This window comes from Rhopalosiphum padi, chromosome 2 (genome assembly GCF_020882245.1).
Source record: "Rhopalosiphum padi isolate XX-2018 chromosome 2, ASM2088224v1, whole genome shotgun sequence".
NCBI lineage: Eukaryota > Metazoa > Arthropoda > Insecta > Hemiptera > Aphididae > Rhopalosiphum > Rhopalosiphum padi.
This window is the reverse complement of record NC_083598.1, coordinates 58,244,942-58,533,299: the sequence shown is the minus strand read 5'-3', so window position 1 is coordinate 58,533,299 and position 288,358 is coordinate 58,244,942. Positions and strand designations below refer to the sequence as shown.

Genomic DNA, 288,358 nt, shown 5'->3' with positions numbered 1-288,358 from the left:
ACATGACTGGTTGAGAAAATATATTTAATGAAAGTAAACAGTAATATAAGAAGCAAGTCTCCAACGGATTAATGAACGACAAAGATCATCGAAGTAATCCAAGCGACTACAATTATATTGTGGTACACGGGTATATCACAGAAACGACATGAGACGATTATACAGACGAAACGTCAAAGCAGACAATATTATGACATAACGATTGTAAGAATATTATCTCTGAAAATAACAAATAAAAATCGGCACGTCCGAGGTCGAATCACAGAGATAGGTATGCACAGCAATTAATAAATAATAATAATAAGTAACATATTTACATATTATTATTATTATATTAATATGCATCTACCTGCACACACACACACACATATATATAAATAATATAATAATAGGTAATAAACTTATTGCGACATTTCGCGAACATTACCATTTACAGAGGACGGCGGTGTACGGGAGCGTGAAGAGGACCGATGACGACAGAGGGGACGCGACAATCGCACTCGGATGACGAACAGCATCAATTCCGGCGGCGGCGGCGGCGGAGGAGGCCGATCGATTCGTAAACGGTCGCGCGCGAAATAAATAATAATATTCTTATACGCGGCGGCGGCGGCGTCGATTATTTACGATATCGCACTACGATGGTCCACGGACGACGATGCAATGACGCGCAGCAGTATCGTCGGAATACCGTCAACCACAGACCGTACTCTGCCGAGGTACACGACGGCGACGAGAAGTACGAGATATTGTAAACAATTATTATTATTATTATATTGGTCGCGTGCAAACAGCGTCCGTCGCTATCACCGTCGTAGAGGTGTGAGTAGTGTGTGTACGTGCGTGTACAGACAACGATAACGTCGTGTTCGGGAGAAGAAGAAGAAAAAAAAAATAATAATAATATATATTATATTATTGTTGTTGTCGTAACGCGCGGTCTCGGCGATCGGTAGACTCACTGCGACGGCCGGCCGACAACGAGATACGGTCGCGCGGCGGCTGCGGCTGCGGCGGTGGCAGAAGGGAATGCGGTCGGACCAATCGGCGCGGCCGGTCGTGTATAACGGGCATCGCAGCCGCCTTGGCTGCGAAAGCCGTCAACGCGCGGGCCGGCGCGGTGGGGAAACGCGGATGGGGTGACGGCCCGTGGTATGCCGGCCGGGCGGGCGGGCGGGCGGTGCGTACGGCGGCGCGGCGGCCGTTTTGCCGTGCGTGCACACACATTGCGCGCGTTCGGTCCCAGACTTGGTGTCGTCGGCTCGTGGGATTCCTTCTGTGCGGCTGCCAACCCCCTGTGCCCCTTCCCGACCCCGCGCCGCCACGTATTATTACACCGCACGTACATGCGTATATACCAATACATGAGATATTATTACTCATTGTTCGGTATAATAAAATATTTGATAGGTATACGTTTTTTTTTTTTTCTATCTTTTTCGTCTGTACGGCACAATACTCGCTCTCGTCTTACCCCTACATGTAATAATAATATTATAAACGACCTAAAACGTACGATATTTAATATTATATTATTGTGTGTACAGGGCGGTCGGGGTGATTCTTATTTATCACACGAACCACTAATGTCCCAAGACGAATTTAACTATGTGTTTTCGTAAAATTTTTTCGTTTTACATGCCCAACGTCCACTATACGATTTGATGTCGTTACGACAACATTTATTTTGTAAAATAATCATATATGTCTTATGGTAACAATTTCGATTTATAAAAATCAGATATCGAATTAATTAGTACCTAATTATTTTATAGTAATTGGTTTGTTAATATTAAAATATTAAACATTTAAATTTCTGGCAGCGGACGGGAGTTGTAGAGATAACCCCGTCAAGGCGTAAAGCGTTATTGCACTACTCCGTTCATTAACTAAACTTTAAATATTCAGATTATAACTTGTTCTCGATTTTAATTTTTAATACACCAATACAAAATTCCCAGTAAAATGTTTTGTTTCGGAGCATATGAAATTTAAAATGTATGTTGGCGTTTGATAAAATAAAATACTTAAAAGTATAATGATTAATGAATAATGTAATACAATTTACAATTTAACGTACAAAAATATAATGCTGTAAGAACTAAGAACTATTGGAATTATTTTAAAAAATCTATAAATTACCGAGAAATCGACTGGTTTATGATAAAATAATCACTCTGTATATTATATATGTATATTATATGATATCGTTATGACCGTAGCCGCGCGGTTGTTGTGTCCGCGTTTCAGAAAAGAAATTGGTCGTGACCGGTGGAGAGGAAGAGGATGAAAAAATAATAAAATACGAAATACGTGTATACATAATAATAATAGTAATAATACTGTCGTACATCGGGAAAACGCGTGAACAACAATGGTGAATGGACGACCGTTGCCGACGGTACGTGGTGTATTGAGAACACCGTGACATTACTATACGACGTTACCAGCTATTATAATAGTATGTATATACAGGCATATGGTGGCCGGGACGTTTCGTCAAAAAAAAAACCAAAATATTAGAATCCTCGACAACCGTGGATTTTTGATTACATATTTATAAAATATATATAATATTTTTTTCCAGTAAATAAAAGTATACTCAATATACAATGTTATATGATATATAATATGCGTCGACGACGTAGCATTTTTTTCATCGCATACGCGACCGTGTCAAAAACATAATGCATAATATAATAACATAATATTATTACCTACATGGCTATGTACCATGATGAACTTGCGTTATATGCATCATACACACCGTAAAATATAACACACCAAGACGAACATGAAAATTTATGTGTTTAATATAATATTAAAAACAATATTATTATATGTTAAAGCTTATCCAATAATAATATATCCCGTTCATTGCCGTAATTATATTTTATTATATTATAAGATAGATAGATATAAAATATGCATAGTAATTAATTGTAGGTAGGTACTGTGATTGAAAACGATTTTTGTTGATTTATCGACACCGCTCACGTTTAACGAGGTTTTTAATGATTTTTTATTATTATTATTACTATAATTGTTAAGAAATGCCTACTGGCACTACTGTATACTATATACAACTATAATATATTATGCATGTACGATTGTACGAACCACGACGCGTGTACGTATTATAATGACCTATTCAATTAATTAAAAATTCATTTGGCATAACGTCTTAGTAACCGAAATTTTCGCACCTTCATCGCATATTATAGACACGTTTTTTTTTTTTTTTAATCGTTTGTTGTGCAATATATAATATACTGTTGGTTTAGTAATAAGTAATAAGTAATAACCATTAACGCTGTAGACGCTATTCCAAAATATTGAATTACGAGTACACTTTGAAATTTAATTTATATGGGTACCTGCAATTTAAATGTTAAATGTTATAACTCACATTTATGCGTACAATATACAAATCACAGTATAAATAAATATTTGACAACAAATAGTTGCGTGGTTATAAACAAACATTTTATAACGCCTAATGTAAAAATTGTATCATGAAAGGTCAATAATACTTATTTAAAATAATTATATAATTGTATATAGATTAACTATATTTGTATTACTAACACATTTTGCATTCATGGGTAAGTAAATTTGCTATGATGAGTCATATAATGTTATAAATTAACTAAACATATTTAATATATGTGTTAATTCTTTTTACATAGGTATATCATAAATTTAATTTAAATTTTTTCTGAAATAATTTTTTTTTTATCAGTATATATGTCATTACATTTCTATATTTAGTCCCTTCTCTAGAATTTAGACCTCAGTAGGCCCTAATGTTTATACCTAAAGATGATTTTAAATATCTACTTTATATTACCTACATTAAACATTTATTTGCTGAGAAACTTAAAAGAGTAATTTAAATTAAATTACTTTATTTGTCTTATATCAAAAGATAAATTCTTATAGTCATTTGCTGTTTAGTACGCTTGTCGCTTGTTTTCCTTGTATACAGACTTATAAATATAATTAGCAAGTTACTGAGTTTAACTAGGGGTCCGGACTTTATATTGATACTTTGATAGATTAAATTTAATACTTAATTGTTCTAACCCAATTGAACGGGTTTTGGGCTAGTAAAAGTTCTAAAACTTGTTGGGTCGATAATTACCCTATTACCACTATTGGCATATTGGCACTGCATATAATTAATTATAGACAATAGTTCTATGAATTATAAACGAATTTACATTTTTCCTGATTAGTTCAAACGACGAGGATTAGATATTTCGTCTTCAGTATAGTCATCGTGGTTGAATGTTGGCTGTGTATACACCAGATGGAAGCATCTGGAATACAGTACCTAACTCCAGGATTGTTTCTACAGCTGCTCACCACGCAAATTACATATGTTTAGTACAAAAATTTTAATTTATTAGTTTAAAAACTATTTTAAATGTTTCAAATAAACATTACAATTTACAATTTACAAGTGTAAAACATTTTGTAACTAAGACGTACCTAAATAATTAAATGCTTTTATAACTATATATTGTATCAATAGACGACAGACGTATAGTAAATAGTAATAGTAGGTAATACTACTATCAAAATATATATGCAATATGCAGTATACAGGCATAAAGGTAATTCACCATGCATGCTCACCCCCCCCCCCCCACATTATTCTTTTGATAATTTATTTAATCAAATTCTAATGTTTGGAATTTTTAATTATACTGAATGACCTTATTTTTAAATACTTAGATATTTTATATCAATTATGGAGTATTCTGTGGCAATACCCACTATAGATTAAAGATTAGATCAATTTATTTTAATATTAAAAAACTATTTTTAAAGACTTTCAAAAAAGATTATCTGCTTAAAAATTTACATTAGAAAAAGTTGGTTTTCATTTGAAAAAAAATAAGTTTATATTTCTTAAATGGTGAATAAATTAAATTCAAGTATTTTAAAATATTGCCCTTAAGTAGATGTACCTAAAACCCCCAACACAGAATTCTTATAAATTCATTAGGTAAAAAATGAACCACCTTTATTTAAAAATTTGAAAAAATGAGTAATTGCTTGAAATGGTATTATCTTAAAATAAACTTAAAGAGAATCTGCTCTTTTTAGTACCTCTAACTAACACAAATAATATAAACAAAAATCAATGTTAATAAATTATAATCATTTATTTTATATTTGAATATTTGTTTTAATAAACCAAGTTATAGTTCACGTTATAATATGTGTGTAACACGCGCATAGATATACACAAGCCATCAACTAACGATATAAATTTAAAACTTATCAGTTTCACTCTACGGTCTCTACATATTGACTTTATTCAACCTATTAGTTTACGTATTGATTGTGGAATTATGAAATAAAATTGAAAAAAACGAAAAAAAAATACTAAATAATTAAATCTATAAACGTATTCATTATTCAGCGTATTTAAGAATAACTGAAAATAAAATATTTATTGTGGTATGATATAATATCAATGCTTATAAAGACATAATTTTTAATCTATACTTAATTCAAAGTTCAAAATTAAAGTCTAATATTTTTAGTTTAATATATTTAATATCTATATAATAATATATTATATTTTATGTAAATTATTTAATATTTTACATCAAATATGAGTTCAAATGTCTAATACAAATAAATAAAATATGATGTATTCATTATTAGTCTATATTAAATATTTATATTCATATAAGTAGTTCTTATAACAGTGGACCATAAAATATCTTTTTAAAATTACAATTGTATTGAATTATCAATATCATAACTATACTAAAACAAATGAAGTTTTAATTTTTTAAATACGTGAATGAATCAATACTTGAAACAATGACCTTTTTATCATGAACAAAATTGTTAAAGCACCATTTTTTACAATATAATAAATAATAATAATAGGTACCATTCATTTAGTATGTTCAAAGTGGTATAATTGATTAGCAGGGGTGGTGGTAACTATAAATTCTGGTCTAGAAATTATAGTTTAGCAGAAGTCGAAATAAATCATATTTAGCTCATTTAAGCTGGATGCGAAATCCATTTTGTCAAAAGTTGTTGTAATGTTTTTAATGTTTAACTATTTTTAGTCTATATTCAATTTATGTATAGGATAAAATTTTTGTTTATGAGTAAAAAAGCTAAAAAAATAATAAAAGGATCCTCACAAGTTCTTTATATATCAAATATCGAAAATACATAAAGTCATAATACTGCTTTTATATGTACAAATAGGTGATAAAAAAAATTAAAAATTAAATTAAATTTGATATGACTGGTGATAAGAACTCGCGGAAATTGCTCACTCTTACGTACGATTGTACGTGGAAGTCCGAAGTGACAATATCATCATTGATGACATTTAATATTGCATGATATTAAATTTATTACTATAAATCATAATAAGTTAATTGTAAAATTTGAACAAAATTATTTTTTTAGTGTCATTTAACATTGTTTGTTGACTATAATAATTGTATTGTTATTCTTATAGGAATCTTTAAAAAATGTGATGCTATACATAGTATAGAGCCAGTGAGCCACCCAACTGAAAAATTCCTAAGTTTCAGATGAGCCACTCCGCCACCATTGATTAGTAATATAAAGTTAATTGCATCATATATTATAAATTATAACATAAATCAAATACCTATAACATTAAAATATTTTGAACTCATAATTTTAATTTATATCCTAAATAATAAATAATACGCAGTTATATTTTAAAATAAAAAAAAAATTTAATCACATTTTGAATTAATATAGATTATTTCAAATTTTTATTTTAAACATAAAGACGAAATCTGAAGGCTATTATAATATACTAAAATGTATTGGTTTTCACACCATTTACACAGTATAATTTAATTTGTAAACAGCGTTATGTCAATTATTATAAAGCATAAATTTATCTATACCATAACGTCCATAACTATACTATACATAGCTACTCCTTAACAGACAATTTAATTATATATATGCTTATTTTAAATAAATTTATTAAGAGGGTAATTTTACATCATATAAATGTATAATAGAATGCTATAAACTATATCGTTCTATAAAAAGTACAAATGTAATTTTCAACTGTCTATCATAATGCTTATATTTGTCATCTGGCAACGATAAAATACCTGAATAAAAACTGATAAAAACCTGTGTAAATAAATAAAATAATAGACTATGTAGCATTGCAGCTGCACGCCCTGATCGCCCCAAAGATCCGCTATAATTTAAGTCGAGCAAAAATTTAAAGGTTACATTTTAAATATTACATTATCAATGTGATTTCCACGCAGAACTATCAGTAACAAGTTGTACTTGTAAGAGGTCTTTCTCTAAATTGACTCAAGTCAAATTCAAATTAAGATCTACCATGAAGCAAAAGAGATTGAATGCTTTGATGGTATTGACAGTAGATCGGGAAATTGCAGTCACTGTTCATGCTGATGCTGTTATAGACGATTTTAAAATAGCGGTAGATTTTAAGAGACGAATGTCATATTATAAATATATATTTTTAATTTTTTTTTTTTATTATTATTAGTAATGACATAAGTAATTCAGTTATAACTTTATTACATACTTCAATCTTAATTATTATTAAATATAAAGTGACTATTAAAAACATTTTACCTATTTTATGGATTAGCCCCCTCCCCCAATCCCCTTCACTTATTGTGGTGGGCCGATTTAGATTCTGCATATGCTGAACAACACTTCTGGCTTCGCCTATTATAATAGTTATACTTTCCACACAGTTATAAAATATTCAACATACTTCAAAATATAAACGTACATTTTATGAAAATTTTTTTTCATGTTTAGTGACTCTCTGTTCGCAAATTATCTTGATTTAGTCTCTTTAGCTGACCGGATGTTAGCCATTAGGATGCAATTTCTAAATGTTCAATAAACTATCTTACTTTTTTATTTCATATAGGAGCTTTAAAATTCAGTATATTTTCTCTGTTAATGTATGAGTTATGAATAGATACCATTTTTTTTAAACATAATTTAAAAAGCAATTTACAGTTTTATTATTTGAATAATAACATTTATGATCATTGATCGCAATAGGTGAAATAAATAATTATTCATGGAACTCATACTATTTCGTTGACATGATTTATACTAAAATAAAATAATAATAATTAGATATTATGTAAATAATTTCAAAACTGCTAAATACATACTCATTATTATTGTTATTATTATTATTAGATGTATACCTATATGAGTATTTGGAACACTTAAACGCACATTCAATATATAAATAATAAGGTATTATTTCGCTATTTATAATCAATTGATTTACCTATGATTTAAATTTTATATATATATCTATAGATAGGTAAATTTTTTATATTTTAGTTTTAATATTATTTATTGCATAGCCAGAGATAGTTGAAGAATAGGTATGGAACGCCGGAACAATATGGTAAATAGTTATAGGTTCCCATAAAGTATATATAAAATAATAGCGGTTTTTAAATATTTTTTACGATAAAATAAATGGATACATAATAATATTTTTACTACCTATAGTCTATAGATAAACGTATATAACATTTAGTAAAATAATATTAATTTTTTCTAACCGGTAGAAAGGATTACAGTTGATGTGTAGGTAGATGGTGTTTTTCAGATTCTGAACATCAGAAACCCAACAATAATTATAATGAAGTGTCACGGAGATAAATAATACCGCTAGTGTGTGTGGGATTAGTAAATTGTGAAAAATGTAATTGGAAATGGGGAGAAAAAAATATTAATAAAATATAGAAATATACGCGTTAATAAATAATTCACTGTGAAGGTTGTCTAGATCCAGTAGGCGCGTTTATTCTTGCGCTGCACAATAAAAGGTGTGAACTGGTTTTGTACCGCGTTCAATAACATATTGGTACTCAAACTGTGCTCTGTAAAAAAAAACTTTAATACGTCGTAACTAAATATAAAGTATTCCCTCTGTTATTATAAATAATGATATTATATAAAAAAAAAAAATTAGATTGTCTATATTTATTTATTTACGGTAAGAATACTACAATATCTGATTCGATTTTACCATTTTGTGAAGTAAACAACCAAGTTGGGTAATCTAATACCAATTTTTTAATCCAAAATATGTGTTTAAATTGAATAATTTGTTTAATTAGTTTTTCTTAATATATAAATGTTAATACAATTTTCTGAATAAAAAAAGTCCTATAATTTTTAATATACGTACCAATATAATACAACTAATATTAGAAATTATATATAAATATATATATAATATTACATTGAGAAACGACATTATAAAGAAGTAAAAAACGTTTAAATATAATTTGTTTAGTACTCTATAATTTTCATCTGTACCGACTACCGATTATCAACTAAATGACCGGGTATCAATAGTGTGTAAAAACTCGGTAGTCACAAAAGAAAATTGATGGTTATGAAATAGCTAGGACACTAAGTTGGTACCTATATAATTTTAACAAGTTTACTCGATATGAGTTTTTTAAGACACGCGTCCAATCTTTTCTTACCTGAAGTGTGATGGTAGAGAACTGTTGGGAACCCCTGTGTAAAATCACGCCGTACAATAGGGCATTCCATTCTGGTCGTACACAAAGACTTTAACACCCGGTCCTGACTCCCGATGCTGTACCATGGCTCAGTATTTAAATGATATGTATGATATATGACACATAACACGTTATGAGAAAAATAAAACGGAAAAAAACACATTCATTTTATGTGAACGTCCATTTTGGTATCCTCATATAAATTCGGTTTGAACTTCGGCCTGTAAGAGAAAGAATGTATTTTATTCTAAAAAGAGGCAATGAGCCAGACAGAATCGGCCGTCAAGTACAAAGTAATAGCTATTTATTTTTTCTCATTTATTCACGTCTCGGAACACGAAGTACACCACCATTGTAAAATCTAACACGTAACATAAAAAAAAAATCGGAAATCGTGGACGGTAACACACATATACACACACCTACAACAGGTTCAGACTCATTTGCGTTTAAATACTGCGGGTATTTTATACTCGATTTTTATTTAAATAAACATATTTAAATGACAACTATACTTAATCTTTTACAGTTTTACATATAAATTTAATTTTAGACTTCATGGAGTAAAACTTGTAAGAGTAAACTGTTTATGAAATTTGTAGGTATAATTTAATCGAATTTATCTTGTTAGACCAACCACATTATACGCCAAATACCGATCCTTATTTTATTTTTACAATCAAATATGGTAAATAAATATAAATAGGTATAAGAAATATTTTAAATTTGAATGCATATGTTATATTATTATTATATAATTTAAATTTATAAATATTTTTAATTTGTATTTAATAATTTTCATAGATATTTTGTAAATTAACGATTAAAAATTAAACTTAATCATTAATAATATAATATTATGACTTATAAATATAATGTATGTTTTAATGGCTTTGCAATATACACTTAGACGATAACACAAATAAAAGTACTTATATATTAACCATGGCTGAATGAATGTTTATTATTAAAAACATGCGTTATGTCTTATGTAACAACACTTCTTAAAAAAAAAAAAAATTAATAAAAATAAATAACAAAACTCATTGAACAACTAGGGTTTATTTAGACAAGTGTATTATTCAAAAATATTTTATCAATCTAATCTACACGCATTTTACATTTATCCCAAACACACACGTGTTAACATCAATATATTTTATCGGAGTTCGTTCATCCTATTCAATACTGTCACAGACTTGGTGGCTCCAGCGTACAACGAATATTTTTATTGTTGTTAGTTGACCTTTTTTTATAAGTACATACTTATGTTACAGACGTTACAGTTTATATTTAAATAGTAAATAATTTAGTTTTGTGTATAACATTTCATAAATATTCTAATAATTCTAATGTAATTGCTATGGTTGAGTATGGTATAGTGGCCAGTGGGTACAGGCCACAGGATACCTAATAGAAAATGTAAATGTTAAACATATATTTTAGCCATTGAATAATGTAGATAAAACTAATTAACAGTTACAATAATTATACAAGTGTAAATAGGCTGGTAACTACCAAAAATATCTATAGGTACTATAAGATAATAATACCAACAACATACAAAATTAAAACCTGATTTATTATTTAACCAATATTCCATAAGCTATTTATTTCTATTTAATTTAAATATTTAAATTTATTATTATATTTTAAAACATTTAAACATTTCTATCTGATAAGTACTACCATTTCCGCTGTAAGCAACCACAATGTAAATTAGGCTACGAATTCGGCCCACGTTTATAGTTTATCAATTATACTTCATATAAATATTTAAAAAAAAAAAATAGTGTGAAAAGTAATCTTAAATAATCAGATAAATTCAGTAGTTATACTACAAAGCATTTGAAATTTAAATTTTAACTGTTTCTGGTAACTTTTTAACCATTTGATAACATGAATAATTCATTGTTGTTTTTTTTATACATATAGTAAATTAAGAAAAAAACATGTTTGGTGAGTTTAAGATTTATTGTACTGATTCGCGACGCGTACCTATAGCAAAAAATTTAAAACGTATAAATTATTTAAAACATCCCGTATACATATCAAAAATCTTATTTTCATTTATCAAATCCTTATATAAATAACACAGTATCACACAATAACACAATATCACAATATAATAATAATCTATGTGCATTGCCTTAAGAAACAATATTCCTTATTCATTATATAGTTTATAACAACTATATGAGCAAATCATAGTTATACGGCTGAACGGCTTATAAGCTATAAAATTATTATTTGAACAATATGATATAATATTATGTATTATGTTTTATGTTAGTAGCATTGATTATAAAATTCTATAATTCTATAATCAACGTTAGTAATAATAATCAACATCAATAAAATTATTATACTTTTGATATTAAAATGTATGCATAAAGTATAGTTAGGTATACCTACGTTTATGTGATATGTGCTTAACAAAATATCAACTTTTGAAATGTACCGAACTTAAAAACAAAACAACACATCACTTTAAAAAATGTATTAGCGTGAAAAAAAGGTTAACTTCACAGTTTAATTACTGTAATACTGTGGAAATGTGACCACGAAAAAAAATCATTCTAAATTATACCAAGCTATTTCTATATACCAATATACTTATTAATAATTACCTAATATGACATTAGTTTAACAAAAGTTTAACAATATTATTTGAGTAGTATAATTCCAGTAATAATTAAATAATTACAATTAATTATATTTATCAGTAAAAAACGGGCGTAATATATTTGGGAATGTATGGTAATACTGGTGGGATTCACAGACTGCCCCGTGCAAGTCTGTCAAAAGGAGAAGAAATATATATTTATAAAATATTGCCCTGAAAATGTATTATAACAATATAGCATAATATTAAAAAAAGAAACGCTTTTCATAATCTCGTCTATAACCAAACCCTATACCATATTATACAAATAAATCTAACATTATTGTATAATATGTTCAATATTTTCATAACTATAATAAGAGTAAAAGCCAATTTGAAATCATTTTTTAATTTTTTAGGTATATCTAATAATTATTATTAGCTTCCTTAACCTAAGTCTCAAACATCGACCCACGTGAAATCAGTAGAAATCCGAATGCAACATGCGCAATAAAAAGGATCATCACTGATGTGAGGGTATAGACGTATTATAGTGGGTATATAATAATACCTATTTAGGTACTACAGTAACGTGTATAAAGTATATAGGCCACCCCATTTTTAGAGTGATTATGTATTTTATTATTGAAACTCTTCTCCAGACTCCATCGCGTATATTTGTATACAACATCTGTTATAGAATATTGGTTCCATAAAGGATCTGTAGAGAAGTAGCGGGTGTCTTGTAATAAAATTCAAATATGAATTGCAAATCTCTTCCGGACAATAACGAATCACGTGAGTACGCGACTGCGGCAAAGGTTTTCGGAGAACTGTATAATATGTATTTTGTAAAATATCGGAAATTGTTAATAATGGTAATAATGTAATATAAAAGTGCAAAATTGCAGGTGAGAATTCATTGTGTTATTGATGGTCACGATCGTCGTTTCAACCATAGTGAACCATATATAATAATAATCCAGTCATCCGAAGATAATCCTACATCAATGTGTAGCAGTTTAGTATATGGTACCCAAAAATTATGGAAATTTATTATATTTGGGAAACTATTACCTATGTAAATACATAACACACATAAACCGGCTTACAGGTGTTTCATATTTTTAAAAGTTCTTATATTCAATAACAAGGAACAAAGGTACTCAAAAATTGCTTTACGGCTCCAAGCTTGAATATCGTCATCGTCAAAGAATATACTAAATGTATAGGAAGTTACGGCAAATATAAAATGAAAAAAAGTGGAATAATGATGATGATTATTATATGGCGTTACGATAATAAAAACGAAAAATAAATAAATATCCATTGAATCAAATACATGTTTTTAGTTCGATGAAAATTTTGATTTTACAATGATGTGTTTATTTTTTTGTACGAAGTACTTTTTAAAAAGTATAATAAGCTATACCAAAAATTTAGACTGTTTCCACAGAGAATCATTAATTATTATCTATTGAAGTATTGAATTCAAATTTAATAAATCCGTTATTACTCCGATTATTATAATGATTATAAATATATACCTACTTAACACCTACTACAGTACTACAGTAGGCACATAGCAGAGCGATTAAATCTGTTTAAAAGCTATTTATATTTTTTTTTTTTTTTTTTTTTATCGAATCCCAGATTTTGAAAACATAGACATTTTAAATTCCAGGGCTTAAATTATAAAAATATAAATAATTTTTACATTTTATGGTATTATTTAAACGTTATAAAATTCTAATTTTTATTGTTATAATTGTTCTTTCAAATATTTGATTTTCCGTTTTAAATTTAACGTTAAAAGTAAAAACAACATTTTAAACACCAAATTGAACACGAAAATTAGAATTAATTGAATTAAAGAAATTTAATAATAACTAATAAGTAAATTTAATAAAAAAAAAAAATAACAATAAAATATTTTGGAAACAAAAATTAGCCAAATTTGATTGACCATAGCTATAGTTATAACTATTTTTTAATTTACAAATATTAAACGTTTATTGTTTAATGTACATTTCATATTATGTTTATTGATAAATTGTATTCAATGGTATTCGAATTTTTTTATTATTTATTTTGTTAATTTTTTTTAAATATTTTTCTGTTATAGTATTACATTATATTTCACAACACTATGAAAAATGTTTTAAAACCTTGAGATATTCTTGCGTAAAATAAAGATTTTAGTTTTTTACTGTGATTCAAAAAATAGCACAAGATAGGTCATCAAATAAATAGTTCTTACTGAATCTCGAAAATCTATATAATTTACAATATAGATACCAACTATAATTATTTTACTTGTAGTTTAGATTAAAATTCAAGTTCGTTATAATAATCGTTAACAATCGTTTATCCTAATCGTTAATGTTAATTTACCAATAAGGATAAAGTTATTTAATTAATATAAATAATACTGAAATCGATGTAGTTTTTAAATGTGCGTGGGTACAAATGTGGGGTATGTCGTATGTAAGCAATGCCCCTTAATTATTATGGCCGTATTTAACCATTTTAAGGCACTGGTGAGTGACTGTCACACCAAGCCCCCCCATATACGACTTGAACAGAAGACTATTTTATTAAAACAGGCAAACAGGGTAGGCAGGGCCGGGCCTAGGGCCTGGCAAGGTGGGCGCCTGCCAAGGGTGCAAAATATCGAGTAGGGACGAGGGCGCAAAATTTGAATTTGAAAATCTTAGCCAAAATTTTAATACATTAATATCTGTTATTAGATGCGAGTTGATTAATACTGTGTTAATTGTGTTATAAACTTTCAATTGAACGAGAACTTGCATCTAAAATGGACTACACTTCAGTCATCGAAGAGTTTGCTTCTAAAAAAGCCAGAAAATTTAAAATATTTTAATTATGTTGTACTAAATTTACTATATTATTTGTATTATTTTATTTGCGTTTTTATATAATTCTTGTATGTTGTAGTGTATTTTAGAAGTTTTCATTAAAGTTACGAGTATACCAACATATCTATAAGTAATACAAATCTATTAATTTCGTTATTATTATCTTTATTTGAATTTGAAATATTATTAAACTTTTGTTATTTCAACTATTAAAATAATAAATTTTAGCTTTACAGTAAGTATATTGATTATGCTTATAGATAAATAAGTTAACATTAAAAAAAAATTAAATTATTACATATATGATGATATTATATAGTATATTATATTATATACCTATAATTCCTGACAAGTTTATAAATAAAAATACAACATCATATTCATTAAATAAATCAAACATTATATCATTAAAGCATTAGCAGACAATTTTCAATCACTTCTTTAGTTCTTTTAAACAGGCCCGTAGCCATGGGGTGGAGGGGGCGTTACCCCCTAAAAATATTAAAAATGTTAGAAAGACTATATATAATCCCCACCAAAAAAATTTTCTTTGCCCCACCTGAAAATTTGGTATGGCTATGGGCCTGCTTTCAAATACTAAAAACATGGTATTTACTTTGTTACGTTTCGAGTTTAGATTATAGAAACATAAATAGAACCGTGAACATTTTGAAAACATTTCAGTAAATTCAATATGTCGTGGAAAATGGAAATACTAGCAAAATGTGACGAAGAAATATTTCCGTTAATCAATCGTCTTTTGACTATTTTGATAACTCTTCAAAAAAACAGTATAAATGCTGAGAGGCAGCACAGATTAAGGATCGATTGTGCCCCAAGACACCATAAACTTAGTGGGTTCCATTAAAACTTTAACGTCAAAAAAATTGTATCACTTCATTTTAAAGACTGTTGTATAATTTTGTACAATACAAAAAAAAATATATATAAGGCTATATAAAATAATAATTATGTAATAATTTCTTATACCTATACACATATTAATATATATATGTATAAAAACGCTGTATAGTGTATTTATTACTAAAAACTTAAGACTTAAATTTTTTTTCTTGCTTTTTTTATTAAAATTTGAAAATTGTTGTATAGTTTCATTATTTAAATCATTCAATTGCAAAATATCATTTTCTAAGTACAATAACATAAATTATGTTAAATTTTCTTGAGTCCGGCTTATTCTATATTTATTTTTTATTCTTGTCAACTTGGAATATGCTCTTTCGGTCGAACAATTAGCCACCAGGATAGTTAAGTATAATCTAAGAGCAATTAAAATATTTGGGAATACTTCCCTACTTCCGCATAATAAATTTAATTTATTCTATTCTGTTTTGTATTTATAACAATATTTTACTATAATATTAAAATATATTTATATAATATTTTAACTATAAATTTATTAATTATTATAGGAAAACAATAAAATTACTATTTACTAATATTATGGTATCATTGGGCTCGCCATATGTTTGATTTTGATAATAAATATGGTATTTTTCTTTGTTATCAGCTATAGAGTAATTTTCTAATCAAAGACCATAGTAACTCACTGGTAAGGCTACTTTATGGTATAGAGATACTAAAAAACGGTTACGTATCACCTAGATCCCGCGACAAGTAGATCCACGTACATCAACTGGATCCCATTGGACATTTAGAACCTCAAAGAAAATTTAGATTCCATATTAACTATAATCTTCCACGTCATTTAGGTACCCAGAAATCAGCGGTAATTTAAAAAACTTGTCTAAAAAAAATACTTAAATAACAATTTAAATTTTAAAAATATTATGAAATAGTATGAAGTATAAGTAAGTTACATGGCGTTCGTAAAATCTCTAATTCCATTAATTATGATATTAGATTCGATGTTTTAAATAAGAAGTAATGTTTCATTATATTCTAATATACACGATATATGAATTATCGATTATGTTGATGTAGAACTTATATATAATTTTTAAAAGAACTTGCTCAAATACCTATATATTATAATAGGTAAATACATTAAAACCTAACCATTGACCTAACAGGGTGACTATACTTATTTACAAGCATTGTATGACCACTTATTCCTTTAATGTTAAATTTATATTGGACTTATTTATAAGTTTTTAATATTTCTCGTTTCTTAATATAAATAATTATTTAATTGGTATTTAATAAAAAAAAAATGTATGCAAGGTAACTATAAGATAAGAATAACAGTGTTAGGTAATTTTCCACACCACCTTTATTATTAAACGACGTACAATAACATTGTCCGTATTGTTTAATAACTTTTTGAGGTATTACACGAGGCGCGTTTTTTTATTGTGGTGTCCCCAGTAGGCCTAATCCACATCCTAAGCGAGAACGCATCATATGCAGGTGCGTATTTAGGTAGGGGTTTTGGGTTCAGTTGTCCAGAACGGCAAAATTTCAAAGATTTAGAGGGGCGGTAAATTTTTATTTCGTACTGGCGCAGTAACGTCAATCATTAATAATTTTCACAACACATGTGTGCCATAGAGGTATAAAATACTATAGCATTTATATAACATGGTATTCTATGGTATTAACAGTTTGACCACTATTGCGCGGCGTAGAAGTTTTTTAATTTTTTTTTTAATGGGGAGAATGCGGCAAAATATGTGTTGCCCTTATCCTAAAATTCCTAAATACACAACTGATCATATGAATGCATTCAAATAATAAAAAAAAAATATACAATAACTTAAACTATGTAGGTAAATTATATAATATAAAACGGGTAATGTGTATAATATATGTGTGTTGCCGGCCGGCGATAGTGAATGTGTTGGATGAGTGGATGAGAGATGAGCGCTAATGCGTAAAGGGGGGACAACTAAATTAAGATGAGCTTCTTATTGATGCTGCCAATCTTCCTCCGGGTTGAAACGAAGCCGAGTGCCGACACATTTCCCATCAGCTTTGTGACAACTTCTTCACTGATAAATATTATATATGTATATAAAGTATACCTATACCTACTACGATTCTAAAAATAATAATATATTACAAACAAACCCTTTCGACAGTTGATTATCAGTTGAATTTCTTTTTGATGCTGCAAATCTTCCTCCGGGTTGAAACGAAGCCGAGTGCCGACACATTTCCCATCAGCTTTGTGACAACTTCTTCTTCTTCACTAATAAATATTATATATTTATATAAAGTATACTAAACCTACTACGATTCTAAAAATTATATTATATTACAAACCAATCCTTTAGGCAGTTGATATTAAGATGAGCTTCTTATTGATGCTGCTAATCTTCCTCCGGGTGAAACGAAGCCGAGTGCCGACACATTTCCCATCAGCTTTGTGACAACTTCTTCTTCTTCACTAATAAATATTATATATTTATATAAAGTATACTAAACCTACTACGATTCTAAAAATTATATTATATTACAAACCAATCCTTTGGACAGTTGATATTAAGATGAGCCGAGTGCCGACACATTTTCCTTCAGCTCAATGACCAATTCTCCGTCTGTGAGTAGTCCATGATCCAGCCAAATGTTCGGTTCCTATAAAACTTCAACTAATGTGCTGATTAAATGTAATTTAAATTTATAGTAAAATTTTAATGTTTAAGAAATCTATGTTGGTGTTCTTTTATTTTTGAATTTAAATTAATTTGAAATTTTATATTCATAATTTATCAGTTAAAAATGTAAACAAGAACTAAAAAGATTATAGTATATTGCAGTTTAACTTTCTGTTCGGTGGCCACCTTTTTAACTCCTCACTCTCTTTTATAAGAAAGTTAAACAGCACAATAACTATAAAAAAATATAAATTTAAACAACACAAAGACGAACTAGCTTTGTGATAAGAAAAAAAAATTGAAAAAATTGGTAATTTATCAACGTATTATTAAAATAAAAAGAACACCTAAAACCGTAGTACAGTATATTATCTGAAAAAAAAACCATAAAAATTAAATATAATTTAAGTAAATATCCATAATATACTGTACTACTGTTCAAAAAATTATATTATTAAACAAACACAGCCTTGCGACACTTATTTGTGTTATTCAGATGAGCTTCTTAATAATACTGCCAATCGTCCTCCGGGTTATAGCGTAATTATTTCACTTTTTTTGTTTTTCCGATATTATGGCAAGATCTGAAATTTTTTGTTTTATTTTACTATTTACCACCCAAAGTACCAAATAGATCCATATTTGCTACAAGAATTCATGACAAACAAAAAATAAACTACATAATTGTAAGATCATTATACATTTTTCGCTACGTCCACGTCCAGGATCTAAGGTGTACTATTCTACTACTATTCTAATATAATATAATCGCGAATAATACAAATAATACATGGTTGTTATTTCTCACAATTTTTTTCTACTATAACTAATGAGTAAAATAAGTAGGCATTGTGTACTATTTTTTCATTGGACCCTGGAGAATAAAATATGCGTCTACATCAACTACATCGTCCGACTAGCGCGGATTGTTCATATAAATTTGTATATTTTATTTTAAGTTTAAAAAATAATTTTAATCCCAAAAAAGAAAATAAAAAAAAACTTACTTAAGCGTCGACTGTTCCCGTGAAACCGAGTTGTGTCAATCTTCAGACTATACGTAGTAGTGCACCGCCGCCGAAGAAACTGCAAATTTTCTTCATATCAATCTTCAATCGTGATTCTAAATGAGAATAAAAATTCATTTTTATGAAAATAAACAGCACGAAATTAAAATGAGAGTACTTGTCATGTACTTCAGTACTGTTCATTAAGACTATATTATAGAATTGTTAATCGTCTTCGACGAATGTCATCGATTGCCGTATACCACAGATGACGAATATTATAATATGATAAATCTATGGTTTTTTTTTTATAGAACTCTTTGTGATATTATACGATCTTTTTTTCTATTTTAGCTGTTTGACATATGAACGTAAAATTGAAACATTTAAACTATAGACCAAATCTTATTATAGATATTGCAAAGTATTAATATTTTATTCTAATGAAAATGATTACAAATCATTTAATTTAATCTATAAAAATAGTAAACTAAACAAAAAGAATTATGATTAATATCGTTATGTTTCCGAGTTATTATTTCTGCATACTTTTGGTTTTAATCACACAGTGCTTTAACTTAATCTTACATATTCTTACATGTAAACTTACATATATATATCTGAAGACACCTATCATAATAGAAACAAATTCATACATTTTCTTTATTATGGTTTCATGTAACAAATAGTACCTAGTCAATGCTTTGAGGAATTAAATTTTCAGTACCATTTTACAAAATAATCAAAAATTACATTAAATTAAAGATAAAGAAGTAATTATTACAGTGTTGCTTTATACATTAGTGATTAAGTTTATTACTGTAATTAGTGTGTGAAATTTGAATTTGAAAGAAACAGTCAAGTCAACCTTCATTAATAAGTATAATTTTGATGTATTATGAGTAGGACTTATAAGTTATAATATTATATGTTGATTGATATTGCTAAGTATTTAATTTTTTTTGTGTGTTAATTTTGACAAGCTACATTTTTTCCGAAAACATTGCATTTATCATAATTATTATTATAATATTGTATAAATAATAAATATAATTTATACCGTATTATATTCTTGTTATATACTTTTGAGTTAATAAGTACAACCCTTTCGTAAAATAATTTGAATAAATAATATCTTAAGATAAATCTACGTATGTCAAAAATGTCATTGTGTATGTATAGTATAACATCTACAAAAAACTTTTATGTCCCTACAAATAATGTTTTAAATAATAACAAAATATCGTAAATATACATAATTTCAAAATATTTTGAAAAAATACTATTTGTAAGAAATACTCTCATAAGAATTTAATTTAAGTTTTAAGTATCTAAGATTATTCGTTTTTGAACTATAACATAAAATAATATAAATATAAAAATTATTTATATATTTATTTTTAGGGTGGGTGTATAATAAACATTTAATAAGTTATAGGTATAATACTGAACTTCAAATAGTCATAAAAAATAATGTGACTTTCCAGTAAACATATTATTTTTGTTTTAGGTTAAAAAAAACTTATGAGAATTAGTATATTAAATTTGTATATAAAAAGACAATATTATATAAATATCTAATGAAAAAATAATTTGAAAATTGTATAGATTTAGACAAAATTTTGATTTTAAACGTTTATAAAAATATAATATCGTGACTATACATTTTTTATTGCAGTAATTTAGTGACTGATGAGGAACATTATATTAAATTTTAAATCATATTTGATATCAATTATTTATATCGGCTTAAAAAAAAATTAATTATTTAAAATTGTTAAAATTTTTTTATAATTATACAATGTATAGGAAATAATAATGTAGACAGTTGGTAAAATTTTCAACATTCTATGATTAGAATTTTTGAATTAAAACTTATTAAATGAATTAATTTTGTCGAAATTATACAAGTATATAGCGTAATGATTTCAGTTTTTCCGATATTATGACAAGATCTAAAATTGTTTATGTTATTTTACTATTAACCACCCAAAGTACTAAATATATCATATTTGCTACAAGAATTAAACAGATAAAAAAAAAACTAAATAATTTTTAAATTAATATAGATTCCAACGTCCAAGATCCAAGGTATAATTGACGAATTAATTTTATTCTTGGCTATTTTTTAACTTAAATTAAAAACAGCTTGCGGACCAGACAAAAATAAAAATAAAAATTTTATATTCTTAAATTATTTACTATGAAAAAAATATTATCTAGAACTTTAAAATAATAAAATATTAAAAAAAAGATTTCATCGTTTAAGAATTTAAAACGGGTCGTGTACACTATACAATAACTCACCGGTTGCCAGCTATCGGAAATAAAATATAGTTCTAAGTAATCGGGGTGGCAGCTTGTACAAGTCAATAAATAATTATTTAAAGTATAAAAATTAAATTTATTACTACCCTAAAATTATAGGAAAATTAACCTACGTAAGTATCCTTCGACGCTTTTCGGCAAAATCAAGCTGTGTCATATTAAAGTTCAAACGTGCACCGTCACCGAATAAATATCTAGTTTATTTCTTCATTTGTCTTCTTTACGCTTCGGAATGAAATATTGAAATCATTGAAATTTTTTATGAAAATAAGAGCACTTGACATGTACTGAAGGCTGTTGTTTGACGACTGTCCAATAAAATTATTGGAATTGTTAATCGTTTTCTACAAATTACAACGATTGTCGTTTGCCATGGATGTCGGATGATAAATATTATAATTTTTTTTTTTTTATAGTACTCTTTGTGATTTTATAGGATTTATTATTATATTTTAGCTCTTTGACATACGTAAAATTGAAACATATAAACTAGACCAAATCTTTATAGATATTGCAAAGTATTAATATTTTATTCTAATAAAGATGATAACAAATTATTTTATTTAATCTATGAAAATAGTGAACTAAATAAAAATAGTTATATTTTTAAGTATTTAAAAAAAAGATTATGATCAATATCGTTATGTTTCTAAGTTATTATTTCAGCATTATTTTGATTCTAATCACGCGCAGTGTTTTAACTTAATCTTACTTATCTATATTACATTAGATGCAATTACCTCTGTGTGTAGATATTGTGTCTGAAGACACCTATCATAATAGAAAAAATTCATATATTTCGTTTATTGTGGTTTCTTGTAACAAAAAGTACCTAGTCACTAGTCAATGCTTTAGTTAATCAATTTACTTTTTAAACTTAAAATAAAATATATTCATTTTTATGAAAAATCTGCTACCCGGATGATGTAATAGATGTAGACACATATTTTATTAATTTATATATAAATTATATAATATTGAACTTCAAAGAGTCATAATATAAGTTTTCAGTGAGTATTTTATTTTTGTTTTTGCATTAAAAAAACTAAGGAGAATTCCTATAGAACATTTTAAAATTGTAGATATAAAAAGAAAATATTTATATGAATAATAAAGAAAAAAATAATTTGAACATTTTAAAAATTTTAAAAATTTGTAATATTAAAAATAAAGAACATTGTTTATATATATATATAGTTTGAAATATTTTTAAAATAATAACATAAATAAGAAATACTCTCATAAAAAATTAATTAAGACTTTAAGTTATCGGTGTATAAGATTATTTGTTTTTAAAATATGTATAATATTATAGTCTATAACACAATATAAAAATCGTTTTACAAGAAATAGTTTTTTTTGGGGATGAAAAATTAATACAATAAGTCATAAAATATTGAACTTCAGTCGTAAAAAATAATGTGACTTTCCAGTAAACCTTTTATATTTGTTATATTTAAAAGAACTAATGAGAATTACTATATCAAATTTGTATATAAAAAAACAATATTATATAAATATCTGATGAAAAAATAATTTGAAAATTGTATAGATTTAGACAAAATTTTGATTTTAAACGTTTATAAAAATATAATATCGTGACTATACATTTTTTATTGCAGTAATTTAGTGACTGATGAGGAACATTGTATTAAATTTTAAATCATATTTGATATCAATTATTTATATCGGCTTAAAAAAAAATTAATTATTTAAAATTGTTAAAAATTTTTTATAACTATAAAATGTATAGGAAATAATAATGTAGACAGTTGGTAAAATTTTCAACATTCTATGATTAGAATTTTTGAATTAAAACTTATTAAATGAATTAATTTTTCGAAATTATACAAGTATATAGCGTAATGATTCCAGTTTTTCCGATATTATGACAAGATCTAAAATTGTTTATGTTATTTTACTATTAACCACCCAAAGTACTAAATATATCATATTTGCTACAAGAATTCATAACAGAAAGAAAATTTTAAAATCAATATACATTCATTGTGCTACGTCCAGGATCCAAGGAATAATTGAAGAATTTATTTTATTCTTGGCTTTTTTTTAACTTTAACCTTTTAGAAGTCTCATGCCGTATTCACAAATTAAAAACAGTTTGCGGACCAGACAAAAATAAAAATAAAAATTTTATATTCTTAAATTATTTACTATGAAAAAAATATTATCTAGAACTTTAAAATAATAAAATATTAAAAAAAAGATTTCATCGTTTAAGAATTTAAAACGGGTCGTATACAAATATACAATAACCCGCCGGTTGCCGACTATCGGAAATAAAATATAGGTCTAAGTAATCGGGGTGGCAGCTTGTACAAGTCAATAAATATTTATTTAAAGTATAAAAACTAAATTTATTACTACCCTAAAATTATAAGAAAATTAACCTACGCAAGTATCCTTCGACGCTTTTCGACGAAATCAAGCTGTGGCATATTAAAGTTTAAACGTGTCATCAGCCACCGAAGAAACAGCTAGCTCTTGTTTCTTCATTCGTCTTCTTTGCGCTTCAGAATGAAATTATTGAAATTTTTTATGAAAATGAGAGCACTTGTCATGTACTGAAGGCTGTTGTTTGACGACTGTTTAATAAAATATTAGAATGGTTAATCGTCTCCTACAAATGACGACGATTGATGTTTGCCATGGATGACAAATATTATAATAATATGATAGATCATATGTTTTTTTTTATTGAACTCTTTGTGATATTATAGGATTCATTTTTATATTTCAGCTGTCTTGCATACGAAACTTTTGGTATCTAATTAATTTCATACGTAAAACCATAATAATTGTAAATCCTGAATTTTTTTTTTAAATTATAATTTTATTATTTCAATAGTTGTTTTGTAAAATTTCTCACCAACAAATAAGACCATCTTCGACCAGCATAATTTTACATTGTACACAATGTATTAATGCAATATACATTGAAAATTGAATTCAAATTATACAAATGCGTTATAGTGACATACTTAACCTAGTTTACATGTATAGTATTGTAGTCACCTACTATAGTAGCTATACAGCAGTTTACGGGTGGGCTGTACTAAATGATTGATAATTTTAAAAATATTTAAAAGTTGAATCATTCAATTAATATTACATACTAAATAGTTAATAGATTATGATCTACGTATAATAAAGAAGGACTTACAAAATCAATAAAATTAATTTCTAAATACAAGTAGTTATTCACATTCGACTCGTTATATACACATGTGACTATATCATTACCGTTTCGGTACCATCCTGTTTAGGAATAATAGGTACATACCTACTCATACTATTTATATAGGTTCTAATGTTAATATGTTCAGATAATTTGCGATATTAATATATATATATATAATAAATGCATCTATTTATGGTATTATGCTATTGTTATTTTATCCTATAAGTGTATAGTCAAAATATTTTGAAAATTATATATGTATAAGAAATGCAAACATTAACATTTGTTGAAATTTTCAAATAACTACAGTTATTCGTTTTTAAATTACTACAAAAAAAAACAAAAATCGGTTGAGCAGAAATAGTTTTCACAGAAATATGAAATGAATATCTAATAATGTCATCAAAATTCAAAATTCAGACAATTATAAAAAAATATTAATGCGTCTTTTCAGAAAACTTTTTATTTTTGTTAGGGATAAAAAAAACTTATACTAGTCAAGTACTCGGCCAGTTAAAAATGAAAAATGCTATTTATACAATTAATATAAATATAAATTATTATATACAATGGGTCTGGTAATATACTAATATGAGTTATGACGATTATGTATTTTTGGTTTCACGTATTTTATGCATCGCGCGTTCCGGAATAAAATATGCATACGTATACGTAACCGGCATGTAGCAGATTGTCCGGTGCAATAAGTATGTATTAATTTTATGTCTAAAAAAGTAAATTAAAGCTCCAAAATTATAGAAAATCAAACTCACGTAAACATCGATTTTGTTTTTGAATTCCACATCGCCGACCCAGGAACACCTTTCCTCGTCCGTCTTTACCACGTTTCGAATTGAAGATATTGAGATATTTCATAAAAATAAGCTGAACAGAACGGCATATGCGTGTAAAATATTATATATATTAAAGTACGGTTTAACGATTTGTACGTCCATTTTTTTCTCCGTTAAAATTATTACAATCGTCAATCGTCTCCGACGAATAACGAAGATTGATGATTGCCATAGATAATAGATTAATATGATAGATCCATATCCATAGATTATATACTGTATTATTATGTTGTAATATTATTATTAGCCAGACATTTAAATTTATTCGGGAGTCTGCCGTTCGAAAGACTCAATTGTGTACTTATACAAATTTTATATGCACGACAAGGCGGAGGGCGGGGTAGATTGTATAGATGTTGTTCAGGACATTGAGACTAGACTCATTCAAAGTTTCTGCCATTGGCATCGCATAAATTAGTAATTAGTTGTTGTTATCGATATTTTTCGCCCGTATTATTATTGAATGACACCAGTCAACTCATTATTAATGTAAAAATATTATAATATTATCAATAATCAATATTAATATCGAAAACCATCATAATTATTTTCCAAATAGACAAAAATATTAAATTATAGATACTACAATTTTCTTCAAACTTTTTTATTGCTTTACTACCTTTTTTTATGGTGAGTCCGCCATCTCAAAGACCCCTAACGAGCCGCCACTGCAGGTGTTAATAAATTTATGGCATAAACAGCTTAAAAAAAATCTACATATTATTTTGAACACTTCTCTGTTAGTGTTAAATAATAATACACAAATTGGTGTCTTTAAATAATATTTTTGTAATAACTGAAAACAAAATAGATAATTATACCTATATAATCGTTATTTTTCGTTAAAATATACAGTTTTGTCAATATTCAAATTTGGTATTTGTACTAACAGTAGCGCCGAACACGGGTATGAACTGAGGAAAATTCCCCAGAAATATTTATGGGTGGGTGGGTGATAATCAAAAATAGTTTGTTATGCAGTATCTTGTATGTATATAGTTAGGAATTAATATAGTACCATTCGAATTTCGAACGTAACTAACTAAACATTTTTTTAGTAGGTGGATCTAACACCAGCATTTTTTTCCCATAACATGGAATATAGATCGGCGCCACTGGACTTACGATTAACCTCTGAGACTGGGAGTGAGAATATGAATAAAGTTAAAACTTTTAAGCAATAATAATAATATAATAGTAGCTATAGCTAGTAATATATAGTTGTACTAATAGTTATATAGGTTTCTGATTAATATAAAAAAAACATAAGATGGTGACCAAACATGAGTTATGGCTATTTTAACTGAGAACAGTTACTAAATTTTAATTTTTTATTAGATGTATAAACGATACCTAACATTATGAAAGCTTTATTTATGAAATAATTTATGCGTGTATTATTAAACATTAGGTTATAATAATAGAAAATATTTTTTAATTGTCTATTAAACAAAAATCATATGGTTTATGCTAGATAACAACTGTTATACTAGTGTTACTACGATGTAATAACTTAAAAGCATTTAAATACATTGATAATTAAAATTTAATAATACTAATTACATAATTGATTAATTTGTAAAATCTTTATGATTATTTTAATCCCCCGTCAATTAGATCCTTATGCGTCATTTTAATCTCGCGTCAATTGGATCCTCTTGCGTCAGTTAGTCACCGGGATCTAGCTGTCGAGGGATCTATGTGACCGTTCACCCAGAAAAACATGTGATAATTGATAACTGTTGCGAATGTTAATGTAAGGTTCCAACTTCCAATTCCAAAAGAAAATACCGAGGTTTGTTCTCAAAACGCAATATTATATTGCATAATACGGCACAATATTTGAAAAATTTAATTCATCTCAACATAAAATAATGAGGATAAACAATGTTTTAACAAAATCATGTCTGGTTAACCATCAGGTAAAGTTATTAGTTTATTACTTGTTTATTCTTTCGATACTCTAATAAGTCAATGTCAAAAGTAAAATCTTTTAGGCTTTAAATTATTTTATAATGTTATTAATCATTGTATGTTTATACCAGTTTTAAGAAGATACATTTTTAGTTCCGCAGATACGTAGCCACAACTGAAAAACCAAAAGACATTACATCTAATGTTAAAGGTTTGAGTTCCAAGGTTATCATTGCTAACCCGCCACCAGGTAAATAATTATTTAACCAATGACAATAATTTTATTTGATTGAAAATATTGACTAATATCTATATACCAAAGGTGGCCATAACAAGGCTCAAACATAACTTGAGTTAGTCTCATGCGGCTCTTAGAGTAAAATTATTAACTATTCTAATTATTTTATAAACATCTCAAAAGGATGCCAGCGTAGTATTTGTTATCTCTCTCTAACCGACGCGCAACATAACAAATTTTACATTCACAAAAATGATTATAACCATATTAGTTTCTCAAATTAGAGTTAAATGACCTATTATAGAATTTAAAGTTAAGAACATTATCTAGGGCATCTCATAAGCGTTTTTTTTTTATTTTAAAATGAGTTGTGAGTTTTAAGATATATAAACAATTTACAATTTTAAAATACTCATAACTTTAAAATAAAAATATAATAAAACACTTGTGAGATGCTCTAGATAATGTTCTTAACTTTAAATTTTATAATTGGTCATTTCACGCTAATTTGAGAAATTAATATGGTTATAATCATTTTTGTGAACGTACATTTTTTTATGTTGCGCGTTGGTTAAAGAGAAATAACAAATACTACGCTAGCATCCTCTTAACTATGTCTTGCTTAGAATTAGCGTCATAAAGTTGCGGGTCCCAAAATTAAGGTCAGTGGCCATCCCTGCTGTATACTATCCATTAGAGAATATAATTGTTTTGGGCATATAAATGTGAATCTTAAGTTTTTAAATAGTTCATTTGAAAAATATTAATTATTCCACTTAGTTAGATTTACAGTTGTAAGTAACTGATTTTGGTTACTGTACACTCATATTCTCTAAATGGATAGATAACCTACAGTTTATTTTATCTATTATATTGATTTTATTATGTAGAACGTGTAAGGAAAGCTGCAGAAAACGGTCCCTACAAGAATCCACAATATTTCAGTTACCACAAAAATTCATATTTTGATGCTGAGATTGAAATGCACAAATACAGATTACCACAACCTTCAAGTTTAAAGTAGAAAATGTAAGATTCTCTGTAAAATAATGAGTTTATCTAAGAATTTGAACAGAATTCATATACTCCAATACATAAATATTATATATATTATAGTATATATATTACAAAGTGTTTTCACATAATAAAGGAAGAATGTACTATGCGACTTTAACTACAATTTACAATACCCCGCAACTAACACTTTTTTTCAAAAAAAAGGTTTTGATACCACAAAATAGATAATATTTTTTAAAATTAAGTTATGTACTTCGGGTCAAAATATATTTCTCTCCAAGATTAAAGTTTTTGTGATATCACATATTTCATTATGATATAAATAATACATATCTACAACATTTATATTTATGAATAAATATATAGATAAACTCTGGCATTTTCAAACATATTTAGCTCCTCTCATAAATAATTAATTACTTTGTAGTAACATGGTATTGCACTTACAGTTATGAATTAGGTTTTTTTTATAATGTATTTTGTCATTTTTTTTAATAAAAATAATTTTCAAGTTTCATACATACTTACAGATTAAAAATTTGATCTTGTTAGAATTCTTAAAATAAATTATTGTTTAAATGTAGTGTCGAGCATACAACCTCTGAAAAAATAAGAAGCATAAGAAATTTTCAAAAATAAGATAATCTAAGATTAGGGACATCAAAATTACAAACATTATAATTATATACAATTACCATATTAATAAATGGTATTTATAATATATTGTATTGGATTTTTTTTCCAGATTCACCATGGTTTTCTATAGAATATTATTAAGATATGTACCAATGATTACTTTCCCAATAGCTTTTGTGGCTGGTATTATTGGTTACAATATAGAACGTACAATATCTAATGTAGAAACACCATCAAAACCCAGTATTTTAGAAGAAAAACTTAGAAGAAAAGATGATCAGAAAATTTTATACAAAGAACCTCCAGTCTTAGAAAGAAATCTTTCACCGCCATTAAAAAGAGAACATTAATTTGGTCATATAAAAATATGTTTAGTTGAATAATTAAATTTTTTTTAAAATAAAATGTATATTAAATATTTAGTTTAACCATTTATATTTGAAAAAAATGTATTTTTTATGTTGTCTTTAAAAGAAATGTATAATTTATACATAAAGGACACTATATTTACATTTAATGGGATATAGATAAGAAACTAGGAACATATAATGTATAGAAAATTGGAATCCATCAAATATATTTTTCTTCTAAAGTATGTAAAATATCTTGACAAAATTTGTTTATGAAAGTAATTAATATTTTGGTGAATAATAGACATCAGGTGGAGATTTTTCAGCCTATCAACTTTTAAATTTTACTGGTTTAAATAAAAATAATACAATACGACATTGGTGTGCGCAGTTATTTAACAGGTTGTGCAAAATCATCAGAGGCATTAGTTTTCTCTAAGGATATTTTTCTTATTATTATCAGGGCCGTTCCGAAGGCACAGTACTAATATTTCAATCTGCAGGTTGTGCAAAAGCATGTTTTATTGATGAACATACTACATATTATCATATAAGTGAAAATGTTTCGTTGTTTATTGCAGTAAGTCAAAAGTTCAACTCTGAGATTGTTCAAAAGGATATTAAATTCATATATATTTGAAAATTCAATTATCATTAATTTAATTTATCTATAGAAAAATAGAAAATATGTCTTTTGAAGGAATAAATCATGAGTTAACATTGTTTTATACATTTTATTATGAAAACTATGAAACTTTCAACAATCTTATCCTAAAAAAGTAATGGTGATTGGTAATACATGTGAACTACTATAATAATACTCAAAAATAGTAAATTATTAAACATTAATGTATGGAAAAGCATGTTATACATTAAACAAAAACAAAAAATTTTTTATCCGTATTAATTATACTCATAAATGACGAAATTAAAAGGTTTTCAGTTCTAAGATATCTAAGAGTACTTTTTAAAGGTATTCTTTTAACTAAAATATAATGTTTTATACATCAAAATACTGATTTTAAGAATACTTCTTATCTCTAAAAAAACATTACATAATTATGTGATAAAATCTAAAATTTTGTCTACAAATAATTACTCAACTAATATTATGATCTGGATTTCACTTAATGTTAATATAATTTAAAAATAGACATATCAGAATCTTCTCAATATTCTAAATTTAGAAACTTTTCCATTAATAAAGGACTACTGGTTTTAACTATTAATAAGATTTAATTTTTTATTAATAACGATTATAATATTTAAATGTTAATTATTTGTTCAGAAGTTCTGTTAAATTTATTTTCATTTCTTTCAAAAGTACATGCAATCTAAAATTATCTTATATCCACGTATAATTTCTGTATTAATTGACCTTTTTTTTTATATATTAATACTCTTGGAGAGCTTATTCTCATTGTTAATTAATAAATAAAATAAATAGTTAAAACATCAAACTTTTATTTTAAAGATACATAGACCAAAAGTTTTAACATGGTTATTACTTTTGATAAACATTTATATATGGTGCACATTGATCTAATAGAAAATTAATAAAAAAATAATATTTATAATTCAACATAGCTACATTAAATTATCTCAACTTTCAGTTTTTAGTTATTTTACCCTGTATTTCATAGTTTTAATAATAATAAATGAAAATATATGTTTAGTAAAAAAAAAATACAAGGAAGTACTCAAGTACCTTTAATGTATATAAAAAGTCTAAAATTATTAAATTACAATCTGTAAATAGGTAAACAACAATTTGTTTTCAAGAAAAAATGTTGCAATAATAATTTACATAATTTAAATAATATATGTAATTGTATAAATAAAAGAAAATATTTCAAGTTAACAAAAATATAAATAAATTAATTAAAAAATAAATAAATAATGGTAGGCAAAGGTCACAAAATAGAAATTATTAAATGCTTCTTTTGTCAGTGAAATTCAACTCAAAAAACCTTTACTGTTTCTTTGGTCAATGTATTAATAATGAAATAAAAACAAATTTTAACTTTCTATCACTTTTATTTAATGCTATAAATCTGTACTTTCAGGTTCCTTTTTTGTAGAAAAAACTGGTGGTGGAGGAGGTGGAGGTATGGGCCGCTGAGTTCGAGTTGGTGTTTTTAATGCTGATGATTGTCCTAAAATTAATTTCAGATTATAAATCAGATTAAAATATCATTAAATAATTATTAATATCTAACCAGATTGGATGTCTAATGTTGTATTTCGGTGACTAGAAAAAGTTGGACTTATATAACCTCCATTATCCTCATTTGGACTCTCTTGATTTATATAACTTGTATCCATTACATCTGAAATATAAATATCACATATAGGCATATATCAAATATGAACTTTAAAAGTAAAATTAATTACAATAATAATAAATTAATAATTAATCCTCACCAGTATGTTGATTTTGGTTAATTTCTTTATCATCACATTGATCACCAACTTGTATCAATGAAACTTGTTGTTTGGACACAGTGTACAAATGTGCTCTTTCTAACATTGGGCCTCCTTGATCTAACTATAATGATAAAAATGGAATCAATATTTAAAAATGCACAGTGAAATTAGAGAAACTAAATTATCATTACATCTACTTTATCATTAGAAACATCTGTTAGTATTCTAAGACTCCTAAACGAAGAACTTAATGGTCTTTGTAAAGATGCTGGTCGTTCAGGTATAGCAGGTTTACGGAAAACCGTATCATCAGACGTTTCAAGTATTGTGCGTGGAGCAACTGCAGGCTTAACAGGCCGTTTTAAAGAACCTGTATCAGCAGCTGGTAACTTTTCCCTAGGACATTCAGTAGTTTGACTAGGTTTCAGTAAGGAACCGGGCGGAGGTTTATCACAGTTTGCTTTATCTTGGTCTTTCGTAGTGACTTGAGGACTTTCAAATATGTTATTTGCCTTGATAGTTGGTGATGGTGGAACAGGAGCTGGTTTACTTTTACGTCCTCTTGTATGTGGTTTTGGGCTCTCTGATGGAGGGCTAAATATATCATAATCAAATTTCATAGTTTATTAATTAATTTAAATAATCCAATAAATATTGGTTTTAATAGTTTTATAATAATTAAATAAAACACATATATTATAAAGATTAATCACAAAACCATTAAATACCTAATATCAGTAATATTAGTACTAGATCTACTTCGTTTCAAATTTGTGTCAAAAGCATCGTTTGTAAATATCAAATGTGTATCCCCACTACTGGATCTTTTATGGCCATTAAAATCATTGACATCCAATATCTTTAATGTAACATAAAATTCTTCTTCTGAAATTAAATTAATTTTTGTTAATTAATTATGAAAATGAGTTGATAATTATAAGTATTTTATTTTTTACCCCCAGGAAAAATCCAATCTGAATGGGATATTAGACAGTCTACAATGATATTATGACATGCAGCAGCATTCATATTTAACCTAGTTAATAAAACAAAAAAAAAAAAGGAATAATAGGTATTATACCATAATTAAATGCATAAGAATTCTTACCCTATATTATCACTTTTATCTTCAGGTGTCCATAAAAGGTTAGGTGCAATAACTATAGCCAAATTTTGTGGACTCATTTTATTTACATCTTGATGTTTAGTCAATAACGCCAAAAATTTAATTATATATCGTAAGTTATATAAATTTGATTGAGGTAATTTTTGAACAACGTTTAGGATTGCTTGAAGTCTACTTTCACTAGTTTGTAGTCTAATAAATAATTAAAATACATCATAAAATTACCAATAATAACAAAATAATATAAAATAACTTATTAATGAAATCAAAGTGAATGCATACTTAGCTGCAGCCATCCATTCTTCATATAAATGATGAGTTAATAGAGGTTCGGGTAACTGTCTCAAATATGATTTTAAAACTCCCGCTATTATATGAGGATCTCTATATTCAACTGCTGATTCTAAATCTAAACAATTTGAATCTAATCTGAGTTTCATGCATCGTACTTTAGAAGCACCAGCTGCAATACGAAATAATCCTTCTTCTTCCACACCCATTTCCAATAAAGCACAAATACATAGTTCAATTGGATAGGCTATTCGTCTTTTAGTAACTCTTAAATGGTCTTCGAGTTTTTGACCAAAAACTGGCTTTGAAGGGTTACTATCTGTATAAAATATATTTATTAATATTGAAAATATTTAAATATTATACAACATACCAATAACAGTTTCTAATTCAGGAACTATTTCATCCAAAACAGCTAATGCAGTTTGGTGGTAAGAACGTTGATGTTTTATTAATTCTATAAGAACAGATGAAAGTTCTGCTTCTCGTGATATTAACTGAAATATTTCAGATGCTAGAGAGTCCTTAGTGAAAGTAAAAAAAAAAAATAAACAATATATTTATTTAAAAGGAATAATTAATATCAAATATTGCATATACATACTTTACATTGTTCAACTTTCAATTCTATATCTTCTAATTCTTCTTTAACTGCATCTACTTTATTTGTATGAGAACTTCCAGAATTAGAGTTTTTTAAGACTCCTTGATATCTTAGAGAAAAAAAAATAATAATAGTTATTACTTATAATACTAAAGAAAAAAAGAAAATTAAGGTAGGTAAATAATACAATGATTATAAAATAATATATTTATATAATAGTATTAAATATATATTATTTATTAATAAAAAACTCAATTCTTTAAGCTACTTATTACATTTATTAAATAAATACCCTATTGAATTTAAATATTAATGCAGGACTATGGACTTTCAATAAACTATTGTTTATATTATAATGTTGTGAATAAAACAAATAAAATAATATATAATTTATAGTTAAATATAATGAAATATTACTTTGCTCGAGCTAAATCCATATCAAGCACCAACTTAGTAAGTAATCGTTTTTGCTTTATAATATTTGGTACATCTACATCCAGTATTTGCTGTAGCTTACTAAGTACTGTTTGTTCAATACGTGATTCATAATCTACACCTGCATTAGCTAAACATATTTGTACTTTGCTACATTCCACTAAAACTTGTCTAAAAAATAATAAACATTTTAAATACAATTTAAATTTAAACTTAATTAATACATATATTTGAAATTTAAGTTAAATTAAATTAAGCCACTATACAAAAACTAACTATGAATTTAAATTATTAAATCTAAAGGTAATTATTTTTTTATTTTACCATAATAAAAAAATTAAATATTTTACTCAATAGAAAAAGATTTTCCATATTCATTCATGTTTCTTAATGTATAAGTAGCTTTATTACAAACTATAAAAATATAATATTTTACCTTAATAAATTATCTTCTTCGTTAGAACCATTATCAAGCATTGCCATTGCTAGCAAATAGTCAGGCATTTTTTTCTAAAATATTAAAAATGAATTATTGATATAAAAGAAAAATTAATATTACTTACAAGTCGTTTTTCACGTGCAGGAGCATCATGGCCAAGTCCAGGTGATATTAATGTAGCTAATAATTTTTTTGTAGTATTTTGACAAGCATTTTTTATAAATTCAACTCGTTTTTCTGCTGTTTGTAATGTATCAGAAAGTGCTTCAGTTTTACCTGACCTTTAAATAAAAATTAAGTAAAAATGTTATTTAAATATTTATAACAATAAAAAAATTAAAAACATCATACCTAGAGAATGTCTGGTCAGCAAATTGCTTAACCTTAAAAAACTGCCTCTTCATTTTTGTTATAAAACTTAAATAATATAAGTTAGTTAAATTATTCTATCATATTATTTTCATGAAATGAATAATTGTATAACCTAAAAACAAAAAATCATAATGTTAAATGTATATCTTGTTTTATTAAATAGTTGTATTCACAAATGGTACACACAATTATCATAAAAATTAAGTAAATATTAATAATTTTAACATCAATTTAATAAAAGAATGGTTTAAAAAAAATTTAAATGTTTTTAAAAGAGATTGGAAATATTAAGATATTGAAATAAGTATACATGTTAATTGAAACAATTATACAATTTAAATAAATATTTTATACTTAATCAAATATAAATAATAATGATAAAATGTCATCTCATAGTCAGACTTACATACTAAAGAATTAAAGAAAAAAATTAGATAACATTATTAAGCCCCTTAACTAAATGTTAAAATTGTTAAATAAACACAGACAAAAGTATAAATTAAATATACTGTAAATTGTTTGAAACATCAAACTATTGTAATATTATATCTTATGACTTATTGTATATAATAAATTTAATTAAATATACTTGATAATTAATGAATCCAAAAAGAAGGTTCTGTGAAAAAGGTTTTCTCGAAGATACAAGGAAAAACTATGGATATGGCCAAAATGTATTAGACAATACTATTTAACAAAAGCTATTTTTAAATAAAAGATGGATAAGACATGCATACATGTTGGCTGTGTCACGGCATAAAATTAAAGTTAAATAAGATAAAATAACAACAGATGCTATTAGTCAATATATTGGACCAACATAACAAATATTATTAAATGTTTAATACAAGTTAGATAAAAACATTTTTTATTATTATTCTAATTTAAAAAAAGATATAATCAGTTTTAAAATGTTAAAATGATTTAATTTAAAGATTCTCAAAATTTAAGTTTAAATGATAGTGAAAGTAATTTCAAGTTGTGAATAATAAATGAAGCTACCAGTGAGTCATTTCTAAAAATGATAAAATAAAAATAATTTAAAAGTTTACATTATTTGTATATATATTTAACTTATTAAATTAAATATAACTCTCATCTTGTATTAAATCAAGATTGTTAATTAGGACATTGTGGCTAATAGTTCTCATATGCATATTTACAATTTTAATTATTTACATATAGTTAATACATATTATCTGCAGAAATATAAAACATCATGAAGATGTTACAAGATATCAAATAATTGCAAGCAAAATGAACTATGATGATAACCTATAAGATGTAATAACTGAAACCTAAGATTTTATTACTTATTACTATAGTTTAGTAAAATAGGCACAAGACTGAATAAATTATTTTATTTTTACTACCATATGTATATTTTGAGCTCTTGAGTTTATTGTTATACATAAAAATAACAATTTTGTTTAACGGTATACACTATTACAAATAATAAATAAATGTGTATAAACTACTTATAATACAAATAAGTTGTATAATATCCAATAAATGTTTATTATTATTATAAAAATGTTTCCGATTTTTTTTATTATTTTAATGTCTAAAGAACTCATAATAGCATAAAGTATTTACTTTCTAGAGAAAGAAAATAACAACAACAATTATAACAAGTATACATTATATTTTTCAAAAGAACTAATTTATACTTAAATTAAATATTCATTAATAGAATTTGTTGGTTTTTAATAAATCATCATAATATTAATATATTATACCTAAAATATGAAAAAAAAACCATTAAAATCATTAGTTGACAATTTTAAAAGAACAATTGTTAAATATATTTTTTTTTATGAAGTATGCCTTATAAAAAATTAAAAATAACTGATTATTGTTTAACTAATAAGTCATTTAATGAGGTCATTCATCCATTTGTGTGTTTTTTTTAAAATATAATTATAACAAATAATCTATAGGTTTTCCTAACTTAATACAATTTTAATTCAAAAAATGTATAATACAATTTTTATATAAAAATTATATAACTAAAGATCTTTTATTCTTTATCATAAATAAAATCGTAAACAAAAAATCTAGATTTAAATTTTAAACTAATATTTTCAATGACTATTATACTACAATATGAAATATATAAATGAATTAATAAAAATAAAGATGCGTTAATTAACATGCTATAGCCACAATTTAGCATTATAACTACTTAAAACCTAAATATACTTTATGTAAATTTAAAACTAAAATGAAAAATTCTTAGATTAATTTATATTAGTTATATTTATATAAGTAAACTAATTTAAAATATAAATATATTTCATTAATTTAAAAATTGTTTTGTATTTTAGAGTATTAAAATCATTGACTCTATTTTAATTTGCTTATAACTCAATATAGTTCTTAGTTAAATTATGACAAAAATATTATATTGTTTCTGACTTTCTTGACAATTGACTAATATGAAAAAAATTTGAATATTAATATTAATATTGTATAATATTATAATCTTAGTAGAATACTATGTAATACATTTGTATACTTTTTTAGCTGAAATACTTTGATTTTAATAATAGCTGCCTTAGTGTAATTATCAATAGAGAAAACATTATTAATTTTAAACTTACAATTAATATGAATATTATATATTAGGTATTCAAACACAGAATTTATAAATCGGGGTTATAATGTGAAAAATAATAATTCAGATCTTTTTATTTACTTTGAGGATGATCAATAAGTCAGTAAAAAGTAAAATATTATAATATAACAATAAATATCAATATAAATTGAAAACAAAAGATAAAGTTGTACGACAGTAGGTATCAATTTGTTCTATTATTTAGATTTCACAGTAAATCCTTATAAAACAATATTTGAAAATAAAACTTAAAATTTACTTTGGTTGTAGATAAATTACTTTTACAATATTGTATAAGGAAAAAAAGAAAAAAGTTTAACTTACAATAGAGTGGTAGTGGTCCCACGTTATCCTCCAACCATCGAATTTCAAGAAGGACAACTACAGCACGAGACGAAACGGAAACGTTTTTTACTTAATTAGAGGAAAAATTCAATTTTTCTACAACTAGATAAGGAAAAAACTTTAAAAACTAGTGAAGGAAAATGTCAACATTTCTACAGCGTTGCCAACAGAGAAAACTAATCGATTGTCGTATATTGTTACTACATAGTGCATACTCAATTTTTTAGTACAATAGAATTTATTTTAACGAAATACAATTATTGCAGTCGAGTATTGGCTCACACCTACTATAGAACAATAGTACACAAGATCATAGATTCAAGTTATATTGTTGTCATGATAAAATGCTATCGAAACCATTAAAAACTATTTAAGAATTAATGTGAAAATAATCGAAAAGGTTAACGTAATTTTGATTATTAGACCCTGCACTGTACACGTAATCGTTAGTTGGTAGAATCGATAACACTTCTGATATCGAAAATTTTCTTTGAATTTTCCCTTGTTTCTAAAAGAATTTTCGTTTTATATTACGGGTTTCGAACTTTTACACATTATTTTATAGTGAAGACGATAGAATTAAGTATTTAAGTGTTTAATAATAAATGCTGCAGAGAAATGGCAGGACAAATAGTGAGTACTTAAATATCATTCAGTTACATTTTTCTATTGTTATATAAAATAAAATTATACTTTTTCCATAAAAAGTTGCTGTGTCATTGAGTGTCTAATTGTTTTTAAATATTTTCCTTTAAAATGCCAACCAGGCTATTGATAGTTAAAACTTCCTGCATGTCAACTATTATTTAATTTCTATTTTAGTTACATTATTCTTGTAATTTAATTTTTCATATTTATATTGTATTTTTTTTACTAAAATTTGTTTTAGTGACAATTATTAAAATTTAAAACTATCCTGGGTTATTCATTATTCAATTTATTGTTCAGATAATTAAATTCTTTTATTTCTTTAAAAGTTGTGTTATTCAACTATTATTTTAATGGGCATATTAATATCATTGTTAAACTAACCTTTACATACTCCTAAACAATTATTTTATAATTAATATTGTTTCAGGTATTACGTGTAGAATCTCCAGATGGAACAAAAAGAGTACAAGTGTCACTTACGGAATCAAGTTATAATTTATTTGAAAAAGTAATTAAGTTTATCTATTAAGATATAATTCATTTTAAGTAAAACTTTATATTTTAAAAATATTGACATTTCTATAATAAACTTATAATATGTTTAAAATAAAATTACTTTGAAATTTTTACAGGTGTACAATGTATTTTCTCTTACAAACTATGGTTTTACATTATTTAATGATCGAAACCGTAAAAATGAAATTAAATCATCTAGAAGTGTATACTTGAGCAGCTTAAATCTGAAACATGGAGATAAGATATACTTGTGTCCACTAGATCCAGATAATATATGGGCAATTCCTGGCCCATCAAATGCAGATTCTGCTAATGGAAGTCGGTCTTCATCAGTTGTTTCTACACCAGGATCTACTACATCACTGCCATCAAATGGAAAGAAAAGTTCAGGATCAACAAGTCAAGTAGAAGAAGATGAAGTGGATAAACTACTATGGAAATTAGATGGAAAAATTAAACGTCTCAAAGACAAAAAATAGTAAATAATATTGTACATTTCTAATTACTATTTAAATAAAATAATGATAATGATAAACTTTTAGTTGCCGTCATGGAGATAATGGATGTTGTGTACATTGTTCACCTTTGGAACCATACGATGAGGAATATTTAAAAACACAAAATATGAAGCATTTATCTTTTCATTCATATCTAAGAAAAATGACTGCTGGAATGGCAAAGTAATTATACTGTTTTTTGGAAAATATACAAATGATTCAATTCAATTAAATTTATACTTTTAGAGGGAAATTTTTACTATTAGAAAATATAAGTTGTAAGATAAAAGAAGGCTGTGCTGGACATTTACCATGGCCAAAAGGTATATGTTCAAAATGTCAACCATCAGCCATTACATTAAACAGACAAGTAAATAGAATAAGTAAATAGTTAATAGCTATTTTATTGATTTATACAACTGTTTTTAATTTTGATAGACCTATAGGCATGTTGACAATGTTATGTTTGAAAACTCAGAATTAGTGGAACGTTTCTTGAATTATTGGAGAATTACAGGGCATCAACGTATTGGATTTTTGTATGGCCGATATGAAATGCATCCTGATATACCACTTGGTATAAGAGCTGTAGTTGCAGCAATCTATGAACCTCCTCAAGTAAATATATTCTCATTAATTGATACTTATTTTTTTTTATAGAAAAATTTGTTGTTTTCTTTTTTTTTGTTCAATTAATAATGGCACTAGTTGATAAGTACTAATGTTTTAGGAAAGTTCAAGAGATCATGTTAAATTATTGTCTGATGAAAAACAAGATATAGTTAATGAATTGGCCAGATGTTTGGGTCTTACATGTGTTGGATGGATTTTTACCGATCTTTTGACTGAAGACATGCAAAATGGAACTGTAGGAGTATTTGTTATATATTTATCACTATAACTATAATTCTTTAAATTTTTTTAAATAATGTTTAGGTAAAATATGTTAGAAACATAAAAAGTCATTTTCTATCTGCTCAAGAATGTATAATGGCTGGATATTTTCAAAATTTACATCCAAATCCTTGTCGTTATGCATCTAATGGATATTTTGGTTCAAAATTTGTTACTGTCTGTGTTACGGGTATGTAAATAAAATTAATAATATAATATCTTATAAATAGGTTAATTTTAAATGTTTTTAGTGTAATTTATTACGCTTGTATAACTATTATACATTTTTATTCAGCTTATTTTTTTTTTATTATATATTATAAATAGAGCAATAATATAATAGTTCTTAAAGTTTGTCGTAAATCTGAAAATACACAATTATCTTGTAATATTTATTATAAATACAGAATTGTATTATTATTTATTTTCATAAAGAATTCTTATTATATAATTTAAAATAAAGTTAGTAGTTTTTATTACATTTTTTCATGATTTATAACAGTAAAAAATATAAGTTTTATAAATTGTTTATGTAGCCAAATGGCTTAGTTCATATTTATGATAATCTTGATTAATAACTGATAAATGCATTTTTATTTATTACTTTTACTTAATTTGTATGGTATTTATAGGAGATGAAAAATGTCAAGTACACATGGAAGGCTATAGTGTGTCTAATCAGTGTATGGCTTTAGTCAAAGATGATTGTTTGGTACCAACCAAGGATGTACCCGAATTGGGATTTGTTCGAGAATCTTCCGACAAACAATATGTGCCTGACGTCTATTATAAGGTATGTATAACAAAGTTCTATTTATTTTTATTTATTAATTATAATATTTACTATTTAAAATGTTAGTGCATTATTAAACAATAAACTTGAAAGATATTTTAGCTAACTAAAATACATAAAAATTATATATTTTTGAAGATGGATAGATTTATAATATTTATTAAATTATTAATAACTGAAGAGTATTAGCATTAAATTAATTTATAAGCTTCTCGAATTTCATAAAAATAATTTAGTATCTACCAAATTTAATTTATATGTTATTTATTACACAACACATAATATTTAATATTAATACTATTAAGAAATAAATATACAGCGCATTTAATGGTTTTATATTTTAAGTTCCGTGGTTCAGTAATAATGATACATTAAATAAAATAATACCATTTATTATCAATAATACTATTTATAATCAATGACAATATTATGAATGATTTAGTTTCTGGTAGATTCGTATATGTTCTAAGTGGTTTCCGTTAGCGACACTAACAATATCTAATAGTCAATTTCATCAACATTGGAAAGTTTATCCATGATATTCGACTCCATTAATTTTTATTAGCTCCTCTGTGGTTAATGATAATTGTAATATACACATTGTTTCTTTAACATATCCAAAAAATAAATAGTCACGTAATGCACCCATGGATCTGGAATTTTTTTCTGGTGGGCCCATAAATTTAAGTATGAATAATCATTCAGGTAATACAGTAGAATTTAAATCACAGTATTTAAAATTTTTGGATAGGTCTGGGAAAGATTTAAAATATGAGATAAATTATCTATACATAATTGTAAATGTATGTAAACAAAATTAAACATCTTTGAATAAAACTTTTACATATCTTCTTAATCACAAAATTTGTTAAATGAAAATGATTGTATATGGATGCATTACTAAATAATTATATTAATATTATGTTGCACCACCGGCCCATATTTATTGTCTCTGTCTTATACATAATAATATAACAGCACATTTACATATTGGATTCTTATTACAGTTTATTAATGATTAACTAATATTATAGAAAATGTACATGTTATAAAATTGTTTGGAGACAATATTTGCTGTGCTCAAGCAGTTTTTTTTTCATATTTTAATTTTAAAATTCATACTGGTGTTAAAAAAAAATATGTAGAAAAAGAATGGCTTGAACATTTTGTTACTTTTTAGTTTTTATTCTTCTCTACAATTTTGATAATAAGTAAATTTGCTCTAATTTTAATAATTATGAATAATTGTTTATAATAATCTAGTATGTTGATTTGTTATGCTACACGTATGTATACATGCGAGTAATACTTCCTCTTAAATACAATACTTTACTTTCAATTATTTAAAGTTTAAATTTTGAATATGATCTTAAGTAATTTAGATTAGTCACTATGAAACATTAAAAATATTATATAATAATTAATAACTGTACCATTTGTTTATGGGAGATTAATATTAGCATTTATAAATGGTAATTTATTGCTCAATCCAATAAAAAAATATGCTATACTATCATGTTAGATCTACCTCAGATCAACAAAGTGTATGTGTATTTAATTTTTAAGCTGCCTAACTTAATGAATTTTTTAAATTCTAAGCCGACTAATAATTCTGTCCGGGTTTTAATACTAATGCACACACATTTCTTGATAGTTTTTAAAAGCATCTCAAATAAAAGATAATATGTTATAATATGATCGTTCTCAATATAATTAAATTGTTTACATTGTTTTGTAATCAGTTTTTAAAATATAATGATTTGCCTTTATTTGTACTGTGGCAACCCATCTAGTCAATTCCTGTTGCTTACATTTTTTAATTCAATTTTAAAAATCTAATATTAAATGTAAATTTTTAAAATATTTTTACGTGTAAATAATAACAATTATTTAATTATATCTATATCATTGGGATGTACATTTATTGAATATTTGGATATTTATAATTTGATCTGTGGCACATGATTTTATTCTGCATTTAGGTTATTCTAAAAATATTAAAAAACAAATAGTTACATACAATTTGTATACATATATATTTTATACTCTCAAAATTCAAATTTAAGATTTGCTATACATATTATTCAATATTCGTGAATATTTTTATCAAATAAAAATAATAAATCCCATTGAAAATATATTTATTTTGCATGACAGACACTCCAAAATTATTTATAATTAATTCATATACGAATATGTCATAATTTATCTTTCTGATTAATAATATATTAACTTCACTCATCAAAATATATAATATAATATATTTATATTATATAACTCGGTTTACAATTATTTAGTTTGATAAAAGAAAACAAGCTTGTTTTATGATGAGTAAAACATTTTCAAAAACAAAATCATGTCTGGGTAAAATCAAAAAATAATGAGGACATTGAGAATACATTAAAAAAATATTCATAAGACCATTTTTTACTTACATATAAATTTAACTATTTTCAATTAAAATAAAAAAACTGTTTGCTGTTGAAATATGTTAGTTTACAAAAAAAATTCCTGGTATGAGGAGAATTTTGCGTAATTATATTTTTTTATCAAATTATAAATGTAGATACTTAATTTTTATTTACCTCAAATTAACAATAATTAAATCAACTTTAATAGATCTATTTATAGTAAAATGTAAAAACAATATAATTGAAATTGTAAAATATGGACATCAATGTTTGTGTACCTCAAACTCTATATAATATGTTATAATATTCCAGACTTTAAATATATAACTTATGCATGTTTGTAAGAAAAGAAGTATAATTAAGATATAATGGTACACATTTCAAAAAATAATAACATAAATCATTCACTGTGCACAACTTAAATTTTTAAAACACCATTATATTATTTGATAAATTTTAATATGTGGGATATAATTATCGTTATTATTTAAAACTAATACATATGATAATATACTGTTTGGATTTCAAAATAAATGTATCGAAACTTTCGATAATGGATTACAAAAATACACATAAATGTTCACTTGTTTCTATAAACTACTCGATCGATTATTTAGTTTAAATTTACATTAAAAAAGGGGTAATGTTACACTTTACCACAACTAGATATGACAAAAGTCTTGGACGGTTTGCCAGTTTGATCTCCAAACGAGGCCATTTTTTCAACGAGATCAATGCCATCTACCACATGCCCAAAAATTGCTGTGAACCCACGCATCTCTTGTAGTATAATACGAAACTGTGATCCAACCATACCCATATTATCATGACGTTTTTGAGTGCGGCGCATTCCTACAGCTCCTCGAACTGCAGGAAACTTAGTATCATCAGGCATGAAGTAACTTTCATCATATATTGATTTACCACCACGACCGTTGTTTAATTCAAAATCACCTGTAATCACAGATTCTCCATCCCAACATTGAAATATTGAGCAGCCTTTATATGAACAACCATTTGTATCCCCCACAGTTAATACTTCAAAATTCTTTGACATTCTTGGCGCCACATCTGGACGAGTTTCAATAACTAAACGACCAAATGGTGTCCCATTTACCTCAATATTGAAGTAAAACATGGGAAAAGTATTAACATTACGTATTGAAGGTACACTATTCAAAATAGCTGGTGGTGGACTGCTTTGTGAAGTTATCAGTACTGGTTCATTTGATGAAATTGAAGATAATGATGTTGTGTATTGAGTGGTAGATGAGTTCCCAGGAGAATTTTTTGGAAATTCTGGTCCATTTACAAGTTGTGTGACATGTTTAGGTAGTACATACCTTGTAAACAATTGTGCTGTACAATAGTTAGCCAAGAAAAAAATATGAGTATTTGGATTTGCCAAATCTGCAGACTTATATGATTCTAAAGCCATAGACTGTAATGAGGACAACGATTGTTTGATCATACCAAAATCTAACAAATTAGTAGAAGATATAATATCTTCTAATTGGCCATGTGCAAATTGTTCTGAGTATTTATTTTGTACTTTCTGTTTCACTTGTTCTAACCGATTCAAATATAATTGTAAATCATATAAATCATCTGTACGTAAATTTGACGGTTTGATACTATTCAAAGCTTCATTGGTCTGCAGTAAATCATTTGTATTTTGAGTCCAACCACTATTTAGCTCAAGTTCAATTTGAGTTTTTAGTGTGTTACAGGCATCTAAAACCCTTAAGAGAAATTGGCGTTTGTGTCCAAATAAATTTTGTATTTCACTCATCAATTTAGCAATAGCTATAGTTTCAACTTGAACCTATAATATAAAAATAGGTTATTAATAAGTTTAAAATCTAAATAGCAAATAATACTTACTTCACTGATTAGATGGTCACGTGCATCATTATTTGATTTTATAGAATGTCCAATATGATCTGATTGAGTTCCACACGCTCGACATAACAGCTGTTGGCAATTGTAACACCAAAATGAAAATGGCATTCCATGTGTATGACAATTTTCACCCTAAAAACAAATACCAAAATGTTTAAATTATCAACGTTTTTAAAATTTAATATTAATAACAAACCTTTCGTTCTTTATCAACAGATTTATTGACTTTAACATTTGCCAGGTGTCTAATTAGACTGAGAATAGACTTTTGAGTTCGTAGAGTCTCTGGAGATTGCTCATCTAATTCAGTACGCTTCCAACAGTTTATGCAATATACTTCTAAACCTTTGAGCATAGTAGTCTTAACACATTGTAAACAAAAACAGTGTTTACAACTAAGTTCTTTTGGCACAAATTCTGTTTCATTGAATTTCTGCTTGCAACAACCACATATTATAAGTTCTTCAAATTCAAAATCTTTTTTCGTATCCATCATCTATAAACAATAGACAGTTGTCGGTTAAGTACTTCGGTATTCAGTTAAATAATATAATTAATAAGAAACAAATATTAATAAATTGAGAGTAATTGTTGAATAAGACTATTAGTACCACATGAATAATTTATTTTTAAATAATAGGAAAAAAAAATATCTACATACATCAAATACTTTTATTATATTTATTATCATTTTAATGCCAAAATTAATCATTTATTTTCTACCATAATCTGTTATATATATATAAAGGAATTCAATATTATAGCAAAATACCTAGAAGTTAATACAAAATGGTTATGTGGATTAATTTAATTAAGTTAATTTTTCTAACTCTAATTCATAATTAAATATTTATTGATGTCTTACAAAAAATATTGTTATTCTTTAATTATTTAGTTTTAATTCATTTATTGTGACAATTAAATTGTAGATAATTTGAATAATTTTTTTTTTAATTATAAAAATAATAAGGTACCTACATTTAAGATCAGTATCAGAAATTGTATTTATTTTCTAAGTATAATTAAAGATTTGAATAGCGTAAAAATGAACACTACCTATAAAATTGTGTGTAAGAATTTTTAACCTTGAAATTCATATTTTAGATTACAATAAAAAAATTTTAAAGCTTTTTACCAGATAATACATCTCATTTATCAGTTCTTATTAAGTACGACATATTAATATCAATGTATTATGTGTGTATAATATTATATTATTATTCTGCACTTGCGAGTGTGACGAAGGTCAAGGGTGGTCGATAATAATAACATTTAATAGGATTTAAATTAACTGTGCGGTGTCTCTATAAGTGCGTTTTATTTTTTATTTTCGAAATATTTATGTGGTCCTACGGTTCCTAGGGAGTACGGCAAACCCCAATTATTATATTTCAATTTTCAATAACATTAAATATACACATAATAAATATCGGTTAACACGTATGGACGGTGTACGCTAATACGAAATAAACTTACACTTTGGTGCAATGTAAACAAATTTATAACGGGCGGTCGAACGATTAGCGCCGTGTGTTACACATGTAGGTAGTATATTATTATAGATAATAAATATATTATGACGACGGTGTATAAAAATAATAATAATAATAATAATAATAATAAACAACAACGCGTGTGCGTTGATAAGTACGGTCTGTGTACAGTGAGCGCGTAAAAATACTATGTAATTACGAGTTACGCCTTACGCACTTATCAATGGCGACGACGGACAAACGCGATGCGACCGACGGCGCACTGTATAAAATATTAATAATAATAATAATGAAAATGAAAATAATAATATCACGGACTGCGACGCGACAAATGCGATAGAGTAAAAATTATTCGATTGTCGAATAATAACGTTTTTCGTTGTGTATCGAACGGACGACAAACGACGGGAAGGCGACGACGGAGGGACGTTGAAGGCAGACGGCGACAACGTTCGGAACGATAATGTATTACGAATTACGATAATAACAACGAATTATACGATTTATTGTAGAGCGTTTAATAAATTGTATATTTTATATTATTATTTGGCGCGACGACGACGGTGCCGTTGTTGTTGTTATCGTAGCAGCAGCAGTAAAACCGGGGCGGCGTCGCTGTCGGTGGGCCGTCATCGTTGATTTTCCGCTGTGCTCAACAACACGCGAATCGCGCTCGACGATATCGACACTGTGCCTGTGGACGGCCGTACCGTTCGACAATAACCAACAATAGCAATAACGACCACAACAACAACAACTACTACGACGGTATCGACGACAGCGGCCGCCGTGTTGCATGGCGATCGCTTCGGACGGTGCGTATACGACTGACGGCGACTGGTGTCGCGGCTGCGTCGGGCCCGGTGTTTGTGTCGATCCCTCTCCCGCGCGCGCGGGTTTTTCGGAAGTACGCAGTTCGCTAGCGGCCCGGCTCCGGGTTTCGGCGCTTTTTTTTTTTCTTCTTCCTTCTTTCCACGCCGTCGTGTTGTTGTTTTCCAACAGCCCCGGCGAGCTCTCCCTACCCCGACCCATCACACCGCCATGCCATGTCTGCAGTGCATGACGTATGCACGGTCTACCGTAACACTATTTACGTTAATACTCGCACCACAACCTCCCCCCCCTCATTCAATTCGTATTCCGACCGGCCACCGGTTGTTGTTGTTATTGTTGTTGTTGTTGTTGATGATGGTTTTGATAGGGTAATTATTGGTGGGAGGGTGGAGGGATTAAATTAAATTATAGGTCTGCCTTCCCATCGTTATTTTTTATTTATCGAGTTGCATAATAATGACAATAACAATAATAAAATTATTCGATAACGACATCGTGCACTGTTCAAAACTTCAAATTGACACCGACTTCGGCAGCTGCGCCTTGCCAGCTGTCGAAAACGAGTGTGATCTCAACAACAGAAAGATAAAACGATATCGTACAATTTAAAGTGTTATTACTTATTAGACATTACTATAACGTAATATTGTACTATCATTTATCATTAATTAGCTAGAGTTCGAGTTGGCGACGCGACGATAGTGTACTTATTACAATATTACTTATTATCCTCAGTGGCTCAGTGAGAATTCTATATATTGTTATGTAAAATATAACATATCATGTATTTATTTAGCGACAAACATCGTTTTTAATTCAACATTCTTCTAAAAAAAAAAAAAAAATTTAAAAATGTTTAAGTGAATTATGAGCATTTCCAAATATTTATATTTTTCATACTCATAACTCACTTAAAAATTAAAATATCGTAAAAAACCAACGAGAAAACACAGATAATGTTCTTACCTAAAAGTTTGATAATAGGTCAATTCGCTCTAATATCAAAACTAAAAGCACACTAACACTTGAAACTGGTGAACGAAAATTTACCATGTCGTATGGTGTGTAAGACAGAGACAACACATGCGGGTGCGACGTCCTCTTAATATTTATGCTAATTGGTTGTTATAGACGAAAATTTGTCATATTGTACCGTTTGTAGGACGGAGACAACACATCGGGTGTGGTATCTTCTTAAATGTTAAAGAATACGATCGGGTAAACGGTAAACACTTACAAAATTCCGGTCAACATTGAAAGAATGTTCTCATAATTAATTAATAAGCTTGTTAGTTGTTTATAGTTAGTGTACGGGTATTACTTGATTAATATACGTCTCTAGTGTCTCTACACCACAATATAGGAGTTATATACAAACACGGTTTTTGCGCAATTTTTAGTGAAAACCATGATCATAATAAAATTATTGTTCATAATTATGATTAATTACCAAACGGTTTTAATATTAATATATTAAAATATTAACAAAATGTTTTTAATTTAATTTAATTTTTTGTTTCCCGATTATTTTAAAAAGTGTAGAGAAATATCTACTTTTAATCCACCTATGTACAGAGTGGGGCAAATCAAACTGTGCATTTTTGAAAGGTTGGTATACATTCCGTGTGGTGCGCATAGTGTGATTATGATGGTCTCATTTGGTCGGGCAGGCCATGCCATTATCGGTCATCACCATGGTTTGGTCTAGTGAACAACGAGGCTTCGCCGTCCGTACGTTTTTTGAAAATGGTGTTCTCTGAGGGGTAGCCCGCGCGCTCACCGAATTTGAGTATTTGTGATTTTGCTTGTGGGGCTACCCGAAGAAAAAGGTTTTTAAACATCGGCCTCACACCTTGGAAAACCTCAAAAAGAAATTAGGGGGAAATTGGCGCTATACCACTATACCAATCGAAATGTGTCAAAATGCGGCCGAAAACTTCAAAAGTCACCTTCATCACCTAACCTACTGGTGGCCATCATATTTCTGATGACATTTTTGAAACTTGATACATAAAACGGCATAATGTTCTGAAGAAAATTAAATAAACATAATTTCTGAAAGTTTCGTAGTTTTTTTAATAGCCTTTCAAAACTGCACTGTCTGTTTCGCCCCATCCTGTACAAACTGAATGTTACCAGAAACTTCTTTGAAAGTTTGAAATTTCTACTATAATAAAAAACACTTCATTGTAAAATTAGTTCATTCATTGCTCCACTCAGAATTGAAAATATTAAACATCTATACTTTAGATTATGGGTGGATCAATCAACGAATGCATTGATTTTACAATAATGTGATTTTTATTTTTTTTCTGAAGACACGTTTTTCAATTAAAGTAATTCTCTGATCATCAACTCTGAGGGAAGTTTTTAGTAAAAATCGAATCTAGTTTGTACTTTCGTGTTTTAAAAATAAAATACGAACATTTTTTAACGTTTTAATATTGTTTGACTGTTTGTTAACCTTGGTTACCAAAAAGTTAGACCGTCTCCACTAAAAAATCAATTTAATCATTTATAATGATTTATAGTTGAATTCAAACGTAACACATCCATTACAGTTACCTTTACAATTTCGAAGTATACTCGACACATTATTTACAGCAGAGCAGTTACCTACTTGACTACTTTTTCTTTTATTAATTGTAAGGTAAAAAATAGTCGAAGAAGGGTAACCATATGCTACAATTATACTGTTCGAAAAAACCCTCGCACGCTTTAATGCAATGTAATAATATTCTGTATAGTATTATTATTTAATATTTATTAGTTTAGCCGTACCGGTACAATGGCTGTTTCCGGACGAAATCACGAAAGCGAAACGCTGTCAAAGTGTATACGGTATTTCTTGTCGCGTTGATATGGCTGCATCGGCTTGGCCTCCGCAATTCACGGTCAAATATGTACCGCCACCCGGCACAACAAACGCCGTCCTCTCTTCTACGCTAACGCTGCCGGCGCCGCCCCGCCATTTCCTCAATCGGATCGACCCCTAAATCCTCAACTACCCGCCGCCTGACCGTTGTTGCATCGCAGCACACGCGCACACCATAGTCGTCGTACTTCACTTTCCAATTTCTCGCCGCCGCGAATTCTCTCCCACGCTTTTCGAGCGAAGCGACGCGACGCAACCCGACCTCAGTTTGGGCTGGTCCAGTGAGAGCGTTTGTTTCTGTTGTTATTATTATTATTATTCACCGTCCGGGGGTTTGAGTAGCTCAGCCGCCGCCGACCTTGGCCAGTGACGTCACCCGAGCGTTGTGTTTTTGTTTCACCCTCTTTTGTGTTCTGGATCGAAACAGTGAACGTTATATTTTTATAATAATAATAATAATATTGCCGCCATTCGCAAACGACTGCCACACATAGCCCACCCTTGTTTCGTAGGCAATAGCTAGTGTAGTTTTCGTTGGGTAGTCGTCCGTGTTTTCTTCCAGTAGAACGTTCGTGACAATCACCTAAGTAGGCAGTTGTTGTAATACCATCGAGAGAATAATATTTTTATAATTTTATATTTATACAGATGTGTATTTCAGTCGATTTGAAAAATCTCGTGTCGATTAACACTTCCTTATCCACATATCTACATCCACTTCCTTGTCCGGTAGATTAAGTTGTACAATTTATTATTATAAAAAGCATTTTTTATTCGTTTTATTTTATCGGAAATATATTCGATCCTTTAGTCGTTTTCATACAATACGTACATATTTGTCATTTGTTCAATTTTATATTATGATGTTTGGTACAAAAAAAATATACAGCATCTTTCTTCAAACATTTTTACTCTGAGAAACAACCTGTATTTACCGGATTATCATTTATTTTCGTATCTGTCTGTATATACAAGTTCAATTTTAACATATATTTTGAAATTACAAGTTTTACCTATATTTAAGTTAACATTTGTGTTCCGTATTATATTTGTTTACACGTTCCTATTACAAAACTGTTACCTATTATATTATAAATATTTGATTGCGATAACTCTCGGTGTTGTACAAAACTCTTAAATCTCACATTTAATAGGATATTATCCTGAATACCGCTATTTTTATGAGAAGAACTTATTGCCATCATGGTTTCCCAAGCTCATTCTTATTATTAATCAGTTTTCAAAATATATACATACATGATACAAATTATCATATAATACTATATATACCATTTGGATAGTGTAAATTCTGTGCATAGCAATACGATAATAATAAATTAATAAACAATAAAATAAGTAAATCTTTAATTTCTAAAAATCTAGAAGGCATCATCACACGAAATTTATAATGGAATTATAACACTTAATATTATTATTTATTTGTTTCCTTATAAAATATACCTTCTGTTGTTGGTTTTCGGATCATTGTATTTATGATTGAATGACTGTATATCTTATATAATATTTATGTAGACATGATTATATGAACATATTATTGATTAGTAGTAGCTGATAACATATTTAATATTATATGCCGTAGAAATAACTTGAAATAAATTTTTTTGCGGTGGAAAAAATTAAAAATATTTAAATATAATAAATATTTTTCTTTTATTATATAAATAGTAGTGTCGGAGAGAAGCATTCTAATCCTTAAATAATAAATCTATTCAAGTATATAGATATTATGTAACAGTCTTTTGAGATTTTTAGAATTATAAAACTAGTAAAAAAATATCAATTTTACTTGTTATATTATACCATTATTTTACTATATATTATACCTTAAGTATATAACACTAAGTATATCTACTTACACAATATAAATACTACCAACTATAATCTTCTTTATCAATATATTGATTTTACAATACGTGAAAACTAAATATTTAATTAATGTATAACGATTTTAGTTATTTTTTTTTTAATTTAAAAATATTATTCGTTAGTACTTTTAATAAATTATATTATATTTCATACATTTAATGACATTTTCAATTACATTTTTTTTTAACAAAAATTAATTAAATTTGACGTATTACTTATAGTAAAATAAATTACTTTAATAGTAATATACATTTATAATAAAATATACTTAGTCTGGCCGTTTACGTTCAGAATCATTTTTTGTATGCATAATGATCAATGATGTATTATTGAATTCAAATTTAACAATTATATATTACAGTTACTCCTTAATGACAATTTCCACTCGACACTTTGTGTACAGCAAAGCAGTTATCTACTTTCCCCCTTTTTTTATAGTAGATAATAACATGAAATACACACAGAAAAATAATATCCTATAGGATTCATATTTTTATTAACGGCATTATTGTATACAATAATGCCGTCAATAAAAATATGAACGTTTCATTATACTAATAATGTAATATATCATACAACAATAAACTAGAGATTAAAGTATTTAATATTTAAATATTGAGGGAAAACGATTTGTTTACCCTCAGACTCCATTAATATATTCCCATTGATTTCTCCAGTTTAATATACATGATACAAGAGCGTCATTTCAATTGTTTCATAACTCTCAAGTAAAATATTAATGAACCCCAATATATTTATGTAAATAAAAATAGATTGCAGAATCAATATCTATAAAAAAAAAAATCGGTTACTATCACTATAATGATATATCATTGCTAAATATATAGTTAAATGCTGAAAGTTCTTTAAAAAAAAAAAATCACTATCATTGCACGATCGCATAACAATTTACTTAAAACAATTTACGTTTTAATTGACCAGCTACTATAAAAATATGTTAATATTTTTCTTGACATTTTAACATTCAAGTTTTGAATGACAATAATCTCAATAAATTTATATTTAGATTCCAAAATACATATAAAATACCTATTTTTAAATGACTAAATAGTTATACAGTAAACGAAATTATTTTATAGGATATAAAAATGATTGCCAAATAGTACCTATAGAATATAGATACGTTTCGTTTTAAAATTTAAATACTTTTATAGGGATATCATATTTTGTAAATTTGATATTAATTGTTGGTTTATTCATGGTCAATTTAATTTGATATTTACACTTATACAATTATGAATTACCAAAAATTGAGTTTACGGACGAAACATCCCCGTCAATTATTAATAGAGGACATTTGGTCCGCAGCATATTTTGTATACAAGACGTTTTTATATTGACAATTAATACATTTATTTTTAATGAACAATTTAATGACAATAATACAAATGAAAAATAAATAAATAAATTGATAATCAGTGGCCGTACCAGATATTTTTACCTGGTGAAATTTTATTTTTTGGAGCATTTAAGTATGACTACTCAATCACCCATTAATTTTTTATTATACCATATTTTCAGGATAGTATAATAAAAAATGTTTAGGTATAATATGTAATATTTCTAAATAAATATTCAAAAAATATACTTAGTTTATTATTATCACAAATGCACTACAGTAAAACTTCAAATTTCCTCCGCTTTCTTTTATTTGTATGTAACAGTACATAACTTTTTATTTTTTAATGTATGAGATTTTAGAAAGTGTGCCGTCATTAGTATTAACTCTATTAAGTATATTTGTTTCTAAATGTGCAAAAAAGCATATTTAATTTAAATATAACAGTCAAACTTAAAATAATATAACTTAAGTCTAAAAACTCGTTAAAGTAATTAATACTATTTTATATATTAATAATGATATACAATTTCTTTATTTACTTACATATTTTTAACATTAAATTATAGGGGGCAAAATCAAATGTTGGGGGAGGGGCACTTGTCCACCCAAGCTCACGTGTATATATATTTATTAATTTTTTATAAATCTACAATACTTCTGCCAAGTTCGGATTAGAGATCGATTGGGCCTCAAGACACTATAAAATTAGTGAACCTCCATAAAACTACTTTAAAAAAAATTGTACCACTACATTTTAATGATTATATATTATTGTATAATTTTGTACAATACAAAAAAATATATATATAAGGTTACAGGCGCTGATCCAGCCAACATTAACACGGTAGGGGTGGATTATAAATATCTATACATATTTACTATTTACCTACTATGATAGTAAATACGAGTATATATATATATATATATATATATACATGCAATAGTACTTAATACAATCTTATTAATTATAATTTATAATGAATACTTTTTTTCATAAACTGAATTGAATGTCTTTATCACTCAGTAATACTACTATGTAATAATTTATTAATTATAGGTACACATATTATATATACATATAAACGCTGTATTTGTTACTGAAGAATTATAACTTAAAATGTTTTCCTTACTTTTTCTTTTGCAAATTGTTGTATAGTTTCATTGAAATAAATCAATTGCAAAATATCATTTTCTGAGTACACTAGTCAATAATGATGCTAAATATTCTTATTGATTCTGGTTTGATCTATGTTTATTTTTTTATTCTTGTTGCTTTGGCAAATGCTGTTTCGGCCGAAAAACTAGCCACTTGAACAGTTAAATATAATCTAAAAGCAATTAAAATATTTGGGAATACTTCGTGCAATGATTTTTTGTAAAATCATTTTATTATTATACCTCATAAGAATAGATCAAGAATACTTACCTAATATCAATTATTACTACGCTATCAAGCATCAACTATTAGAATATAAATTTAATATTTAGTATTATTTAGTATTTTTTTGTGATATGAAATTAAGGAAATGTTTATTTTACAATCATTATAATTACCTACTAAAATAATTTTTTTAAACTATTTTAAAAGCATTAAAAAATATATTTTGAAGATAAAGATGGGCCCCGGGACACGTGTTCCCCTGTCCCCCCTTTAATCCGGGCTTTGCGTCTGCAAATGCTGCCTTACTATTAAAAATAATAAACAATAAATGTGCAGAAAACAATTAGTTTTAAATAAATTAAATTAAATTGTTATTTTACAGAATTTAAATATAATGATGATATTAAAAATACGTTTATAACTTTTTTTTATTTTTTTAAGACACTTATTATTAATACACATTTTTTTACCCATTTATTTGTATTATTGTCAATGAAAAAATGAAAACTAATTTCAAGTATATTTCTGAACTGAAAATTGTATTTTCTACCTATTTAAATGTTTCTAGTGATTTATATAAAAAAAAAAACCTTAAAACCTAACGTAGTCTTAGCTATAATCAAAATACATTGGGAACGAAACGATTTTTGGCTTATTAGTTATTACTTTATTAGATATATTAATAGGGACCAGATTTCGTCGTATCTTAATAATTGACCCTTGATGAAACTCATTTTGGTCGGGGATGAAAAAGCCTAGAATCATTTATTAGTTAATTATGATAATATGTCGCATAAGTCCCACAAGGCCACAATTATAAAAGTTAACGATTTTTATTCTTGAGAATCTTTGTGGACGTGATATACATTATTTTAATTTATTGTTATTTGCCATACAGCAGCATATATAGGTTTACATCTCGGAGTGGGGCGATTATATATTTTTGGGGGAAAGTAGGGAGGAGACACACTATTTGGACAAAAATTGCTTGAATACTACAATTGTATTTTTCATTTCGGGGGGGGGGGGGGGGTGACCCCCCATATACGCCACTGTTATTTGCTACTATCGATTACTCCAGAAAATTGATTTCGAAATTTCCCATTTTTTCTTCTCTATATTGGGATATAGAATACAATATACACTATTTTAAATTTTTGGTTTGTTACTTTTGTAATTTATTAAATCTACATTATTATTTATTAGTATGTCAAAAATGATATTCTATGGTTAATTTAATACCAGGAATTTTTTTCATACGAGACGTTTATAAATCAAGAAAATATAATTAACACATATTTGATTGCATACTTTAGTGATTACGCATACTTTACCGCATTTTTTAACATATATTCTAACTATTATTAATAATAAACACATGTTTTTAATTTAATCTATACACCTTATTCCTACACGCTCAGTAATAGGTTTTTATTTTTTAGAATTATTTACTTGCATATTAATACATTATTTTATATGAAACATAATCACCTTTTGCATAATCTATTCTTTTTCTTCGTGTATTTGTTATAAAATTCTTTTGAATTTCTATAATTATCGGCATTTTGTCTTTTACCTATAACTCAACATTCAATATAATTATAAAGAAAAAACATATTTAACATTTATTTTTCTGTAACATCGGATAATATCGGACCGTCTATACATTTTAGATTCTGAACCGTTTAACGATTGTATTGATTTTAGAATTATCTAAAATTTCGTTAAATTTTAAACTATTTTACTACAAATCCCAAACTCATTTACGCAGTTTAAAAGTTTATTGACTTATAAGTTGTATAAATGTATAATTGATAATAATAATGTATAATATCGTATCTCGTAATAATTATTAATTAACAATATAACATAAATAATATATTTTTTTTTTATTATATAACACTATTTATTACAAATGTTTTTTTTATCAATATTATATTATAATAATATAATACAAAATATCTTAGGCTGACAGATCGTCTCCGCTAAGAATTGTTTTTCGCAGGTACCTATATCATTAAGAATTCAAATTTAATACCTTCATTAATATTAACCCCCTCGGTCCTCGACACCTAGTTTACTGCAAAATAGTACTCATATGCCTACCTTTTAAAAAAAATTATTATTATAGCCTATAGGTACCTATATAATATAGTTATTGTTTAATTGTTTAATACCATCAACTATAACTGTCTATTATAAATAATAAGTTTTAAAATTGTTAAAATTTCATAAAGACATATTTATATATGTTAACAAGTAGTAAGTACGTGGCCTAACACTCTAATAAATAAACACCATCAATTAAAAAATCTATTTTTGTGTCTTGGTTATGTTAACTATTTATAATTTATACCCATAATAATTAAGTTAATTTTTTTATGAACTCAAGAAGTCAAGAATTATGATTCAATAAACATTTTAAATTTGTTTGTTCTTTTTTTAGGAGAAAGACAGTTATGGCAATGAGGTGTCTAAATTAGCCCGTCCATTACCTGTGGAGTATTTGTTATTAGATGTACCAGCTTCAACACCCCTAACTCCACTGAATACGTTCACATCAATTAAAGACATCACAAAATTCCCAACAGAGAACAGATTAATTGATGGTCATATTCAAGATTTTGATTCATTGTGCAAATACCTAAGACAATTCACTCCGTCACAATTTTACGAATCTATTTCTGATTTTCATTTACTATTGTATATTGCTACAATGGACATGCTACCCATGAAAGTAATATTTTTTTTTAATATTTCTTATTTTTCCTGTACCTATCTAATTAAATAATTTATTTTTTAGGATTCCATGGCTCCACTGTTAGAAGCAATACAATCTAATGATAAACAAGCAGTGGTTGAATGGTCTAGATCAGATGTATGGGCCACACTCGAGCAATTAATCAGCAATACTTCTGATTCTGCTGTATCGGGGCATGTAGGTAATGGTTTTGCATCTGTTCAGACAGAATCGTGGACATGCATACATTGCACCTTTATGAATAATTCTGATCGGCAATCATGTGATATATGCAGATTGCCAAGGGATATCAACTAAATGTTGTATAGCAAACATGTATCTCATTCACAGTAAATATAATTATATATATACATATTTTTTTATGCATTGTTTATTATATTGAAAAAAGAACTAATTAATAACACAGGTAATATTATGTAATAATTTTTTGTTTTGTTGTATAGAGCATTAAAATGTAAGGTTATAAAAATAAAAAAGGCGGATTACCCCAAAGTAAAAAAAATTTCCAATTTTAATTAAGTTTTTTAATTTCAATAGAAATTTATAGTAATTTTTATCTTTATTGTACTGGTATTTTATTTTAATTGATTTTTCTTTATATAAAAATTGAAAACAATAAAGTTTATACCAAAGTAAAAAAAATATGACTTCATTACTTAACATGACATATTTCATAAAATATTGAATACTATATTTTATGATTTCCTGATTTTTTTTTTTTATCCAACACCACCATTATTGAAATAGAATTAAACTCAAAATATCTGTTTGAAATGGTAATTTTGCAAGCCATAACAAAATATGGATAAAATAAAGTTAATCTTGTAAATTATATTTAGATTTTTTCAACAACCATCTCACAAAAAAAAATTATTTTATACCTTTGAGTATGAAAATCATGTGCTTACCTAACCTAGAAGTTTTCCTACTTAATAAAAAATAAAACATTGATCTACAGTCGTACACTGCATTAATATATAATTATTGAAAATAATATTGTACAATTTGTTAACGTTTTAAGCATATTATAATATATTGAGTCTTAATACTTAACATTTAAAAATATATTGTTTAAATGTATTTATAAAATATGTCACAATTTTTGAAGAAAAGGCAGATCGGGAAAAATATATATAATATTAAGACAAACAATTTAACAAAAATTTAACAGCACAAATAATAAGTATGCAAGTTTCATATAACTGGAGGAAACTCTGAATCGTCATTCAAGTTAAATCGATCTTCAGATACATCAGTCAAGCTGTCAACATGATTCTCTGCATCTGTAATAAAAAAAATTATAATTAATCTAATAGTTATATTATATGCAATTAAATAGCTCAACACTGTAATATAATATATAATGTAATATTTTGTCATTGTACGCATTTTGTTATCTAATGAAAAATTCACAAATGTTATGAGTTGTTATGACAAATACCTGACTGACTGGATGAAGGATGTCCCCTGAGGACACCAGCATAACTTCCAACTGGATCTTTTAGATTTTATTGTATATACAAATACACACACAGATACACCAGGTTCATTTGAAGGACAGCAATTTAGAGAGAAGGAATCGAGCAGCAGAAAACAAAACCAACAACGGTGTCAGTCAAACCATATTAAAATTAAGAAGGGCTAAAGCGGTATACTCACTCGCTACCGACAGTGTGCAATCCAAGCAGTCCTCAGTCATATGGTTAGTGTCTAACACTACTGCAGGCCCAGTATCTGTTATAAACAATTTTAGAAACTACCAGTCAACGACTCATAACAAATGTTAAATACTTGTTATAAATGGAATAAGTTAATCATTAAAACAATGTTTAATAAAATATTCTAATTCATAAACGTTTAATAGTTATTATATACAATTTTGAAATTTCACCAAAATAAAAGCAGCTATAGGACAGTGTGGCACATTATTTTTAGAAGCTTCACTATTATATTCCTCAAATTCCATTCAATAAATTTTGATTTGTTAGGTATAATAACTGATGTAAGTAATGATGATCAAATATTAAACTAATAGTTTTAAATGATGAAAGAATTAAAATTATAGAGTTCAATTTTACAAACCTAAATTTTTATTAATTGAGGATTCTGTTTTCGTGTTTTTATCTAACTTGGTTGTATTGGCCTCCTTCAATTTGATTGGTTTGGGGCTGTCCACTACATCTAGTTGGCCATCCAGTCTAATACAGTTCAAAATGTGTACATTAATAATAAAAATATACAACAATCAAACAAACACAAAGCATTTGACAAACCTATGAGTACGCCAGAGAGTACATTCACCACCCTCTTCCATATCTAAATTATAAACATACAAATATCCATGGGATGAAGCAACCAATAACCTTAAAACTTTATCAACCCTAAAAATAATAAATCATAGTTATTTCAAAATAATTTATTTTTAGTAAATTAATTGTTTACATCACTATAGTACAAATGTTTTTTAGTCCTTGAAACGGTAGATGGATTGAAGCAACTGCTCTTCCCTGGTTGAACACATCTGTTACTTGAGTCGGTAAATAATTAGCTGATGCAGTAACGGCTTTTGACAAAAATGACATCCAGCTTTGTTGTTCGTCGGGCATTTGTGGGCTAAATAAAATAAAACAATTTTATTATTATCCAAAATAAACACACATTTTTGTTAATAGTAAATTACATTTCTTTAGTGTCATCCAATTTGAACACATGCACTGTTTCAGTATTACTTGATGAGCACAAGTACAAGCCATCAATACTAAACGCCAAGCTACAAATACTGACACAGCGTTTAACACCACGGCGGAACTCGTACAGTTTGGCACCATCAGAAATGTTAAACACTCTAATAACTGTGCCTCGTTCACTGGCTGTCGCTATTCTATTGCCTTGATGACTAATGGCCATTGCTGCCAAAGGACTTTCATGAGCTGAGATCATGGACACAGATTGCTAAAATATAATATAATTCAAAATAAATTTCAACTTAATAAATCAAAAGGTTTATATAAAATGATTACCAAATTGATGGCATCAAAAATTTGCACTTCACCAGTTGTACTTGAACCAGGATATGCCAAATAGCACAAATCACTGTTTGTAGATAGACAACAAAGTCCTGCTGGGTTTGGTGGAGTGTCTCTGATTGTGTGCAAGACCTTCATGTCATGTATATTGTGTATATACAAAGATTCTTCTAGGCATACAACTAATCTCTGCCAAAAATAAAAAAATAGATTAGAATTAATGCCATTAATAATTGCCCTAATACATTGTAAATTGTACTTACGGCCCTGTTTAGTTTCACGCCTAAAATAGTGTTTGAGTAGCTGTAGTTACATATTTCATTTCCTTTTTTAAAATGGCACACTCTTAACTTACGTGGCGACGACAAGCTGACCACTGCAACCAAGCTACTGCTGAATAGCCTCTCCACAATACAGATGTCTTCAGATTCTGCCACAAGTTAAAATATAATTTTTACAGAAGTCATTTTCATATAATTTAATATTTTAATTGTCTTTACCATTTTCATATATTTGGTCTAAATTATCAACGGAAGACAATGAATACAAACGATATCCAGTCTTTGTACCAACAGCAAGAGATCTGAAACAAATAATAATAAATGTGTGAAATATTTATAACGATTAAAAAATAAGTATTTAGATTTATGCCAAACAAATAAATGTATATGTTATTCAAGTACGGAAGTTTATTACAACTAGCAGTGACGTAATAAGGAATTTGCTATGAACAACATAATTTTACTTTATAAAAAAAGACATTAATCACAATATCCAACATTTTTTTTAAATATAAATACTGATATTATATAGCCAATAAACCATATTCACCACTAAAATGTTTGTACTTTTAAAAATTCCAGGGGGGAGGTCCGGACCTCTGGAACCTCTTCCCAGTTACGACCTTGGTAACAGATGAGCTGAAGCCAGTTTTTATTCTAACTACTATGATCACCATTCTATAATCTGCGAAGATAACTCAATAATTCAACTTCGCGGCTTAGCTTTATAAAATCGTAAAAAATTTAGCTAATATATTTTACTTATAATTATCCATTCCATTATTAATTAATGAATAATGATTAGTATCAATAAAAATGACAAATGTTTCCAAAGAATTATTATAATTTGAATAATTCAAAAGTTTAAAATCAATTTTAATTAAAAGATTAAAACAGGAATAAGTACAGTATATTAAGGATTTGGTTATTTATATCAAATTTTTTGAAAAACTATTTTTAAATTTTAAAAATAACTTCCTGAAATCATCTGCGTGTTCAACCTATATGATATTTATACTATACAATTATACGAATTATTCTAATCATCATAACCACTATATCTTTTAAAGTTATTATCTCACAAAGTTAAATAATTCCGAAGTCATAAAATACTAGTTTGAATTAATATGTTATACATCAATATTAAAAAGAAAAATTACCTTAATAATTTATAATACAAAAGGTGGACCAAATTTGTAAATCTGACCCTTATTTTTTAACTATACATAAAAATATCAAAAATTGGAATTCGAATTATTGAATGTATTAGAAAAAAATGGGAGTGGGAAAATAAACGTACAAGTGAATCGCCCAGTATATAAATGGATAAATATTCATTCCACCAATTAATTTTTTTTTTTTTAATAATTAATATATTAAATAATATTATTAATTTTAATAAAAAAGCTTATGAAAAAATTAATTATAACTTTAGTCACTTAAATAAATTTAACAAACTTCGCTTATTATAGATATACGTACACTCAAAAAACAGACAAAACCCTTACAATACAGTTGAACGACTTTTTTCTTAAAGTTCCAAAATTTGTTTAAACTTAAATTGGCAATTTGCCAGCCTAATACTCGGCTCTGAATATTATTACTTAGTTTCATATTTACCTATGTATATATTAAGGTATACTAGACAATTCAACAACTGTTCTTTCAATGTTATATAATAGATTAAAAGATAATATCATATTAGTCATAATGCATTTGTATTATTTGATGTATTCATTGAAAAAAAAATCAATTTGTTTTGAAAGTATTTTGTTAATATTGACACGTGTATACAAAAAAACCTTGCATCGTGATTATGAAACATATGCACCGTCGCGCACCAAATGACCTTGATAGATGCACACTGCATAGTGCACATAATAGTACACTTGTCTTGCAGTATTTGCTATACTTCTAGACTCTAGTCATATTCCATTAAACCGAGATAGTTATCCCTAGTTAACTAGACCTTGGTGTTTAAAATGACGGATAAGGTAAACAAAGAGCACTGCAGTTTTAAAACATTAAGAACGCCGTGACTAACACTAATTCATCATGAATGATTTACTGCGAGTTAAAACTTAAAGCTATAATACTATTATAAAACACAGTTTAGGTAATATTAAATATGGTTTAATTTATGTAGGTATGCCATCGCATACGTACCTATTTAATATTACTTTAATTTGAGTCTCTATGTGAATCACGTTTAAATACAATATTATAAAAGTAGTTATATTATGTTCCTATATTCAAATATAAACCACGAAGAACAATATTATAAAAGAATTCAAAACTTGTAATATGATATAAATAATGAATGTATAATATATATATATATTATAATAAAATGTATTTTAAACATAAGGTAGGTTACGTTCCGTTTATTGGTACGTATTCTTTATCATTTAAAACCTATTTTTAAGATCTAATAAACTTACTACTTACTAGTTACTTACCTAATATGCCAGAATTTTAATTCAAAATTCAAAAATCATTAACATTAAGATTTTAGTCACTAGTTTTCTCTATACATATAACACGTATCTTATAAATAAAAATTAAGCTAGGCATACATGTGTACAATACTTTTTTCTTTAAATATATTTGTTTTTAAAGGATTTAGATTTATTACCTTAAAATAATGTTGGTTTTTGACTTTTTTTAAATAATTTAAATTCGATAAAACTTTAAAACCATTTATTGGTAATTTGTATTAGACTAAAGAGGCCTTCACTTGGGGAGCATGTAATTCTTTCATAATGAAAATATAACTACCTGCTGTATACCTATACATAACCTAATACATATCAGAACACATTTTTAAAACAAATTATTACTCAATGTTGGTACACTTTTCAAAGTACATAAATATATTTTTGATTTATATTGTTATAATTTTCAAATTAATATAAATTTCTAAATAATTAGTGAACCACGATTAAAATATTAAATACCCAAAATGAATTGATAGATAATCAACAGTTTCTGTATCCTAATAAATAATAATACATGTGATCTTAGTTTAAATAATGAAGTTATTAATAAGTGTTTCTTTTAAAACAATTGTAATTCGTTGTGCTCAAAAATTGAATATATGAAAATATGACATCATATTATGAAAGTATGAAAAATAATATTAACGGATATTTTATATCTGGTAATAACAAATGAGAAAAACAGATTGAACATTGAAAGAAACGAGTCTACATTCATATACATATTTTAATATTTACATATTGACATATTATGCACTCTATGTAAACATACCAGTTGTTATATTTTAAACACGTTTTTTTATTCATATTATAATTACGCAATTTTAAATTTTAGCAGTCGAGGAATATACTATATGTTATATGCTAACAGTAATTCTGTAGTTGTAGTACTTAATATTATCAACTATGTACATTATTTTAGTTCATATTTTTATGTATGTTAAAATAATAAAATACATGTTTCAAGATTCATAATAATATAAATATTGTATTGTAGCAAATAAATTAAATTGATTAGCAATAATTTATAATGCATGGTACGTATTAAATGATAAGATCAACTACGATAAAAATAACCAAAAAAACATCCACCAAGAGGTAAAATTAATTGAACGACAAAAAATACTATTATCCCATATAATTTGACGAAATTATCGTTAAATTTATAAATCTTATCAAGCGTCGACAAATATACAAAACTATATTGACAATTATTAAAAGATAACCATGATGACAAATTATTGTTTACTTATCATTTAACAATAATAACTACACATACCACATACGACATACATTGTTATGAAAGAAAATTAATTATCAAGTATTAAAATCACGTCAGACTTTGTTATTTTGTTTCTATTTGCCACACGTATACAGCTCAATAAAATCACGTTTGTTTTAATACATATTATTTTTTTAAATAATAATAATAACTACAAATCTCGTTATAAACGGTGTGTTGCCCTATATATTTATTTTAAATTGTTTCAGCACTTCCTATATATATTTTTAAAGGTAATATATTCAAACCGAATTATTTCGATAAAAATATTTTGTTATCTCACAGTATTTAATCGCTTTTACGGTTACAAAGTGTATATAATGTGTATATTAGTACACATTATGGTGTGTAGTATCATTTGCGCATGTTAAAGGTTATTATAATTATTTTATTTATTTATAATCATCTACGTCATAAATCATTTTCATTAATTTCCAATAGGATCATAAAATATAAGCTTATATTTTTATATAATAAGATATAGCCATGTAGGTCTATAATTATACAATGAATTTGTCGACCTATAAATATAGAAGTTTATTCTCGTTATATATTAACAATTAACAACAATAATTAAGTTTATTGAAGATATTAGTGACAGGCAAGATTCCAGGGACAAGGAATAATACACCGCTCCATAAGATATAAAGATACAAAGAGTCGAGACTCGAGATACATCTATCCGAATAATATATTATAATATATAAATATATATATTATACAATAATTTATTATATAGTGCCTTTATACTATATATAAGTATATTATAGACTTACAAGCTATAGCTATATTACATTTTAAGCCGTTACATTACCAAGATCTTACATACAGTTGCGTCTATAATGTCATATATTTATTTAATTATTTCATCCTTATTCAGTCATTTCAGGTTACATTAGAAAACGATAGATAAAACACTTGTATTGAAATATTTGAAATATTTTGCTTTCCGAATTGCATCAACATTATACACACAGATATGAAAACACTATAATTTTATTATAACTGTATATTAATAAGTTACTAAACTTTACATTAACTCATTACTCGTGGTTCACTCCATAATTTCTTTTAATAATTAATTTTTTCAAATTTTATTTTTTGAGATTTTTAAGTATACCTTAAGACCATTTTATATAATTTATGTATTGCGACGATACCGACTTTTTTTCAAATGGAAATCTTTGTCATGACGTGTTTTCTCTGAAACTACTCATCCGATTACCTTGATTATTATTTTTTTAATGAAAGAGACGAAAGAGTACATCGCGAAGCAAGTTTTAAACCTATTTTTGGTTCAATAAGTTAATGAAAAATTGAGTTATTCATTTTTTTAATAATTGGAAAATACGCACATAAAGATATTATTTTTCATCCGCGTTACCAAGTTATTATTAGAAATTAGTATTTTAATGAATAGTTGATGTAGTATAAGAGTACAAAACTTTTTCGTTGATTTTGGTTCACACTTTTGAGTTATTGGTTTTTTGTCCAGAAAGAAAAGACAATTAAAATTGAGTTGTTCCAAAAGAAATTAAAATAATTGAAATAAAAAAACAACGCTGGGTGGGACAGCTATGTAAAGTTGATACGTCGGATATATCATCTATACACTTACATCAAATCAGAAAACCAAAAATATTATTTATCCACATGCGTTACGTTAAATGTTGGCATTAAGCAATCAAATTTATCACGAATGCATTTTTTACGGGTAATGAAGTGCACGGGGATAGCTAGTTGTTAATAAAGATAACTTTAGAAAATGTTGATGTATCGAAATCTAAACTCGAAAGAATAGATTTTTTGAATTACTTAAATTTTGTTCAAAAAGATTATTAAGTCCATGATAATGGATTTTGGGAATAGTCATTGGGTCATTATAGCTATACTTAGTACATAAAATTTGAAAATTTGTAATTTCAATTATATTAAATCAATTATTACATATATTTTATATTTTTGTAAAACCATTTTTAAAGATTATTATTATAACTATATACATACATGTTCATAACTAAAAAAAAACTATTCTTTCGAATTTTGAACATTTTTAAAAACATCATCTGCTTCGTCATTTATACTAGGTAAAAAAGTATATTCGAATTTAGAAAAAAGAGTTTGTCATCGCAGAAAATATGATCCTTAAATATTCTTAAAAATACAGAACTTGAAAAATGTATTGTTTAAGTAAAAAATGGGGGTGATTATGCTTGGTGAATCATTTTGCGTGTACCATTTCGAATTCCTTATCACGTTGAAACCAAATTATAATTTCACTATAAAGGATCCCTCGAATATTTTAAATAATATAACCGTTGGCTGTTGTATCTATATCATTGTTCTTTTATTTACAATCTCTAAGGTCAACTGGTCAATTACATAACTATATAACAAGTTTTCCACACTCAATGTACCTATATCATGAGAACCACTGAATAAAAATTCACAATTTAATGTGCAGGTGTGTATAATGGCCGTGTAGGAATCGAAAAGTTTATAACCCCACGCACGGAACAAAGTAGAGATATTTAGGGAAAGTATCACTATATATCGTTATTGTTTTATAATTTATACATATTACTACCTACATAGCAATACACAGGAGAATAACGCGAAAAAAAATCGCAGACCTATACAATGATGATGGCTGATGACATTTAATAAATATTGAAGTAACAAGTAACGACTATTGATGTACAAGCTAAATAATAATAAGGTAAAATAAGTTAATTTAAATTCTGTATTCAATTCATTCTGCCGTACTAGTAGACTGCTGACTGCTGTTGTATATAATATAATATATTATAATGCATTTTATATAGGTAGATAAAATATTTATTGGTCGATCGTTTGTAAAATTGCATAATTAGATGGATGGCAAGGTAAAAAAAATGACTCATTGTCAGAAAAAAATTGCTGAAACCATTATAATAACAATCATCAAACCTTGGGTTTATAAACCGTAACTCTGGGCGGCGTGGAAGTAAAACAGACGACGATCAAATAGTATTATATAGTATACGTGTACAAAGAAAATGATATCGATACGTATAATATTATTTGGATCGCATCAAGCGGTCATTAAAGTGTTAAAAACAGCTGAAATTTAGGACATTATTATAGAATTTACAACATTATACATATCGTTATCGCCAAACACGCGATTGCGACGGATGTTGCGAGTCTGCACTTTGCAGTATGTGTATATAATAATACATTAATACATAATTTTTAACGGCACACATATATTATGATATTATATTGTTGTGTAATACTAATATATCAATCACGCCCTTTCCAATAAATGCCGTCACGAAACAGTCATTTTTTTTTTTAATGTTTATTTATAAATTCATATACATATGCATATATATATATATTATAATAATAATTTATCAATGTTATAAATATTAAAAATATGGTATCAAGTAAACTATAGGTATATCATAATATCATGTGCAAAATCGTACTTGCTCAACACTTTTTTACCAGCTGTACCAAAACTGAAATATTTGAGTTCCAGAGCACCGGTCGACATTAAATATAATACCGATATATATGGGCACGTGCGATACGCCGATTCACGGTATCGCGACGACGAAATTTGATTTTATTTTTTTAGCACATCGCGCGTAACTTCGAATCGCCGTTATTTTAACCGGAAATGTATCTACGTACGACGAGGTTTTGTAATTATTATTATATAATACGCGTTAAAAACGGAAGGACCGCCGGAAAACCGGTAAACTATTGTATTGTTATGTTTCTATAATGAAAAAAAAAATAAAAATAAATAGTAATACGACAAACAATTAATAATTACAACGGCACGACGACAATTTATTCCGTAAATATCATCACACTACGACGTCTACAACAGTGCAGTCGTACCTACGCGCCGGCAGCCGACTATATACATATAGCGATCTTCGTGTCGAACTGCAGCATGATATCGTTTAGCACAGTTTTAAGCACTTATTAGTTATTGACCATGGCGGTGCGTCGACTGTTACACGCGCGCACACACCCACAAACACACGCGCGCGCGCACACACACACACACAGACGCACATACATACGCGAGCACAACCAGCACAGTCGGTCGCGCGTATAATAACAACAATAACAATTAACGCCAACGTGCTCGTCTGTGTGATTATGTTGTTATATTATTAATTACTATATTATTGTTATTGTTATTACCGTTGTTGACGTGTAATGAAAATTACGCGTCGTGAGATAACTAATTAGTAATTTATACACATCACACCGAGGTCTCTATAACACGTTGTGAATTATTTTCAACGTTATAATATCAGTTGTACGATATGATTAATATGGTATTAGTTTTTGTCGTCGTTCGTCCAGCGATGGGATTTCGAATCACCGCCGCAACGCGACAACGCAGAGCAGCGATACAGTGGACACCGCCGTCGTGTTCCAGCAGCGGACCGAAGTTCGAGCGCGGAATCGCGCCACGTAGAGATATCCGGCGGCGGCAGTGCTGGTGGGCGGGGGACGGATAACCGAACCGCGAGCGAGACGAGAGCGTTCGGTGTACGGCAACCGCGATTGTAACGCGATATCACGAAAATACACCTATCGGCACGACAGTGTTTGTTTGGCCGATTTTTTTCGTTCTGACGAAAAAAAAAAACGCAATTCGCCTGAATGTTGGAATATCGAAGGAACGGCCGACAACACCGCGGGTCGGAGCCAATGGTGGGGGCTTTGGGTGATGCGTTTTGTCGTTGTCATATTATTATTACTGTTATTGTGCCGGCGCGGAGAATCACTTTCGCCCGGCGATGCATTGGCGCGAAACTTGACCTCCAACCATGACCTGGTTAAGACACGTAAACGAACGTGGAACGTGTAATTTATTTTGAACGCGTCGCCGCCGCCGCTCGACGGGACCGGACCGCCTTGACGTTTAAAAATGGGCGAACAGCTGCTGCTTGTCCGTCGCATTACATATAATATAGTTATAACTACATATTATGTTATTATCGCGCCGTGCCGTCGCGGTATAATTCTCGAGCAAAACGCACACGCTCCACCGTTGTCCATTTGTTTCATAATACATAGTACATACTTTGCACATTAGTGTAATAGTGTGTATATAATATTATATCATAAATTGTTGTAATGTTACACGCGAGGTGTGCGATCTGGTAACACTAATTTTCACGGTCAATTTTTTTTAAAATATAGGTAGTTAAATACAATAATGTAATATGTTTATAATTTATTATTATAATACTTCACAAGACCAAACTATAATACTATACTATACTATAAATATATAATTTTAATAGAAAATTTATATGACCAGTTAAAATTTAAAATGTTTCAGTATCGTCGATGTACAGTAGTTATTATTATTGCCTCAATAATCGGTTACACAATTTATACTTTTGTACCAATAATCAAGCACTAATAAAGAGAAGGGGACATAAGACTTGAGATGTTAGGGGCCACTAATTTGTAATATTTTAATTCTTAATATGAAAAAGAATAATAATATAACACTTGATATTCCCAATTTCTGTCTGGAAATTTAATACTATTACTATAATGAGAAATATATACGAGATGATACAAAAGTTTGCTTCAACAAAAGCTAAGAAAATTATTTAAATTGAATACTTATTATGAAATATATTTAATATAAAAATAAAAATACAACTAGAAAATCTTTTTTCTTATTGAGGCCTCAATTAACTCAATACCTATTATCAAATAAATATAATATGCAATCAGTCATTGTTTACCTCTGTTGATTATTAAGCATATGAAATATAAATAACAATGGAATGCAGTTTTAACTTTATTTAATTTACCAATCCTCTAAAAAAGTTGTTCAAACAAATTTGTCACTGTAAACATACATTAATTGGTTAGGGCGTTTCAATAAATTATATTACAAAATCATTTTACAAACAAGAACTAATTTATTCATTTTAATTATTATTAATTTTATTTAATGTTTCAGTGCAACCCATTTAAATAATACTCCGTATTCCTTAAAACATGAGATTCTGCCTTCTATATTAAATTAATAATAGGTACTCATAGATTATGAACCATAGAAGGTTTATCAGTAATAAGTAATAATACAAATAACTAATAAGTAACAACATAGAGAAGTACTTCAAGTACCACTTATAAAAAATTCTTTATAAAAATATAAAACATAGTAATTTTTTTCTCGTAAGTAATGTACCGAATTACAGTATTAGTTATAGTATAGTTTAACGATAAAGGTAAAATATTAGCAATACTAGTGGCATAGCTACCATGATAGCAGAGACTACACCCCTTGAATGCTAAATTTGAATTATCTGTTAATCTTAGTGGGTTTGTTGGACTAAAAATATTATAACTAATAAATGATAAATAATTATAATAAAAACAAAATTTTAAAAATAATGTTGTTGAGCACTAAGTATAAATGGCATGGGACACACACAATTTAGTTTATCTCAGAGCTCTAAAAAAATTGGCTACTAAAAGCAGTTGAACTATATATACATAATAATCATTAATAAATATTTACTTTGATACATATTAGTATATTACCTACAAGATATGAATTTATGACACTATTCATTTTGTAAATATTCATATCACAATCTTTACAAAAAAATAATACCATTCATGAAATACAAGTCGAGTAAATTGTAATTAATCATGAATATTTCAACTTGTATTTTTTAATTCATTGTAATATTTACAAAAAAAACAGTAACTTTAGATAAAAAAAAAAAACACAATTGATAATGATTTATGTTCAATTATGTTTCAACTATTAAGGTGGATAAAGTAAAGGTACAAACAGAAAATTAATTATTTTAAAAAGTTTTTATATTATTAAAAATAGTTTTATACAAAGATAAAATACCCCGTACAAACAACACAAAAACTAAAGATATAATGCTAATAATAACTAACATTAATTTTATTAATTTTGTACTGTAATTCATTAATTTCAATAATTATTTTAATTATATTTATATTTATTTTAATAACTTGATTAAAATGATAATTAAAATAAATAATATATAGGATGGTACAGAATGTGTTCTCTGAACAAATAAGAGAAAACATTTTTTAACTAAACTCTAATCTTTTTTATTAAATATATGAAATACAGTCTGTCTTTTTTATATGAATTAATAAAATACATTTTAAAGTTTAAACACTGATGTTCTTATACAAATTAAAAATGTCTACTAAAATGTATGTATAATTAAAATTATTAATTTATAATAATATGAGTTGATATGAAAGCAAACTAATATAAAAGCCCAAAATTAACTTATATATTATGCAAATAAGAAATCTAAAATTGTAGTATTCAATTACAAAAATCTTAGTTTGAAATAAGGTTTTTATAAGTGGTTATTTAATTCATAGTGAAAATATTAAAAAAAAAATTTATAATTTAAAACAAATAAAAATATGTCTATGCGAATGTCTGTGTAAAATAAGTAAACCATCAAACATCATTAAATTGTCAGCTTTGTATTTTATTCAATGGATCCTTCATCGTGATCTTGTGAATTTCTATTACCATTATCATTGCTATCAAGTTGCCATTTATTGGTTTCAGTAGTTGGTTCTGGTGGAGTTTTGGGTTTGTTATTAGCAATATGTTGTTGATCTTCACCACTACCAGAATAACGTTTTCTATATTCTTTAGACGAATTTTTAGATCCACTACGACTCTTACTACGGCTACGGCTACGACGATTTGGTGAACCAGAGTAACTGCGCCTTTCATAGTGTCGATTTCTATCGTATTGTCTAGGTCTGTAATGGAAGAATCGTTGCCTTCCACCACCTCTTTGACCTCTATTATTCCAGTTATTATTATAGTTGTTATAATTTTGTCTGTGAGCATATCCTCCACGATGTTGGAAACCACGATTCTGGAAACCGCGATTATGATGATTTTGGTTTTGAAAACGTGGTTTATAGTATGTACCACGGTTGCGATTGTTGTAATATGGCATGCGATTACGATGATGCATGGAACGAGAACGTGAACGCGAACGAGAGTATGAACGTGAAGATGAACGAGAACGATTTGAACGTGAAGACGAATAACGTCTATGCCGAGGATATGATCCTGAACGACTCCTAGTTTTTGACTTAGATGTCTCTTTGGGTTTCTTTTTAAATGGTGACTGACTTGAACGACCTCCAGAACTTCTACTTCTTGAATAATTAATGCGCCTCTTAGATACTGATCGGCTACGCGATCTTTGCTTGTTATTAGGACTTAGATAAGATTGCTTTTGTTGAAACTCCAGATTATTAATATTATTTTCAGAAACTGGATGAGTTGACGGAGGTAGATTAAAATATCCTTTGTTGTTTGTATCATACAAAGTAGGAAATGTATGCTCTGCATTATTAGTATCATTATTATTGGATGACTGTGTTCTCATTAACTCGTGATTAGTAGACAGCAAACGGTTGTTGTCCCAATTGTATGGTAGACTATCAGTTGTCTCCTTTTTCTTGACCTTAACAAAAGTGGTAGTTGTAGTAGGTAATTGCATTTTAAACTTAGGTGTTGGAATCAATGATGGATCTTCATCATATTTGTAAGTATTTGGCATTTCTACAATTTCATTTGCTTTAAACATATCCGATTGTTCATTATCCTTATCAATAACATTTTGATCATTGGATGGTTTATCTTGTTTTACATACTTTTTAAAGAATATGTTTTCTTTTAAATTTGATAAATTTGATTTAACACTCTCTGGATCGGGGAGACTGGATTTTTGGATAACTTGCTGTTCATTATCAAATGATTGCTCAGTGAATTTGTGTTTTTTTGATTTATTTTTTTTATGATGATGTTCCTGATGATCCTTAGCACTTTTCTGCTTACCTTTAGAATCTTTTTTCTTGTGTTTATGAGACTTCTTTTTATCTTTAGATTTTTTGATTTTTCTATCTGTCTTTTTTTCTTCATTTTTCAAGGCATAAGCATCTTGTAATAATTTTTGAATATTAATTCCAATTTGCTTATTTTTCTTAATTTTGTTTGATTGACTTAAGAGTATTAACTTTTGGATTCTTTCTTCAATATCACTTTCTTTTTCTGTACTCAATTGCTGAGATTGAGAATTTTCCGCTGCAACGAATGACGGATTACAAGGTAATCCACCTCCATTTGTATTACTTCCATCCATCATTGCCAAGCGCTTACTAAATGGTGATAAAGATCTTTCTTTTTCTAATTTTTGTGAATCATTGCCAGATGAACCATCACTTGAACTATCAGAAGAAGATGAGTGATCAGAATCACTATCAGAGGAACTATTACTTTCTTCATCTGAAGAACTTCCTGAACTTGAACTATCACTTGAACTGCTATTGCTATGATTAGAACTGCTACTACTACTTGCTGATTTTTCTAAATCAGTATCAATTTTCTTTTTTGACAAATTGTCATGTGCATTTATAGGCATTGCTCTTCCAACTAATAGAGTTGACTTAAGATATTCAATAGACGCTTTTGCTTCGTCATGATCAGGTATTACGTGTAAGCATTCTTCATAATATTGTAATGCTTCTTCTAACTTATTTTGTGACTCTAAAGTTCTAGCATACCCCATTAGAGTTTCACCAAGATACTTACGACCATTTACATGTTTTGGATTAATTTTTAAGGCAGATTTGAGATCTTCAATTGCTTTTTGAAAACGACTTAGATTGGCATATAAAGCACCTCTAGCTACATAAGCTTCAACATTTAAAGAATCTATAGTCAATGCCTTATTTAAGCATAAAAATGCTTCAGAGTGTTGTCCAGCTTTAAAATATTTAATTCCATCGGAAACACTTTGAATAGCCCATTGAGCAGACTGAACTTTACGAAGTTCTAATGCAATTTCTTTTTCTGGGAAGCTCCCTGACAAAGAAGGTATAATTGAATATCTATCATCAGATAAACCTGTTATTAACTCTAGGTTACAAATATTTGATGGATTTTTAAATCCTGTAGAGTTTTGTAACATTGAGTCATATGAATCATCATTTTTACCAGCATGAAACAATTTAAATGTTTGAGGGCAATTGTCCATGTTAAATAAGCCAAGTAAGTCTTTATACTTCTTGTGGCATTTAACTCCTTTTATTCCACAAACTAATTTACAAGCTTCAGGTACTACCTCTAATACTTCACAGCACAAGTTGTCCCCAATACTAAGACCAGGAATAGATGCTTGACAAAAACCACGGACATTAATATCAGAAACACACCTTATAGGTTCAGTATAAGTGCATAATACCTTTAAAATTAATCCAGAGATATTTTTTGAAGATATTGAAGTAATTATGATTTCACCTTCAGAGAGTTCATTTAAGAAATGTTTTAACTTTATCTCTTTATTGATATATCCGAACACTTCATACGGTGGCATTACAGTAAATGAGTTTATTTCAAAGTCTTCACATTGTTTTTGTTTATTGTTAGCCAGCAAATCAACACTAAAAAATGCCTTAGAATTATTTGCAATAAACTTATGAAGTTTCAACTGTTTTTCGTTATCTAAATCATTAGAGATACTATGTCCATTTGCATAAGCTGGGAAACTTAGGTTAGAAAGTCCAGTAAATTCTCCAACATCACCTAATTCACTTCTTAGTGCTTCTTGTAATTTTGGCCCATGAAATTGAAGAGCAGTATACAGCAAATCTTGATCCAGTTCAACTTCCATTTTTATCTGAAAATAAATACAAATTAGATTATTTTAATAACAAAAAATAAAAATAAACTAATGTTGTAAATATACAAATATAATATTTATAAAAATAAAACATCTAAAAATAAAGTTAAATACATAATAAAGTAGAATATTATTCATTATTTGACAAAGCAAGGCTATATTATTTATTGATGCGTGATACATATTTAATTTTTATATTACTAGAAAAAGGCCAGAAGTTGATCAACAAGATATAAAATAAAATAATTAAATTAATATTGACACATTCAACCGTGGAGAGAATAGTATATGAATCATAATAATAAGAGCTACAGAACTTTATTGTATTATGACACAAAACCATGGTAACTCAATTTCCTTAAATTGATTTGTTCACATTGTACTAAATTAAAAATCATGTGTTAACAAATTTTAAGTTTCTGAAATAAAATATGTAATAATTAAGTATATATAATGGTATTTTTCACTTCAGTTTTAATCAAGAGTTTGAAAATAGTTGTATTATTGTTGTTGATCAGCTTTGCCTCACAAATATTATACTAAAAATGTAACAAAATTCTAACAGTTTTATTTATTTATTTCTTATTGGTTAAATGTAAGATAAAGTTCTATAAAAAATAAAAATAGGTACTTAAACTGTTTTTACCTGGAATATTCTCAGTAATAACGATGAAGTGAATAAAAATTTTTTACGTAGATTTGATTACAACCGAAAACTTGGCACTAATTAAATAATAATCCAAAATCATATTTTTGAAAAAAACATGAAACCACAAAAACATGTTCATTACAATTTAAAAAAAATATAATTTCGAAAAATAACTTATCACAATTTTAATATCTCTAGATTAAACTCAAGTGAAAAATGTTTAATTACTTTCACTAATTTGATAATATAATGAAATCATTAGGTACCTAAATATTACCTTGTTTTTAGGTGTATAATATTTTAGATTAAGATTCTACCGGCATTAAGTTAACATTAATTTTATATTATTCAATTATAATAACAAGAAGTAGTAAAAAAATAAAATTTAATAAAAAAAAAACAAAACAAAACAAACAGCCTTATAAAGGCAATACAAATTAATACGGCCTATATATCGTAGTTCAATAATAATAAATAATACAGTTTTCATATTTGTTATCATGGTTACGTGACATATTTTTGAATTTAAGTACTTTCAAACGAATTAAATTTTAATAAACACACCCAAAGTAACAAAATTAAATTGCCAACTATATTGTTTTTAAATATTCATATAATTAATTTTAAATTAATTGGATACAATAATACAACTTAACTTAAATTAAAGCTTAAGGAAAAATAAAATGTGAACTTTAAAATGTAAATAAAAAAAAAATCATACAAAAATATATAATTTAAAATGGAATAAATGAACAATTTATTGTTGAGCTAATACTCATAATTACCTATAATAGAGAACATTCAATTACTCAATAAATAGCAGATAAGGGCACGTAAGTGTGATTGCTTGGACTATCATAATTTATCACAAACATTTAACTATGAAAAAATTAATTCAGTAAAATCAAGATTTACATAATCATTATAAAATATTTAGGTTAGATATAAATTAATTAAACATGAAAAACATAGCTAACCAAATGTATTAACCAAAAATGAATATATTTTTGTAAAGTAAATAAATAAATATTACTTGTATAGGAAAATTATTTCTATTGGTAAAATTCAAGAATATATACTCATGAAAATTGAAGTATATAATATTTTAATAAGTATAAAAAAATTTTCTTTACCTACTTGGTTATACACATATATGATTAATATTGTTAATATGTTAAATTAACTGACATTCTATTTCAAAGGCTAATGAATACATTAGGAGCTTATGCAAATCTTTCATTTATTATTCAATAGTTTAGATAAGATAAATATATAGTCAACATTTAATCACTTCACTTACAACCATTACTTTTAAATTAATCAACAAAAAATGAACAAGGAACAACATTATTGTTATAATATAGTATAATCAATAATGGAATTAATATTTAATTTAAGTATCTATGGTAACACTATTATTTAATGCTTGAATAAAACAATATATATTAACCGTATATGTACTATGAAGTATTATTTACATTTTACAGTAGTACTACGTAAAATTGTAATTACGTTTAAAATGTATTTAAATAAAATACTTAATTACATAATCTATAATGTCACATACATATTATGTGTCATATTATCTTAACTATAGTTCAGAATATTAATTGAATTAAAACTTGTATAGTACATACATAGGATAGATTATGTTAAAAAAATAAGTAATATGTATAAATTACTCTGCAAACAGATTCAAATTTTTTGTTATTTATTGTAAATAAAATCAAATATAGTAGTAAAATAGTAACAATTATTTTTATCTTGGTGACATTTCATATGATTTTATATTTTTTAATATTAATGTTTAAATGAAAATAATAAACACTATCAAAATTACAACATTAATGTTGTAATGGAAATAATTTTTTTTTTTTCAATACACCTATTATTTACTAACAATTACCTACCTAATACAAATTGATTTAGCACTATGTTTACTGATGACAAAACAATGTATTACATTTAAAAATACAATAACCTACTTAATAGCATAAACAATAGGAACAGCGAGTTGACTTCAATTAATGTCAGTTTAGTGAAATAAAACTTAAGCAAATAAATTATAGTTATTAAAGGTTGCAAAGTGGATAACTCATGTGAACTACACATTCTGTATAATTATAAATAATGCAGAATATGGCGCACAACGGTCTTTAAAAAACGCATTTACAATGTACATTTGTATCTTAGAATCTCTTACATTGTACCAGACAAAAATATATATAATGCATCATTAGCCGTTACAGTAACTTATGTTAAACATCATATAGCAGACAATACGTCTGTGGGGCCATAACGACAAAAATAAGCACAGTGGCGGGTCAGACATTAAGCGGCAGCGCAAAGTCGCGCAGTTATACTTGGAAGAAACATTTACTTACGTGCTGTCTTGGTTAAAGTTGATAAAGTACAAGCGCTCGTTCAGATCAGAATTTGAGAGGTTCATTTAGCCTGAAACATACCGAAAGGTTTGTGATGTGATCATGCGACAAGAGAGCGGGCGGTGGAAGGGCTCCGAGAGTGGTGGGGAGGGGTTGACACTTGAATGTAAACAGAAGTTTTTATTAATTTTTTTCTGATTCGATTTGACGAACGGGACGCCGGCATGACGGGGAAGAGTAAAAAATCGGATCCGTTCGTGAAATACTGCGCATGACCTTGGGCGATTATTGATAAATTCTGTCGTCGAGTAAACAACGAGCGCGCGGCTATCGTTTTCCCCGTATTACTCACCAGCGATTCATGAATCTGTTGCCAAGATTATGCGGGTTTAAACCGCACGCACAGTGTGTAGTCTATGTGCAGACGATCCGTCTCGTCGCGCAGCAAACGTACGGCGACGATGGTAAAAAAACGACTGTTTAATAGAACGCTAATGGTCAAAAAAACACTTTCGATGAGCGACCACGCTAAACGTGACCGAGTGAGGGCAGAACAATAGAGAATGAGTAGGCAATAGCCAGGAGGAATCGCGGAATGGGATACTCACTCGATAGTCAATACACAGCAGATGGTCCAATAACAAGAACGAATAACAAAAACAGTAGTCGGCGCACAAAATGGTCATACACATGGTTACAGTGCAGACAACAATGGGCGCGTTGTGTAGGAGGTGTGACCGCGACAGGTTTTACAAAAAATGCAATATCGTGTTGTTCGTTCAGTTTTGAATGTTTTGATTTAAAAAATATCGCAACAGTCAAAAATACAGCATTGGATGATATTGCTGTTTTACATATCTGTGGTTTTAATTTGTCGCTTAGATCATAATTGATATAATATTAATTAAATAATAAACATCGAATTAAATAGTCCAAGATTTAAGCTTGCAGTTGGTGCTATTAAGCTGCCGCCTGCCGTTGTAAATTATGAATTCGTTGGCATAGTCGCATAGACAAACCGGAATTAAAATTGTTGGGGCTCATGTCAATATTATTTTTTTTTTGAACCCAATGAGAATGAAAAATGAGTAGTATAATTGTATTTTAATTTTCATAAGACATCTAAATATGTCATAAAGTACTCAATTTAAAAAAAAAATTCTAGCTTTTCGGAAGTTAATTTTTGTATCACATATTCACATCGTACAAACACAGAATAGATTTGGCATAAATTTAATCTGATAATTTGAATGATTTTTAAAATCTCAAGATTTTTTTTAAAAAACTATATTCATATTAAGGATTGGAGGTATTAGATATTTTCTTTAATTGTAAACATAATATTAAATTATAGGTGTATGGTGTAAAATAAGATGACTATTTAAAAAAGTCTCAAGCCTTGTTGTCCGTATGTCCTCTTCCCATAATCAGGATTTAGGCATAATTTTTGTTTTACCTTATGAGTTATTGTCATTGCCCGACTTGTGATTGGTTTTAACTGCTTAATTTTGTAATATATTTATATAATCAGTTGGTAATATAGGACATTAGTGCTGAAGTTTGATAAAAATTGTATTGCCGATAGAACATTGTAATTAAAACAAAAAAAAAATTGAAACAAAGTGTATTGTATCAATACACCTTGAGTTGGAGTAATGGCAGTTCCAGATCATAGATTGGTTAAGAATCAAGGCTATTTTATCAATCTATTTTTTTTTATAAATATGCACTATTGCACTTAACGAAATAAATAAATATGTATACAAATATGTACAAGTAAATCAATCTGACAATAGTCAATATTCGAGTTGAAAGTCCAAACTATAGGGTATGGTCCAAAAAATGAATTTAGACATTCTTTGTGCTCCACTATTCATACGACAATGACATACTATATAAAACATAATAAAAAAAAATACAACATAAATTGCTGCGTAGATTACAGAAGTTTAATCTTGCAAATGGTGTTATTGTGGTTCATCCTTATCTCTCACCTAATTCCAAGAAGGCAATGAATTTACTATATAATAAATTTGGAAATAATTAAGATTTTTCATCTAATATTAATACAAAATAGACAATATCTAATCTTGACAAAGATTATGTTTTGCCTTTATTAAGGCAATTTACTATTACCATTGATTATTAATAGTAAATACCTACTATATTATACACAGAAATATAGAATAGGTTTATTTATAGATAATAAGTTCTGTATCTATATATCTGTGATATTATAATCAATGTTATTACCTACAATTCAATAGTACCTACTACCTGGCTACACAATAGTGTCAAACACAGAGCGTATCATGTATGACCTAATAGTAAAAAATAAAAATTTCAAGTGTATCATTTTTGGTGAGTTGGTGATATTATTAAATGAAAGTATAGACAGTATGAGTAATTGTAATTTGTAGAAATAGGCAATTACTTTTAATCAGTTACTTATAATATATAATAAATATTAGTTAAACCCATATTAGTACTAAATAGAATACAATTTAGTATAAAATATGTATTTTCTCAGTGAAAAAATGAATGTTTAGCTTAGCTAATATTAAAATATATCACAATAAACATCTAGTCAGTAGTGCTTATGTATTGCTTCAATGAAGATAATAACCAAAAAATCTATCAGTCTTTGGAAATTATTCAATTTTCAAGTATTAATCAATTTCAGCACAATGGCATTAGATTCTATTATTTTAATTTTTAATATAGTTATTATTAGTTCAATTAAAAATACTGTATTAAGAACTGCAATAAATGATAATACATTTTTGGTAAGTCTGAAAATAGTATTGTCATTAAAATGTAATGCTTACAATTTTGTCAAAGAGAATAAATTAATACAAAGTAATAATAAAATCAGTGCCGATCTTAGGCAGGGGCCTCGCGCTTCGGTATGACATTTTGGGCCTCATATTCATGAAATTATACATTATTGTATACTATAATATTTCGGCGAAAATAAACAAAGAAAAGAATACAATTTGCTCCAGTCCTCGATCCACCCTAAGGCCGGCTCTGAATAGAATATAACATAATATTTAAGTATTTAACTGTTACCTCTAAGTTATTAACCCATTAACTCTAAAATTACAAGAAATAAAAACTAAGTTACCATGGTGGAACTTTAAAACTTTAGTATAGTAATGAGCAACATATGCTACTTTTTTTACTGTCATATATTACACCATATACAGGTATTTAACCTCAAGCACCCATTAGAATACTGGATTTTACGGGGACTTTGTATTGACCAGGGACTACACATCCCCCAAATAGTGCACTTATGCCTATGATACCAAGGTACCCATTAAGTTTTTTAAAACCTGGCACCTATGCCATATACTACTTAACATTGATTTTATGACATGAGCATTTAAATACTTAATACAGGTTTATTATTAAGTTAAATAGTTTAAAAAAAACAACATATTTATAAAATACAGTTTAATAATATAGGTACAAATTGAAATTTTTACACATAATTATAAAGTTTATTTACTTGTTTAATCCAAAATGATGGTACCTGAGTCACTATTGTCATCATCAGAAACAACTAAAAATAGTACACAAATAAATTTATTAATTAAAATTATTTAAAAAATAATAAATAATTTAAGAAAAGAGATTCAAATGCCTAAAACATTGATATAGAGTATAGATTGTAATAACTAAAGCGTGGATTTTTATGCACTTAAAACTATCGAAATATGCCATATAATATGCAGTAAAAATCATGAAAATATGCAAACAATATGCAGTCTAAATCATGAAAATATGTAAAAAAATATGCAGTCAAAATTATGGAAATATGTAAGAATTTTTTATTTATTTAAATTTTACAATAAAAATTATAATAATTAATAAAAAAAAAATTAGGGAATTTTCTGAACTTAATTTATTTTTAAAATGAATAATCATATGCATTTCAAGTTTTTCTTTTATGAAGCTGTGTTGTTTATCGGTTTACGTATTTTTAAAGACTGAGAACGAACGTTTGACGTTAACCGAAGTTATTGGGGCATATTTGAAGCAACTTAGTATTGTCGGGTCTTGATAAAGATCTTCGAGCTGAATGTTTTCGAAATTTACTTTTAATTTTTCTACTTGACAAAATATTATTTTATACATTTTTTTTAAATTTTCGCTTCAATATGCAATAAATTTTGAATTTTGCCAAAATATGCAAAAATATGCAATAGCATTTAAATATGCAGAAATATGCAAAATAAACTTCACCATTAGCTTAAAAGTTAATATTATGATGATTCGTGAAGATGACTGACAAAAATCCAAAAATATTAAAAGGAAAAAAATATGCAATTGCATAGAAATCCGCGCTCTAGTAATAACTAATAATAATTAAGGTATTTTTCAGTTATTGTTAATATTTCAATTTGCTATAGTGGAATAATATACATACATTTGACAACTTTTACAAATAGCAATCAAGATATCAAATAAATTTATAGTTTTTATATCATAACTAAGTTTATTATCTGTCTAACAAAAGAATATCAAGAACAATTCCGTTATTGAAGAACATGGTGTCGTATGGTAATTCACAGAAAAGTTGATTTTTGTTAGGCTGCTGTAAATGGCATGTTAAAAGTTTTGACTTGGACCAGAAACCAGGATTAATTATTTTTTTGGGAGCTCTAGTACAATGCATTCAAACTTCAAAGTACATAATATGTTTTAAAATGAGTACTTCAAGGTTAAGACTTTTACTATGCAATTTTAATGCATTGTATAAGCTTTAAGCATAAATTAGAAACTTTGAAAAAAATATTGTTTTCATAATATTTAATATTTGCTTTATTAGATTTTAGTTATTTATCATCAATATAAGATGCCAAATGCCAATCATTATATTTAAAAGTGTGGTAACATCTTTATTTATCTACAGCTATTTCAGATATGGTGTCGATAACCAAAAAGTACTAACTTACAAATAATTTAATGAAAATATGAGCTTCATAAAATAATTATATTTTACAAAACCCAAAATACTTACCATACTTGCCTATAACAGGTCTAATATCATCTAATTTATAATGACTAACAACTTCAACACTATCATCACTTGATGATGATTCACTACTTTCAGGATCAATGACAATTAAATCGTCATTTCGTTCATTTTGTTTTATATCATTTGTTTGATGCAATTTGTGAGAAGTTGTGAATGCAGTTCCATCAGTTATCTTAATCACTTCTTGATCAACAACCATTTTTTCTACAACACAAAAATATTTTGAAATGCTTATCAGTTATTTTGACTACAAAAATTAATAAGTTGGGTAAATAGAACAAATCTTTATTGTTTTGTAATGTTACAACAATAGAAAAAAAAATCTTCCGATGCTTATAAGTTATAAGTGTATACTTTCTTTTTTCAACTTGCAAATATTTAAATTTATTGATTAATATTCAAATAATTCAGTGTATTCCAGTTGTTAAAAAAAGTCAGTCATAACTATATTCAAATTGTATGATAAATACAATTTTCATTACAAGTCTACAAGTATTCCTATTTTAATAACATAAAAAGTATTTAGTCCATATTTATTCAATTAATAATCAAGTAAAACAAATTAAAATGTTTACTATGATATTATAACTTGATTTATTTATAAGGATAAATTCGAGGCAGTACCTGGGGGGGGTTAAACACCGCCCCCAACTCGAAATTAATTTCCAGTTGAGGCCTTGGATAGATTAGATAAAATTGGGATAATAAAGAAATGATACAAATAATTTAAAAAATAAATTTTAGAGTCATATACTTACAGTAAAGATCATACATATATATATATATATATATATATATATACGGAGTGATTCTTTTATCATGAACCACTCGTTATTTCAAAAAGTATTCATGTTTTTGAAAATTTTTTATCCTTATATTTTTTTAAGTATTTTACTTTTTTGAATGACAACATACAATTTTAATTTCATATTCCAAAGCAGAATAATGTTTTGAATATTTTGATACATAAAAATCGAATTTAGGGCAAGTAGTTTATGAGTTATACGTATTTAAAATTTAGACAAGCGGAGTAGTGAACAAACATTTTGCGGGGTACCCTGTACCACCCGACTCCGCGCAACAAAACTTAAAATACCTATAACTCATAAATTACTTGCCCTAAACTAGATTTTTATGTATCAAAATACTTAGAAAATGTTCTGCTTTGAGATATGAAATTAAAACTATGTTGTCATTCAAAAAAGTAAAAAACTTAAAAAAAATAAGGATTAAAAATATAATATTTTTAAAAAAATGTTGATTTTTTTAACAACTTGAAACAATGTAAAAAAATATTTTCAAAAACATGAATACTTTTTGAAATAATGAGTGGTTCATGATAAAAGAATCATCCTGTATAAATGATATCCTACAATAATAAATAAATAAAATGCTATAGGTACCGTCAATCTCTTCTATTTTATTTTCTCGATTGGATGGGCCGACAAATTTTAATTTATCAGACAAACATAATTTTAGACCATTATCTTCAGAAACAGCTGGTTCTAGACCTTTAACTGATTTACTAGAACTACTAGAACAAAAATAATATATTAAACATATTTAAAGATTAGTTACTAGTAAATTGACAAATCTTTTAATAAAACCAAAAAACTGTTGTATTAATATATATTTATAAATTAGATTTAAATTCAATTTTCTTTGAAATAGATTTGAATAGTTTTAAGAATATTATTGTTAAGAGGAGTATACCTACAGATAATACCCTACAATAGTCAATAATTTATGATTTAAAGTTTAACTAATTTAATTATTATTAATCTTACCGATTTTTAATATCAATTTGTATAGCTGATTTTATTTTATCTACAAGTTTAATAGCCATGGAAGCTGCCTGATTGGAACAGTTCATAAGAAGATCCTGACTTAAAGAAGCACATCCTTCAATGTCAACACCACACATTTCTCTGTGGTTGTTAAAACAAATAGACAATTTGTTATCACAGACTTTGTCTTCCAGAAACGATGGATCCAAAATAATGAAATCACTAAAATCAAATCTGAATATTAATTATAAAAAAAACTATGAATAGCACAACAACAAAACGTACTATTTTTCAAAAATTGCAAAGTTTACAATTACTGGATGATGATGAAGTGATAATGGTATAGGATCTCTCTCTGAACTAGAATAGACAATTACTTTTTCTCCAGTTGACATAACATCTGGATGCCGAAAATGCATCAATGCTGCTAAAGTTGCAATTGAACAACATCCCAAAGTATTACCATCCATATTCAAAACACTCAAATCTACTTTAATTTTCCACACCTAGAAATATTTAAAACACGATTTAAGTACATACTAACATACATTAATATAGTGTAAATAATCTCCAGTTTAAAAACTTTTAAACATCTTAATTAATACTTTAACTTTATGAATTAAATTATTTTATTTAAATTAAACTGTGTAGGATTAGGTTTAATTGGCAATTTAAAAATAGATAAAGTTATTATAAATTTATAAATTATTAAAATTATAAATATTATCAGTAAGCATCAATAATTTAGTATGAATATAAATATAAAATCAACTAATAATTAATAATTTAAATAATTAAATAAAGTATACCATTATAATGGTAATATATATATATTAAAAAATATTAATTATTTATATTAATTTTAACAGAATTATGTACATTATCTTAACACAAAAACGTATCAATAATATATTTTTTATGATGATTTATTTATGTATTTTTTGTAGTTGAAATATCTTTGAATCAAATATCCAAAAAAATCTTATTATTTGGTCGCTGCTATATTTTAAGCATATTAATCTTATTAATGTTTATAATAGGGATCTATTTTAACACAATATAATTACAAAAAATAAAATAAATTAATCATACTTTTTCCTCGGCAATTATACATAATGCTTCAAGATCTATACATTTTGAATCTTTATAAAATCTTTCTAAAACTTGATTTATTTTTGTTAGATCGTTAAGCTTGTTGTCTCCTGCTAACTCAGCAGATATTTGTAGTACACCTTCATTTGGACGACTATTGTTAGGTTGATATATTTCACAGCTAACTTGAGTAAAGACACGTGTACAACCAAGTGTTACTAGACAATTACCCCAGTCTAGTCCAAATTCAATTTTTAGTGGTCTATATTCATCTTTTTTACGACCATCAAGACGCTGAAACAAACAATTAAAAAAAAATATTTATTTAAATTTAAAGACACACTTGACCATTGACCAAATAATAAACATGTGAAACAAAATTTCAAATAAGTAATGATGAACTTACAATTTTTTGAGATGCTGCTTCCAATATGAACATTTTTTCACAATCTGATAAAGGATTTAAATTCATTGTAATGATTGTTTCTACTGTTAAATGTTAGTAAATTGTCTTTTTAACACTTCGTATAAATCCACCAACTCGTTTTGTCAATAATTTTTTGACAAAAACTCAAATTTTTACTGTTTATTAAAATGTTAAATCTTATCTCTAATTGACTATTTTAATGGTATACTGGTTCTGATATCCCTAATAATACACTTTTTTAATACATATCTTTTTAAATGGTTTAGTTGAAGAACAAAATGTATATGTCTAGTGTTGTGTTCAGTTAGCAGGTCCTTTTGCTTCTCCAGACTCCAATAAATTCTATGTTTGTTGTCTGAGTTGCCTCCTCATAACTGAAAACATGCGGTATTTAGTGCGAGCTGTTATCATAGAATGATAGTGTACGCTAGTCAAATCTGGTGAACGGTCACATAGATCCCTCGACAGCTAGATCCCGGTGACTAACTGACGCAAGAGGATACAATTAACGCGAGATTAAAATGACGCATAAGGATCTAATTGACGGGGGATTAAAATAATCATAAGGATTTTACAAATTAATTAATTTTGTAATTAGTATTATTAATTTTTAATTATCAATTTACGTTATTACATCGTAGTAACACTAGTATAACAGTTGTTATCTAGCATAAACCATATGATTTTTGTTTAATAGACAATTAAAAAATATTTTCTATTATTATAACCTAATGTTTTAATAATACACGCATAAATTATTTCATAAATAAAACTTTCATAATGTTCGGTTTTGTTTATACATCTAATAAAAAATTAAAATTTAGTAACTGAAGTTACTGAACATTTCACTTCTCAGTTAAAATAGCCATAACTCATGTCTGGTCACCATCTTATGTTTTTTTTATATTAATCAGAAACTTATATAACTATTAGTACAACTATATAACTAGCTATAGCTACTATTATATTATTATTATTGCTTAAAAGTTTTAACTTTATTCATATTCTCACTCCCAGTCTCAGAGGTTATTCGTAAGTCCAGTGGCGCCGATCTATATTTCATGTTATGGGAAAAAAATGCTGGTGTTAGACCCACCTACTAAAAAAATGTTTAGTTAGTTACGATCGAATGGTACTATATTTATTTCTAACTATATACATACAAGATACTGCATAACAAACTATTTTTGATTATCACCCACCCACCCAAAAATATTTCTGGGGAATTTTCCCCAGTTCATACCCGTGTTCGGCGCTACTGTTAGTACATATACCAAATTTGAATATTGACAAAACTGTATATTTTAACGAAAAATAACGATTATATAGGTATAATTATCTATTTTGTTTTCACTTATTACAAAAATATTATTTAAAAACACCAATTTGTGTATTATTATTTAACACTAACAGAGAAGTGTTCAAAATAATATGTAGATTATTTTTAAGCTGTTTATGCCATAAATTTATTAACACCTGCAGTGGCGGCTCGTTAGGGGTCTTTGAGATGACGGACTCACCATAAAAAAAGGTAGTAAAGCAATAAAAAAGTTTGAAGAAAATTGTAGTATCTATAATTTAATATTTTTGTCTATTTGGAAAATAATTATGATGGTTTTCGATATTAATATTGATTATTGATAATATTATAATATTTTTACATTAATAATGAGAAGACTGGTGTCATTCAATAATAATACGGGCGAAAAATATCGATAACAACAACTAATTACTAATTTATGCGATGCCAATGGCAGAAACTTTGAATGAGTCTAGTCTCAATGTCCTGAACAACATCTATACAATCTACCCCGCCCTCCGCCTTGTCGTGCATATAAAATTTGTATAAGTACACAATTGAGTCTTTCGAACGGCAGACTCCCGAATAAATTTAAATGTCTGGCTAATAATAATATTACAACATAATAATACAGTATATAATCTATGGATATGGATCTATCATATTAATCTATCATCTATGGTAATCATCAATCTTCGTTATTCGTCGGAGACGATTGACGATTGTAATAATTTTAACGGAGAAAAAAATGGACGTACAAATCGTTAAACCGTACTTTAATATATATAATATTTTACACGCATATGCCGTTCTGTTCAGCTTATTTTTATGAAATATCTCAATATCTTCAATTCGAAACGTGGTAAAGACGGACGAGGAAAGGTGTTCCTGGGTCGGCGATGTGGAGTTCAAAAACAAAATCGATGTTTACGTGAGTTTGATTTTCTATAATTTTGGAGCTTTAATTTACTTTTTTAGACATAAAATTAATACATACTTATTGCACCGGACAATCTGCTACATGCCGGTTACGTATACGTATGCATATTTTATTCCGGAACGCGCGATGCATAAAATACGTGAAACCAAAAATACATAATCGTCATAACTCATATTAGTATATTACCAGACCCATTGTATATAATAATTTATATTTATATTAATTGTATAAATAGCATTTTTCATTTTTAACTGGCCGAGTACTTGACTAGTATAAGTTTTTTTTATCCCTAACAAAAATAAAAAGTTTTCTGAAAAGACGCATTAATATTTTTTTATAATTGTCTGAATTTTGAATTTTGATGACATTATTAGATATTCATTTCATATTTCTGTGAAAACTATTTCTGCTCAACCGATTTTTGTTTTTTTTTGTAGTAATTTAAAAACGAATAACTGTAGTTATTTGAAAATTTCAACAAATGTTAATGTTTGCATTTCTTATACATATATAATTTTCAAAATATTTTGACTATACACTTATAGGATAAAATAACAATAGCATAATACCATAAATAGATGCATTTATTATATATATATATATTAATATCGCAAATTATCTGAACATATTAACATTAGAACCTATATAAATAGTATGAGTAGGTATGTACCTATTATTCCTAAACAGGATGGTACCGAAACGGTAATGATATAGTCACATGTGTATATAACGAGTCGAATGTGAATAACTACTTGTATTTAGAAATTAATTTTATTGATTTTGTAGGTCCTTCTTTATTATACGTAGATCATAATCTATTAACTATTTAGTATGTAATATTAATTGAATGATTCAACTTTTAAATATTTTTAAAATTATCAATCATTTAGTACAGCCCACCCGTAAACTGCTGTATAGCTACTATAGTAGGTGACTACAATACTATACATGTAAACTAGGTTAAGTATGTCACTATAACGCATTTGTATAATTTGAATTCAATTTTCAATGTATATTGCATTAATACATTGTGTACAATGTAAAATTATGCTGGTCGAAGATGGTCTTATTTGTTGGTGAGAAATTTTACAAAACAACTATTGAAATAATAAAATTATAATTTAAAAAAAAAATTCAGGATATACAATTATTATGGTTTTACGTATGAAATTAATTAGATACCAAAAGTTTCGTATGCAAGACAGCTGAAATATAAAAATGAATCCTATAATATCACAAAGAGTTCAATAAAAAAAAACATATGATCTATCATATTATTATAATATTTGTCATCCATGGCAAACATCAATCGTCGTCATTTGTAGGAGACGATTAACCATTCTAATATTTTATTAAACAGTCGTCAAACAACAGCCTTCAGTACATGACAAGTGCTCTCATTTTCATAAAAAATTTCAATAATTTCATTCTGAAGCGCAAAGAAGACGAATGAAGAAACAAGAGCTAGCTGTTTCTTCGGTGGCTGATGACACGTTTAAACTTTAATATGCCACAGCTTGATTTCGTCGAAAAGCGTCGAAGGATACTTACGTAGGTTAATTTTCTTATAATTTTAGGGTAGTAATAAATTTAGTTTTTATACTTTAAATAAATATTTATTGACTTGTACAAGCTGCCACCCCGATTACTTAGACCTATATTTTATTTCCGATAGTCGGCAACCGGCGGGTTATTGTATATTTGTATACGACCCGTTTTAAATTCTTAAACGATGAAATCTTTTTTTTAATATTTTATTATTTTAAAGTTCTAGATAATATTTTTTTCATAGTAAATAATTTAAGAATATAAAATTTTTATTTTTATTTTTGTCTGGTCCGCAAACTGTTTTTAATTTGTGAATATGGCATGAGACTTTTAAAAGGTTAAAGTTAAAAAAAAGCCAAGAATAAAATAAATTCTTCAATTATTCCTTGGATCCTGGACGTAGCACAATGAATGTATATTGATTTTAAAATTTTCTTTCTGTTATGAATTCTTGTAGCAAATATGTTATATTTAGTACTTTGTGTGGTTAATAGTAAAATAACATAAACAATTTTAGATCTTGTCATAATATCGGTAAAACTGGAATCATTACGCTATATACTTGTATAATTTCGAAAAATTAATTCATTTAATAAGTTTTAATTCAAAAATTCTAATCATAGAATGTTGAAAATTTTACCAACTGTCTACATTATTATTTCCTATACATTTTATAATTATAAAAAAATTTTAACAATTTTAAATAATTAATTTTTTTTAAGCCGATATAAATAATTGATATCAAATATGATTTAAAATTTAATACAATGTTCCTCATCAGTCACTAAATTACTGCAATAAAAAATGTATAGTCACGATATTATATTTTTATAAACGTTTAAAATCAAAATGTTGACAAATTTTGTCTAAATCTATACAATTTTAAAATTATTTTTTCATCAGATATTTATATAATATTGTCTTTTTATATACAAATTTAATATACTAATTCTCACTAGTTTTTTTAACCTAAAACAAAAATAATATGTTTACTGGAAAGTCACATTATTTTTTATGACTATTTGAAGTTCAGTATTATACCTATAACTTATTAAATGTTTATTATACACTCACCCTAAAAATAAATATTTTTTCCCAAATAATTTTTATATTTTGTTATAGTTCAAAAACGAATAATCTTAGATTCTTAAAACTTTTTTTTTTTTTTTTTTTTATTATAATAAATTATATATAGCTCAAAAGAGCAAATTTACAATAATATAATAATACAATGAATCTATCTACCACCTGAAAGCAAGCTTGTGATGATGGTAGAGAGTTACAAAATCTAGTGATTAATACAATAATTAATAAAAATATAAATAAATAAACAAATACATGAATTATAATATACATAAACGATAAACACTAGTCTAAATGAGTTTCTAACCAGTTGAAAATTAATTTTTTGAGATTCGACTTTTTAAGATTCCTGGAGTTATTGTATATATTTATTTTAATATTAATTGGCAGTGAGTTGAAATATGTGGGACTAAGATAATTAATAAATTTTTGCCCAAAAGATTTTTTTAGTATAAGGTATCTTAGCATTTTAGCACTTTAATTAATTTAATTAAATTCTTATGAGATTATTTCTTACAAATAGTATTTTTTCAAAATATTTTGAAATTATGTATATTTATGATATTTTGTTATTATTTAAAACATTATTTGTAGGGACATAAAAGTTTTTTTTACTTGTTATACTATACGGACACAATGACATTTTTGACATACGTATAGATTAATCTTAAGATATTATTTATTCAAATTATTTTACGAAAGGGTTGTACTTATTAACTCAAAAGTATATAACAAAAATATAATACGGTATAAATTATATTTATTATTTATACAATATTATAATAATAATTATGATAAATGCAATGTTTTCGGAAAAAATGTAGCTTGTCAAACTTTACACAAAAAAAATAAAATAAAATACTTAGCAATATCAATCAACATATAATATTATAAGTCATAATACATCAAAATTATTATACTTATTAATGAAGGTTGACTGACTGTTTCTTTCAAATTCAAATTTCACAAACTAATTACAGTAATAAACTTAATCACTAATGTATAAACCAACACTGTAATATAATTACTTCTTTATCTTTAATTTAATGTAATTTTTGATTATTTTGTAAAATGGTACTGCAAATTGAATTCCTCAAAGCATTGACTAGGTACTATTTGTTACATGAAACCATAATAAAGGAAATGTATGAATTTGTTTCTATTATGATAGGTGTCTTCAGATATATATATATAAGTTTACATGTAAGAATATGTAAGATTAAGTTAAAGCACTGCGTGATTAAAACCAAAAGAATGCAGAAATAATAACTCAGAAACATAACGATATTAATCATAATTCTTTTTGTTTAGTTTACTATTTTTATAGATTAAATTAAATAATTTGTAATCATTTTCATTAGAATAAAATATTAATACTTTGCAATATCTATAATAAGATTTGGTCTATAGTTTAAATGTTTCAATTTTACGTTCATATGTCAAACAGCTAAAATAGAAAAAAAGATCGTATAATATCACAAAGAGTTCTATAAAAAAAAAACCATAGATTTATCATATTATAATATTCGTCATCTGTGGTATACGGCAATCGATGACATTCGTCGAAGACGATTAACAATTCTATAATATAGTCTTAATGAACAGTACTGAAGTACATGACAAGTACTCTCATTTTAATTTCGTGCTGTTTATTTTCATAAAAATGAATTTTTATTCTCATTTAGAATAACGATTGAAGATCGATATGAAGAAAATTTGCAGTTTCTTCGGCGGCGGTGCACTACTACGTATAGTCTGAAGATTGACACAACTCGGTTTCACGGGAACAGTCGACGCTTAAGTAAGTTTTTTTTTATTTTCTTTTTTGGGATTAAAATTATTTTTTAAACTTAAATTAAAATATACAAATTTATATGAACAATCCGCGCTAGTCGGACGATGTAGTTGATGTAGACGCATATTTTATTCTCCAGGGTCCAATGAAAAAATAGTACACATTGCCTACTTATTTTACTCATTAGTTATAGTAGAAAAAAATTGTGAGAAATAACAACCATGTATTATTTGTATTATTCGCGATTATATTATATTAGAATAGTAGTAGAATAGTACACCTTAGATCCTGGACGTGGACGTAGCGAAAAATGTATAATGATCTTACAATTATGTAGTTTATTTTTTGTTTGTCATGAATTCTTGTAGCAAATATGGATCTATTTGGTACTTTGGGTGGTAAATAGTAAAATAAAACAAAAAATTTCAGATCTTGCCATAATATCGGAAAAACAAAAAAAGTGAAATAATTACGCTATAACCCGGAGGACGATTGGCAGTATCATTAAGAAGCTCATCTGAATAACACAAATAAGTGTCGCAAGGCTGTGTTTGTTTAATAATATAATTTTTTGAACAGTAGTACAGTATATTATGGATATTTACTTAAATTATATTTAATTTTTATGGTTTTTTTTTCAGATAATATACTGTACTACGGTTTTAGGTGTTCATTTTATTTTAATAATACGTTGATAAATTACCAATTTTTCAATTTTTTTTTCTTATCACAAAGCTAGTTCGTCTTTGTGTATGTTTAAATTTATATTTTTTTATAGTTATTGTGCTGTTTAACTTTCTTATAAAAGAGAGTGAGGAATTAAAAAGGTGGCCACCGAACAGAAAGTTAAACTGCAATATACTATAATCTTTTTAGTTCTTGTTTACATTTTTAACTGATAAATTATGAATATAAAATTTCAAATTAATTTAAATTCAAAAATAAAAGAACACCAACATAGATTTCTTAAACATTAAAATTTTACTATAAGTTTAAATTACATTTAATCAGCACATTAGTTGAAGTTTTATAGGAACCGAACATTTGGCTGGATCATGGACTACTCACAGACGGATAATTGGTCATTGAGCTGAAGGAAAATGTGTCGGCACTCGGCTTCGTTTCACCCGGAGGAAGATTAGCAGCATCAATAAGAAGCTCATCTTAATATCAACTGTCCAAAGGATTGGTTTGTAATATAATATAATTTTTAGAATCGTAGTAGGTTTAGTATACTTTATATAAATATATAATATTTATTAGTGAAGAAGAAGAAGTTGTCACAAAGCTGATGGGAAATGTGTCGGCACTCTGCTTCGTTTCACCCGGAGGAAGATTAGCAGCATCAATAAGAAGCTCATCTTAATATCAACTGCCCAAAGGATTGGTTTGTAATATAATATAATTTTTAGAATCGTAGTAGGTTTAGTATACTTTATATAAATATATAATATTTATTAGTGAAGAAGAAGAAGTTGTCACAAAGCTGATGGGAAATGTGTCGGCACTCTGCTTCGTTTCACCCGGAGGAAGATTAGCAGCATCAATAAGAAGCTCATCTTAATATCAACTGCCCAAAGGATTGGTTTGTAATATAATATAATTTTTAGAATCGTAGTAGGTTTAGTATACTTTTTATAAATATATAATATTTATTAGTGAAGAAGAAGAAGTTGTCACAAAGCTGATGGGAAATGTGTCGGCACTCGGCTTCGTTTCAACCCGGAGGAAGATTTGCAGCATCAAAAAGAAATTCAACTGATAATCAACTGTCGAAAGGGTTTGTTTGTAATATATTAAAATTTTTAGAACCGTAGTAGGTATAGGTATACTTTATATAAATATATAATATTTATCAGTGAAGAAGTTGTCACAAAGCTGATGGGAAATGTGTCGGCACTCGGCTTCGTTTCAACCCGGAGGAAGATTGGCAGCATCAATAAGAAGCTCATCTTAATTTAGTTGTCCCCCCTTTACGCATTAGCGCTCATCTCTCATCCACTCATCCAACACATTCACTATCGCCGGCCGGCAACACACATATATTATACACATTACCCGTTTTATATTATATAATTTTATTAATATCTACATAGTTTAAGTTATTGTATGTTTTTTTTTTATTATTTGAATGCATTCATATGATCAGTTGTGTATTTAGGAATTTTAGGATAAGGGCAACACATATTTTGCCGCATTCTCCCCTTTAAAAAAAAAATTAAAAAACTTCTACGCCGCGCAATAGTGGTCAAACTGTTAATACCATAGAATACCATGTTATATAAATACTATAGTATTTTATACCTCTATGGCACACATGTGTTGTGAAAATTATTAATGATTGACGTTACTGCGCCAGTACGAAATAAAAATTTACCGCCCCTCTAATCTTTAAAATTTTGCCGTTCTGGACAACTGAACCCAAAACCCCTACCTAAATACGCCCCTGCATATGATGCGTTCTCGCTTAGGATGTGGATTAGGCCTACTGGGGACACCACAATAAAAAAACGCGCCTCGTGTAATACCTCAAAAAGTTATTAAACAATACGGACAATGTTATTGTACTTCGTTTAATAATAAAGGTGGTGTGGAAAATTACCTAACACTGTTATTCTTATCTTATAGTTACCTTGCATACATTATTTTTTATTAAATACCAATTAAATAATTATTTATATTAAGAAACGAGAAATATTATAAACTTATAAATAAGTCCAATATAAATTTATCATTAAAGGAATAAGTGGTCATACAATGCTTGTAAATAAGTAAAGTCACCCTGTTAGGTCAATGGTTAGGTTTTGATGTATTTACCTATTATAATATATAGGTATTTGAGCAAGTTCTTTTAAAAATTATATATAAGTTCTACATTAACATAATCTATAATTCATGTATCGTGTATATTAGAATATAATGAAACGTTACTACTTATTTAAAACATCGAATCTAATATCATAATTAATGGAATTAGAGATTTTACGAACGCCATGTAACTTCTTATAGTTCATACTATTTCATAATATTTTTAAAATTTAAATTGTTATTTAAGTATTTTTTTTTAGACAAGTTTTTTAAATTTCCGCCTATTTCTGGGTACCTAAATGACGTGGGAGATTATAGTTAATATGAAATCTAAATTGTCTTTGATGTTCTAAATATCCAATGGGATCCAATTGACGTACGTGGATCTACTTGTCGCGGGATCTAGGTGATACGTAACCGACAAATCTTTATATGTCTACATCACGATTAAAGATAATACATAATATACTAAATAACCAACTGATAATTTAATGTATATTTTTTGATTATTTTAATAAAATGCATAGATAGATATTTAGAATAAACTATACTCTATAGTCTAAATTATTATATCTGTGATGAAATGAGTAAAAAGTGAAAATGGAAATTTTTAAATTGTATAATTATTTCTTCTTATTTTGAAATGTTCAATCGATCAATTCTAAATAATAAATATTCTACCACATTGATAGACAATAGTAATATAATATATTATTTTATTTTCCTAATTAAAAAGTTAAATGAAACTTTACATGTTATATTTAATGTAATTTGGAACAAAATTGTTTAAATACTGATTGTTGTTTAAAGTCCAAAATTGGATTCGTTTCTTTTTACAGAATATAAAGTATTATTAATTTGAATTACCTTTAAATAGTAAGTAATGAATTTATCATCTAAATTTAACAGGTAATTTCAATTAATTTCCAAAGATACTTATTTGTATGTAAATGATTTGAGCCCATAAAAATTAAAAAGTTTATGGTTTTTAGATATACCAAGAAATGATTAATCATCACTTATCTCAAATATACTGGTAGATTTCATTTTTTATTTTATTTAAAATAGCTTTTGTATTTTAATAACCTTTTTTTTTCAATTTATAAGTGGCAATATGTATTCATCAATATTTTTCCTACACTAAATTAATTTCCCTTTTTATGTCTTTACTCAATTATTATTTGAGTTAATTCAATTCTTGTAATTTAAAAACTACATAAAAATATATTTATAAACTATCTTTGGAATGTAAATTCTGATTTTTCCATTTTTTTTTGTTACATTACGTAAATTAACAAAATGTGATAAACTATTTAAGTGACTCCTGCAGTACAACTTAATTATTCAATTAGATTACTACAACACTTCTGATTTAATTTAATTGATTTACTTATATTATTAAAATATTTTTGTGTATACGAGTAATAACTAAAAATAATGAAATGATAAAATTGAATCATATAAATATATTACATAAATTCCAGTTTTGAACATTAAACAATTATGAATGTAATATTGAATTAAGCTTATGACCCTGTGTAATTTGGTTTTCGTTTTTCTACAAATGCCAATAGTCCTTCCATTCTATCTTTAGTTGGAATTATCTGACTATAACAAAATTCTTCAATGGCACAGCCATTATTTATGTCTACTTGTTGTCCATGACTGATTGCTTTTTTAGCCATTCTTACTGCTAATGGTCCATTAGGTAAAATCTCTCTAGCAATTTGTAAAGCACAATTATAAGCACTTGTACCCTTTTCATTTTGTTCACTTACTCTGTTTACAGCTCCATATTGTAAAGCCTGCTGTGCATTAAAAAGTCTAGCAGTATAAATCAATTCTTTGGCAAGTGAACCGCCAATTGCACGTGCTAAACGTTGAGTGCCACCAGCACCTGGTATTATCCCAAGTCTAGTTTCTACTAATCCAAAAATGGAATTTGAACCACATACAATAAAATCACAACTTAAAGCCAATTCAAAACCTCCACCTAATGCAGCACCATCAACAGCTGCAATAACAGGAACAGGTAAATTTTCTATGACATTAGCTAAATTACGTATATCTGATACACGCTTTCCAACATCAGAAGATGGTAATTTTAAACGTTCTTTTAAATCTGCTCCAGCACAAAATATTCCATTTACAAGACTTCGAAAAATGACTGCTTTTGTTTCATTGTCATTATACAATTGTCTAAAAGTATTTAGTAACTGATCGACCATATGCTTATTAATTGCATTTTTTGATCCTGGTCTATTAAGACCTATGATTACAATACCTTTATCATCATTTGTTAGTCTTTTGACATTGACTAATTCTTGAGTATGTTCTTGAGTTGGTTTTGTAGATAAACTTTTAAATATAAAACTTTTTTTGTTCAATTTTGACAACCTATTTATAGTAAACATTTTAAAATATTTTAATGGCTGTATTATATTATTTAAAACTTATAAATATCACATAAAACTATTTTGTAATTTGATTGATTTAATCACTAATTAGCTATTTTACACTTGCTTTTATTACTTATTAGTTTATTACTCAATCATTCATTAGTTCATAACATAAATATATAATGTTCATTTCTGTGATAAGATAAAATATATTTATCTAATAAGTTTATCTACTATAGTTCATAATGTCATAAGTTTTGGTTGCTATAACAACAATTTTCAAAACAACTAAAAATTATTATATTTGATGCATAAATAACAGATAAGAGCTAGTTATGAATATTTAATTTAAATTACTATACCTATTGTAATACAATTATATTAAATAATCATTCAACTTCTTATTAAACACATTTAAAAATAAGTATAATATAAATAAATAAAATCTAAGACATTATATTTCCTTGTATATGAAAATCTTTACTTCATGTCGAAAGAAGTGTTTCCATTATGGTTGGAAGATTTATCGGAGTGAGTTGAAAATTGATGTCATCATTTAAAAAAAATATAACAATGATTTACTCAGATTTTTAATTATTGAGTACTGTCAGATACATTTTTTTAATGAATAGTTATGATTTTCAGGAGAATTGGTAGTTCTCGAAATGTATCAACACGGTCCCGAAGAAATCGAAAAATATCAAATGCAAAAAGTGCACGTCTTAGACCAATTGAACCTGCAGTCCTCATGGATATATCTCCAACAATATCGAATAGATCAAATGATTTATTTGATTTGCTTGATGAAGGCATAGATGCACAAACACAACGTAGGGAAAATTCTGCCCGTTATGGTCGGCGAGCTATATCTAATATTAAAAATATATCTAATCAAACTTTACATTATGTTCCTGATGAAATAATAAAATCTAAAAAACCAACAAACCAAATTAATGAAGATTTTCTCGAACAGTCTTGGACATCTTTAAACTTTTTTAATCGCAAACAAAAAGGAAGACTTACTAGCAAACGACAAGGTAAATTGTATTAAATTTATATTTATACTTATACTTATTTGTATTGTAATAACAAATTTGACAATGTACCTTATAAATTATAATATTATTAATTATTAGTACCATTTAAATTAGTTAAAAATTATTTTATTTAATATATTTTTAAATAATCTATATAATGTTTTTTAATGATTCAATAAACTATAATAGTATAATTATATAACCTATTACATACTTATAGATCATAAAACACCAATGAGTTTTGGTATGGAATCTGAATTTGACACACACATTTCAAAAAATGAATCCCAATCACATACACCATTTGTAATACCTGAACTACCATCTGGCTCTACATTAAAATTGGATATAACCAGTACTTGGGGTGATCAACATTATGTTGGCCTCAATGGTTTAGAAATTTTCAACAATAAAGGTCAATTAGTAAATATTTTAAAAGTATGTATATCCAATATTCATAATATAGTAAAATGTAAAAAGATGTTCATCAACTTTTAAATTTTTTTTCAGATTTGGGCTGATCCATCAGATATAAATGTTTTACCAGAATATACATCAGATCCCCGAGTTGTACACAATTTGATAGATGGGATTAATCGAACAAGGGATGATATGCATTTATGGTTAACTCCATTCACACCAGGTGCTCATCATTTTATTTATTTAGAGTTTGATGGAGTACATACAGTAGCTATGATCAGAATATGGGTAAGTTAATCATAAATTAATATAATATAACAAATTACTTATATTTAAATAAAATATTTATAATTTTAATTATTCAAATAGAACTACAATAAATCAAGAATCCATTCTTATAGAGGTGCCAAAGATTTAAAAATGTACCTTAACTCTGAGTTAATATTTCAAGGGGAAATTGCAAGAGCATCTGGTGGAATTGTAGGATGTACAGATGCTTTTGGTGATGTAAGTTATTTAAAATGAATCTTATAAGTTATGGCTAATTAATAAAAAAAACTTAAAAAACTTCATTCAACAATGTTTGACATACCAGTATTGAAGTCTTTTTAATCCAAAGTAAAACTTGACTAATTTTATTTATTATCTTATACTTAATTTAATGTGACTTTGTAATATATTATATTTGACTAGTATATTGTATACTATTATACTAAACATTTTGTTCTGTAATCATATTAAATAATATATTTTTAAATATGCAGATAATTCTTCATTTTAATTTTCATTAATTGTTATTTATACTGATTTTAGACAATATTATACACATTAGATGATGATATATTGGAAAAAATTGCACAAAATGATACTTCATATTCAATATTATTAGAAGCCAACAATACAGTTGATTCTATTTCAGTTGAACCACAACAACGTCCTCTTACAGCTGATACTGGAGTACAAAAAACACAAAAACCTATTAAATTTTAACAATTTAACATATTAAATTTGTTTTAGATTATCAGACCTTTAACATGTGCACAACCAATTGTTACAAATATATCTTCTGATTCTTCTGAATCTAACTCGAAACCTCAGTATCAAATAACTGGATCAGTATTATGTCAACAATCATTGACTATTACTATCATTTCAACTTGGAATTCATTAGATAATTCAGATTCAATAAATACCTTTAATATTGTTGGATTACTAGGATTAGAAGTATTAGGGGAGACTGGTGACTTAGTTAAAATAGACAGTATAAAATGTAATATTGATACATCTAATGTAGACAAGTAAGATATTTCTTATTTTAGTACATATTTTACCAACAATGGAATTAATTCTGATATTATGCTTAATATCTAGAAATTATTCACATTTTTGTTTAAAATTTATTTATTATACATGAAATATGTAGATGTCAAAATGTCAAATGTGATTCTTATTAAAATTCTCATTATTAAGCATAATTCATAATGTCATATCTAATATTAATAAATCAATACATATAAAATATGATATATTGAGTGCAATTAAAATTTTTAACATGTTTAGATTATTAGAATGCCATATTACCGATAAAGATTGTGATATGTGGACTTGTGAGTTACCAGATGAGCCTTTAACTTTGACATTCAACTTTTTAGCTCCAGTTCATTTGTCAGCATTGGTTATATGGAATTATAATGGATTAACAGAAAGTTTAGACTGTGGAGTATGTTTTATTTATTATTTTATTTTACGTATAAAATCATATTTTTTTAACAGGTTAAATTTATAAAACTTAATATTGATGATCGAGAATTGGTTGAAAGAGGTATAGTTCAAGTAAGACGTGGCCCTGGACACTGCAGATATAAGTTTGGTCAAAAAATTCCTTTACTTCCAAAGCATTGTCCCGCTCGATCTAAAGAATTAAATATTGCAAATCCTAAACATCATATAAGTATGTATATTTTTACTTTACATCTAATCATAATTTGTAATAATAATATACAACCTTACCTACTTAGCTTATATTTACATAATACCAACAGTTTTAATAATAATTTAGTTACTGTTTTGTATTTTAAATATAAATTAAAATTAGTTATCTGTAATATTAATGTTTTTACTGTTGGTATTATTATTATTATGTTATTACTTTCTGCATAAAATATAATTTGAAATTTGTAGAAAAATAATTATTATTCTGTTTTATTAGGAATAAATAATCCTGATTATGAGCATGTAACAATTCCAGTTGGATTTGTTTATCAAATTGCTTTACTATCAACTTGGGGTGATCAATATTATATAGGCTTAAATGGTATCCAGTTATTTGATAAATTGGGACAAATTATACATTTGGACTCTAAAAGTAATACAATTTGAGCTAAATAAAATATTAAAAAAAATATTTATAAAATATTTTGTATAATTAAGATATTAGTTGTTGGCCAAGCAGTGTAAATATACTAAAAAGTAACAAAAATGATATCCGTACACCTGAAAATCTTATTGATGGGATCAATGATACTATGGACGGCTCCCATATGTGGTTGGCTCCAATTTTACCTTCAGAGGTTTAATTTTGTTATTCATTATACATACATATTTTTTAAAAGTATATCTAATTATTCTCTATGTATAGGTCACCAAAATTTATATAGTTTTTGATGAACCTACTTATGTCTCCATGTTCAAAATTTGGAATTATGCAAAAACTCCTTTAAGAGGAGTAAAAGAATTTGCTGTGAGACAATAATATATTTTATAATAATTGTTATATAATACATTTTATTATTTTTAAATAACTTATATTTGTTTTTTATGTTTATAAAGATTTTAGTAGATGATCTGCTTGTATATAATGGGATTTTAGAATGTTTTAAAACTACATCAAACTTAAATCAATATTCTACAGTAATATTTGATATCTCCAAGGAGCAGAATGAAGCTATGTTTGATTTGTCAACGTAAGTAAATGCTTACATATAAATATATGTAAGCTGTATGTATTTATATTTTTTACATTTCTTATATGTATTTTATAAAATTCACAATGTTCACATAATTTACTATTAAGTATACAATATGTTTGTTAAGGTACCTAAATAGTAAAAACATATCAGTCTAAAAAAAAGCCATAAAATTTGAAATTGTACATTTAATGAAAAGTAAATAATTTCAAGCATTAATATTATCATTGGACCAATCAATATCATAAAAAAATACATTTACTATTTTTATGTACGAAGTAATATAGATGTAATGTATAAAATAAAGCCATTGTACAGGAAATAAAGAACAAATTAAAAATCAATTAATATAACTGTAAAAACATTAAAATATATATATATAAAATAATAATGAAAAATATTTATATTAAATTATGAAGAAAAAAAATTGATTGAATGAATTTGGTTTGTCTTACAAAAAAATTTACTTCATTACCTAAAATTAACCTAAATAAAATTATTGTGTTTAAAAATCTAAAATGTTGTTTTATATGTTTTAGTGCAAATGAATTAAATAGTTTGAATATTGAAGGCATGTTATTAGACAATGTCGTGGACCAGTCACAGAGACCGTTTACATCAATGTTGCCATCTTCAAGATTAATAAATTAAGGTTTCTTGAATATTCTAGATTTTCCACAATGTTTATGTAGTTATGTTAATGTTCAACTGATATTGGATATATATTGTATAGTTGTGTAATTACCTTTAAATATTTTTATAATTTTATTATATGTAAATGTTAGACAAATTATTTATTAAAAAATCCAAATTGGTTTATAGCTTATAATGTATTATATTCTTTTTTCTTTTCATAATCCAAATTCTGATGACTGCTACACTTATGAAACACTAAGAACAGGGGTGTTCCCATAGGGTATACTACATATACGCCGTATACTCTCAAGATTTTTTTTCAATATTATGGGTAACTGCGTATACCCATAAATCCATAATACATGCGTATTTGATGATATAGTATACTCTCAAAAAAATTCATGGGAACACCACTGACTAAGAATAGATATATACAGCTGTGGTATAATAATTGCAATAAGAGTTTTGTGACTCACCATTATATGTAGTTCTTGGATAATATTTTGACTTAATAGTTCAAGGTGTTTCTATGATAATAGTTTCATATTGTTCATTTCATTGTAAACTCTTTAGCATTGAAAGTTCAAGTACTTCCAAATGTTTTATTTTCAATAGATGTTTTCCAAATTGTCACTCAATAATATGTGGTAAACTATAAAGTTACAGTTTTAATTCTAGAGATCATATAAAAATTTAAAAAATATGAGATTTATCTCCTATTAAATGGAAAAATATAACATCGTTCAGAATTTGTAAAGATCAAAAAAATTATATATGTTTTAGATGATATTTATATAACACCCTCATATTGACTATGCAAATATTATTCTCAATTATTTAAATTAAAACCTTAAAAGTTTATCCAGTTTCATCAAATAAGATTCATATATATAAATTACCTACTTAACAATAATATTGATGAGACTTCAGTCCTCGATTGATCATTTTAAACATATTATCAGAAATAAAGACTTATTAGTGTTATTTAATATTCTTCAATTCCTAATTATTCCCAACAATTATAATTGATAGTTAGAACTGTTAGAAGTGAATAACATAATTTGTCGGGAATAATACAAAAAATATATAAACGAACCTAGAGATGATAAATCACACATAAAAAACTCAATGGGAGGAACGACACACGACAGTGCACCTTCAACGAACAAAGGTTGTAGAAGCGAGCAATCACAACAGAGGTAAAAGAGAATACGATGTGCCCTAAAAGGTTGATTGTTAAGATATGAGGGACGGCGCGTACGCAGTCCCAGCTACCAAAAATTATGCGTCCGAGGTATCCACATTAGGGATACTCGCAGGGGTCAACCAACTCTATGTGCAATGAGCAGGCCTCACCCTGGAGGAACCGCCTATTTGATCACGGTTGACCTCCACGCCAGGTAAGTATGCTCGATCCTCGTTTCCAGGGCCGCTATATGCTGTGCGCGGTCCGCGTCGGCCCAGCACCCCGCAATCGACCGGTCCCGTTTCGGCGGGCCTCGGGTACGGTGTTCGACTTTTCGGGACCGTTTGCGTGATACGATGCGTACCAAACCGTCATTTTTTGGACGCCGAGCTTAACACGACGTGCTTTAAGCGTACCGAGTCTTTAAAAAACCGTCCGTCGTCCGGCGAACATTGACCAGTACCGGTTTAACGCCATCTACCGGCGGTATCCGTATCGTAGTCCGCAGGCCTGACCGTTGGCTTAATAGAACTGGAACTCGACCCGCTAAGGTTTTACGATACGTTTTCAACGTTCACACTGCCCGACCGTGTCTTAAAGTCGACGATATGTGGCTACGTCCAGATTCACGCTTACCGATTACCGCCGCATCCTCGTTTACTGGTCATGATTTTCCGTACGTACTCTAGTAATTCTCCGCCAGAGCGCGTATGGTGTACGTATTTTCTGTTAACCGTACGTAACGTTACGCGACCTATTGCTGCTGTTCAAGTTTTTCATAAAATATATCATATTATTATTTATTACAATGCGTATTTGCGTCGTTAATAATAATTAAAGCAATACAATTGTCCGATTAATTATAATTTTTGAAACAGACGAAAAAAAATTTCAACGATCACTTGTGACACTTGTTGCAAATAATTGGCGCATTGTTTATTGTTTTGTATTACCATACTGCTTATACATTAATAAATCCAAATGTATTTAAATGTTCAAATTAAAATCACTGAATGTCATTGTACGTGTTTCGCGTTTGTAATTTTTAATTAATTCTTTTGAATCACACTATCTTGTGTCATCACAATAATATCTATATATCTGTATAGTAAAATTGAAAGTTGTGTTAGCAATTGTAACTTATTAGTTATTATTATTATTATTATTATTATTACTTATGGCGTAAAATTACAATCCAAATTTTTACTTATCTAATAGGTACTTACTAACTAATGTTATTCGTCGACTAGTGATTGACGAACGACGCTATTATATCGATCGTTATAAAATTCGTTTGTATATTTATATATCACAAAACAATTTGTATAAAATTCGAGAACTTATCCACTAGTTTTACTGTATTATTGATTAGTGTTTTAAAGTTAATATTAACTGCTCTGCACTATGCAGGCACTTTACACTTTACAGTATACGTATAATATAAACATTGAGATATGAGAACATTTTACAAACGTACAACACGACATAGACTTTCGTTTTTAGTTAGATTTACAATTTTGTATAACAATCTTTTGCCTTTAATATGTACTGAAAATTTACATAGTAATATCAATCTGAAATTAAGAAAATTATTTGTGTTTTTTTGTGGGTATTTTAATCTTTTATCAAGATATGAGAGTATATTAAATATTACAATTTAAATAATCTCATATGAATACATTTAATTTATACATTTTATATGATCTATTCACTGTTCATTAGATAATATACTTCGACTTCAATGCTTATATAAAACGATACTATTTTAGCCTTTAGGTGATTTCTATATTGATATAATATAATAGATATGCTATATATGTTCATGATACAATGTACGTATACATATTATTATATTGTAACAATTAATATCACGTAGTTTTGTCTTTGCGAGTAAGTTAAGTAAATAGGTGTTAATTTTACGTACATTATTTAGTCACGTTGTCACGTAACACACGTTCAACTTACCTTGGGCCCCTTGGGATACTAGAACTATTATGTGTTATATTTTCCACTGTACTTTATATTGGTTATTTTACATATAAGATAGGTATTGTTGTAAGAATATATTTTTCCGACGTTTCTGTTTACTTAAGCTCATTACTCAAGTCTATATATAGACAAATATAATACAATAATATTCTAAAGGTTAAATGTAATTTTACTGTTTCGTAAATATCAATAACAGGTTGTTTTCAAACACTCGAAATATCTTTACATGCATTTTGTGTCGTTTAAAAATGTTTTTGTTTATACTTGTCGTCACGAGTCATTAACCACTTCGTGTAGAACATCAGACACCCAACACGGTATCGCCAAAAGTTCACCCAGTACTTTTTATATCGCTGGTACCACTTGCCAGCGTAAAATATTTTGGCAAGTTTTTGAATTCGTCGACGTATCTATCTACATTTCAGGAAAGACAGCAATGTCTAGTGTTAATTTTAGAGGACGTCGCGCGCGCACTACCACTAAACATCTTCAAAACTCGATTTTAAACGGCCGTGTCCCGGGTGTTTGGTGCACATGAGTGCCCTCGTATAATTCCTGTAATCCATTCCTTCTTTTCGTGGTCCATTAAAACCGGGTGGTAGGAACCGTGACTTTCAGTTTATGGAAATGTGCATATTTTAATAAAACCCTGTGGAACAACTTAATGACGCTAAGTCGATTTGCCGCGATTTACGAGACACTTGTGGCCGTGTCTGGTACTCGGTACCGGCTGCCGAATGTATTCCGCCGGTAGATAGCGGTGTTATCGTATTCCGTCTGATTCCGATCACTGTCGGCCGTGAGTTAGCCGCTCGTGGACCACGACTACGATGCAAGCAGCCTGTGACTGTGACACGGTCGCCGCCGGGCCGGTAGCAATGGATCTCAGATGTGTTGGGACACCGAGCGAACCAAGGCAGGCGCCGACCGAAGCGCATCTGCATCACAGTTCTACACCGGTGCGACGGACTGGTCGCGTTACTTAACCGGCAACGCAACATCAATCGGAATACTTACTTGGTGTCGAGGTCAACCGTGATCACCGAGGCGGTTCCTCTAGGACGAGACCGTTCCATTGCACATCGGGACGGTTGACCCCTGCGAGTATTCCAAATAGGAATATCTCGGGCACGTAATTTTTGGTAGCGGGACTGCGTTCGCGCCGTCCCTGATACATTTAATTAAAATTAGTCAAATAATGAAAATAACCTAAACTTTGTTTATCAACATTTGTTTGTAGCTAGTATTTCATCGGTATGCCGTTTCGTTGTGCTAGTCCCCTTATAATCTATAGTATATTTACAATTATTCGAGTTTGGTGTTTTCTAACTCGTGTTATTATTTATCACGATTTGTATTCTGCATTCAAATAACCCACACCTCAGAGATAAGAACATTATTGTGTGTGCTTACGTTAAATGTTTAGAATATGAAGATTAGAATAGATTCTAGTCTTCATGGTTTACATTTTACAACACTACATTTTTTTAACAAATTATGTGTATGATAAATATAAATATTTAAAAATGCTCATAACTAGCTTGAAAAATTAAATATCACGAAAACCCAACCGGAACGAAAAAAATTTACTATATAAGGTTCATAATAAGTAAATTCGCTCCAAGCAAAATTGAAGCTGCTGAACGTATATTTTGGTATGTAATACGTTAGTCAGACGGAGACAACAAAACCAGGTTAGCAATGTCGTCGGGATATTTCCCAGTTCAAACAAATAATAATATTTGGAGTCATTCCCATTTCCCGTTTATGACTAGAGAGAAATATTTTGAATAATATCGATGTTAAAAACGTTATTGACATTATTAAAAAAAAAAGTAATTAGTTATCAATATATTATATTTTTTATTAAAAAAAGCATGTGTTTATAAACATATTTATAAGTACTCCAAAAAATAACTAAATACCTATATCGAGGACAAAACGAATTTAATGGCCCGTAGAATAGTATTCTTAGTCCGCAAAACCGTGGATAGTAGGTATATTATTGTTTGCTGAGACATCAAATATTGAATTATTATTTAATGATATTATAAATTTATAATGTATAATTATAATATATGTAAGTTCTATAACATAAGTCGTTGAAGATATTATTTAACTTATAAAAATGAACCAATATTTGATTAAATTTAGCCACCTAGCATTGGCTTAACTATGAGGGAGAACAGTTGGTTATGCCCCACCCCCCATCGACTGTATTAACAATATAAAAATGAACAGTTATTGTTAATAGTTGATTATGTTTTTTTAGTATTTTGGGTTTGCGCCCCCCCCCCCCATTTTAAAATCCTGGCTACGCCACTAGGTATTATGTGTTATATAGTGTAAACATAGAAAAGAGACTATAGACTCTATATTTCTATAATAATGTTATTAGTTATTTAGTTTTCTACATTGTACGTACTTGAATTTTTATGTATCAAAGTGGCACTTGGAAGTTGAAATGCATACATCACTTGACTTATCAAACCGTACACGATGAGTGGTATGCGACTCAGTGATTGGAATAGGGATATGCTGGACAGTGGACATGATTGAATTGTTTTGCTTTATTTAATTGGTTATTTCACTCGGTAATAAAAATACACTAGGATTAGATTATAAATAACGTATAATTTGTACTGCAAATTGCAATTTAAAACTCCAACGATTTTATTTTCCTATCCGTGTTGAATCAGCTTGTATTTTATCGTTGTTATAATTTGAATGATGACATTTAATTTCACGTTTTCCCTTTGGTGTTTGCCAAAACGGTGTGAGTTGTTCAATGTTTAAGTAATTTGTGAAACTTGCCAAAAACACAACTTTTACATTTTTTATAACATCATAAAATATAATTAAACTTACTTTTTTAATACTAATTCGATTCATATTTGTCATTAGAGTCTCCTAGAGCGCGCTGTTAATACCAAAGATAAATAAAATATAATCAAAAAATTTCATAAGTTTTGAGTATTATTGCAACAAATTATAATTGGTTTCCAAATTAATACAATAAAATCCTCACATTCATCAAACTCATTGTTAAACTATGTAAAATAATATGCTCATTACATAAAATTCAATTTTTTTCATAATTCTACTCCTCATTTATAAATTATAATATTTTTATTTTTAATTTTCTATTTCTTGTTTTAAGTATAACTATTAACAAACATCAACAATAACATCGAAGAATAATTACGATTTAAATAAATATTTATTTTATTAACTTGTTTAAAATCGATATGATGAATCAATAATTCAATCTATGCTTATCAAATTTAATAAATCTACAAGACTGAGATTGATTTTAATATAGGTCCATTTGGTCTATATAGGTATCTAGTTATTATATATAAAAAATGGAATATGACCGAGATTTGTTATTCTACTTGCAAACAAAAATAGATTTTAATTAAATGCCGCTAGGATTTTATATTTCTGGAAAATATTATGTATGTTGCTGAACTTGAAAGTAGAACACATTGCTATTTTCGTGACTGCCGTTAAACGAATCTTTCTACTCACTCTAATTATTACGGTTTTGAGCATTTATAACGTATACAATTATATAACTATTTTATTTGAATTATTCTTATACATATTACATATTATATTGAACACGAATTCACGATAAAATAATGACCATTGGTTCACGTCATTCATGGTTGGGTAAATAAGTTTTCTTAAGATATCCAAGTAATTATGTTTATTACCTACCTGTTATTTAAATAATAATGGAATGCCTTAGTCTTTTAGTATATTTTCGCAATCTAATTTATTGCGAATTATATAATTCAAGTTAATTTTGTCTATTATCTACAACCCTATACAATGCATTAAAAAATAACACCATCCGGACTATAATGAATTAATGATACATTGATACCTTCCGATATTGTAATTGTAAACACATTTGATATATTGTTTATTATTTTAGTGACGTATATTTTTAAAGTAAAGTACAATTATAATTAGGTAACTAATATTAAACGGAAACATTATAATAATATAATAATACTTCATAACAATGCGATGACTGCAAAGTATTAATTGTTATTTATTGAAAGAATATTAGAATCTAATCCACGATAATAAAGTAGGTACTTTTATGAAGTATAATTTGGTATATCACATGAATAATTATAGTAGTTTTTATCTTTGGAAAAGACCACCAACGATAACTATGATTTTTTCTCGGTATAAATTTGTATACATTTTTACTAAAAAGGAAAGAATAATAATATTTTTACTTATAAATGATGTGTATAACTATTACTTGTAGTCTATCTACTTATCTAATATAGACATATAGTTATATGTACACTATTTAATACCTATAGGCTATGGCCTATATCACAATTCATAGACAAATATAGTATAAATATCTTACAACAGTATAAATATTTTTATTTTCCTCGATAATTTATCTATCTGAGTCTGATATAGAGTTTGAATAGGTACTTAAACAATTAATTGATTATTTTAGAATAATCATAAATTAATGAAAATTATTAATCTCAAACAATGTATTTTCAAATTATTTGAATACCTAGGTAATTTTGTGTTTTATTTTAAAACATTATTACTATATATGAAATACAAGTTATAATTTTACTTATTGAATCTTATATAAAATATGTACCTATATATCGTGACTAATATGAGTGTATTGTTGAGTAATGACTCTCTATACAGTAATTTATTTATCACTATATAACTACTATAGTAGCTACATAATATATAATTAAAATAATGTTATGATGAGTCATATACATATAAATTATAATACCTACTACTTATATCAAGTTCTAGAAATCCGAAAACTTGATTTCACTTTGCCATTTTGAAACCGGGAAACTTCACGGTTTTAATACATTTAGATTTGTTTATAAATATTTATTAATTAGTATTTATATTTATATTTATAATAATAATAATAACAAATATACAATATACTTAAATAAACCTAATAGCTATATAGTTTAAAATTTTAGTTTTTACGTAAGTAATCATAAATAGGGTTAAAGGTATATAAATGTTTTTTTTTGTTTTTTTTTTGTTAATATTATAAATTATAGTTATCTAATGAAATAATATATTATATGTATATTAATATCGATTCAAAATTATTTAGTGTTTTTGTAAACTAGCTAAGCTAATTTAGGCTTCAAGTCGTTTTGCATTCCATTAGTTCATTTTAAATTTTAATACTCAATGATAGTGTATATTTTTATAACGAATACTATAACATAACGAATACTAACTAGGTTACGATAGCACTAGTGCCAGAGCCAAAAATTACTTGTTATATACTTGACACTTGTATAAGCTTTATATTTATTTATTTACCTAAAATGAAAAGCCGAAGTAGATTTTTTTGAGGCAATTACCTCAAGACTAAAATGGGGGCGTGTATACCAGTTGCTATCGTCTATCGGCTATCCACTTAAATAAGTTAAAATTATACTTATTCTGGTAAAATTCTCTCTTTTTACCAGGTGAGCTATTATTATTAATACAATTTTTATTATTTTTATACACACTATGATTATTTTTTACGTATTTACTTTCCCTATTCCCCTGTTTTATAGATTTATATATTATATATATATATAATAATAATATGTGAGAGCAACTGGTCAACACCCCAAAATGGGTGGGTGTCGGGTGAGTACTGGATAATGGATTTAGTATGATAAAACATTTTTAATAATAGTATTTATAAATTATTAAGTATATCAAAAAAAAAAATGTAGACCAAAAGCTATGGGTGGGTAGACAAATGGAAGTTTGACTTAGGTCTGAAAATTTTCAGCACGTCATTATACCTATATATATATAATATATACATTAAAATATGTGCTTAAACAAAGTTAGCACCTATTATAGAACTATAATATATAGAAGCGTTTTAATATTAAACACACGTTGAAGGAGAAGTTACTTATTTAATCTAAGTTAATTATTATTAACTGAATTGTTTATTTTTAATTTTGATTTTCGATAGTCTGTGCAAAATGATTCAATGTGCCTCAAAATGTTGGCTAAATAAAATCGGGTGTGTACGGCTATTTCATTTTATTCTGTAACCCGGTGCTGGTCTGCGATTGTTTGTTCAGGATGACTAAGAATAAGTCACACATGTTAAAGAAAAATATTATGTCAGTATAGTTTAATAATTAATAATGACTTAATGACTATGGGTTTAGAGGTGATTATATAGGTACAGCCAGTACAGTATAGCTATATGTAAGGTATACTAGTACTATACCACACCATTATATATTAGTACCTAATTAAATAAAAATCAAATACTTTTTTTATAAAATGTAATCCTAAGTAATTACTTGAAAATTTAAATTTTAGTCTATAATATTTAATTATTTAAATAATATATTTTAATTAAGTACTGAAATATTTAAAGACTTATTGTAGAATATGCTAGAACGAATAATTATAAACTTTGTATAGGTAATATTTATTTTAAATACTAAATATTAATAATTAATATTAGTATTATAGCGTATTACATGTAAATATTGTAAATTATATTAGTAAGTAGTAATAAAATTATTAAATTTTGTATTTTTTTGAATTTCCTGTTAAGAACCTAAGAAAGTAAGAATAATGATTATAATTTTAGAACTCTGGTGCATTTATAAAAGTATATTAAATGTTAAATTATATAACCAATATATTATATTATATTTTTTAATAAATATATAGGTAGGTAATATGAACTCTCACCTCCAGCACAGCCTATGGCTTTGGAGGTGATCCAACAAAATTTGTTATTTAATATTACAGCTTGTTTATATGTCTTGTTGGTGAATTAATAAAATATTATTATTATTATTAGGTAGTATTTGTATTATGAATTATAATAAAATATATAAATCATTATTACTGTAATGATGAATTTATGAATTTATGAATCAATTATTTTAATTAATAGTTTAACTATTTAAACATAATTGAATGACCAACTTCTTCGAGAAGTTTAAATGTGTAATGATAATGAAGTATTTAAAAGGGGGAAATAAATTTATATAGGTGATGGTGATCGCAGTGGCGTACCCAAGTAAGAGGTCGGGTACACCTCCCATTGGTTTACAGGATTTAAAATTCTTAAGGTTCAGACCACTGATTGTATAATACTTTTTATATGTTAAAAAAATGTGGACCCCCTTGAAAAATTCCTGGATACCTACTCCGTATTGGCGTCGTATTCGCTTTAACAGTCAACAGAATATTTGCGTTCCGCACTTAAATTTGAATCGATCATAAATGAAAATGATTAATAAAATATACTAATAAATATTAAATATAAAATAGACAAGAATTTAAATAAAAAAATTATACATGCTTTTCAAAATATCTATTTGCGTGTAATCACTGACTCACCTGCAGGTTTTCATCTAAAATGAGTCCTAAAATTACTTTCAATCAACGAAACTGCTGCTCTCTTCTAAGACGTTTCTACGCCAAACTGCAAGATGCAACTGCAGATCAACGAGCTAGCAATCTAGCATCACTTACACTCCTTGAAAACAATGAAAATCCGACTATAGACATCTCAAAAATAACTGGTGCCGCGACTTGATAACTTAGGTTTAAGCATATAAAATATTAAGAGGTGTCATAAATGTGCAACTTCCTGAAGTTTTCCTCATCATGTGAAAAAACTCATCCGTCTGTCGAGTAAACTATATATATAAGTATTACTTATTGTGCAGATGTATATAAATTGTAATTTTTCAAAAAAAGACAAAATAAAATACAATACTTATTTTAGAATTGCAATAAATATATATGAATAATATTTAAGTTGAGTTAAATAAAACGATTCAGTAGTGGCGTATATAGAAATTAATTTCAGGAGGGGAGTTAAAAAAAATATCCATTCTTAAATTCCAATTAATTATACAATCAAAATCAAAATCAATGCCCGTACCAACCATACATTTCGGTGGGGGTTTGAACCCCTAAACCCCCTATATACGCCACTGAAACTGTTATAATTACATCGTTCAGTACTAACAATCGGTTCAGTAGCGTAATTTGGAATTGGTTCTGGGGTGGGATTGGGATATAAGTTTATACTGGGGCTATACCTGCCACCACACCAGTCTTGACCATTAAATCTCATAGATCACAATATTATATTAATTTATTATTAGAAATTAAATGAGGTAAATGGTATGATAATGGTTTTCAAAGACAATAAAGTAAACAATTAAATTAAATTAAATATATTTTTTATAAATTATAATATCAAGTCAATTTTCCTTTTTGTTTTTTTCGCCAAAATATCCAGTACGTCATTGGGGTTCAACTTAATGTCCCGATACACTGGTAATATCGTAAGTCTATCCAAGCGTTCCTATTAAGTATTTAAGTTAGTAAAAGTTCATAATTATTATGTAATTTAAAAAAATAATGATTATTACTCGTTTTATTATAATAGAGAATAGACACTGTTGCACTGTTTCTCAAGGGTTACAGTAATATAATATTCGAAAAATAGTTAATATACCACAGAATAAAAAATATGTTTTCATTCATTAAAAGTTTATACCACGTTCATATTATTTATTTTTGTAAAATGGTTTAGTTAAAAATGATAACAAGAGTTGTAAGTTGTAGATTTTATCAGTGTTATCTTTTAACTATGAGCTATACAATTTCCTTGTCATTTATTGTAATTGTTGAGCTATCGAAGTTTTAAATTAGTAAAATAAAAAAAATCTAAACTATGATAATATCCATGAATTCTTATTTCTTATTTTCAAATATATCTGATCTTAAAATCTTTTAAAGCTAAGTGCTTACGAGTTACGAGAATTTAATTATGGTTATTCTAAAATAAAAGCGTCTGGGGTGAAATATATCCCCATATCCCACCTCCACCATAATTACGCCACTGAATCGGTTAATCACATGTCAATATTGCCAATTATGATGTTAGAGTTGTTAGACATTAGTGCATTAGAAATCTGTTTCAATAAACATTAAACACTATAGTTTATTTTGTACCTATTCTACTTTTCAGTCTTCTGGTTGTTACGCATAAAAATTACAAGTAGTACAGCAATAAATTAATAATAAAATATGTAGGTACAAAAAATATTTCAAGTCTAAATAATTTTTAACCTTTGTGTACGACACCAAATTTTTTGATGATTTAAAAATTGCTATTTATTATTTTTTAAACTAATTAAAAAACATAAACATTTTTTTTTTTAATAATATTTATTCGACTTAATTATAATAATTAATAATTAACAAAGGTTTTGAAATGTAGATATTTTAAATACTTGTTAGTTGTTACACTTTAAGCATTGTTTTTTTTTTATAGATACCTACCTATATTAAAAAAAAATTATTTTTTATTTGGATAAATAAATAATAATGATAATAATAATATATTTATATAATATGTAATACTGATTTTTATCTTTATCTATAGATAATTAATTTATTATGTATCTTTTATTTCATCGAGATAACTATTCCACCAATAATCTCGTATCTTTATCTATAGATATATTTAAAAAATCATCTTTTTATAATAATGAAATACTGAATACGAGTAATAATTTATATAAGTATCATCGGCGTAAACATGATTACAAATCTGGGACTATAGAAATATTCAAATATTTATCATATATACATAGGTAATAACGTGATGTACTGATGTATTATACTGCTGACGAGATTGTTGAAAAACATTTTTAGGGGGGGGGGGGTTGGAGATTTTTGGAGTCCTGAAAGCCCTCCTTCACGTATATCGTATTCGATACGTATTTTATTATGATGACTGATGAGTTTACAAGACATTACATTATTACTGTGACTTTTAGTAGAGCAGTTTGCAATAGACGAAGACGATAGTCAATAGATAGCAATGATAGCATAAATTATGCTGAACTGGCTGAAACCGACGGGTGACGATGCCTACTATACGTATTATATTGTTAATTATATAATTATAATTCATGAAATATACGTTTGCCGTGTACGCGTCGTGTAAGTCTTGCGGTGTGATAAGGAACGACAATTACACTGAACTCTATTCAAACAAAATTAAACCCTTATTTCATGACAGTACTGATTTCAAAAATGTAAATGTCCCAGTATTATGCAATAAAAACGATTATAAATTAAAAATCGTGATATAATTGGTTTTGTATGTTTTTCAAAAACCATTCGTAGCAATCATAAGAAATTGTTATAAATTATAATACTTCCACTGCGAGTGAAGACTGTAGTGGTTAAAATGACGAAAATGTCTCGCACAGATACTTTGGCCTGCTAAACGTAACATATTATACCGATGAGTTTTACTACTTTTACTCAGTCTGGCGAATACCGGAATACATAATAATGAAATAATATATACCAAAATGACGCCACTGTTGAAGTCGCACGTTTTACCCGTGCAGTAAACGTTGCGCGCACGCATCCGCGTAGATTTATAATAATATGTATTATTATTATAATAATGGTCGTTGTGTCTGGTATCTGTCCCCGTTCACAATAAATAAATAATAAAACGCCGATGGTGGTGACTGGTGGTGGTGGACGGTGGTGGTTGCGACGCAGCCGGTGCCGCGCGTGTGTGTGGCGCACCGGTCGTCGAGAGACCTGTTGGGGGGCATTGTTCAAAACGACTTCAAGGTCGTTTCGACTATACAATCCCGACGAGATTTGGCAATGCCGCTTTTGTGTACGGCGACTGCGACGACGACCGGCCCCGAACGAATACATAACACATACCTATCTATGATGATAATAATAATAATAAAAAAAATATGATAAAAATGATAAAATTTGAATATTTGATATAGCCCGATAGCCGTCCTCGCCGAATCGTGTCCCCCACAGACATACGAACACTACACTTCACACTAATTAGCTTGATAGAAACGGCCGTGTATCACAGCGATGTATATTTTTTGTATATTATTATTTATTATAATCATTATTATAGTCGTAAAATATACAAATATAAATATAAAGTATATATAGTTTAAAAAGTGATAAATCATTTTGCGAAGGTATTATCAAACTAAAATAAGTACACTGAATTTAAATTTTTTTTATGAATTATCTAATCGGCTAATAAACAAGGACATTTTTAAATATCCTATAAAGTACCCCAGTCATAGGTGTAAATAGTAATAATAGGCAAACATTATGGTTAAAATTAGAAAGGGGAAGTTCAGGCTACAACCCTCACTAATATTGAACTTCAAAAACTGAACTCCAACACATACATAATAATAATACTATCAGAATTTTATGAATTGGTTTTATAACGATGTGTTTTTTATGTACCTATATGTCACTATTGCGAATTTATGAGCTAAGCAGATCATAATATAGCAATTAGAATTAACTACCTCTCCAAAATCATTAATATCTTACCCGTTTTTCCATTATTATTTACCAATAAAAATTCATTTATCGGTAACATGAGAATAACAAGAAAAAAAAGACGATTTCATATTTTCAGTCAACTATTTTTGAGCGAGTTCTATAACTTGGTCAGGAGAAGCTAAGCCACCTCACTTGTTGTGCCACTGCCCCTAGCATGTATATCTCCTGAGTCAAGAGTTGAGTGCTACAAGCCTATAAAGTACGGAAAACGGCGGTGTGACCCACGATCACGTCGTTACTCGTGGAGCAGTACGCGCGAATTATTATCAAAAAAAAAATCACCGTGCGTCGGTGCTGCTATCAGCTGAGGTGATTCAGATAATCAGATTTTAGTGATTGAGTGAGCGAGTGGTGTTTTTGTAATTTTGTCCCCCGCCATCTCGCCCCGTGAACAGAAGTGGCGCACGCGCGTTCGGCACTTCAATCGTGTGTGCGTGTGTGCGTGCCTGAGAGAGTGAGTGCGTGTACGTCAATGTGTGGTTGTATACGTGTGGTGTGTGTTTGTGTGTGTGTGTGTATGTGTCCGCGCGTTTGTACGCGAAGTGTCTCGTGCGAGGCCGTCCGCGCTTATCTCGTCAAAGGTTGTTATTCTGTCCGTTTCGTCCGTCAACACGAACTACAATACGAATAAAAAAAAAAATAATCGCAGTTCGAGTTCCGGTGCAGTCTGTTCGCCGTTTTTTTTTTTTTTTACAAACACCCGTGTGTCCGGCGATTTCCGTGCGCCGATAACATATATGTTTTAAACGGACCGGAACGGACGCCCCGAACCAACTATGGAAGCCACCGCCAAGCACGACTTCAAAGCCACGGCGCCCGATGAATTAAGCTTCAAAAAGGGTAGCTTACTTAGGGTGAGTGATTTTAGTGTTCAGCCTTTTTAGTGGTGGAGTCCAGTTTGAGAATTGGGGTTTACTCTTGTGCCACCGCCGCCTCCGGGTACCTGGTGCTGTACAAGGCACCTGACTGATTCACTTTGTTTTTCAGGTGATCAACATGGAAGACGATGTAAATTGGTTTCGGGCTGAGTTTGAGGGCAAAGAGGGACTAATACCTAGCAATTATATAGAAATGAAAAATCACGAGTGAGTGATGTCACTTTGATTTCTATTTAGTTGTACTGTCATTCATGCCTTAGTCATACTAATGTTTGCCGTTGCTTATTTGTTTATAGTTGGTACTATGGTAAAATCACTCGAGCTGACGCTGAGAAATTATTAGACCAACAGCCTGAGGGTTGTTTTCTAGTACGTATAAGTGAGAGTTCACCTGGAGATTTTTCATTATCCGTCAAGTGAGCAAATATATTCCATAATACAATATCTATACTTTTCCGTGTTGTGTCCTTGAACTCACAAATAATAATTGATATTTTTTGAAAATGTGTTTAATTTTTAATAATGTAATAATCAATAATAGATGTGGTGATGGTGTCCAACATTTCAAAGTTTTACGAGACGCACAAGCAAAATTTTTCTTGTGGGTTGTGAAATTTGATAGTTTAAATGAATTAGTTGATTATCATCGAGAATCATCTGTTTCCCGTTCACAAGACGTTAGACTTAGGGATATGCCAGCAGCAACTCAAAATGGGTTTAACCAAAAACCGGTACATATTATTTTTACCTATCAATTAGGTCAATTGTAAATATTAATAATTAATAATAAATATGCATTTTGTCATTTAACAGACTCTGGTGATTGGGATGTATGACTTTACACCTCAAGAAGATGGAGAATTAGCATTTAAACGAGGAGATGTGATTACTGTGACGAATCGCACTGATGTAAATTGGTGGCGAGGTGAGATTGGTACCAGAGAAGGACTGTTCCCAGCTGCGTATGTTTCTCCTTATCATGCCCCTTAATCTACAGTGTTCTTAATTGTATGGAATGTATTTACTACTATATGAAACTGTGTATTTACTACTGTAGAGAATATGTGACCATGAAATAGACTTAACAATTCTAGATTTTTCTTTCGGAATCGGATAATTTATTGAAGTGAAGAAGAAGTCAATAATTATTTAGATACTTAAATTTGTTTAGGTTTTTCAAGTTTTGTTATTAATTAATTCATTGATATATTAACTTAATTTTTTTTGCTTATCCATTAATTTTTATTCGTTAATATGTACAAAGTTAATACATTATGAATCAAAATGATAAAATGTTACCTACCATTCTGACTTAACAAATGTTAAAAAGTATTTTTTACTTTTAAGAATATAAATAAAAACAATTTTGACATGTGATGATAACTGTTGAATATGAACTATTAATTTTCATGTTAGATAAATGTTCATTAATTTATAGACCTTTTTTTTTGGAATTTATTATTTTGATTTATATGTATGAGTTTTTTACTCACATGCTTATAGTGTACATTTATAACATAAACATTGCTTTGATAACCTGCTATTATTTATAATATACGATAATAGTTCTGAATATTATGGTTAATAGCTTAAACATTAAAATAATACCTATGAACAATAAGTCAATAAAACAGAAATATAGGTTAATTATTCATAAAAATTAAAGTTACATAACAGTATCCATTTATTCTTTTATAAACATCAATTATTATAATTCTTAAATTTGTACAAATTTTAATTTAGTGAAATCTGTCTAAAATGTATGTTATTAACAAAATATTATGAAATTGGTTCTTTATCTCAACTAAATATTTTATTTGTTAATTAAATAAATTGGCATTTATCATTTAATTTAAGATAGATTTCACTTAAATCATTTGTGTATACTATTATATTTAAATTAGGAATATTAAATTTAGTAAAAGTTGATGATTTGTTCTGTGTTTTTTTTTTAGCGTTTATACTACCAGTTCTTTATGGAATTAAATTTATAAATATTATATGATGTAAACTATATTTTTTAATGATTGCATTTAAATAAGGAAATAATTTTTATCAAATGTATTTCCATGTTAATGTTTTATTTTTTATTTTTAAATTGAATACACAAGTATAACGATATTTAGAAACACAGAACTTATGTTTTTTTTTTTACAATTTATAAAAATCGCTCAATTCCTTTATCTGTATCTAATAATCGTTTTTAAACATTTAAAATATTTCAAAGAATATCTGTTTAGTTGTTTATTTGTTGAACTTGTTTTATACTTGGATCAATTATTATATATTGTGCTTAACAATTTTTCAGTCATATCGAACAATTATTTTAGTTTTGATTTTAAATTAAACAATACAATGTCAATTTGTGATATAAAATAATATTAAAACTCCTTATTTTACCTATCTTATATATTTCTTTGTTGTAGGTTGATCATTAATTGTTTTTTTACTAATGTGTCTATATTTAAGTATTAATTCTTCCTGACTTATTCATTATTGGTAAGACTATTGTCTACCCATGAATATTTTCTTCGTATTCTATAATAATATTTTTTTTTTTGTACTAGGTACTTATAAATATTTTATTTTTTATTATTTATTTAAGTGAAATAAGTTGTGAAATAATATATATGTTAGTCATAGTAATTAAAGACTCGTATAGTTGGAAATATTGAAATAATATCCATAAAGTCTTTAATAATTTATTATATATTAAGTAATTAATTAAGTGACTTTTTTCTTATCTTATACAAAATATAATATTAAATTACAAATATTTTTGTGCCACATTCAACATTATATTGTTTTATACTGTAAATAGTTACACTGCTATAATCCATAAACCATTATACCTTTTTTAAAATTTTTATTTTTTAGTAATACCTCATTATTTGTTAGATATTGTTAAATATTAATGTAAGCAGTACATTTAATTATCTACAATTATAGTTGGTAGTAAATACTAAGTACTAAAAAAAAAACTATTTTTAATCTAATCTAAGTATACTTAGATCTAAGTATAGAATAACTATCACTAGTATATATAACTTAGAATCTAAGTATACTAAGTATCTCTTAGAAAAATCTAAGCGATAATTTCAATATTCCTTATTGATTTTTATTTTTAAATTTAATGAGGTTTTACAGAGAACATTTTAAAATTTGATATTTACATAAAAATTATGTACTTTCTTAAACCTCTTATGACCTGGAATTAGGATCCTGGATAAGGAAATCCATCTGTGCTGATCAGGTCATCTAGGTCGATGAAGTCCTTTTATATTATTATTACATTTCTAAAATTTAATTTTGAAGATCGGTCTGCATTATTTTTTTATTTCCATACAAAAGAATCACTTATATTGGAGTATCTATAATCTATTACACGTTAAATACCTGTTCTCAACTAATACATCGTTAATAATATATTAGCACACTTAATATACAAATATTTTTATAATTGTGTACCTACCAAGTACCAACCCCTAATCATTACTCTATTAATATTGACTCAACATTTTATTTGGTTAATTAAAATATTGGATGATTGAATAAATGTAAATAAATAATTAAATTCTTAGCAAAGCAAATTTTTTAGTTTCGAAAAAAAAATTGGCTACACCTATAAAAATGTTAAAACCTTCAACTTAAAGGGTAGTGTTTAATTAATGATATTTGTACATTAGTGCAGTACTATAGTGTTTACCTAAACTGAGTTTCAACCCGACATGGGCACTTAAAATTAGTTATCTAATTGAAATCTTAAATCTCCAACCAGGAGTACAAACTCGATTTACTCGAATCGGTATCTAACAAGTCATTCTAGACGGATATAACGATCGATTAATTGCGACGACTCCGCACTTTATTTTGGAAACTGGGGCCTTTATCTAAAAATCGGCGAAAAGGTTTGTAAATTTATTTTACAAATAAGTTTTACATGAGATCAGAGGGATCTCAAACATAATAAATTTAATGGATATGTTTTTGCCCGTAGATATAATCTTAAATCCGTTGCTGTCCGCTAGAGCCTGGAGTACTCGATTATATTTACATAAAAGTGCACCAGAGCATGACAAATTCTAAATATTACGAACATTTTTAGTTTTGATAAATTTGCTATGTATCAGAGCCAAACACTATGGTTGCCGGTCGGTAGAATTTTTAAATCTTGATTCATCACAACTCGGCAAACTCGCAGCTCAGTTTGCAATTACAAGAGTTAATAAAAAATAAAAATGTTGGTTTGTTGCGTCACCGAGTCATGGAAAAAAAACCATTTATTTTTATTTTCCATGCATGCACCAACTTAAGGGAAAATGTTACGATCATGCTAGTAGATAACTGCACTGTGATTATTTCATAACAAAACATTCAATTAGTCTTAATGATTCATACAAGTATACAATCATACTACCCTACCTAGGTACCTTTACTATAATGTAATTGTTCGAAGCGTAAAAAATAAGTGAAATTACGCGAAACTAGATGAATTATGTAGAAATTACAAAACTCGAGCGTAATATTCTTGTTTAATTTCTTGTCTGTGATAAAAAAAAAAATATGAATAGTGAGGAGAAAATAGTGCTGCAAATCATTATGTGTTCATTTTTTGTATAGCAAAATATTTTTATTACGCCAAATGTTTTTTAATTTGTCAAACGTAGATTTATCATAATAATTAATGAGTTTCAAATATGTCTGGATCTTCAGGTAGCAGGCGAACTGGAGGAACTACCAAGATCCGTCTAACTGGTGGGTGTTAAAAATGTTGATTTGTTATAAATCATTTGTATTAATAAACTTCATATATTATTTTATCTATAGACTATATTTATGTGATTTTCTTAATCTTATATATTCACAAATTTAGTTTAACTAATATTAATTTAATTATGGTATGTCAAATATCAATCACTAATTATGTACCTATCTATCATATTATTTTATGATATGTCTTATTGCTGTTATAGAAATATCATAAGTTGTCAGCTTGTTAAAGAAATTTTAGTGCCCAATAATATACAGAGTATACTTATTAATTTAAAATAATATATAATTTTAATTTAAACTTTCAAATAAATGCCGTAATTTTTTTCATTTTAAGTTAATTAAGAACACATTGCTTATTAAATATAAACATATAGTATATTTTATGAGTCATATTGACAAATCTACGATGGAAATAACTAATTTTGATTTTTGAATTACTTAAGTACAATTTATTGTACTAACTACTAATGAATTGTGTTTTGTATGTATAGTAAGCCTTATATACCATTCATTTATATAAATAATAATATTAATTTGAAAATGATTAAAATTTGTTTTCAGTGCTTTGTGCTCAAAATTTGTTGAAAAAAGATTTATTTCGTAAGTTTTATTTTTATTTGTATTATTTACATATTTTTAACATACATTTTTATAAACATATTATATTTTATTGGTTAAAATATGGATTTTTATAGGTTTACCACCTGATGCATTTGCAAAGATTAGTGTGGACGGGTCTGGACAATGTTATACAACAGATACCTGTAAACCAACTTGTGACCCTCAGTGGAATCAACATTATGATTTGTAAATGAATTAGTTAAATAATATTACTATTATACCTAATTATTAAAATTATAATAATTTAAAATATTTAATAGATATTTAAGTAAAGGTGATCATGTAACAATTACTTTATGGAATCATAAAAAAATTCATAAAAATATTCAAAAACCTACTAGTGGTTTCCTTGGATGTGTTAGATTATCATGGAATCAAATTCAGCGATACAAAGACACTGGTTGTAAGTGTATATTATAATAACTTACATGATTTTGTTGGAATAATATTTTATTTGTTCAAAATTATCTACTTACAGATCAGAAATTAGATTTAGTTAAATTAAATCCAGATGATCCAGTACCAATTAGAGGTCAATTAGTGTTATCTTTATTATCTCAAGATGGCACAGTAGGTGTATCATCTCAACAACCATCTCCGTTACCTGATGGATGGGAGGAAAGGAAAACAGAAAATGGACGATTATATTATGTAAACCATAAAACTAAAACTACTCAATGGGTTAAACCAACAAAGTAAGTGAAGTAATTTTATTTATAAATGTATAAAAAATTTAGTAGGTATCCATATAAAAAAACTAGAATTTTTTCCATTTAAAGTACAAAATGTTTAGGTCTGACATTATTAACCGTCTTTAACACAAATAAAAAAAATCTATATGCGATGCCAGGTTATATTGTTAAGATTATAAAATCGCTTATCCTACCTTTTAATTGCAAAAAAAGAACATGACTCGATGGCTTAAAGGACAAATATTATTTGTCACTAATACTAAAATGTTCAGGAAAGCCATTTAAAGATTTATTATTTTTCAAATACCTATAGTTTTTTTAAATGTTAGATTTAACATGTGTAATCTTGATATGGTATATAATTTACAGTATAACATTAATTTGCTAGCTTAACTTGATTAAAACAATATTTTTTTAAGTAAGTTTTGTGTGTAACTAGAATGAACAATATTACTAATGGCAATTGTTATTATATCTTGCTACGGACATTAAAGTATTTATCAGTTTTGCCAAATACTGTATATTCAGAAATGCTACATTTCATTTGTCCATTTAGAATAACCACTAATTTTAATATATCCATTTAAAATAATTGTATGTTACATTTTTTTTTTTTGAACTTATAATATTTGTGCATTCAAAAATATGATCAGCTCATAAAATGTCAAATATTATTACGTAAAAATAACGTACTTTTAATAATTATGGGCACTTGATATTTGGCAGAATTGTAAAGAGCATCTAGTTTTCTTGATTTGACATTTTTGAAAAAAATAGACATATTATATTTGGCCATCAAATTGTATGAATAGGCATAAATATATGCGTACAAATTAAAAAAATCATTTACAATGTCATACAAATTATGAAAATATAATATAATTTATTTGTTTAAAATAATTGTTAATTTTATTTTTAGGTCTCATTCAAAAATTACTACAGGTAGTGGTAGTCCTCGCCCTCCAGCACCAACACCTACAGAAGATGCAATTGTACGAAATGAATCTGATGTGATAAATAATAATGATAGCAATAATGTTGTTTTGACTGCACAAACGTAAGTTACTTTCCTTTTAGATTTTATAAAAATGTATAGCTAGTAATAATTAATATATTTAGGAATAGAAATCCTAGCAATCGAGTATTACTTAGTTCTGCCAGAAATTCATCATCTCATAGTTCCTCAATTCAACAACCACAAGACTTGCCAACTGGTTATGGTTATTATCAAACAATTTTAATCTAACTTACTAAATATGTATTTAATTATAATTTTTTGACTTAAACAGAAATAAGAACAACACCTCAAGGACAAATTTATTTTTATCATACCCCAACTGGTTTAAGTACATGGCATGATCCAAGAATTCCTAGGAATATTAGTGTAACTTCAGGACAACAACTTGGCCCTTTACCTGCTGGTTGGGAAGTACGTCAAACATCCAGTGGTCGCTATTATTATGTAGACCATAATAATCGAACTACAACTTTTTCGGATCCAAGACTTTCAACAGCAATCATAGCTAATTTATTACAGTAAGATAATAAATTACATATTACTATTATTGAATTAACACATGTATAATTTATTAGAAAACAAAATGATCAAAGCTCATCAACAAATGAACAAAACTCAATGAACAATAAAGAGAATACTAGTATCAACACCAGAGTACTTAATACTAGTGAAACATCATCAAGTCAACAGAGAACTCCACCTCGCCCTGGCCCTGTTTTTGATGGTCCCCAAAGTATTGAGACTGATTCAGAGTGTTTGCCTAAATACAAACGTGACTTAGTAGCTAAACAGAAAATTTTACGTACAGAACTAGCTGCATTACAGCCTCAAACAGGACATATGAGATTAGAAGTTTCAAGATCAGAAATATTTGAGGTATGTAATATTTTGAGTTTGGTTAATTGGTTCCTAATAATATTAATTTCTAGGAGTCATATCGAGCAGTAATGAAGATGCGACCGAAAGATCTACGCAAACGGTTAATGGTTAAGTTCCGTAGTGAAGAAGGTCTTGATTATGGTGGTGTAGCCAGAGAGTGGTTATATTTATTATCCCATGAGATGCTTAATCCCCAATATGGATTATTTCAGTACTCTAGAGAAGACAATTATACTTTACAAATAAATCCGGATAGTTCAATTAATCCAGTATGTTTTGTTTAAAATTTTCGAGGGACTTTGTTGTATCACAGATAAGAATGATTTTTAATTTTAGGAACATCTATCTTATTTCCATTTTGTTGGTCGTATAATTGGAATTGCTATTTTTCATGGACACTATATCGATGGAGGATTTACAACACCTTTTTATAAAATGTTACTAAACAAACCAATTACTCTGGAAGATATAGAAGGAGTAGATCCTGAATTGCACCGTAGTCTCACATATATATTGTAATTAGCCAAATTATTCTATAAAATAATTTATTTTGTATAAATATGTATATATATATAATATTAAATATATTTTTAAGGGAAAATAAACTTGAAAAAGATATAATTGATACTACTTTTGCGGTCGAACAAAGTAGCTTTGGTGTATTAAAATTGCATGAACTAAAAACTGGTGGACAAGATATTCAGCTTACAGAAGATAATAAAAAAGAATATGTTAAGTATGTGACTAATGGGTGGTATACCTATGTTTATACATTATTATATTATTAATAAACACTATAATACAAATTGCAATTTAAATGTAGATTGTACGTGACATACAGATTTATGAGAGGTATTGAACAACAATTTTTAGCATTGCAAAAAGGCTTAACTGAAGTAGTTCCAGGAACATTGTTAAAGCCTTTCGATGAACGTGAGATTGAATTAATTATTAGTGGTATTGGTACCATAGATATTGAAGATTGGAAGCGTAATACTAGACTCAAAGTGATTATTTTTATTATATTACTCAAACATATAGTAGTTAATAAAATATTTAAATTAATATTATTATATATTCAGCATTGTTCACCTGATATGCCTGTGGTCAAATGGTTTTGGGAAATTATTGAACAACACTATAGTCAAGAAATGCGTCTTAGGCTGTTACAATTTGTCACTGGAAGTTCTAGAGTTCCTCTTCAAGGTTTTAAGGCACTTCAAGGTAAATAATGATTTATTTATTGATACAAATGTTCGTTTATTGAACCTTAATTTATTTTAATTTAGGATCAACTGGAGCAGCTGGGCCTCGTTTGTTTACCATACACTTGACTGATGTACCTACTGATAATCTTCCCAAAGCACATACATGTTTTAATCGTCTTGATTTGCCAAAATATGAAAGTAAACAAAAATTACTTGACAAACTAAGCCAAGCAGTTGAAGAAACTTGTGGTTTTACAGTTGAATAGGTAATCTGTTACATTTTTATTAACTGCATACATTATTATTTGTTTATAATATTATGTTAAGTATCACATATTTGTATTATTTTTGTTTATAGAATTTTTATTGTAAAGTCATTTGTTAATTGCAACTTATCATATGTTTATATTTTTTTTATTTAGAAGAAAATGTTGAGGTTAATTCAATTATTGTTATTAAAATATGTAATAGTTTTAAGTTATAGTTATGATAATAATGTGCAATAATACAGGGTAAGATACAATGTAAGGCCTTGGAAGCAAAATGAATTAATTCAAAAACTTTATTTAACCATATTATTTTATTTTTTTAAAATTATTATTGATTCTATTTATGACAAAAATGTATTATTGTTCTTTGTTACCCCATTAAAAAATAATGAATAGTGTTGATTTTTAAAATTATTTAAATTTTGGTTTCAATTATCAGACAATATAATACACCTAATTTTAATTAATATTTAATTTTATTATTCATTCTATTATAATATAATTTTCATTTGTCTTTTCAATGTATAACTTGATTTTATTAAAATAGTTTATTTTTCATACTAAACAATCATATTGTCTTCCATAGGTTTAATATATTAAGGACTGCTCTCATACGACAATCCAAATAAATAAATAAATTAACTACTTATTTGTATAATAAAACAACTTCAATAATGGATAAAATAGTATTAGCGTTCAATTATCTCATTTATGCACGGGAATCAGATAGTGACATAACTATTATGTATTAAGCAACATAAATAATATCTGAAGACTGTATTGTTAAATTAAATTATTAAGGACATCACAGTCATATAAAATCTAAAAACCCATATAATATAAAGTATTTAGTAATTTGCAAGAAATCAATATGATCTAATTAAAAAAAATGAAGACATTTGTTATTTCATAAAAACTCAATTTAAATTCATGTTTTAATATTACAAATTGTAAACAAATGTGGAAAACAGAACAACATTACAAATGTATAACTGATTTTTTTTCTGATGATCTCTAGAAATTAGTATTGTTACTTTATTTACGATTAAATAAAATGAGACTTAGTTTTATCTTATTGTATGTTTATTAATTAAATCTATCATGTTATGTAGATTTATCTTAAATGATAAGTAACCAATCTATATTTTGATTAAATGTTAATTATAGTATCATTTTTATTGTATTATATATATTAAAAATATTGACTTTATAATTGATTAAAATAAAAAGATATTAAATACAAGCATCACTATTTATTTTTAAACTATTTAGAATAATATAGCGTTTTACATCTACATCAAATTATATTTGTATATTTATTAGAAACGTCATACTTATAGTAGCGGCCAAACGTTTGTGCGGTTGGTGACTATGCCTCCTATAGCCACCGACTAATTAAAACCCAATATATTTTAGATAACCTTCGAAGACTCGTTGTATTCAAATATATATGATTAAATTAAATAATTTTTTCTTGACTCCATGTGAGTGAATACCATGTAGAATTGAAAAAAAGGTGTTAAAACGGTTAATAAAGATATTTGTTTTTTCTAATATCCCTCCAACAGATGTTTTTATTTGAAGACTATCTTGTGTAATATCGACTCGAGGTAGGCGAAGTCACCAACCACACATACGTTTGGTCACTACTGTAACAGTTAATGTGTACATTTTCTTTTCTAGATTTTGTGTAGAATCAGTATTAATTTTACAATGATGTGTATCTTATTATGGAGGGTAAATTCTTAGGTCACTAAAATCGCCAATGTTTGTATCTTTGAGTAATGGTTTTAGGTAGCAAATTGGATCTAGACGATCTAGTTAATACTTTATGGCAGGGGTCCCCAATTAATATTTTTGAAGAGCCACATTAAGGATTTGAAAATTTTTCACGGGCCATCAAAATTCTAAGTATATATTTACATTATTTAAAAACCAATAATATTTAACAAAAATAATAATTTACAATAATAACACGTGTAATGATGTCGTAATATATGTTATTTATTATTTGTCTGCGGGCCGGATAAAATGTGTTCGCAGGCCGCCATTTGGTGACCCATGCTTTAAGGGGTTTAAGTAAACAATTCTGGATTTTTTATGTGCAGTCAGTATTTTATAAAATAGAATATTTTTTCGATATGCCTTAAAAGTGAAAAACCATAGATACTTGACATTTTTACCAAATGTTTATATAATCATATTCTAATTATGTTAACATTTTTGAAATATTTTGATTCTGAACTGATCATAGAAATTCAATTTTTTTTTCTATATGGATCAAAAAGTTTTATTATAGAATATAAAGTTCCTTTTGCTTTTTTTTTTTTTTTGCTGACCTAAAACAAAGTTATGTCAGCTATGATTGAATTTGATGTATACTACTTAGAGTCAAATACACTAAGTTTTGTATTGCTTGTATTGTTGTTTTTTGTATTTCAATACTTTTTCGGGGTTTTTAAAAACTTGGTTTGCTTTTGTGTAACATTTTGTAACATTTTTTCAAAATGTAATTTAAATAAATATGTTTGAAAGGTTAATAATCATTTTTATATTATATTATGTTTTCCAAAGAAATGGCTCAATCGATTTTATCTCATTATGTTTGATTTTTTATTGAAAAAAGGTAGGTACTTGTTTACTCATTTCTCGACAACCTTTTGTCATGTATCAGTCATTTAATTTTATAAATTATCTTAAACAGAATAAATTTAATTAACAGATTAACTGTGGAAGAAAAATACGGCAGGCTTGTGAATAGAAATCTATTTCATTATAATACATTCTTTTTAATAATAAACTAGTGGTTCAAATCTAATATTTTTTTAGAAGATTTATAGAGGTTTATTGTATTTTTCTTTAGTTTTTTAATGCTTCAAAATTCTTACTCTACTTGTTACTGTATTAAAATTTAACACATTCATTAAGGAATTTACTTCTCAATAATGAGATTCATTTGACACCTATTATAAAGTAGAGCGGTTATCTATTTCCCTTTTTTTATTTATGCTTATATTACATCTGATATTTAAATTAATTAAATAAGATTACGATATTGTTTTATTCTTTATATTGTTGTTACTCAAAAAAGTAAGTTATATAATAATATATATTAAACTGATTTAGTTTTAAAAAACAAAATAATAACAGCATAATACAACTTTTTTTAATTTTATTTAAAAGATAATACATAAATAGAATAAATAAAAATATATTTTTAGTATGAAAATTGAATTATGAATTATAAGTACACAATTATTATCTGTAGTACATACAATTACTCAAACTTTGGCTGTTGAATTATTTGTGCTATTAAATTAGTAACACAAATATTCAAATCATATAAATAGTGAACATTGTGTACAGACTTGATATACTTAAAATGGATCAGATTTTGGTTGTTTTTTCCAAAACTTTCTTACGTCATCGTGTCCATCAGTACTTACAACAATATTCCTTCTTCTTTCATCACACCATACCAATGCCCCAATTTCAGCAGCATAATTTTTTATTGTTTCATAATCATTAGGTGTATTTATATTGCTATATAAAACACCATCTGTGTATGTAAGTCGATTTCTTTCATTTTCCCACAAATAAATTTGATCAATAACAGTTTGTGGCATTCCACATTCTTGCATTTGTGGATGTGTATGTACAGTAAGAAATCTTACTATTTGCGCAGCAGTAATGCCACTACGTAATGCCGTTCGAACTGAATCTCTTGTTAATATACCAGCAGCCATGTTTGGAAATCTAAAACAAGAGAAGGCATGTAATATATACATTTATTATAAATATTTTTAAGCTATTATTATAATAATTATTACCTGTAAAGCATATGAGTAAATAATGCAACTAAAGCAACTTTTAGATCAGAATCAGTCATAGCATAAATCCGAAAATTAGTTTCAACAACTATATAACGTTCTTTACTTTTCATTCGTTCTGAAGTACGACTATTTCCTTGTCCCATTTCAATTACTAATCGAGTAGGGTAAAAGCGTCCAGCTTTACGTTTCCTTTGGTAAACTAATCCAAATTCTCGAAGATGTTGTAAAAATGCTTGAAGGTTTTCAGACATTTCGTCAGTTATATAATCCCATCCTAAAGTACCAAGATGTATTTGAAAGAGGAATGTCAGACATTGAGCAAGATCAAGACCCCTTGATTCTACTGTCTCCATATAGCGGAGCATAAAGTACCATACTTGAGTTGCCATATCCAGCAGTAAAAACTGAAATCCTGTCGATGTAATTACTGGACTATCATCTGTATCTCTGACCTAAAATATAATGACATTAAGTACCTAGTAGAATAATTGTATTATACACTGTCGTCTCCAAAGAGAATAATCAGTCGGTCGATTAATTGTTGTTCATTTCTGCGTATCTCCCACCAATGACCCATACTATTTAATGGTTCCCGAATTAAATATATTAGTATTACTTATTAGTTATTAGGATATTAGTCATAAATGTGCGTAAAACTTTGGCTAGGTGTGGGGGAAATTTGGGCTCGACACTGCCGAAGCTTTCAGTCGGTATGTGTGAAAAGTGATTATTCTCTTTTGAGACAGGGTATAGTTTAACTTGTTACTTACCATAAGACCTGCATTTAATAACACTCTGACTGCATCTGATGATATACCTTCATGTTTAGAACCAACCATATAATGCAATATGCATTCCCATCGTTCATATGCATATGAATCTAAAAAGTCTATATCTCTTGCTTTTGGATCAGCTATCACATCACTGTTAGCTACCATAGAACGGCCACCACCCATAAGTGCCACTTTCAGTTTCTTCTTGAATGTAGAATTTAGAATCCATCCTTTGAGGCCACCAGATACACTAGTTAATTTCCATATATGTAAATTGGTGGCTACTTCTATAGATTCGTCAAGTTCACGGGAATAATTGGCCGGCACCCACGATGAAAGAACTGATTGTGGAACTGGCTGTTCGATGAATAAAATACGTAAAGTAAACTGTTGAGCTATGTCAGGTAATACTCTAAACACTGTAAGACAAGTCGGCGGATGACTGTATAGCCGATCTTGAACGGCTTCTGGAAGTTTGATGAGGTATTCATATAACGTAAGAACTTTCAGTATTTTAGAACCGTCGTCCTTACGTAAATTCTTCCGTTTTTCCTTGCTAGTACCAGGTTCCTTGGACATAATTGTATACAATTCATATATTTATCAATTTTTTTTGAAAAATTTACATTATTTAATGTCTTAAATGCTTAAATATTAATTAGACCAAAAAATTATTAAGCATAGTATAAATAATAAATTAATAAATATATAATAATATCGTAAATATTTTTAAAAGATGTTTATTTGAAATTGTATTTACTAATTTAAAAAATGTTCATATCAGTCAACATAACCTTCAAAATATGTGAAATGATAGTATTGGTTTGATAATTAGATGTTTGGTTTGATACCAATGTTTTTCTGTCTCCTGTGCTAAGGCCTAAGACCACGATTGTATAGGTAGGTACTAAATTTTATAGACAGACAGACACACACACACGACACACAGACAGACGTTACTGAGTACAAACTGAGTTAGACGGTGCTATTTAGAAATTCTTGTGTATGTAGTTTTATATAAAATTAAAAAAAAATTTGATTTGTCGATTTGTTTCTCTAAAGTACAATAATCTTTTGAAACTAAAAAGCAAAAGCCAGAGAGTTACAAAGTTTCAAACTAATGAACTAATACAAATTATGCAACAGAATAGATGTTATTATTATTAATGGTTATTTATATAAACATATTTATGAATTGTTAATAAAATATTTCTGTTATGTTTGTCATAGAATTAAATAACTGCTGATCCATTTATAAGTTGAGATGGACAAACGCTCAAAGAATTTGCCTAAATTTGGGGCAGCAAAAATTTCGTTTACTCCAAATTTAGGATATAAAAGGTAAATTAATAATTTCATTGACAATTTTTTATAATTAAAATGTTTTACAAATCTGACAAACCCTTTGATTTTACTCAATATTTTTGGATAATAAGTTTATTTCCATACTTTTCTTGAGTATTTGTAAAAAACTTGCTAAAGCAAATTTTACTAACCGTTGAAAGAACCTTATCTCATTCCCAATTTTGGTTTAAAAACTAACACTATACAGTACAACTTTGCCACAGATTAATTTATTAAATATTTTCTGAAAAAAATATATGTATTGGTGTATTTTTGGATGCAGGTATAGAATAATTGAAATTCATATGGCAAAATACTTAAGTATTTTAGGCATCCAGGTCAGTTATTCAAGTTGAAACATTTATTTTCACTGTTAAAATGTCTTCTAATAAAATTATGTACTTAGGAACCATATTTTGCTGACACTTAAAAAGCATCTCAATTCGTTACAGTTTCACTCTACAACTGATAATATCTCGCCTCATACTTACACTATTAATCTCTACCACTACAACAAAATACTCATAATTTAGGAGTAATACTTGACTCACCTGGGCATCACTCATAAATACAAAAATAAAACTTCTAAATGACAGAGGCAGATGACTATGTATATTCTAATGTCTAAGTATACTTAAATACCTTTAACTTAAATTACAAAATACTCGTAAAAAAGTTCCTTTTCAAATCCCCATGGAGCTATAAGTTTGGGGCTAAAATAACCATTAAATACTAGAATGCTCCAGACATTTCAATTTAAAACCATCAAAGTACCTTTTTATGTGTCTCTCTAGACTGTAGTCACTTATATTGTGTTGTACACTACAGATACCTATACTCCAAACTTGCTACCCTCCCAAATCCACTGGTTAAAGACATAAATATCTGAAAGTAAACCCAATGACTGGTCAAAATTTAAAAGTATTACTATAAAATAATTCTTTCAACTAAGCTATCACACCACCTAATAATTATTAACTATTAATTTTACTTACTTATAAAATAATTTCAGTTTTAAAAATTATATTAAAATAAACAATTATCCATTTTATAATAAATTATATGCATTTAACATAACAATTATTTTGTAGAATTGTAGCCAAGGATTCAAATCAACTATCTAAGGTTGAAGTCAAAGTTGAACATGATGCTAATTCAAATGCTCAATTATTGTCAACACAAAAACAAAAAAAAACTAAAGAAAGATCTACAACACAAGTTTGTATTTTATTTTATAACTTAATATTTAAAAAGAAATATCTTTAAATATGTGTACAAAAATTATGTTTTATAAAAATGATTAAAATAAAAAATTAAGTTAGCATAATTAACTAGATAGTAGATTGATACATAAAAATAAAATCTTTTTTTAAAGAAAAAAACACATTTAATTATTAATCTTATTATTTATTTAAAATAAAGAATTATAAAATTAGGTCTTATTTTTAGATACAAAGTGTGTTTTCTAACATGAGTTCAACAAACCAAGGTAGGTCAGGTTCATCACGAATGGGATTATCATCTGGTTTTCGATCTTATTCAAATCATGGTAGTTTCAATAGTTCAGGATCTTATGTGAGTATTATATTCATATTATTTGATTTGTATTTAGTGTTTTAATTTACTTAGGTGAAAAAAGAAGCTTGTCAAAGCATACAACAAATGCAAATGTCAGAAAATACTCAATTTGATGTGGATGACCCAATGGATGAGGTTCATGGACCAGTTCGATTACCTTTCTTAAGAAAAGGTACATAATATATACTGATATTTAGTTTAAAATTATCTAATAGTGTTTGTTTTAGATAGAGTACCACAAATTAAGTCTGAAACTAATTTAGAATATCCATACCAGAAGAACATTTATCCTTCATTAAGTGAATTAATTTCTCCTGAATTATTAATTATTTTGCAGGTATTCACTACTTATTACTACTTGATTTATAAAAATATTTAGAATAACATTAATTATGTATTAGAATTTAGTTTGATCAATAACTTGATAATATAATTGCTATTTGTTGTCATTGTCTCTAGAGCAATGCAGTGTGCTATCTATTATTAGCTATAATTAATTTAACTAGTATAATAATCATTTGATTTTTATTAGTTCTATGACAGTTCATTTAGTATTCAACCAAAGACTGTAAATAATGATCTAAGCGAAAATCATAACAATGGTGTAATACCTGTTGAAGTAAAACCAGAAATACCTATAAAAATGGAATATAATGGCCATTTAAAAACTGAAGTAATTATTGAGATACCAATAGCTTATATGGATATTATATATCAATTTAAAAGGATAATTTTTAATTTTAGAATGATTCAGAAGCAGTTTTTAAATCAAAACCAATAGGTAAAGTACAATATTATAGATCCGGACGTGTTGTTTTAATCTTTAATGAAAAAAAATATGAACTGTTAAAAGCCAATGAGGACAAACATCACAAGGTAACTTGATTTATTTGTAACCTTAAAACTTCAGTTTATGTAATTGTCTTTTTTCTAGGAATTATTTAGTCTTTCTAACATTGAAGAAGCTGAAAGACCTGATAAACTAGTGAGCTTAGGAACAGTACCTCAACGATTAAAAGCTGTTTTGAATATTAATGATATAATTGAGCATTTTTTAACAAGTCATTAGTATACAATTTTTTTTTTTTTTTTATTAATGTACAATAAAAAAAATAATAAACATACTTATATAAAGAATTACAATGTATCATAATCTTCCAACACATTTGCTAAATGTTCATTATCCCTAGGTCTCTTGGATAATCTTTTCTTGGTCACTGGTTTTTTCCGTTTTACATGATTTACTTTTTTAATACCATTATCTTGCATGGAACTTATGCCCTAAAAAAGAAAATCGTAGAATTACAATATATTGTTTAAAAAACTTAATTTTGTGGTAAACATACCTGTTTCTCCAAATGTTCCTCTATCTTTTCATCATCCATATTTTCTACTGCAATACTCCTCCACATTTTTTTAAATTCTTCATTAATATCAATAGTTGCAGATTTGTCATTGTAGAACATAACTTTTTTTTTATCTCCAGGCCGACAAACATATAATATTTCATTTTGCAAATGCTATTGTAAAAATAAATATATATATTAAATAATAATTAGATATTTTCTATAAATAAAATATACAACTTTTATAATTAATATTTATTTTTTTACCTTAAGAGCTTTTTCACAATTAGGTAATGATTCTTGAATATCATCCATCATAATTCCTCCTAAACCTTTTAAATCTTGTTGTTTTAATAACTTTAACAAAGCTTTTCTGTCTTTAAGTTTATAAGGAGGCTTGAACATATATTTTCCATCAGGTGTCCGTTCAATTTTAGGGTTGCCTGGTAATGCTTCAGTTTCTAGCCACTTAACAATAATGATAAATATAAAAATTATTATACTAATTTGGTTTTTTTAATTTGTGATATAAACAACAAATTCACATTGTACATACTGTTTTTACTTTCGTTCCGACATCTAATTGATTAGTTTCATCCAATAACTCATCTAATGTTAATGGATGATCATCTCCATCCTGATGTCGAGCTCTAATATACTTTACTATTTTGGTAAGCACACCAAATTTATACTGAGAACTTTGTCCATATGACTTATAACTACTATAATGGTAATGAAAAGTATTAAATTATATTAATTAAATCTATATGAAACAGTTCATACTTTAATGAACTTGAAGCATTTGGCGGTGAAGGCGGTCTGGGCATAGAAGGTAATGGTTTAGATTTCCTTTTAACCTCATCTTTGTTGCTGGTGTCTTCTCTTAACCTTTTTTCAACTCTATAATGACAGTACCATGTAATCAGTTAATAATTATATTAAAATCATTGTTTGAATAAGATAAGCATATAATAATGATGTACTTACACTGGAATAGCTGAAGCTTTTAGTTTGAATAATTCTCTTTCTCTCAGCAAAGCAGGATCCATATTTTTTTACTTATAAATAAACTTAGCAAATAAACCTAATTTTAAAAGTTTTATTTAAGTAAATTATCTCATTTATAAATTACATATCATTTAAAGCATCTGTTGTACAAATTATTATTTATTTTATTAATTATGTCTTACTATTATAAGATTACAGAGGTAAGTTTGAAAATTAATAATTATTTTGTTTAATATTGAGTCATTTTATCAAACTTTAAAAAAATAAAAGATTTTTTAAGTTAATGCTAAAAAAATATCAGTTCATAAATGGAAAACTTTATTTCCAGTTAAATTGATACACCTTAAATTAATAATTAGCAATTAGAATAGGTATAAATTGATGATAATCATACAATAATACAACAGTGAGTTTAGATTCAAATCACAAAATAATAATGAACTGCATACTCTTAAAATAAAATAAATCTTCATACTACATAAGTTACCTTAATTTGGAATAAAGAATGAAATAGTTTACTTAATCTATTTTTTCAACATTATATAATATACTTTTTATTTTGTAGTCAAATTATGTGTATTTACTACTTGTTAATTAGAGTTGAGAATTTGAGAATAAAACATTGAGAACATAAATATTAAAGATTGTTTTTTTAACTTTAGTGGATTTTGTTTAATGTATAGTATTGTATACATTTGTTATCTTAATAGCTAATCTAAATAATATCAAATTTTAAGGTTTTATCACAGAAAACTGCCGATACCCACCAACCAAAAAGGTATGATCTTACCATCAAGAACCATATTAGAGGAGGACTGGTGGTGATGTTGTTATCACGGTTCTGAAACTGCTATCAAAATATACAGAGGTGGTTATTTAAATTTTAAATTATTACCTATGTTATTATGCAGGAATGCAGGATTATAAATTATAATATAATGTGAGAAATTTAGCTATTGATAATTGTTACGCTATATATTTAAAAACTAAAGACTATTTCAAAGTGCTATACAGTTGTGTATATTGTGTATAATAAACGTTGTTAATTGTTATGGTTAAAACTGAATGCATGTTGCATTTTAACGTATTCAGCTGTTAAAGTTTGTTGACACAACAGGATTTATATGTGTTTAGAACATATAGGTATTATAAGTAATAAGTTATTTATGTTACTTTATAAATCTTTTATATTTCGACGAAGAAGAGGCAACACATGAGCATCATGAATCGTTGTACCGACAAACTTTGAACTGACGCTTTTTGTTTCTTTATCTCAATATATATAATATAATATTATAAGTATGTGCGTAAAAATTAAATTGTGTACAGTGTACACGAAACACTAAAACAAGTTTTTTAGTTTTTTATCTAGTTATTATTGAAATTGAAGTTCCAAGTCATACAAAAGTTTTTATAAAATAGTAATAATTAATGAACGTCAGCCGTCAAGTACCAAAGAATGATTATTAAAAATAAGTAAGTCGACAGACACGCGTAGGGTCATTTTCGGGGATGGATAAAATGAAACTCGATTCCAAAAGACCAAACCCATTTATAGACAAGGATAGACTGAACCGCTGTGTTACTATGCAGGCGCATAGTCAGGATTTTTTAACGTGAGTGTTTTAATTTAATATTTATTGTGTAATATTAAATTAAATAATATAATATCATGTATCTAATTTAACTTTAGAAAAAAATAGTTAATTCACTATTTAAATTAATAAAACAATTAATTATTTACTAATAGAAATATAAAATTGAAATTTTCAAAAATCATGGAATCTTTAATAAAAACTATATTTCGATTTTATACTCTGAGCGGAGTTATGGATGTGTTGGTTTTATATATTGTGTATATATATTTGTTTTTATAAGTAGTCAAAAAATTCTTCTATTTTTAACTTGATAGTAAATTGAATATTTTTTGTATTTACATAAATTAAAAAATGTCCATTTTTTTCAAAATATCCGGAAAAAATAATTTAAAAAAAGGTGGGCAAGTAGATATTGCTCTGCTGTATAGTAGTAGTAGAGATGGGGAGTAGGTCACTATAATGGAAGTGTTAAATTTGAATGCAATGCCAGGTATCATTGAATACGAAAAACGATTCTGAACGGAGATGATTAGTCAGTCTAGGATAATTAATAAAATATATTATATTATTAACTATATTTAAATTGTAATATATCGTTATTTTACTCGATTTCGTAAAAAAAATAAATTTCATACGCTCATAAAATCTTTTCTATAATTGACGCTGGAAGTTTTTTTTACAGTTACATGGAGGAAAACTTATGGATAACCTTGTATTGGGTTTTTTTATCCTTAGGTAATAAGTATAAATCACAAAATGCTACGAATTTTCAACTTCAACTTTTCTTGCAAATTTTCGCGATTTTTGGATAGCCAATTTTTTTTATAGTCATTTCCAAAAAAAAACTTAGAAAAATCGAAAATTTCAATTGTCTATAAATAGATTTAAAAAGGTCAACATATTTTGAAAATTTAATCGCAAATAGATAACGCTTATATAAACACTTGGCGAAAATTTCAAGTATTTACAATGATTCGTTTTCTAGTTACAGCAAAATAAAAAAAATCGATTTTATCGAAAACTGATTATGCGTAAAAATTCCCGTTTTTCTATCACTTTTTTACCGTTTTTGAAAACTACTGGATATTTTTTACTTTTGACCCCCCAAAGAACCAACTAGATTAATTTTCCTTTTTAAAAAAAGACTGAAGTCAAAAATCAAAGCATTATTTTTACTCCAAAACATACACAAAAAAAAAAAATTAAAAAAACAGACATCATTGTATAATCAATTACTTTGTTTAGAATCTAAAAACGTAAATTTGTACACAAATTTATTTTAAAGTTTGAATTTAGACGAAATTACATATTTCTATTTCGTTTAATAAATTGTAAGTATAATTTAAAAATTAAATACAATGGTTATAATATGTGTGTTTCATTAATTCATAATTTTCAGCGCAAAATAATATTTTCACATTGTATTCCATGCTAAATCACAGTTCACAAGATACTCGAGCAACTGAAAGAGTTAAGAGCAAAATGTGTATAATGATGGATAATTAAGTGATATAATATTTTAATTATACTTTTATAAGGAATTAAAAATATACAACTTGTCAACTGCCATCAGCTCTTGATAAAGTCTAATCTATAGTCCGTGATATTGGTCCCTCATCATTATCTAATTCCAATTGATTTAAAAAATGTACCAATATTTTTCAAATCAATTATAAATAATTGCCAATTGGTTTTTAGTAAGTATTTGAAAAATTTGTGCCATTGGTTGATAAATATAAATAATGATATTAGAATATTAGCTTATTCAGTTATTCGTCTTTCAATGGTAGAGGAATAAACTATTAATGAATAATAATTGTTCATTCAGTATAGTATGCGACATGTGGTATTTTAGTTTATTATAGTTAATTTTGCTATCTTATTTTAATGTTGTCACTTATTGTTACTCGTTTAAATATTATAAATTAGAATATATTATACATGTATACTACTGTATACAGTATACTATATAGTATTATAGTATATTAGTATTTACCTATATTAATAAATATGAAGTTACGCTATGCATTAGTATTTTATAAATATATATATATATATATATATAGCCCGATGCCATATCGTTCTATAAATCATGTCAGATGTAATAATAATTCTTTTGCGATTGTGAAGGTCAATTTTTAGAAAAATACAATAACAATTCATCACATGAATTTAACTTGATATAAAAGTGAAAGGACTTTATATATTTTAGTTTGTTCGTTTTAATATTTAGGAACGCATATCATTGATTTTTATTCCTCATCATACATTTTTAATAATAGTAATACATACAAAATAGTAACATAGTTATGGAAATAAAAAGTACAAAATACAATGATTAATTAATTATCATTATGAATCACGAATATAATAATAATATATACGTTAAAATAATTCGATATAGGCTATATGTACAACAATGCTCGCATATAATAAAGTTACATCATAAGTCAACTAATCATCTTGTAGCCACAGTTTTGTTGGCATGTGACTAAATGCATCGTTCATAATCTGTTTGAATATAGTTGATAGGTTTTCACCTATATTTTCCTTTAGATCGTTTACCACTTCCAACGCGTTTTGGTTCATAAACGTGTTGACAGTTCGTCCTGTGAAACAGAGTAGAAAATACAAAACATTTTAGCAATTAAACAATACCATAAAATGTAGACATGTCCCTTTTTTTTATTTATAGTGATTCACACATATATATTATTCTTTTACTTAAGCTAAGTAATTTTGTATGATTTTACTTACCCAATACTTTGTTGCCGTTGAACAAATTGTCAAAGTTTACTCGCATTGCAGCTAAATTAAAGTCTACTTTCATACTACTAGCCACCATTACAGTTTCGTTCATATATTTGGGGAAATAGATCTTTGTCTGTACGTGCGTGGTTACATTTTCTGAAAATTAAGCAAATATAATATTTAATGGACGTTATAGACTTATATAGTTAACGTTTTATTTAATACTCACTTAAGTATAATTTAGCATCGCCTACACCAACTAATGGTAACAATAATAAATTTCCCTTCAAGTCGTATTTCGATTCCACTTTGATTGTTGGTATGAATAGACCAATGTCTAGACGATTTTTAACCAAATCCATTCTAAAAGCACATAATTATTCTATCACGCGTGTTTTAAAATCAAATTCTTGCAACACATTGTTAAATTAATTTTCGGAATTTGATCTAATAAATAACATATTTGAATATTTTATACAAATGTACATCTTTTGTAGATTACTTAAACTACCAAGTAGGTATTACCTATATGATTCTGTATAAAATACATTATAAAGAAAGAAGAAACTATATTATAGATTAGAAATATTCAAATATTTTTATCCCATGACTCCTATTTACAAAATATATTGACGAATTATAAATAATGAATGACATAAAAGATTTTATAATATTGTAATAAAATAAATGTTTATGGAAGTTTATTTATGTATTGTTTTAAATTATTATTAGGTATGCCATAATGACCATCGCAATTATGGAATTTAATATTAATATTTTTCTTACTATGCAACGGCTCCCTTGATTAACAATTGCGACGCCCCTTGGAGCTGGGAGTGTTTTTAAGAGAACCGTGGCACAGAAGAGGAAAAATAATAAATATAAGAATGATGATGATGATTAATATCGTATTTTATTCTAAACGTAACATACATTTAATTTCGGTTTCTATTCAAAGTTAATTACATTTGTTGTCTGATAATTTATGTATTTATAATATATTTTACAATTTATTTATCTATATGTAAAAATAAATGTATATATGGTCGTAATCCATAACTAAAATACTCCATGACCGATTTTGACGAAAATTGCAGAGGTTGTTTTTGGAAATATCAGAGAAGTTTAACGAGTAGTTTTAACTTTAAACTACGTCTGACAGGTGATGTTGCACAGCGTTTAAAAATAAATATTTTTATTGATTACTTATATAATTATATGTCATATATAATATTAGCAACTATCATTTATGAATGTTTTAGTATAGTATTGTCGCTGTTATCAGTTTTCATAGTATTTAAATAGCTATGAATAAATAAACATATTTACTTACATTAAAGCTTTATATTGTTTTGTACTTAATAATTTGGAACCTAGGTTAGATTAGACCCATAGGATAGATTATATATTTGGATTTTTATAAACTATATAATAAGTTATATTTAAGATTAAAGAAGCTATAAGATATTGGTTAGATTTGTACATTGCATTTTACAAAAGTTAGATAAAGTTAAGACAAAAGTTTGATTTAAAATTGAAATTGGTCGCAAGTACTATCAAAAAATACAACATAATTAAAAAATGTATAGGTATTAGTGTAAAATGGTTATCTTGTTTTTTTCAAATAATTATGAAACAGAAATTTTTCTACAAAATATTAGAATTTGGCTTAAAAATAAATTAATAATATCATTTCACATCACATTGAATAAAATACTATTATATGATCGAACTAATATAATTATCCTCTACTATTGAAACTTGGTTTTTATTACAGTTAATTGAATTAATTTCATCAAGATTTATTCAGTATATAGTAATTATATTATATGTATTCATGTTTATTTATGATTTTCTGTTTCTACTTATTATATCATTATATACTTATCTACTATTAATTATTATATTTGTATTATAATTTAGAATAAATAATTGAAATTATTAGTCATTATATATTTTTATAATTTGTAATTTCTATTTTAACATCTTTAAATTTACATACTTTGTATACAGAGCAGTTGTATTACTTGGTCCGTGGACAATAAGATTTGTGAATGCTCCGGCTAATGTTATGGCACCTTGTCCTTTAGTTAAAGACACTTTGTCTATATGCATTGGCTCGAACGGCCTGGTTCCAATTTCCGGTATACCTAATCCAGAGTAATATTTTAAAATATAATTTAATAATTGATTTTCATACTACATTATATTTATACATATATTACCTTTTGCCAAGTAAGGAAACATATTCTGAAAAGTCATACAAATACATTCGTCCAAATTCGGGTCTTTCTTTTTACAGGCGTTTAACCAAACAGCTATAACAGTTCAATAAACAAATTGATAAAACAATAAATATTTTAATTGATAATTGTTATGGCAGCTGACAAGATGTCAGGAGTTATAATATATAGATTGTCAATATTAATGGTAAATAATGTATTTTATGGGTTGTGTATATAATGTATTAGTATTTATTGTTAAAAATATAATAAATATTCACATAAAGTTAATTAAATTTTTTTTTTAAGTGTTTGCAGGGTTTGGGACTTAAAGCATTTGCTTATTTTTATGGATTGACTTAAAATGTATCAGAGTGCTATGGAAGTGTATGTCATGTTATAACACGTTCAATTATGTATTATATAATTTGAAAGTGCTTTTTTCATCGATTTTTTAAAAAGATGCTTATTTCCAGTTTATCTACTTTTTATGTTTTTTCAGAAAATCCCTCGGAAAATCTATAAGCAATAAGGCAAAGTGTCTCGAAAGTGAAGTTTGATTTTTTAATAATATGTATTATTTATTTTTTTTGATTTTTTTAGTTAAAAACTTTTCCTAATCATTTTGTTTCAATATTTTTTGTAATCTTTAGTAATATTATTTTTAGCAAAGTTACAAATTATGTCTAGTACCTACTTTATCATGAAAAAAGATAGTTTTTTTTTTATTATTAAATATTTTGCTCAAATTTAAGTTTTTTAAATGCTTATTTGAGTGTTTATAATGATGTTTTTAAGCTCTTATTTTAATGATTTTAAGTGCTATAAGTCCCGAACCATGATTATAAGATATAAAACTTAGTTGTCGATTATAGACGTTTTACATAAAACACGCACATTATCATTATTCTTTAGAATGGTTAATTTCTTATATTATAAATAATTTAAATATTAATTAAAACCTCAATAATTATAATAGTATGAAATAAAATATTTCGAACGAGATATACCTACCTATAGTACGTAATATTATTAAACAGTTGTATAATTTATTTTTTAATATTAAACAAGATTTTTTTTTTTTTTGATATTCTTAGCATTTAACTATAATTGCTATATTATTTAAATGCCTTAAATATATTTCTACGTAAATGCTAATCTAATAGTTTATGTATTAGAAGCTTTATAAATTAATATACAGAAGGGATATTATTTATTTTAATATTATATTAAATACTCTCAACTCTGTTAGTTTTCAAGATATTGTTAATAAAATGTTATTTTATTCAATATTATGCAAATATAGTGGTATACATTTTTGCCAAATAATCAAAATTTCAATTATTAATGGTTTTTTTTAAATTTTTTTTTTTTTTTTTGGTGTCATCAGTAACCATATTTTGGTGCAGTTTATATATTTTAACCTTATACTTTATGAAACATTTCTGAGGTAAATCTACTAAATTAGGTATTTTGACACGTCAAAAGTATAAATTCTCAGCATCTAGATACTTTTAATTTTTACATCAACTTTTTTTAATTCGTTGTAATTCAAAAACGAACTATCCTAGATGAAAATGTATTTGATTGTTATCGTGGTGCCGCATGCTTAACATGCTGATGGGTCGCCATTAAATATCCTAAAGTAATTCTTAAGTATCGAATTTTGGCCCTATTCAATAAGGTTTTTTTTATATACTGTGAATATTTGAACTATTAAAACATTTTGAACGCAAATCCACAGTCATTTTTCTATGAACGTTTGACGAAATTTTTCAAAATCTCTAAAATTTCCAAATTTTTTATACAGAGTGTATCGCATTGAACTGATACACTCAAAAGTAATTTAAAGTAAAATTTTCATGTCTTTATGACGCAGTATGTATTTAAAAATTTATATAATTTTTACTTTTTAGTATTTTGTATACCTTAAGTTGGAAAATTTAGTATAAAGTTCGATGGAAGAGTTTTTTTATTGTAAGAATAATAAATAAAATTCGATTTTTGATGTGCAAATATTTTTTATAGGTGTCTAAAGTTAAAATTCACCAACTACAATATTCCTGCGTAAAATAACAATTTCTCATCAAATAATTTTAATCTTTTTAAATTTTTAATGTAATCCAAAGAGATATAATCGTAGAAACTTGATACACTCCAGTAATACTTTAATTAGGTATAATTATCTTTACTGGGTAAAATATTTTTTAATTTTATTAGCTATTGCTTATTAGTTAATAGTATATTATAATTTATAGCTCGACAATGGATATAAATATATTATATAATAATATAACATTAGGAATTTATGAATGTTTACAACTCTAGCTAATTATAAGCAAGATTATAAACGAAAATTAAACTAAGGAAAGACTTATAGGAGCTGATAATGAAGATAATTATAAGTGTTGAAATATTAAACAAGAATAGAATTGAGAGAAATTACACCTTCAGTGATAAATGTATTTAGAAATTCGAACGGAAGAAGAAAGGATATTAGTGGATTGATTAAATGATTATTGAATTTAAATTTGAAATCAATTGAGATAAATAAATAAAGATATCAAATTTTGATTTTTGTTTATTTAAATATTTATAAGTTTAGTTGATAGTACAGAATATATTCTTGAAGCATATCTGTAGATAAGTATTAACCTCTTTTAAAAATAAGTGCATTGTAAATATGTCTGAAAACTAAACAATCTATAATTTGTAAATATGTTCTTTAAGGTTCTTTAGAATTTTACCGTGTGCACCCAAAAACTATTTATTTATTCATTTGTGGTATATGATTTTAAGTAAGTACATTATTATAATATGTAACCGTATATTTTCAACGTATAAAAAGTTGTATTGACTTAATAATATAAATAATATTTGACTATTTAAGGATTGAAAATATTTAAAAGGTTCATTATAATTTATAGCTATAGGTATGATTCAAAAAAGTAATTTTATATAAATTCAAACTTTAATACTAAGTCTAGGTACATCACAATTTATTTACTAATAATTTGCAATGTAGCCTGTAGGTAGTAGCTAGGTATTTCAAACGATATTATTATATACATTTACGCTTTATATAACACACTCACTCCAGTGCCCACTCCGCAGTCCGCATATACTAGCTATATTTATAAGTATTTGGCGGATCGAAATACTCTGCACCGAGTTTTTATTCGTTACATAAATAAAAACATCGAAAAGCGCTTACGTTTGTTCTGTGGTACCTATATAGTATAATTCATATAATGTTAATATTTTTATAATATGCTTTTAATCCACTTTGGTATCATGTCTTCCGAAATCGTTTTCATCCGCATAATCGACCGTATACGATGTATATAGCTAAATATATAATTACGTATGTAATGTAATATGTACGGTTATAATAGTATAGGTAATAATCTTTAAATTATTATCGCTACAAACTCACGGCGTCGTCGGACACGTGTGGTTCGCTTTCACTGGGACCGAGTGGTACCGCATTAAGTATATGGAGAAAAATGAGTGAGAGAGAAATAGGAAATTTTTTTTATTACAGACGTTTCGAACGCACTTTCATTAATGAGGGCGCTTACTTAATAGATCGGTCGTCGGACTAGCAGCAGCAACAGCAGGTTATAATAATAATAATAATAATAATAATAATAATGTGTTCGCTCCAAGGCGATATTTTATAATAATAAACAAACAAGTAACAACTACTATTATACGCGCACGACATACACGTAAATTATTATTATATATATACGGCCGATGCCGCAAAAAAAAAAAAAAACGTTCGTTCTTACATAATTTCTATCGAGACGCGATCGTTTGCGGTGGCGACCACGGTGACGTCTACTATGTACAACTACTATATCTATACCTAATATCTATGTACATAATATATTATAATACTCGCTATTGGTTTATTACTTTATTGGTATTACATAGTTATTACTGATGTTATTGTAGTGGCACCTATACGTACCTATTTATGTAGTATGTACATAAATTCTGCAGTACCTATATACCTATAATATAATGCGTATAATTTATGTGTACATGACGTATGGGATGTGTGCTGCCAACGGTGTGTTACGTAATTCGTATATTATTATTTAGACGGTCAAAAAAATGATACATTAAACAACTATAGGCATACTATTTTTAAAACGATATTAAATAAAATATTATAGGTATATTATTTCAGGAGCCAACTCTGGGAAATAAAAATCGATGATTTATGATGTACACGACCTAGTCATGCATCGGTCAATGGTTGTCGCCTTGTGCGCTATGATGTGTAAATCGTTCGTTTTTGACCTGTTTAGGAAGTAATTTCGTGCGTGGAATGTTTAAAGAAAACGCGGGGTTGTTGCGAAATGCCACTCGGGGTCAGCGGCAGTAGTAATAATATTGAGCTTGGTACACCCCATTAAAATGTTCTATATTATTTATTTATTATATTGTTTATTATTTTTTAAAGTCGTTTTATGTAATACGTATGAGATGAATTTATTATTGCTTAATAATCAATGTGCAGTCCTATCCTGCAGCTTAACCGATGTCCGAGAAGATGTAAATCTAACGTTAAATATATGTACGTTTGAATATTACACAAATATTCGCGGGGTTGCCTGTAGAAATTAAATATATATTTCGAAGGAAAAATCGAATTTGATCCTTGTAAAAAATGATACAGGATTTCAAAACACAGTTTTGATGTGATATATTTTTAGATTAAAAATAATACATAGAATACGTGATTTGTTAACTTTATATAGTTCCCTTTTGATAATCAAATATCATCATTCAAATAAAAAAGAAACGTGCCCCCCAATGACCCAACAAAGTGTAAATACAATTGTTAAATATGCATTGGAGTATTGGACAATTATAATGAATAATAATAATTACAACAAATAATTCTTACGAGCTGTTTGTAGTGGCGGTATCTGGTCTTGTTGGATCGGCTTTTGGTTGTTGGCTTGAATCATCACTATACAACCAAGGGTTGTGGCACACACGACTATAGCCGTAAGAAGTAGCATTCTGTTATGGTCGTTCACACAGTTGAATGTTGTTTACAGGTGTATCGTGGATCACGTCTTTACGGATGTACGGTGTGTGTGCGTTAATAACAAACGACGATTGAAACAAAAAACCTATACAAAGTGTATCTTCAAGAAATCACTTGAGAGAAGGAAATACAGACCAAATCCGTACTAGACAGCGGACACACAGAATGTTGGCGTAATACTTGCGGCCGGCGTAATATTACAAGCGCCGAAGAAGACTAGTTTGAACGTGGTCGACAGAGAAAGTTTTTATCCGTCGGCCGTCCGTCGTTCGGTACGTTTGATTGGTCTACCGTATAGATATTTATTATTATTTTTTAATACCGAATTATTAACTATCAAGTATATACTATGTAACATAGTATAACGAAAGATACAATTTAAAAAATAGTATGACAAGTATTTAATGTGGTTAAACGTATTATTTGTTATAGTTGAAAAACCTTATACGATATAAAATATAAATAATAAATAATAATAGGTACAAATATAAATACAAAAAATTTAAAAAATAACACCAAATATTTACATATAATTTATAGATTATTTTTAATACACAATACTTAAATTGGTAGTAATTCGTCTAACGAGTATGTGTGATACAATTTGTTGGCGAATTTTTTGAATAGATCACCAATTGTTTCTTCGAGAATAGGTTTGAATTCTTGAGCAACATGTCTCCAATTATCGTTTAAAAATGTATTCATCGCTTCACCTAAGCAAATAAAATAGTATTAAATAAATAATGCTAAAAAGTAAATTGCAAACATCAAAAGTTATAAATATTTTTTTAAACACATTTTCTTATTATATCTATTGGTGTTAATGTCAGATTGTATGTATTATTATATAAACAAAGTAAATATAGTTATACTATTACATTATTATTGTTATACTAAAATTTAGAAAAAAAATTGTTTGTGTAGGTATTAGGTATAGTTTATATTTTAAATGCATATTTAGTGTGTTTATTGTGTTTTTGTATTACCTAAGTATTTATACACCTGCGATCAAAATTATAAAAAGAAATTTAATTTGATTTTAATTTTTAATAATAATATTATGCGCTTTGAAAATATTTTATTTTAAATTACTGTATTTATTTTGATTTTTCAATGTTACGCATAGAGTTGTTTTTGCCAAGTTTTATTATAATGCGTTTACGACGCAAATGACACAGCTTAAAAATAATCTAAAAACTTTTCTTTAAAACGAAGTTTCCAGATAATTTGTTTTTATGTCAAATATGAATAATATACAGTACTTAGCTTTAAGTTATAATTTAACTTTAATTTTTCGTTTACAAATCATATAATTATGAAGGGGTATAAATATTTTAAAAATGTTCAATGGGGTTTTTAAAAATATTTAAATATTTATAAATAATTAATATGATAAATTAAACACATTTTGTAGGTATATTGTTTTATAGTTAAATTTGTGTTGCATGGAGTCATGGATATAACTTAAGTGGATTACAATTATGAGTAATTTATATGTATTTTTAAGTATATTATATTACCTAGTTCTTTGTCGCCTTCAAACAAGTCACTGAGGTAAATACTTGCATGACCGATTTGAAAATCAATGGCTACATCTTGAACATTGAAGTGTTTTCTACCTCCAATTTGAATAGTATTACATTGAACGAGAACATTAGCTTCAATATTTGCTAAAATATGAGAAAAATAAAATTCAATTCAATAAGAAAAATATAGGCTTAAAATGGCTTACTATAATTTCCCTCGCTTAAACCAGCTCCAGAAATGGGTAACATTAAAATTCTGCCTTCGATCGTATAATTGGCTGTCATATGCAGAAAAGGTAACCATACTTTAATTCGAATCCTCTCTTTTTCCAAATCCACTCTGAATAATCATAATAATAAAATAATGATACTCAATTTAAACATATACACATATATATATTTACAATTGAAAGACTAATTTTCGTAGTTATAAATTAATGACACTATTATTTTATTCTTTTTCAGTATTAACTAAAAAATATATGAGATTTCCGAAAAATAAAATGTTTAAAAAAAAAATAACTACAGCAATAAAAAATAAATTACAATATTTTCTTATACAATTTTAACTATATACATATATATATATATATATATTTAACTTACTTGACACTTTTTAAAATAAATTGACTCGGCCCAAACACACGAATATCTCGATAAATTGATTGTACACTCACGCTTCCTTTGTTACCTTGGTTCATTACAATTTCAGGTATGTAAAGTGGTTCACAGGAGGGTATAAACAATTCCGGAATTCCTAATTAAATTAAAATAAAAATATTAATGGTATAACCCCGCCATCCATATAACAATAAATACATCGTATACATATAAAATAATGAGTTTATTTATTAATATCAATCTAATAATTCGATGATAGATATATTGATATAATATATAAACAATTAAAATTAAAAAATGGAATAATAATACTTTTAAAACAATGATAAATTAAAAAAATGTATAAAAATGTTTATAATATTAAAAATTATGGTTTCTGTGATTCCCAAAATTCTGCTATATCTTAAGAAGGTGTCAAACGGATCACTATTTAGTTTTGATCGCCACATAAATTCCGCCATGTAAGAGTTTAAAAAATTTCTGTCAGTACCTCTACGTTTTTTGTTGCCCCATTTGGCCAAACCCCATATTCTCTCGACATTTTGTGTGTGGGTTCCTGAGTTAGGGTCTACTAAATTATACCTATGGTTAACTTGATTTTGTTGAAATCCACGTTATATCAAATTAGCATAAGCTTTCCAGCTGTTAAAAAAAATTGTAGAACCATGTCTAATATATCGATTAATGATAGGTATATCAATGTATTTATTGTTATATGGATAGCGGGGCTTTAACAAACCAGTACCGAAAAGTATATACAACATGAAATTGGTTGAAAGGGTATTGGTTTCACAAAAATTATATTTTACCTAGTCCTCAATATATTTGTAAATTCCATATAGATTAAAGATTTTCAAAGAAATAAATCGTCTTATTTTGTTATTAATTCTATCGGTTATAAACATAGGCAAATTATAATTTCAAGTATTCATGTATCTAAATTTTAATTCTTATATTTAAGTACTGTAATATTTGTTCTGTAATGTCAATGTTTTCTATTTCATCGCTTTGTCGCGATAATAAATTGGAGTTACATGACGAGTAAACCATATATTTTTTTTTTAAATTTTTTATTACGAATCATTAAAATTAATACTGTTATTAATTATTGTTAGAGGAAAATATAAAGGCACAATATGTTCAAGATTAGCTATATGTTTCATATGATTAATTTGAAATAAAATATTCAAGTTATGTAAAATAAAAAGACGTCGAATAATTACAACCGAATATCTACGATTTTAATGTAACTATTTTCAGCTTATTACTAAGCGTTATTTAAAGTCAAATAGTAATACTCATTTTTATTTTTTAATATAATTATTTATACGTCATAATAAATAAAAATAAATTAATGTTTTACCTCTTGCCAATTGCGGCCTTAGGTCTTCGATTGCACCTTTTATACAGTCGTTCAAATTTGGATCACTTCGATGGCATGTTCGTAATATATTATCTGCAAAAAAAAATTGTCTAATTTAATTATTTTTTACTATATTATTTGAATTAGACTTACGTGGTTTTCTCGACTGTGTATATAAATCAGTTTCCGAACGTATGTTAGTCATACAAAGTACAAGTGACAAGAAACACAAATTAAAATTACTACTCGTCATTTTCTTGAAATTGAAAATGTAGTCTTTACTCTTCCAACATTAAGTTAGAGTGCAAACACTAAAATAATAATCTACAAACCCGTAGGTATATACTAAATCTAAACGTGTGATTAAATTGTTTTGTACTCAAAAAACAATTGTATACAAAACAATTTAAAAGTTTTCCGCGTTTACAAAGGTATATTAATTGTAGATGATGTGTATGATTTAAAATTGTTGTTTATGTTTATTAAAGGTTTTGGTTTAGTTAAGTTCCGCGTTGTTCATACGACAGACGTGTCATTTTGTTCATTATAAAGAATTAAACAACTTAAAAAAAAACAAATTTAGTTGTCTAGAAAAAATCAATAATTATATTATACATTTTTATAATTAAATTCCGTTTTCAAATATTTTAAGAAATATTATAAACATTTTTTTTTTTACATATTACAACACGATTTCAAACGTATGCAAATGCATTATCGCAATATTTTAACAATATTTAATTACTTGATTTTATTCCATTACAATTTTATAAATATGACATTTTTAAATTTCGTTGATCAATTTATTTAAACTAATGCAATAATGTCATAGAAATATGATTATGTGTTTATAATGTTATATTATTGTAATATCGCGTAAATACTGTATAATACACACACACACACACACACACACACACACATATATATATATATATATAATATTATAATATACATACATATATTTATTATATAATGTAGAATTATTCATCAATTATTTTTTGTTATATAATATTAGTTTTTAGTAGATATTTGAGTTTTTATATTTTGACTTATCTATATTAATAAAACGCAATGATTGTGTGTGCGTGTATATATCAGCTCCACATTCCATAGCCTAGTTTATCGCACTCGTGGTTCTAAAATTTGGTACAAGGTAATTTTATACTGTTATAACAAGGAATAAGTATGTGCATCTTGAAAATTTTGTATTATAAACAGGTAAGATTAACACAAGGGTTTGTTGAAAAACAAATATTGTATTAAAAATCTGTGCTGCTTATAATACAATACAAATCCACAAGCATTTAATTCGTCGCGAATAACACCACAGAGGATCAGCTGATATATAATATATCTATATTACCTACCAATGTATATTTATAAAAACAGTTTTTCTTGATTAGATGTTTTAATTTGGTCAAAGTATTTTATTTCCACCATGACATCACCCATGTAGATTGTAGATTTGAAAATATAATTAATACAACTTATGTAATTCAAACCAATTAAAATCTCGAATTTCTTCTCACTATTATAAATAGGTATTATTTAAGCATATTAAAGAATGTTGTTTCCTTACTAATCCATTTAATAATTTTTTGATGTTATATTATATTGTAATTATTATCATCCTATATTTAAATAAGTACCTACCAAATAAAATATGAATTTGAGCAAGGGATTTTTGGATGAAGCAATATAAACTAGATTTAATAATATTATTAAACTTAATATCTTAAACAGAGAAACAATTTACTTCTAAAATTGATTGAAATCATAATTTATATGTATTTGTTTTCCCAATCATTTAAATATATTCATTGAAGGAAAGCATTATTCAAGGGCAGATCATCTTGGAATTAAAACATAATACTGTAATTACAGTTTCCATTTTATATTCTTGTATCGAAAATAGAAACCTAAAAGAATATGTTTCTTAAATAAGTATATCAATTTACATATAATCATCCAAACAATATGACGTATGAGGAATGCTTATTTTAATCACCTAAAATGCATTCAAGGTTGTGGCATGTGATAGTATAAAGAAATAGAAACTATATGTATATAGATTGTTTACTTTTTAAATATACCAGTCATCCGTATTTTTGTAAGTTGTTTAAGATTGTACTTCAATCCTAATACATAATATGCTTTTTACAAGTAATATATTGATTTTTTTAAAACAAATATAATAATATGCTAGGTACCATATAATATGCACTTGGTTTTACAATAACTCCCGGACGTTTTTTAAAATGTTTTTGTATTTCAATACTTTTGAAGCTTAACTGACATTTTTTTCTCATCGCTATGGCAATTATAAAACACTAGACTATATTTTAAACTTTTTTATGTAAGCAGTAGATAAATTTATACAAGATATTCCAAAGACTAAAGAGTAACATTTATGTTAAATTTAAAGTCATTAAATATTGTCTTCGTTCAGAACAAAATTAATATGATAGGATATTCTTGTACACATTAATAATATATATACTGTATGTTTAACGTTAAATACTACTGAAATAAAAACTCAACTTAGCATTGATCGAAGTACCATCTATGGATAGTTATTCTAAATCATCAACAAGTCACTAATCATATCTTCTTATTGCACTTCACTATTTTCACACAGTTTGATTGTATAATAGGAACAATAGGATAATAATAAAGATTGATATAAAAAAATAATTTTTAATGTAACAAACAGTAGAAAAATACAGTAGCTCTCGTGCAATTATATATCTAAAGCAAGTTTTCCCTAGGTGTTCTTCAAACGTATAATGAGTAATGACTAATGAGTTGTTTAGCGTATAATTTCTAATATTGTTAAAAAAAAAACCAATTTATCATATATTATAACATGTGCCTATGTGTTGTAACTTATATGACGTAAAGAATTTGTGAAAAAATTTTACTGGCATTATATCGCTGGAAGCTGACTATTTTAATAGTTGTTACTGTTATTAGTTTTTCGCATTACACATGAACGACATACATTCATACATAAGATTTCAACGGAAGTATACCCTACCTAGGTTTTTATAATTTTGCACTTGATTTATTCTACATTTACAGTATAGAGTCTGAATTATACATTCATGCCATAATCGTATATTATTTATTAGTAAATAGTTATTAATATTATCCAAAATTAATCATTAATCACTGTAATCATCACAAAAAATTTATTTTAACTTAGTTAAAAAGTTATATGAACAATTAGCTAAAAATAATTCATGTTAACAATGTACAGAAACATTATAATCATATTACATAAATTATAAATATCAAATAATATTAATTAGAGCTATGATTTATATGTGCAATAAAAAATGGTAAAACAATAAAAAAATATATAAATTCTATAAAACATTAAAAAGTTTTGTATAAAAATTATTTATCGTAAATTCGTAAATAATGTGATTAAGTTTTACTATCAGTTTTGAAAATTTCTCTAGATAATTCTTCAACAAATTTTCATAGCTTACCACCTTTACTTTGAGCTTTAGTCATTATTCGATATCGCTTATATAAATGTTACAGTAAAATGTCACGCACAGAATATAAAATGTTGAATCTAAATTCAAACACGCATCATACTAATGATTAATAAATTAATTTGTGAACAACCATAGTTTACAAGCTACCTAGCAAAAACATTGTCTTTTATTAGTTGTACCTACTCGAATATAGAAAATATCAGTTTATAAAAATAATATACTCGTATATTTACAATAATTACAAGTTACAACAAATAAAACAATAATTTTAGATTTTTCGTAAATTTTTAAAATTAATATTCAAAAACTATAAATTTGCAATTATATGCATTTTGATCAAAATATACAGAATTAAATTTTTTTTTATTAAATTTAATTGAAGCCAAATTTTAGTTATAACTTATAACTGACAACTATTATGTGATTAGACTAAATAAGAAAAAACATATATTAATGCATATAAATCCTAGCCCTAAATCCTAATAACAACAACATATAGGTAAGTCATAAAACTTACACCAATGTTTTTTCTACATATACATTTTGGAATTGTAGTAACTAGTAAGGAGTAATTTTTTGTATTAATTATAAGCATGAGAAATTTTAAATTGTTTAAATCTTTTTTTTTATAAATGTCAATTAAATTTTATTCGATGAGTTAAAAATTCTTGAAAATTTACTACAAGAACTGATATAAGTTATTTTTATATCAATACAAAATTATTAAAAATACATAGGCACAATTTTTTATATATATTATACATTTGAAATTCAAATTATTACAAGATTTGTTAAGACCATAAAAATTACAAGCTACTAGTATTTTGTAGTAAAAATTTTATAAAATCTTCAATTTGTATAGCTAAGGTTTGAACATGTAACACAATAACTGATCATAAGTATTTCATACCGAAACTAAAATATATTTAAACACTATTATTCTGTATAGACATTTGAACGAAATTATGTATTTTAACGATGTATGTAATAATGTTAATTATCTTGTTATAAATCAAAAACATTATAACTAACATTAACATTTAGCATATAATACAACTTTCACGTAGCGCATAAGCGCAATTTGATGAGGGCTTGGAGGGCTAAGCCCCCTCAAAATCATTCATAGCCCCCCCAAAACGATTTATATAAATCCCCTTCCACCTTTATATATCTCAGGAAGCATACACATAGTACATGCATGAAAATTATAATAGCCCCCTCAAATTTAAAACTCAAATTGCGCCTATGCGACGTAGGTATATTATATTATAATTTATAATACATTTTTCTATAAATAATGACATTTATAGTTAGTCATTTAATAGTTAAATAATAATTGTACACCTACAATTATTTAAATCATTACACATAATTTTTTTCAAGTTATTATATAATAAGTACAATACTATTATAAAGATATTATTTAAAAAAACGATCAAGGCAAAACGTATGAAATAGTACTAACAAAATTATATTCTTTCGAAAAAACATTTTATTCCTATTGAAATTAATTATTTTGTTAAAGTAATCACTAATTTAAATCTAATTATTAAAAGCAATAAATTACCAACATTATATTGTCTATATGAAAAAAATAAATAATTAACATATTAGGTACTGACCTGATTGTGTAAAATTATTATTTTATTTACTTATTTACTGAATACAATGTTATAATTGCATAGTTTTCGTAACAATATGTCATAGCTCAATTGGTTGGTTGACATTGGAATCAAATTATAGTTACTAAAACATATAATATTATTAAATCTTTATGTAAGGATTCCTAAACCTTAAAATTCTATAATTTATAACTGGCGGAAAAAGGAATAAAGTTTTTTTTATAATTTGATGAAAAACGGAGAGTTAATTTTTGATGGAAACCAGTGACACTCATTCAAATTTAATTCAACTTTAATAATGATCCACTGGACAGCTAATGTACAGAAGCGATACTCACTAGCTCACCTTTTTTAAAATGTATAATTTCTTCACCAAATACTACAATAAAATCTTTTGTATAAACACTATAAACTATCTCTAGCTTTTAGCTTAAATATTTTTTATGTTAGCCAGTTGATTTAATAATTATTACGTTAGGAAAAAAAACAAATTTGTCAAGTAAATCTGTATAGTTTATTTTATTCAGTTTATACCGCGCACATATATATATATTTTTTTATTATTATTATTATTAATTTTGGTAACTATGGCCAATAGCTATTGGTTTTTGTATTTATTAAGGTAAGGTACGGTACATTAGATTTTTGGAACAAATGTTCTGGTATGTGAGACATAGCTTTGTCGCTAAAACCCTAGGTGGTCATACCGAGTGCTAGAATACAGGACTACGCAGTACGCAGCACCAAACACTATGCCATACCATGCTTTAATAAATTTTTTATTATTTAGTTGGAAGATGACATTTTATTGTATATTTTTTGGCTAAGTGTCTTAAAAATGATTAAAATAATAACATTTTTACAAATTTTTTGGTAATTGATTTTTATTTTTTCTATACAATATTTAAGATAGTATATAATATAACATATATTTTTAGACAAAATGTATATAAAAATTAATAGGTATAAATATAAATCTATCTTTTAATTTAACACCCCTAAAAATGTTTGTACCTTAAGTGTAGGGCATCTTACCCTTTTTTCCCATATAAGTGCTTGGTCACTTGAAATTATATCAACCATTTCTTTTTAGATTTACATTTTTCTATAACTTTATTTCGATATACATCATTATCATAGTCAATAATCATTATATTCATAAGAATCTAATTTTTACTTACTTTAATATAGTTTAATATTATCAAAAATAGTGGTTTTCATAATTTTTCAGACGTTTCGTTTTAGTTATTGTGTAGTTTTTATAATAACTCCTAAGGCGTTAAATAGATAACGACCTATAAGTACCTTTTAGTCACTCATAATGTGCTTATTCATTATGTACGATTTTTGACTTAACCTTGACGATTGGTATTTATATTTTATGAATTATGATTGATATCTTAAATTTTAGCCACTCTATGAGTTCTATATTGAGTTTTCTCATTTACCTGACAATATTCAAGAGGAATATCAAATTGATGACCTGACACAAGGTTATTTCCAGTGTGGTTATATATACCCAGGTACTATTTAGTAAACACCTCACAAATTAATAAGACGTTGATAGAAAGAGATTGGATTATATCTAGCTCTTAATAAAATTAGTTCAACATGGCAATTAAATTAATAGGATTTTTTTTGTGCATAATCATGATTAAGGAAATATCAAGTCGATCATTTCGTAAGTATACTTAAAATATAAAATATAATATAGGTATTGATTTTGGAATTCAAAAACCAATCTTTTTTCAGCTTCATACTTCAAACCATGCAAGCGAGATGATCCCAACATTAATGAGTGTTTAATGAAGTTAATGGAAAACATTCGACCCTATATTAGTAAAGGAATACCAGAAATGCACATATTACCTTTAGATCCGATGATGATACCATCTGTGACTTTGAATCAAAATTCAGCTGGTTCAGTTAATTTCGTTGCCTTGTTTACAGATTTGAAGGGTTACGGTGGAAAAAATTTTCAAATTCATAAAATTAAGTAAGTATTTTAATGATTAATTTAGTATTCTAATATTTTATGTTAAAAATTATATTATTCGTATACAAAATTCACGTATGTTTTTTTCTATAGAGCTAGTATCAAAAATCAATCTTTGGAGATCGACTTAAATTTGCCTTTGTTCAGAATCGAATCCAGATACGAAGTCAATGGACAAATATTAGTACTGCCTATTAAAGGAAATGGAAAATTCGTTGGAAATTTCAGTGAGTTAATGAAAGTGAATTATATTAAATATATTCGAAGTATAAACAAAAATAATTTAAGTTATATAATAATTAATTATAGTATAAAACACTTTAAATTTTATTTTTTCTGTACTCCTCTTGCTTATCTTTGAAATTTTAATATCCCTTATCGAGGGTAGGTATAACTTAAATCAAAACATGGCATAATGACCCATTTTCTAATGTTTTATAAAATAAAGATTATTATTATTATTATTATTAAATGTCCAATTTTTTTTAAAAGTTATTAGTAGGATTTAATTTTGTAAAGACAATAAAGAATCTAAAATTTTTTTCATAATCCTTATTGCGTAATTAGATTGATCAGTAGTCAGTATGATGGAATTAAAATAAGTTTTTGTAGTAGATAACATAGTTCGTTTTGAATCCTTTAAAGTGTTATTTAAAATTTCCTTCAACTTGCTGGAAAATACATATCATATTTTTGTATCATATTTTTCGGGTGGCAATTGGCCATTATTGAGCAAATCACTTTTTTACCGCACAATAAAAGTGATTTGTATTCGAATACATTTCTTGCAATGCATATGATGGGGTATAATACAATTTTAATTATATTTTAAATTTTTAAATAATTTTTAACCAGTATTTATACATGTATCAAATTTTGTGGTTATACAATTTATTGCATATAAAATTCGAATTAAAAAAAAAAGATGTAAACCAGTATGCTGTACAGTAGGTGTCGAGTGTATACTGTATACTATTGAAAAGTAAATTTAATTGTATGTTCAATTTGAATTCAATATGAAAAACGATTCTAAGCAAAGACAGCTTGTCAACCTATATTTCTAATAATATTTATTATTTAATCATATAGGTATTTATATTATTGAACAGTAGAATGAATTCATTTTTGCTGAAAACATTGCAGTTAAAAATTACATTATATGTATAATAAAATATAATAATACACGTTAAAAGTTTCAAATTTTCGAATTACAACGAAATAACCTATGTCATTATTGTTAATTTAAATTTCTAATTTATTCTGAATCCTAACTTAAACAAACTAAAAAATAATTTTGAGTTTATATATTTTGTTATAATATGAATTACTTATGATGAATCTTGTAATACATTTTCAATTCTTAAGTAACTATATAACTTGAACAGTGTACATTTTCAATTATTACAAAACTGTTGAAAATGTTCATGATTTTTACAAATCTGTCGTGTGAGTATAAAAAAAAATTTGCCCATGCATTTTTATATTTTTAAATAACTTTTTTATAACATATGAGGAACCTTTTATACAATTTTTAAATCTTAGGTAGGTATGATTTTAAGCTACAAAATAATTAATTTTTATCGTTATATTTTACTATTAAAAAAAATATCAAGAATCCAAAACGTCAAATCTTTATAAATACTGATGATATATTTTATTATAAATATATGGTGAAAAATTCCGGCATTTAAAATTGTATCGTTTTTGACTTTTTACAACAAAAAAATAAAATCAAATTTGTCAAAATCGATTTCCTTATTTTTCTTCCTGATATTATTTTGAAAAATATTGGAATTTTTCAACTATTATCAATTAAAAGTACCAACTAAATCCAATTTACTAACAGAAATCACCCCAAAGTAGAATATCGAAGCATTTATTCTACTATATATCGAGTATAATATACACAATAAAATAAAACACACATCATTGTAAATTTGTAAAAGCATTAAAACAATACATTCATCAATCTACTAACAATTTAAAAAGGGGAAAAGTACATGTTAAATACAATTTATAATATATATTTTAAAAGTGTAATCATTCTTATATTTTTAGCTAACGCTCATGCAAAGATTAAATTTGAATTAAAATTTGTTGAAAAAAAGAATCACAAAAACTTTATTGAGATTAAAAAAAATAAAATAAGTTTGGAATTAGGAGGAGCAAAATTACATTTTAGTAATTTGTTTAACGGCAACAAAGAATTAGGTAAGAATTTTGAATTACAATCTATTTGTTTATCAGAAAATTTGTATTAATTGAAATTATTTTGTTAAATTTGTGTTATAGGTGATCAAACAAACCGATTTATAAACGAGAACTGGACGGATCTGATGCAGGAAACAAGACCATTGATTGAAGACACTGTGGCTGCTATAGTCCTGGGTATTTTCAAACCAGTATTTGAGACATTTAGTATGGATGATCTATTTCCAGTCTAGGTGACTCGACAATATGATGTATATAAAAAATTGTGTGTTATTTTACGTTAAAAAAATGTTATTTTTTTTTAATTTAAAAAATTGTATGATAGTAATATTATATTGATTTGCCTATAGATTATATTAGAGATTTCTAGGCTCTCTAGGTTATATTATTATTTTTAATGCATAGATATGAATGTCTTGGATTTATACATCAACATTTTTTCATAATCACATTTATGTATGAAACGTTTTATATCATGCAATTCAGCAACTCTATTTTTTCATGTTCATGCAAATTATAATAATAGAAATATTGCACCGAAACTCAATAACAATCAACGAGTTATTCAATTTACATGAAAATAATCTAATCAGTGATGACATAAAAATTAATAAAATGCATTTTCAGATTAGATTAAAATGTTCAACATTAAATTATAGGGGGGCAATGGAGGGGCTAAATCAAATGTTGGGGGACTTGAGCACCCTTGCTCAGTTTGGCGTTGCTCCAGTACAACAATAATATTTTTCATCCCCACGAATAATATTTTAAATTACAATTAAACAACGTCGTTATTTTTCGTTGATATTATATATATATTATATATTATCGTCAACATTTTAACTTAATATATTTATGAAAAAAACAGTACTTCTATACTTTTTTGTTTTTAGTATGAAATATACTGATGAGAAAACTTGTTTTATATTTTCAAGTCTTTTCTATAAAAATTGAATTTTTTTTAATATTTAACTTCAAAATAATCCTCAAATATTTGTGAATTTGTCAATTTTGAAAATGCTTATTAAAAAAAATCCTTGATATTATGTAATTTTAATATTTTTTAAATGCCGTAAACTTATAAAGAATAACCTTATATTAAATATTCATGTTTTTGACTGTGTCAATCAAAAATTTTTCATGCATATAAATTGCTTAAAAATAATTAAAATATTTTGAATACTTTATCGAGTATAGAAAATCATAATATTATAAACATTTGGTGATAATTTCACGCATCAGCTTCAGCTGGGCAATTATTTTTTGAATTAAATCAAAAATAAAAAAAATAATTTTTTAAAATATTAGTTTTGCGTAACAATTTCTGTTATTCCTTATTTTTTTCCTCGGATATTTTAAAAAATACCGAAAATTTTTACTTACCCAATAGGTGATGATAGAAGAATAAAAATTAAAACAACTCATTTAAAATCAATGTTTATCCCTCCGCTCAGAATCTAAAGCGCAATAATTTTAAATAGGTACGTCGAATAAATTAGACTGATTACAGCTATAATCTGTACAACATTAGTGCATTACGCATGTGATAGTATAAATAAGGTTATTTGTAAAATAAGCCAAATAATATAATACGCGTGTTCGTAGTACAAAACTCATAAATCAGCCCTGTAAATTCAAATCGGAGGTATAATGTTACATTAGTGGAACTCTTATGTTTATGGGTGTAACGCTTACGAGTAACGTGTAAAAAATGTGTGATAACCATAACCCGGCGACGGGGTAATGACGTTTGGATATTTCGAACCGTCTCCTCATCGGTGTTTATTAAGAACATAATCTATGATTAAGAACGCTCAATGAAAATAAAATCACTGACAAATTAATTCCTATGACGTTTTTAAGTGTTTGCGCTGCAGCTTAATTCTGTGGTCTAAACTCCGTTTGACTGAACGGCGGTGACGCTGTTAAATGTAATGTTAAATATAATAATATCGCAATCACTTGTTCACTTATCAGTTATCCGTCGTCTCGTACTTTCGTGGTGTCGTGATCGTCCGTAATAAACACCGACATCAGGTACGTACGACTTTAATATTGTATTATTATTATTATCGTCGTTGTTCGAATTGTACGAATGACCTTATTATTTATCATTATATTGTCATAATATTATTCATTATTCAATATTATTACATCCCGGCGGCCGGCGATCGCCAGTCGTTACTATCGTTTCGCGGTTACGAATACGATGGTCTGTTATCGGGCTAGACGTCCTTGTCGTTTTCCCACACGACTGAATTTCCGCGCTCTCCCGCCACCGGGCCCCACCTCAGTGCGCCTGTCTTGACGCGCGCGCGCGCGCGCTCGCCCCCCAGATCACCGCCGCTAACGCCGCGGCACACAGATTTTCGAATATTTTGCCCACACGTAAAATAATAATAATAGTAACAACGAAAAATATTATAAACAAATAGCGAGTCGCTCAGTGAACATACACATAACGCCCTGACGTTAAATTAATATTTGTCCAATTCGTGTGCAGGATCCCTCCGCGCTAGGCATGCCCGTCAAAGTGGACATAACGCCCAGACCTCCGGCAAACTCAAAACAACTAGGGGTCACCGGGTCTATATTGTACAGCGGATCGAAATTTCAAGGGTTTCAGAGGTCCAAAGGAAACAGCTACGAGGTGGAAGTTGTACTGCAGGTATGTAGGCTCTACGTTCATGGTCAATGTTTTGAACGTTTGATATACCTATTATTATTATTATTACATAAAATAGCGCCATCCCTTTTGTGCAAATGTTATCAATGTTAACGCTCTTTGCTCGAAATTTCATTTTATAGTATGTTGACGAGCAAAACGGTTATCTGTGCGGTTATCTAAAAATTAAAGGTCTTACTGAAGAGTTTCCCAATTTGACCACTTATTTTGATGGAGAAATCATTAACAAAAAGTGTCCATTTTTGACGAGAAAATGGGATGCAGATGAAGAAGTTGACAAGAAACATTGGGTTTGTAGTGTTTGTACGATTCATTACCTATTGTATTGTTATATTTATATGATTCTTTTAATTTGCAGAACAAATTTGCTGCATTTTGTCAGTACGCTAAGACTTTCAATTCTGATGCATTCGACTACGACGAACTAAAAAATGCCGATCATGTATTTATGCGTTGGAAGGAGCATTTTCTAGTACCCGATCACACTATACGTGATATTAGTGGTGCGTCATTTGCTGGTTTCTATTATATATGTTTTCAGAAATCAACTTCTTCAATTGAAGGATATTACTATCATCGGAGTTCTGAATGGTAAAAACAATTTTTGCTTATTATGTTAATTTTTATTATAATAAGCAAATATTTAAATTTTAGGTATCAAACGTTATGTTTGACACATGTCCCAGAACACAGTACTCAGATCTACGAATTTAGGTGATTTGAAGAATACTTACTCAAAATATTACAATGAAAATAGTACAGGAGTACATGAAATTACCTCAAAGCTTTTAGTGTTGTCTAAAGCTTACTGTGATTTTTTTAAGCATTTTTCCTTTTTAATAGGTAACTAATTTATTTTCTACCTATGTATTTTAAATGAATGGATATGACCTACTAAATCATGTTGTCTTTGTACAATATACATATTTTACAATAAACATTTTTCTTGAATGTTTTTAGTCTTGACATTTATCAGTAAGTTAAATGAACATGAAATAAATCATACGATAAATTGTAACTGTTTATGATGTATAACCATGTCAAAACTGATAGATGTATTAAAACAATGATAAATGTGTGCATTGATATTTTTAATTTAATCTATAGTGAAACAGTATTTATTGTTATATATATATATTTATATTCATATTATGTTATATTTTTTGTACACTGATGATATAATTAATTGTATGTAAAAAGAATAATATATTGATGAATTTTAATAGAACATGTGACTTGCCTTACTAAAATATATTCAATTTGCTGTTGTGTAAATATAAAATAATATTAATAGCAATTATTGCATTGTAGAATATATTAAAAATTATTTACCAAATATTGTAAACTATATCTTTTGTCTTGTACCAAAATATTTATTTAGATGACTAAACTAGAATACAAAAATATAACAAATCAGTATTAACCTTAATAATATAATAATTAGCAAATACTTTGTTACTTCGTTTTGTTTTATTTTTTTGTTGTTTTGTCAACTAATAAATATAATTCAGTATGAATTATGTTATATGAATTTTCTATGTGATAATATTATTATTTCTATTTGTATTATTGTTAGAACTTATATTATTTGAAATCAGTTTTTGGTGCCAATTTTTTTTATTAAAATAATTTTTATTTGATTCACATAACTAAACATTTTATTGAAAAATCACTAGTCCAATTGTAGAAACTATGATAATATAAAATTAATAATTATGGTTCAACAATCTTGAATTTTAATAATGTATATAGCATAAATAACAATTGAGAAGTATGATAATGAACTTGGAATATTGACTGACTGTTACCATGGCCAAGGTTACTTCTTAAATGAGTCTTAAGGTTGTATTTTTTAATAAAAATGTTATTCTAATAACTGATTTATTGTTTTATTTTTAACACTTCATTAGGTACTTTACAAATAGTTTGCCTTTTGTTTTTTTTAATAGTTATTAGTTTTTAATGTATTATAAAATAATATAAAAATAAAATAGTTTTTGCTTATATTATATTATATTATATTATATTGTATATATTATGACATAACGTGTTTATTATTATTTATTAAACATTAAACATATTTGCTCAGTATTATGAATAAATGAATAATATTTACGTATAATGAAGACAATATTTTATATTCTTTGAAAAATATTATTTAGGGTATAGTATGTAAAACAGATTATTTTATAATTATCAATATAAATATGTACATACATAAACAGTTAAAAACATTTTGTTTCATTAATATTTAATATATTTAAATGTTATATAAAGTGTCTTAGCAGGCATGATCATCCCAATTTTCTTTTAATAATGACTAATCATATCTTGAATTTTTATTTATGATTGATAAGTTTTCTTTATTTTCGAAATGAAAGCTTCCTCTTTATTGTAAATTTTTAAGCAGGTGACTTTATAAAAAATTCTCATACATCATAGGTACATAATTACTACATATAAATATTTGTGTTTGTTCTGAATTATTAAACTTTATGTACTAAAACAAAAGATCCTGGTCCATATTAGTAGGTTAAATTAGGGTTATGGTTTGGAAGTTATGATGAATTAAATATTACAGTAACTATTAAATATTAATACATTGCCATTTAGACATTTAGTATAATTTTCAAGACTAAAATATATTTTATCTACTTTATAATTGATGTACCTAACCTAACCATTAAGGATTATTATTTTTAGTCTAGAGTTAACCTATATAAAACTAAATATCTCGGAAACAGGTCATTTGAACTTATATTTAAAATTTTAAACACTTAATATTTGAAAAAAAAAATCATCTGTTTAACTATTTACAGTAAAAAAAATGGTTTTCAAAAAAAAAAAATTTTGTTAATATTGACACTTCTCTTAGGTGGTATAAAAAAAAATCATAATTTCAATAACTGCATTATTTAGGGATAAAAGGATAGGATGGTGACTGCATGAGCATGCTTGATGAATCCATAGACTTGACACTTGAATAAATATAAAAAGTTTATGAGTGAATCACTCTGTATACGATGAACTTCCTGCATAGTGCATTCTTATTAGTGGATGAGGCCAATATTTGATAAGGTGACTTGAGGGTAATGAATACATTTATTCAAACTCTCATAATAGACATATCAATATCATACATGTAACTTAATGCCATAGTTTAGCCCTTGGTTAATAATTGTATAAGACCAATAACCATAAATTTATTATCTATTCCAATAATTGTGTTTCAATATGTTTGTATTTATAAAACATAGTTATACCTTTGTATACTTTTAATTGTATGATGTTTTTTTGTTTCAGAACTAAAATATGTTCCCTATATCTCAACGGAGGTTAGTGAATAGTTGTCGTGTTATATATCTTAGAAGAATCTACTCACAACAACCACCGGAGTTACCTGAAGAACCAACGACATGTTGTATGTCAGGTTGTGCCAATTGTGTTTGGATCGAATATGCTGATAAAATCAGAAGTATACTGGCAAACAGCGACAGTAAACAAGTCTCACAAATGGTGTTGGACAAAATAAAGGATCCCAATATGAAGGCTTTTTTATCCATGGAACTCAAATCAAAAGGCTTTTAGTAAAATTAAAATTATATATTTTACAATTTGAAAATATAAATGCTTACAAATTTTCTACATTTTATGAATTATTAATACAAGTAATTGTTCGACCGTTATGTAGGCTCTGTGAATCTCTTTACGTTTGCACTTCTTATTTTTTTCCTCTCTTTGTAGACGGACATTTGACCTATCCAAGGGTCGAAATGTACAAGTTCTAGTTTGTCAGCCAAACGTTCCCTGAACACGTTGTATTTGTGACCGCTTACCATGCTTTCCATTAGCACCATAGTATGTTTGGATTTTACTTTTTTCAATAAAACATTTGTCAAGAACATAATAATATATTTCCAATGGTGAATGATGTTCCGGGCATACACGAAATGTCGAGAGATACTAATCGGCAATCGCTAACCGTAACCAGTAATCGTAAATCGAAAATCACAATCACGGGTACGAAATTTAAGATATAATTTTAATATTATCATTTTTTATTCGTGTCTGGTGAACACGACTAATATTATCTATAAAATAATTGTGATAAGACACTATCTTCATTGAAAAGCATAATAAATATTCCGTATTGTAAAGTTGGCGACATTGGTGATATCCTCAACCGTTAACCGTTTTTTACATAGAACGTAAATAGTAGTAGATACTAGATATACAAAATTGAAAATAATATAATTACTAATTATTATTAATCTGTACGATACGATTCATTTTTAATAACATTTAAACCAGGATTCGGATCAGGTTTATTATTGATTTATAATATTTAATATGTTTTCACAAATCATACGTAATGTAAATCTAGATGTCGAGCCATCATCGAATGTCTCGAACGAATTTAGTGAACTATTGAAACTATCTGAGCAATCTCATTTAGAATATGAAGGTATACAAAATTGATTATATTGTCTTGTAGATCTTCAATAATATTTATTGTGTGTAATGTGTTTCATTTACATGTTTTGTATTTAGAAGCAAAGACCAAACTAGAAGAGATCAATAAGGAAATAAATCACTATGATGAACAGTTGAATATTATTGAAAGAGAACGTGTCAAACTAATGTCGGAGTTGGCTCTTCAAATGCAGATGAAAGTAAAAATTAGACTACATGATTTTATTACATTTATAATTATAGTATTTTTTTTTTGTTTATATTTTATAATTTTAAAAATTGTGAAATTGGAAAGTATTGGTAGGTAGATAAATAATTTTTTGAAATTTTCAATAGACTAGATATTTTGAAAGTTTAATTAAACTAAGTATTATGATATTTAAGTTATGGACAATAATGTGAGTGTTCAAAAGAAAGTATAGGTATTCATATTTATTGACGTTGTCTTATTTAAAATTAAAAAAACACTATCCTTTGCAAGTATTTTTGTTTATATGTTTAATAGTGAATTAAATTAAATCATACTTGTGTATGTACCTTGTATTTTTTATATTCCATGTGTTCATCAAAAACAATATAAAAACTTATGAAGTAATTTATTTTAAATATATATATTTTAAAGCCCTTATGAACCTAATTTTTAATGTCACAATGTTTTTAACATATTATGCTCATTTAATAATTGTTTATGTAAAATCAATAATATACATAACAGTACAATATGTGTATACAAAAATTCTTCAGACATAATTTTTGTTTTATTCTAGGTTTATAGCTTTCATTTTAGTTTTTAATTTAACCATTCAATTATACATAAAAGATTTAATATAAACCTATATTGACTCTTTTAAATTAAATATATCAAATCACATTATAATATAACATATTATTAATATGTTGTTATAGCACGACTTAAAAAATAAAGTGGAAAGTCTGAAAAATATACTACAATCAACGGAATTTGACTTAAAAAAATATAACAAAATGAAGTTAAGTACTGCTGATCAAGATATTTTTTCTCTTACCAAGTAAGTTAATTATTTATTAAAATTAAATAATTATATATTATAGCACTTCTTATCTATATATTCTATAGTTATATAATATATAATTTCTACAAAAAATATCTATACTGATTTGTTTATAAAAAATCAGAATTATGAATATTGTGTTTTGCATATTTACCTTAGTGGTTTGTATAAAATATAACTCATTATTATGGATTATTTTATGTCAAATATGTAATGATCATAACTCATAATATTTATTTTTCCTTGTAATTAATGAGCTTACAATATTTTTATGGATTGTATATATTATTACAAGACTTAATGAACTGTTATTTATTTTATTTTTTAGAAAAAAATTCATTACTTATAAGAATATGTTGAAGATATATTTTGATTATTCCAATGGTGCAAATGCAACTACACAAAAAGGATGTATCCTTTTATTTTAAATAAATTTAATATAATTAGCTAGGATAAGCAGGAAACAGATTTTATTGGAACATATATTTGTATGTACTTTGAATATTAAAAAATTCAATACAGTTTATTGTACAGTAAAACCCGTTTAAAACGCTCTCCAAGGAACCAGTTAAAAATAGCGTCTTAAGAGAGAAATCGTATTACGCGGGTACAACAATTTTTTATTATATTTTACAATACATCCATGTTATATACATACAAATTATATTTTTTACTTTGCAGAATGAATTATTAAATATTAAAATATTAAAATTAAATTAAAATATTACAATTATATTACCTATTTCAAAAAATCATCCATCTTTCTTTGTTTTACATTTTTGATGTTTTTTGAATAGAGGAAGTTTTCAATTTTATTAAGATGAGTTTATCGACAATGGTTATCGTCCGATAACCAGTACAAGTACACGTACACATTATTCGTTATTGTTATTATTAGTGAGGTATTTCTTTAAATTTGATACAATGTATTTTTATAATAACATCATTGACAAAACTAGCGTCTTATCCGGGAACATAGAGCGTATTATCCAGTGTTAATTACATGTTAAATGTTGTCAAAATCAAGGGACTGGTATAAATGAGCTTATTAGCCGAGAAATCGTCTTAAGCTAGAGCGTCTTAAACGGGTTCTATTGTATTTTGTGAATTTTTTAATAAATTGACACTAATCTTATTTTAAATATTAAAGTATTGCTTGTAACAGTAATTTAATCAGAATTAGAGCATCCCTTTAATCTTTCAACAATTGCCTAGCTTAACATAGTAAAGTTATTTATCAATTTACAAAACAAATTTTTGGTAACATTGTTGTCTGAGATTACTCTTGTATGAAACAATGTAGAATTTAATATAAAATACTTTTGTATAGTTAAATTTATAAAGGTACTATATAAATGTATGTCTCTAACTTGTAATAATTTAAATTAAAAATAGTTTTGATTTGTACATTTTGGTGATACATTCTACATGTTCCTTTTTTTCAGTCTAAAAATTTAATTTAATTTGGATAGATATATTTTTTTTTAGTTATTATAATATGGTATTTATTTTAATAATAAATATAGTTTATCATGGAATGACTTCTTAACTTATGTCAATAGATACATATAACAGAATCACAAAAAAATTAGCCTATTTTGAGTTTAATACAGATGAAAAAACCGACAATGAAATTTCAGAATGTTTGTGGAACAAAATTAAGTTAGTTTCAGATAAAAATTGGGAAACATTATCTGTATAATAATTTTATTTACCTGTAATTATGTATTTTTAAATAAATAATTTAAATTTAAGATTAGGAATTTGATTTTTATTTTGAACAATTGTGAATTGCCAATTAGCATACTACTTATTTTTTTTTAAATTTAAATAGATGACGTTACAGTTGCTAAGCTTTTTGATAAAATAAAGTGTTTTTATTCTAACAAATCTTATATTACTTATTACTTAATCATTATATAATTTGTTGTATAAAAAAATAAACATTTCTAATTAAATATCTACAAGTAAAATTTAAAATAAATATTTCATCAGTAATATTTATACTTGTTAAAATATGTTATGTATTTTGTATGTTTATTGTTTAATGTTTAATAATATTATTTTATACTTGATTTACTTTTTTAATTGTATTTTATAATAGTATATTAATATAGATAATGTATAATATATTATTTGTAGTTAGGTCTATTAACAATATTAAGATACTTTAATTTTAAAATGTATTAATTTACTAATTTAAAATTTTTGTTTTTGCTTTTGTACATAATAAGGTGAACTGTGTAGTGCTAATAAATATTAATTGGATAAATAACAATAATGATATATATTATACATAAGTTATTACCTATTAATTTACCTAATCTAACATTTGTTTTATGAATAATGTAGATACACTGGTCGTTAACATAGACAGACATCAGGGGTGGTGGACTTAACCGTCAAAGTATTCCAATAGACCACCCAAAAATCGAAGGTAATGTACTAATATTTTAAACTTTGTGTAGAAAGGTAGGTCACTTTACATTGGATTATTATAACCCCTCCTAAAAATTCAACCAAATATCCGCTTATGGTCATTGAATATTTTTCTATTAATAATATTTTGTGTACAGGAATACAGGATACATGTTAATAGTAAATAGAATCATAAAAAATAATAATTAAAATGAATCTAAAATGATATGGGTTTCTGTAGTGGTTAAACTAGAATTTTTAATTTAAGTGGATTAGTACTTTTGATTGAGCTCTAGGTATAAGAGAGGATTTAGGAGTTCTCCCACAAATTTTACTAAAGTATTTTTATCAATATACTTTTAAAAATGTGTATTAATTAACAATGTAGGTACCTATGTAATAGATACTAATAAAGTAATAAATAATTATACATTACATCTCAGTCTACTTAATATTCCATACTGATAGTTGTATCATCCTAACCCTAAGATAATTTTTAGGAAATGTATTTATTTATTTTTATTTGCATTAGCCAAAACTAATCCATTCAGTATAGGTTTTGATATAATGCTCCAAATAGGTTTATAAATTAAAATTCATCGTTTACTACAATGGACATACACTATTCACATATTTAAGTTTGCGGTTACTTACTCATAGTCATAATCGTAATTTTAACACAAAATGTTCTATGTTTTTAATAATATGTAATAAAAAAATTTACTAGGAAAACAATATAATTATAATTAAAAAAAATGATAAACTTCATATTAGTATGACTAAATACCTACATTAGTATATTAATTAATTAATTAGTTTATTTATTTATAGTCTATAGATACCTACTTGAGATATATAAAAATTAAAAAATGTAACGTCTAACGTCGACTGTTAAGGGATAAATGTGATCGTTCGATTGGTGCCTGTTAATGATGTTAACATTGTTAACGTTTATATAAAACTTATCAATATTTGGTGCATCCCAAACGGCTCCCGTCCATTGTTTGCTTATTTCAAAACGCCTCCCGTCAAAAAAAAAATGTACAAACAGCAGGCACGTAGTCAGAAAATATTCACTAGGTGGGCCAATGTTAGATGGGCCCCATACCTTTTTATATTATGAAGAGGTAGTTATCAGAATATCATTACTATAAATATATAAGTATATAACCTAATAATACCATAGTTTATCATTATGCTAATTATTAATAAGTGTAATAAAAAAAAAAAATTGATAAAAATACATAAATATAAATCAAATACAAATAATGCTTTTAATAATAATAAAATTCAAATATTCAATATATAGACATAATCTTTAAATTAAATACAATTAATATAATTTATGTTCTAATATAACAGTATTTTTCTATTTTTATGTTTAATAGAGAATCTATTAACAAATTCATCTAGGTCCAAACTTTTGGCAATTTTTTTTTCTATACAAATACTTGACAAACTGACGAGTCGGTCATTTGACATACAATTTCGCATATAATTTTTTAATCTTCTTAGACATGAAAAAGTCCTTTCACATGCTAGTATACTAGTATACAGTATTAGGCTTTAAATAGCAATTATTTCCTAATCAATCGTTGACGATATTATGACTTATAAAAATAAATTATCACCGATTCTTGGTAGCAACAGAATTTAAATGCAATACAATATACATATTTTATTCCAGAAATGGACATGGATTGAATTTAGTTACGTAACTTATTTTAAATTCTAATTAAAACCCGATATATTTGGTTTTATTTGTGCAATATTTAGATAATATAAAAAATTCCATTAAAATTAATAGCCGCTGTATAATAATGGGCCCCTCTGAATACTTTGGATGGGCCGGCCTACGGCCGGACACATAATAGGGTGGGCCAGGCACACCCTGGCCCCCCCTTAGCTACGTGCCTGACAAACAGGTAAATTCCCAAACTGCTAACGGTATACCGGTATACCAATTTGAACCCCTCTAAGTCTCTAGTATAACTGTATTAGTCGGGATAGTCGAATTGCACTTATTACCTACAAAGAAATGGTCGAATTGCACTTGGATTGAAGAAAGGTAATAGTCGAACTGCACTCGGGTAAAAATCAGATACCTAGTGGTTAAATTGCACTCGTTCAAAAAAAGAGTTAAAATGGAAAATAACGTGGGAACTTGTTACGAGTCGAATGTGTATAAGTAGTGAAAACCCGTTAAAAATATTACGAATCTTATGTTTACGAACGCTATGTGGGCTATCTATTTAATAGCATTATATATTAGTTTGTTAATGCCATTTAGATAACGCAGATAATTATTGTCGCCTAAAATCGACAAAGAATCTAACCTAACTGGATAATAAATAGTTATCAATAAAAATATAAGATTAATACTTATATTTTATACCTTGTACTATTTAGACCCATGTAAACTACAATTAGTATAGTAGTATACACACTTTTACGTCGCTGTATAAATATGAACAATTTATTAAAAGTGAATGAGGCGTGACTTAATTGTGTATCAAAGTTATACATTTTACAAAAAAAAAAGTGTAAATGATGATGTTAAAATGGCGTTGTACCCATCGTGGTCGTCTTACTCGTCTTTCAAAACTATACCTAAATGAATGTTCTACAGTTATTTTTCGGTATGTTAATACATAACCACGAAGAACCACTTAATTTACATCGGAAAATAATTTACCCTTTCAAATGCATTATAATTTTATTAAAATACTTTTTTGAGCCCAAGTGTGTACCTAGTTCGACCACTACCTGCTTTTTACCCGAGTGCAGTTCGACCATTACTTTTTTTAAACCCAAGTGTAATTCGACTAAAATAAGTGCAATTCGACTATACCCGTATAAGTAAACGAATTTTACAATTTTTTATTTCAAAAACAACAATTATTAATTTATCATAATATTAGTTAATACTTAGGCAAATAGTTATAAAATACTAGGTAAATACATAAACTTGGACTATGGGTCAAGTGCTATATCCTCTATACGCCACTAATTTCTGTCTAATCGGAAAATTTTAGAATTTGAGTATTTATTTCGAAAAGTAAATTATTTTGGTTACATCTCTCATAGATTTTATTAGGCGTCGGAATATTTTTTGTGTTTTTGACTTTTTTGCTAGTCTGGTAAATTTAAATTCTGGTACCTCGAGTGTACCTACTACTTACCTTGTTATTGAGTATATTTTGTCACTCTAATAATTAATGGTATGTTAATTTAAAATTCAATGATAAATCATTGTATAGGTACTATATATACGAGTATGTATACTATAAGTACCTACGAAAAATAACTCTGAGTGGAGACGGGTTGTCAGCTATAAATATCTACTAAATATTTTATTTTAAATTATTCATATTGTTATCATTATAATAATTTATTTTACTTATTATATGACGGGTGAAATTAATGTTTGGCGAAGAAATCACATTTATTATATTATTCAGTGGCGTAAAAAAAGGGGGGTAGGGGTTCAAACCTCCTCTGAAATGTATGGTTGGTACGAGCATTGATTTTAATTGTATAATTAATTGGAATTTAAGAATGGCATTTTTTAACCCCCCCCCTCCTGAAAATAATTTCTATATACGACACTAATATTATTAATTATTGTAATAGTTTATACCTAGTATTATATATTATAGTATTTTATTATGTATTATAATATTATTATTCACTTTTGATTCGATATCGACTTTCAATAGTGTAACTGTGTGAACAGTTTTGTGCCTTTGTGGACTAATTGTATAAAAAGCTTAAAATTAATATAATAAATATTTTGAAAATATCATTACGTATAGTATAAAATAATAAATAATAATTTATAAATTATAGGTAGGTAGGTCTACGTTATTTTTAAGTCTTTGTGAATAATTTTGAATTACAAGAAAATAACTATTATTGTATAATATTGTAATCCTTTGTTTATAAGTTTAAGTATCTTATTTAATATTTTATCTCAATTTGGTCTTCATATAGTTATGAAATTGTTTTAATATTTTTAAATAGATATTATAGCAACATATGTGGGTGTAGAATATTGTATTGAATTTTCAAGTTTTTTTGCCGAGCCTAAACATTTTTATCAACACTTAAAAAAAAAAAGGTGGGCAGCTGAGTACCACTGCAGGTGTCGAGTAGGTCACTGCAGTGGTCTGTGATGGATGTGTTAAATTTGAATTCAATGATATATCATTGTATAAGCAAATCGATTCTGAATGAAGACGGTCTGTCAGTCTATATCACTATCTACCTATGGCTATGTATGTATTTCATGATAATATGATTTTTGGTATTGCTAGTAATTTATTTTACTATTAATATTACAGTCTATACAGAAGGCTAATTTGATTTTCGCTGAAAATATGGTATTTATAAATATTATTATTATTTAATTATTATAATAATATATTAATATATATTTTAATGTTTATAGCATATCATAATATAATTTAATATTAGTAATTGTATTATTAACTTTAGAGTTAATATTACTTCATAGTTCGTAGTAAAATAATGTAAATAGGTTCTTAGTATTAATAGGTAATAGCTTAAAATTATTATATCTTTTGAAAATTCTATTGAAACATTTGCAAAAAACTCAAAAATTATAATACACACTAAAGTTTTAAGTTTGTCTTCACGAATAATGTTTTTGAATTATAACAAAATAACTGACATCACTATTCTTCGTTTAAACATGTAATTTCGTTTAAATTTAAACTTCAAATATCAATAAAAAAAATTGTGCTTATATGTTTTTTGAATTTTATAGTTTCGGTATGAACTACTTATGTGGATAATTACATTATATTTTCAAAACTTATAGGTATGAATATTTAAAATTGTATGAATTTAAACTAAAAATGCATATGTACATTTTTGCGATTTGACAAACTTGATCAAAATCACTTCAAACGCTCATACAAATTGCTGTGGATTTACACTCAAGTTATTTTTAAATTTCTGTATTAACCTTAGATTATATTTTCAAGCTTTTTGATCGACATTAAATTTGTAGAAAAAAAATCTAATACATATTTATAACTAATTTAGAAAGAGCTGATATAAATATAAATTTTAACATATCTAGAAAATTCTGATGTATATATTTGGTGAACATAATTCAAGTATATTATTATCTATTCATTTTTATACCTTAATTAATAATTTCAATAATAATGTAATTACAATAATACGAGTGAAATATCTTACACGTATGTAAAACGAAGAAAAAAAATGATATTATTATTCCTTTTTTATCAGCATCTTTGATTATTAATAGGTATAGCCAATAACTAACTAAAAAAAAAAATCTAATAAATTAAAAAACTAAAATATTTTTACACTTTTGACTTTTGAGACGTAATGCCATAAATATACACTTCGAGCAATGATTTCAATAACACACTCAATATTCCAAACACAAAGTCTACTACTCTAGGTCCTATAGGTGATGGCTTTAGGTATTATTTTGATTAAATATAATAATTAAGTTTAGTTATTCGTATTTAAATCTACGATTTCATTTTAATGTACTTTTCGATTAATATAGCGATTTTGGTCTTCTATCGCAAGAATTCATCAACTGTTCTTATTAGTTTACTACTTTACTAGGTATAAACGGTTGCCCTTCTGGAAACTCGTTTCATATTATTTTTTCGCAGAAAACTTATCCGCGTACATGGATACTAAAAATTAAATTTTTGATTATTCTGAATACTTAACTAAATATTAGAATATTATATAATATTGTAGGTACCTACTGCAGTAATTTTTTTGTTGTGTCCGAAAGACCGAAACGCATACAAGATGTACAAACGTGCGCGCACACACATACTATCTATACATATATGTGTACGTTACACCCAAACACACACATACACAGTCGAAAAAAAGATGAGCGACCGCGGCCGCCTATGTACACATTTTGTGGAGCGGTCGGTTTCAGTTTTGGTCTTGGCGTTGCACGTGCCGGGCCTTATCACTATCGTCATGTCGGCGAATGGACACGTGCCTTCATCCGTTCGTGGTTTTCAAGAACATTGATCATCCGTTATAACTATATCTATGGGTAGTTCTGTTTTTTAAAATTTTTATTTTTCGTACGCTTTTCGACAATTCTTAATGGAACAATTATTATAGTTGCGGTGAAAACATGGCTTTACTATTATACTCCGAGTGCTTTTGGTAAGTTGTTATTACCTAATACAAATATATACAATACGTCTTTATGGAAAATATATAGTTTGTTTATTTTTTGCTCCTATATCACAGATACGCGATTGGGTAATTTATTAATTATCAACAAAATGTTATATTTTTTTTCATAGGATGTGTATATTATATAAATAATATAACCAATATAGGTAATATGAGATAATAACTGTATAGGCACTTACTTGAGAATAAGTAATAATATATTTTCGAAGGTTTTAATATTGTTGTAAGTGTTAATAATAAAAAACAAATAGGTATCATTTTCTACTAATCTGTCTAGTAGTTTTACTAATTCAATTGTTTTATCGTATAATATGTTTAACGTTTAATCATCATAGTTTAAAATTTATCCTAGTATCTTGTCATGTAATAATACATTTTAATGTTCTATTATAACGGAGTAGTATCATCTAACCGAAGATTAAGTTTTATTTTTTTTTTATACATATTAAACAATTTATTCGCGTGTTCAATTTTTTTTATTTAATTGGAACTTACAGTGATCTATTTTATATCATATTTTTTGATTGGATAATGGCAACTTAGGTAGTAAGATTTAGATAGTTGATACAGGTATTTTTATTTTTTGAAAATTTGTTATATTGTCGCAACACATATTTGATTTGATATTCGTTTTTGTTTCGTAAATACTTGAACTGTCAATATTAACTTGACTTGATGACTTTAATATTAAATACATCTTACAGCTATAAAAAACAATAAATTTAATGTATTTTTATGCACATTGGGTGAAAACACCAGTGATTGAACAGTTTAGGATTTGTTTACTTTTCTAATGTAATCATAAATTGGCTTTTTATTTTATATTTATACAATTTGGATTGGAAGATTGGCATGCCTGTACACTTTAAAATTAATAATTATTAGTAAGAAACCAATATAAAACTAAATTACTCTTAAACATATTAGTTATAATTTAAAAAAATTGAAATCCTAGTGATTGAACACACCCTGCTAGTGTTTGAACACTTCAAGCCCAGTGTGTGAGCAGCTAACAACTAACAAGTAACAATATTTAACCGTTAATTTTTCATATTAGATACATAATTTTCTTAAAATTAAAACATTTGTTAGCGATGTTAAATTATTGGAGGGTGTTCTATAACTAGACGGTTTCCTTGATTTGTTAAAATATTTCATAAATTAACGAATGAAAAATATTTTTATATTCAAGTAAATTAACTGAAATATATAGAAGCTTTAAGAAATTTAGTTTATGTTTAAAGTTGAGTTGTCATTTTAGCAATGTTACATTCTATTTTCAATTTATATTTTAATTTGCAGTTTTAAATTTGAGTTACGTTGTTAAATAAATATAATATCATATTGTAGTTTGATATTATTAAAAATTAATTTATTAGTCAATTTTAAATAGTTTAATTCAATAAGTAACATTTATAAAAATCCATTGTTTATGCATTTATGATCTAAAAACCAAAATGTACAAACTTTTCTATTATAATACATTTTGTTACCAATAATTTTTCTTTTGTATGCCTTGTATTTTTAATGTTTATATTATCACTACCCATCTATGTATTACATCTTACATCGTTATACTTTTTTTATGGCTATATGGAGAATTAACGTTATTATTCATAAATCATTATCATTGGTCGTAAATTATCATTGTAATTTGTTATAAATAATTGTGTAGTATCAGATTTAAATTTTATTAGTTCTTAACGACTAAAGAAACAGGTATACATTGATTTTTTTGGCTCCCATTTCAATGTCTAGAACAGACATGAATAACCGTTGCCACTGTATCGAAAAAATTATTTTTTGAACGGTGCGGAGTTTTTAAATTGTCCTATTATAACGGGAAATAAATTCATTTGCGTGTTTCAAGTGAAATAGGTGAATTATTATTAACATAATTACAATGATTAAATATTGCGAATTTGGTCGAAATAAATCGTTAATAATAATTATTATAATACTGGTTGTAAAAATAAGTGAATAAAACATAAAGGATAACGGTTATTTTTTTTAATAATAATAATTTTCTTTTACTTATATATTGATACGTCGGTTAAAATCAATTAAAAATTATATAACTAAAAAATCGACTAAACTAATTTAAAATGGCTGTTTTACCGTTCAAAGGGTTGTATTGTCAGCGATCTTTGTAAACACGATATGAACATTTATTGGCGTTGCGCCATAGTTAAATGTTCAAACTATATTGGTAGATATAGATAGTTAATGTAATGAATTCGACTGCAACATGCTGTGAAAGTATATATAGTGCAATTTCACGGTCAACTGGAATTCGGTAAAAATATTGAACAATATCGTTTTAATCGTTGTCCCTTGTCCTGTATGTTAATTAGAATTTAAAAATAATAAAAATAAAACGGTTATTTATTTAGTGGTGTAAATAGTGACCTAAATGCACATGTATAGATACACATACACTCGTACACAAATATAGCACCCAAACGGATTTCCGCAAAACACGCCCAGCGGTTTATACTAGTGGAAATTAAATTCGAACTTATTGCACACCCATTTTCATTATTTAAACAAACAGAGCGTTAGTGTATTGTTGAGTTCTTTGTCTTATTGTAATAACTAATAAGAAATAATATTTAAAAAAAAAAACATACCCTCGAACACTTATTATTTAGGTACTGCAGTTATATAATGTTGTAAGAAGAAAAGGAATAAATCCCTGCAACACTTGTACTCTTAAGTATTCTGGCCTCTGGGAGATACTGATTTTCATCATTTAGTTTTAGTGCTACCGGAAGCCATGTTTTTTTTAATTATATCAATTCGACAACTATACCTAGCGTTATATATACCTATGCGCGTATAATAAATTATCGTACTTGAGCATAATTAATGATTTGTCGAAGGGAACAAAAACGCAGCTGAGTTTAAATCTTTCTTTTTGTTTGATGAAAATCTGAGTTTATATTTTGTACAATTGAATATTATTATTAACATTTTTATTGTTCGGAACAGAATAAATTTGTGTATGATTATTTTTGTACGCAGGGATTAAAGGGATCATAGAATAGAAAACTCTTTCAGAATTCATAAACTAATCATTAAAATAACATTCCCATTTATCTTTGTATACCTATAGGCTATAATAAACTCATAACAATTTTTTTTATAAATATTATGTTGACAAAAATGATAAGCATTTAAGTCTTATACCTACTGTAGTAATGTATTCTATATATGGCAGAATATCGTCATCAATGAAACAAAATACTTAAAAAAGAAATTTGTATAGGAATATTATTTAATATTTTCTTTACTAATAAATAATCATTATATGTATAGTGCATTCCGATGTCCATATTACACTTGTAACTAGATTTAATCATGTCTGACGGATGGGCGACTAACGAAGGAAGATTTCGGTCTGTTCCCTATTGTATTGTAGAAAACATTGTTGGACACTATAAATATACAGTAGACACACAAACATCATCAGATGTTATGTATTGGATTATACAATAGAATTATTATTTTAACAAGGAATAACTAAATTATTGCAAAATAAAGCTTTATAATTAATAAGAGAGAATGAACTAATTACGTTTAGAATAATCATAAAATGCTTGTCACTGTTAGTTAAATTCATGTGCGTATTCTTCAATTTATCCTTTAATGTTGAAACAATTAGCTAACCCGTACGCCTATACATAATATAATTGTATGATGTTATTGAAGTTAAATCATAAATTATGAATTTATTATTTTGCAAATGTTTGTGTTCAAAAAACGATTAGGTACTAGGTTCTGTATAATGTATACCTAGGTGTCGTATCATGATAATTTATGAAGTTAAATGTGATTCTAAATACATATATAACCTAACCTATTTATAACATCAATTCAAGGTTAATCTATTTAATTCCTATTTAAATCTTTTCTTAAAAGAACTAATGAATACGATAAGTTAAAATGAAATATGGGAAAATAACAAATGAAAATAATTCGAAATTGTTAGCAATATATCTATATGTATATCTTCTGTAATGTATATTTGTTTTATTTATTTGAAATATACACATTACAAAGTACTTATTATCAATTCTCACTTCTTACAAAGATTTTCTTTTTAAATATTCAGGTATAACCATATACAATTTATTTTGAATATTATTATGGATTTTGATGTTTTTATATTTCTATTAATTTACAATTTACAATTTACATAATATTATATTATAATAACTTTTATTTTCATTTAACATATACTATATTATAATTATTTTATTTTTATAATAATTTATGGTAATTATGAAAGCCTCCAAAATTGAAATTATCGTAAATGAAAAAATTGGATAGCCGATAGGTTCATTAGGGTATGTTTAAGTTTGCCACTTGTGTCCATAGCTCATATCTCGATCTTGTAATATTTTGTCCGTTATTAGATATTAAAAATGATAATAGCCAATTACCTACCTAACCATTATCTAACCATTTCATTTAACTCAATAAACACAACATAGTGTTTGTTTGTTGACATGTTCCTAAACTATAGCCGTGAACAAGATGTAATTTGTATTTAACATGGGGTCGATTAGATATATTTTTACTGTTTATAGGTACGTTATAACAGTTTTCAAAATGTTGGTACTATAGTATAGATGTGCATCCGTTTGGTTTCTTAATTGCAGTAAATTGTCGTGTTAATCAAACAAAACCGCCTGTGATAATAAAAATACCAGACCTTTAGGTTTTATAAGAACTATTTTTATAAAATATTGTATTTATGTAATAAAAAAATTGAAGAATGTATAAAGTATTTTTAATTTTTAATGCAATTCATATATTATAATAAATTGAATATTGATAGTGTATGAAATATTTTAAATTTCAATTGCTTAAAATGAGACATAATACACACTAAAATGCCAAATTTGAAAATTTTTAATTGAATTCGAACTAATAATTTTAACATTTTATAATACATAATTACTATTTTTTTTTATGTGTAGTAATATCAATTTTATTTTAAACATAAATAATTTTAATTTATTTATAAGTAACAAGCTTATATAGTTAATAATTCTTCAAGGCACGCTCTATATATGCAACATTTTAAATTGTTTAATTTTGATAATTTTTTTCTAATCAGTGATCAAATTGTATTTCCAATAAAATAATATTTTATGTATGTGTCTTACTCGTGATCTTAAATCAGTACCTTAATTTTATGAGATTTTTATTTATATTGTGTTAGGTAGGTCAAAAGATATGATTTTAATACTTTATGTTGTTATATTTGTTATATTGTTGATGTGCGAACTACAACATCAATATTGTGTAATATTGGCACTCGTCACGTTTCCATTGATGTTTCCATGTAGATCTATACGCGATATGGAAAACAACAAAATATAAGATAATTACTATATACATTTTGCCTCTTAAAATCTAGAAAAGTGTAGTAATAGAGAATATATTTAATGCGTTTGTATCAAATTACGACATTTTCAACGTCTAGTTTTTAAGAACTTCTTTAAATATTTACATTTGCCCGTAAGGATATTAGTGATAATTATTTTATAGGTCTTAAAAAAATGTAACGGACGCAGACAGTATTTATAGTTTTATAATGTATGTATAATATATAACTACATTTAATTGATAACATCGTGTTAACTTTATTTTTTACAACTAAATAGTAAGCATTTGGTTTTAGTATTTTATATAGACTATAAGTAAAGATGTGGTTATTTTTGTTTTGATCAATATTGTTTTAGTAATTTGAAAATATAATTAAAAAAAAAATGAAACAACTATATCCATCGCAAATAAATAATAATTGAAGTAATATAATTTAAATCTGAAAGATTATTACAAATAAAAAAAAAATAAAAATAATTCTTTTTTTTTTATAAACTACTACGGTATATAATTTTTAGAGTGAGAAATAGGTAAATAAATAGTAATATAACCGTTTAAAATATTACATTACAGAATTGAACTAAAAACTCAGACGACAATTAATATTTATTAATATTATTATAGGTATTAAATTAATAAGACAATAAAAAAAATTAATGTATTATGTAATATATTTATTAATACTTATTAGATTAAGTATATCTTTAATAATTAATATCATATATATGTTTATATAAAATGAGTTTACATGATTATTATAGTGTAAAATAAATTGAATGAGAAAAATAAAATATTGATCAATTGTATTTAATTTTATGGTATAAATTTGTCTACCACAATACCACACCAATTCTTTGATATATAATATGATTTTGTATCATATCCATATTATTTAACCATATAGGTGCATGCTATTAATAAGAGTTTTTGCACAATTTTTAATATAACATGTATAGTAAAGTTATTTTGAATAGATAGTCGACCGTATAAAAATAATAATAAATAACCTTAGGGATTAGTGTCACTCACTTTTTATATTTACATAAAATTCAAAACCAAATTCAAGATCTGTTGCAAAGGGTTCTTGAACAGTTAAACCGAGGGCTTACTATGAAATTCTAATTTTAGATAAAGTAAATATTTAAACTACTCAATATATTATGTATAGTTTATAAGCTATATACGATATACCCATATTTGTCTTTATAGACAATATGCATATTATATACATTATATATATATAGTGAAATTTGGTGGCATTCGCTTATCCTAACGTGTTGTATAAACCGGATATATTTTTAAACGTTTAATGTGTATTGTAAGTGCTGTGATAAACTTAGTAATTACAGAATGATAAAATTATAGATTTACATTAGAAAGTTGTGTTAAATACAGTATTGGACATTGGTTACAATGTACATCTATAACTACATTTTATAAAGATTGGATTATTATTACCAACAAATAAAAAAAAATATTTATTTTTATTTCTATTAAACTTCAGTGTACCTATACGCACTTCATAGTTTAATAATAATAGTATGTATAATAGTAGTATAACTATTTAAAATATTACTTTGGGAAATTAAGTAAAAAATGTAGATCTTTTATAGGATGTAAGACACTTATTATTTATCATCACGACTTTGATTAATAGTAATATTATTACAGGTAACTAAATGTATATATATATATATATATATATGACGTGTGTGTGTGTGAATATGCTCCTATTACTCAAAATTCCAATCGTAACTTAGCGGCTGACACTGTGTTGTTATTTGATCTAATATTATATTATAGTTGGGCAAATTGCAGTCCAAGCGCCACTTATCGACTTCGGATAATGATATGGTTCACACGGGATAGATGGGTGTACCAAATTTAAAACGTCTAATTTTTACCTTCTAGTAGTATATAATATAATATGTATTTTATATAGGTATATTGGTTTTTGTAAACATAAGATACAGATTAGTTATGTACCATACATTTGTTATAATATTTATAATTTTATTGTAAAAAGTTATAACACTTATAACCTATAACATCGTTTTACTTTTAAAATAGATTTAACAAACGTTAGTTATTATTATTTTTTATTATGTAAAGATGAAATATGAGAGGTTGTACTGATATTAAAAGAAATTTAGAAATATATCAGCGTATAATATATATTATATGTATAGTTTAGACTTATGTGTAACGTATAGGTACTTTTAAATATACTTTGGTCTCTGGTCGATACACACGAGCAGTTCAATTTACATAAATTACCACTAGATATTATAAATGTCTCAAAACTATTGTGAAAGATTATTGTACTTTTACAGTTTTACTGATAAGTAGGTATTCATCTATTATACAATATACATATTTAACTAATTTCGTTTAAAAAAATGAAAAGCATTAACAATACATTCGTAACATTAATATTTAATATATTAAACTGTCAATATACTATATGGGGAGTTATTTTCATAATATATACTGTCTAGGCGACTAGCTCAAATTAAAATTTTGGATTAAATTATGAGTGTATACAATTTAAAATTTTATAAATGTAGAATGTCTTTATTTCGTATTCAATTGTGGTTCTTAATCTGTGGTCATTGGAGCTCTGGACTACATTACTACATTAGTATTTTAGGGGCTCCAGTCGCTCCACGGGCACATCTAAATGAAATTGAATTTATCATTTTTAATTGAATTGCGAGAAATTAGTTTAAAATTGACTTTCCTGATTTTTTGGGGTTAGACATTTTAAGTATTAAGGGTTTCTTGAACAAAAAGTGAGAACCACTGAGTGATTGGATTGTTCGAAATAGTTAAAAAAAACTTATTCAAATAATTATCCTGCACGATAATTTTTAACAATGTTATAATATTATGCGTAATACCTATTAAGTATCAACAAATTATTTGAAATATGCAATGCTATCAAGGCTATGTAAGTATTATACATTTTAAAACAATTTTGTTTAATATTAAATTATAATTTATTATATAATAACTATGATGAAAATTTTAAATGATATTTAAATAAAGAATCTATTATTTTATCTTGAACTAATATCGAATTATTAGTTGATCTATGAATTATGATTACAGTTTTTAAGTTATAGCATATCTAGTATTATGAAATTTCTAGCTTTGAAATAATATTATAGCCTATAAATAAAATAATATAATTTAAATCTGAATGTTACTAATGTCTTAAATAATAAATATTGTTCGGCTTTGTCTATATATACAATGTTTGACAGGACTAGGTTGTTAATAACTGGACAAGTAGCAGTTGAAAATATATCTAAAAGATGTGTGCAACCCGGGGAAGTAGCACGTGGGCGTCGGCATAAAACGGACGCCTTCATCTATTTTTCTTGAAATGCCAGTGGCCAAAATAAAATATAAATCGTACAAATCAAAAATGTTTACTTCGCGTGTGAATCGACAATTGTAATATTTTCTGCATATAGTGTCGGAAACAGTGGGCGTTTTGACGGTATTTATTCTCCACTTCCATTTTTTTCGTGTCTATGTTACAAGATGCATTCTCGTATTATGGATGATGTGTCAAAACAAATGATATAATTTATTATAATTGTGTGCAAAAATAGTAAATGTTATAGAAAAATTGAAATGCTTCCGATTCAGAAAGTCTTGAACACTGATGTACAATTAATATGCGTACATGAAATAAATACAGTTGACGAGTTATATTGTCGTTTAAGTTAGAATAGTACACCTTAAAAAGTTAGTTTTCTTTATTAAAAATTAATTAAGTTAAGTATACCTACAACATATTTTAATTTATTAAAATTTACATTTTTAAATATTAAAAAAAAAAGTAATATATTTATTTATATCTTATGTTAGGTATTTGAGTAAGCAATTAAAATTGGTATTTTCTTACGATTAAGTACATTCAAATTTGTATATACCCCTATCTACATTAACTTTTAATATTTTTTTGGTTGTTTTAAAATGGATTGCTTTTGTTATTTTTATTAATCGTTACATTATTCTTTTACAGGTTATTAATAATATCATTAATCTTGATTCAAGCTCATAATCCAGGATTTACCCGTTCTAAAAGACATTCAATCCAGCCAGGATTAATTGCAGTAAGTAATTACTAAACATTTGCTTAAAACATTTGATATTAATGTAAAACGAGAATATGTATGAATTAGTAGGTTACATAAAAGCAGTCGGATTACTTTTATTATTATGCATTTATTAATTTATGTATTGATACGCATTTTATAGTATAAGATGATCGTTTTATTCCTGATAACTTTGTACTTAATGTATCATAATAATTATGTTTATTATAGCCTTTAAAATTTAAGGCAATTTTACATCATTTTTTTACTTAATAAATAATGTGGTTATGGTATAATATAAAATTCAAAATACTATTTATTTCAATTTTATAAAAATAATTATACATATATGTGTTATATAGTTGTAGGTTATTGGATGCATGATTTCGGTCATATTATATTGAGTTATTACATATATTTTTATGTAATAATAGTAATGCATATACATATTGCCTGAAAAAATAAGCTTTTTAGTTTTTATGGTCTTACAGTTTTATGATATTACAGAACATAGTATGTGTATAATAATGTTTATATACGAGTACGTAATTCACTACAGAAAACAATCAAGTTAGGGGGAGGCGTTTTTGAATGTTTTGATATTGTATTTGAAATTACATGTTTATGATTTTATACTACTTGTATAGCGTATCATCAATAATAAATCTAGTAAATAACTAAAAAAAATAATTAACCACCTCAACGGGTGTGTAATGTTGAATGAGAAAAGAAATACTTATGCAATATTTACTTATGGAGAGAGACACAACGTGAGTCAATGGATTGTCAAACCAGTGATAACTTCTTCTTGGAATTAAAACTGCTCATTAGAAAGTCATTGCACTTGAAGTATCTTTCGCTCGCTTAAGATAAATAAGTAATTGAAGTAAATAATGAACTAAAATTATAGGCGACGTTACAACGATGAACGACCTTGGATAGTCAAGAAAGTTTTATTTATGTATTTTATTAATAATTAATTTCTATAGGTATATCTATTTAAGGGATACGTGTATAATATATAATAAAATATGTCTTGATGTATACTATCATTGAACTATTTAAATAACTTCGATTGATATATTGAAAATTTAAATACTAAAGTAACTGTACTTATATAAAAATCTTGTAATTTATATAAATATATAATTAATATGAAAATCTCATTAAAAAATATAATATGATTGTACGCGATTAGTGTCTTTAAAGAGACGATTGCGAATTTTATTATTTGCTGAACTGTCATCACAAAGAAATATTTCCATGAAAACCAATGAATACTTATAAAAATCAGTAAGTGGAGATTAGAGTTTGCTCAGACTACAGTACTCTATAAACTTTAACTATGTGTTTTCTTTTTTTTAAATCAACAATTGATAATTATTAATTTATATTATTTATTCAAATGTTTTTTTTTATTTAGCCACAACTGTAGTAAGAATTAGGTATCTGAAACCGTCAAAATATTCCAGTACCTATTAAATTATTATCATATCGTAGCTGATCGCATAGGACATTCATCGTATATTATTGTACTAATTGTAGTAATACATGTAGGTAGTCAAACAGCTTTTTAAACGTAATTCTGTTTGATTGATCAATAATTCGTAAACAATCGGTCTTCATTTTCAGTAGCTTAGAGTAACTCCGTCAAAGATATATATATATATATATTATATTATATATTATGTACGATGTACCTATATGAGGTCCGTAGCGTCGTAGCGCGTATTATGCAAATGAACCATCGCGGCTACTCGTTTTTTTTTTATATAACTCTGTTTTGGTATTCAATTCAATTTGTCACGGATTTTTTGCATTTTATTAGTTTCATAAACGATTAATGTTCAAACAGTAGTATAATCGCGACAGACACGCGAACTGCTACGATTAAGTGTCACGAACTATCCATGTGTTTTCGCTTTGTACACACGATTGCTAAGTAATATATTATGACGGACGCTGGGAATATATTATAAGTATTAAATTATTATAATATTTTCACGCGCTCATCATTACGTGTTTTGGAAAGACGAAAATGTATAATATGATTGGAAATAAAATGTGTACACACTGCACGCACACGCACACGATTTGTTTACGTTTCTTTAAGTCGTCTAGATGATTTATGCCCCGGTGGAAAGCTAATTTAACCGTCGCGGTCGTCGTCAGCTCAGTTGGCGGCGCGGGGGTCGGTTACAGGTTTCGCGCTGCGGGCGTATGGGTTTTTAAAGTTTTTTTTTAATTTCTTCATTACCGTCAGTTATTAAGATCTCTGCACGTGGGTTGCTCGTTGTCATAACGATTCTGTTCTGATAACGCACTTTGGATAAGTCAAATTTATAATGTTTTAATGTGGAGAAACTGCATCCACGGAGGTCGGAGATATCATTCCGACAACAACAGGTAACAGGTCTTTCGGGCACATTGGAAGACAGAAACGACGAACAAAATCACTGCTGGCGATCATTTCTTAAAATACTTAAAAAAAATTAAATTTATTAATAACAATTACGATTATTAATTTTTGATATTTGAATAATTCAATTTGGGGATTTTTCAAACTAATTTTGAATACAAAATTAATTATAGAGTTTTGAAAATTCGATAACAATTAATAAAAGAAATCATATTTTTGTTATTTACACATCATATTAGTAATTATTATTAAACTTCATATGCTAATGTTAAAAATGCTTCCTACTCTTATGCTAATCTAATTATGTTTTTTTTACATCTATGGTTTCTAGTGTTTTTATTATACAGTTAAATACGAACATACTATTCTGTATTCATAAAAATTCATAATATGTATATTTCTATGTGGATTTAATAATTTTTTTCAAGAATATGTGTACATAATTTTGCATATTTATACATATATAGAGAAATGTATATTTGAAATTACTTTAAACTTGAAGTCTGGAAGTCTTGCATAATTTTCTTTATATGGGTATAGCTTATTTAGTTAATTATAAGATCAAAATTGGCTATAAATTATTTACTATAAATCAAGTAAGTATCTAAAAATAAATCTATCTGAATCTATTTATAGTTTTGTTTAATTTAGAAGTTTGAGGAAAGTTTATTTGTTGTTTGTACGTTTGTAGAATCGAGTTATTTATATGAGTATCTATAATCTTAAGTTTTGCGGTATAGGTATTCTTGGCCAAATGGAATTCGGTTTATTATAGAGTAATGCAGTTCAAATGATCTGACTCGGCGAGATGGTCGTGTATCGAGAGCGTATTACTCAGTTATTTGGGCGGAATAATTTCGTATTAAAAGGTTGGACCGGATCCAATGTTGTTTTTTGTCCCTATTATATTTTGTCAATCCAGTGAGCCATGACTGGTAGTTTGTCAATGTTGACAGGTCCGCTTATGATTCCATTTATAACAGAGCATTTTTTCTTTTTAATTTATCAAATTTCACTTCACCGGCGACACATCTATTTTCGATACAATTAAAAAAAACATACGTCACTTACACACGAAGCCACGAAGGGCGTGTATAGTGGTTACTGACGTTTTTATAATGTATGCAAATTTGTATTTAATTTTTGTACCAGTCTTAAACCTCAAAAACTAATGTTAACATTTACATATTATATTTTATATTTATTGATTCGTGTATTTTTCAAAGACGTTCATTCTATTGAAAACAGCGCGATAAAAAATACATTATTTTTTTAATACATAATCAGATTTAACATTAACAATTGTATTTTGATATCGTTTATTAGAATTATAAAATAGGTACATATTATATCATCATATAATATATGCAAAATATTATTTCAATTTTACCAACAACTCTTTATTAAAATAAAACTGTTATCTGTTAATATCTATGCATTTATTATTTTATTTTAGCCGTTAAATTTAAGAGGACGCTATGCACATTTGTTGTCTTTGCCTTAAACACACATAAAATACTAAATTTACGTTCTGCATATTTTCTAACATATTTTTGTTGTTTTTAATAGATAAATAGATAGTATTTACATTGTATACTCGTGTTTAAATGCTATATAGAGAAAAATACTTATAACTTGTTTTTAAATTAAAATATCTGGCAACACTGTATGAATAATGTTATTGTATTTAATTTTTTAATAAGGTAAATTTACTTTAACATTAAAAATAAGACAAAAGTTTATCTGAAAGGTGGAATATAAATTGAGCATAATACGCCTAATGTACACTACGCATGTGAACTGTAAAAAGATAAAAAGAACGACCTAATGCATGTGTATTAGCATCAGTGTGGTATCCTCTCAAATGAATTAATGTTAAAATATGTTTTTCTATAAAAATACCAGATACCTATTATTATTGGTTTTAAGTAAGTTCAAAGAATACAATAATTTATAAAAAAAATTATATTAATGTTAAAATTGTACAATAATTTTATAAATATTGTTATTGCTTAATTTTTTTACTATAAAAATTACATTTTAAATGTCAATATGTGTTTAAATATAAATATTGATAAGAAATTGGTTAGAAAAATTAAGTGGTAATATTTTATACAATTTTAAGTTTAAAAAGATCTATTAATCATTTTTTTTCAAAGTTATAGTTTCTATAAATTATAAAACACGGAAGTATAGATTTTAAATTTCAATTTTATTATCTAACGATTCTGTTAACATTTATATATTTATCTATATTACATTAAACATTTCTGAAGGTAACCAGTTTATGCATATAAAATATTTATAATTATTAGTTTTAGAAAATCTTTTAAAAATAGTATTTTTCAAAATTTAAATGATATATTATTTTTAAAATTTCCTTTTTAAACAAATTGAAATTGCTTTATTCGCATAGCTACGACGGCGCCAAGAATTGACAAGGTATATTGAAATTTATTAAACTGTCGTTTAAAATTAAATATAGTAACACACTTCCTCCCACCATAAGGTTTTTGTCACCGAATTCATTGTTTTTATTCGATCATTGTGAGTTTGTGCCTATTGTTCTCCAATTTTGGTACTCGATAAAAAGCATCCCGATTGTGTATTATATATTTTCAATATTTCATTCATCATATCATTTGCGAGAGCCGTGTACAGGAAGTGTTCAGAATGCTAAGTATATATGATTGCCGCGCTGTTGATCATTGACCCGTAACTGAATCCATCTAATGAAATATACACTCATAATATACCTACAACACGCAGTCTTATTAATTTGCCTTTTTGGCTCGTCTAAACTGTTACATTTGTTATATATTGTAGTGTTTGCACAAGTTTCTTTTTACATATTTTATCTTATTCTTTCTGCATGGGTTGAACATGTTTCGACAAGATATAAATGTATGCAAATATAGGTATATATATATATATATGGTTTGTGTGTGCATAATATTAATATATAATGCGTATTATCATACTATATATTATAATTTATAACGTGTGTATATATTGCATTTTACTGTACGTTTGGATGTGTACGAGCGAGCGCCGCCGTCTTGTTGGAGTAGTTGCAGGCAGGCGCCCATCGGCGACTATAATACTATATACCTTGTTAGGGGACAGATCGGTGGACCGTGAGTCGTCGTGTCCGTGCGCATTAATAAACGTAAACGCCCACACCCGATGTTCACATCGCTTATACATATATACTTATAAACATATTATTTAATATATATGTCCTCGTGTGCACAGAGGACCTGTGTATACCTCGGTTGATTGGAACTAATCAATATTGTCTAGTTGTATACGTATATAATATGTTTAGGTTTTTTTGTCGAAGAAAAAAAATTAAAAATCGTATTATTATTTATTTCAAGTATATTTATTAAAATAAAACCACCCATCTGAATGTAAATAGTAAATTTATCGTTTACACTTACCGCGTGCTCGGTCAATAGTTTAATTGGTTTTTGAATGATTTCAATTAGGCAGAGACGTACGACGATGACTATATTATACAATGCAACGACGTATAGGTAGATAACAGAACATTAACGAGACAAAGAGGTGTTGATGTTTATTTTTCCTTTTGTTTTAAAATCGTACGTCTTATATAGAACGTCATCGTTTAAATTACTCTGTTTGAATATTTTGTATTTTGTTTTATAAATAATAAAAAAACAATCTATTTAGATTTATTTATTTTTTTATTAAAAACTTTCATATTTTATAAAATTATTATGTATGCATAATTATTTATAATTAAAAATGAACTATTAGAAATACACATATTTTATAAGTATATTATATATAATTTATTATAATATCAACATTTTTATTTATTTAATCTTATAAAATTATTTATTTTTAACTTAATGAATAATGATTAATTAAAAACCATTGATTTTGTTTAAAATGTGTTTAATATGCATTTAATTGGTTTAATGTAATTATTTAAATATAAATAATAAAATGTATTTGCATTTAAAAATAATTTAAATTATTATGAATCTAAAATTAAATATAAGTACATAATAACCATAAATTTCTGTTGCAAAATCGCATAATCAAATGCACATTGTTTCATGTTTGTAAATTTTCAGGGTAGAAATATTTTCTAGAATTATTAAATTATTTTATTAATTATTAAGTTAAAATATGTGTATATAAAATATAAAATTTTTATCTATTAAATTCGCTATTTGATTTATAACTTAGATACAATGTGTAGAATTATATCGTTTATTTGTATTCGTAATTATAGTTCACAGGCCATTTCTACTTAAAATTTGTTCATATTTTTTTTATTAAAATATAAACAAAATACAATAATATTGCTGTTATAAAGTTAGTTTTACATTTTAAGCTATTAATTAAAAAAAAACTACTTGCTAACCGTGCATTTCTTTATATTTTATTAAACCTTACCTAACAGTTATCTACTGCTAACGACTATTTTAAATTTAACTAAAAAAAAAAAAAACATTTCGTATTAATAATTTTTAAATTCAACTGTTTGAAAAATAAAATATGTTTTATAGATTTTTGGTAATGATAATGTCACTGATTTCAATATGAATTCTACGTGGAAAACAAATGATACGAATGATTGGGGAGAATGGTCACCGTGGTCACCGTGGACTCCTTGTTCTACATCATGTGGTCTAGGCGTCACCAAACAAACAAGACAATGTGTACGAAAATCCACTGTTGTACAAAGGTAATAGTTTTAACCATTATATATAATATACATTACCGAATAGTAGTAGTTGTTTCAATTAATTAAACTATACTTAATTTAGATGAAATTAAAATAAAATGAGTATAGATAATTATTGTATTTAATACAGTAATTGATTTATGTTCAATATTATACTAATATCAATAAAATCATTAAATGAAACTTGTCTGATAAAACTTCTGTTGTAACATATTATTGTAACTACGAATATGTTTAGGTATATTAGTATAAATCCAGTAACAATCGATTTATTTTATTATATGATTTGGCTATTATAGATAAATTAGTAAATAATGAATTCAAATAGTTATGGTCAATTTGTGTCAATGGATTTAAGTATAAACAATAAACATAGTATATGTATATACTATATATTATATATGCATTTCTATAATAATAATAATATGATTGTTACCACAATATATTATTAGAATCTTAAAGGTGTTTTTATGTTTACATGTATAGATAAATACACAGGTCATTGAATATTGTCTATACTAATTTTATTTTATGTTTACATTTTTCTAGCACTTTATATGGCATTTATATTGTAATAACATGACGATCCATCTCCCTAATTGATCGTTTAGGTGCTGGTTCAAATAATAAACCATTGCCTGGAACCCAACATTACTGTCATTAATACGCGTGTATATCACGGCATGTGATACACCCTATTATACTTATATGCCGGGTAATACTTATAAACCCGCCTTGTTATTTTTTCCCTTCGTTCTATTTTTGTAGTGTAAAACCATACGATTTCACGTTTTAATACGGCCACTTAAAAAAGTGATACTACATCCGACCGGTCGGCGTTATTCGAGTATTGACCTTCCAAAGTAGTTCGGTGATATTGTTATTAAAAAGAAAAAATGAAAAATACTCCCTACAAAATTTTAAATTAGTTTTATAATGTACACTACGAATGTAATATAAAATAATGACTGGGGAAAAATAAAATAACTTTTTCAAACATTTCATACGACATACAACTATACAAGTTTAAGAAGTTTAAGTTCGTTTTTATTTTCATATGCACCCCGAGTCAATCCGTTAATGCGTTTGGTTATAATATATTTGATAAATCAAAAGAATCTTTTCTGTCAGGCGCCAACGGCATGTCATAAGATATATTTTTATTTAAATCAAATCCGGATCTCGATTTAATATTATGTTTTTATTTAGTTTTTCGATATGTTGTAAAAATATACATGTGGAGTTTAGGGAATGCATAGAGGTTGATGGTACTTGGCATATATTATTCATAAACTTAGTAAAAGCACTTACAATGATTTTTCCTTTAAATATTTTGCTATAAATGCTTTTTCGAGTATGAAGAAGTCTTACTATACCTTTAAAAAGTCAGAATAGCGTCTAATATAGTCATGGCTCTTTATTTAATGTCTTCAATAATTTTTCCGAACTAAATGTTTAGAAAATTAATGATAATAGGTACATTATTATTATATATATATTTAATCAAATTTACATTTTTTTGTTATTTTTTTAAATGACAATTTACGCATTATTTATTTTTATATTAAGTATTTAGAATATTTTTACTTTTTTTGTATTAATTTGTACGTTGCAAAAAACTATACTGTTTGTAGTTTCATACAAATGTTTGTGACAAAATTTACAAGGATTTAAAAAAAATAAATATTTGTGGTAAAATTTGAATAATAGACATTTTTAAATGGGAATTCAAAAATATAATAGGTACATAATTATATAAATAATAGGTTTTTTGATAATTTTATCGAGTTTCTAAATATTTTTGATTTTAAAGAATTTTATTATAATTAGGATTAATTTATTTGTTCATAAATTATTATTATAATTATTTATAAGTTGATTTATTAGCAAAGATATTTTTATTTAAAATATTTTAATTGTATAGAAATAGTTTTAATAATTTTACATATTTATAAATACTTTTTCTTGATTTTCAAGTTATAGTCCGTAGAAAAAAAATTGTATTTGCGTAGCTAAACAATATTTGTAATATAATCTATTCAACGTATTTATAATCAAAGTAATATTTATAAAAAAAAATTATATTAATATTTGTATGCTAAGAAGTTGTAACATAAAGTTTAAAATATTTCCTAGTAACAATTTATGTTTAGCTTTAAATAACTTACAAGTTTTTAAACAATTGAAACTATCGGTTTTAAAATTAAATAGCTCCATAATATTATTCATATTATGTTTAATGGATTTTATTTTTTTTGTTTATATCATAGGAATGTTTTTTACAAGAGACAACGTTTGAAACGAGTGTCTAACGTGGACACTAAATGCAGAGGGTTAACAGAGGAAACTAGATATCACGTTTGTAATAAGCAGGTGAGCCCAAAGCGGTCGTCAATCATAAAATATTTATATCTAAGTTCTTATCTCTCTTATTAAATTAATAACTGGGTGCTTCACACGACGATCTTGTACGGAGTTACGATTCTTACGGTTGATTGTAATTATCGGAGAGGCGAAAAAAATGCGAGTATAATATATTTACAAATAATTATATGGTAACAATGCAATGTGGTTGTTGATTTTCAATAAGTACCTCGATAACCTTTACAATCACCATCGGCTTGTTACCGTATCGTCTGTATCAATAAAGTATTTGTCTCGTAATAAACACGTCCAGTGCATCCTGCATCCACATGGGCAACACAATAAATCATAGTATTTTCGTGTGTTTATATTGACCTGAGGTGAAACAGTAGGAGGGCTTTAATCACTGGAAAAAAAAATATGGACTTAGAATATTGGTCAGAATGACTGGACATTGTTGTTGCTGTATTCGTGTGCTATACACACAGCACGGATTCAGTCAGGATGCCAAAACATCTTCAGAATCGTTGACACAAAATCATTGATGTAACAAAGATAATAATTCAGCTATTTTGATTTATAATAAAATTCAGTTTATAATAAATTATTTTAATTAAAACTATTTTACTATTTTTTATATACATGTTGAGTTCTAACCGTTCATAGTATACATATAAATATATTACATAATAGGAATATTTAAATTGTAATGAACTATTTTCATTGAAATAAAAATCATGATAACTATTGAAATAATTAAAATAAAATATTATGTGAAAAAAATAAAAGGTCAACTAAGAATCTGACCCTTTCTTAACTACTATTGATATTGAACAAAAATAAAGTAAGTACTTAGTTTATAGCAAAAGAAAACACGAAGGGTTTTAAAATACTTGACATTTAGAACTTGGAAGGCAACACGTATATATATATATATGTATAGTGTACATTGTATAGTTTACACTTATTATATTCTATAGACTATCATCTATTTTATACATAGGTTTAAATTTGTCTTGTAATTCGTAATATTATTTTGTTTAGCTATAAATTAATTTAAAAAAAACATTAGTTTGTGGTACATGTACTAATGTACTATATAGTCATTACTCATTAAGTACAATAGGTACATATTATTTGTATAGGTATATATATACTAATGCAAATATAGATACTAAGAAATGATTTATTTTTACTATTCACCTACTTCACAATTTTAAAATTAATATGAACACGAATGACCATAGTTATCATAGAATGGGTTTCGTGACAGTAACACGAATAAATACAGTTCTATTTTTTCTCTCATAGTCACTTACCTACAGCTCTTTCAGGTGCACCTGATGAACATTTACATACATAGACTTTCTTAAAGAACGCATTAATATTATCTTTAATGTTTAACACGGTATTGTTGTAACCCCGCATTGTACAGCTGTACTTATCTACAATTCAACTACACAACACCGTTTGTCATTTAATGTAATACCGTCATTCGGTTTTGTTGATGGCATTTTAGTTGTACGCATGCGACCCTCTCTTGGTATTTGACACACGCCAATCTTTATCACGTCTAATAGTAGGAAATTCAATAATACGTATTAATAAAAAGCCGTCTTGTGTGAAATTGAAAAATTCAAATACAAGAGGTTCACATGGTATGCAGACAAAAACGATACCCGACAATAGGAGGGGGGGTCGTAAACTCCACCGTGTACACTATAGCAGATAAATAATAATACGATATTATAAAGCAGTTGGTTTCAACATGTGTGATCAAACTTTTAAGCAGACGCGGTAGACCCGCTATTGTACATATATTATTTCAAATTATACAAACAAAGTGTATTAGTTTCGGAGAATGTATACGTGGAGGTACATACAAAAAAATTGCGATCCTATGGTAAAGATTGTTGGCGGCGAAGATAAACGAGTGATCATATTGAAAAAAAACACTCACAAGCAGACACGCGTGTTTAACTGGGTTGTCATTTTGAACAGACATTTATAGAAGGACGTATGCGTAGGTAATCGGAACGTATATACTCGGGAGACAATGCGTTTGACAATTAGGTTGTTTTGAATGCAACCCATTGAATATAATATTTCAGCGTGCCTGGAAACATTTCATCTTATCCAGCTATTTTTCATTTTCTTTCCATAAAATTACGTACTGCTGTCTGCTCATATTAGAATAACATTATAACATAGCTCATAAATGCTATTTTGTTTTATATTCGTAATTCATATAAAATACATTTTTAAAATTTTCATAAAAACAAGAGCCAGGCTTGTCTAAATATGTACGAAAAATAATATTTCATGGGCGTTGTGACTTGTGAGTCATGGCGGATCAGTTAAAAATTATTTGCTGGATATTATAGATGTATTACTGATGGATATATAATTATTTTTAAATACGAATTAGAATACGATGTTTAGCCTATTTTTGAATATTTAAATATATATTGTATTTAATTATTCAAATATCAGAAATCCCATGCTTAAATAATATTTAATTAAAATGTTTTTTTCAGCTTTGCTTAAATAATACCGATTTTCGAGAAACTCAATGTTCTTCGTTTAACGAAAAGCTATTTAGTGGTCAAAAATACACATGGTCAGCATATTATCAAGGTTAGTATTTAAGGTATTTTTATTTTGGTTTGCTAAATCATATTAAATAATAAAATTATTATTTTATGAGTATTATTTTAAAAATTATGACGTCTTAAAAGTATTTTTTAATAATTTTTTGAAACTATATCAAGTTATTAATTGTTATTGGATAAATAGTTAACAAATATAAGCTATATGATGTGAAAATAACAAAAGCAAATACGTTGTACCTATTATATTTATATATAAAAAAAATTAAGCACCGTTTTATGTTATTTTATAAAAAAATGTAATTATTTATAATTTTTTCTTTAAATTGGATTTTAATGTTTTAGTTACAAATCAATGTGCATTGAACTGTCGAGCAATAGGATATCGCTTCTATGCCACTTTAAAACCAAAGGTAATAGATGGTACATCTTGCAATGGAACAGACTATTCAAGACCTTACATATGTGTGGAAGGACAATGTAAGGTAAGTGGATATTGATTTATTGTAAGATAATATTACGAGGAAAAAGCCCATAAAAACAAGAAAAATAAAATGTTTATATTAATAAAAGTAATAATAATTTTATAAAGTAAGATAAAAAAAACGGTAACAATAGAAAAAAAATACAGAAGAATGGCCAGAATGACAATTTGTTATAAAGAAAAAGAAGTGAGCTCGTTGGAAAGTCTTAGTAAACGGATAACGAGAAAAGTAAAAATATAGTGAGAAGTGGATAGAAGAATATGGAAAGAATAGTATTTATTGAGAAATATATGGGAACTCTGAAGTTTATTCTGTTAGCGAGCAAGGGGAATCAATGGAGTTGAAAATATGAGGTATGAAAGAAATAGTTAATTGGCTGCGAGAAATGTTTATACGTATGTGAATGTACTTTTTTTATTATTATAGCAAGTAATAAATATAATTGATAAATTAAACCGATATAAGTATATCACAAATTATAAGTTGGAGTTTTGAATAAATAAAATTATAATTTTAGTAGTATTTGATATACGGTATTAATTTCACTTATAAAATATTTTTATTTTAATTAAGATACATACCTAATTTTTTAATTTATCTATTTAATAACTATGAATTAATCAGTAGATTTAAAATATTTGGTAAATTAATTTGTAGGATACTACGGAATTAACTAGCCGGTACTGCATGTACACAATATTTTTATTAAGCTATCATAAAATTAACCAAACATCAATTATGATATTTTGAGTGCGATTAGTGAAATTATCGTATTTCTTGACGATTAATTATCTGGAATATTACTTGTGAGTTGTGTGGGGTATAAACTATAGTCGGTATTTTTTTCAAATCGTTTGTAGACAATATTTAACGGATTGTGCCTTCATTAATATGTGTACCATTTTGAGCGGCGGTATTTTGGATATTATTATGTTATTATATACATAATGAAAATAAGGTGTCTATTATATTTTCCCTCCGGGATACGAAACACCTTTTCACCCCAGAGAACGTGCTGGGAATCATTTAAATTTATAGACGATGACTGGGCAACTAATTACCGTGGTACCGCCTACAAATCATCAGATTAGTTCTGATTATGTCTTAGTCGTGGACCACAAAAGCTTTTGCGCATGACTGAGTTATTTTCATAATTTTTATTGTTTCTAATGTTGTAGATGAATTATACAATATTCCAAGGAAATTAGAATAGTATTAGTTTGATGTAAATATTTTGTATACAATGCGACTATGTTTTTTATAGCATTTAAAATTTATTCGTGAATTGAACGAGTAAAAAAATTATTACGTAGTTTGGAACTCAAAAAAAATTGTATTTCAAAACAGCTAAAATATTTAATTTTTATTTTTAGCTTTTAATTATAAATATTTTGTACTTATATAGGTATTACTTTTAGAACTATTAATTAAACTATAATTATAATTCAGTAAATATTTATTTAAAGTATTTTTATGTGCGGCTCTACTGACTGACTTGAGTGGTTTAGAAAATAAAAGTAATAAGCTATAAAAATATTAATAATTTTGGAAGATTTTTTAAAGCTTATTATAGATCTTAATAATTATTATTTAACTATAAACTTAATCGTACTTGAGTTTTTAGCTTAGTAAACCAGTTAACCAAATATTTTTATTATTACATTTAAAAAATATTATGAGGTCATTGAAAACTTGAAAAAAACTGGATTAGTTTTCATAATTTATGATTTATATGATAGTAAGCAGTTGCAAATGAGATTAACACAAAATGAATGTCTATTATTGATAATAAATGACGAGAAAAATATTTTAAAATGCTTTAGTAAATGGTCGATCGACAACCGGCTTGTAAATAATAGTGTATAGTTTAACGTTTTTAATGATCCATAGCTACATAGGTGTGAACATGGAACCACATAATTACATACAACGTATACGTGTATACCTACTTTTGGGCGGTTTCCTCGACTAGTTCTCGTTTCTGTTGTCCTTTACACTTTACAGTACTTGAAAAATATTATAATCCATCTAAAACAAGTAGCTATTTAAGTATAGATTTTTTTATACAAAATAACTATTTATAAGTAATTTTGTACTGTATAAATAGTATTTTTTTTTTATCTTTTTTATCATACTTTGATTAAAATGTTCGTTCGAAAGTAAATTAATATAGTAGTAACGCCACAGACAGTAGTAGTTCCGCAACACATGTTGCACATGTGTAATACTAACTGAATTTTGGAAGGAGTATACTGTTAAATATTATGTTGATTTAATATGAGCATAAATCTACTTTGTTACAGTTTATTCATAATTTATAATGTAGTTTATTTAAATAAAGTTACGTTTTGAAAATATTTTGACATTATTAATTAGTGTGGTGGAAATAATGACTCGAGATCATTTTTTAAAGATGTAACTATGTAAGTTTAAAGTAGTTTTTGTCAACTATTGAATATGTTAATAATTAACGACTTGAGATGATCGTATATAAATTTTAATTTCAAGGATCGGTTAACATAAATAATAGTTTCTTCTTTGTAATTCCTTTGGGGGTATGAAACTTATCGTATGTACACTTTTTTTTATAATAACATTGTGTACTCTACTGGAATATGATGTTTTATAAACGAATCGTTGTAGAGGACCAGTAGCTTATACGAGTGTAATGTATTATCACAAAATGCGAGGAAACAGCTCAGAGTACTGTAAACAAATTATTCATTTGTCTAGAAATTAATCAATCTAGAAGTAGATATGTCATACATATCATATGAAACCTACTACATGCTGTCGCATAATTTATTTTATAAACTGGGTTGTCGGTTCTCTATTTACCGTTCAGATTAAAATGGATAATTCAAATAAAGAAATATGATCTGTGTTTTGTTATGTGATAAACATAATCGGTCCAGCCTTAAATATCGTTTTGTAATAATTATTAATTAGGTGACACATCGATGCATTATAATAGTTACACAATTAACATTGTATAGAAATATTTTTATATAAGTTTATTACAAATTTAAAAATATATTTTATAAACGTAAATAAATGTAACCATGATGTCGTTATTCACTAATACTTGGCTGATTCTTATTAGTGCTTTTACATACGTAAATGATCATGATCAATGATATTATATATCCAAATATCAAAAATGTTCGGATTATTTTTGCAAGAATATCATCATTTTCAATGCTCATTGTTTCTGGGTAGTCAGTACGATTTAATGATTGAAAGTCTTCCTTGTATAGTGGACTTTCATCTAAAGTTATTGAAAAACAAACAACATAAGTAAAGAAGAATGTTATAATATTCAAAATGGATACGAAAAACATTTTTCGCTGGAAAATGTGTAGGTATTTACAATTATTGACATAATTATTATTATTTTTTATATATATCCCGTATGTTTGCTTTAAATGTTGCCACGGTAATTATTTGATGTTTTAATTTTCATATCCAATAATTATTTATTCTCACTTAGTTAATAGTGCGCTTTATAAATAATCGTATTTAATGTTATAATATATGTAAATTGAAAACAAAATTGTTACAATTCTTTAAAAAACATTTTTTCAATTTAACTGTTATCAGAAAAATATATCATCAAGTTTAAACTTAAAACTGAATAGCTCTGAATTAAATAATGTGTAATTTTATTTTTGTTATTGGAAGTATTTTTTATTGTTAAAAAAATACAGTAAATCATTTTTTATTTATCAGTCACGTTTTTATTAATAGCATATAATTTTGAGTAATATTTATAGGTGCCTATATTAATCGTACACAATGTCGTTTATTAAGAATTAAGATGTGTAAGTCAGTAACAATGCAAACACACTATATTATATATTATATTATATATAGGTAGTTTAGTAGTTAAATATATCTAAAATAAATGCAAATATTGTGTGTAGCATTACTTTCTATAATTTTATTGAAGTTTCTAAAATTATTACTTCAGGCAAAGAAAGATTGCAGATAAAAAGCCGAGTTATTTTCATCTAATAAAAAATATTTATCATACTTTTATTAGATGTCTGGAAGGCAATATTGTTCATATTTTCTAATCGTTTCTATCTTTATCTATTTTAGATCCAGAGTATAGTGAGACATAAATTGGTTTTTAATCGTGATTTTTCTATGGATACATTTTTGGGCAATGAGAAAATTTTAATATATTGTATGAATTCATGAAGTATTTTTTTTTAATATGATATTTTATCTTGGTATTACTTTGAAGAAATGATTTCGTAATTGAATCATTAAATTGAATACGCATGTGACGTAGCTTAGATTTTTGAAGTAAACGTGTTGATACCCTGAAAATAAAATATATAGGTATCTACATTTTTTTCGGCTTACCGTGATCATATTTTGGTATTTTGGCATGCTTCCAGTAATACCCATCTAACGTTCGATCACAACAAAGGAGTGTCAGTTGATGATTGATATTGCTTAATTTACAAGTTAACCTCGTTTAAAATAAGAAGAGTTAGACGATGCGAAATAATTATAGGTCGCGTATTTTGAGCGGTATTTGATCCGTTGATGAGACCTATTGTTAGACTATAATATACAACTTTACGTAATAAATATTTGCGTAGGTTAAGTTACAATAAATAAATTATATTTTATAATGTATATATTAATTATAAATTGTATAAGGTGATCGCCAATGTGTATGATACTTTATTATTAGATTAGTTTACATATTTTATGGGTGTGTATATTTGTGAATAGATCGTTCTAAATTAACGTGAAACATAATAGGTACCTAATTTAAAAACATTGATTAAAATCGAATTCGTATACGAAGTTAAAGTTAAAATCATATCTTTTAGATGGACTTGATTTTAAATTTATGGGTTTACAGGTATTATATTACCTATGTATTGTACTCGAGTTGGATTTCTGTAAGTGATCGTGTTTTGATAATTTGTAGATCATCATAAGTTTAAAGTTAAGATTAATACGATAAGTGATAAGTGATAAGTAAATGTAGTCTTCTATGAATATTCGTGTTTGATTAGTATTATGTTATACTTAAACAAGTATTGCATATTTTTGTGCCATTTGTACTTTTTATTGTTTCTTTGTGATAATAATCAATTTTTATATTCCCTCTATTCAGCCTATTTGTAGTTTATTTTGAGTGATATACTGATATACTATATTAGGTACTTTATTTTATGAGATTTCAATATTTTATTTTTTATTTTTGCTGTCCTTTCATTGAGTTCTATATTAGCTATGCAATTTGTATTAGATAAGATTATTATATTATTTAGGTACTCGTATATTATTAAAAATAATACATTTTAACAACAAAACATATACGTAAGTGTATAGTTAAATATGATAAGATTTCGCAGTAGTTATGCAATATGTATATTGTGTTGTAGATACATAACTATTACTGCATTTTTCATGTTTAAATTGTTTAAGTAATTTTGTTGTCTAATTTTTAAATTAGATCTTTTTTTTATCATAAATTTATGTTGGTTGATTATTCTCATTATGTCAATAATAATGTATTTAAATAATATTACCTTTAAATATTTTTTACCTTATAGAATAACTCTGATATATTGAACATTATTATAATTGTATTGGATTCAATAAATAATAATATGTTTTTAAAAAGTTACTTAAATAATAAAAATAAAATAATATTTTCACTATTGATATTTTTTTAAATTAAAATCTTGATTTAAAATTTGTATATTGCTTACATTAATTATTAGCAATACTTTTTTATGATATTAATTGCCTAGATGTTTGTACGTATAGTGTAATATTTTTTAGTTAGAGATTAACTACAGTATATCTATAGTTCTAAAGGAAAATATTTTTGTCGATAATTAGCATATGTGTAGATCCGTATCTTATTTTTTCATACCGATTTTAGTTTAAATACATTTAAAAAAAAAAAAATGTTTAATATTTCTCTCTTCCACCACTAATCATAATCATCGGATCTATGTAATGTTCTGTATCTCATGGTTATTTAATTATTCCGAAGTTGTAAAAATATGAAACATATTATAATCGTTATATTGAGACCTAAAAAAAAAAACAATAATAATTGGATAAAAATACCGTTTTAGATGTACGTACATTTTAAAACACGAAGCCTATATATTATTATTCCCCGTTATTGTTTTTTTTTATATTCATTGAAGTATTATACATAAACAGTACATTGCTCATCTGTCACGTGGTATAACGATTAGATATTCTTACAGACAACGGCGTTCTTATTATTATAACGGCTTAATTTAAATACCGAAAGTAGACCACGGAACTATAATAATTACAGATTAACCAATAAGCAAAACTTAATTTTTAAGTTTTAACCATTTTATTTGCATATTTTATTAGACAATTATACTTAACCATTTTATTTTTTAAAAATTACGCCAGCTATACGATGACCATTTATCATCTATTATTCATAGCACGATGCAAGTCTTTTCATAAAGTTGTGGTGAACAGTTTGAGCGCGTGTTGTCAATCAGATTGCTCTGGGTTCCTAAAAGAATGCGTCTATCACCCACTATACACATTGTTAGGGATTCAGATGGTTTATTTAAATGACGGCATATAATTGTCTAATAAAATATGCAAATTAAAATATTTTAACTTAAAAAATAAATGACTAGGTATTGCATATACAAAAATCATCCATTTTCCATGGGTGAAGTAGTTATAATCACTTATAGGTCTTTAAAGTTAAGATGAGCGAAGAAGTGGAACATTTTACAGAGTATTCCTGTGCCACTCTACTCCGATCTTCTATACTTTAAATACTTTTAACTATAATTAACTGTTCATTATTTGATTTTCATATATTGAAATATTCAGAAAAATATTTTGCATATGAATATAAAATTGAAATTGAAAATGTATAATGTCATTAAAAAAAGTAAAAATAACTGCACCGATAAAAAAATATTTTTTTTTTTTAATTAATGGCTTGTCTATAAAAATTTTTTTTTGATAGACGTTTGTATTACGTTTCGATATAATACGTGGCCGAAAGAATCATCTTGTATACAATATAATATATACGTTTGTAACTATTCTTGAGCGTCAGGCAGTCAGAGGATTTTGCGTCATCGTTATCGTAATTAGCTGCCTATATGGGCATGTAACGCAATTGCTATATAATTATAATATTGTAGTATAATATTGCAAATCCTATAATAATATTATACGTTTTACTGCAATTATAATGGACCAGTGTACAGATTGCGCTTCTTATTTTTATGGTCAATATACTAATAATTGTGCTAAAAAACACAATAATTGATTAAATGTGAAAAAAAAACTATATTTATTATATTTATAGCTAACTAATAAGTTTTCATTATTTAATTTATTGTAGTTATTTAAATTACCAATAGCTGCTATTTAGCCAATTGGTCTGATTTTAAAAAAAAGCACAATTGGTAAACTCCCCTATAATGTACTTTGATGATATTGTATTTAACTATATATCGATGTACATACATTGTACGTATCGATTTGCGTTCGGTTCAATAGTGCGGAAACGTTATTGAACGCTCTTTTAGAGCGGCTGTTTGCATTTCTATTATAACTACCGTTTATTGAGCAACGGATACACACGCGCGCTTGTAACCTCACGTGAACCGGTTGCGTTTTAAATAGTTTTAATATCCGGAAAACTAGGCGTACACACTTTTTAAAACGGTTTGGGGAAAAAAATACTTCATTGTAGTATTGACTATTGAGATCATCAGCCGTGCAATTTGTATACACATCATAAATAAATTATATGCCTTCCGTTATTCGCACGCACCTGCCAGCTTGTACTCGGGATTTTGTCTTGGGGTCACAGCCACAAACTGTTTTGGACCTTTCAATATCTTAGTAAGTTATCTACTCTCCGCCCATCTCACCAATGGGAAAAAGCATTTACAAATAATGATGTATTAATTTTTTTATTGCAAGTTTATGGAGGATTTTTTTCCAAACATTACACACTACAGTTATTTATTACCTACTTAAACTTTCATTTGGTAAAGATATCTTGTATATGATTACAATATGCGTACTTTAGTTTTCAAGATTTGTAGAATAAGAATATAATACTTGACCACACGATAAAGATACTTACCAATATATGAGTATTTTATAACTTTATGTATATATTTTTAATTGTATTTGGAATTGAATTATATAAAGTTATACTTTATTTTTGATCTTTTATTCAGTTAGAGAGCTAATTTTTAATTTTAGATCAAGCGTATAGTTTATTATTGACGTGGTAGTAAAATAAAAGTACGTACTTACCTACTTATAAAATAGCGTTATCTCGGGCTATTTATAAAAATAATCTTGTCTTTGCATATATTTTTAATACGTGTCTATAAAATTATAACTTATTGATTATTATAAACAATAATTTAATAAATGGATTTCAAATTCTATTGAGATTTGAGACAGCAGGCTTAAAACTACTGATTTTTTTTATAGGCTCAGTTTCTTAACTCTTCATCTCCTCTTATTACTACTATACTTACTAGTAATTCTATTGTTACGTTTACTTTTATATATCATATATAAATATATTATAGTGTATTTTGAATAGCAGCATTTATTTATCATAAACTATTATGAATTTTATTAAAACTTTTTACATTAAAAAATTAATTTTCTATACTTTTTAAAAGAAACAATTGTATGACTGATTTTAAAACAAAATACCCAGATGATTGACGTGCATGTTATTTATGCTGTATAGAAATGTAAAAGAAAGTGGACACATTAATAACGTTTAACATAATCCAGTCCAAAATATACCTATACTTCTTAGAATGTCATGAGATCAGTGTCTCGTACTTAACGACGGATTTAGTAAACATTGAACGCATGTTTTTGAGGATTAATCCTCCTGAATATACATGTTATAGTACTTAATATTTCTATAGATTTGAACATACATTCATTGTATTCGATACTAAAATCTTATAACTTTTCGATTGTGCACGTAGTACGAAAAAACTAAAATAAATGTTATCACTTGTGATCGTAATTGGTACCGGAACGAAATAGCTTCCAGACTAGACTAGTAGTGTTTTTTTCAATCCCCTCCCAGATGATATCTCTAAAGAAATTAAGATATCGCGGGCAATCGGTTTTTGTGTAGTCAGTTAATAGAGCTATTAAGTTAGGGCCTGTGGCACTGAAAAACATTTCGTCGAACATGTAAAATACATTTCGCGTGATAATGATTTTGACTTTTCATCGATACTGTTCTCATAAACACGATGTATTGAACACTGTCCGTGGCTTATCCTCGATCTTTTTTTTTATATGTTGTATAACACTGGATACCTTAAAACTTTTAACCCATTTATGTTAATTCTTTTGTTTGTCAGTTAATGCATAATAGATACTTATTATTTTATTGTAATGCATTTATTAAATTGGTAACCCGAAACGATATTATAATGTGGAATTTATAATTTAATATAAGTACCTATTTAAATATGAAAATCAGTATAATAAATTGTTATTCATTACTATATATAGGGTGATTCTTTTAACATAATAGGTAGTATTCTCATAAACTCTATATTTTTTTATATTATTGAAAATATTGTTTATATATAGGTAAGTTTCTAATACTGTAGTCTATAAAACTATATTTATATATAACAAACCTAATTTTTTAGGGTTTTTCCTTTTTTATTTTATTTTTAAGAATTATATTTTAATACTTTCATATTATTTTGTACTAAGTTATAATAAAATAACATTTGATTGATATTGTTGTAAATGGTTAAGTACCTAAATATTACAGGTTTAAAGTCATACAAATACAAATTTAAAATTGAATTAAAATATCATATAAAACTTTTGGAGTAGTTCCACCCACAGATATAAGATATAATACAAAAAAGAAAGAAACGTATGTAGGTATAGTAAAACCAATACATTGTTTACTTTGCTCAGAATCTAAAAAAAAATACAGCTAATCTTGTTAGTTAATAAGACATGACACGACAAGTTAATTTTATGATATTCTTTTTAGATTTTTTGACATTTATCCATAAATGCCGTACATGGTTATACCTATAATGTGCACGTGAATAATATTAATAAACGCTACTGTGGTAATGTCTGTACAATGTAAACTGTTAACATTAGTAATTTAACTCGTTCTACATAATACGACATAATTTTATATTATTTTTTTTGAGGATGTATACGAGTTTTAATATGCAAATGTAAATAACATAATATATATTATAATACGTATGTACTACGGCTTTCGACAAGCAAGTAGTTTTATATTTTAAAGTAATACATTTTTACTTCTATAAAATCATGTCTACAGGCTATATTTTATTCAGTATAAAACCAGAAAGATAAAAATTGCAAGCTAATTGGTATGTTTTGTAACTTGTAATTTTTATCATATACCATTATAAAGTACATAGTATATAGCCTAATAGTAATATTGTACATGCATACTATTTTATGCTATATGATATATACATTTAAACATATATTTAACGTAAAAAGGTGTGTATTATCATATCAATTTATTTTAAATTAGTAGTTTTAAAAGTGGAATTAACGTTTTAAAATTATTTTAGATTTAATGCGTGAAGCCCGTGTAGGTGTTATATATAATAATTTTTCTATTTTAATTCATATAGTTAGCGATAGATATACATCATAAACATTTTAAAAAATCTACATAAATATCATACAATTCTTTGTAGGTCAGATAATTTATTTTTTGTTCTTGATATTTCGGAGGGGGTTTAAACACCCCCCCATGCGTTTGTGCCTGATAATAAGCAAAAAATAGTTAATATTTAAAAAAAAAAGCTAACAGTATCAGTAGTATCACAGAAAGTTTGATTCCTAAATACATTTATATATATTTAGACTATTACAAGATTGGACGTAAATTTAAACTAATAAGTCGATACCAAATAGTTAGGAAAATGTTAACGTGAATAATCAAATCATTTATAGGTATTATTTTCCCACAAGGTAGAAATTTAATTCTATGCTAGTTCCTATAGTTGTTGTTAAAATATATTTTGTGGCGCCAATACCTACTACAAACGGCACGACAGTAGACAATTTACTATGTGATTGAAATCAAGTTCAATAAACAATTCAAATCTCTACTTCTACGTAGTACATAGGTAGTACCATTTATATAATATACTCCAATGAAATAGTATAATGGTTCATGGGTATTATTATGAAGATTGACTGGTTTTAGTTTATACAGTAGTTGAGTAGTTGAGTGATGAGAATTTTTTGAAGTTAAAACGTGTTTGCATCATACATATTTTGATAAATAATTTATTGTTTATTTTTATGGCTAACTTGATCTTTTAAGACTATAATTGATAACTACTATATTTTAGTACAATGTATATTTAGATCATTGGTTTATTTGAAATAGCTGATGTCATGATTTTTTTTGTGTAAAATAAGTTAGACTATACAGTAAACAATTAAATGATGTAATACTAATACATATAACAGTGCATGTCATTCAAAATGTATGAATAACTTTCATATAATATATTCGTTTATATTTGGTTTATAACTCATCTGTACCTATCATGCATAAATTCACTTGGAGACATGGTGGTTAGGTATATTAATGAATAAGAAAAGTGTCTATACAGCCATACATCGTTAATTTAAATAGATAGTTGAACTATAGGTATGAATAAGTATCCATTCATGCAGTGCTATATCCAGGGGGGAGGCTTTTGGGCTTAAGCCCACCCCGAAATCTTTTATTTTAAATATTATTTGTATATATAAATACATATATATGTTTTTAAATTATTTCCTATTTTCCTATAGAATTAAGTATGAATGTTTAAGCCCCCTCCCCCGAATACAAATCCTGAGTACTGCACTGTATTAATGTCTATGAATCAAATCTATATAATATAGGTATAGTATTACCTAATAAAATTGAATTGTATATATGTGTGCCTACGTTTATAAAGTATTATAATTTACAACTTTTTATTGATATACTTACTTACGATTCGCTTATGTAACTAATAAAATAAATTAGATTAAGGTCGTAATGTTAATTTTTTGTGTGTTTGAATGTTTTGCTTTTCATTTTATGAAATAATATTGTTAAAAAATATATGGATGTAGGTACTTTCCTGTATTGTATAAAACACTTAACAATATTCATGATACGTGTTCTTTATATAGTATTGTTAATTATTATCACCGTTCAACTATTTACAATATGCACGTATACGTTAATAACAATATACCATAAAAGTGCAATAAAGTAGATGAATATTTTATAGCGTGGTCTATTTTCAAATGATTTTTTTTCATCTTCTGACGTCATGGCTTTTGGGCGGGAAAAATGAATTAATACTAACTGATTTTTGCGTGGGCTTAGAAGCCGTTCTATTTTCATTATCCAAAACCAGACCTAGTGTATTTATTAACCCACTAAATAGCTGATATATTTATCCAATCTGTTTTTAATACGATTTATTATAGAGTAGATCATTTTTTTTTACTTCACGGTCATCGGCTAAAAATGCGTATAAGCCGCGTATATTGACGAGAATAAATTTGATTGGGTTTATATAAATGTATATGTTTTTGAAATTAACAATTTATAGTTTATAACGCATTACATGATAAACCTGCTGTGTTTTATCAACTCAAACTTAAAATATTTAAAAGTTGCATTTTTTGGAAAACGGATCGGCGAAATTTGCATGCAGCCGTCTAGCGGTCCGTGTAAACACTATTCAACGGTTAGAATCCTTAAAATGGTGCACCGAACAGCCGGTACATATTATTTTATAGGTAGGTAAGTACTAGATAATAATCGATATCGCTGTTCGGTGGCCGTAATAATAATTATACATTTACAATGTGGATTAAAACACAATATGCTCAACCGTGTAATTGACGGGCTCCGTCATAATACTCGTTATCCTCATCAAATCTACCCCGGGCCATGCATTGCCAATGGTTTGGTGCGTGACGTCAACTTATATATAATAATATTATTATTATGTAGTGGTTATTATTTATTCACAGACCTCGTGTCTGTTGAGTGTTGACATCTCCACGTGGAAAATATTTATTTTTTTGATCGCAAAACTAGCCTTGATTATCGATTTAAAAATTTAACTAACACACTTATTAGTTATGCAAACTTCCAAATTCAATGCTATCATTCTCTGTTTGATCTCATTAATTATTTAATAACGATACATTAATTTTATCTATCTAATCTAAAAAAATATCTCAAATGAAACGTATTGCTATAAACAATAAACTTATTCTATACTATATTTTTTCCTTATATCTAGGTATACAGGCTTTGTTGTGTATAAAATATTATATCTGGAACAATATCTATTGTATTTAAGATTATAGACATAAGAAATATAATTTAATGCTTTAATTTTTTATCGTTATCAATATTTATATTTTATGTTAATAGAATTCTATGATATTTTTCGTTTTATTATTTACTGTTTTTAGAGTGTAATTGAATTACATAAAAAAAGTTTATATTTAGTTCAAAATTCGAATATGAACCCATAAATATTAACTATTTGACACGCGTAGATTTTTTAACAATAAAACACAACTCGAGAGAAGCCTGTTAAAATCTGCGTCTGGTGATTTTTTCCAAAAACCAGGTTTATGAATATATTCTTCGATATTTTTTCTTACGCGTGGAGAACTTAGTACCAAAGTATATCTACATTTTTTTTTTTATTATTAATAATAACAGTCTCGGTCGATTATTGGCCATTGGCTACAAGAATCTTTGCGTAGTTCTTACAACTGAGGAAGCAGACTTAATTTTTTAGCTTTTAAGATGTAACATAAAACGTTGATCATTCATTATATACCAAAAAATTTCACTGTAAAACCAATGCATTCCCCAATTCAATAAATTCACTTATATGCAAATATTTTTTATTATAAATAATTATTAGTGTAGAATTAAAATAATATGCATGTCCTATATAAACAGTATAATACTTATTAACTTAATGATGATGGATCTGAAAGAAACCATTTTCATTGAATCGTCAATGCGTAGGTATAGTTGTGAATGCTGTAATCAAAATTATTTCGTATTGATACATAATATTGTATTATTATTTTATATTATAAATTAATACATAATTTGTATGTTATATAACTAAAATTGAAGATGACTTTCTCAGCATGTCTATTTTACAATGGTTTTATAAATTACTTAAATCATAACCATAGTGATTATAATATTCTATAAAGATTTAATTATATGCCTAAGTAGTTTTTTTTTTTAAATTAATTTCGGACTAGAATTAATTTTTACTTAAACCATAACGTAAATAAACGATTAACTAAGACTTGAGTTATTTATGGTTAGCGATTAGTTTTATTAATTAGAAATGCATTTTAAGTTACATTAATGTTGAACACTAAATTGCCAATGTAACCAAATTTAGACAAAATCTAATTGTTCCATTTTAGAAAGTACATACATAATGTGTTATAACTTATATGTACATTATAGCTGATAACTTCTAGTAATTATATACCATAGTATATGCCGTAGTAACAACTAGTTATGATGACTTAAATATTATTAAGCTAAGATATTGTGTTATTCATTTTATAAGCTTAAGTCTTATTCAAATGAAAATAAATTAATTTAACTTGTTACATTTTATAACATAGTTACATATTTGATTGTTTAATAAAAAAATATTCATGTATATATAAGTGGACTATAGATAATTTATTAATAATGCTTTAAAGCAGCATTTCTTAACTTTTTTTTATTCGCGTACCCCTTGACCACTCACCACTATTTTATAGACCTTCAAATGTATCTGGAAATTTACGAATTTATAAAATAAGTTTAATAAAGAAAAATTTAGAAATATTTTTTTTTGATAAGCGTGTGCCATACATTATATATAAAAAAAACAATATGAAGTTAAGAATTTAATTTTAATGTGATCCTTGGGTTTATTTGCTAGCACTTAATTTAAAGTAATTAAATATATATTATTATGGAAATAATAAATATTATATTATACCTGAAAATCATTTAATATATTATTTTTTAACTCCCGGAAAAACGATTTGTATAAGCTTACAATAATTTAAGAGTTTACATTAAGCAAATTGACGGATTGTTATTTTTAATTTATTCGATTCCCTACTTTTTAAGTATTTGTATTGGTTTGTTAACAAAATTAGCTTCCGATGCTTTAAAAAAAAAAATTTTTACCTGAACGCTACACGCATGCGCACCGCAATGTAGAAAGATTTAAGGGGCATGCAGCAGCAGCAGTCTATCAATGGGATTCTGTAAACAGTACGCGGTTCGATGCTCTCGTGAGTGTTACCGGTGGTAATAATTTATGCAAGCAAACATACGAATTCAAAGTGGTATAAAGTTTTACTTTTCATAATATTTTAATTTTACGTAACAAATTGGCCAAAATGTAATATTTATAGTGTAAGTGAAACTTATATATTTTATACGGGCACTCATATAGGCATGTTTCAATTTCCATTAACTTATCATCATAAATATGATCGCAAGTAAATATAGCTAGGTGGTTTACAGCTAAATAATAAAAAAAAATATGTTTACTGTTAAAAATTCATATGGATATATAGTGGTTATATAAATTGCTTACTGTAAACGAACTATACATAACATTTTTATTACACATCCATATTTTTATAACTTGGTATATTCGTATATATAGTTAAAATAGCTGTGTAAACGGGTATGTTTCCTTTTTTTTTTTTCGTTATTTGATTTATATTATATATTTTTATTCTTTATCAATACCCATTGATCAGCTTAATATGTTTGTAAAAATTATAATTAAGTATAACTGTATAGTGTACAGTGTACACCAACATTATGAAAAGGTTTTATGATAAGATAATTTTATATTTTCTAGTTTAATCTTGTGTATGTACAATACTGTCTAATGTCTAACTATACCTGGGTATGTGATATATTAATAATAATAATAATAATAATACGAGTATCTACAGCAAAATTTATATGATTTAGAACACGATATTTTATAAATTCATCATATAAATTGTATTAGTTTATCTCAAAGTACTTTGACAACTATTTTAATATATTTAGATAAAAGGTTTTTGTCATAATTTAAAATTTGAATTATGTGTATAATTAGATGTTTAAAATGTATTATTCATAAATATTGTATTTGTTCATACGCTAAATAAATCAATTAAAAATATTATAGTTTAGACTGTGTAGGTACTACTTGTAAAAAGACTAAAAAGTAACGATAAGAAATTCGATTTTCCATAACTGTTTTGTCATTGAAGCATCCACGTATCTTATTTCGTTTTTCGATACATTGATTTAAGTTTTTGGTCTTTTACATTTCGATTGTATTATATATTTGCATTAAACGTATATAAACTATAATTAAATAAAAATATATGTTTAAAATTTAAAATAAAAATAGGGTTTTTGTTGTTATAATAATATAAATTATTCAATAATCTTACCAGGATTACATAATTTATACATTATTTTTACTTTGAATTTTATTTAAAAAAAAAAATATTTTTTGATACCATAATAAAGAATAATTATACTTTTATTTATTTTTCAAGTGAAACTATGTTTAAATGTTCAATATATGAACACCTATATATATTTAATGGGTACCTAAATATCTGTTATCTATATGATTTTATTTTAAACCATACTAAAATTTAGAAACTGTTGATGTATATATTATATAATTATATCATATTACATAAGTATATTAAAGTTTCTTGAGGAATTTTAATGAAAATATTAATATAAAAAAAAAATGTTTGTTTGAATTTCAATTGTGTCAACTACTATTATATACGTTTTTATGATTGATTAGAGATACACGTTTCCCATCAAAACTAGCAATTATTATTTAAAGAAAAAAATTGGATGCACGCCTTCTTTACTAATGACTTTATGTTGGCTTTTAGCTTAAAAAATGTCTTGTATATCTTTTTAGATTAAATATTTTTATTTTTATCCATACCTTAGAATTATATGGTTTGTTTTTCGATATTTCATATTTTCATTTTAACTAATAAACTATTAAATTATTATCATTATGTTTGATTATTAATTGGTTTATAAATCGAATTTGTAATGACGATTTGAGCTATAAATTACTATACCAATTTATTATGCCATTTATATTATAACTCAAATTATGTAATATGTCATAATCATATTATATTGTATTGGCATCGATCTCTGTGTATGTTATACAAAATTCAAACCAAGAACTTTGCAGATGATGTGTTCTGTTTGGCTATGTATTTATATAGTAAAATCAGAATAAATCCAATAGATCAATAAAATCGCACTATGCTTTATAATAAGCTAAGAATTCATTTCCCCCTATAAACATTTATACACAAACATTTATAGTGTACAAAGTCCATGTCTAGGACGTTATGATTTATTATTTATGAATCGTAAATCACCCAACGGTTATGCCCTTTTCATCCGTCCGGACAGCCGTGACACAGAGTAGCGCCCGGCGCTCGTACCTATACGTTCATCACTGTGTCCAACAGTATAGGGCAGGCGGCGTCGACGCGATTTATCTCCTGTGGTAATAACTAATATTGTTACGATATAAGTTATCTCTCGGTATAGGCGTATTTTTCTTCGCAATATTGTAATAATCAATGTCGATTAGTCTTTATTTTTTCAATTTAAAATCGTACATTTCTTTTTTATATTATGCAAACGGCATCGCACTATCGGCTGCACATAAACAGGAATTCGATATTTCGTTTGTCCGCCCAAAAAGCCAAGTGTATTCCGATGATAATGTAATCATTTAGTTAAAATTTTAAAAACTGTAGATAAACGATGACGTTTTGTATAAGACGTAGGTATGCCTCTCATACAGGTGCTGGTCGATAAAATAATGATAGTAGGTATTGCATTATGTTATTCTATAAAGTTTAGTTTTTGCGTGGCCAGTTTGTTACGCACAATACAATTATTCGTTTCCGTAAAAATATAGTACACCTTAGAAATAAACTCGGTTGTATAGGATTTCAACGATCGAGGAGTTTATCAACGATTACAATATGAGGGTTGATCGACGAAATATGGACTTCATCGGTTTTGGATTTTCCATGTTCCTGTTGGCCATCGCAGTAAGTCTTTATATACAATCTTCAATCATATAATATATTATTAAATAACAACATAAAATGATTAAATGACTCATTAGTTTGGAACTTTGGGAAAGTAAAATATATTATGGTGATAAAGGTTTTCATTTTTTTCCATTTATCTCATAAACTTTATATTATATTTATCCAGTTAAATATGCTGTACTCCACCCCAGAAAAAATAAACAAATATAATAATTTTAGTTTGAGTTTAAGTACTTCAGTTCACAGAAAAATCGTTACCTGTGCACCTTGATTTTGTTGCCAAATCTGATCAAAATAGGAAAATTGATTGTGGGGATCAGAATTTGGAACAGTCCTTAGTGAATTTTTGTTTAAGTGGAATAACTTCATAAGAAATGTAGTTTAACTGTTTAAGTAAGCTTCTAAACTTACTGGCTTTGAGATGTGCGTTGATATGCATTTCAGCAAGTTTCTACTATTATATATTATAATACTATATAGATTGACTTATTTACTTGTAAACTATCATAAGATTTAAACTATTTTAGTATTTTAGATTCTAGGTAGTTGGTGTAGCGATGAATGTACAGTTTTTAAAATTATATGTGGGTTTTTTATGACTGCTATCACCTTTTGGGGTAAAAAATGCTTTGATTCTCAATTCCATGGCTAGTTTTTAGTAGAAAGTCGTGGCTAATCAGTACTTTGGGAAGTCAAAAGTAAACATTTTCTAGTAATTTATTTAATCTATAATCAAGGGAACTAAAAATGTAAGGAAAAATGGGGATTTTTTATGTTAAACCAATATTTGAAAAAATTAATTCTTTATTCTGTTTTAATGCAAAAACGAATAATTATAGAAACTTAAAATTGTCATCAACTGTTTATATAATTATTTTTATAATGGAGCAATTTTCAAAATTTGTTGACTCTTATGTGCTATTTTAAACAATTAAAACATTGGATTATTTTAAGTTTATTTTTAAATGTCAATAAACAAATTTTTGTTCGTTCAAAAAACCTTGAAAATTTAACACAAGGTCCCTCATAAGTTATATTGTTAAATAATAAAAAAAGAAGTTAAGTCAAGTTAAAAAAAAAATTAAGCTTAATCCTCCACAGTAAAGTTTTATAATCGTTTTAAATTCGATTTTTAACAAATTTTATAAATGGTGCGAAAATAAGCAAATTATTTTGTAGCTAATAATTTATAAAAATGTTAATACCCATACCTAAGATTTATAATATTTAATATACGATTCATTATACCTCTTTATTCAACCGTATTAAAAAAAAACCATTTCTACTAGAAAGTCAAATTATTTTTTTACGAGCGTTTAAAGTTTTACAGCATTTGATATTCAACTATATTTTTTATAAACGATTTTTGATATTTTATCCTAATTGATAAATTAATAACTGTAGATATTTGGAATTTTGATCAAATGTTTATGTTAACATTTCCTGCATATAGTACCTATACTTTTTTAATATTTTTATTTTTAGAGCTATTTATAGACATTCTTTTTTTTATAGACAATTTTTTTTTTTATAAATATCGACAAAAAGTTATTTGTTTGTTCAAAATTTTTAAAAAATTTTCTTTAAGGTCTTACATGAAATGTTCTCAAATTTGTATAAAAATAATAAAAATTCGTTTATGTATTTTTTTATATGCATTCGAATTTATAATTTAACCACATTTGTTAAAATCCAAAAATTTATTTTGTAGTTAGAAATTCATAAAAAAATTCTTAAATTGCTCATAAGTATGAAGTAATACACACTGGAACAAAAATATCTAAATAAATATATCAACCTAATTATTTTATAGATATTTGAAGTTTAAATTTGGACTAAATTACATATTTAAATATTGAATAACAATGTTAATTATTTGTTTATAGTTAAAATACTTTTATTTGGACTTAAAACTTTTACGTATATTATGAATTTTAATATATCTAAATGATATTTTGAAAATAAATAAGATTAATTTAAACTATTACCTATTTATACCATATTCACACTGTTTTACCGTAAGGTAATACTGAATAAAAATTTAAAAACAGTTAAATAATATCGTATAGTATAAATGGGTTAATGCATAACTATTGTAATAATTAAATAAAAATAATATAATAAATAAAATTTTTTTTGGTAAAAATTAAATTAATATAATTTAATGTAATATTTACAGAAAAATAAATTACTTAAAAAGCAATATAAAAAACCACATTATCATATAATATAGTTATATAAACAATATGTTGATTCGGATCTAAACGGAGACGCTCAAAATCGTTTTTTGAACACAATGATGGGTACATCAAATTAATTTATATTTATATACAACATTCAAATTTAACAAATACTTTACAGTGACCTACTTGACATCTAAATAATGTATATGAAAACATGTAGTTTTTTTTTATTAAAATAGGTCATTTACTTGTTTAAACATTTATATACGTACTATTTACTTTAGTATTGCCGATTGTGTTGCTGTGGCCTGTGATCATCACACCGGTAAGCGCAATTATTAAGAATAAAAATTTGATTGATTTGAAGAATAACGGAACCTTGTTTTACGGCTGATTATATTAAATAAAATAATTTTTTTATTATCATACTATTTTATGATGCTGGACGTAATTATAGTTTTTCTGTATGTATAGGTATTAATGTGTGGTTTTCGTCGCTATTTGTCATTTTTAAGCGTTTCCGGTAAATAAAAACTTTTAAATTGGATATATTTCAATGTATTTGTGTAATCGTAAATTCGACGTATTTGTATACACGTTTTAGTATTTTACATATTATAGTTAATATATATATGTCGAGTTTTCAGTTTTTTTTTTTGTGACATTGAAATATTTAATACTCCCACACGTCCGGTGACTATTTGGTAAAATGTAAACAACATAAAATGATCCTAAGGTATTAGGTTTGACAAATTTTTTAATTTTTAAGATGGAAAACTAAATAGCTTCCCGCTGAAACCAATAAATCTGTCAGCAGGCTCAACCTACAACGGGAGTAATAGTGTTTAGTTTGGCGGTACCGTCCAAATGACGACGCCGTTATAATATATTATATACAAACAACCTGAACATTTTATACAACCATTTTTAGTGTTATTGACCAATTGTTATTATTTTTTAGACCAATAAATATAATTCAGAAAAATAAAAATATTTGTGAAAATACAATAATAGTATTTTAGTGCGGTAACATTGTAGTTATGTCGAAAAGGGGATTCATAGATTTTTTTATTATATTATATTGAAGTACTTGTAGGTACATAATAAAGTTTTATTTTCTCAAATTCAAGATAAGTATTTTATTTCTCAAGATTTTGAACACGAAACACCCATTACATGATATTGTATACATACTCCTAACTTATATATGTTGACTTAATTGTTGATATTTATGATTATTTGGAATGTCACGTCACATCAATTCAAAATGCTTAACAATAATTTAGTTTTTAAATGCACGTTATCGATATATATAAAGTTGGTGCACGTATAAAAAAGAAAGAAGGTGCATTTATTTATATTTATAATTATATTTTATTTTTTAGTTTTATTTTTTTGTATAAGATAACTTATTGAAGGTGAATTAAAAATAACACAATAATCGAACAGAACTTGAAGAATTGAAGTGTCTGAAAACGTACGACATTGAATTTAGATTTAACATAATTTACTATTTCTGGATGGATAACGTAAAATAACAGACAAAATTAGCGTTGAAAAACAAAAACGATCCGACCTCTCGGAACACTTTGTGACACCGACACCATAGGTACAACGATACAGATTTCCCAAAGAGAGGGAAACGATGGAGGCATCTGTCTATAATATAGTATATTTCGCCGATTAAAACTGTGCGGCGGCAACACGTCACGCGGTATTAAAATAGCGGACAGCGATCTTTCCCGGTTTTTCAAGTATCCTCAGAACGGTCTCTTTATATTATGTTAGTCATTATATTATTATAAATTATTATAAGTATATATAATATATATGCGAACGTTGTGCAACGGCCACTATTAAAGTGCTCAACACTATCTGACCAAGCCGTGTGTCATTTTGTAGACACACATGGGCCGCAACCGGGCCAGATTGACTGTTCTAACGTTGTAAACAATTTAAATAAATAAATATGATTTGACAAAGTTCGAGGTATTTCCGTTGAGAAATCGTGTGCTATAGAAACCAATTCCCATGTTAATAACGATATAATATATGTATAAATGGAGTGTTAACATACATAATAAATAAGAAGGCGTATAATGAATTTCGCTTATTACACGGACCCTGCAGTTAACGAGTGTTTGGTAGTATATGTATATAATATATGGTATACTATAACATAATAGTGGTCGAGTGCATTTCGGATGATGAAACGCAATAATAATAATAATAATTCGTTATCGCAACACAAACTTCCCATATTGTATCGATCTAATAGTTGCGACTGATTGAAATGCATTATAAAAAAAAAAAAAAATATTAGGCAATTCGAGAAAAGTTTTAAATTATCAATTACAATAAAATATATACTATAATTTTAGTATAGAGTTGTATTTTATGGTCCAAAAATCTATTAGACAGACGCCACTGAGACGTAAATAAGAAACTATTGGAAAATAATACGATAAACGTTGTGGTACGATATATACATTATATACTAAAGGAAAAATATTATGTTTATTGTATTTCAATAAATTTCGAGATTGACATTGTATGAACACATTACGGCTGATAAAAAAAAAACAATATTGTAATGTACACACGAATTGACATAGCAGTAGGCTGTTGCGAACGACCGATATAAAGATTACTATATAAGATGATACATGGTTAGACTGATTCTTGGCAAACTTGGCCTAATCCGAGGATCGCAAACATTATTATTATTATATTTTTTTTTTTATTTAGTGCAGCGCATCGGGCATTCTTGGTTTTTATACGGGTTTACGCATTTGACGGGATTAAACATTATAATTAACTTCCGCTGAGAAAATATGACAAACGTAAGCGTTAAAATAAAACATCTGCCAAAAAAATTCCACGAGTTCTATCTTAGAGGCTCAGTTAAAAATGACTAGCTGGAACTTTTTCCAGTATTATAATCTCGAGAATTAATAATGTACACATCAATGTAGACATAAACAATTGACTGCAGTGGAATCAATGAATTTATAATAAAGTTTATAGGTTAGTTGCGTAGGTTAAAAAATGTATATTTATTTTTTTATAATACTTTTTATTTTTACTATATAATGTACTCTACAATATTTTTAATAAAATCAATATAGGTATTGATATATATATAGAATAATTTGGTAGAACATGTAATTTGTTTTACCATTGACATTAAATTAAATTTTTATGACTTGCAAAAATGCTTTGAACAAAAGTTTTATGGACATTTTTAACTGATTAATTATCCAATCTAATAAATTTGATATACATATGCCTTATGTGTATATTATTATTCAGTTTTTTAATATTAAAATTTCAAAAACGTGATTTCAAATTATTTTAAAAATGTTATATTTATCTAAAATTATATTGACCTAAAAATTATTTTTTAAATTTGTATCAAAAAGAAATAATTGTTGTTAACATTTTTATTTTAATATGTTGGTGTCTAACTACATTCATAAAATGAACATGATATTACATTTTTTTTTAAATGCTTCAAGCTATTATAGTTGTAATAAAAAACGATCACAAATTTTACTTGGCTTATTACTAACTATAGCTAATAAAAATTGAAAGAAAAATTTAATGCATAATATGTACTACAAAAAAAGCTATTAACCTTTAAGTTTAATTATGTTAATGTGATGTCGTAATTAAATATAATATTATACGGTTGATCAGAATTACTTAAACATATTAATATAACTATTTACTAAGTATATACGTCATATATACTTTCGTATATTAATTTTTGTTGTACTCCTTTTACTTATGAACTATAAGACTTTACTACTTATATTATTATAATTTTTATTTTCCTTATTAAATAACTTACGATAGTATTTTTTTTTCTGAAAAATTTAAATCATAAACCAATTTTGTTTAAAACTAATTTTTCACAGTTTTTTATAAGTTAACTTTTGAGTCAATAATATATTTTATAGTATGTAACTACACGTTTACAGCAAAATTAAAAATAGTATTACCAAAACTAAAAAAATTTAAAGTAAGGATATAAAAAAAATGTTTAATAAAATCCTAATTAATGTTTTTAGATGGGTCTGGGGAAATGTACTCCTTTTTAAGTTGAAAATCAAACGAGATCATTATTATTCTTTTTTAATTTTCACGTCCGGATTAACGCTTGAATATGAATGAGAAAAATCCGGTAAAATCTTTGCGAGTAAAACCGGGCTCGTTGACCCGCGTGCCCGCCACCGAATTAATTATGATCGTTGGCAGTCGCTCGGCGCTTCAAACCTTCCACCACCTCCACTGCAGCATCAGATATTTGACCATAGCTGATATAGTGCTCATTGACCATGTGGTTTGGGGGCGGATATATTTTCGTAAGTCAAATATATCATTATTATTAATATTATTATGATCGTGTGCGAGGGAGATCGAGAGAGAGAAAACGGCGTAACCTTGACATCAACGGTCCATTGAGACGACAGTAGTCAGTGTCCGATTGGTTTTTAACTTTTATTGTCCACACATAAATCATGTAATTTTTAAAAATAATAAACTAAATAATACCTATCTCATTATTTCATTTATCGTAATAGCTAATGACAGGGCCTGATTTAGGCATTTCGTGGCCTTAGGCAAAATAAAAAATGTAGCCCCCTTATTGTCAACAGTAGCATATATAGCCATAGCTCCTCTTCACAAATGAGTTGTATAAAACAAAATGCCTAATAATTTATTACAATTTAGTATTTACTTATACATTTTCACAATCATAATTATAATGTTATACATTTTTTTATTTCTACAGGCTACAGATTTCTTGTATCTATTATTCTAATTTACCTTTTACGCTAATAAGGATTAATTATTTTATTTTTTTGAAATATTATATGTTTCTTATATTTATTTTAGATAATGGAAGTAGTACTCAAAAAATAAAAAATAAAAATAAGGTCCATAAAAATCCGAGGCCCTCTAATAACGGAGGCCATAGGCAGTTGCCTATCCTGCCTAATGGTAAATATGGCCCTGGCTAATGATATATTGACAAAACCTGAACGGTATTTAGTCCTTAGTAGCTTTGTATTATATATATTAATATATATTAATAGAATAGAATATTTATAAGAACTAGGTCGATTAATTTTGTATTATATTATTCCGGAATACTCAGATCGTGAAAATTTAAATATATGGTGATAACCGTTAGGGTGGCTATTGAGTGATGGACGAAGGTGATGTAAAATCAATGTGAGTCCGCTGTCCATTATCGCCAACACTCAAGGATAAAGATCACTAATATCTATAGTAATTATTTAATTATTTAACTTAATAAAAGTTAACCGCACTTATTGTGTATAATATGTATTTCTCTAGAGCTTTTCGGACTTTTGGTAGAAACGATTGTTCACAATGCAATTAGTAAATCATTTAGTTATATAGTATCGTATATTTTTATTATACAAAAACGGTTGCCATTAACAAAGACGATAATACAGTGGTTCCCAACTGTTTTCATTCTACGCCCCCCTTGTAAATTTACTAAAATCTCATTCCCCCTCCTTAAATTAGAGTTAAGCTGAATTTTTTTTTAGTGAGCGGTACAAATAAAAAAACCATCAATAACCGATCGTATAAGGTCTATGGTAAAATTGTATACGTATTAAAATAATTTAATATCGAAGTCTTGGGGGCCCTCTTGTGAAATGATGATTTCATAATTATTATATCGAGTTAATTAATTTTTGTACTTATCATTACACAATACACATAATATATTAACTTTTAAATATTAGTCAATCTTAGAATTATTTGGTTGTATCGTTTAACAAAACTTTTACAATTTTGATTTGTACAACACCATGTTTTATTAAATATGCTAACACTTTATGAAAGCGAAATTTAAAATTAAATATTACTGATATTGGTTTATATTTTTCACTCAGCATTTCGAAAATTTCAATTTTTTTAAATATTTTCAAATTCTTTTCACTTTGTTAGATGTACAACCAAAAATACTGAAACGTCTGAAACTAATATTAAGTAGATAAAAAGTTATAACGGTACAATATAAAATGCGTCCTATTATAGCTCTAAAATCGTGCAGTTTATCTTTAATGGACTAGAAAACATCATTCACGTTGAATATTGTTATCTCGTGTGAATGCATTGTATCATATTTGTATCAAAATAGCATCTTACGTATTTTATTAAAAATCGGGATATTCATTTATTTTAGCCACTAAAAACAGTATATTCTAGTCATTCTACATAATCTGTATAGGTCGTATTCGGGATATGAAAAAGGAAAAAAGGTCATTTTTTGTGCAGCAATCGAATACATGCTACAACAGAGACCGATCATATAACGCATATGACGTATTATGGTACAAGTCTGAATGGGAAAGGATTTAAGGATATACTGCAGGCGAATAGAAAAAACACACTCGTTCGTAAATGCGGACCCGTAACGACGTTAATTTATCGCCGTTATTAATATTATCATTTTTTTTCTTACGTACCCGACTCATAACAGACAAAGTTTTTAAGTATCCGAACATTTTAGGGATTGTCCTCCAATCACGTTCCACGATGCCGTTGTCTATTAACTCGTCTATACATTATGGATCCCGACGCGGTTATAATAGAAGTTTGTGCACGTATTAAAGTATATAACTTCATCATCATAATATAATAGGACGCCTATACGTACTTTACCACTAGCTGAAATAACCGCGAGTTCCTCGATCTAATAATAACACATAAGACGCAAATGTGTCGTTAAAGTTTTTAAGGCATCGTTGAAGTGTCGGACGAGTGTGCGTTGTACGGAAAGCGTGACTGCTCGATAATATATTATAATTCGTTTTTAAAATTAAAATAAGTACACTGCACTTAATACATCCATCTTAATACGCATACGAAGATTATGAACGGTATTTAAATCGAAATCACCACCAAAGAATGCATTGGACAATATAAGAATATTTTTAATTTTAAATGGCACGTCTAAAATATACTTATTCAATATCGAATATCGGTGACATTTTTATGATCACATGACATTGAACTACATTTCCTGTCATATTAATATGAAAAAAATGTATGTTTAAACGAAAATTATGTAATTCATTGGTCAATTATGGCTGGTTTTTTTATCCTAATTTATAAAGATAAGATAATCAGTTCACGCATTCATTGCACCCGCAAATGTAATTAGCCATTGGGAATTTATTTTTATAATTAATTATATTTAAGTATACCTTTTAATTTAAATAATTTAATCGAAAATCTTAATTTCGTTTGTAAAAATATAAAAATAATACTAATATTATATAAGTTATAAGACATTAATCTTATTTAGCATTTCATTTATACTTGCGTGTGTCTATTCAAAATTGAATTGCAATTTTTTTTCACGCAGCTTTTTATAAATTTAATTATATTTGTTTATTAAAATATATTACTGATAGTTGTACAAAGGTACTGAATATTAGTTTCCAAATAATTTATTTTTAAATTACATTTATCCGTGGACGTCTATTTATCTCTACATATATGTATATCAGATTTAATATTAACAGGCAGCCTCTAGGCATAAAACATTACACTTTATGTGCGCTTACCTACTTATTAAACAGTAATCCAAATGTAATTACAAGGTATTGACGATTTAATTTTAAATTTGTGCTTAAAGCAATTTTATTTGATTATATAAACACGGAGGTCATTAAACAGATTAAACTTTTGGATATTATAAGAAAATCTATTGGTCATTTTATACTTTCATATAGATATTGAAATATGTAAATATATTAATTTAAATTATGTTTAATTTTGAATTTATGATTTTATAAACAATAACTTTGAAAGCAATGCAGATGGTTAATTATGGTTCATTAATAATGTACTACACATTTAATAAAATTGTTGTCTGTCAACAAAACAGTTATATTTAGATATCCACAAAATGTACTTATAAACTATTTTACTCTTTAATAAATAATCTATTAAAATTACAAATAATTATTTGAGTTTTTAAATTTTACTCGATTATTAAAACCGTTTGCATAAACTACGATAGAGGATGGTTAATTTGTTTTTGTTATGTAAGCATAGAAGTAAGTTAATTTCGAGTGGCATTTAATGTTAAATACTATGTTATATAACTAAGTATTAACTGACATTTTTCATGAAATCAATGTTTTTTAATGATATACTCGTAATGCTGTAAGGATAACAAATCGCGCGTAAAATATTTGTGTACTTTATACACCGTACTTAGATTATTATTATTTTATATAAAATGAATTATCGTATTAATACAGCCCGGTGGCATTGTGAATTCCTGCAGCAACAGTTTCATAATATTTAATTAAGCAGAAGTTGTCAAGAGCCAACTATAACTGGAAATATTAATTATCAACGTGGAATCGGCACGGTACTTGTATAAGTATCATAGACCACGATTGATATATGATATGGTATGTGTATACACAGGATCGACTCGTGGTCGGAGCCCCGGTGAGAAGTATTTCGATAGTCGGCGGATTATCGATCGCGGTGATTCCCCGTGCACAGGGAAAAGAAATAATAAAATAATAATAACATGATATTGATATTGTACACAATCACATGAATAATACGATATGTACGAACGATGTTTATCGTACACGGACACGCGAACGCTGCGGCCCAGCTCCCCTGGTGATTTATGTTGTCTAAAACACCGTAATATTAAACGACTGTTGGGACCGCAACGGTAGTTGATTGGAATCTCATCTCTGTACAGCACATCACATATTATTAATATTATACACCCCGCTCGCGCGTTTAAGATAATTGATTTTTCAACGTTGACGTCTAAATCGCATCCGCGACGCCATCGTGAGCGCGCGTATTAGGTATATACAGGTAAGTGATAGTTATAGGAAGGTAGGCATAGATACCTATAACTGGATAGTATTGGGCACCTATACCTACTTGGATCCACATGCGTGTATAAAATATAAATAATAGATGCATACAAAAACACCACTATATATATAATATTGTAATTTTTCAGGATTTATTGAGTCGACGGTGTTTGTGTGTTTAATAATTGTTTTCTAATATAATATTATTTATGTCTGCGTGTGCACTGTGCGTGAGGAACCTATTCGTGTGCAATGTTGATTCATCTCCTAGGCCAAACGTTATTTGATCACTGTTGGTTATTGTGATATTATATTATATTATTATTATAATGAACTCGGCGTTTCTAGATGATTTATTGGCGTTTTTAATTTTTAATACGTATTGGATTAATTTTTGGGGAAAGAATATAATATTATAATTATGTAAAACTAGCAGTTTATTATTTAATATTTACTCTCGTGGTCTCACCGGGTATTACGTATACTATTTTCAAACATGGAAAATTAGTTGTTATATAGTGGTACTTTTTTTTAACCTCTTAATGCATATAGGTATCATATGATCCTATATTCTCTTTTTGGAACTTAACGTGTTGGTAGGTAATATTTACTGTTTATATAGATAAACCAATAAATAGGTATGAGCTTCATAACGAGCACATATGATTCATATATCCACGAAGTTATATAAAATGTTTACCACATGGCACGCATGCCTTGTATATTATACATTATATATAAAATATGTTTTAATTCGTTTTCTGTTATAAAATACAAATTATGAAGATTATTTTTATAATTATTATTTAACTGATCGATTTTTGTTTTTTAGGTAGTCAGTTGCGATGGTTCAATAGGTGGACCACTAAAGAGATTTGATGGTTGTGGTGTATGTGGTGGTGACAATAGCACATGTCGTTTAATTTCTGGTATTTTCACTAGACCTGACATGCCAACAGGATACAATTTAATTACCAGATTACCGAAATCTGCTTGCAATATTACTATTAACGAACTTAAACCATCAGCTAATAACATAGGTAGGTACCTAATAGGTATATACATATACCCAGATAATGAAAATAATAATTAATTATAATTACTATTGAAATAAATGTTGGTTACTATATTATATTAATAACTATAACCATTTTATTTGAAAATTGAAAATATATATAATATAAAATATAATTATTATAATTATTATAAAAAGATTTGGTTCATTAAACAATATTATTTAAGATAATAAGATTTGTATGCATTTGTTTTTGGGCCATGTCAAGCGAGATCATTATTATCGAGGAACGGATTTTATTACAATTAATAAAATTTATAAAATTTTAAATTTTAATAATTAAAATTTGAAAATGTAATACAAGGTTTCTCATAAGTAGTTAATATTGAAACTGAAAAATTTAAATAAGAACCACTTTTTTTTATAGATACATGAACTTTATAGTTAAAATTTGGGTGAAATTATATTTTTAAACGAAGAGCAACAATGTAAATTATATTTTTATAATTCTTAAACATTTTTTTGTATAATATGAATTTTACCATAAGTATAAAATGATATTTAAAAAATATGTAAACAGCTATTACTTATTCATATCATTAGCATATTCTGCGTGCATATTGTTTTATGTTAAAGATGGTATTTTTGACTCAAAAGTTAATAATAATAATAATAATACAGTATAATATATGTATACTGTTTTATAATTAAAAAATATAATCAAATATTATTTATACTCATAATATAATTATAATATAATAAATGCAATGTTTTCGAATAAAAATTAATCAACCTATTTTACAGCTGATAAATAATAATATTATAAAAGTCCATTTTCCCAGGTCCACCATATTGTAAATTCTAAAATTTTTGTTTTTTATTCGATTCTGTTTAGTTAGTGCCGTTTGTTCTACTTGGAACTAATTATTATTATTTTACTATTGTTATATATTTCTTAAAAAAAATTGTCAAATTCATTTATTATAAATTTTATTGTAATACATACTATTATCTTAAATTTAAATTATAATTTTTTTTAATTTTGAAAATTCCATTTTAGTGGAGCATTTCTTCAGCCTCGCTTTAATTGAAATTTGATTTCTTAGAGTTAGGGGCTTGGCACAAACGCGGGATCAAGTACAGAACAAACAGCACTAACGTAGTACAACCGAATGAAAAAAAAATTTGGAAATTCCATTTTGGCGAAGCCGGGGAATTTGGCCTGTATTATAAATTACTTCAATAGCAATATCAAAAAATATTTCACAAGATTTACTTGGTGATATAGACAAACAAACGGTCTTCGCTTAAAACCGTTTTTCGTATACAATGATATATTATCAAATTAAAATTTAGCACATCCATTACAGACTACAGTGGCTCACTCGAAATTTAATGTACAGCGGAAAGGTATGGGTATCCACAATAATTGTCTACCGTTTTTACTTTTTACCTCCCAAAATTCTAACTAGTTCGAATTTCTTTTCAAAAATCGTCTTCAAAGTTAAAAATCGAAGCAGTTTTAATTCCCCAAAAGGCAAATCACACATCATCCTAAAATCAATTTATTCATCGCTCTGCTCATTACTCAATAACGTAATTTTCAGTATATCATATACAATAATATAATTTAATTTAATTATATATAATATGTTAAGTTTGACGTTTATAATATTGTATTATATGAATACTTTGATACGTCTATCGTAGGCATTTTATAATATAGTTCTTTTGAATACAAGTAATTAATATCGTACCTATTTCTTTACAGCATTGAAACACACTGTTGGACTATACATTTTAAACGGAAATTGGACGAATAGTTGGCCGGGAGACTATGAAGGAGCGGGTACGGTATTCACATATCGGAAAGAAAACGGTAATCTTGGCGAATCCATATTTGCCACGGGACCGCTATCAGAGTCCGTAGACCTCATTGTAATTTCAACATAATATTATTCATTATTCATGTTTATATTATTATTTATTGTTTTAACACATCGTCGCATAATTTGTGACTTGTCTCGTTTGTAGTTAGTCTTCAAGTATACGAATCCCGGTATCAAGTACGAATACAAATTGCCGTTAGACGTGCCTGCGCAGGATGAGTCGATCACGCCGCCATTGATCAGACACCATTCGCACATGTCTGCATATTATCCCGGTTGGTATAATATTTCAATATGTGTGTTATTTTATTTATTATATTTTGTATTATACACACTGAGATGGATAACGTCAATACTGAGTCGGCGACTAGGTAGTAGTTCTATATTTGTAATGTAACAAAAAACGAACGATTTAAAATGTTGATACCCCCAACATCGTAGGAAACTAGGACAACTAATTTAAAATCTACAATAGTATAATATTAAGCAATTACACAAAATGTCGTAAAAAATGATCAAAAACAATTAAACGTTTTACGTGTGCATCTATTGTGTGTAATAACAAAACGTATTACCCTCTATACGGTGCCACGGTGGTGTGGTAGAAGTAACGCCAAGCACGTATAACGGCTATATAGTTATCGTTTCAATATCTATATCATGTCATTTATCTCTGTGTATTTAATTATTTTTTTTTACATCGTCGGGTTCTGTCGTAGGAAACTATTTGCCGGTTAGCGACGATGCGTATGCGTTGGATAAAGGATCGGAACTCGATAACGAAGACAAGACGTAAGTTGTTAATAATATATAAATATATATATACCTAATAATTATCTATATATTATAATAAATAAATATAGTAATAGGATTATTTAAAAACAACTCGCTATCTGATGTTACTACTGGTGTGGATATAATAAGAAATATTTTATTTTGCAGAAAATTTAACCAGGACCAACCACAAGCTGAGTATCAAGGATTCATCGGCGATGAAGCTGCAAAACCGCGAAACAAAGGCAGAAAAAAGAAGTTTATATGGAAATTGACCGGCTATTCTGAATGTACCAAGACGTGTGGTGGAGGTAATGAATCATTATAATTTTTTTTAAAATTTAGTAATAGGTATCGTTATTTACGTATTCGTATAAATCATGTCAAACTGGTATAAATAGGAATACATTTTTATTGTAAGTATAAAATAGTAACTCGTATAAATAGGCGTAACTACAGTTTTCGGCTGAATATTTTATTAGAATTTATTTGAAACTAAAATACATAATACAATTTAGGTACTTATTTATATAAATTATACGAATACTAAGTATCAATATTTAATGTAAAAAGTTAGAGATGTTATTAAAAAAATAATTTTATCATATTTATTTATATTTAATATTAATTAGGTAAATTTATATAGGATGAGAGCACGTATACCATACTATAATATACAAGATGTTATAATGTTAAGAAATAAAAAATATAAAACCTTTTTCTTCTCAAAAATGTTATTTAGAGTTCTTTGACTTGCAGCATTTTTGATTATGATAAGACGAGTACTAATATTATTAACTTTAAATTCAAAATTGTATAAAATATAAATATTGATTATATATAATATATTTAACATATTTTACCGCATACACACACTCTGAATACCTATAATATATTACTAATATCTAATGGTGTTGATTTGATACATTCTTCATAGGGTATCAGACGTCCACAATGGTGTGTATCAAGGAACACAATCAACAGCAGCAAATTGTCGCGGACAAACGATGCCACGGGCTGGAGAAACCTCAACCCCAAGTGCTCAGATGCAACGTGAAACCATGCGAGGCGCAGTAAGTACTCTGTAAAATAACACTAGGACCCTGAAAATCGTCTTACTTACGAATACTATAATAATATTACAATAACATAATAATATATTGTACACTTTTTATTATTCTACAGGTGGTCAATCACGGATTGGAGTCCTTGCTCAGTTAGTTGTGGCCTGGGAGTCCAGACCCGGGAGATGGCGTGTAGGCAGCAAATTAATCCTTCTTTGACGATGAATGTGGCCGAGTCGGCTTGTCCGTCACCCATGCCAGCCAACGTCATTTTATCTAAAACCTGCCAGAGGCCGCCTTGCGATTCCACCCAATCCGACAGCAGCTCGCATTGGATCGCTGGAACTTGGTCCAAAGTTAGTGTTAAAAACGTCTCCAAATTCTAGGAATTTTCAATATCTATCAAAATTATAGTGATTGTAGGATCTGAGTGAACGATCGATTTGTGGTTTTTGGATTTATAGTATTGAATAAAACTATTAAGGTTTTTTAATTATTTATTTAATTAAACACTAAGAAGGGTCAATAGTACACGAAAATGTAACACACGTGCAATATATCTTGTTCATAACAAAATATAATAATATAATATAATATAATTAATTAATTAATATACGTATCTACAGACTATAACAATATGTCAATATTACGATCGTTAGAATTTAAAACGTACTTATAATAAGTTTTAAAATAAAAATTGTAGTTTTAACAAATGTTTATATTTAATGTACCTAAATATATTGTATGTAAATAAACGATATTTTAACCAAGATAACAACATAGGTCTAATAGTAGTTTTTGCACATGAAATTACAAACATTTTAAGTGTGTTTAAAGAGGGTATTGAGCAAGCGTAATATATCGAGATTTATTTTGATTCTCGAAGTACCTACATTTCTGGAGATAGATTTTATTGATAGTCGACTCGCATGACAAGGATCGTACATTTGTACAACAATAATTAATATTATACACGTAACTATCCAATATTTTTAATACAAGTTACAAGTTAATAACATTTTAATTGTTCGTCACTACACACTAAATCTTTTAAAACTATAATGCGTAATTGAACGGTATATCATAATATAGGTAAAATTATTGAAACGTTTGGTATACAATTAGATGGAGGCATCGACCTCCATAATGGGGGAGTGTTTAGGTACGCCAATACAAGTCGGTGATGGTTGTTTGTGAAATATTAATATTGTACCACACCTATGGTGTTATATAGCGTGAATTTGCGATACGACGAAGTAACCTAATTTTGTTTTTCAGTGTTCCACAACTTGCGGTACCGGTATTAAGTCAAGATCGGTAAGCTGTTCGTCAGCCAATGAAACTGAATGCAAGCCAAACGAAAAACCGGCGCATCAAACCACCTGCGACATGGGACCGTGCGCGATGGCCCTTTCCAACACTATTGGCTCATGGATTCTATCCGATTGGTCACAGGTATTAAATTATAATATGTTATTTACTTAATTTATACATACTAAAATTATAAAATTATACTATACCATTATTAGGTATTATACATAGTTAATAATTGTATAGTTAGTTACTAAAATAGATAACATTTACAATAAAGTTTATTATAGAAATGATTTCAATACTTATAATTGTATCTAAGTAATGTATATTAATCAGCGTATTTATAATATTAAATGTATAGAACTCTTGTAAGATATTAAAATAAATGTAAAATTGTTTCAGTGTTCAGAAACATGTGGTACAGGTATACAAACTAGAAAGGTTTATTGTTCACTAGGAATTGATCGTGAAAACGCATGTGATCAATCAATAAAACCAGAGGCTAGCAGAGCTTGCATGAGTGATAAAGACTGTAGTGGACTTTGGTTTACAGGACCTTGGTCGCAAGTAAGATTTTAATATTAAAATATTTAATGGTTTAAATCTCATGTAAAATTAAATAATATTAACGCGCTTCTTGTTTATTTCGCGTTAATCATGCTTGTAACTTTTTGTTGACAATTTTTGTTGGCATAACGTATTATGGTTTTGTATATATATTTGTTTTAATTGCTATATATATACGAGGTACAAAATACCTAATATATCCTTCACATTACATATTGTTTCCTTCAGAAATATATTATTTATTAGGTACATATATTGTGTAATATAATAACACCCAATAATAAAACTATTTTTAGTGTTCTGAAATGTGTGGTTGGGGTAATCAAACGAGAACTTCAGTTTGTATGTCTTATGATCAAAAAGAATGGAAAGTAGTACCCCAGAGCCACTGTTCTGGCAAAGAAAAGCCGTCAATGACAATGTCGTGTTTCACCGAAAACTGCGATTCTAATTGGTTTACTTCGGAGTGGTTACCGGTACAGTAGAGTTTATACAGATTGGACTACCGATGAAGAAGGATGTCTTAAAATATATTATTATTATTATTATGTTTTTAGTGCTCGAGATCGTGCGACTTGGGTGTTCAGAAACGAGATGTCAAGTGTCTCAATGAAGTATTAAAACCATCGTTGGAATGTGATGAATCGAGCAAACCACCGGCCAGACGTTCTTGTAACTTAAGTCAATGCGTCAATAGTTATTCAGGTAACGTAACTATGATATCACATATATAAATATATTTAGTATAATTAATAGTTTTTTACAATGATGCGGAGTTTATTAAATGATAAAATTATTTGTATTTAACTACACATAGTTTATTATTGTTTTACATTTTGATTGGATAGAAATAAAATAATTTTTTAAACCTCATTTTCAGCATCAGTAACAAGTGAAGAAAGCCGAATCGAAAGAGAGAATAAGCCAATGTCAACCAGTACCCAACTACCATTGGATCAAGGTTAAATCTGTTTTATCTATACATCTGAAATCGAGATAATAGTGTGAGATGAAACTATAAATGCATATCCTTAATTTATGTTTACAGATGATCCTAAGTGCGTTGATATACAACACAGAAATTGTAATTTCGTTGCCCAAGCCAGACTATGTTCTTACAAGTATTATAAAATTTCATGTTGCAACTCTTGTCGAAACAAAACGTAAATCAACCATAGTCAGACGTATCTAAATATTATTTGATTTTCAATTTTAGACATAATCAAGACGGCTAGTTAATAGTAATATATAATATTCGATAAATGTTTATAATACCTATTTTACTGTACAATATGTTTGTACTTACCTATTATTTACAATTTACGTAATAAGATTAAAACATTTTTATTTTTCAAACATGTTATGTACTAGATAAAATGCATGTATAAATAATAATTCATATTATTAAGTATTTATCGTGTAAGTATTAAATGTAAAAATGTAAATGTACTAATAAGGTATTAAAAATATTACATTTAATATCAAGCAACCGAGTGTATCAAGAATCTCCAAAATTCAACGAGATAAGTATAATCATAATAGTATTAATCTAAAATATTTGTATTTGTTTTTTTTATTATTTTATTTTGGATAAAAATGTATACAATTTCAACAAAAAACACACACAACATTTATTTACGATTTTGGTAAATGAAAAAACCATTTTAAGTCTTAATTAAATCTTTTTAATTTTAGTACGATTTAAGTAAGTAACAATCGTTTAGTTCATTATTAGTCGACTATATTATTATTTATATGTATATTATGTGTTTAAATGTTTAGTATATTATGATTATGTGCGTTACACAATTTTAATTTAATTACATAAGACGTGTAATATAATAAAATAGGAATACACACATTTTTTTATTGTTCCTATTCGATTATCTAATAAATTAAATGTAATTTTTTTAATTATTTAATAATTAGTATTATGCTTAACTTAAGTTACAATTAGATTATTATATTATTAAACGTGTATAGGTATTATATTATAATATACAAAAGCTTAGTTTTAGTTTGCTTGAATCAGATTTAGATTTAATGAGTTTTATAAAATTATTGTTTTTTCAGTATTTCTAGATTAAAATTATCAATTCAATATGAATTAAAAATTTATAAATATACTATAATACTTACGTATTACAATCTATTTTTTCTCTTTTTATTGACTTAAAAGTTTTAATAATACAATTCAGATGATATCTGGTTTTGTGGTCTACTTAAATTGAATAAGTGCCTATTATACTGTTATATTTTCAGAAAAAGTCTTATGCAGAAAAGACATTAATTCAAACACGTCAGTGTAACGTGTGTAAAATAGTAACCCTGTTTATTTAATATTTCGTTAAGATATTATGCCCGTTGAGACATTAAAAGAGATGTACATTTAAATAATAAAATATAACTGAAAATAAACAATCAACATTTTTTTTATATAGATAAACAGATCTTTGTTTATTTTGTAAAATAAAAATCGACTTACGTATATAACATTAAAATATTATGTTTTTGAAATGCTGGTACATACATTCAAGACAAAATAAAAACCTGGACATTAAATAAAAAAAAATAGCGATTTTAGTATAAATATGTTAAAATATTAGCAAAACAAAAATACCTACAACAATTTCTATTATATAATTTATAATATAATATATCATACGTTTTACCAAATAACCAAATATATATATCCATGGGTACTGACCAGTTTTGAAGAACTATAAGGCTTTGTAACACTGTAATTATTATTTATTATTAAATACAATGAATATAATCAGTTTAATAAAATTATAATACATGTTAAATCGATAACGAAAACGACACAACCCAGTTCGCACGTTACGGAAATGTTTACATTGTTTATAATATAACTGAACGAGCACGAAAAATGTATAAAATTAATTTAGGATTAGGTTAGTGTATGAAATACCTAGAATCTAGATCCTAGATGTGTTATATTCCACGGAATTACTCAAATTTGAGTTTTTAATGTTACTATATTAATAAAAGTATTTTAAACTAAAAAATAATTTACAAGATTTATATTTATTTAAATTTTTACACAATTAAACAAAACAAACTGTATAAACAACAAAAAAATTAAGTCTGATAGTTTTTTACGAGTGAGATCTTGTGAGAATTTAAGTTGAACACATATATTTTATTTGTCGAGTACCGTGGGGTTTGCACAATTTCATGACACATTCATTCTACTAAAAGTTCTTATTATATTAGTATTAGATCTCGAGACTTGAATACTGCCTTTATTAAAGTACCTATTAAGTAATATAATTTTACAAATAAATTCAAATAATCAATATTTCAATAGTTTTTAATTACCTATCAACATTCATTCTGGGTATAATTATATATTTTGATGCTTAAGTTTATTTAGTGACTATTATTACATAAATAATCGTTTTGGAACAAATGCAGTTGCAGTTTAGTACCTATTCTTATTTTAAATTCTGAACTGACAGATATTCATCTATTGATTTTACAATTATGTGTTTTTTTAAATCCTTTATTTTGTTTAATTAATAAAAAAAAAAAATCACGTTGATGATCTAACTAGTAGATAAATCGTTTGCGTAAACACAACGAATCTTCGTTCATAGTAAGTTGTATATTATCACACAATTCTTCACATGTAACGTTTACTATTTATTTCCCGTTATTTTGTGGATATAAGAATTCTTTCGCCGTGAAAAATGCAATTTCTGTTACATATCTTACGTATAGGAATTGCCTATATATGACGCCTTTATATACATTTTAATATTATGTACCGTGCATAATATACTCGGATAATTTTAATAACCTATACGAAAAAAGAAAACTGCTATACCGATTTTTCATTACATCTCTGATTTATTTTTAAATTTTGAGTGTCAAGACTAAAACTTTTTATTATACAATCCAGGAATACATAAACAAAAAAATAATCACAAAAGAAATCGATTTTTATACTAAAATTTTAATACTCAGAATAAACTATAAACAAACCAGAAAGTAAAATAACCCAATAATTATTGGTATAATAGCCTATAATATGTAATACGTAATAATTAAATATTTGATATTCCGGTGAAGAAATGTTATGTTACATTTAGTAAATATCAAAATGTATACTTTTCAATGATAAAACATGAGTGATTATTTAAAATATACGATATACATATAGAAAATATAGTTAGTTATCTAATTAGTAATTTCGTATGTAGTGTTCATAAAATAAAATGTAAATTCATACTTAAAATATCAACTTACCGGGTAAAAATATTTATTTTTATATTATAATGTTAATTCTTGGAAAACTTATTATTTACATTTTATTATGTAACTGTAAACAATATGAAAAGTTCATTTACAGAAATTAATCTTATATAATAATATTATTAATATCTTTATTTTGTTATTGAAGGTGGAATTATCGTAGTGCAAACTTCAATTTATTATGCATCCGACATCAACCGTATTCAAAATATTATTTCAATTTATGGTTAACATTCGCTCTGAGTGCTCTGTTTATTTCAATTATCCACATGGTTACTCATAGTGTAAATATTTCGATTTTAATTATTGGTGTTATTAATTATTTACAATGCGTTCACAGATAATAACAAGTCATCCTAATTTTAATCAGCATTTAAATGATTGTTTAAACGTAAACTATAAAAATATCAACAGTAAAACTCGTAAGAGGTATATAAGTTAATATCTATTGTAATATTATTTATAAATTATATTATTACTTATTACTTAATGATTGGAATAGTTTGATATTTTTTCATATGAAAATTTAAAATCTGAAAATTATTGATATTATTGATTTAATTTTTCTATATACGATAATATAAACAATACATTATTTAAATTATGAAGACAATTTTTACAAATAATTTAATTTTATAATATTTCAAAAACTTTGTTGGTTTGAACATAGTAAATTAATAAAAACAGTGAACATTTAAATTAGCATAAACTAATTTTGCGGATATATATTTGCATATTAAGCTAAGAAACTTAAAAATGGCGTTGATATAAGTTATAAGTTATAATACATCTTTCCATTTATCGTTATAATTTGCCCTTAAAGCTGCCCTTTAGATATGACCTTAACAAGTCATCGTAACTAGATTTTACTAAAATAGGAAAACTCACCATTGTTATAGTACTGAACCGTGTTATTGTGGTTGATCCGTAGGTCCGGTTCACATCCTATACCTATGCACCAGTGTCATAGATTTCCTGTTTTCTTTTTTCAGTCAATCGAAATGAAACATTTCCGATCATTATTTATTTCCTATAACATTAAAATTTATTATATAGAATTCGTAATGCCGTTTCATTCAAAGAGGTAATCTAATGCAGGTTTCCCTAAATCATTATAAATATAATATAATATGAGACATGGTAATATATGCTACCGTGTACAATTTATAATAAATCTAACTTTAAAGTAAACAAACATCTAATTTTGTCTATTATAAGTATAAAACAAATACAATTAGATATTTTACAAACAAACACACTTAAACGTAATGTTGGTTAAATAAAAAAAAAATTAGATTTAAATGTATTTCCCGAAATTTGTACGCTTGTAAGCTTTGACGACAACAGCTATATTATGTTAATTAAACACCAATAAAACAAATAAACTTACACTTTATTTCAAACTACCAACATTTTAAATCATAAGAAATTAAAAAATACTGTCAGTAGATACCGAATTACTTTTTGATCAAATTATTTTAAAATATTTTTTATTAATTTCACCTTTAAGCCATTAGAAGTATACAACTTTTTACCCACGAAATAGTGTTTACATAATAATTGTCACTTACTATTTTGTCCAACTAAATAATATTAAAGTTGTTTGATAAGCAGAATATTATGTATTCATAATATATATGGTAAAAATCCATATATATATAAATTTACTGGTGTAATAATATTTTTCAACAACACACGACAAAATGAACATTGTATTACTTTATATACATTTTGCCATTTTACCCCATAGCTAAGAGTATTATTGTATAATTTATTGTTATAATTTGTTCAACGTTGTAAGAATGAAATGCTTGGGGAAAAATAATAAAAAGGTATTGTATTTGTTAGATTTTAAAGTTATGAAGTTATATAATGTATTTACATCGTGATAGATGAATCTGCAAAAGATAAATAAATTAAAATGTTATTTAAAAATACACGTGTAAAAATTGTACTGTATCAATTAATTTTTTTACATTATTTTAAAAGAACATTAATCTAAAAACATTAATTACGAATAATTCGATGATTCGAAAACAAGCCACCGAAGTGATTTCACTGCTGATTTAGTGATTTATGTTATGTAAATTATTTATTGATTGGTAATTAATAATTAATATTATTTTTAAGTACACACAACTTACTACGGTTTTTATAGTAATAGTCTCTCTTACTATATACATCGAAACTTCAAACTTTTTTTTTCATTCATGTTTAAGTACACGGCATAATGGTAAAGTCATGATTTTATATTGAAAGATTGCAATAAGTTTTAATTGTTTGTATATACATTTACAATTGAATTAGTCTGTTTTAAAAGATCCCCTGATATATTTATTATTAAATTTACTTGTACATACTGTTATATTATATACCAGGGTTGGCCAAACTGCGGCTGTCTTCATCGGCGTATGCGGCTCGCGGTCTTATTTACAAAAACCAAAATTTTAATTTTTTTTTACATACATTTATAAAAAAAAAAATGTTTTTATTATTATTATTATTTTATAATTTCATATTTCGTAATTTGATATGTTTATCGGGTGTTAGCTATCTTTATTATTTTTGTGGTATAAAAATACAGATTAGATAATTTGGCTCTTGATATACATAATTGCATTAATATATGTGATGGCTCGCGTACATAGTCATGTTGGCCACCCCTGTTATATACCTATGAGAATTCTACTCTTATGGATTTCTTTTAATTTTGATTTTTTTCGTAGTTGTTACAAATGAAAAAGTATTTTACCTATGTATACGAACATTTAAATAAAGTAATAATGTTAGTGATATAATTTTATTCTTGAATAGTCGAAAAACATGTATCTACATTTGGAATGAAATGTCTTGGTACGAGACTCGGGCGGCGATAAGTAATAACGTGTGGGAAAGTCGTATTATTTATTCGTAAAGTCGTGCGGTTTGAGTTCAAAGTTTGACGAGTGTATCTTGGGATTGCATATGTGTTATTATAATATACGAGTATGTATTATATAAATATAATTTATGACTTTTTTTAACAATAATCACTCAGTATCTAAAGTATTAACGTTTTAGATATTTATTCTTTTTAAACAATTTCAAGTCATTAAAAAACAATATTTTTGAAAAAGATTATGTATTATTATATTGTTTATTCGTTTGATACGGTCCAGTTGTTTCGAGGAATATAATAATTCGATCGTTGTATCGTCTGTTTTATCTGGTTATAATAGCTTCATATAAGTTTCTAGGTATATTTTGTTTTATTCTACCAAGTATAGGGAATTTATTCAGTTTATTGTTCACGGTCAGACCACGGATATGTGTTATAGGTACAGTTAAATCTACTTCACATGAAGTACAATTATTATAATATTTGTCGGCTCTTATATCCTATTAGTAGCCGTGAGTTAGAATGATATTGATACGGTTGGTAATTAAGTTGAGGATAATATTCTTATTTTCTTAGGTATTAGAGGGGGATCGTTAAAAAAATTTAAAGTTATATATTTTGTTTAATTGCATTATTTTTCTTTATTTGGTTCAGCCAATAGATTTACAAATATTGGACGAACATCATGATGTTATAGTTTACTTTTAATGTCTCTAATAATTATTGTTTTATTAATGGTTAACAATTGAGATATCTGATAATATCGCAGCATTTTTTGTAAGTCAGTTAGCTAATTGTCATGGCCATTACAACGCTCGGCATTCAAACAAATTAATGTAATTTTTTCAGAAAAATTAAATGCGATTGCTGATATATGAATGTAATATAAAGCGTGAAATAAGACTTTTATATATCTGAATAAGATATTGTATTTAAATATTATATTTTTTAAATAACTTTCTTAAAACTCAAAAAAAAAAATGCATTGTAAGAGAAAAAATTGGAAGTTCAAATTCGTGTGATAGTTAATCTTATGAAAAGTATTTACTACTTTATTCACCTTATAATAGTATGATTTTTTAAATAAAATTTTCATTGCCAACGGAAGCTTAAGATTTAATTAATATAATTATTGTAACCAATACTATAAAAAATATAAATTATAAAAGCTTCGGAGATATTGTGTTTAAATGATATTTTTCTTAATATTGCTTGTTTTATATATTATAATTTTATTATATATATAAAATGAAATGGAATAATATCATTAATATTAATCAATTAATTCGTATGATGGTATATTATACTATGGTGTCTAGTTTCATTATTGGTCATTATATCGACAAATATATATTAAACCTAGACCAACCACACACGCAGACTGGTGAATTGTCCGTATTTATAGTGCAGGTAATAAATGACAAGATGGATAAACTGTTAAAATACCCGGAGTCATTTACAGAAATAATTTCCGGTAAACTTATGACCATTTGGTGCGATGTTAAATGATTATAAACTGTTATGACTTATTGAATCCAATATTCTACAATCTTGAAAAGAAGTTGACTTCCATAAGCCATAATATTCACTCAATAATATTATATTAGTGTATATTACTTTGTCATCAAAAACACATTATGAAATGTACGTCACTTGTTATTTGTTTGTTTAGGTATAGCCCAGAAATTTGTAAGCATGACGCACTTAAGACGCAAATGAAACTCTAAAATTAAATAATATACGTCTTTATGATGTTGACGATAAATCGATATTATTTTAACTAAACACATTTTTTGTGTGTGTATGAACAGGATAAATAATAAAGAATAATCCACGCGTCATTGTTTTGGATCATTCGAACCAGGCGTTGTGAACATGACAAGATGGCTAAACTTCGGGTCCTCTATAATATCCTAACCCCCTATAATAATTGACGTTACAGTAAACCAGCTACATTCGTAGCTCATTCGACGATGACTTACGATAAGCTGACAGTGACGAAAACGAAGGTTTCATATTTTGTACTCGTGACACCGTTGGATCCGCGGGCACTGTCAACCACTACGGCTCATTATCCTCACCATCACTCCCGATGACCCTGATTAAACCAGGATTAGTGACGAAACGGGAAAGTCAAGCACTTACTCGGTCACAGTGACTGAAAAAAAATGTTTGCCAAATTCCAATAATAACGGAGATTCTTAAGTCTAGTCGGTGTCCTTAAGCCTCCTGGTGATAAGAGAAAGCTTAGTGCCGGAAATCGGTACGTATGAACGAAAATTTAAATGGATGGGGCTGGAGACATGTACGTGAAATCGGCGAAAATGTGATTGTATTGGTAAAACAAATTTAAAGCATAAAAAATATGTACATGATCGTATTTCAAAATGTATAACCGTTAATGTTAAATAAAATGTAATTTACAAATTAACATTGAAATAGTTTCAACATTGTGAATAAATATAATAATTTATTATGTTTATTTGTGTATGTAAAATATTAAATAACAAATTAAATTAAAACAATATTCCAGTCGAATCAAACATTTAAATTTTGTAACATATACATATTATAATGAGAGTAAAAGTATTGATCTTAAGTAATTATTTTTTATTAGCAACTGCCTTCCACACCTAATTTTGGGGGTTGGAATCCCCTGCCATTGGTAGTTTTTAAGTATAAAAAATTGTACAAATTTATAATTAAGATAAGAAGGAGCAGTGGATACAACGTTACAAATAACGCGAACGGGTCTATTCATAGTGTCGTAGCGTAGCACCGTTACGATCGCGTTAGAAAAAACAGATAACTATATTTTAATCACGGTAAATTACCAATAATATGATCTAAGTAAAATTATAAAATCTAAATCAGTTTTTTTGGCAATATTCTTTTCTGATGATCATATAATTAATTTAATTAATTACTATGTTAATTAAAAAACCAAAGTACTTATATAATATATTAAAATATAAAATAATGCAATAATTCAACAAATAATACAATTTTTTTGTAAAAATAATATTTTGTTGCTTAAAAAATCGGTATTGACCCTGGTAGGGGCTCTGCCTCCCACGTCTTAAGTTTTATACCGTGTAGAGGTAGGTGGGTAAAAATTAATGTCCATTGCCACACCTAAAAAAAAATTAGTTTGGCGCCACTGATTAGCATATAATGATGAAATTATATGAATAGTCTCATCACATCTCATTTCTTACATTATAAAGATTTAGAAAATAGTACACGCAACCGCATTTATATTATAATATGGATATGTTTTGCGTTCTGGTCATTGATTATATATATAATATGTTTATATTATATTATTTTATATACCATCAGACCCCTCACGCAAAAGTTATCACTCCAGCCGGATCGGCTTCGTTTATACTATACCTGCGTTATATATACGACAAGAGCGTAATTTAATAAACTACCTACGTGTTAATTTGCTATGTACAATACCACAATACATTGGATATATTCCCACACAATGTCAAGGTGTTATAAATTATATTGTCATATTTCGCACTCCGAGAGTATGTGTTTCGATTACTTACCACCTATAATTTATATATTATTATTTATTATATAATGTAGTAGATTCGGTTCAATGTCAATCGATCAGAAACGAACACTATACGTCGGATCTAAAAACAATCACATTACAGGGTGAGCCTTCACATTTCTTTGGTTTTTTTCTTATACATGTACCAACATAACATTGTGCTCATGGGTTATAATGTAAATGGGATAACTCCGTAGTACGCACCATTCTGTATAATATGGTCTATTCACTATTGTAATTTGTAGTTAAGGAAACCGGTGTCGTCAATCCGATTAAAATTATATACCGACGATAGTAATTAATCGTATTCGTCGATCAGATACACTACATCATTATGTAATATTGACAATTGTCACGATCGTTACTCGTTGTTTTTACGGGTTCGTGTATAAATGTATAATACGACTGCGTTCGATGACATTAACTTTGATATACGATATCTTATAAGTTAAACATTGTTAAGTTCAAGACAACTAACGAATTTAAATTTATTTTTTATCCGTGATAAATTTATTTTTGATTAATTGGATAGCAGAATACTTTGGTTTTTTGAATACATAAACAATGGCATCATGAATGCTATATATTATATAATAGGTGTATGATTCGTGTATTAAAACTGTGTAGGGCTTATAATGCTTTTACTATTATAAGCCTATATTATATCATAAATAAAGTACTGAAGACAAATGTAATTAATGCTATCCGGTAAACACGCTACGCCCCGAAATCACATCTCGATAAATCATATCGGTTGAATTATATAAATACCCCTTCACATTCGATATAAAATATTGTATACAGAAGCGCTGTCTACAAAACGCGTTATATATAATAGCGTAATGTTACATTGTAGTTTTAGTTTTTAAATTTTATAAAATGCGATAATTATTGTTTTTCCTAATATTTTTAGTCTTAACACTATTTTCATTTTTATTATGCTTGACGAATGTTTTAATGGTAGTTAGACAAATTGTACTATTAATCGATTCACAATTATTTATGTTTGACTAAACAATGGTTTGATTTTAATTAACATCGAGAATAGTTACAAATTTATTTATCTATAATTATTGATTATCTAAAAATTATTATTACGACCGTCATCGTCATTAAAATATTGTAAATTACTTGAACGTTTTGATAAAGAATTGACGGTCCAACGGAATTATTATGGTAATAATAAATCTATACATTCTGATAACCAATGGCATGTCGTGATGTCAACAATTCGGGTAACGAGTATAAATTGTGTGATGCGAAATCATTATTGTAGGTTAGCCGCAATAAATAAATGATGTATATAATATTATATCACTGTACTGTTATAACAATAGTATAAATAATAATAATAATAATATCTAGTATCTACCAATAGCGATTTATTCATCTCACCGATCGATCAAACACGTCATGCGTCCATGACCTCAGTCCGTTTCCGTTCCTTATCCCCAACCCCATCGACCCATTCCCTAGAACCTAGATCATTATCTCGTAGTGCGTTCAAAAATAATATATACAGTGTGATTCACCAGACACGCCTCACCCTATTCCATTTTCCCTTTAAAAATCCGATTTTTTAAATTTTAAATATACCATATTTTTAAATTTTTCAGACTTTTTATATTACTTACAGAGTGTACTATGGAGTTAATACTTTTTTTTGTTTAGAACTACCCTTTTTACTGTAAAATATTTAACGGATAATTTTTCTGAAAATTCGAACGAGTATTTTTTGATTTATTCAACTCTGTGTACAAAGGATAAGTAAGTGGGTTTGGAAGATGTGTGATCTACGGTAGCTTGGACATTTTAGTAACTATTATTAATCTATCAAAATTTATAACTTGTAAAAATAACTCAAGCATAATAAATATCGTTCCGAATAATAGTTTACAACAGAAAGTTCTCGTTTGAAAATTAGAAATGTGTATCATCACAGGACATTTTTTAAATACAAAATACCCAATCATTTTAAAATACATTATTTAAGTATGTTTTAAAAAAAATTCATTATTAAATGGCGAAATGGGATAGGGGAGAGCATGCTTGGCGAATCACCCTGTACAAACGATTGTTAGTTTGCAACGGGGTAGAAGGGGGGGTTATGCGTCACAATAATGTGTGCACACATAAATGCATATCGTGTAATTCGATGACAATGGATCACCTGGTCGATTCCCAAGGGATACTGCAGCAATCGCCGCCACTAATACATTTTTCTCTCGTCAACGGTCAACTCGATTATTACGTATTACTGTGTATGATGCACACTAGCACACTGCGCGTGTACCAAGTAGACGTAGTTTCGTTTATTAAGGGTGATGTAAGAGTGTAAATTGGTTGGAACGATGTACCTCAATTTCGCCCGTAAATTTAATGTTGAGATTTCCCAGAAAACTTACGAAGCAAAAATATTAATGATTTTTGTCCGTTCAGATTAGACTTATGTGTTGAAGCTACAGTGTTGTACTGAAGGTCGTATACGACTAAAGCTATAGTTTTTTATGGAATACGCACAAATTCATCTTTAAATATTGCATATCACTCCATTATATTTGCTCGTTTTATAATTAAATTGTTTTATCTTATTAATGTTTCCAGGTATATTTGGACATATGTAGAAACGGTATTATGTTTTATATTATATTTTTTATTATTTTTACTTTTGGACAATTATTTATACATACACGACGATGAAAACAAAACGTCGACAGCGACCGCCCTGGTATATTGTCGCCCTGACAATACCTAATGTGAAATATTCTAAGTATTATATGCGTGTCTATTTTTTACGTGTTTTTTTTTTATTTTCTAACTGCGCTGGTTTATGTTGTATCGTTACGGCGAGAACTTATTATCAATATTGTGTCGTCACCGTGCTAGTAAATATTTTGATTATTTTCACGACACATAATCGACGAGATTAATGGCGACGGAATAATGAACGAGCGGTGTTCACGGTCCGCGACGGGTCCATGACCGTGTCCATAAACGCCGCCGCCGCCTAAAACCGTTAACGGTTCCGCGAAAAGCGCACATGGCGGCGATTATCGTCGCCCAAATATCTTGTACTCGGAGACTGCAACACATTAATGTATTGCCTACGTACCGGTGTTGTTGGTTTACACTATTAATATGATTTACACGAGTTTGCAGTTGATTGGAGTCCTCGATAAGTTTTCTCACCAATTAATATACTTAAACGAGCTCGTTAACCTCAGTGGGCAGCACCGCGTTCGCTAATTTAATAATATATTATTACCTACTATACGTAGTATCGATGACGTATAGATGCGCTATAATTTTTAATCGCGTAAGAATAAGAGTACCTACTGTACAGTGTACACATTGTACATACACCATACGTATATTATAATATTTGCGTACAGTAATGTATTATGTGTGTTACATATATTATCGAATCGATCTGTATTGATATTGTATTATATCGTTCTTACAATAAATTACGCGTGGGATTAGTACATATAATACATATCTGCTTGCCGAAGCTTTGTGGTGAATAATAATTAAGGATATATACTTATATAATATGCCTGTACTTACGCATTGGTATTACAATTTGTTTAAATATAAACAATAATCCAATTAAAGTTACGTACGATATTGTATACTGCAGCTAGCGTAGGTACCGCAGCTTATGGTCATGACGTGTGCACATATACATAATATAACACATCATATTATATGATACCATCGCGGTTTTTTATTTTCAATATGATCCCTGCTGCGCATATTCTAATTATCACGTATAACACTGCTCTAGAAAACTTAATATTATAGACTATTGTAGAATCATGAGCATATTTAAGATTCTTTATCATCATAAAGTGATGCTAACTGCTTATAATTCTGCATTAAATACTTATCTACTTATTATAATGTATAATATTTAACCTTCGAACTGCAAATATATACATATTTATAATGTGCAACATTTAATATAGTTTCATTGTCACGCAAATTTATGTAAGCTAAGATGAACCCTTTAAGTGGAATAACTTTAGAGAATTTATAATTGATTTTGTAGATTTTCATTCTTGAATATTGTGATCTAAACCTGGTTAATTGAAATCAAGACAATGGCTTGTTTTTGGCGTTAGCATAAATATCACTCCTTTGAGTTTGATGATCATCAAGTCGAGTAACTTTTAATTCTTCATAAGACAGCGATCTTAGAACTGCATATTAAAATAAAATGCTAATTTGTATGCACCTATTTAAACACATCAATTTCATTTTAACATTTATATAATTTCACCTGATCAATTTAATAATCTAGCTTAGAACTTAGTAGTTAATTGCATAAAAATGTCTGTATAAAAATGAATTTGCCACGGTTTCTAATGCAAATACGTATATAACCTCACTTCGTATAGTAGAATAAATGATAAACAGTGTATTCTCCGATTACAAAAACTAAAATATTTTTGATATTATATAATACTTTCAACTTTGTAAATAATATGTGATATCACAGTCCACAGGACAATAGTTAAAAAAAAAAAGTTAAATATGCGGGACGACGGGTGTTTCAGATCCCAAACACCCTCCCTAAATCCACCCGCTGGTTAGCTGTGTTTAAAATAAAATGTCGGTTACGTTCTTATTATGATGAGATTAACCTCTTGCATAACATTTTATACCTATTTATATTCTTTACATAATTGTACACTGGTTTATTGACGTGTATGCGTATTACTCAAATCGGTAGAAGTATATTACTAAAAAAAAAAACATTTAGATGAAAACGACTTGTTGATGACCAAACTAAACGTCGTTCAAAACTTTTATACCTATTTTTTCAGATATATGTATATTATAAACTATACAGTATACAAGTATTGTTAATAAAAACGAAGACGATGAAAAAAAAGTATCCAATACAATTGTCGTCGTTCGTAAAATCGCAACACATTGGAATAGAATTATAAAAAAAGGTATGCGTAGTCACGAGTCGTAACAGATAAAACGATTTTTTTTTTTTACCAAAATTGTTGTCTTGTATCAGAACTCTCTTAAATTCATCTTAATTGTATTTATTGCAAAGCGATGTAAAAACGTTGAAAACATTCTTTTTTTTTTAATCGATATTATACGTACATTTTGTATAGCTCAAATCTCGGATGACCAGATAGCACAATAAAATATTACATATTTGTAGCACCCATACAGTGGTCAAAGGAGTACATTGTACGAGATACCGTGGTAAACGACTTGAAGATGAAAAACGAATTACTCAGAAGCGTATATTCTCGTATTCTGGTGGCCTCGAGCCAAGTGTTAACGGATCGTCATCCACGCATCGCGCGAAACGTCCTCTCGTTCGTGTAAATACAATAAATGTTAATGCGCCCGTATATACGTCATTATTATTGTTTACCAGTGTTTGTTAAACCTTACTGTTAATATTATTATTATAAATTATAATAATTATACGAAATCGCGAGCAAGTTCCGGAGAATAGCGGCGCGCTGGTCCGTCGGCCCCGGCGGGCTTCGCGTTTAGGAGGGACCGCCACCGCCGCCACTGACAACGCTTCGGCCGCACGATCGGTTTTGTCGCGCCGACAGTGTGCGCCGTATCCTCGACCGTACCACACGACGACGACGACGACACTGCCGCTTAGAAGAAACACGGTTATAATAATATCGTTTTAGCGGCTATCACGAGTACAGCAAACACTAATAGTTGATTGCAAGTTTCGTTTTTCTTGATCACGTTTACCTAAATAGTACGGAATATACGACTACTCCGAGTGGGCTACAATTCATCTTTTTTGCAAGTCGTACAACGATGACCCAAAGCTGATCCACTATATTCAGCCGAACAACCAACACGTGCATTCATCTCGACTGATCACGATGGTAAGTTTTACGATCAACTTATACATTTTACACGGTACCTATATTTTATAATTTGTCGTCTACCGCAGTCATCTTGATGATAACAATATTATGATCTGTGGTCCGCGGGGATAGCGAATTAACGTTTCGTCACTTCAGTCCACGCAGAATAGCGAAATATTAAAGCGCGCTATAAATTTACGGCTTGTTATTTGTAAATTGTCATTTGTCGCTACCAACAGACTCTTTATGTTGTGTCACAAATGACAAGTATTAAATTGAAAGATGCAAACATTTTTTCTGTTTTATTAATTAATCGTACGACAGCCGCTTTTTTAAAAAATGTTGAGCGACTCACCATTTCACTCACTAATTACATTCCGACAAGATCACATGTCAGCACCAATTATTAATATTCAATAAGACATTTTTTAATCTTTTTACAAAAACTACAAAATAATGAATAAATAGGTAATCAATAAATGAGTTGAATAAAAAATAGATTAATGAATCTTACATGCAGAATTTGCATGAAAACAAGAATACAGTAGCATCCTGATTACTGATTATAATAATATGCCAGAAAACTTTAATTAAAAATAACTACATCCTTCCAAACTTTTATATCTCGAATTTCACCACGATTTCCGCATTATTAATAATTATATAATATTAACGAATTCGAATTTAAATATAGATATCAGTTCGATCTATAGAAATTATACCTACTTGATGATCTGGATTTTGGGATTTATTATTACTAAGATACACTTAGACTGTATTATAAAAGTTGTAATACTATCCAATAAATGTGATTGGTATTTTATTTACATATTTTTGTAATATTTTTTGTTGTATTCTTGTTTACTAAAATATAATAATATATTACATAGATATGCACCCTAGTGTAAAAAGCCTCCGCCAAATTGAATTCCCATATCCGTTCTCATTTTCGCATCTTACGAGTATATACTCAAGGATTATCAGATTATTACCGTACATAAATAATGAATTACAATAATAACTTTTTACAAATTAAAATAATTTATTAAATAAATTTAGATGGCCACTTATTTAGAAAGTTTGATAATATTTATCTACTTATTGTACTTTACAAAAATTATTTAAATATTGAATTGAATTCGTTATTTAAAATTAAATTATTAAAAGTAATAAAAGAAAATAAGTATTTATAAACAAAACTATTTTAAATCTAATAAATTAGTAAAAGATACATAAAAACAAAATATTACATTCTTATAATAACTAATCATAATATTTCTATGATAATTGATTAAAAGTTTTGTAAATTTGAATATATGTAATGCAGAATGTTTAATGTTTTTCGCCCCCTCTTATTTTATAATTTATAATATAAATGAACAAAATAATTTTTTTAATATATTGAAAGACAAATTACCTATCTTAAACGTATAATTACAAAATGTTAAAATTATAGATAAAATCATTTTTTTTTTAATACCAAATAAATAACAATAATCTATTTGGTGTTATTCGTGTCTTTAGCTTAAAATACCTATTCCAGCTATAATAAAGTACCCATTTAATTTAATAAACAAGAATTGTTTCCCGTAGTATAATATGTTAACTTTTAGTTTAAATTATAAATTAATTTATCATCATTATTATATACAGTATAATAAAGTATGATGATAAATATATACGTATGTAATATAACAATTAACATTAAATAAGTACGTACAAATGTACAATAATTATTCATTTAGTACATTATGTAAGGCGTATCCATTATTACGGCAAATGAAAATATTTTACCTATATTAAAATACATAGTGTTATACATAGATACTAGATACTAGATAATAACAATAATTTAAATAATATTTTATAGGTGTAATATATATCATATATTTATACATATTATTATGTACAACTTTGTTATGTAATATATAAATTGGATTTAAGGCATACTAATCTTTACTTTTTTGTTATTATTATTTTTGTTATTTTTTTGCACGACTTAAAATCATCTTTAATTTTTTTTTCTTGATTTTATATATCACAACCGGATGCCGGAAAATTAGTAGCCTATACTTCCTTTTTATAGGTGACTATAAATTTAATAACCGATATAATTTGCGAGAATTAATTTCAAATATTTTGACCCGATAGCATACATAGAGCTTCACGTAGGTACTTATATGGTACTAAATCCACAGGGGAAGGAAACATGTTATTTGACACGCATAATAATACACAATGAGTTTAAATCCTGAGAAGGGTTAAGACCAATGTAACCTCTAAAGTGTTGTACAATAACTTTAAATATTTTAAGGTTTTTAGATGGATAATTACTTACGAAATAAATTCATTCTTTCATTCTTATACTTAAATTTTCTCGAATGTAAAAATATCCTGATATAAAACTCTATTTTTATAATTAAATTTTAATATTATACTATTTAGGTAGTTAATAATATATTAAATTAAGTATGAATTATGTTACAATGAATATTTTTTCTTAATAATAAGCTGATAGTGTAACTTTATTTTTTTTTTTTTTTTAATACATAAAAAAGTAAGTAATTATAAAACGTTAAAATGGATATAACATATCTACAAGTAATCAACGAATCTAAAATGTTTATTCTAAAAAATATTTTATTTCGTTTATAAACTTATACCGTTTGGATAGTAGTCTAAAACATATTTTATCATTATCTATAATTATCTACAATGATGTTATAATTAATTATTTGAAAACTAAGTACATATAGAATATACGGTATAGTATAAATATCGTATTATCTTAAAATCAAATAAATAAGAGTATTTTGAATTAATAATTGCATGCAAACACATTTTTATAAACAAACTAAAGAAGTAAAGAACCCACAATATATAGTTAATATTGAATTTTAAAATCGACAATTTTAAGCTTTAATCTAGTATTAAACTAGATATTATGTAAGTGGATATACTTAATTATTTAAAGATTTTTTTGTATTTAGAAAACTAAATTCTTCGGAAGTATAAACGTATCTACAACATGATGATAATCCAATAATAATACATATTTAAATGAATGTATATGCTTATAGACGTTTTTTCTTATAATATAATTAAATACAGCATAGCTAGGTTGCGCTGAGAGAAAACTTAAAAATGTATTTTAATCTTTATGATATGGAAACTATACACGACAAATAATACATTTTACTAAACATATTTCATTATAATATATATTTAATTAACTTATATGGTGATATCAAATAAATTCATTTTTAAGTCATATAAAATTAAATAATTTTGAACTAATTATTAGTTACCAAATCTAGTGCAACAACTTTAATACTCGGGTATTTACTTTCCGGACAAATCGTTTCACTCTCGTAGATTTTCCTTGGACTCAAATAAATATCAAACATAAAAAATAATTCTTCCCGGTTTAATTTAAATTTTATGCATACCTTTAAACATGACATATTGGTAGCCTGTAGACCGTAAGTATACAATGAAAGTATGTCTTCACATCTCCACTATGTGAACAATATTCAATAGTTATATTGTTCAGAAAATGTACGTGATTAATATTTTGTAAAGATGTGCCAATGACCCTAGCATACCGGCTATGCAGGTTTTATCACAACAATAATATTATTATAATAAATTGAAGTATACCTTGACCAATCATCAGAATATTCATTAACAATTAATGCATTAATGCCATGCCGATGCACTTGTTCATTCATATAATAGAACAAATGAAAATAAACAAGTAACGCACCACGACGAAACTCTGTAATGTGGCAGATGTTTTATCTTTTATGGCAATAATGATATAGAAATAAGTAGTTTAATCGCCCTATTGATAGTAAAAACTTGAAGGGGATGAGTTTATTTTACTTACTGTAGAGTACACATTAAAGTGAAACATACTTTAATATCTAACTATAGGATTTGCATCTCCTTATAGTCCGATAGGTACAACTGGTACAACTTTAATAATATCATATAATATATTACCTATATTATATATATTATTATCATTATGCCATTATTATACATTTATATAATATAGTAACACGAGTTGGGTGATTCACCAGGTACGATCATTCTCTATTTATTCTTTAATAATGTATTTATTCAAATTCAAATTTTGAAATTTTCAAGTTCGCTTAATAAGTATATTTTCATTTACTTAGACTTTTATAATATTTAATGATTATCTTTTTACGATATTAACTTCTTTTTTTAAACGAGATTACACAGAAACTACTCGTTTGAATTTTGTTTAGTTACATCAAAATTAACAAAAAAAAAAAAATTATTTACAGTAAAGAAAGTTTTTATTAAAAAAAATATATTTTATAAATGTTCCTTAAGTATACTTAAAGATTTCGTAAAATAGAATAATTAAGTTAGGTACAATGAACAATTGTAAATTTATTATTAAAGCAATAGCCAATAATTTTAGATGGACATACTTGGTAAAATCATGCCTTATATTATAATTTATATATACATAATTATTTTTTTAATTAGAAAATTAACAATCTATGCTATATGCGTAATATGAAAATATGATGACAGATATTACAGAAGATTTTGTACATTATAATATATTAATTACTAATAAAGTAATAAGTAATAATATATAGCATTATAAATTTATAACCTATTTATCATAACAACTGTTTATATAGACGCATGTATAAAATGTCAAACCGTAATATTATTTATACATACTGTACTATACTGTACATAACTGTTATATAACTAAGTATATCAAATTATGATTTTCGATTTCAAATTATTAGTGACTTTTTTGTTCGAAATTTTACGAATAAATTTATTTTCATTCGTCATCCCGAGACGTTATCATTCGGACCAAAAGCATTCAGCATTCTGATTAGCTCACCCGGCTATATTCTTGCGTACAATACATTAATATAAATCGTAAAAGTATACTTAAGTATACTATTATACAGTACCTAGTACACTTAACACTACTACTACTACTACTATAACCATTTACTACAGATAATCATTATACTTTAATCCAATTTGGCCGAAATACATACTACGACAACAAAGTTATACGTTTATTATCTACTATATGCGCGCGAGTTGTTCCTACTACGGCGGTCTTTAATCATATTTAGGACAGACTACGTTCGTTGATAAATTCTCGAGGCGTTTGGGTTTCCTTATCAATCATGTTATAATGAACGCGCAACGGATTCCGGTCTTTACACAGCACCGTAATATATAATAATATAGTATATATATATATATATATATATATATTATTATTATATATTTATGTACATGTTATATATATATATACCGACGGGTGTTGAATAATTCCGTCAGTCCCATTTAAATACAATTCGAGGCTTCCCGTTTAAATTATACCAAAATGGCGGATTCAATTAGTCTTAATTTTCAAGGTCCCTGTATGACATTACATTGCTGTAAGGCCGCCACACTGCACGACGTATAGTATTGTGTAGGCTCGTACGATAATATATGTACGCCGGCTCTGTCTGTTGGACTTTTACGCCATGTCGCCATACACCTATATATAGAAGTGCCTTTACAAGCGCGTACCCATATATACGTATAATGTCGTATTATGTCCTTTCACTCTGCCGGCGACGTTGTCGCAGTCTCGTAATAGAAAACTGCCCTCGATATATATACTAGCTCGACACATTTATTAGAAAGCCAACGGTTCCGTTTCTATAACTATTTACTCATCGGTTAGCTGCAGACGCGCGCAGGTATCTTTTATTTTCTCACGCGTTATGATATTGTATATTAGGTACCTCTGTCTAGTGACTACATATAAATCGTATGGATTTCAAACATGATCGGTCGTGTGAATTATTTTTATCGTTCATAAATAAATCTGTCTGTCCGTCGTCGGAATAATAATATAGTTATAATATCATGGTTGTTGAGCATTTTCGTATAAATAGTTTTTACATAATATTTTATTGTACTATTTTGTGCTACTTATTTGTGTAGCAACAAGTGTTCATTTAACTTTAATATCAAACATTTCATTGGCATTTTTATGTTCCATCTGTTTAAAAACTTATATGCCTTGATTGTTATTATCAAAATTAAATAATAAATTATATTTATTAAAATTATTGTTATTTATTGTCGTTAATATTAATTTGTGTACAACAAAATTGTTGTAAATTTTAATATACACATGTATTCGTTATATCATTTTACAAAAATTTGCTCGTAATAATTTTTTAACACTGGTCAGTAAAAATACATAATACCACTGTACCAACAACTTCTAAGCATTTGAAGATCACAATTACATACTAGTTTATTTGTTCAGTCCATTTATCGATAGTATTAACTTTATTTTGGTCAGTTATTTTACCATGATATATTATACTTTAAGTTTTTAAAAAATAATAGTTATAAGAAAAAAAAAACAATTTTTATAAACGTATATAGTATGTACAAATGCAAACAGTGGATTGTTAAAAATTATGTGATGTCAAATTTATTGACGTCTTTTAGCTGACATGTTATAAGTAGTAAGTAACAACTTAATTTAAAGCATTATCCAAACGTATAAGGTCATTAAGTGGTTTCCGCTCTTTAATTAACCCTTTTAAATGTTGTTTAATAATCAAAATAATTGTCAATAATGTATTATTGTGTTCTAACGCCGCTATTGACCTTTTAAAAATGTACGTTTTATGAAATTAGGTATTTTATTTTGACTGAATTGGTAATTATATATTATAATACGTATAGTATATATTACATATTTATCATCGATCACCTAACCAATGTATTATAAATATTTTTAACAATAAAAATAAAAGACAAGTTTAAATAAGGGATTTAGAAGTTTTGTTTTATACGAATGCATACATACACAGTGTAGCAAAAAAAAACTGACAATGTAATTATTTATAACAATCTAATAATTGTTATTCTAATAAACAATTTTAAATTTAAATATTATGATTAATGTTAATTGAATATTTTAAATCAAAATAATAAAATAATTAATAATATGGATTATGGATTATGGATCGATTACTAATTTTACAAGTTTTCATGTTAAAGCATAGTAGTATTTAGTTTAATTTACTAAAAATATTTAATTATGTGATGGGTTTATAAAGGAAGGGAAAGGTCAGTCGATTATTTTCATTAAAAACAATCAATGAATAAAATCTAAATGAACCGTTTCATTTTAACACGTAACGTTTACGCAATTAAAACAGTCATCAAAGTTAAATTACTTCAAGTGAATTTGAATTGGTCTAAGTAACAATTTAGAAAATATTACACAATGCTATTACATCTTAATCTACATCGTCAATTTGAATTTCCTCAATCAACAGTTAAGATTTTTTTAATTACGTTTTTGAATTTATAATTATTTATTTGTTTTTATATTTTAATAATTATTATTATATGAACGGATACAGTTTAAGTGTAAATAAATTATTTTTAATTAATCCTATCCAATTATAACTATGATTATTAAACTTATAATATTCAGTTATCAATTCAATTATTTACTTTCGTCTGTGATACATTTAAAAAGACAATTTTATTATTTAAAATTTTTATGCTATAAGCTACACATGTGATGTCTGTCCAAAAATATATTTGTTTTGTCATTTAAAACATAGAATTCAACCTTAAAAATGTATTAGTTCAAACTGTTTTCAAAATTATAAGCACCTTTTTAAGCAACGTTTTCACTAATTTTTGTAGGTATAACTTATATATGACAGCTTGATATAGATAATAAGATATATTTACAATATTGTAATACCTACTACATTATATTTATGAATTATGATCTATCGTTTTTAAATTATTTTTATTTTAAGAAAATGTATTGGACTATTATTATTTGTAAACTTAACATTTAATAAGCTAATTACATCATTAATCGATGTTAATAAATTGGAGTCAACATTTTAAATCAAATAATTATAATGGGAATAATCAAACAAGACTATATTTTTTATTTAAATTTTATGTTTTTGGTTAATTTATATTGAACATTTCTACGTATTAAGTATTGTATTAGGAACATTTAATTTACTTACACAATAATAATGTAGTGTATACAATGTACATTGCAGTGTAATGTATGCCAAATGTTTAATTCTCACCGGTAGACAATAGTTGTTTATGCTGTCGGAAGCTGTATCTCAATGAACCATCTTCGTCAACAACCTGTGTGGTAAACCGAAAAACCACTGACACCAAGCGGAATTGCCATGCTGGTAGTTGTCTCCTAAACCAAAAATCGAAAACAATGAGTGTATTGTTGTGAAAACCATAATATTTTTAATATATATTGTTTTACACGTGATATTTAATATGCACGAAACCTTATACGTTGTACACGTGTTTTGAATCATTTTAGTGGGGGTACTATTAATATTTTGCACGCACAGAGTTTGTGTGCATTCGAACTAGACATGTTGCTTGATCATTTTGTCATCGCATCTGTTCAAAAACTAATATGCTTTGATCGTTTTTATTAAACTAATAAACAATAATTATTAAAATTATTATAATTAAAATCATTTGTATTTATTGTTGTTATTATTAATTTGAGTAAAACGAAATTGTAGTTTTTTCTTTTTTTTTATTATTATTATTGATTTATTGTTAAATTTTTTATGTTCGGTTCATTGATTTTACTTTATGTTTACAACGAATATAGAGGTTCTCGCTGAATGTCACGTAAGACATTTACTCAAGATCACCGCTGTCCCGTAAATCAATCAACTAAGTTCAAATGAAATACAAGTTCAAGTAATTGTTATTTGATTGTACTATATGCATGAAAATCATAATCGCATACTTCTAATACAAAAAAAAATTTGCATAATAAATTATATCTAAAATTTTATTTTTTGGCTCATCGCTCTTGTGCATGTCACAATTAATATACTAACATATTAAACAACACCATATGTCCATATCAGTATATTGAAACATTTGAAACTATCAATTATTCTCATTTAAAACAGTTTTTTACCGGTTAAAAATATTTACATTTTGATTGTGTACAATTTTGATAGAAGTACATATATAATATATAGCTATACAATAAACATGCATAACATGATGAAAGGTCCACTAATGCCATCATATAATTTATTTTTAATATTTACCTATTTCTTTGAAATTTTGATTTTAACACAGTTGGTTACAATTGTTTGATATAATAACAATAATTATTATTGTTTTCATTGATATCTAACATATATTTACTAAAATATATTATATTTTTTTAACATTGACCATATTCTTTTGATTATTAGGTTAATTATAATTTATGTGCTTACAAGTTGTTTTTGAATATGGTTCTATATTTATAGTTTTAGAAACTAGAATTATAATATATTTCTAAATCTTTATAATAATACTATAAATTATTTATCCATTTCAAGTAATATATTAGAACATATGTAAAATATTCTAAAAAAGAATATTTTACCTTTTTGATGTATAACATAGTACTTTTTCATGCTATATATTAATATTTAATAACATTATTTATAAGCATAACAACCCTTTCAAGAAAATATCAAAGGATTGCTTAGAGACGACTTAATGTATAATTTTAAATAAATAATCTTCTACATATAATTTGACCCGTGACTGTTTCCTTCTAATCTTAGTTATATATTATGGATTTTGATGGCAACAATATTATTTTGCATAGTACCTATTTGCTACATTAAAATTATTACGCATTAATTTATCAACGTTGATACATTATTATAATAATGTCTAGTCGTCTATCCCTTCATCTAGTTATATAACTCAAAAAGTATAAAAATCGTTTGAAAATCAAGATATCTACTATAATTTTGATACTGTTTTGATTTAAAAATGCTAAAAATTCTTTGTACTGTGTATAAACTGTAAGAATTTTAAATTATAATTAGCAACATGTCATAATATTTTAACTATTTTAATAAAACCTATAAGCACGATTGATAACTGTGGTATATTAATTAATTAAACTGCATATTATGCTTGAAATAAGTAATTACATTATATAAAATGCTCAAGATATGAATGAAAATATTATATTATTATAATATACTTTTTTTAATTAAAGTGATAGTGATCATTTTAATTTGTAATTCATCATCATTGGTCCGTTAAAACATGCACGTGATACTGAATGCTATAATTAATAATAATATACAACACTGTATGTAGCCCACAACCCTTAGACGAATAATTATAATCATTTCATCTGAAACGGTATACTATATGTGTATATAATGATAGTAATAGAAATAATTATAAATTAGAATATTGTGTATATAGTAGCCACTGGCCAGTAGGTGCGTTGTCCTCACTTCTCATACCTAACAAATCGCCTGGAGCGATGTCGATTTTATTTTAAACAATTCTCTGTGAATAACGTATAAATAATAGGTAACCCCATGGCACAAAAACGAGTTTTGGAGCACAGTCCGTACGGACAACGGTTTGAAGGGTACATCGCACGTTTCACGAACAAAAAAATATATGTATATTATAAATGACTGCCGCGTGGGGTTTGACGAATAAGAATAGTGCAAACGTTTGTCGTTGTCCCCCGTCGCTGTAGCCGAGGAACACCATTAATATGCAAATGTTCTAAAGGGGAGAATCGCGAACGCGCAGTAATTCTACTATCAAAAAGAATAATACTACGTAATAATAATAATAATAATAATAATATAAGAATAAAAAAGTGTACCTAAAAAAAAAACCTATTTGATGCTACCAAAGCCATGTAGTATATATGTGGGTCAAGGTGTGCGGATATCAGACACAATAATAGTATAACGTCTTAATCTATGCGAATACAAAATGTCATTTTAATATAATATATATAATGTCGTATGTCTTAAAAGACAAGACGCGCAGTCGGGCAACGGTACGCAACATTTATAAACGGCTTTCGCGTCAATACGATTTTTTTGTACACGGTTTTTAGCGTCCAATTTAGTGTCGCGTTATGCGTTTCACAATGCGGTAAATATGATAATGATAATATTATATTGTGTTGTATCTGTAAAACTACTCGTGCAATTTATTGGTTCTAACTTTCTTTAGTCTGAAATCTAAATCAATTATCGCTTTCAAGTTTATTCGATCTGAAATATATATAAGACGCGCACAACTACGATAATATAATACAAATAATATAATGAATAGCATTAAGTGTTATACACAGAATACAATTTCTCGTTAATTTGTCGCTCTCGTTGTCATCATTGTCGATTATTTTATGACTGTGAATCTGTGATATCATATCGTCCTATACAAATATTCTGTGATTAAACGCCGTAGGTACACGAAGCGTCAAATTATCTTACCCGGTCGTGTTTTACTAGGGCACCGTCGCCGCTATTCGATCAACACAACTCGCGATATATTAAGTTGATATTCTCGCCGCACTTGTTAAGCATAATACGTTCATTTGCTGGTCTTAAAGTTGAAGTAAACTAACCGATAAATTTAGACCAGCCGCCTTTTTACGACGTTGGGACATATAAAAATACTAGTCTATTATTGTTTTTCACGGTTCGAAAATAGAATGGCGATTTTAATTAGAATGAAGACATAATATTAATGGCTGGGCTAAAGCACAAATATCTGTCGTCGGAGTCATTATGTATAGGTACACGTCACATGTATAATTTAATATTATACTAAATACCTAAATAAATATATTTATCGTACATAACGTATATTATAAAATGTTTAGTACTCATAATATAATATTATTCGTGTGTACGTAATATTTTTTTATCGAATACCACCTGGCACCCATTTGCCTATTACTTATTGATAATTTGTATTTGTACCTAAAAATAAGTAGGTAATGCATATAACTCATTTTTATAATCTCCCTAAATTACAATTGTTTTAATATTTGCTTCTTATTAAATATATAAACAGCCAGGTAAGTAACTATCAAAAATCATTTTTTTTATAATTGCACGAATCATGTATAATAATAACGATAATAATGATAATATTGTGATATTATACAAAGAAAGTAGAATGAAAAAAATAAATATCTATACCCTACTATTTTCTGTATTAATATTTTATTTTTTAATATTTTTTGGTTATATTTGTTTTACAATATTAATTTTATGAAAAATATAACTTTATTTTCATATTTATTAATTATCACTCATTGAGTAATTTTGGGTATTTTTAAATACATCCCATAGTGTGTTTTTCTGTCAAATCTTTGCCTGCTACATTTTTGACATTTTTTTTTCGTCACTGCGTGGTTACAGCAATTGTACATATTATGCATTCAGGCGCATCCCTTTAAGATGTAGCATGCAATTTGGAAAGATCTCTATCAGAGGTAGCATACAATTTGGACAGACCTCCCTTAGAGATGATGACATAGAATTATTGAATGTTTCAATTTAATTATTTTTTTGGCATGCAATACGGATGCACCATAAACGATTCAACTTGCACGTACTTTGTTAGACAAAACAAATAACAAATATTTTAAAGTAAATACAATATATATAATACAGGGCGACTTTTTTTCGAACAACACACATCATTTAAAAATCTATAACCGGTTCTAAAAAAAATATAAATTTTTTAATAATGAATGTTATTCTATAATAAATTTACCCAGCATAATATATATTTTTTATTGATTAAAATAAAACCTTAGCTTCATAGGTCATTAGTATTAGGTCATTTTATTAGTAAAATTACGCCATAAAATTTAGTTTTTTCTTTTAAGAATATTAAAATTATTATATTTTGTATCAACATCACATCTAAGGTGTTAGGTTTTTTTTACATTTTTTGAGTTTTTCCATATACTCACAATATTCTGTCAGTATTTGTTTGATCGTTTTGGCTTCTCTTCTGGCTTCGCATATTGATGGATCTTCTTCAACCATTAGACCACTGAGTGTTATTTTTGCAGGCAATTCTTAGTCTATTCATAATTATTTCATTTTATTTTTATTTGTGCATTGTATTTTTGATTTTCCTTAATTCAAAATTTTTTTTAGCAATTATATATATCTAACCATAATGTTCTTTAGATGTCATACTGCGATATGCGATATTTTAGAGATGCCGAACATTGAGGGATATTACTACAATAGTGATATTGCTTTTGGGACGTTGAAATTAAATATGTATGAAAATCGCATCATCGCATTGCTATAATGCTGTTTCTTAATTGTTGACCAATATTACAATGTGTTTCCCATTTAACTTTAATTTATTTTTCTTATGTATATATAAGTTTTTATCTGTAGGAGTAGTATATATTATTTATTTTATTATTTATATTATTTTTTAGCTGATTTTTTATTTGTATTGTTTTTCTTACTTCACACGATATATTTATTTATTGTATCTTATATCTATTACACGCTGCTCGTAATTATATATAGGTGTCTTATATTTTTTATAAAAAGTTATATCACATATTCACACTCGCATCGTACAATTGTCTCCAACAGAGAAATGTTGTAGATTTTGATGTTCAGCTTATGTTTTCCCTAGCAAAAAAAGGAAAATAACTTAAAATATTACAATAATAAAACATGGTAAAATATATGCATTATTCTAAAATATATTATTTTCAATGTGAATTAAATGATGTAAAAAAAATTTTTATTTAGTGAATGACTTACGTTAAAAAAATTATCTTATATCTATATAATATATAAATACATATATATTATATATCTACATATGATCTCAAATGTTGATGAATGTGATTAATTTTTAAAAAAAAGCACCTATACACGATTTCCATATGGTGGAGATTTGATTGCATTTTAAAAAAAGGAAAATTTTTCCTACACAAAATAAGAATAATAATAATTTTAATGTTAGGGCTAAGATCCTCAAACACATTCTAATCTCTGACAATGGCACAATACATTTTTTAATCGTTTTTTTTTTCAATGTAGGTTAAATGTTAAATTCATAATGTCAAAGTATATTTTATTTTTAAAATCACTTTTAACAATGAAAACTTAATATACTGGCGTGGCCACAGATTAATAATTATAATAATTTTACAACATTATAATTTATAATATATTATATTGTATTTATTTTGTATGTATAATATATTATATTATACTTTTTATGCACAGTGTCCATGAAGCTGCTGACGAACCGATGGACGGCGACGCGACATACGCGACTCGGAGGAAGACCCTCAGGGTGTCCTGGACTTTGTTGACGTCATCGTTCGCATTCATTGTGCTATTATGTGCACTGTGCCTGTTCTTCTTCTTCCACCCGCAAACGTGTAGTCAGATATCTGGTAACCCACGATTTGGGTCCACCGAGACGATATTAGACGAGATACGTGGTTTTGATTATGAGAGGCTGGAGAACGAGTACGGCAATACGAACGTCCGGTTACCGGCGGAAGTGGTGCCGGATTCGTATGACCTACGAATAATACCGTTCCTATGGGCTGGAAACTCGACGTTCGACGGCCAGGTACACATTGTCGTCAACGCAACGGCCCCCGTGGACAGTGTAACACTGCACGCCGTTGACTTGAATATGACAGAATGTCTCGTTACCAGGTAAACGATAACAACATTTGTAAACAGTAGAAGAGTTGTAGTATTGTAGAAAGCAGTCAGTGGAGACGCAACTGACTAAATAGAAAACAGATACAGAGGTAGTTAGATGAATAGGTATGCCGGGTACCGGATATAATGACGTATCACGTATGATGAGTAACTTATCCTATTGATTGGGGTGAGAGGGGTAAGGAAATGATTACACCACACTTAATTGCCTTTTGTAATATTCTAATAAATACTATTACACAAATATTTTCCTTGGAAATTACAATATAATTAGTATTTTTTTAACCGTTCATGTCATGCATACTCAATATTAGTTATATTATCTATAGGTATCCAAAAATGGTACTAAATGAACACGTGATGGCTGAGAGTGTTTTTGTTCCTATTCAAGAAACACAACAAGATCTTTCTAAACAGTTTTTTATTATAAAGTTCAAAGATACACAGCCAGCTGATCATCAGTACAACATTCACATAAAATACACAGGAAAACTTCAAGACAACATGGAAGGATTTTATAAAAGTTCTTACAACGTAGGAAATACAACTAGGTTAGATATTTAAAGTATATTTTATTTTAAGAATCACCAATAATTTAATCTATTATTTTTATTTAAGGTGGATAGCTGCTACACAATTTCAGCCAACCGACGCAAGAAAAGCATTCCCTTGTTTTGACGAACCTGCTTTAAAAGCTAAATTTACCGTGTCAATTGCAAGACCCGGACATATGAGTTCTATATCCAACACCGGGCTTAAATATGTGGACAATAAATTACCAACATTGTAAATTAAAAATTGCTATTTGATATCAATAATATTCAAAGTTCTCAAATTAGCATAATTTTATATTTTTACAGATCAGAATCTTTAGAGTCTTATGAATGGGACACATTTGAACAAACAGTACCAATGTCTACTTATTTAGTGGCATTCATTATTTCTGATTTTGAATATTTATCCTCGGAAACATTCAGAGTATGGGCTAGAAGTGATGTGTTATCACATACCCACTATGCTCGAGACATCGGCCCAAGCATATTAAAGTTTTATGAAGAATTCTTTTCCATTCCTTATCCGTTGAAAAAAACCGATCTAGTAGCACTTCCAGATTTTGCAGCTGGAGCAATGGAGAACTGGGGATTAGTAACGTTTCGGTAAGTATTATATAATTAATTTCAATGATCTAATCTAGATAGTTTTATTAACATTACAAAAAAAAAAAAACAAAGTATAAACGAAAAAAAAATTTCCTAGGGAAATAGCTATGTTGTACAATGAAGGCGTTTCGCCTAATTCTCAAAAAGAACGAGTAGCGACGGTGATAGCTCATGAATTGGCACATCAATGGTTTGGAAATTTAGTAACACCAGATTGGTGGTCAGATTTATGGTTAAATGAAGGTTTTGCCACTTACATTGAATACGTAGGGGTAGACCATGTAAGTATCATAGCATTATTAATTTAAATTGATTTATTGTTGTATATTTTTTTTACAGGTAGAGCCTAAGTGGAAAATGGAGGAACAATTTATTTCCAGTGGTATACAGAGCGTATTTTTAATGGATTCATTGAAATCTACACATCCGATTTCAGCGCGTGTGTCGAGGCCGGAGGAAATTAATGAATTGTTTGATCGCATTTCCTACGATAAAGGTGACTAAACAATTTTAATTTTATTTCTACAACTAGTATTAATTGTCATTTCTATAATTCTTTAGGAGCTTCTGTAATTCGAATGATGGATCACTTTCTTACACGGCAAGTGTTCCGGAAAGGCTTAACCAAATATTTAAATGCAAAGTAAGTTAATATAAAATATAAATAGAATACTAGTTATACATAATTCTTATGCTCAATAATTGTAACAAATAAATACTAATTTATAATACATAAAAAGTAGACGTTGACTACGACATTTATATGATTAAATAATTGGATTTATTGTGATTCTGTTTTAACAAAAAATATATTGATTATTTAAAAAAAAGTTATAATTATTATAGTTAATTTTCATAATTACATTTTTCAAATATCTTTTGAATTATTAAAGTTAGTGCGATTGATCTATATTTTACTGTGATCAGCTGATTTTAAAAATTAAAGCATAAAGCATAATAATAGTTTTAGTTAGAAGAGAATTCGCCAAAACTAATTGATGTATTAAAAATAATACCATATATTAATTGAATCAAGAAAATAGATTCATTTGCCTATAATAGGTATACCAAATTTATATAATTCATTCCAATTTAATTTATTATTAATATCATTATAAATATTTAACCTACCAACATTAAAATATATATTTAATTCGTTTAAAATGGTATTTTTATTACTTATAGTTAAAACAATATTAAAAAAATGGCAATGTATACAATTAATAATATGTGGTTTTACTTTTTTAGTGCCATAAGTAGCTTAAATTAATATTATTATTATTATCCACTGTAGCTTTCATATTATGTTTAGATAAAATAATTAGTAAACTATAATATTAAGAACGTGCATTTCTATCAATAAATTTAATACACTTTTATGATTTATTTAATATACTTAATTTTAGGTTATAATCAATGAAGTTGTTAGATTTTTACTGTATAATTTTATTAACTATTAATATGTCAACATTTGAGTGACTGTAACAATAAATAAATCATGTTAATCGTAGGAAAACTTTATTATTTAAATAATTGAAACCTGTATTGATTTTTAGTATTATTTGGTTTATTGAACTCTATATTGCTTGCGTTATTAAAAATATCAATGCCAATATAAAAATTAAAAATCTATAAATTAAAATTATCTATAATAATCAGCTTTCATAATAAACGATTTCATGTTAGGTAATACTGGTAATAGATATATTGATATTTTTTATAAAAACATGATCAATACAATAAATCTTTAAAATATCGACAGTCCTAGAATCATAGTGTAATTGTCAATAGAAAACATGAAATTATAAAACACAAGAATATTTTAATAAATAAACAAGAAACTTGTTTTTAAAATATATTATTAAATTAGTATTCATATCACCAAATAACCACATATTATTATTTGTAATCGTTTTGTTATGTTTTAGTCTTCATGACAAATATTATCAATAACTATAAATTAATCTTGAAAAATAAACTGGGTGATCTAAATAATCCTATAATTTTATAATTTTATAAATAATTAGGTAGTTATTATTTAAAAATTAGTTCTATAAATTGAGTCAATTGAGACCTATGAAATAAAAACCGTTCTAAGAAAACAAATTACATATATTATTTAGGTATAATCAGGATGAAAAAGATATTAGTTTATTTTTATAGTTACCTATACTCGTATTGATTATTTTAACTTGTCGAACTTTGAAGTTTAATCATTAACATTTTTTTCAGTATTAAATTTAATTTTAATACAATGTACAAATAGTATTAATTTATTTTGATATTTGGTAGAGCATATAAGAGCGCATATCATAATGATTTGTGGGATGCTTTAACCGAACAGGCACAAGCCGATCGTGTTATGGACAATACATTGACTGTAAAGGATGTCATGGATACATGGATACTACAACCAGGATTTCCAGTTGTAAATGTTACACGAAATTATGAAATGGATACACTAATCGTTTCGCAGGTGCCTATTTCATTTATAATTCATCTATTCACTCAACAGTACAAAATACAAATATATATTTTAATATAAAATTAAGCTAATATAAATAATTTTAAACTATAATAACAAATATTAGTTTCACTTTCTTAGGATTTAAAATAAAAATATTCACAAATGATTATTCCCACTTTGTTTAATGAAAACAAATTATTAAATGTTAAAAAAATGTTTGTGTTCAAAGCCAATTTATATTTGTTCAAATACTATTAAAAAATTCGAGAGTACTTATAATTGTATTATAGCTCATAGGTCTTACATTACTAATTATTCAGTGTCTCAGTGATTAGTTATAACGATCCTTCTCTTTTAGATTCGTTCAGAATCCAATTTATATTGTTGAACATTAACACACAGAGTACTTAGATTTATTGACAAACTACATTATTTGTACAATTCTACTGTTAAAATGTATTTTACCTTTTATTAGCATTTTACTGTATTCTAAAGCATTTATATAACTATTTAAGTAAAATAGTATTATGAATATTTTTTAGATTCCGATCGGAACGATAAATTTATTGGTTTTACAATGCTGTGTGTTTGTGTATGTGTGTACATCTTTTTGATATAATAAATACTTCGATCTTCTAGTTTGAAGGTAGTTTCTGATAGTAAATTAGTTTTCAGAAGTGCTTGAAATTCAAAATTTGACTAAATTGGATATTTAAACGAAAAATAACGATTTTAGTTATTTTGTTGTAATTTAAAAAATATTTTCCAAGGGGACTCATTGAAACTATTCACCATTATGTATAACTGTATAAGTGTTATAATTTTCTTTACACATTACAGTTTTCTAAATATTTAGATTAGTTATAAAGTAATTCTTATCTATCACAAACCTATTAACACAATAATATAAGGTACATTAGTATTGCCATTAAAGTAATAAAAATAATATATGATAAAATATTATAATTATACTTTTCCATAAAGAAATTTTATATTTTATAAATTACCCGAAAAACGTTATAGCGTTATAACGTTATACACGCATATAGTCATGAGTTCATATAAAAACTCCATCGAAAAAGGCACTTTCAATTTTCCGGACAATTTTTCCAATTTTTTTTTTTTGTAAAAACCTTATTTGGACTAATATAAACATTTTTTTTCAATTAACCCAATCGGTCCATCCATTTTTAAATTAAACGCTTACTAAAAAAAAAACAGCATTTTATTTATATATAGCCAGATGTGTATAATAAGAGGTAAAAGATATTTTTTGTAAAATAGTCCAACTTATCGTAATAATAGTATTATAGTTCTAATAGTAAATATTAAAATAAATATACAATTAAATAACCTTAAAAAAATTATAGTCATTTTGTTAAAGTATTTTTCGGCGATTGTAAACTTTGCCCAAACTACAGGTGAACAAAAAATTATTGAACTTCTTCACTTATATAGTTATATATATGATATATACAATATACATCTAGGTACTAAATAATCCGCAAATCGTGTCTCTCTTTCGTCGCCAGGCCTTGATTTCATTAAATAATTTACAAAATACTTGGATACACTTTCTGGGCTTAGAAATGGTACATTGTAGCTTTGAAGGGCGCATTTTACATTACACCTTTTTGACATAGATAAAAATTCGAGCGTAGCTTACAAAAAAAAGGTTGTTTGGACGCAGTTTACGTATGCCCGTATTTTACCTTCACAATAATATATTATCCCTTTATGATTATGTTTATGTCTATATTTTATGGACATACTGAATAGGTATTTTATTCCCATCAGACTGTAATGTAATTTTTGAATGTTATAATAACATTTTATTAAAGGCTGAATAAGAAAATAAAAACTAAATATCTCCTATTGCAATGCAGTGGCGGCTTAAGTCTTCTAAAAATCTAAACAACCCATTCAGTATCCACCCACCCATCAACTACATTTACTAGGAACAATGTAATATTTTTAGGTTCTTCTTTAGTTAAATTTTTCATTAACTTTTACAGTATGATATAAATATACTTATTTTTTACTTGAATGATCAATTTTCTGTTATAAATTATGAATAAACCGGTTAAACTTAAAACATTTTTCCCCCCATTTTCGGGGCAGGAGCAATCGTGCCTAGTATTCTTATAACAATCTGTCCCTGTTACTATAAAAGTATAATTGTATAAACATAAATAATATTAAAATATTTGAATATAAATACATTTTATAGTTTCTTTGTACCAAATATGTACTATACTAACTATATTATAAAATTATTATTTCATACGTGATTTATGTTTTAGAGTCGTTTTCTTCTTCATGATACTAAAAACGTTTATAAAAGTGATCAACCAAATAATCTTTGGTGGATACCACTTACGTACACAACATCATCAAAATTGGATTTTTCAGTTACAAAACCAAGTTATTGGTTTAAGCCCGAAGAATTCATGGTGATAACTGAAATAGGGATACCTTCCAATGATTGGGTGTTGTTTAATATAAACGAAACTGGATTTTATAGAGTAAACTATGATTCAAAAAATTGGAAGATGCTAATCGAATATTTAACTGATCCAGAAATGTATTTTAATATTGGTAAACATAAAGTGTTGATTTTTTTCTGTGCATGTACCAAGATAATGTCAATTTTTAATTATTGTAGGAACAATTAATCGAGCACAATTAATAGATGACGCGATGTCTTTATCAAGAGCTGGATATTTGAGTTACCAAACCTCTCTCGATTTAACTAAATATCTTTACCACGAGACTGAGTATGTGCCGTGGAAATCTGCGTATAGGTCTTTTACCTATTTACATCAAATGCTCATCAAAACATCCATTTACGACAAATTAAAAGTAAATTAAATTCTTATTAATTAAAACAACGTAATTAATTATTAAAATTACTACAAAATTAGGAACAAAAATTGTTATACGGTAGGTACATAATTATACAATATAGTTTGTAAAATTATATGTACCTATAATTACTAATAACGCATACTACCTATAAACGTATAATTATTCATTATTTAAAACCATGATATTAGGATGTAATATTAATAAATTGTTATTTTGTTTATCATTCTTATATTAATATAATAATAACATGTATTTTAAATATGTATTTGATGTTTTTTACAGGCATATGTGTTACACTTAATATCCCCTATGTATAAAATAACCGGGTTTGCAGATAATCCGAGAGATGATCAATTAGTTATTTACAAAAGATTTAACTTGTTATCATGCGCTTGTGAATTAGGACATACTGATTGCGTTCGAAATGCAGTGGCTCAGTTTCAAAATTGGAAATCAAATCCTCAACCAGAAAAGAACAACCCGTAAATAATTTATTGTTTTTGACTTAAACATTATGTTTTAGTTACAATTTACAAAATTATGATAGGTTGTACAATGTAATGTATTTATATTTATTTATTTTTTATATTGTAGAATTTCGCCAAATCTAAAAGCAATAATATATTGTACGGCCATTAGTTATGGAAGTGAAGAAGAATGGGATTTTGCATGGAAAATGTATAAAATGACTACAGTAGCTTCTGAAAAAGATTTATTGCTAGACGCTCTGGGTTGTAGTAGGGAAACATGGATTTTAGCCAGGTAATTTATGAACATATTTATATTATGCATGCCATATACATGCGTACAGCTGTATGCGTTCACATCAATATCAATATAGTATAGTGTATTTTATACCCATATAAAATGTATAAAATAATCAAAAAACAAGTTCTAAAAAAATGTTATTTTCTGATTGTGTACTTGCACATTGTAAATTTGCATTGCTGGTTTGTCTATAATAAATTATCTAACGTGGTATATGTTGTGGCTATGAGAAATAATTCTAAGTATGTTTATTAAATTAATTATTGTTTGTTTTTATTATTACATATAGTAAATATTATCAAATACAAACTGCATTGTAATAATAATAAACAGTAATATTGGCGTTATTCGATTTATTGAATAAATATAACTTGTATAATATTTTGTTACAGATTTCTCAGTTATGCCCTGCAAAACAATTCTTCCATTAGAAATCAGGATATCAGTAAAGTATTTTATGCTTTAACCAATAAAGTTGCCGGGCAAGAAGTGGCGTGGAATTATGTGCGCGATAACTGGCGCAATCTTAAATCAACGTAAATATTGCAACGATCATTATTAATATTTGGCCTTAATGATAAAAATGAATGATAATATATTGTTGCATATGTATTTAGTTTTGCGGCTGGTTTTTCTACAATGAGCGAGATTATAAAATCGGCCACATACCATTTCAATACTAAAAACGATTTGATACAAGTACATAACAACAAAAATAATTAATACATTGCGAAATGACTAGCAATTTTATACCATTTAATTATCTATAATAATTGTTAAATTTATTTTAGCTATGGCAGTTTTATAAAGACGAATATGAACACTTGGGATCAGCTAGAAGGAGCGTATTGCAATCAATTGAAAATGCAGAAGCAAATGTAAATTGGATGGAAAGAAATTTTAAAACAATTAGCAATTGGCTACAAAACACCACGCTATACTTATCCCAATTTACCAACGAAGTGGATTAGATAGTAATAAATTATTACTTTATGTGGGATGTATATATAATATAAGTAGAATATAGGTACTAACGATTAAGCTAAAATTATTTCTTGACACTTTTGTGTCATTTTTGCTAAAGATTGTCTTATAAAGACTGTTTTTATTTTTTAAATTACTGCTAAATATTGTGACTTGATATTATCTTTATATTATCATAATTTTTTTTTTTTATGGCAATGAATGTTCAATTTAAACAGTATTTTTATACATTTATTTTAAGTTAACAATATTTACGTTGTACCTAAAAATATTTAATAATATAATTTTACTTTATATCGTATATAATAATTTTAAAATATTGAACAGTATAGTTCATCCTAATTGATCATATACTTGATGGGTTAAACAAATTATGTTCATCTAGCATGCATATAACTATTCTATTTATAATGTTGAGTGGAAACACTGTTAATTATATTTAAATATCACAATTAATTTTCTATTGAAGTTTTTACTAACCTAACCTGAACTTGCAATTGTTTATGAATAAACTATAAGACTTAGAATATAGTGTATCACTAATATAATGGATATAGCCCATGTTTAAAACTATAGATAAACAAATACAATATGCATGCAAACTAAGTTCAAATTGTTTTTGTTTTTAAGAATCATTTAACATTAGCATGATAAGATAATTAATAATTTGGAATAATTACTAATTATTGATGAAGTTATTTAATAAGGTCGATTCTAGTTAATTAATTCTTTTTCGTGTTATTGATAATATTTGAGTCAACGAATTTAAAACTTAACATCCACATTTCACTGCCTTTGGGTTCTATAAGAGAATAAACTATAAATTTGTTTAGATTGTAAATTTTATCAAGAAGCTTATTAGCCAGTTCTGAAACCAGGTACAAAAACTTTTTTTTTAATAAATCAACAATTGAAAAATATATTCAGTTTTGTAAAAAAAATGTAAGTACTTACGAGTAATTTGACAAAATTCATAGTAAAATGTATACTTTAAAAAAAGGTTTTCACAATCAATAAGAGCACAAAATTTTGAGTGGTTTCAAGTTTAAACATGCTTGTATAAGTCATGTTGGGTTTTAAATTTTTGATATTCGCTTTTATGTTATATATATTCAGATATATATTCTATACAATATTATCTTATACATATTTATTATTGTCTTATAAATTGACTCTATATTTTATTTTTTAATCCTTTTTACATTTTTTTCTAATTGAATGAATGTAAGCATTAAATAATTGCTTAACGGATTAAAAGTCCACGCAAAAAAAACGTAGTAATAGTTAAACAGTTGATGAACTGCCAATTTTTTTACCATGTGATATTTTTTTTTTTTTGATCAACAATCAACAAAATACATTTAAAAATTAGTTAATTAGCTAGACCGACAACGGACTTTCTATGATCATCCGATCATTCTAGTTTTGGTCGTAAAATGTTCCCATAAATGTTGGGGGGATGGGGTACCTATGTTGTAGTACGATCTGGCAAACATCAATGTTTTATGTGAAAGATTCATCCTGATAATTTCCATAGAGTTTTCGATGACTTCTCCTTAACTTTCTTAGGACGTCATTTGCATATTCCTAATTTCGTTGATATTTACACTAGGCGTTTACTATTATTTTTAACTAATAATTTTTATTAATAACTAATTTTAATAATACACACTTTGGGAATCACTTTATTATTTATTTGTGTAAATTAGTTTTTTATAGCCATTTTGCATTTCTCAAAGAGTACTGCGAGAGGACGGCTTTTAATACAAAAATATATTGTGTATTTGTAAATTTGCATGTAAGTATTTTTAAATGACAAATTGTCATTTTATTACAATAATGTGCTAAGAATAATACAGAATATAGATTTGTGTTAAATATATTATAAATTCAAAAAAAAATTTAATGATAAAAAAAAATATAAATCGTCAAAATATGGTTATTAAATTTCTAATTTCTAATAATCAAATTACATTGATTTAATAAAATCATATAACGACTAATCATTCCGTTTTATATTGTTTTATTTTTTGCTCATTTTTTCGTTATCGGTTTATAATTTTTTTATTTTTGGGATAAGTTTGTAAATTAACACTATTTAATTTAATATAGACTTCAGTTTGAATTTTATTTATAATACTCAACCAGGCACTTATATTGATGGGAAAATATAATTAAAACTTTTGTTTAAAAATGACTAAAAAGATTCAAACGTGTTGGTTGTTCTTTTTAATTCTGACATATTAGCTGCTCAAATACTTGTTGAAAATAAATAATCTTCTGAGATGTAGGTATCGGTTAAAATGGTTAAATAGTCACAGTAATTTGTTAATTTGTTATTTACTAGAGTCTAGTAACTAGACAGTCGGATAGTCATAACTTATAACGAGCATAAATAATTTAAAGTAAGTGATTTCCAAAGTGAGAATTATAAAAATAAGGTCAACAAATGCTATAATATTCTTGGGCGAAAAAAGAAAGTAGTTTTAAAATATTTGATCGAAAAGAGACGTGAGCGAAATGCGTAAGGTCGATTTTGGGCGAAAAGAGTCACACCCATAATTTGTGGCCCAATGCCCAGATAATAAAATACAAACAAAAATTGTATACAAATAAGATTATAGATAGATAAATGTGACCAAAAAAAAAAAAAAAACAGACCGACGACCGCCCAACAAATATTATAAGCTGACATCCTTTTAATATTTAATAAATAATGTGTAATGGAAAATTTACACTTGAATGTTACTTTTATTGTAATATTGCATTACAGACTACAGTATTTACAATTTATAAAATTAACTTATCGTGTCATTATTGAGTTCTTCATTGGAACCTAAATATTAATTATATACCTATTTATGTCAGTTTTTAAAATGTAATGCCCAATGCCCATACCCTAATACTTTATCAAATGTATACTTTCCACATAGTTCTTTTTTTACTTCGTAGTTCGTACTTCTTCTTAGAATCATTAAAAAGAATTTTTGAGATCAAAAAAAAGGTTACAAACAGCACAATAATTCGGTATTTTTATAATATACACATTTATTTACTATACACATTACATATATATACATATAGGTACATGAAAAAGCAAAAATATTTTTAAGCAGCATTGATATAATATGCCATGTGCCCACTAGGTACAACAAAATTAGTTATTTTATAAACAATAATCAAAGCTTTGAAAACAAGTATTATCGTATTTGATGGTATAAAATATAAATATTCTAATATCAAAATATCTAAATATATTTAAACGGATAGAAATTGAAATGTTTTCGCGGGATTATCAACGATAATAGGTATTATGCAAATGAGTAATTCCGCATTTGACATCCGCAAGGAGCGCTACCAGTTATTCGCTTTTACGTATTTGAGAATAATTTAGATAAGAATTCTCGTACCTGCGTCACTATCGAAGACCGAAGTATCGAATATTGCGCGATCATGATTCATGATCTTTTCTACGTCGTGCCCGAGGTTTATAGATTATAATTTATAAGCCTTTCGTCGTGCCATCGTGGGTAGAGTTGTATCAGTTGTATATAGTATATAGGTACCGACGTGAACCACGACTGCAACTACACTATCAAACTTGTACGTCTAGTAGGTGTTTAGTATCAGCTAGAAGGTTATACTATTATAGCAGGGCTATTCGTGGTAGTCAGCAACACGTGGATAAATGTGTGTTTTTTACATTTTTTTTTCTTATTGGCAGCAAATTTTATGGATAATATATATATCTATCTCCGTCTCACGGACAGCGGACTATGATATATTCTAGTCCGTGATATTTATACTATTATCACGGAATATAACGATATTATATAATATCCATAAACCTTGGGTAGTCAGCTGTCTACACGTCACAAAGTAATCAGAATAATACTATTTACTATTATATTATCATTTATCAGTTGTAGTCACTACTCAGTACTCACTACTTCGCTAGTGCAGTAGTGCAACACTGCAACAGTGCAACTGCAAGTTGCAACAATTCGCATTTCCGCACTCGGCATTCAGGCTACAGTTCATTTTCGAATCTTTATCTATATATTGGATCCTGTTAATAAGTCTAAAATTGTTCAACGTACGTAAATACATATTTTTATTTTTATAAAAATAATTTATTTTATTATATTATGAAATTATGTAATAAATAGGTACCTTTATTTAGTAATTACAAAAGTAGTATTTATTAAACTATTTAACTATATTATTTTGTACACTTTACCTCAAGCTTATGTTATTACGTTAAGAATATAACAGTATAACCAATACAAATACAATATGATATTAAACTTAATAATATAAAATATTGTACCTAGTAAACCTGTAAACATAGGCCTAAATGGTAGGAAGGGATGTTTTAACACCAAAAGCTCCTGAAGCCTCACCGAATACTCCTTAACTTACCTTGTCAATATATTAAACCATGTTAATAGGTATGTGTTTATTGATATTTCTAGCCCATAGATTTTTAACTATATTTATGTTGATTGTTAGTGTATATTTGAAATCTCATTATTGCAAGATCTCACCTGCTAGTTGTTGGCCTCCTATTGTACATAGACAAAATTTATAACTAATTACAATTAAGTTACTCTCAACATTTTTAAATATGTACAACTGAAAATTACATAAAATGACAACATTTTAAATAAGTTATATATGCATGTAAACATTTTTATTTATTTAAATAATTTTTATTATATATAATAATCTTAAAATCGCTGTCATTTATTCTTTATTGTTTGTTATTGCAAATTTTCTCAGCCATACTAAAAATATGCTCTACAGAAGCGCCTGAAGGAAGCAATGCAATTTTAGAAACATTAATCAATAATTTACATATATATTACAATATATTACATAATATCTTTTTCTTTTCAAGAATTATAAAAAAATTACTTGTTATTTAACAAATTTACTTATAAAGTACTTAAGGTAGTTACTCTTGCATTAAATAAATAAATAATGAAGTTACCTTACTATAAGTAAATTACTACCCAAGTATTTTAAAGATATTTTATTTGAAATTCAATTTATGTTGACTATATAAACTCATTTATGGAGTTATTTAATTTTTATAGTAGGTAAATAAGTAAATGTAGGCTATAAATAACATGCGCTTAAAAATTAACGATAAAGATAGAATATAAAATGTCTACTCGTTTTAAATATTACTATATAATTAGGTATTAAATAAAAAGTAAGTTAAACAAAATATATATTTAATACATTTTATTAATTTTTATTTCAGATTCAAATGTTGAATATGTTACAATCAGATTGTCAAGTTAGCTCGAATTCTGATGATAGTTTAGAAGATTGTCCTAGAAAAAAAACTAAACTATTAGATATAAATGAACAATCATTTGATGGAGATAGTTCAATTGATAAAAATAGTCAAAATTACAATGAGATTGAAATAGAGAATTATTTTGATCTAAAAGACCAAAATTTGAATAAAAATCAGACTGCATTTTCTGGAGTATCTGATGATGAAGATTATAATATTAATAAATATGAAGATAGTGAAAGCGAAGATTATGTACCTATTTCTGATGGTGAATTTGAATTAGAAAAGTATGTAATAAATGAAACAAATTCTAAGACTAGTGGTAATGAAAAAACTGATGATGAATCTATCAAAAATGTTGGCAGTGATGCCAATAATTATATTAATAATGAAAAAGGAATTACTGAAACGTATACATCCATAGGTATAGATAATGATGAAGTATATGATTTACTAGACAAAGCATATAGAGACAAAAATAAAACCCCTAATGAACATAAAAAGAAAACTGTAACTCAAGATGACTTTAAAGAATATGAAAAAATTGTGTTAGAAGAAGTATGTAAAAATCATTTTGATATATTGCCTGAAAATTGGATTGAAGCAACTCATAAAAGTGGCATGCCTATTTATTTACATAAGAAAAGTAGAGTTGTAACATTATCAAGACCCTATTTTTTAGGACCAGGTGATCCCAAGTCACATTTAGCCCCCTTGTCAGCAATTAGTTGTTTGCAATATCAAAAAGGTCTTGAGAATAAAGAAATTATAAAAAATGAACCTGATTTTCAGGTTAGTAAACTTGGAGATATGATTATACCAAATGCCAAAGTCGAGACTGCACAAGAAAATATTATTAAAGAATCTTTAACACATGCAGAATTGCGGGAATATTGTCAATCACTATTTAAGTAAGTTAATGTCCATTACTTGATTTAATAAATATACAATTATTTCGATATAACTATTTTATTTTTATGTAATAAATTTTGATTATATTTTGTTTTTCAGGTTTAAGATTAAAAATGTAGAATCTCCTTGTGAAAAGCTGAAAGAAGAATATATAAAAACAGAACTTTCCAGTGCTACACTAAACAATACCAAAGAAAGACCTTCACTTCCAGATAGTACTAAACTGATATCATTTCCAGTTCAAACTGAAGACCACGATAAGCGATGTAATCGTCGTCGTGAATGGATAATGAATCCCAATGGTAAAAGTTATGTGAGCATATTACATGAATATTTACAACAAGCATTGAAAACCCAACCTTGGTATGAGTTTAAAGAACTTGAAAATACAGAAACACCTTATTCTGCTACTGTAGTGCTTAATGATGTCCAGTATGGTGTTGGTGTGGGTAATAGTAAGAAACAAGCAAAACTTAATGCTGCCCAAGCCACCTTAGATATACTCATACCTGAGATGAAAACTAAAATAGATTCAGATATCAAAAACCAACGTGATCCAGTAATATTTGACCAAATTAAAGTTACTGACCCTAGAATTACTGAATTCTGTGCTAAAACCACAGAACCTAGTCCATATGCTATGTTATTAGTGTGTTTACAAAGGAATTTTGGTGAATGTGAAATAGGTATTGAATATAAATTAAACAATCGTCGTAGGATGTTAAACCAATGCACAATGATGGTCGGTAAACACACGGCTTCCGTTGCTTGTAAAAATAAAAGGGATGGTAAACAAAAAGCTTCTCAAGTAATACTGGGTTTATTACATCCACACATCGATAATTGGGGATCGTTGTTACGACTTTATGGTAACCGGAGCATTAAGAATGCTAAAGAAAAGAAACAAGAAGAGCAAGAAATCACCCAGCTCCAAAGTAAAGCTGCAGTAAATCAACCCAATTTTGCTATATTGAATAAACTTAAAGAAGAAATGTTAAAAATTAGGGACCAGAGAAAATTAAAAGAAACTAACGAAATGTTAGGACTACCACAGACAATGCTTGGTACAACATGTCCATATACCATAGCGATTCCATCATCATCGACAAGTCCTACTAACAAATAATTTTGACTGGTTTATTGTTGTTATTCATGTTATTGATGTTCAATTGTATTAACATTTAATTCAAATGTTTTGTTCCTAAAATTAATGTCTGATAGTAATTAATACTAGTGTATTATTTAGGTATTGACCTATACTATAATGTCTTAGGTTAGTGTTGATTTAAAACTTAATTTATAAGTTCAATATTTATAAAAAATTGTAAATAAATAATATATATTTGAAATTGCCGGGGTTGATATTTCAATATCACCAGAATCAAATACCTATACTCTGTCCAGTGAGAGAATGTGCTGCAAACTGACCGAAATAAGTTTTTCCGCGCATTCCTCAATAACACCCAGCCATAAGCAAACCAGTTTTGATAGCATGGTGACACGGAGGATGCGCAGAATCTGTGCGTTCTCTCGCTGGACAGACTATATGTCGAAATCTTATTAAAATTAATACTACACAAACATATAGTGTCATTAATATGTGTTGCAGAATATGTTAAAGATATTTATTGCAATAAATTATTATTGACCTAACCATGTCATACTGTGGGGGGGGGGGGGGTTATGTTCATAGAGTACCAACGTAAAGGTGTTTTCAGCTTAAAATAAAATTATATAATAGTCATTGGTTTTATTTATATTTCTATAGTGCAAAAATAATAAATTTTAAAACAGATCATGGCAAAAAATTTAAACTTTTTCTGGAAAACAAGTGTTTATGACAACAATAAAAATTGTTTTTGTATCAGTTAAGTATATGCATAATTTTAATTATTATTAAAATATATATAACTAGTGTAATGAGACAAAAAATTAGGTTTGAATACATTGTAAAATATGCATATACATTAATTAAAAATATAATAAATACACTGTAAGTCTGTAAAGATAAAATATCTATAAAAAGGACCTCATCAGTAGTCAGCAGAACAAGACAAAGAAGGTAAACAAGAACAATCTTTCAAAAATTAATAATTTATACTTTTAAAAAACATTAAATCTGGATATATACCTACTACAATTAATTAGCATCTACATTAAATTTTCAAAGTAATTTTAAAATTAAAAAAATAATTTTTTAAAAATGAATGTAGTGTATAATATAATATATAAATATATTTTTAAATTAGAGATTGAATAGAGTAAAAATTTGGAAAATTATTTGATCTTGTTGTTTTTACTATATAACATTAATTATACTAATCAATACATATAGTGATTTATTTAAATATATAAAGCTGTTTAAATGGTTTATAATTTCTTCTTCAATTCATACTTAAGTATGTATCTCAAATTGTAGTTTTTGGAGAAGCGGTTGTCATTAAAAATTGAATTTATTCCAACATACCACTAAAATGCAAATATATACCATACCACCACCACTAAAACAATTTTAAACCTTTAACCTTTTTCAAATGACAGAACATTAACATTTTATAAGGTTTTTGCAGAACGCAGCCGTAAAATACAACAGTAATTCTTTACATTTTTCTTACTGATTTTAAAATGTTGGCAGAACACTTATACCAAGTCCACGGAACACCGATTAAGAACCAATGGGTTAAATACAGTACCATGTTTTATCCATGGACAAATGGGACAATTATACTGGGCCCAATTAAAAGAGGGGCCTAATGACTTCGGGTATATAAAATTAATTGTACACCTTTTTATCATACTTTGAGAAAAAAAATAGATATCTATGGATTTTACTTGGATATTTTAGTGGATTATAAAGTATAATGGCTTTTTTTCAAAAATTATGGCCTTAAAGATGAAATCAAATTTGACTTAAAAATATTTAGTTTGATATTTAAGTATAATATTTAAGGCTAGGGACTTCTAGGAGTTTGCATGTTTTTCAATTATCATTAAAAACATAACTAAGTAAAATAAAAATTTTTTTCATAGCAATACTAGTGTATATTTAAAATGTATAGGTGCATATTTTACATAATTGACAATTATTTACATAAAGGTGTAGATTTTATAATTTTATTAAGAAAAACTTAATTTTAAATAGATTTTCTGGGCTTGAGAT

General features: G+C 26.7%; 23 protein-coding genes, 3 long non-coding RNA genes and 2 other non-coding genes across 45 annotated transcripts in view; 14 read left to right on the top strand and 14 right to left on the bottom strand.

Annotated features, from left to right (window-relative positions):
• Positions 1–1,031, bottom strand: part of LOC132920816 (repulsive guidance molecule B-like) — a 4,167-nt gene extending 3,136 nt beyond the window's left edge. Inside the window, exon 1 of the mRNA XM_060983510.1 lies at positions 428–1,031. The gene's annotated coding sequence lies outside the window, so the exon portion shown is untranslated. The remainder of the gene's footprint in view (positions 1–427) is intronic.
• A 16,353-nt stretch (positions 1,032–17,384) lies between these two features.
• LOC132922478 (uncharacterized) lies at positions 17,385–18,826 on the bottom strand. The gene is made up of 4 exons (XR_009661021.1): positions 18,516–18,826; positions 18,318–18,441; positions 18,123–18,243; positions 17,385–18,043 (listed from the first exon to the last, which is right to left on the bottom strand). It is a non-coding gene; the product is annotated as an uncharacterized LOC132922478 (long non-coding RNA).
• Positions 18,827–19,131: 305 nt separating this feature from the next.
• On the bottom strand, positions 19,132–19,962 carry LOC132923405 (uncharacterized). The gene is made up of 3 exons (XR_009661170.1): positions 19,835–19,962; positions 19,657–19,772; positions 19,132–19,233 (listed from the first exon to the last, which is right to left on the bottom strand). It is a non-coding gene; the product is annotated as an uncharacterized LOC132923405 (long non-coding RNA).
• A 7,813-nt stretch (positions 19,963–27,775) lies between these two features.
• Positions 27,776–30,114, top strand: LOC132922063 (NADH dehydrogenase [ubiquinone] flavoprotein 3, mitochondrial). Its single transcript, XM_060985378.1, has 4 exons — positions 27,776–27,959; positions 28,105–28,201; positions 29,080–29,218; positions 29,952–30,114. Exons 1-3 carry the CDS (start codon positions 27,912–27,914, stop codon positions 29,211–29,213), a joined length of 279 nt encoding a protein of 92 aa, XP_060841361.1. The 5' UTR covers positions 27,776–27,911; the 3' UTR covers positions 29,214–29,218; positions 29,952–30,114.
• A 1,522-nt stretch (positions 30,115–31,636) lies between these two features.
• Positions 31,637–38,979, bottom strand: LOC132922060 (rho GTPase-activating protein 17-like). Its single transcript, XM_060985375.1, has 15 exons — positions 38,828–38,979; positions 35,866–35,998; positions 35,639–35,795; positions 35,512–35,585; positions 35,058–35,246; positions 34,641–34,749; positions 34,410–34,560; positions 34,028–34,355; positions 33,728–33,937; positions 33,576–33,655; positions 33,348–33,504; positions 32,811–33,213; positions 32,617–32,740; positions 32,412–32,522; positions 31,637–32,348 (listed from the first exon to the last, which is right to left on the bottom strand). The coding sequence occupies exons 2-15, from the start codon at positions 35,916–35,918 to the stop codon at positions 32,239–32,241; spliced, it is 2,256 nt and encodes a 751-aa protein (XP_060841358.1). The 5' UTR covers positions 35,919–35,998; positions 38,828–38,979; the 3' UTR covers positions 31,637–32,238.
• A 147-nt stretch (positions 38,980–39,126) lies between these two features.
• LOC132922061 (nuclear protein localization protein 4 homolog) lies at positions 39,127–59,460 on the top strand. Its single transcript, XM_060985376.1, has 11 exons — positions 39,127–39,481; positions 39,927–40,007; positions 40,132–40,493; positions 40,558–40,695; positions 40,759–40,882; positions 40,951–41,130; positions 41,243–41,380; positions 41,449–41,596; positions 42,039–42,199; positions 58,792–59,082; positions 59,149–59,460. The coding sequence occupies exons 1-11, from the start codon at positions 39,467–39,469 to the stop codon at positions 59,401–59,403; spliced, it is 1,893 nt and encodes a 630-aa protein (XP_060841359.1). The 5' UTR covers positions 39,127–39,466; the 3' UTR covers positions 59,404–59,460.
• Positions 45,029–48,960, bottom strand: LOC132922062 (uncharacterized). The gene is made up of 4 exons (XM_060985377.1): positions 47,989–48,960; positions 46,709–47,008; positions 46,495–46,644; positions 45,029–46,435 (listed from the first exon to the last, which is right to left on the bottom strand). The coding sequence occupies exons 2-4, from the start codon at positions 47,006–47,008 to the stop codon at positions 45,257–45,259; spliced, it is 1,629 nt and encodes a 542-aa protein (XP_060841360.1). The 5' UTR covers positions 47,989–48,960; the 3' UTR covers positions 45,029–45,256.
• A 599-nt stretch (positions 59,461–60,059) lies between the features above and the next one.
• LOC132922059 (WD repeat domain phosphoinositide-interacting protein 2-like) lies at positions 60,060–80,630 on the bottom strand. Of its 5 annotated transcripts, XM_060985372.1 has the most exons (12): positions 80,333–80,628; positions 79,981–80,050; positions 62,633–62,715; positions 62,396–62,562; positions 62,127–62,321; positions 61,787–62,058; positions 61,549–61,719; positions 61,380–61,487; positions 61,189–61,304; positions 60,766–60,840; positions 60,548–60,604; positions 60,060–60,389 (listed from the first exon to the last, which is right to left on the bottom strand). In XM_060985372.1, the coding sequence occupies exons 2-12, from the start codon at positions 80,043–80,045 to the stop codon at positions 60,301–60,303; spliced, it is 1,398 nt and encodes a 465-aa protein (XP_060841355.1). In that variant the 5' UTR covers positions 80,046–80,050; positions 80,333–80,628; the 3' UTR covers positions 60,060–60,300. The 5 variants fall into 5 exon arrangements, with proteins under 5 accessions (XP_060841355.1, XP_060841353.1, XP_060841356.1 ...); XM_060985370.1 differs by lacking the exons at positions 79,981–80,050; positions 80,333–80,628 and adding an exon at positions 69,667–70,317; XM_060985373.1 differs by lacking the exons at positions 60,548–60,604; positions 79,981–80,050; positions 80,333–80,628 and adding an exon at positions 69,667–70,316.
• Positions 80,631–83,424: 2,794 nt separating this feature from the next.
• On the bottom strand, positions 83,425–88,737 carry LOC132922279 (exosome complex component RRP45-like). Of its 2 annotated transcripts, none has more exons than XM_060985711.1 (7): positions 88,313–88,737; positions 87,907–88,200; positions 87,100–87,320; positions 86,815–87,036; positions 86,431–86,561; positions 85,010–85,231; positions 83,425–83,548 (listed from the first exon to the last, which is right to left on the bottom strand). In XM_060985711.1, exons 1-7 carry the CDS (start codon positions 88,376–88,378, stop codon positions 83,499–83,501), a joined length of 1,206 nt encoding a protein of 401 aa, XP_060841694.1. In that variant the 5' UTR covers positions 88,379–88,737; the 3' UTR covers positions 83,425–83,498. The 2 variants fall into 2 exon arrangements, with proteins under 2 accessions (XP_060841694.1, XP_060841695.1); XM_060985712.1 differs by having other exon boundaries at positions 86,431–86,558.
• Positions 88,738–96,478: 7,741 nt separating this feature from the next.
• Positions 96,479–97,170, top strand: LOC132922896 (uncharacterized). The gene is made up of 3 exons (XR_009661072.1): positions 96,479–96,584; positions 96,659–96,779; positions 96,859–97,170. It is a non-coding gene; the product is annotated as an uncharacterized LOC132922896 (long non-coding RNA).
• A 2,080-nt stretch (positions 97,171–99,250) lies between these two features.
• On the bottom strand, positions 99,251–100,358 carry LOC132921529 (methylglutaconyl-CoA hydratase, mitochondrial). Its single transcript, XM_060984596.1, has one exon. It carries the CDS (start codon positions 100,219–100,221, stop codon positions 99,334–99,336), a length of 888 nt encoding a protein of 295 aa, XP_060840579.1. The 5' UTR covers positions 100,222–100,358; the 3' UTR covers positions 99,251–99,333.
• On the top strand, positions 99,699–105,458 carry LOC132921528 (katanin-interacting protein-like). 2 transcript variants are annotated; one of them, XM_060984595.1, is made up of 14 exons: positions 99,699–99,839; positions 100,852–101,243; positions 101,464–101,681; positions 101,754–101,951; positions 102,033–102,170; positions 102,477–102,620; positions 102,681–102,961; positions 103,224–103,383; positions 103,437–103,614; positions 103,873–104,028; positions 104,094–104,233; positions 104,302–104,403; positions 104,493–104,626; positions 105,169–105,458. In XM_060984595.1, exons 2-14 carry the CDS (start codon positions 100,955–100,957, stop codon positions 105,278–105,280), a joined length of 2,250 nt encoding a protein of 749 aa, XP_060840578.1. In that variant the 5' UTR covers positions 99,699–99,839; positions 100,852–100,954; the 3' UTR covers positions 105,281–105,458. The 2 variants fall into 2 exon arrangements, with proteins under 2 accessions (XP_060840578.1, XP_060840577.1); XM_060984594.1 differs by lacking the exon at positions 99,699–99,839 and adding an exon at positions 100,694–100,737.
• A 1,052-nt stretch (positions 105,459–106,510) lies between these two features.
• Positions 106,511–106,673, bottom strand: LOC132923540 (U1 spliceosomal RNA). Its single transcript, XR_009661196.1, has one exon. It is a non-coding gene; the product is annotated as a U1 spliceosomal RNA (small nuclear RNA).
• Positions 106,674–109,449: 2,776 nt separating this feature from the next.
• LOC132923542 (U1 spliceosomal RNA) lies at positions 109,450–109,611 on the top strand. The gene has a single exon (XR_009661198.1). It is a non-coding gene; the product is annotated as a U1 spliceosomal RNA (small nuclear RNA).
• A 10,742-nt stretch (positions 109,612–120,353) lies between these two features.
• On the top strand, positions 120,354–123,565 carry LOC132923172 (growth factor receptor-bound protein 2). Its single transcript, XM_060987021.1, has 5 exons — positions 120,354–120,745; positions 120,879–120,976; positions 121,066–121,185; positions 121,311–121,500; positions 121,583–123,565. Exons 1-5 carry the CDS (start codon positions 120,668–120,670, stop codon positions 121,757–121,759), a joined length of 663 nt encoding a protein of 220 aa, XP_060843004.1. The 5' UTR covers positions 120,354–120,667; the 3' UTR covers positions 121,760–123,565.
• Positions 123,566–125,144: 1,579 nt separating this feature from the next.
• On the top strand, positions 125,145–131,472 carry LOC132923167 (E3 ubiquitin-protein ligase SMURF2). The gene is made up of 15 exons (XM_060987011.1): positions 125,145–125,524; positions 126,104–126,142; positions 126,238–126,349; positions 126,424–126,566; positions 126,642–126,858; positions 127,775–127,912; positions 127,975–128,075; positions 128,145–128,391; positions 128,449–128,749; positions 128,803–129,021; positions 129,089–129,267; positions 129,348–129,488; positions 129,576–129,759; positions 129,835–129,976; positions 130,042–131,472. Exons 1-15 carry the CDS (start codon positions 125,467–125,469, stop codon positions 130,224–130,226), a joined length of 2,406 nt encoding a protein of 801 aa, XP_060842994.1. The 5' UTR covers positions 125,145–125,466; the 3' UTR covers positions 130,227–131,472.
• Positions 131,473–133,384: 1,912 nt separating this feature from the next.
• Positions 133,385–135,604, bottom strand: LOC132923168 (general transcription factor IIH subunit 4). The gene is made up of 3 exons (XM_060987012.1): positions 134,833–135,604; positions 134,060–134,514; positions 133,385–133,985 (listed from the first exon to the last, which is right to left on the bottom strand). The coding sequence occupies exons 1-3, from the start codon at positions 135,412–135,414 to the stop codon at positions 133,607–133,609; spliced, it is 1,416 nt and encodes a 471-aa protein (XP_060842995.1). The 5' UTR covers positions 135,415–135,604; the 3' UTR covers positions 133,385–133,606.
• An 85-nt stretch (positions 135,605–135,689) lies between these two features.
• On the top strand, positions 135,690–138,894 carry LOC132923169 (uncharacterized). 5 transcript variants are annotated; one of them, XM_060987016.1, is made up of 9 exons: positions 135,690–135,735; positions 136,066–136,176; positions 137,271–137,397; positions 137,629–137,754; positions 137,809–137,929; positions 137,973–138,094; positions 138,290–138,430; positions 138,502–138,633; positions 138,692–138,894. In XM_060987016.1, the coding sequence occupies exons 2-9, from the start codon at positions 136,100–136,102 to the stop codon at positions 138,824–138,826; spliced, it is 981 nt and encodes a 326-aa protein (XP_060842999.1). In that variant the 5' UTR covers positions 135,690–135,735; positions 136,066–136,099; the 3' UTR covers positions 138,827–138,894. The 5 variants fall into 5 exon arrangements, with proteins under 5 accessions (XP_060842999.1, XP_060842998.1, XP_060843000.1 ...); XM_060987015.1 differs by having other exon boundaries at positions 135,714–135,838; XM_060987017.1 differs by lacking the exon at positions 135,690–135,735 and adding an exon at positions 135,742–135,988 and having other exon boundaries at positions 137,985–138,094.
• On the bottom strand, positions 138,780–140,769 carry LOC132923171 (transcription initiation factor IIE subunit beta). 2 transcript variants are annotated; one of them, XM_060987020.1, is made up of 7 exons: positions 140,599–140,769; positions 140,091–140,187; positions 139,887–140,003; positions 139,660–139,822; positions 139,371–139,571; positions 139,104–139,277; positions 138,780–139,038 (listed from the first exon to the last, which is right to left on the bottom strand). In XM_060987020.1, the coding sequence occupies exons 2-7, from the start codon at positions 140,150–140,152 to the stop codon at positions 138,895–138,897; spliced, it is 861 nt and encodes a 286-aa protein (XP_060843003.1). In that variant the 5' UTR covers positions 140,153–140,187; positions 140,599–140,769; the 3' UTR covers positions 138,780–138,894. The 2 variants fall into 2 exon arrangements, with proteins under 2 accessions (XP_060843003.1, XP_060843001.1); XM_060987018.1 differs by having other exon boundaries at positions 139,660–139,825; positions 140,599–140,768.
• A 3,111-nt stretch (positions 140,770–143,880) lies between these two features.
• LOC132923506 (protein takeout-like) lies at positions 143,881–151,970 on the bottom strand. The gene is made up of 6 exons (XM_060987548.1): positions 151,604–151,970; positions 146,686–146,778; positions 146,463–146,610; positions 144,690–144,823; positions 144,467–144,616; positions 143,881–144,318 (listed from the first exon to the last, which is right to left on the bottom strand). The coding sequence occupies exons 1-6, from the start codon at positions 151,719–151,721 to the stop codon at positions 144,164–144,166; spliced, it is 798 nt and encodes a 265-aa protein (XP_060843531.1). The 5' UTR covers positions 151,722–151,970; the 3' UTR covers positions 143,881–144,163.
• Positions 151,971–152,134: 164 nt separating this feature from the next.
• Positions 152,135–156,007, bottom strand: LOC132923507 (protein takeout-like). The gene is made up of 6 exons (XM_060987549.1): positions 155,414–156,007; positions 155,261–155,353; positions 153,883–154,033; positions 153,483–153,616; positions 153,271–153,420; positions 152,135–152,463 (listed from the first exon to the last, which is right to left on the bottom strand). Exons 1-6 carry the CDS (start codon positions 155,511–155,513, stop codon positions 152,312–152,314), a joined length of 780 nt encoding a protein of 259 aa, XP_060843532.1. The 5' UTR covers positions 155,514–156,007; the 3' UTR covers positions 152,135–152,311.
• Positions 156,008–161,852: 5,845 nt separating this feature from the next.
• LOC132923508 (protein takeout-like) lies at positions 161,853–165,155 on the top strand. The gene is made up of 5 exons (XM_060987550.1): positions 161,853–162,072; positions 162,144–162,387; positions 162,481–162,614; positions 164,446–164,598; positions 164,680–165,155. Exons 1-5 carry the CDS (start codon positions 162,003–162,005, stop codon positions 164,829–164,831), a joined length of 753 nt encoding a protein of 250 aa, XP_060843533.1. The 5' UTR covers positions 161,853–162,002; the 3' UTR covers positions 164,832–165,155.
• A 1,251-nt stretch (positions 165,156–166,406) lies between these two features.
• On the top strand, positions 166,407–168,512 carry LOC132923510 (glucose-induced degradation protein 4 homolog). 2 transcript variants are annotated; one of them, XM_060987555.1, is made up of 5 exons: positions 166,407–166,635; positions 167,102–167,266; positions 167,407–167,574; positions 167,643–167,875; positions 167,939–168,512. In XM_060987555.1, exons 2-5 carry the CDS (start codon positions 167,120–167,122, stop codon positions 168,000–168,002), a joined length of 612 nt encoding a protein of 203 aa, XP_060843538.1. In that variant the 5' UTR covers positions 166,407–166,635; positions 167,102–167,119; the 3' UTR covers positions 168,003–168,512. The 2 variants fall into 2 exon arrangements, with proteins under 2 accessions (XP_060843538.1, XP_060843536.1); XM_060987553.1 differs by lacking the exon at positions 166,407–166,635 and having other exon boundaries at positions 166,751–167,266.
• Positions 168,513–170,866: 2,354 nt separating this feature from the next.
• On the bottom strand, positions 170,867–171,189 carry LOC132923511 (large ribosomal subunit protein bL33m). Its single transcript, XM_060987556.1, has one exon. It carries the CDS (start codon positions 171,187–171,189, stop codon positions 170,968–170,970), a length of 222 nt encoding a protein of 73 aa, XP_060843539.1. The 3' UTR covers positions 170,867–170,967.
• On the top strand, positions 171,176–175,069 carry LOC132923509 (uncharacterized). Of its 2 annotated transcripts, XM_060987551.1 has the most exons (6): positions 171,176–171,304; positions 171,669–171,749; positions 171,836–171,957; positions 172,664–172,785; positions 173,117–173,199; positions 174,351–175,069. In XM_060987551.1, exons 1-6 carry the CDS (start codon positions 171,205–171,207, stop codon positions 174,488–174,490), a joined length of 648 nt encoding a protein of 215 aa, XP_060843534.1. In that variant the 5' UTR covers positions 171,176–171,204; the 3' UTR covers positions 174,491–175,069. The 2 variants fall into 2 exon arrangements, with proteins under 2 accessions (XP_060843534.1, XP_060843535.1); XM_060987552.1 differs by lacking the exon at positions 171,176–171,304 and having other exon boundaries at positions 171,349–171,749.
• A 6,088-nt stretch (positions 175,070–181,157) lies between these two features.
• On the top strand, positions 181,158–241,339 carry LOC132923505 (thrombospondin type-1 domain-containing protein 4). Of its 2 annotated transcripts, XM_060987546.1 has the most exons (20): positions 181,159–181,294; positions 181,366–181,410; positions 190,877–190,967; positions 197,913–198,091; positions 200,362–200,464; positions 202,993–203,092; positions 203,410–203,549; positions 233,723–233,930; positions 235,677–235,843; positions 235,940–236,069; positions 236,514–236,586; positions 236,737–236,879; positions 237,506–237,641; positions 237,754–237,988; positions 238,911–239,087; positions 239,349–239,513; positions 239,810–239,989; positions 240,071–240,218; positions 240,394–240,474; positions 240,562–241,339. In XM_060987546.1, exons 2-20 carry the CDS (start codon positions 181,379–181,381, stop codon positions 240,678–240,680), a joined length of 2,607 nt encoding a protein of 868 aa, XP_060843529.1. In that variant the 5' UTR covers positions 181,159–181,294; positions 181,366–181,378; the 3' UTR covers positions 240,681–241,339. The 2 variants fall into 2 exon arrangements, with proteins under 2 accessions (XP_060843530.1, XP_060843529.1); XM_060987547.1 differs by having other exon boundaries at positions 181,158–181,410.
• A 14,471-nt stretch (positions 241,340–255,810) lies between these two features.
• Positions 255,811–279,584, top strand: LOC132920433 (aminopeptidase N-like). Of its 2 annotated transcripts, XM_060982831.1 has the most exons (17): positions 255,811–256,125; positions 264,824–264,915; positions 270,279–270,722; positions 271,061–271,282; positions 271,350–271,517; positions 271,592–271,888; positions 271,989–272,172; positions 272,231–272,387; positions 272,453–272,534; positions 274,184–274,367; positions 276,662–276,956; positions 277,024–277,220; positions 277,509–277,708; positions 277,821–277,988; positions 278,387–278,530; positions 278,612–278,693; positions 278,786–279,584. In XM_060982831.1, the coding sequence occupies exons 2-17, from the start codon at positions 264,899–264,901 to the stop codon at positions 278,963–278,965; spliced, it is 3,021 nt and encodes a 1,006-aa protein (XP_060838814.1). In that variant the 5' UTR covers positions 255,811–256,125; positions 264,824–264,898; the 3' UTR covers positions 278,966–279,584. The 2 variants fall into 2 exon arrangements, with proteins under 2 accessions (XP_060838814.1, XP_060838815.1); XM_060982832.1 differs by lacking the exon at positions 264,824–264,915.
• Positions 279,585–282,378: 2,794 nt separating this feature from the next.
• On the top strand, positions 282,379–286,547 carry LOC132919864 (microprocessor complex subunit DGCR8-like). 3 transcript variants are annotated; one of them, XM_060981757.1, is made up of 4 exons: positions 282,379–282,668; positions 282,902–283,074; positions 284,248–285,197; positions 285,298–286,547. In XM_060981757.1, the coding sequence occupies exons 3-4, from the start codon at positions 284,254–284,256 to the stop codon at positions 286,322–286,324; spliced, it is 1,971 nt and encodes a 656-aa protein (XP_060837740.1). In that variant the 5' UTR covers positions 282,379–282,668; positions 282,902–283,074; positions 284,248–284,253; the 3' UTR covers positions 286,325–286,547. The 3 variants fall into 3 exon arrangements, with proteins under 3 accessions (XP_060837740.1, XP_060837739.1, XP_060837741.1); XM_060981756.1 differs by having other exon boundaries at positions 282,379–283,074; XM_060981758.1 differs by lacking the exons at positions 282,379–282,668; positions 282,902–283,074 and adding an exon at positions 283,273–283,429.
• The last annotated feature ends 1,811 nt before the right edge of the window (positions 286,548–288,358 follow it).

Excerpts from the sequence above, each read along its gene's own strand:
- LOC132921528 (XM_060984594.1), top strand. The coding sequence starts at position 100,694 with ATGTCGAAAGAAGTGTTTCCATTATGGTTGGAAGATTTATCGGA. Across the intron at positions 101,952-102,032 it reads TAGCTATGATCAGAATATGG|AACTACAATAAATCAAGAAT; the intron begins GTAAGTTAATCA and ends TTATTCAAATAG. Across the intron at positions 104,234-104,301 it reads CTCCAATTTTACCTTCAGAG|GTCACCAAAATTTATATAGT; the intron begins GTTTAATTTTGT and ends CTCTATGTATAG.
- LOC132923511 (XM_060987556.1), bottom strand. The coding sequence starts at position 171,189 with ATGTTCTTGACAAATGTTTTATTGAAAAAAGTAAAATCCAAACATACT.
- LOC132921529 (XM_060984596.1), bottom strand. The coding sequence starts at position 100,221 with ATGTTTACTATAAATAGGTTGTCAAAATTGAACAAAAAAAGTTTTATA.
- LOC132923507 (XM_060987549.1), bottom strand. The coding sequence starts at position 155,513 with ATGACGAGTAGTAATTTTAATTTGTGTTTCTTGTCACTTGTACTTTGT. Across the intron at positions 155,354-155,413 it reads TACACAGTCGAGAAAACCAC|ATAATATATTACGAACATGC; the intron begins GTAAGTCTAATT and ends TTTTTTTTGCAG. Across the intron at positions 154,034-155,260 it reads AAGGCCGCAATTGGCAAGAG|GAATTCCGGAATTGTTTATA; the intron begins GTAAAACATTAA and ends TAATTTAATTAG.
- LOC132922059 (XM_060985369.1), bottom strand. The coding sequence starts at position 76,938 with ATGGAAGTTGAACTGGATCAAGATTTGCTGTATACTGCTCTTCAATTT.
- LOC132920433 (XM_060982831.1), top strand. Across the intron at positions 271,518-271,591 it reads GACAATAAATTACCAACATT|ATCAGAATCTTTAGAGTCTT; the intron begins GTAAATTAAAAA and ends ATATTTTTACAG. Across the intron at positions 276,957-277,023 it reads AGAAATGTATTTTAATATTG|GAACAATTAATCGAGCACAA; the intron begins GTAAACATAAAG and ends TAATTATTGTAG.
- LOC132922279 (XM_060985711.1), bottom strand. The coding sequence starts at position 88,378 with ATGAATTTAAATCCTTTATCAGATTGTGAAAAAATGTTCATATTGGAA. Across the intron at positions 88,201-88,312 it reads AAGCAGCATCTCAAAAAATT|CGTCTTGATGGTCGTAAAAA; the intron begins GTAAGTTCATCA and ends TGTTTGTTTCAG. Across the intron at positions 87,037-87,099 it reads TTTGCAATTTTTGAAAAATA|TGATTTCATTATTTTGGATC; the intron begins GTACGTTTTGTT and ends ATTTGATTTTAG.
- LOC132923172 (XM_060987021.1), top strand. The coding sequence starts at position 120,668 with ATGGAAGCCACCGCCAAGCACGACTTCAAAGCCACGGCGCCCGATGAA. Across the intron at positions 120,746-120,878 it reads AAAAGGGTAGCTTACTTAGG|GTGATCAACATGGAAGACGA; the intron begins GTGAGTGATTTT and ends TTTGTTTTTCAG. Across the intron at positions 120,977-121,065 it reads ATAGAAATGAAAAATCACGA|TTGGTACTATGGTAAAATCA; the intron begins GTGAGTGATGTC and ends ATTTGTTTATAG.
- LOC132923510 (XM_060987555.1), top strand. The coding sequence starts at position 167,120 with ATGCCCGTCAAAGTGGACATAACGCCCAGACCTCCGGCAAACTCAAAA. Across the intron at positions 167,575-167,642 it reads AAGTTGACAAGAAACATTGG|AACAAATTTGCTGCATTTTG; the intron begins GTTTGTAGTGTT and ends TTTAATTTGCAG. Across the intron at positions 167,876-167,938 it reads TATCATCGGAGTTCTGAATG|GTATCAAACGTTATGTTTGA; the intron begins GTAAAAACAATT and ends TTTAAATTTTAG.
- LOC132923506 (XM_060987548.1), bottom strand. The coding sequence starts at position 151,721 with ATGCTACTTCTTACGGCTATAGTCGTGTGTGCCACAACCCTTGGTTGT. Across the intron at positions 146,611-146,685 it reads GTTTCCTTACTTGGCAAAAG|GTATACCGGAAATTGGAACC; the intron begins GTAATATATGTA and ends ACTCTGGATTAG. Across the intron at positions 144,617-144,689 it reads CGATGCTAAATTATACTTAA|AAAATGTAACCACGCACGTA; the intron begins GTGAGTATTAAA and ends CTTAATTTTCAG.
- LOC132923505 (XM_060987547.1), top strand. The coding sequence starts at position 181,379 with ATGGCTTTACTATTATACTCCGAGTGCTTTTG. Across the intron at positions 203,550-233,722 it reads GTGTGGAAGGACAATGTAAG|GTAGTCAGTTGCGATGGTTC; the intron begins GTAAGTGGATAT and ends TTTGTTTTTTAG. Across the intron at positions 236,587-236,736 it reads CTCGATAACGAAGACAAGAC|AAAATTTAACCAGGACCAAC; the intron begins GTAAGTTGTTAA and ends TTTATTTTGCAG.
- LOC132922063 (XM_060985378.1), top strand. The coding sequence starts at position 27,912 with ATGAGGATAAACAATGTTTTAACAAAATCATGTCTGGTTAACCATCAG. Across the intron at positions 27,960-28,104 it reads CATGTCTGGTTAACCATCAG|TTCCGCAGATACGTAGCCAC; the intron begins GTAAAGTTATTA and ends ATACATTTTTAG. Across the intron at positions 28,202-29,079 it reads CATTGCTAACCCGCCACCAG|AACGTGTAAGGAAAGCTGCA; the intron begins GTAAATAATTAT and ends TTTATTATGTAG.
- LOC132922061 (XM_060985376.1), top strand. Across the intron at positions 40,883-40,950 it reads CCATTACATTAAACAGACAA|ACCTATAGGCATGTTGACAA; the intron begins GTAAATAGAATA and ends TAATTTTGATAG. Across the intron at positions 41,381-41,448 it reads AAGACATGCAAAATGGAACT|GTAAAATATGTTAGAAACAT; the intron begins GTAGGAGTATTT and ends AATAATGTTTAG.
- LOC132923509 (XM_060987551.1), top strand. The coding sequence starts at position 171,205 with ATGGTGAATGATGTTCCGGGCATACACGAAATGTCGAGAGATACTAAT. Across the intron at positions 171,750-171,835 it reads ATCTCATTTAGAATATGAAG|AAGCAAAGACCAAACTAGAA; the intron begins GTATACAAAATT and ends TTTTGTATTTAG. Across the intron at positions 172,786-173,116 it reads GATATTTTTTCTCTTACCAA|AAAAAAATTCATTACTTATA; the intron begins GTAAGTTAATTA and ends TTTATTTTTTAG.
- LOC132923508 (XM_060987550.1), top strand. The coding sequence starts at position 162,003 with ATGGCAATTAAATTAATAGGATTTTTTTTGTGCATAATCATGATTAAG. Across the intron at positions 162,073-162,143 it reads AATATCAAGTCGATCATTTC|CTTCATACTTCAAACCATGC; the intron begins GTAAGTATACTT and ends ATCTTTTTTCAG. Across the intron at positions 162,615-164,445 it reads AAAATTCGTTGGAAATTTCA|CTAACGCTCATGCAAAGATT; the intron begins GTGAGTTAATGA and ends TTATATTTTTAG.
- LOC132923169 (XM_060987016.1), top strand. The coding sequence starts at position 136,100 with ATGGACAAACGCTCAAAGAATTTGCCTAAATTTGGGGCAGCAAAAATT. Across the intron at positions 137,755-137,808 it reads TCAATAGTTCAGGATCTTAT|GTGAAAAAAGAAGCTTGTCA; the intron begins GTGAGTATTATA and ends TAATTTACTTAG. Across the intron at positions 138,095-138,289 it reads AATTATTAATTATTTTGCAG|TTCTATGACAGTTCATTTAG; the intron begins GTATTCACTACT and ends GATTTTTATTAG.
- LOC132923168 (XM_060987012.1), bottom strand. The coding sequence starts at position 135,414 with ATGTCCAAGGAACCTGGTACTAGCAAGGAAAAACGGAAGAATTTACGT. Across the intron at positions 134,515-134,832 it reads TATTAAATGCAGGTCTTATG|GTCAGAGATACAGATGATAG; the intron begins GTAAGTAACAAG and ends ATTATATTTTAG. Across the intron at positions 133,986-134,059 it reads TTTACTCATATGCTTTACAG|ATTTCCAAACATGGCTGCTG; the intron begins GTAATAATTATT and ends CTCTTGTTTTAG.
- LOC132919864 (XM_060981757.1), top strand. The coding sequence starts at position 284,254 with ATGTTGAATATGTTACAATCAGATTGTCAAGTTAGCTCGAATTCTGAT. Across the intron at positions 285,198-285,297 it reads TATTGTCAATCACTATTTAA|GTTTAAGATTAAAAATGTAG; the intron begins GTAAGTTAATGT and ends TTTGTTTTTCAG.
- LOC132922060 (XM_060985375.1), bottom strand. The coding sequence starts at position 35,918 with ATGAAGAGGCAGTTTTTTAAGGTTAAGCAATTTGCTGACCAGACATTC. Across the intron at positions 33,214-33,347 it reads ACTAATATTACTGATATTAG|CCCTCCATCAGAGAGCCCAA; the intron begins GTATTTAATGGT and ends TGATATATTTAG. Across the intron at positions 32,741-32,810 it reads TTTCTAATGATAAAGTAGAT|TTAGATCAAGGAGGCCCAAT; the intron begins GTAATGATAATT and ends TTATCATTATAG.
- LOC132923171 (XM_060987018.1), bottom strand. The coding sequence starts at position 140,152 with ATGGATCCTGCTTTGCTGAGAGAAAGAGAATTATTCAAACTAAAAGCT. Across the intron at positions 139,572-139,659 it reads TCGGAACGAAAGTAAAAACA|TGGCTAGAAACTGAAGCATT; the intron begins GTATGTACAATG and ends ATTATTGTTAAG. Across the intron at positions 139,278-139,370 it reads ATTGTGAAAAAGCTCTTAAG|CATTTGCAAAATGAAATATT; the intron begins GTAAAAAAATAA and ends TTTTTACAATAG.
- LOC132923167 (XM_060987011.1), top strand. The coding sequence starts at position 125,467 with ATGTCTGGATCTTCAGGTAGCAGGCGAACTGGAGGAACTACCAAGATC. Across the intron at positions 126,350-126,423 it reads TGGAATCAACATTATGATTT|ATATTTAAGTAAAGGTGATC; the intron begins GTAAATGAATTA and ends AATATTTAATAG. Across the intron at positions 129,977-130,041 it reads AGGTTTTAAGGCACTTCAAG|GATCAACTGGAGCAGCTGGG; the intron begins GTAAATAATGAT and ends ATTTTAATTTAG.
- LOC132922062 (XM_060985377.1), bottom strand. The coding sequence starts at position 47,008 with ATGATGGATACGAAAAAAGATTTTGAATTTGAAGAACTTATAATATGT. Across the intron at positions 46,645-46,708 it reads CTGTTGATAAAGAACGAAAG|GGTGAAAATTGTCATACACA; the intron begins GTTTGTTATTAA and ends ATTTGTTTTTAG. Across the intron at positions 46,436-46,494 it reads GTGACCATCTAATCAGTGAA|GTTCAAGTTGAAACTATAGC; the intron begins GTAAGTATTATT and ends TTTATATTATAG.